At 44.1% G+C, this 288,358-nt stretch overlaps 1 protein-coding gene and 1 long non-coding RNA gene across 2 annotated transcripts; one reads left to right on the forward strand and one right to left on the reverse strand.

The window, feature by feature from the left end:
- Window positions 1-88,278: 88,278 nt before the first annotated feature.
- On the forward strand, window positions 88,279-89,403 carry LOC121007726. The gene is made up of 2 exons (XR_005780465.1): window positions 88,279-88,559; window positions 88,603-89,403. It is a non-coding gene; the product is annotated as an uncharacterized LOC121007726 (long non-coding RNA).
- A 174-nt stretch (window positions 89,404-89,577) lies between these two features.
- On the reverse strand, window positions 89,578-237,867 carry FAM20C (FAM20C golgi associated secretory pathway kinase). The gene is made up of 10 exons (XM_040439867.1): window positions 236,441-237,867; window positions 231,512-231,699; window positions 207,618-207,696; window positions 145,945-146,037; window positions 139,263-139,378; window positions 109,105-109,285; window positions 94,801-94,910; window positions 94,194-94,275; window positions 92,408-92,467; window positions 89,578-89,944 (listed from the first exon to the last, which is right to left on the reverse strand). The coding sequence occupies exons 1-10, from the start codon at window positions 236,980-236,982 to the stop codon at window positions 89,692-89,694; spliced, it is 1,704 nt and encodes a 567-aa protein (XP_040295801.1). The 5' UTR covers window positions 236,983-237,867; the 3' UTR covers window positions 89,578-89,691.
- Between the last annotated feature and the right edge of the window lie 50,491 nt (window positions 237,868-288,358).

Below are 288,358 nucleotides of genomic sequence, written 5' to 3' on the forward strand. Positions count from 1 at the left end.
TCCAAAAGCCTTGCTGTTCATCAGTCCACGGTAAGACAAATTGTCTATAAATGGAGAAAGTTCAGAACTGCTGCTACTCTCCCTAGGAGTGGCCGTCCTGTAAAAATGACTGCAAGAGCACAGCGCAGACTGCTCAATGAGGTGAAGAAGAATCCTAGAGTGTCAGCTAAAGACTTACAAAAGTCTCTGGCATTTGCTAACGTCCCTGTTAGCGAATCTACGATACGTAAAATACTAAACAAGAATGGATTTCATGGGAGGATACCACAGAGGAAGCCACTGCCGTCCAAAAAAAACATTGCTGCACAATGTTGCGCAAGAGCACCTGGATGCTCCACAGCAGTACTGGCAAAATATTCTGTGGACAGATGAAACCAAAGTTGAGTTGTTTGGAAGAAACACACAACACTATGTGTGGAGAAAAAGAGGCACAGCACACCAACATCAAAACCTCATCCCAACTGTGAAGTATGGTGGTGGAGGGATCATGGTTTGGGGCTGCTTTGCTGCGTCAGGCCCTGGACGGATTGCTATCATCGAAGGAAAAATGAATTCCCTAGTTTATCAAGACATTTTGCAGGAGAACTTAAGGCCATCTCTCCACCAGCTGAAGCTTAACAGAAGATGGGTGTTGCAACAGGACAACGACCCAAAGCATAGAAGTAAATCAACAACAGAATGGCTTAAACAGAAGAGAATACGCCTTCTGGAGTGGCCCAGTCAGAGTCTTGACCTCAACCCGATTGAGATGCTGTGGCATGACCTCAAGAAAGCGATTCACACCATTCATCCCAAGAATATTGCTGAACTGAAACAGTTCTGTAAAGAGGAATGGTCAAGAATTACTCCTGACCGTTGTGTCCGTCTGATCTGCAACTACAGGAAACATTTGGTTGAAGTTCTTGCTGCCAAAGGAGGTTCAACCAGTTATTAAATCCAAGGGTTCACATATTTTTTCCACCTGCACTGTGAATGTTTACAAGGTGTGTTCGATAAAAACATGGTAACATTTAATTCTTTGTGTGTTATTAGTTTAAGTAGACTGTGATTGTCTATTGTTGTGACTTAGATGAAGATCAGATCACATTTTCTGACCTATTTGTGCAGAAATCCTTATCATTCCAAAGGGTTCACATACTTTTTCTTGCAACTGTATCTCCTTGAGAAGCCAATTTGACCTTAAAGGGTTAATTCAACCTGTAATCTAAACTCTGTCCTGTCACTTCTCTTATCTCTCTGCTATCAGTAAACCTTTCCGGGATATATTGTTTCACATGCGGGCATCAGGGAGCCGCTATCTAATGGCGGGAGACTCTCTGAACGTCCAGGAGACTTGAGATCCCTGTGTCTGACGAACCCACCGACTCTTGGCTGGGGGTGTCTGATGTCACTTGGGATGAAGTGGATGACCGAGTCAACCATTCAAGAACCGCTGGGTTGATGGTCAAGACACGACTGCTAGATGACACAGTGTATATATTTTTTGCCACTAGTACATGCCAAAAAAGACTTTAGAACGCCACTAATAAACACCAAAAAGGGCTGTACTTTTCTCACTTCACCACACAACGGCTAATAAGCCCCTTTTTTTTCCACTAATACACTCCAAAAAGGGCTTTAGAACATATAACTGCACCGCTTAACGGCAAATAATATATATTTTTTAAGTCTATCAAGAAAAACCGCAGCCGGCACTACCCGATGTGTGATCAATCTGAATAGACCCTTATCAGCACTAGATCAAAAGCGATATTCGGTGGTGCTCTGCTCAAAAGATTTATATAAATACTTAGCAGTAAGAAACACAAGTAACGGCACTCACCATAATGTTCACTTTGCAGCTTTATTGGAAGTAAAAAAGAATCGGACACAGGCACTGCACAAAAAATCAGGCAACAGCCGTTTTGCGCACATGGCTTGAGTGAACATTATGGTGAATGCCGCTACTTGTGTTTCTTACTACTAAGTAAATATATATTCTTTGCCACTAATACACAACATAAAAAGGGCTTTAGAACATATGACTGCACCTCTGAATGGGAAATATATATTTTTTGCCACTAATGCACGCCAAAAAGGACTGTCATTTTCTCACTTTACCACACAACGGCTAATAAGCAATTTTTTTTCGAATAATACAAGCCAAAAAATGCTTTAGAACATATAACTGCACTGCACAAGGGCAAATAAGACCCTGTTAATGGCTGTATCAAACAGCACTTGCACCCCAATAACAGGAACGGTTTGCTGGAATTACAGAGCTGTATAATGGTAATTTGGATCCCCAGTCAGTGCAGCAAGGTGTAATAGGATTATTCCTATTATCCAGGCTGTAAACTCTCCTACTGAACCCTGTTCTGCTTCACTACTGTGGAATGATTCCTTCCTATTCTTTCCCTAAACTTCTATACAGCAAAATAAAAGTTTTAAAGTCTTTTTTAGCACTGTCCCTAGCGCCTGCTGACGTCTCTCCCTGCACTAAGTACACTGGAAAATGCTGAATCCAAGATGGTTGAGGCTATTTATAGGGCTGTGACATCACACTGCTGTCTGGCTGCTCCCAGAGTTCCTTGCTCCATGTCCTAACACGTGCAGCAGCCATTTTAGTTACCACGAAGCGTGAGGAAATTCGAATTCGGTGCAAATTGAATTTTTCCTGAAATTCTGATCGAATTCCAATTCGTCAACTTCGATTCGCTCATCTCTAATCCTCATCCCTGTATCAGAATGGAAGCACTAGGAATAGTGAGATGAATCTGCCTTCTTCCACACTCCGTGCTACTTGTTGTCTGTCCCTGTGAATTGATGCTACTTGCAGTCAGTCCCTGTGAATTGCCTTGTTAAAGGTTACAGCTTATAGCCATTGGCAGTCCCTGTGAATTGCCTTGTTAAAGGTTACAGCTTATAGCCATTGGTCATGCAGCATTCACAGCTTTTAAAGGATGACTAGTGATGGACGAACATTGGCTGGGACGGTTCACGAACGTGCGTTCACGATCAAATTCGCGGTGGGCCCTATTGACTTTAATGGCAGGTGAGCCTGAAAAACCTTCAGGTCATATTTGCAGCCACCAAATACTTACTAGAAGTGCACAAATAGTCCTACAACATGGACAGTGATATATCAGAGGGGCATCATTGGCAGAAATTCCACGCAAAAATATGTATTTTAATCAGGGGCCATTTTTATGCGTCTTAAAGGGAAACTCTCAAAAATGTGCCCTGCTGGAGCCTATAAAAATTAAATTTTAGGCCATGGGAGTACAGGCCTCAAAAATTTGGCATTCACCGTACAGAAAAGATCAAGTGATTATGTGGCTGGAAGTACATTAGGTGGTCACTGGATAAAAGTTAAACTTTACTGTAGGCCACTGGAGTAGAGGCCCCAAAAATTAGGCATTCACTTGACAGAAAAGGCCTTTTATGCCGCTGTACGTAAGACAAGGACCATTCTTTGTTCTGGGTGGTGGCGGATATGTGTGGGCTGGCATGAGGAAACAGGACGATCTGGGTACTGTCGTCAGACCGCTGGGTGGTATTCTTCCTCATCCGATGTCAAGAATGGCTGCGCATCGGTAAGGTCTGGGAATGGATGGGAAAATAATTCCTCTGACTCAAGTGGAGGGGCTATGGTGGTAGTGGTGTCTTTGGGGGTGCACACAGCAGAGAGTGAGGAGGGTGGAGATACAGAGGATGAGGAGCCACTCAACCAACTCCTTTGAAGTCATCACAAGCGCCTTCTCCAACTTTCTACTTAGGCTCCGGCCTGGTGCTCCTGCCCGACCCTACCACCTCTGCGGAAAAGGCCTGCCTCTTCCTCTGCCTGTCAATTTCAAAATGACCCTGTGCCTAAGTCCCTAGAGAAGAGCAGTATTTGTGGAAGCAGGTATATCACAGGCCTCAATCAATATTTGGTGGAAACAGGTATATCGAACCCCTTAATCAGTATTTTTTGGAAGCAGGTATCTCGCAGGCATCAATCAATATCTGGTGAAACAGAAGAAAAAAGGGGGGAAGACCCCGGATATGCCAGAAACAAATGAGGGACAGTGCCTACACAGTGTAAATGTACTGGGGCATCCGAAAAAAGAGATAACTCGATACAAGCTCCGAGTACAATGGCAGAAACGCGCGTTGGGGTAGCGCCATCCTGGTTCTCTGTGTCCACACTAGGTCCATTTTTAGGTAAGTACTAGGTCATTGTCTTCCTCCCACGGCTTTGTGCCGCCGATGTTGAGATTTCTCACTTGGCTTTTTCATTGTTTTGCTGGTTTCATACTATTCTTGTATTACCATCTTGGTCAGCACACTATGCACTACAGCCGTGGTTGGTCTTTTCATTGATCTTCACCTTACCTCATACCATTACTCATATATTTTCTGTATCTGGTTCATGAGCTGGTCATTGTACCTTATATATTTATCTTTCATGATCCTATCATTATTTTTTATATATTTTGTGACCTGTGTGTTCATCCAGGGTGGCGCTTGTTCTCTCCTTTCCCTGTTCCCCACTCCCTGTCTTTGGCATCAACTGTATATGTGTCTTTTTATCATGTTCTTGATTTAATAAAATATTAATTTTATTATCATTTTTGGTACTCTGAGCTTCCTTCCTTTCCTTTTCTGCCAATATCTGGTGAAAACAGGTATATCAATCCCCTTAATCAGTATTTTGTGGAAGCAGGTATATTGCAGGCCTCAATCAATATTTTGTGGAAGCAGGTATATAGAAACAGAGAAACATAGAATGTGTCGGCAGATAAGAACCATTTGGCCCATCTAGTCTGCCCAATATACTGAATACTATGAATAGCCTCTGGCCCTATCTTATATGAAGGATGGCCTTATGCCTATCCCATGCATGCTTAAACTCCTTCACTGTATTTGCAGCTACCACTTCTGCAGGAAGGCTATTCCATGCATCCACTACTCTCTCAGTAAAGTAATACTTCCTGATATTACTTTAAAACCTTTGCCCCTCTAATTTAAAACTATGTCCTCTTGTAGCAGTTTTTCATTTTAAATATTTTCTCCTCTTTTACCTTGTTGATTCCCTTTATGGATTTAAAAGATTTTATCATATCCCCTCTGTCTTGTCTTTCTTCCAAGCTATACATGTTAAGGTCCTTTAATCTTTCCTGGTAAGTTTTATCCTGAAATCCATGTACTAGTTTAGTAGCTCTTCTCTAAACTCTCTCCAAAGTATCAATATCCTTCTCGAGATATGGTCTCCAGTACTGCGCACAATACTCCAAATGAGGTCTCACTAGTGCTTTGTAGAGCGGCGTGAGCACCTCCTTCTTTCTACTGTTAATGCCTCTCCCTATACACCCAAACATTCTGCTAGCATCTCCTGCTGCTCTTGAACATAGTCTGCCTACCATTAAGTCTTCTGAAATAATGACCCTGAAAATCCCTTTCCTCAGATACTGAGGTTAGGACTGTATCACTGATTTTATATTCTGCTCTTGGGTTTTTACGCCCCAGGTGCATTATCTTGCACTTATCAACATTAAATTTTAGTTGCCAGATTTTTGACTATTCCTCTAGTTTTCCTAAATCCTTTTCCATTTGGTGTATCCCTCCAAGAACATCAACCCTGTTACAAATCTTTGTGTCATCAGCAAAAAGACACACCTTACCATCGAGGTCTTCTGCAATTTCGCTGATAAAGATATTAAACAATATGGGTCCCAGAACAGATCCCTGAGGTACCCCACTGGTAACAAGACCATGGTCTGAATATACTCCATTGACTACAACCCTCTGTTGTCTGTCCCTCAGCCACTGCCTAATTGTCACGGAACCATGAACCAGACGTACAACAAGGGATAAGTGAAAATAAGAAGGCTTTATTGAAAATAAAGCTGTAAAGCAAAAGTCCAAACGGATGGCGAAACCGAAGCAGAGTCTTTGCGAAGCCAGAGGTCAGGAACCAGAAGGGTAGTCAGACGAAGCCAGGATCCGGAACCAGCAGGGTAGTCAGACGAAGCCAGGATCAGGAACCAGCAGGGTAGTCGGACGAAACCAGGATCAGGAACCAGCAGGGTAGTCGGACGAAACCAGGATCAGGAACCAGAAGCAGCAGCAGTCTAGAAGCATGTGAACACAGGAGGACCAAGCAAGGAACTGAAGCCACAGACCTCCTATATATATGAGCTAGGCATCCAGCTCCTCCCAGTGGGAAGGAGGAGCCGCAGGGTGGGAGGCTACAAGAAACCCAGAAACCAAGATGGCCGCCAGCACATGTCAAACGAAGGAGAACAGCAAGAAGGTAAGACCATGACAGTACCTCCCCCTCAAGGGCCCCTCCTCCGCGGAGTAAAGAACGGTTTCTGAGGGAAGCGTGCGTGGAAGGCTCGGAGCAAGGCAGGAGCATGGACATCTGCGGAGGGAACCCAGGAACGCTCCTCTGGACCATAACCACGCCAATGGACCAAAAACTGCACCCGACCGCGGACCAGGCGTGAGTCCAGGATATTGCTCACCTCATACTCCTCACGATTACCCACTTGGACCGGACGAGGCCGAGGAACCGAGGAAGTGAAACGATTACACACCAGTGGCTTCAACAGGGAGACATGAAACACGTTGGAGATCCGCATGCCAGGAGGAAGCGCAAGGGCATAGGCTACCGGGTTTACCCTGCGAAGCACTCGGAAGGGACCAACAAAGCGAGGCGCCAGCTTGGGAGTGGGCACTCGAAGGTTGAGGTTGCGGGTGGACAACCATACACGGTCTCCGACCTGGTAGGAAGGAGCAGGCGCTCGTCTGCGATCAGCCTGGAGTCTCTGGCGCTGCGCAGAGACCTCAAGGGACCTCTGGATCAGTACCCAAGAAGCACGTAGGACGGAAAGGTGATCCTCCACAGCCGGAATATCCTGGGGAGAGAATACCTCCGGTAACACGGCAGGTTGGAACCCATAATTGGCCATGAAGGGAGACGTCCCAGAGGAAGAGTTCACCGCCGTGTTCCTGGCAAACTCAGCCCAAGGCAGGAGGTCAACCCAATTGTCTTGGTGATCGGAGACATAGCAACGAAGGAATTGCTCCAAGGCCTGATTGGATCGTTCTGCGGCCCCATTGGACTGAGGGTGGTAGGCCGAGGAGAAGGAGAGATGAATCCCCAACTGGGAGCAAAAGGCGCGCCAGAACCTGGACACAAACTGACTCCCCCGATCCGACACAATCTCCTTGGGCAAACCGTGCAACCGGAAGACCTCCCTGGCAAAAATCGTGGCCAACTCTTGTGCAGAGGGTAACTTCTTGAGAGGAACACAGTGGCACATTTTGGAAAACCGATCCACAATCATGAGAATGACCGTATGGCCTCGGGATGCAGGGAGGTCCACAATGAAATCCATCCCCAGGTGTGACCATGGGCGCTCCCCGGTGGCTATGGGTTGCAGAAGGCCCAACGGAAGGTGCCGAGGGGACTTACTCTGGGCACAAACGGAGCATGCCGCTACATATGCGGCGATGTCGGAACGTAGGGAAGGCCACCAGAACAGACGTGAAACAGCCCAGGACAGCTGATTCTTTCCAGGATGCCCCGCGGTCTTGGAGTTATGGTAGGTTCGCAACAACCGAGTGCGCAACTCCTCAGGCACAAAACATCTGCCGTTGGGTCTCCCAGAGGGAGCACCAGATTGAGCCGCCAAAATCTGCTCACCCAGGGGAGAGGTCAGGCTGGTGCGAATGGCGGCCAAGATCTGATTCGGAGGTATGACCGAAGTCGGAATCGACTCCTCCCTGGACAGCTCGGAGTACTGCCGTGATAAGGCATCCGCCCTGATGTTCTTGGAACCGGGTAGGTAGGATACCACGTAATTAAAACGTGACAAGAACAGAGCCCATCTGGCCTGACGTGGTGTCAATCTCTTGGCCTCAGAAAGGTAGGTCAGATTCTTGTGGTCCGTCAGGATGAGGACCGGAACCACCGAACCCTCGAGCAAGTGCCTCCATTCTTTAAGGGCCTGCACGATGGCCAATAACTCACTGTCACCAATCAGATAGTTGCACTCTGCGGAAGACAGTTTCCGGGAGTAAAACCCACAAGGAAGCAGAGGACCCTCTGGTGTTCTACGCTGAGACAGAAGGGCGCCTACTCCCGTCTCAGACGCGTCCACCTCGAGGACAAAGGGCAACCCAGGGTTGGGATGCGACAGAATCGGAGCCGACACAAAGGCGGACTTTATAGCCTCACAAGCTCGGATGGCCTCGAGCGGCCAGACCTGGGAATTACTGCCCTTCCTGGTCAGATCCGTGAGAGGCTTGGCTAGCATGGAAAAGTCCCTGATGAACTTCCGATAATAATTGGCGAAGCCCAAAAAGCGCTGCAGGGAACGAAGACCACTGGGCTGGGGCCACTGTAAGACAGCCGAAACCTTCTCAGGATCCATGGAGAACCCCTCAGCGGAAATGATGTAACCTAAGAAGGTTACCTGGGATCGGTGAAATTCGCATTTCTCAAGCTTACCGAACAGCTTGTTCTCTCGTAACAGTTGCAACACTCGTCTGACATCCAGAATGTGGGCCTCCATGGATTCAGAATATACCAAGATGTCATCCAAATAGACCACCACACACTGCTGCAACAGGTCACGGAAAACATCGTTGATGAATTCCTGAAAGACTGCGGGCGCATTGCACAACCCAAAGGGCATAACCAAGGATTCATAATGACCGGTCCTGGTGTTAAACGCGGTCTTCCACTCATCGCCCGCCTTGATCCTTACCAGGTTATATGCCGCCCTCAGGTCGAGTTTGGTAAAGACCGTGGCCCCTTTAAGGCGATCGAACAGCTCGGAAATCAAGGGTATCGGGTAAGCGTTCTTGATCGTGATGCGATTGAGACCCCTGTAATCGATGCAAGGCCTCAACTCACCGCCCTTCTTTTTCACAAAGAAAAATCCAGCCCCTGCCGGGGACGAGGATTTGCGAATGTGTCCGCGTGAAAGCGCCTCCCTCACGTACTCCTCCATGGCCTCATTCTCCGCTACCGACAGTGGATAGACTTTGCCACGAGGAGGAACGGCACCAGATTGTAACTCTATGGCACAATCGTATGGGCGGTGCGGAGGTAGGGCAACCACGCGCACCTTATCGAATACATCCCGGTACTCCTCGTATTCAGGAGGCAACAGAGAGTCCGAGGAAGTACACAGCAACTTGACAGACCCATGGATGCAACTAGCCCCACACTGCGGTGACCACGAGAGGATCTCGGCCGATCTCCAATCGAAAGTCGGATTATGCTTCCGGAGCCAGGGGTACCCCAAGACCACCGAGTAGTGTGGAGACGAAATAACCTGGAGGCAGACCGACTCTCTGTGAACGGCACCAATGGCTATCCCCACTGGAAGGGTCTCATGAGTCACGTGTGACGACAGAAGGGGTCTGCCGTCTATCGCCTCAAGAGCCAGTGGGGAACCTCGAGCCTGCAGAGGAATGGAATTGGCGGCAGCGAACACATTATCAATGAACAAACCACCGGCACCAGAGTCCACCAACGCCTGGGTCGTCACCGAGCCCCCGACCCAGGAGAGGACAACAGTGATCAGTGGTTTGTCAACACGGGAAACCGGGGACGAGGAGACTCCACCCAAGATCTGCCCCCGACAGGATCTCAGGTGCGAGCGTTTCCCGGACGGTTCGGACATGCCAACCGAAAATGCCCACCGAGACCACAGTACATGCATCGGCCCTCGCGTCTCCGGAGTACCCTCTCCCCCTCGGACAGGCGAGCAAACCCCAGCTGCATGGGTTCACCCCCAGACAAGTCATCCCCAGGAGGCGTGGGAGGAGAGGGAGGCACGGGTGGGACAACAAACGTAGGCGCCAATCTGTTAGAAAACCTCCGCAGGCTCTCCTTAAAGGAAGGTCTCTCCCTGAGTCTGGTGTCAATCAAAATCAGGAAAGAAATAAGAGACTCGAGCTCCACTGGTAGGTCCTTAGCTGCAACCTCATCCTTCAAGGCATCCGAGAGACCATGAGAGAAAGCAGCGACCAGAGCCTCATTATTCCAGCCCACCTCTGCTGCCAGGGTACGAAACTCAATGGCGTATTCAGCTACGGATCGTGAACCCTGTCTGATGGACATAAGGAGCTTCGCAGCAGAGGCAGCACGAGCCGGCACATCGAATACCTTCCGAAGAGAAGCAACAAAACAGGAAAACTCGGCAACCACCGGATTGTTGTTCTCCCATAAAGGGCTGGCCCAGGCCAAGGCCTTGTCCGAGAGCAGCGAGATCAAGAAGCCCACCTTTGATCTCTCAGTGGGAAAGGCATGTGGCAGCAACTCGAAATAAATGCCCACCTGGTTAAGGAAACCTCGGCACTGAGTTGGCTCTCCCCCAAAGCGCTGTGGAAGAGGGGCAGAACTGGTCATACCCCGAAACACCGCAGGTGCAACAACAGGTGTCGGGGTAGACTCTGGCGCAACAACCGGAGCGGCAGTAGGAGCGGGCCCAGGAGCGACAACCGACCCATCGGCAACGGGAGCGAAATGAGCCGTGCGTTCAAGCAGGGTTTGCAATGCCACAGCGAACCGACCCAACAGGTGATCCTGCTGATCAAGTCTGGCAACCAGCGTGGGTAGCGAGGATGGCCCTGTACCGTCAGAATTCATGGCTTGGTCCTAATGTCACGGAACCATGAACCAGACGTACAACAAGGGATAAGTGAAAATAAGAAGGCTTTATTGAAAATAAAGCTGTAAAGCAAAAGTCCAAACGGATGGCGAAACCGAAGCAGAGTCTTTGCAAAGCCAGAGGTCAGGAACCAGAAGGGTAGTCAGACGAAGCCAGGATCAGGAACCAGCAGGGTAGTCAGACGAAGCCAGGATCAGGAACCAGCAGGGTAGTCGGACGAAACCAGGATCAGGAACCAGCAGGGTAGTCGGACGAAACCAGGATCAGGAACCAGAAGCAGCAGCAGTCTAGAAGCATGTGAACACAGGAGGACCAAGCAAGGAACTGAAGCCACAGACCTCCTATATATATGAGCTAGGCATCCAGCTCCTCCCAGTGGGAAGGAGGAGCCGCAGGGTGGGAGGCTACAAGAAACCCAGAAACCAAGATGGCCGCCAGCACATGTCAAACGAAGGAGAACAGCAAGAAGGTAAGACCATGACACTAATCCATTCAACAATATGGGAGTCCAAGCCCAAAGACTGCAATTTATTGATAAGCCTTCTATGTGGGACAGTATCAAAAGCCTTACTAAAGTCTAGATAAGCGATGTCTACTGCACCTCCGCAATTTATTATTTTAGTCACCCAATCAAAAAAATCTATAAGATTAATTTGACATGATCTCCCTGAAGTAAACCCAATGCTGTTTTTAATCTTTCAATCCATGGTATTTTAGATGTTCCACAATTCTCTCCTTAACCATGGTTTCCATTGATTTCCCCACTATTGATGTCAGGCTTACTGGCCTATAGTTGCCCGATTCCTCCTTACTACATTTCTTGTGAATGGGCACATTTGCTAATTTCCAATCTTTTGGGATGACTCCTGTTACCAGTGATTGGCTAAATAAATCTGTTAATGGTTTTGCTACTTCACCGCTAAGCTCTTTTAATAGCTTTGGGTGTATCCCATCAGGCCCCTGTGACTTATTTGTATTAATTTTAGACAGCTGACTTAGAACCTCTTCCTCTGTAAAGACACATGCATCAAAAGATTCATTAGTCTTCCTCCCTAACTGAGGTCCTTTTCCTTTATTTTCCTTTGTAAAAACTAAACAGAAGTATTCATTGAGGCAGTAAGCTAGTTCTTTATCTTCTTCCATATACCTTCCTTCTTTTGTTTTTAATTTGGTTATTCCTTGTTTTAGTTTCCTTTTTTTTATTTATGTATCTGAAGAATGTCTTATCACCTTTTTAACTGACTGAGCTAATTTCTCTTCTGCCTGTGCTTTAGAAGCTCTTATAACTTGCTTGGCCTCTCTCTGCCTATTTTACTGTCATCCTTGTTTTATTTATTTTTTATAATTACTAATGCTATCTTTTTGTTTTTAATGATTTTGGCCACTTCTGCTGAGTGCCACAGTGGTCTCTTCCTTTTTTTTGCTTTTACTGACTAGCCTAATGCAATTATCTTTGCCTTCAATAGTGCCACTTTTAAGTAGTCCCATTTCTCCTGGACTCCATTGAAACTGTTCCAATCTGATAGGGACTCGTATACCTCTAATATAATTTTAGAAAAGTCAGTTTTTCTAAAATATAAAACTTTTTGTGTGGTGCTTTTTAAAACTTTTTGTGTGGTGTGACTCAGTCACTGTACTTATAGTAAACCACACTGACTGGTGATCACAAGATCCCAAGCTTTCCCCTACAGTAATATCATATACCAAATTCCCATTTGTGAATACTAAATCTAAAATGGCCTCCTTCCGGGTTGGCTCCTCAACTACTTGCTGTAGAGATAATCCCAGTAGGGAATTTAGAATATCTGTACTCCTGACAGAACTAGCTATTTTGGTTTCCCAGTTTACATCAGGAAGATTAAAGTCTCCCATAATGATAACTTTCCCTTTCAATGTAATTTTAGCTAGTAGATCATCTAATTCTTTGACTTGGCCAGGTGGTCTATATATCACACCTACACAAGTTACCTTATGATTATTAAGCTGCAACGTAACCCAAACTGACTTTAAATTGGTCTCGCCAACTTGTATTAACATATATTTTATGCTATTTTTCACATACAGGGCCACCCCTCCCCCTTTCTTGCTTTCCCTGTCTTTCCTATAAAGAGAGAACCCTGGTATTGTTATATCCCAGTCATCATTACTCCTATTGAACCATGTCTCAGTAACAGCCACTAAATCTATATTCTCAGATGCCATTATAGACTCAAGTTCATTGATCTTATTCCCTAAACTGCGAGCATTTGTAGACAAGACTCTGAGCTTGTCATTTCTTAACCTATGTGCTACTGGCATCTTCTGGTATTGTTCCGAGGGGCAGTTGGACTGCTGGATTATCACTCTTTTGCCCCTTATCAAACCTCTTAATCAGTATTTTGTGGAAGCAGGCATGTTGCAAGCCTCAATCAATATTTGGTGGACACAGGTATATCAAAGCCCTGAATCAGTATTTTGTGGAAGCATGTATATCGCAGGCCTCAATCAATATTTTGTGGAAGCAGGTATATCAATCCCCTTAATCAGTATTTTGTGGAAGCAGGTATATCGCAGGACTCAATCAATATTTGGTGACACTGTTATGGGGGGGATCTGTGGATGACACATATATAGCAGTGTCATCCACAGATCTCCCCCATAACAGTGTCATCCACAGATCCTCCACCCCATAATAGTGCCATCCACAGATCCCCCACCTCATAACAGTGCCATCCACAGATCCCCCACCCCATAACAGTGTCATCCACAGATGCCCCACCCCATAACAGTGCCATCCACAGATCCCCCCATTGCCATCCACAGATCCTTCACATAACAGCACCATCCACACATCTACCCTATAACAGCACCATCCACAGATCCCATCCATAACAGTGTGTCATCCACAGATCCCCCATAATAGTGTCATGCACAGACCACAATTAGTTCAAAGCCCACAAAAAGCACACCTTTTGATTAAAAATATTTATTTATTTATTTTCCTCCTCAAAAACGTAGGTGCGTCTTATGGGTCGGTGCGTCTTATATGGCGAAAAATACGGTATATCGCAGGCCTCGATCAATATTTGGTGGAAACAGGTATATTAAACCCGTTAATAAGTATTTTGTGGGAGCAGGTATCTCGCAGGCATCAATCAATATTTGGTGGAAACAGGTATATTAATCCCCTTAATCAGTATTTTGTGGAAGCAGGTATATCACAGGACTCAATCAATATTTGGTGGAAACAGGTATATCGAACCCATTAATCAGTATTTTGTGAAAGAAGTTATTTCACAGCCCTCAATCAGTATTTTGTGGAAGCAGGTATATCAAACCTCTTAATCAGTATTTTGTGGAAGCAGGTATATCACATCCCTCAATAATTTTTTTTGCCACAATAGTTATATCACACCACCCTGTTTATTTGGGGCAACAGGTATACCGCAGCCATCAATCAGTATTTTGTGGAAGCAGGCATATTACACTCCTCAATCATTTTTTATTGGGGCAACAGGTATATCACACCCGTTACAAATAGTTGTTCCAATAGAGCTTGTCTCTCTATATAGCTGCGGTATCGCAGCAGAACAGCACACAACTGCTGCACAATACAAATGCACTATAATATACCGTATTTTTCGCTTTATAAGACGCACTTTTTCCCCCCCAAAAGTGGGGGGGAAATGGCAGTGCGTCTTATAAAGCGAACACTGCCATGTTTACTTTGGTGACGCTGATACATCGCAAGCCGCGATGTATCAGAGGGGTGGGAGGAGGGGACGGAGGCTGGCAACACTCGCGGCGGGGCCCGATGCAGTCACTGTACTGTAATACATCGGACCCCGCTCACGGCAATTATCACATGTACAGTCTATAATCTTCAAGCAGTATCTCTGCTTTTAACTAGGGCAATCCTCTGTAGTGCAACTCACTATGAAAGCGGCAGGCAGAGCGGCAGCGTAACCTTGCGATGCTCACTCATTCACGCTCCTCCCACTTCCTTCATGAATGAAGTGGGAGGAGCGTGAATGAGTGAGTATCGCAAGGTTACGCTGCCGCCCTGCCTGCCGCTTTCATAGTGAGTTGCACTACAGAGGATTGCCCTAGTTAAAAGCAGAGATACTGCTTGAAGATTATAGACTTTACATATGAAAACTGCTTCATTACAATCTGCTTTCTTCTATACCAGTACTCACTATGAAAGCAGCGGTCCAGCCGGCGCTTGACGTAACTCACTCGGTCATGCTCCTCCCACTTGGCAGGAGCGTGACTGACTGAGTGAGTGACGTCACGTGCTGCTTTTATAGTGAGTACTGGTCTAGAAGAAAGCAGAGCATTTAAAAGATTTTACATATAAAGTCTACTGTGTGCCCTGAGGTGTAATGGGGGTCACTATTCGCACAGGGACAATATACTGTGACACATATGATACTGTGACCAGCATAAGATGATCTTATGCTGGTCACAGTATCATATGTGTCACAGTATATTGTCCCTGTGTGAATAGTGACCCCCATTACATAAGATGCTATATATGATGCTACATCCCCCATAGTAGTGTATCATCCACACATCCCCCTCATAACAATGCGTCATCCACAGGTCCCCCCATAACTGCGTCATCCACAGGTCCCCCCATAACAGTGTCATCCACAGGTCCCCCCATAACAGTGTCATCCACAGGTCCCCCATATCAGTGTCATCCACAGGTCCCCCCATAAGTGTCATCCACAGGTCCCCCCATAACAGTGCATCATCCACAGGTCCCCCCATAACAGTGCGTCATCCACAGATCCCCCCATAACAGTGCGTCATCCACAGATCCCCCCATAACAGTGTCATCCACAGGTCCCCCATAACAGTGCGTCATCCACAGGTCCCCCCATAACAGTGCGTCATCCACAGGTCCCCCCATAACAGTGCGTCATCCACAGGTACCCCCATAACAGTGCGTCATCCACAGACCACCATTAGTTCAAAACCCAGCAAAAGCACACCTTTTGGTTCAAATATTTTTTTTCTTATTTTCCTCCTCAAAAATCTAGGTGCGTCTTATCATCAGGTGCGTCTTATAAAGCGAAAAATACGGTACTTTATATGTTAGAAAGTATATTATAAGTGTATCACACCCCTCAGTATATCACACCTATCGATAGCACACCTATACCAGTCCTTAAAGGACTTTTGTGGCCCTATTAGCTAGCGTTTGGTGTCCCTAAAAGCCTGTCCCTGCTCCACAAAGCAACCTCTCCCTACACTGGCAAAACACATAATGTAAAATGGCTGCCAGATCGGGTTCTGTTATAGAGTGGGGGAGTGTCCATGTGCTGAAACGTCTCAATTGGCTTTCCTGTCCCACCTCATGGATTTGTCATGGGTCAAAGTTTGGCACAATGCAAAAGAATATGGCGCCGGCGGACATCACCATATGTTCGCATGTTCGGCGAATCACAAACGCGCAAAGTTTGCCGTGAAACAAACGTTGGGCGAACTGCAAGACCATCTCTAAGGATGACTAGTTTCAGTTGTCAAAACATATCACAGGCTTTTTAGAGGGATCAAAATGAGTTATTTCAAGTGCAAATTAATGAATTGATGCTCACAAACATAAAAAATAAACTGAGGACATTTTCTAAAATATGAAATCTGCCAATGACGATTTTGGATACTGGATATTTATTTCCATCCTCATTTAAATTACCTTCTATATTCTCTGTAATGATATTCCTTGTAATGTAGTGAGTTAGGGATAGTTAGATAGCACACCCTACCCTCCTTGTGCTGAGGTCAATGTCACCTTCCTGAGTGCTTTCCTCAGAGACATGAGTGCTGCACAGGGGCTGAAAGGTATAAACCTGGTATACACAGACAGTTAATTGGCACTCCATTGAGGAACATTATCCAGGTATCTTTCTTTCTTGTAATTCCCTGGGGTGTTAGCCATGAGCTACGGCATGGTGAGCGGAGCCCCCCTCATATAATGTAGTGTGCAGTCCATGTGATTGATAATTATTTATTCAGCATGTGATTTGTCTGTTTTACCCTATATTTAATCACACTTAATAAAAAATTTTTATCACTTAGCCTGTTACGACAATTTATTTGCAAACAGTAGAATTCACGTTAAAACATGATAATTCTGACTGTGATTTAAATGGGTTGAAATTGATGTCTACTTGCATTTTGATAATGAAGGGTTTAAAATGTAATTTAATTTAATCTGTGTATAAGTAATTAGGTGTGGCCAAAGATGAACTCTCGCTTGTATGTATGTTAGGGAGTTGCATATCTACCAATTCCTGAGCAATTCCATTAGTAGAATATTGGTTGATAGAGATGGCCTTGCGGTTCGCCCGGCGGTCGGTTCGCGGCGAACTTTGCTCGTTCGCGGTTCGCCGAACATACGAACATATGGCGATATTCGTGCCCGTCATATTCTTTTACATTGTGAAGAACTTTGACCCATGACACATCCATCAGGTGGTACAGGACAGCCAATTGAGACATTTCTGCACATGGACATACCCCTACCCTATAAATAAACTTTATCTGGCCGCCATTTTACATTCTGTCTTTTTTCAGTGTAGGGAGAGGTTGCTGTGTGGAGCAGGGACAGACTGTTAGGGACACAAATCGTTAGCTAATAGGTCCACAAAAGTCCTTTTAAGGACTGGTATAGGTGTACTATTGATTGGTGTGCAGTACAGAGGGGTGTAATACACTTATAATATACTTTCTAACATAGAAAGCATAATATAGTGGATTTGTATTGTGCAGCATTGTGACTGGTGAGCGGTTCTGCAGCGATACTACAACTACAAAGAGTGACAAACGCAATTAGAAAAAAATTATTATAACTGGTGTGATATACCAGCCGCCCCCCAAAACGGGGTGTTATATACCAATATGCTTTCATAATAGTGTATTTGGGTACTGCAGAATTTTTGCCTGTTTTGCTTCGTTCCCTCTGCTACACACAGTGACAAATGGTACTGGAAAAAAAAGTATTATAACTGGTGTGATATACCAGTGGCCCCCAGGGGCGGATTAAGTGCATGATAGGCCCGGGGCTTTCTACCCAACTCGCCCCGTAAGCTTCGTAAGCGCCACAGTCTCTTCCTAGGCCATATGACATCGTTCACATGGTCTAGGTGCAGCTCTGTCCCATCTGAGTGAGGAGCAAAGAGGCTGCGGCGCTCACTGGGACATCGCGGTCTCCTCAAACAGCTGATTGGTGGGGGTGCCAGGAGTCGGACCCCCACCATCTCATAACTCTCTGAGTAGAGATGTCATAGATGTTACCTGCAGTCCTATGTAACACCCCACAAAACACTATTGTGTTATGTGGGGTGTTACATAGGACTGCACGGAACATCTACTACATTATCTGCCCACAGAAAGTTATCACTGTTATCTGGGCTGTTAAAATTTTAGCTGCCAAATTTAAAATACATATGATTATGATAAAAAAAAGACTTTGAGGAGAAGATGAGATGCATGTCACAGTAGTGAGCCAGCTCTACATATAGGGGAATACAGCACCACACACCTGTTACATCCAGTGACATCTCCTGTCATGTAGATCTTTTCTTTCCTCTTCTCCTCCGTTTGACCCAGACCACCATGACAAATTCTTTCAGCTGCATCTCGTCTCTACAGAGTTTGTTACAGACACGTTAGATTTCTCATAATTGGGGTCATTTATCAAACTGGTGTAAAGTAGAACTGGCTTAGTTGCCCATAGAAACCAATCAGATTCCACCTTTCATTTTCCAAAGGAGCTATGAAAATGATAGGTGGAATCTGTTGCAATGGGTAACTAAGCCAGTTCTACTTTACACCAGTTTGATAAAGTACCCCAAAGGTCCCTATAGTGTCTACAGCAATTATAATGTCCCCTAGAGTGCCCCCAGTAATAATAACACCCTATATTGTGCTCCAGGTAATAATGCCTGTATAGTGTCCACAAAAATAATGTCCCCTAATAGAAACGCCCCCACAGTGCCCCCATATAGTAATTTCCCCCACAATGCCCCATATAGTAATTTCCCCCACACTGCCCCCATATAGTAATTGCTCCCACACTGGGCCATATAGTAATTTCCCCCACACTGCCCCCATATGGTAATTTCCCTCACACTGCCCCATATAGTGATTTCCCCCACACTCCCCCATATAGTAATTTCCCCCACACTGCCCCATATAGTAATTTCCCTCACACTGCCCCATATAGTAATTTCCCTCACACTGCCCCCATATAGTAATTTCCCTCACACTGCCCCATATAGTAATTTCCCCCACACTGCCCCATATAGTAATTTCCCCCACACTGCCCCATATAGTAATTTCCCCCACACTGCCCCATATAGTAATTTCCCCCACACTGCCCCATATAAGAATTTCCCCCACACTGCCCCACTTAGTAATTTCCCCCACACTGCCCATATAGTAATTTCCCCCACATTGCCCCACTTAGTAATTTCCCCCACACTGCCCCACTTAGTAATTTCCCCCACACTGCCCCATATAGTAATTTTCCCCACCCTGCCCCATAGAGTAATTTCCCCACACTGCCCCATATAGTAATTTCCCCACAATGCCCGATATAGTAAAAAGCAAAGTAATATAATCGCATAGCGAATTAAACTTAGCTGTCTCTATAGTCAACTTTCCTATTTGATTGCTAGAATTAGCGAAGTTGACGAATAGGAAGCTAAAACGAAGATGAAGAATACTTTGTTTTCTTCGTTTTGAGGAATATGACGTCATCACGCCTCCTGCAGCGAGTTTTTACTACCGCATAGGCTTCAGGCCTACTAGGCCTGAAGCCTATGGTGGTGATCGGCGGACGGCGGCAGGGCAGGATACTATGCGCTCCCGTGCCCCGCCGTTGTTTGTGGGTGTTTGGTTAGCGTTGGGCCCCCCAGCGATGCCAGGCCCGGGGCAACCGACCCAAACGCCCCAATTATAATCCGCCACTGCAACTAGCTACTCACAGGAGCAGGTAGCAGTATGAAGAGGAGCTAGAGGTGAAAGGTCACAGAGTGAACAGAGGTGTCAAATATTTTATCCCTTCTTTATGAACATGTGGCAAAAATCTAAGAACAATAATGAAATCAGATTTTTTAAATAGTTTTATTTAATGCAATTAGTAGGGGAATGAAGACAAATATTTTATTGTGAAAGAAAACAGAAAAGGGAAATTTGATGTTGTAAAGTCAATTTAGGGGTTGTGTGGGGAAAATGGGAAATTTGAATTTTTATCTTTCTAACTCTTCCTCCTCCTCCTCCATCCTCCTCTTGCTCTTTCTCCTTTTTATCTTTCCTCCGCTCCACCATCCTCCTCGTCTTCACTTTCCTTCTCCATCTTGCCATCAGCCTCCTCTGTAAATGAGAAGATTTCTATTAGTAATAAATACATGTCAGGTAATACATATTGTGTATCCCCCATACCCTGTGTATCATCAGATCCTCCACTGCTATGGGGTGGGATTTTCTTATATCTCCTCTATACCAGGCTCTGTGGTGACTATGTACTATGGGTGCTGTGTAACTGTTACCTGGCTGATGGATCAGAACTTCTTTCAGTTCATCTTCATCTTTTTTGCATCTTTCCTTTTTTATTCTAAAATTAAAAAATAAAAAAACATCAGTAATAATCCAATATAGAAGACAATGCGGCCATGTGGGGGAGGTGAGACAGTAGAGAGCTCTCATATAGACCCTCAGCTGCTTCTACCCTCCTGGACAAGGTAGACAACCTGGTGTCTTCTAAGGGGATACACATTTCCATCTTGTACTTATGACGGAGAGGGGAAGGGATTTCTAGTACATTATTGTCTGTATAGAGGACATAATTCACTTACCTCAGGAAATACCAGCTGGCGCCAAGTACGATGCAAAATAAATAAACGAATATGATTGTGATCACATTAGCAACAATCAAATCTACAAAAGTAGAAGAATAATATGTATTAATGAGAAGTATTCCATCTATAACCATATTATACAAGAAAATCATCATCCTCCACCACCCTATAGATCTCTACATAGGTCGGGAGACATTGGTTGGCATTGTGGAGGCAGCTGACCTCCTCCCAGGAGGAAATAGATTTATTATGGCAATGCATCATAGGAACTAACTATAAAGAATCCAAAATCTTTTCATTCTATCACTTTATGGCTGTAAATGAGACTGTCCTTGTAGAACATTTTTTCTGGACTGGGAACCATCAGTTACATGTATGATGCACCCAATGAGTCTCGACACCAAAGAAGGAAGGACAAATCCACTGTGTGGACTAATGAGAAGAAGACACCGCAACCTACAATCTCTGAAGAACAGACGTGGAGAGATAAAGCTATGAATTCCAGGACTTACCAGTATTCATGTCGCCTCTTCTCCTTTACTCTCTATCAAAGAATCTGTTGACCGATCATCAGGTGTAGAGCCGACACGGCATTGTGACATCATCACTCCTGATAATAGGGCCCCTTCTAGAACGACTGCAGAATTGTGACATCATCATTAACCCTTGAGTAATCATGTCCTTAATGTGATACACTGGGGAGGTATACTAAGTATAATGCACCAAAACAATAGAGTAGATGACGTGCCCCAAATTTATTATGTGTATTAGATAATCTCCCAAAAAGAGGCCAGAAAAGCGGAATTGTAAAATGTATTATGTGTTATAGTTATGAGCCATTTTGCCACACAACAGGGTGAGGCAAACGTCTGGACACACCCTTTACTGGTGTAATTTGTAGAAAATGTACTTTAAGTGTGTGAAATTAATAATTGGGAAGGAAGCTGCATTATTTGGCGGAGGAAACTATTATTTTCTTTTTTTAAATCCCTCATGTTGAATTCTGCTCAAGTTTTTCTAATGGGTAGGGTGTCATGTGATATATCAATCTTGGCTAGAATTTACTCATAAACACACTGGAAGTGTCAGTTTTGACCTATTTTTACCTATATAGCAGTAAAGGAAGGTCAAAATTTCTTAAAGTGCTATACATAAGGTGTTTGATGTGTCTACCATTCTGCCGGATGCACGTGGTTAAACGTTTTAATCCAGTTTTCATGAACAACCACAGGTGATACTTCTTCACAGCACTGTAGGATTCACCATTTCAGGTGAGTGATGTTTCCATATTGTTCATGGGGGACTCGTATCATAGGGTCTTTTTCCATTGACGGATCACTTAATGGAATTGATGAAATGCAGTGAAGTACCTCCAGATGTTAAAGGATACCATATGCCCATCTGTCCTCAATGAGAACAGTGCGCTTCCACATTATTTTCGACAGGACGGATCACCTCCTGTGAACAAGGCAGACATAGCAGAGCTGGAGAGGGTTCAGAGGAGGGCAACTAAAGTAATAACTGGAATGGGGGACTACAGTACCCTGAAAGATTATCAACATTAAGGTTATTCACTTTAAAAAAAAGACGACTGAGGGGAGATCTAATTACTATGTATAAATATATCAGGGGTCAGTACAGAGATCTATCCCATCATCTATTTATCCCCAGGACTGTGACGAGAGGACATCCTCTGCGTCTGGAGGAAAGAAGGTTTGTACACAAACATAGAAAAGGATTCTTTACGGTTAGAGCAGTGAGACTATGGAACTCTCTGCCTGAGGAGGTGGTGATGGTGAGTACAATAAAGGAATTCAAGAGGGGCCTGGATGTATTTCTGGAGTGTAATAATATTACAGGTTATAGCTACTAGAGAGGGGTTGTTGATCCAGGGAGTTATTCTGATTGCCTGATTGGAGTCGGGAAGGAATTTTTTTCCCCTGAACTAAGAAAAAAATTGGCTTCTACCTCACAGTTTTTTTTTGCCTTCCTCTGGATTAATGTGCAGGATAACAGGCCGAACTGGATGGACAAATGTCTTTTTTCAGCCTTATGAACGAATTACCTATGTTACTATGTTAATTATCAACTCAGTGTTTCCATTAAATCAACACTTTCACCAGGTTAGAACCTATTGACGATCAGGCGGATCGGGCAACTGATCAACCTAGCTGTGCGATTCTCCTTCAGCGGCCACAGCAGGAGAAAGGTGGTATTACATGGGCAACAACACTGAAAGAAGTTAAACCAAAAGAGGCTGTCAGATCACGTGCAGCCAGTTTCTTAGATCTTCTGACACCTGTCACGTTAGACCGTGACACAGAGTGAACAGCTACAAAAGACTCTGCTAACATATTACCCATAATACTACTAGCCCTATCCAGCGGGGAGAGGAAGCACACTGCAGAGCTCCTGTTCCTGAAAAAGGTTCTCCAGAGAGATCAACGTGATTGTGCTTAAGGGAATCCTCAAGAAGACAGCAGAGTGAACAGCTACAACCAGCATTAGACAAGACACTGCTCACATATCACCCATAATACTACTAGGCCAGTACAATACAAGTGCTAAACTACAGCCATCCAACCTGCCTCCATATTTCTTACTGGTGCCTGAAAAGTGCTAATTAATGTACTTGAAGTTTCATTTTGCAGTTAGTAAAATACTGTTCTATTTACTTCTGGCCTCAATCTTCAAATCTACCTTTCCATTGCACCAATCCCCAGGAGGGAACGGGTGTATACCATGAAACAACACATCATCAGGACCACTACCACTCCCATCCTCTGCATCGGCTCTTCAGGGGCTCACTGCATGTGTGCCAATGCTGTGGCTGTGCACCTCTGATTATATCAATTGGAGCAGAACATCTTGTAGGAACAACAAGGTTCCTGGGCTCCAGATCATTTTTGAAGATGTTTATTTTGAGCTTTTTGGTTTTGACCAAGACTGTTTTCTAGTCCTGCTGTTTATCATGTTGCATAAACTCTGCCATCCCTGACCTCAGCTATATACAGTACACCCACACTTAAATACTTCCTGCAAGCCATCAGCATTTAGTATTAGAGACCACTAGGGGGATGTCACCTGTGCAAATTCCATACCCAGCTACACTGATGAGCTAAAGGGTAACAAATACAGCTTCTAACATAAGACTACCATCATTTTATAGACAATAATCTTGGCTATCTCATACATGAACTGGACTTGCAACTATGTAGCATATGATTAGTTAATGTTGGTGCATACTGGTTGACTCACTTGGGTACGAATATAACTTTTTCTTCAACTCTTCCCACAAGTGTTCTATTGGGTTGAGGTCTGGGGACTGTTGGAGCCAATACAGCACCTCTACTTTATTGTTATTGCCATTTCTTCGCCAATCTCGATATACAGTCAGGTCCATAAATATTGGGACGTCAACACAATTGTAAATTTTTGGGCTCTATACACCACCACAATGGATTTGAAATGAAACGAACTAGATATGCTTTAGCTGCAGACTGTCAGCTTTAATTTGAGTGTATTTACATCCAAATCAGGTGAACGGTGTAGGAATTACAACAGTTTGCATATGTGCCTCCCACTTGTTAAGGGACCAAAAGTAATGGGACAATTGGCTTCTCAGCTGTTCCATGGCCAGGTGTGTGTTATTCCCTCATTATCCCAATTACAATGAGCAGATAAAAGGTCCAGAGTTCATTTCAAGTGTGCTATTTGCATTTGGAATCTGTTGCTGTCAACTCTCAAGATGAGATCCAAAGAGCTGTCCTTATTAGTGAAGCAAGCCATTATTATGCTGAAAAAACACAACAAACCCACCAGAGAGATAGCAAAAACATTAGACGTGGCCAAAACAACTGTTTGGAACATTCTTAAAAAGAAGGAACGCACCAGTGAGCTCAGCAATACCAAAAGACCCGGAAGACCACAGAAAACAACTGTGGTGGATGACCAAAGAAATCTTTCCCTGGTGAAGAAAACACCCTTCACAACAGTTTGCCAGATCAAGAACACTCTCCAGGAGGTAGGTGTATGTGTGTCAAAGTCAACAATCAAGAGAAGACTTCACCAGAGTGAATACAGAGGGTTCACCACAAGATGTAAACCATTGGTGAGCCTCAAAAACAAGAAGGCCAGATTAGAGTTTGCCAAACGACATCTAAAAAAGCCTTCACAGTTCTGGAACAACATCCTATGGACAGATGAAACCAAGATCAACTTGTACCAGAGTGATGGAAAGAGAAGAATATGGAGAAAGAAAGGAACTGCTCATGATCCTAAGCATACCACCTCATCAGTGAAGCATGGTGGTAGTAGTGTCATGGTGTGGGCATGTATGGCTGCCAATGAAACTGGTTCTCTTGTATTTATTGATGATGTGACTGCTGACAAAAGCAGCAGGATAAATTCTGAAGTGTTTCGGGCAATATTATCTGCTCATATTCAGCCAAATGCTTCAGAACTCATTGGACTGCGCTTCACAGTGCAGATGGACAATGACCCAAAGCATACTGCAAAAGCAACCAAAGAGTTTTTTAAGGGAAAGAAGTGGACTGTTATGCAATGGCCAAGTCAATCACCTGACCTGAATCCGATTGAGCATGCATTTCACTTGCTGAAGACAAAACTGAAGGGAAAATGCCCCAAGAACAAGCAGGAACTGAAAACAGTTGCAGTAGAGGCCTGGCAGAGCATCACCAGGGATGAAACCCAGCGTCTGGTGAGGGCTATTCGTTCCAGACTTCAGGCTGTAATTGACTGTAAAGGATTCGCAACCAAGTATTAAAAAGTAAAAGTTGGATTTATGATTATTATTCTGTCCCATTACTTTTGGTCCCTTAACAAGTGGGAGGCACATATGCAAACTGTTGTAATTCCTACACCGTTCACCTGATTTGGATGTAAATACCCTCAAATTAAAGCTGACAGTCTGCAGTTTAAGCACATCTTGTTCGTTTCATTTCAAATCCATTGTGGTGGTGTATAAAGACAAAAATATTAGAATTGTGTTGATGTCCCAATATTTATGGACCTGACTGTATGCTTCAGGTAGTTGTCCTGCTGGAACACTATGACGTCCTTGAGTACTTGAGTTTTTGAAGTAACTCGTCTTGTAAGATACTAACATATACAGTAAGTCAGAACAATAGACAATCACAGTCTGCTTAAACTAATAACACACAAAGAATTAAATGTTACCATGTTTTCATTGAACACACCATGTAAACATTCACAGTGCAGGTGGAAAAAGTATGTGAACCCTTGGATTTAATAACTGGTTGAACCTCCTTTGGCAGCAATAACTTCAACCAAACGTTTCCTGTAGTTGCAGATCAGACGTGCACAACGGTCAGGAGTAATTCTTGACCATTCCTCTTTACAGAACTGTTTCAGTTCAGCAATATTCTTGGGATGTCTGGTGTGAATCGCTTTCTTGAGGTCATGCCACAGCATCTCAATCAGGTTGAGGTCAGGACTCTGACTGGGCCACTCCAGAAGGCGTATATTCTTCTGTTTAAGACATTCTGTTGTTGATTTACTTCTACGCTTTGGGTCGTTGTCCAGTTGCAACACCCATCTTCTGTTGAGCTTCAGCTGGTGGACAGATGGCCTTAAGTTCTCCTGCAAAATGTTTTGATAAACTTGGGAATTCATTTTTCCTTTGATGATAGCAATCCGTCCAGGCCTTGACGCAGCAAAGCAGCCCCAAACCATGATGCCCCCACCACCATACTTCACAGTTGGGATGAGGTTTTGATGTTGGCGTGCTGTGCCTCTTTTTCTCCACACATAGTGTTGTGTGTTTCTTCCAAACAACTCAACTTTGGTTTCATCTGTCCACAGAATATTTTGCCAGTACGGCTGTGGAACATCCAGGTGCTCTTGTGCAAACTGTAAACGTGCAGCAATGTTTTTTTGGACAGCAGTGGCTTCTTCTGTGGTATCCTCCCATGAAATCCATTCTTGTTTAGTGTTTTGTTAGATTCGCTAACAGGGATGTTAGCATATGCCAGAGACTTTTGTAAGTCTTTAGCTGACACTCTAGGATTCTTCCTCACCTCATTGAGCAGTCTGCGCTGTGCTCTTGCAGTCATCTTTACAGGACTGCCACTCCTAGGGAGAGTAGCAGCAGTGCTGAACTTTCTCCATTTATAGACAATGTGTCTTACCGTGGACTGATGAACAGCAAGGCTTTTGGAGATACTTTTATAACCCTTTCCAGCTTTATGCAAGTCAACAATTCTTAATCGTAGGTCTTCTGAGAGCTCTTTTGTGCGAGGTATCATTCACATCAGGCAATGCTTCTTGTGAAAAGCAAACCTAGAACTGGTGTGTGTTTTTTATAGGGCAAGGCAGCTGTGTGTTGTGACTTAGATGAAGTTCAGATCACATTTTATGACCAATTTGTGCATAAATCCATATCATTCCAAAGGGTTCACATACTTTTTCTTGCAACTGTATAGTGTGTGTGTGTGTGCGGTATATAGTGTGTGTCTGTGTGGTATATAGTGTGTGTGTGCGGAATATAGTGTGTGTGTGTGGAATATAGTGTGCGGCCTTACTGTTACGGTTAGAAGATGGGATTGTATTATGACTGTATGTGGGTGGGATCTGAGCTATCAGATACTGTCCAGCTAAGCAGAGATGTACTTGTCTAGTGAAGTGACGGTACGGTATGGGGTGTACAGCTGGTTCGCCTCCCCGTGGTGCACCCTGGGTAACTCTAAATGAACCAGCAGATACTGGCGGTCTGACAAAGAAAGCTTCTCCTGAGTCCTGACCAACAGGATACAAATTATAATCTATAGACTATGTGTGTGTGCGCGGTATATAGTGTGTGTCTGTGTGTGTGCGGTATATAGTGTGTGTTTGTGTGTGTGCGGTATATAGTGTGTGTCTGTGTGTGCGCGGTATATAGTGTGTGTCTGTGTGTGTGCGGTATATAGTGTGTGTCTGTGTGTGTGCGGTATATAGTGTGTGTGCGGTATATAGTGTGTGTGGTATATAGTGTGCGGTATAGTGTGATAATGGAATGCAATGTGCATGTGAAATATATTTCTATGCTTTTCATACAAATATGCTACTAACATAGTGGGTGTGATGTCACAGGAATACTTAGTGCAACAATCACTAATATCTAGTGAGACCTTATAAAATGTGAAGTTTTGTGCACTTAAGAAAAATTTGAATCGCAGAAGGTCGAACTGGCGATTTTTTTATAACACTCTTCATGCATATAAAGCGATTGTTCAGACCTGCAGGTGAAATGTAATCAAATACACTACTTGAATGTAAGATTACTTACAGTCACCAGGAGTTCTTCCTCTTCGTCGCTGAACTTGGTTCCAACCATCGCATCCATGTCATTTCTAGTCGGTGCAAACCAGTTGCTGTAGGCCACACCTTCCTAGCGCATATGCTCTTGCGATTAATACTTTGCCGAAATTTCGCATATAAAAAATAATAATGCTTGTAGATCGCAGATTCGCTTAATACTTCTGGTATGTCAATGTCCATGTTGTGGGACTATGTGTGCACATCTAGTAAGTATTTTGTGGCTGCAAATATGACCTGGAGGTTTTTCAGGTTCGCCTGCCATTAAAATAAATGGGACCCGCCGCAAACCTGCTGATCGCGAACATTTGATCGCGTTCGCGAACCGTCCTAGCAGATGTTCGTCCATCACTATTGATTGGTGTTGAAGTAGTATGTAGTCTGCCTATCAGGCAGCAAACTGTGTCTTCTGATCGCTGCAGCCCTTAAAGTGGTTGTGCTACCAGTAAATGCTACCCTGGTGTTTAGGCCTCAAGCTCACAAACATAGGTGCTTCATGCCAGTATTGCAGACGCAAACGGCAGGACCGCAATATAGGGGCACCGTCTCTGTGCTGGGGATGTGGACGCACTGACTTGAATGGGTCTGCGATCCGCAAGATATGGCCAAAGGTAAGGCATGTCCTATTTTTTGCTGTATCTTGTGGATTGTGGACCCATTTAAGTCAATGGGTCCGCATTTGCAGCATGGAGTGCACACGCCCGGTGTCCATGCATTGCGGACTGCTATATGCGGTCCGCAGTACGGGCACGGCACCCTTATGTTTGTGGGGATGAGCTCTTAGTCTACATAGCAATGTGCATGTCCACAGCAGATAGGACATGCCCCCTGGTTGTGACAGGTAGAGAGTTGCAGCAGAAAAAGACACGCCCACTAAACTGTGATAGGGAGAGAGCTGCAGCAGAAAGGACACAAACACTGGGCTGTGATAGGGAGAGAGCTACAGCAGAAAAGACATGCCCCCTGAGTTGTGATGGGGAGAGAGTTGCAGCAGAAAGCACACACCCCTGAGCTATGATAGGTAAAGAAAAGAAACGCCCCTGAGCTGTGATAGGGAGAGAGCTGTAACAGAAAAGACACACCCCCTGAGTTGTGATGGGGAGAGAGCTGCAGCAGAAAGGACAGGCCCCCTGAGAGCTTTGTTAGAAAGAGATTGGCATGTATATCGTATTTTTCGTCCTATAAGACACACTTTTTCCCCCCCAAAAGTGGGAGGAAAATGGCAGTGAGTCTTATGGGGCGAAGGCTGCCATTTTTACACTGATACACCGCCGACCGCAAGCTGCACAGCGCGGCCAGCGTGTGTATCAGCAAGGAGGGTGGAGGGGCTGGGGGCCATTAGTTTTGTAATGGCAGCGGGGCCCGGTGCAGTCACTGTATTCTATTGCACCGGGCCCCGCTAACTGCAGCATAACTTCCTATGTCACGTGCCTGCTCCGTCATGTGACGTATGAAGTTACGCTGCCAGTGCCCGCCCGCCTGCCTCCTGCCTGCTATGATCGTAAGTACAGGCTGCTCAGTGCTGGATCGAACATATCTATAGTTAACCATTGCCTGCCTGCAGTTACAGTAGATAGCATTAGTACAGTGAGCGGGGCCCGGTGCAATGGAATACAATGACTGCACTGGGCCCCCGCTGCCATTTAAAAACTAGTGTAGATGCCAGCCCCCACCCCCTGTATTGGGGGTCATTCACAGTGGCTGACACTGTTATGGGGGGGATCTGTGGATGTCAAATAGCATAAGATGCTATTTATCTGTCATCCACAGATCCCCCCCATAGCAGTGTCATGCCATCCACAGATGCCCCCATAACAGTGCCATCCACAGACGCCCCCATAACAGTGTCAGCCACAGACCCCCATAACAGTGTCAGCCACAGACCCCCATAACAGTGTCAGCCACAGACCCCCATAACAGTGTCAGCCACAGACCCCCATAACAGTGCTATCCACAGACCCCCATAAAAGTGCCATCCACAGACCCCCATAACAGTGCTATCCACAGACCCCCATAAAAGTGCCATCCACAGACCCCCATAACAGTGCCATCCACAGACCCCCATAATAGTGTCATTCACAGGCTACCATTAGTTCAAAGCCCACCAAAAGAACACCTTTTGGTTCAAAATATTTTTTTTCTTATTTTCCTCCTCAAAAACCTAGGTGCATCTTATTGGGCGAAAAATACGGTAGATGATGTCTGATTTTTAGGTTTACATCAGTTATGGCATACAACCTTTACATGAACTCAGCTTAGTTGAAGTGAATGGAGCTAAGCTGCAGTTCCACACACAACCTGCAGACAGGTCTGCTGCTGTTTATGGAATAAAGTGACCCTGTTTTTTTTATCCTGGATGCCCCTTTTAAACTATTATTGCAATATGCAATCACAGGACAAACATTAGGATCGCAAGAACTAGTTTTGTTGCACGGTGATTCGTGTTTTTAATGACACAATATTAGGGTAGCTAAAATATATAAAATTACTTTCTTTTTAAACTATTTGGGGTGAGATTGGAAAAAATAGAAGTTTTGTAGTCACTTTTTGGGATTTATTTCTGCAGTGTTCACCACACAGTATAAGCGACATGTTAACTGAATTGAGCAGTACTTTATTTATGCAGTTTTTTATGCTTTACTAGCTTTTCACTATAAATACAGTTTTATTAAAAGAATCTGTTCTGCGTTGCAGACTTATGTGCAAGGCTCCTTTAAAAAAGAATTATTAGTATTAAAAATTTTGTGTGTCAGCTATCAAATGCCATTCACTAGAAATATAAACGCTATTATATAGAATTTTGAGGTGTATGTGCAAAATATGCAAGTTCTGTATACATTTAAAAAAAAATACAAAAAAACTTCTGCATGGTCTGAGGTTCATAGATTTTAGTCTTATTTGATCAGTCAGCTTTTCAGAATGACCTCTGCTACTCTCCTCCTTCTCCTGCTGTACATTCAACGATAAAAGTCAGATTACGCCTTCTGGGAAATTTCTTTTTATGAAAATATAATTGGGTCTCTCCCACTGATGCGCCAGTAACGTTGATGTTCTGGGGGGAACGGATGAAAGGCTGTCGTCTACTTCCTATGCTTGTGATGTTGGATAATTGCATTAATGTCATTGAAACCTACCAGTAACTGTAGGTAAGTATTCTATAGGAATAGAAATAGATCTGAAGGTGCAAAGTAGGTAGTCATCCACAGACACCTACTATAGTTTTTGTATGCATTAATTGGAATCTGGTTCCCTTGGGTAGTAGGGTTATTAGATATAATGTCATGAGTCCAGTCCTACAGACGTTGGAATCGGGGACATTATAGGAAAGGCTGGGCCCCATAGCAAACTTTTGAATGGGCCTCCTCTCCTCTTGATCATCATGAATATTACGTGACACAATGTGTAACGCCCTAGAGTGGCATTACCACTTCTGCACCCTGCTACTATCTCTAATGGTCTAATATAATGTTATCTGTGTATTTATTTCAGGTCCAAACACTGTGCTTTTCCTATTATGCAACTGTTATGTTTAATTGTAATGTACCTGTTTCACCAGTAGGTGGCAGCAAGCATGGTAGAGCTACAGTTAGAGAGAATGGAACACTTCTTTCCATTCTAACTTTCCCTCTAAGGAGGGGAGGGGACTAGTTAGTTAGAAGTTAGTTCCAGCTTACCCCCTGCTAGGGGAAGAAAGCAAAGGCTGGGCACGTCGACATTGGACATGCCCCAGCAAAGCAAAGCAAGCCAGCTAGAGCACCTTTAGCTCTGCTGGATGTGGAGGCCACAGCTTAGAGCCCCCAGGAGACAGGAGAGAAGTTGCAGCATAAAAAAGAAACTAAGTTATACAGCAAGCCTGTCAGTACAGCAGAGCCAGAGAGCAACAGATGTAGCAGAGAGGAGTTTGCCTGCCACAGTTTTAATGCTAAAGCCTGCTGGAACCAAGATAAAGTCTGTAAACCGTTTGGAGAAACGTTTATGCAAAGTAAAGCTGCTATTGATCACAAGGTCTGAACTAAATTTATTCTTCACCCCCAAGTTAACTTATCCCCTTTTTCTGCTTCGGAGCCAACGCCTAGGGTCCAGTGTATATAGGTAGGAGCACCGTGACACAACATTACACCAAGGGACATTTTAGGCCACCCTATACCACTCGCCCATTCCTACACCTGGCTACCATCCACTATATCACTAAAAGGGGCCCTGTGCCCTTGTTGCCTCGCTGCAACTGGCGTCACAAATCATGATCTATTTGTGGGCCCTCAGAGGCGGCCGCCCATCTCAAATGCACACCGATGTGTGCATAAGGCCCAAATCTGTAAGAGGAGGTTTAAAAAGTAGCATAACTATAGGAAATATGATAAAAATAAAATTAACCATTCCTCACCTGTCCCCTGACGCCACTAAAGCAACACTAATCTATGATTATGAGGTTTTTTGAAGGCAGTTTCCTCATTTGGCAGATCGTGTTAGACTTCCCCTTCGAAAACCAGGGCAATGATGGATGGGGTCAGGAGCACAACTAAGAATGCCGCTGAGAACCAGAAATCAGGTAAAGGAGGGGGGAACACAGCAGACAGCTTCTGGGTCTTCCCCTTCCTCTGTGACCTGACAGTTCAAGGCAGCTTAGGAAGAAGAGGACTGCGGAGGATGCATTGCATAAACTGGTAAGTAATGCTGTGTATCCTCCATTCTTTTGACTGACTATGTGCCAGGGTTAGTTCCTCTGACATTGTGGGACCCAAAGCAGCCGCTATGGCTGCTATAGTGGTAGTATAAAAAAGCTCTCAGAGGCTACTTTTGGGTAGTATACCTCTTGATGAGAGATGGTTGACCGCTACTGTAGGCTGTTCTGACCTAACTGTTAAGATTTGTTGGGAGCAGTGATTATGTGAGGGAATGAACACATGGCGAATAGGCTCAGGACCTCACAGACACACCACCAGTAGAGAGGATTGTTTGATCCATCGACAAGCATGAGTAGCTCCCACAGTTTGGTTGTCCACTATCCAGACACAGGTAGCACCTTATTTACATAACCCATGCGTCTAGCAAGAGACAATCGGATGTCACAGCACCCATTACGTGTCATGTCATTGACAGCCAGCCACTGTCACCTTCATTTGCAGTGGTGTTGTGAGTGAGAAACCTGGACTGCTGTGGACTTCATTTGTATTGTCCTTAGCGACAAATCCAGGTGCTGCTCGGGATGCCACGACAGTCAAGTTTGAGTATGGAGGTCTTGTGGTGAGCACTTTCATCCTGCCTTTGCGGTAGAGCGACACACTGTCCCAAATGCTGGTGTAAGGATCTGGGGCGTTATTGCATATGGCAGTCGGTCTCCCCTAATAGTGCTACGAAGGGCACTAACAGCTCAGAGATATGTGCAGGACATCCTGTCACCACATGTGTTGCTATCATGGCAGTGCTTTCAATTGACATTTTTCAGCATGATAATGCTTGTCTACACACAGCAAGGGTTTCCATAGGAATGTCTTCTCCAGTTTATTCCTTGGCCTTCCTGGTCACCAGATTTATCAACAATCGAACATCTATGGGACCAGCTGGGATGCCAGCTTCAGTGACCTATGAAAGTGCAGAATCTACAGGCCCAGCTGCAACATCTGTGGGGAAATGTGCTGCAGGATACCATAAAGAACCTGTATGCCTCCATGCACAACCGTGTCTTATCTTCTATCCAGGCTAGAGGCCGTATCTCATCTTGTAGCCAGGCTAGAGGCCGTATCATCTTGTAGCCAGGCTAGAAGCCGTATCTCATCTTGTATCCAGGCTAGAGGCCATGTTTCATCTTGTATGCAGGCTAGAGGCCGTATCCTCATCTTGCATCCAGGCAAGAGGCTGTATCTAATTTTGTTTCCAGGCTGAAGGCCGTATTATCATTAGTGTTGATCACGAATATTCGAATTTCAAATTTTTATCGCGAATATAGGTACTTCGAAAATTCTCGAATATTTCGAATATAGTGATATATATTCGTAATTTCGAATATTCTTTTTTTTTTTTTTTTTTTATATTAGATTTTTTTTTTTTAAATCAGTACACTTGATCCCTCCCTGCTTCTAGCTTGTGGGCCAATAAGAAGGCTGCAATATACTTGACTTTAGGAGTAGTGTTGTTTGCGAATTTTGCTCTATATTCTTTTTTTTTCGAATATTCGCTATATTGCTATATATTCTTGTTTTAGAATATTACGAATATGCGAAAAAACGAAGTTATAGCAATATAGCGAAAATTCAAAAAAAAAAACGAATATAGAGCAATTTAGCTAATATAGTGCTATAATATTCTTTGTCTAAAAGTTGAAAAATTCGCAATAAAAATTTGAAAATTCGAAAATTCAAATACGAAAATTCGCATATTACACGATCATTACCTTGCCGATTTTTTTAGTAAAAAAATCGTAGAATATAACGAATATTCGAATTTGCGAATATTCTACGAATATTCTACGAAATATTCGCGAAATATCGCAAATTCGAATATGACCCCTGCCGCTCATCACTAATTATCATCAGCATCCAGGCTAGAGGCCATATCTCATCTTATATCCAGGCTAAAGGCCGTATCATCATCAGCATCCAGGCTAGAGGCTGTAACTCATCTTGTATGCAGGCTAGAGGCTATATCTCATTTTGTTTCCAGGCTAGAGGCTGTATCTCATTTTGTTTTCAGGCTAGAGGCCGTATCTCATTTTGTATCCAGGCTAGATGCTGTATCTCATCTTGTATCCAGGCTAGAGGCCTTATCTCATTTTGTTTCCAGGCTGTATCTTATTTTGTATCCAGGCTAGAGGCCGTGTCTCATCTTGTATCCAGACTAGAGGCCTTATCTCATCCTGCATTCAGGCAAGAGGCTGTATCTAATTTTGTTTCCAGGCTGAAGGCCGTATTATCATCAGCATCCAGGCTAGAGGCCATATCTGATCTTATATCCAGGCTAAAGGCCGTATCATCATCAGCATCTAGGCTAGAGGCTGTAACTCATCTTGTATGCAGGCTCGAGGCTGTACCTCATTTTGTTTCCAGGCTAGAGGCCGTATCTCATTTTGTATCCAGGCTAGATGCTGTATCTCATCTTGTATCCAGGCTAGAGGCCGTATCTCATCTTGTATCCAGACTAGAGGCCTTATCTCATCTTGCATCCAGGCTAGAGGCTGTATCTCATCTTGTATCCAGGCTAGAGGCTGTATCTCATTTTGTTTCCAGGCTACAGGCCGTATCTCATTTTGTTTTCAGGCTAGAGGCTGTATTCATTTTGTATCCAGGGTTGAGGCTGTATCTCATCTTGTATCCAGGCTAGAGGCCATATCTCATTTTGCTTCCAAGCTGTATCTTATTTTGTATCCAGACTAGAGGCCGTATCTCATCTTGCATCCAGGCGACAGGTGGCCAACAGAACAGTAGAGCCTCCTGTCAATTGTACAGTTTTCCCCAATAACCTTCTCCCTTCGCTCTAATATTGTAATCACTTCCATATATCATCATTACAGTCACACATAGAAAGTTTCATTAAATTCCAACAACTCCTTCCTGGTGCTGTATGTTTTTTTGTCAATGACTCTACATAAGTGGATAGAATTATTATTTTTTTATGCTGGAACTCTCCTGAGCTTTGTCTGGGTGATTCTTCACCCATCAGCAGTTTCAAAAAGCCAATTGAAGCAAGTCGTCATCATTCCATCAAAAGATCAAACGCATTAAGCCACTTCTCAGGTTTGATTGATGTGTATATATATTAAGCGCTTTATGGCTCATTTGCTGATTTTTCTGCTGATATCACAGCAAGCGAAACTTTACTAAAGGAAACTTGGAACAAACAAAAGTGGAAAAGGTGCCATATTCCATTGCAAAGTAGTATATGACATATAATATAATCATTCATAGGCTAATCTGCCCCGGGAACGATACAAGAAAGGTTTCAAATATGGTCCCTCAGGTATGAGATGATCTTTAGCTGTACTCTACCACCTTGCTGTTCATTTCCTACATTCATAATTTTTTTTGCTGTAAAACCCTTTAGCAGCTTGGTTGCCTGCAGGGAAGAGTAAAATGAAGTAATTGTTCAGTGACTGTAGAAAATGGTGTCCATTTCCAAAAAAAGCATATTAGCCCCAACATCTGATAAGTGAGGCATTGAAATGATTGTAATATGGGGCCGTCCATATAGCGCTCTAATACAAATAGAGCTAAAGGTCTACCTACCTAATAGTTATTCTACGATATGTAAAATGCCTTTATCAGCAAAGATTTGACCCAGAAAGCTATTAGAGATGCCATTAGTGTTTGGAATTTCATAAGGTTTTCTCTGGGTGACCGGAAGATATAATGTAATAAGTGGTTTGTGGAAGTAGGCGCTATCCAGATTTCAGAACATAAGGTACAGTATATGTAACGGAAATGTAACGCTTACCATTAAAGACCGAATTATACTGCTTAAACCAAGGAATAAGCAAAACAAGAAGGCATGATTTGGCCAAGTCACTCCTGCGGATTAATGCTTCTCCATGTGTAGACCAGCAGCTGGTGTTAGGAGTCTTACAGGCAATGCTCCCTGGGTAAAGTTATGCATATGAGCTCCCTTCCTGGTGAAAACAGAGTTCTTGGTGCTCATCGCTACAGAGGAAGGTATTGGCATTGTCTATACAGGGAGTGCAGAATTATTAGGCAAGTTGTATTTTTGAGGATTAATTTAATTATTGAACAACAACCATGTTCTCAATGAACCCAAAAAACTCATTAATATCAAAGCTGAATATTTTTGGAAGTAGTTTTTAGTTTGTTTTTAGTTTTAGCTATTTTAGGGGGATATCTGTGTGTGCAGGTGACTATTACTGTGCATAATTATTAGGCAACTTAACAAAAAACAAATATATACCCATTTCAATTATTTATTTTTACCAGTGAAACCAATATAACATCTCAACATTCACAAATATACATTTCTGACATTCAAAAACAAAACAAAAACAAATCAGTGACCAATATAGCCACCTTTCTTTGCAAGGACACTCAAAAGCCTGCCATCCATGGATTCTGTCAGTGTTTTGATCTGTTCACCATCAACGTTGCGTGCAGCAGCAACCACAGCCTCCCAGACACTGTTCAGAGAGGTGTACTGTTTTCCCTCCTTGTAAATCTCACATTTGATGATGGACCACAGGTTCTCAATGGGGTTCAGATCAGGTGAACAAGGAGGCCATGTTATTAGATTTCCTTCTTTTATACCCTTTCTTGCCAGCCACGCTGTGGAGTACTTGGACGCGTGTGATGGAGCATTGTCCTGCATGAAAATCATGTTTTTCTTGAAGGATGCAGACTTCTTCCTGTACCACTGCTTGAAGAAGGTGTCTTCCAGAAACTGGCAGTAGGACTGGGAGTTGAGCTTGACTCCATCCTCAACCCGAAAAGGCCCCACAAGCTCATCTTTGATGATACCAGCCCAAACCAGTACTCCACCTCCACCTTGCTGGCGTCTGAGTCGGACTGGAGCTCTCTGCCCTTTACCAATCCAGCCACGGGCCCATCCATCTGGCCCATCAAGACTCACTCTCATTTCATCAGTCCATAAAACCTTAGAAAAATCAGTCTTGAGATATTTCTTGGCCCAGTCTTGACGTTTCAGTTTGTGTGTCTTGTTCAGTGGTGGTCGTCTTTCAGCCTTTCTTACCTTGGCCATGTCTCTGAGTATTGCACACCTTGTGCTTTTGGGCACTCCAGTGATGTTGCAGCTCTGAAATATGGCCAAACTGGTGGCAAGTGGCATCTTGGCAGCTGCACGCTTGACTTTTCTCAGTTCATGGGCAGTTATTTTGCGCCTTGGTTTTTCCACACGCTTCTTGCGACCCTGTTGACTATTTTGAATGAAACGCTTGATTGTTCGATGATCACGCTTCAGAAGCTTTGCAATTTTAAGAGTGCTGCATCCCTCTGCAAGATATCTCACTATTTTTGACTTTTCTGAGCCTGTCAAGTCCTTCTTTTGACCCATTTTGCCAAAGGAAAGGAAGTTGCCTAATAATTATGCACACCTAATATAGGGTGCTGATGTCATTAGACCACACCCCTTCTCATTACAGAGATGCACATCACCTAATATGCTTAATTGGTAGTAGGCTTTCGAGCCTATACAGCTTGGAGTAAGACAACATGCATAAAGAGGATGATGTGGTCAAAATACTCATTTGCCTAATAATTCTGTACAGGGTGTAGGGCTTCCTTCTGACCCGCAGCGTTCCATCCGGCAGTCAATGCTGGGAAGCGGCCTGACAAAAACTGCTGCTTGCAGTGGTATTTGTTTGACCGAATCCTAGTATATTTGCTGTGTATCGCCTGGATCTCCACAAGACCCCATTATCGGTAATGGGGCTGGCTGGCATTTCCCTACCATCTGGCCATGCCAGATCCAGAAAGCTCTGGCAAGCTTTTCTCCACCAAAACAGCCACCCAGAACTCCTGCCGGCAGTGGGAAACTAGCCTAAGACTACCTACTCTACAGGTAGTTTGTATCTGCAAGAAGAAATAGTACCCCCCTTCCCGAAAACTGTGTCTATCCATTCCCACTCAGCCAACCAATACCCTGCTCTATACTGCTCTTCTTTTTGGAGGAGTCTCTATTTGGCTAACATCCCTAGTCATGTTTCAAGGCTCGGATGGAGTAGCTTCATTACCTCCTGTCTGTGGCACTAGATAAACAGTTTCTTTCTACTGAAACAGAGCTAATTTGCATTGGCCGAGGTAGGGCTTGTTCACATCAGCGTTACGAATTCCATTATTGTTTTCCATTATAACATGGTTATAACGGAAAATCACAGAATTTGTAAGGCAGAATTAAAAAATGAAACCTTTAGAGGCATTCCATTTTGATCCGTCATAATAGAGGTCTATGGGCAAGCAGAACGGATCTGCCTGGTTCCCGTTAGTCGACATTGATAACGTAATTCTTAACGCTGATGTGAACCTGCCCTTAGAGAGGTATTCCAGTTCAGGATAGGGGATAACTAGGGTTGAGCGAATCCAAGTATCCGAAGTACACTTCGATCCGAATTTCCTCGTGCTTTGTGGTACTGAATCAATTTTCCCTGGAAAAAAAAAAAAATCATAATAACCTCCTCCATTTGAGCAAGAAGAGGCCGCCGCGGCCATCTTGATTGAAGATTCTCTGCAAAATCTCATGTGCGGTGACGTCACCACCCCGGCCAACTTGATGAGGTCATCATGCACCGTGCAAGATTTCGCACATGATCTTCAATCAAGATGGCCGCGGAAGCTCAAATGGATAAGGTGAGTATTATTACTATTTTTTTTTGGAAAGATTAACCCGTGAAAGCCCTCGCTATTATTCTCAGATGCCACAATCAGCAATGAATGCAGCATCTGAGGGATTCAATGACAGGCCGTTCCTCATCATTGCGCCCACTACTTGCAAAGAAATACACTTCGTGACAAAGTAAATCGTCGAAGCAGCCAAATCAACTTTTTTAAAACTTTGCTCATTACTAGGGGTAACTATTAGATTGTTGGGGGTCCTATCATTGGAACCTCTACTGATCACAAGAATGTGGGCTCCATACCCAGTGGAGTCCCACTGAAATGGGCGGAGCATCTGGTCGGAAATATGCTCCGCTGATCCATTCCGCCAAGTGCTATCTTTTCTTCTTCAGGTTGATAATCCACAATAATGCTTCTCAACTGGATCCTGTGGTTAGAAGATGAAGGCCCCATATGATTTGTTAGTGATTATCCTACTGCCAGTTTTTCCAGAATGTCCTTTATAGAGGAGATATTGGTTGTTTTAAAGTGTAACTGCCATGTTTTCATAAAAAAATATCTATTTTAGCATATGTTACTGCTGGTGGAGCATTATGCATAGTTATCTTTAGTTTCTTCACATACCACTGTTTTTCTTGAGTTTTTTCCTTAGTTACAGCTGTTTTAACCTCTACAATATGAGGATCTTCTCAAGAAGGCTCCTCTGCCAGTTCTCTGAGGCTAAAACTGCTTTCCCTCACTTCACATACACACTTGCTGTAGCCAGCAGCTTCCTGCCAGCCAATCAGATCGGATTACTGAGAGACACGCCTCCGCACTCTGCAGCCTAAGGGTACTTTCACACTTGCGTCAGTTCCAGCAATCAGAACGCAAACGGATGGCATGCGGATCCATCTGACAAATGCATTAAAATACCAGATCCGTCTCTCCAGTGTCATCCGTAAAAACGGATCCGGTATTATAATTTTTTTTGCATTTTTAAAGGTCTTTAGCCGGATCCGTTTTGCCAGAACACTTAATGCCGGCACTAATACACTTCAATGTAAATTAATGCCGAAACTGGCATTCCGGCAAGTGTTCAGTATTTTTGGCTGGAGAGAAAACTGCAGCATGCTGCGGTATTTTCTACGTCCAAAAAACGTAAGAGGGACTGAACTGATGCATCCTGAACATAATGCATTAGGATAAAACTGATCAGTTGTTTTCCGGTATTGAGCTCCCGTGACGAAACTCAATACCAGAAAACAAAAATGCTAGTGTGAAAGTACCCTAATGCAGGCATGCAGTGGGAAGGACCGTCCTCTGTCTTCTGTTTACAATTAGCCGGAGACAGACAAGCCATAGCAACAGTCTTTTAAAAGACCAGTGGAAAGGGACAGGAGACGTTAAGGAAAGCTGTTATTATAAGGTCATTACAGATCGTTTGACAATCATTGACAGGCTAACTCCGGTATACATGCCTAGCTCTAATAGACTAGAAAATAAAATAAAAATATGACAGTTACACTTTAAGCCCACAGTTGAAAAGAGTTAGACAACTGATTGAAAAATTACAGAATCTATATTAAGTTGAAAATTACAGGTCAAAGTGTTAAAGAGAAACTTGAGTAGACACATGAAATCAGTTCCATCACACCCTTGACTTAGGTCATGTTAGTGGTCTGTATCCAATGGAGGCAGAACACAAGTCATAATAACACATATTATTTTTTTTTTAAACATATTTATTCATAATGTATCATCTTACATGGCATTATCTCAGCATGTCACATAAAGGTAAGCATACGATACATCACATTTTTTGTAGTATGAGTACATCAAAATAACAAAATCGGTTCAATGCATAAAATAAAAGCAATAACAAACTCCCCCCTCCCTCCCTAGCCCCCCTATAACACATATTTTTAAGGTAAAATCAATTTTTAGAAAAGAAAAACTTTTGTCTGTGACTGCACTTAGTACAAGAATGTTAAGTGCTGGTGCACATATTTCCAGATTTCCGGTACTGTGTAGTTGATGGAGTGATCTTCCATAGAACTTAATGCTTACCACGGAACAGCCTTTCACTTAAGTCAAATGCTCTGAACAGGTTGGTTTTAAAAGAGAAAGTTGAGAGTTGAATATCACGGATGCACTTTAGTTTCTGGTATGCATATTGCATTTGAAAAAAAGGCCTGCTTCTCCAGAAGCAGTAACATTCTTGTCTGTGGATTGTGTCTGGGAAGAGAAATTCATGACCTTTATTTTCAGATTCTCAACTCTTCAATATCAGGTTTTCATCTTTAATTTACCAGTATTTCACAGTGAGAGTTCTCTGTGGAAGCAATCTGAAGAACTCTGAGCCCGGACTCAATGAAGCAGCTATCCCTGCCTCTCTCGCAGCAGGAAGTCACAGCACACTGCAAAATACTCTAGCACTGTTGATTCACAAACAGCCAATCAGTTTGTTATTTTGTTGACCTATTTACAAATTTTTTGAAGCGCCTTTCTGTTTAAATAAATGACTCGATAAGGGTGGGTTCACATCAAGGTTATGAATTCCGTTATTGTTTTCCGTTATTACATGGTTTTAACAGAAAATAACAGAATTCAAAACGGACACCTTTAGAGCAGGGTTTCTCAACTCCGACACACCTACCGGTCAGGATTTGAGAATATCCCACAGAATGAATACCTGTGGTATGTCCTGATGAATGGACACTAATTATATCACCTGCTCAATACTAAGGAAATCATAAAAACGTGACTGGTAGGTGGGTCCCGAGGACCGGAGTTGAGAAACCCTGCTTTAGAGGCATTCTGTTTTAACCCGTCATAACAGAGGTCTATGGGCAAGCATAACGGATCCGTCTGGTTTCCATTATGCAGAACGGAAAAGAAAGCCCTGTCGACAGGACTTTCTTTTCCGTCCTGCATCATAGAAAACAGATGCCTCCGTCATGCTTGCCCATAGACCTCTTTTATGACGGATTAAAACAGAATGCCTCTAAAGGTTTCCATTTTGAATTCTGTCTTACGAATTCTGTTATTTTACGCTATAACCATGTAATAACGGAAAACAATTAACGGAATTCATAACATTGATGTGAACCCACCCTAATAAAAGTGTTCATTAATAAGTCAATACTTTTAAACCGAGATGTGCTTATTAAAGATTCAAACTGTGAATATAAAGTAATATATAAAATTATGCTCAAAACATAAAAAATATATATTCCAGCAATCGTTAAATTTTGTCACTTTAATTCTATATCAAGTGTACATTCTTATTGATTACGTTCTGACAAATAAAAATCAATGTTAGTCTCGATTTTGCCGGGTATCAGTTAGTGTCAGCCGTTTTAACATCTATCAAGTTGTTTTCTTCAGTTACAGTAATACCAGCTCCTGAGGGACACGCTGTTCACAGCTCAGTAACACACTACTGGCAGGGTGGAGGAGGTTAACTGCAACGTGAACTTAAACATTTTCATCATAAAAAATACATTGGGTTTTCAAGCTAAGCCTTGTTAAGACAGTCAATAATAACTGGCAATAATGCTTTTGAAGAAATAGATTTCGCCATTGTGTAGCTGCTGCACCATGATGCCGAGGTCCTGCAAATCCTATTATCTCACCAATGTTTCATACTATGTCACTAGCAAAAATTAAAAAGTGGCCCCCTTTAAGCCGACACACCACTGAGTGTTGAAGTGGAAGAGGAGGTGGTGGACGATGAAGTCACTGACCCAACCTGGAAAGCTGGAAAGACGAGCGAGGACAGCAGTACAGAGGGGGAGGGATCCGCAGCCCCACAACAGTGTGGAAATCTGCTGATAAAGGCATGCTAGCCGCAACGCGTCCAGGATTGTGGACATTTCTAATTTGATGAAATAAATATCCCATTGATTGAAGACACGACTGCTGGGATTTTCCTTGAACAGTGTGGAAGAGGCAGTGGGGGTGGCAAAAGAGAGAAGGCAGGCCACACCAAACAGGCCTGTTACTGTTCCCCGGAGCACCCCTTTGCGGAAATCTCCCTTGCCAAGGGGTAGGTGTTCCGTAGTCTGGTGCTTTTTTGAGGAAAGTGCGGACGACAAAAGAATTGTAATTTGCAACCTGTGCCATGCAAAAATGAGCTGCGGCGTGAACACTAGCAACCCCACCACTACCAGCATGATCTGCCACATGGCATCAAAGCACCGTAATAGGTGGGCCGAACGCCTGGGTCCACAATCAGTGTCTGCGGGTCACATCACTGCCTCCTCTACCCCTGTGTTACATGCTGGCCAATCCCCTGTCCAAGACACAGGCCCGGATGCCTCCCGCCCTGCACCTGGACCTTCGCAAGCATCATCAGTAACCACATCCACTTCCGTGCCCCAGCGCAGCGTACAAATGTCCTTACTCCAGGCATTTGAACGCAAGCGCATATACCCAGCCACCCACAGGCCATAGCACTAAATGCGCAGCTTTCCAAATTACTGGCCCTGGAAATGTTTCCATTTAGGCTTGTGGACATTGACGCCTTCCGCAGCCTGATTTCGGTGGCCGTCCCACGTTACGCAGTCACCAGCCGCCAATATTTTTCAAGGTGTGCCGTGCCCGCCTTACACCAACATGTGTCCCGTAACATCACACGTTGCTTGACCAACGCAGTTACTGGGAAGGTCCACGGACACATGGACAAGTGCTGGTGGCCAGGGACGCTACATTTCCCTGACGGCACACTGGGTGAATGTTGTGGAGGCCGGGAGCGAGTCGTACCCTGGGATGGCACAGGTGCTACCGACGCCAAGGATTGGGGGCCCTACTTCCATCAGGGTTTCCGCAACACCTACGTTAGTGGCTGCAACCCCCCCTTCTCCTCTGCCTTCTCCTCCACTTCCACCTATTAATTATGATCTTGCAGCACCAGTCAGACATCAGTCAGTAGCTGGATGCAGTGTAGCACTGCAGTGAGGAAGCGGCAACAGGCCGTACTTAAACTGATCTGCTTAGGTGACAAACAGCACACCACTGCAGAGCTGTGGCAGGGGATAAGAGACCAGACTGAGCTGTGGCTCTCGCCACTCAACCTAGAACCAGGCATTGTTGTGTCTGATAATGGCCGTAACTTGGTGGCGGCTTTGGAGCTCGGAAAGCTCAGACACATCCCATGCCTAGCCCACGTCTTAAACTTAGTGGTTCAGCGGTTTCTCAAAACCTACCACAATTTGCCTGAGCTACTGGTGAAGGTGCGTCGCGTGTGTGCACATTTCCGCAAGTCATCGACAGCTTCAGCGGTCTGTCAACGCTGCAGCAGCTCTTGAAATTGCCAGCTGTTGTGCGACGTTCCACATGTTGGCCAGGCTTTGTGAGCAGCAGAGGGCAGTAGTGGAATACCAGCAGCAACATTGTCGTCGCCTTTCCAGTCAGTTTCCGCTATTCACAAGCAAGAGGTGGGCATGGATGCCTGACCTCTGTGAGGTTTTTAGAAACTTTGAAAAATCAACACAGATGGTGAGCGGCGATAATGCTATTATAAGTGTAACTATCCCACTTCTGTTTCTACTCAAACGCTTGCTGCTCAAAATTAAGGACGACGCTTTGCATGCGGAAGAGGTGGAAATGGGGGAAGACACTACACAGGGTGATAGCCAGACCACCCTCAGTTCGTCTTCTCAGCGTGGATTGGACGATGACTAGGAGGAGGAGGAGCAGGAGACGGTTGCCTCCGCTACAGAGGGTAGTACCCATGGAAGTTTAATTCCATCTGATCAGCGTGGGTGGGCAGAAGAGGAGGAAGAGGATTCTGGCACACATTGCTGACTTCATGTTAGGCTTCCTTTCCAGCGACCCGCGCGTTATATGTAGTATACGGGAGTTGTAATACCCGTTACTACCAAAGGTCACTTGGTGTGCTGTTGTCCCTTCTTAATTATGGAAAGTTGTTGTATGTCAGTTTTGTAAAATGCAATGTAATGTGTGTATTTCCCTGTCACTGAGACTTGCATGCACAGGCCTGCTGGGGGTGTAATTACAGCTTCTGGTCCATAGAGGGAGCTAGGGAGCCCTAGTTTATAAAAGGCCAGACAGGGAAGTGCAAGGCAGACGGAGTCTAGTGTCTGTAATCTACAGATGGAGATTAGATAATGTCTGAGACAAGTCCAGGCCTGAAGCCTGCTGTTCAGGAGAAGATTCCCTCCTGAATTCCTACATGCTGAAGCAGGAATACCTTAGCCTGAGGAACCATTCAGAAGCTAGGAGAGACTGAGGCAAATATCAGAGGAGCCAGAGGTATTGAGGAAACAGAGGAGGTACTTATGAAAGCCATAATCAAGGATATAAAGCCAGTATTAGGTTAATGGGCCTTGGTGAAGAATTGCTACATTCCAGGATCAGACAGAATTAGAGTGCTAGCTCCTGTGCTGAGAATCCTGCGTTTTACACTCTGTAATTACCCTGCTGTACTGAATTGCCTGCATCGACCGAATTGCAAAATCGACTGTATGCTGAGGAACTGCGTTTCCAATATTGTCTCTGCCTGCAACCTACTAAAGTTGAAGTTCTGTTTAACACCGCGTTTCCTCAAATTATTTCCTGCATCCGCAAACGGCGTGCCACCGTTTACTTGGCACTGGCGTCACGAACTATTCCTTACCTATACCTGCCCTTGCAGAGAGTCAGCTGTACCAGGTTAGTGTATATTGCACTACTACACCCAGAAACACCTACTACGCACAACTTGAGTACACTGCACCTTCTCTTTTGGCGTCACGAACAGGATTCGCACGCTTTCTAGTGCAAGAAGCGTGTACTTTGTGCCTTATACAAGTGCCCTGTGACCAAAGTGACAATTTTCCTGTTTAATGAAAGTGGACTTTGTGGACTGAAAATTATACCCAAAGTATACCAAAAACTTCTAAAAAGCGCTGTGCAGTATTGCGCTATACAGAGGAAGAAAATCGCCGCATTGGAGTGTGGTTTTGTGGACTTTAAACATTCCTGCTTGCTGTCAGTGAACAGACAGCGTTTGTACCTAAAGATGGCCGCTGAGCTGGCTGAATTTACTGCTGCGTCACCTTCATCCCGAAAAGGCGGGAAAAATTGGCGCCTTTCTGAGGAAAAGGCGGGAAGAAGGTCAAGGGCAGGCGCCACGGCTTATCTGGACATTTGCATGTCTGCCAGCATGGACACCGCCTTCCCTATGTTGAGATACCTGGGGGGCGGCCTCCCAGTGCAATGGGAGGAGCTGACTACTTTAATTGACGCGTCCCTATCGCTCTCCGCAGTAGGATCGAGCATGTTGGATTGTGAGCAGAGTGTTGCTGCAGCGTCCGCACCTATGATTGGAAAAATGACCGACACCGGTGTAGAGCCAGAGGAGGCTCCACCGGCCTACGCTCCGGGACCGGAGCAACCCGCCTGCCGCACCAGGGAGAAAGAACCCGAGCCCTACTATGGCTCATGGAGGGACTTTTTTCAGCCATCGTTTAAATGGTCGTCCCTGATGGCGGAGATTCGGGAGGCCGCTATCAAGCGGAATACCAAGACAAAGATCGTGTATGAGGAGCTAACTAAGACCATACATGAAAGACATACGCACACCCAACCCCGCCTGGAGAGGAGAAAGGGAGTGGTGCTGTCGTTTGACAAATCCCGTGGCTACGGGTTTATTCAGGACTATCTTACTGGCAGAGACCTCTATGTCAATCGAAGGTCTGTCAAGAGAGACTACCTCCCTTCGTACCAGCACAGCCTCCGCGAGGGAGAGGAAGTGGAGTACACCCCTGCCGAGAGCCTGCGAGGCCCCTATGCGACTGCTGTGACCCGTCCGAAGCGAGGACCTGAGGATTGGGAGGCAGAAGAGGAAGACCACTCTGGCTGCGAGCGAGAACCGGAACGCTCTCCAGAGCCGGCCCATCACGCCTTTCAGGAGCGGAGCTCCTTCATTGGGCCGAACGTCTTCTGGCAGCCAACCGTGTTGGAGAAATGGGTGAGTCCCTACCCTTCCCCCGAGCTGCCACGTCGGGAGAAGACACTATCTGAGCTGGAGCAGCAAAAAAAGGACTGAGTGCTACCTTCCAGAACATCCGGATGGGACGGAGACCAGAGGCAAGTCCAGGACCTGAAGAGGCCGAGTCTGCATCAGCGGTGACTGTACCTGCGCCGGCGGCGCCAGCAGAGAACAGCGACTCCGACACCGAGAGTATCGGTGAGCAGATCGTCCGGCTGGAGGAGAAGTTGCGGGAGTTGCGTAAGACCTACACCGCCAGGATCCAGACGCCGCCGAGGAAGGATGAGGTAAGGGTGCCTGTCACCACCCGCCGACCGCCTTCTGTTGTCACCGCTCCGTCAGTGCCCCAGACCGGACCCGCGATTGCTGTGAATTGCTGCACCCAGAGCACCGGACCGCTTGCTGCGGCGGTACCAAGTATGTCACACCCTGCAGTGATTATGCCAGGGCCGGCACGGCCCACCAGAGGGTTCACCCCTAGGCCTATGGGGCCAATACCTATTAGGGGCCCCTTTACCCTGCAGCTACCCCCTGATACAGTCATGTGGGCCCATCCTCCTGTAGAGGAATACTACAGAAGATACCTCCCTGCAGAGCCAAGTAGCTACAATATGCCACTGTGATCAGCCTGCTAGGCCCTTGATTTATTTCTTCAGAAGGTGATGTTAACCCTTCCAGGACAGGAGTCCTATGTTGCTGGCCCTTTGTTGCAGCTGCCAGTTTGTCCACGGCTCAGTGGTAGGTGTTGACCACTGAAATTACAAAGTCAGCAAGGCCACGTTTGTTTCCAGGACCTCCTGCCTGCTTTTGTTACCCCACACCAAGTTGTGCCTGTTCCTTTGTTGCACCTTTTACCCTTCACCCCCTTTTCAGGTTGATCAGGGGTTTTACAGCACTTTTCTTGCTGTCCATTTTATTGTGCAACCTGTTACTAAGGAACCGTGCCCGGAGACAGACTCAAAAGATACCTGAGCCTCTGAGATTCTTACTCTTTTAAAGTATTGTGCCCAGAGATGGACTCCACCGCATGAGAGCCTCTGTGATTTGATAAGAAATAACCTGGGTACGGACTCATGTTTGTTCTTTGAGCCTCCAAGAACTTTTATACTGTTTTCTACTGTTTTATCATGAACTTATTCATTGTCATGGACTATCCTGGTTCTAATGTTACGCTGTGCCAGGTCAGCGCCCCCGTTCCATTCACTATCCTGAGAGAAGAGAACGACGCCCCTTGTCACTACCCTTCACCTTTGCCAATTGGACCTGATGTAAATGTAAATGCAGATGAATTACATGTATGTATGCCTGCATGTCTCTTTTTCTATTTCAGGTAGAGATTCCAGTTGGGCGACCCATGATGGAGTACGAGGGCGTACTCAGCTTAAAGCAGTGGGGTATGTAGTATACGGGAGTTGTAATACCCGTTACTACCAAAGGTCACTTGGTGTGCTGTTGTCCCTTCTTAATTATGGAAAGTTGTTGTATGTCAGTTTTGTAAAATGCAATGTAATGTGTGTATTTCCCTGTCACTGAGACTTGCATGCACAGGCCTGCTGGGGGTGTAATTACAGCTTCTGGTCCATAGAGGGAGCTAGGGAGCCCTAGTTTATAAAAGGCCAGACAGGGAAGTGCAAGGCAGACGGAGTCTAGTGTCTGTAATCTACAGATGGAGATTAGATAATGTCTGAGACAAGTCCAGGCCTGAAGCCTGCTGTTCAGGAGAAGATTCCCTCCTGAATTCCTACATGCTGAAGCAGGAATACCTTAGCCTGAGGAACCATTCAGAAGCTAGGAGAGACTGAGGCAAATATCAGAGGAGCCAGAGGTATTGAGGAAACAGAGGAGGTACTTATGAAAGCCATAATCAAGGATATAAAGCCAGTATTAGGTTAATGGGCCTTGGTGAAGAATTGCTACATTCCAGGATCAGACAGAATTAGAGTGCTAGCTCCTGTGCTGAGAATCCTGCGTTTTACACTCTGTAATTACCCTGCTGTACTGAATTGCCTGCATCGACCGAATTGCAAAATCGACTGTATGCTGAGGAACTGCGTTTCCAATATTGTCTCTGCCTGCAACCTACTAAAGTTGAAGTTCTGTTTAACACCGCGTTTCCTCAAATTATTTCCTGCATCCGCAAACGGCGTGCCACCGTTTACTTGGCACTGGCGTCACGAACTATTCCTTACCTATACCTGCCCTTGCAGAGAGTCAGCTGTACCAGGTTAGTGTATATTGCACTACTACACCCAGAAACACCTACTACGCACAACTTGAGTACACTGCATATACGCATTTTAGACAATACAGATTACTTGTTGTTCACCCTTCTCGACCCCCGCTACAAAGAGAACTTCTCATCTCTCATTCCTCAGGTAGAGAGGACGAGCAAAACAGTGCAATACCAGAAGGTCCTTGTTGAAAAATTGCTCCAAAAATTTCCATCTGACAACGCTGGCTGCAGTGTCCATACTTCCTTGGGCAACCGAGGAGGGGAGACAAGGGGAACACACAGCATTTCCAACAGAGGCAGGGCAACATTCTCCAAGGCCTGGGACAGTTTCATGACACCCCGCCAGCACCCTCACCCTGATGCTCGGCCTAGTGTTACAAGGAGGGAAAAGTTTTGGAAGGTGGTGAAGGAGTACGTAACAGACCGTGTCAGCGTCCTCAGTGATCCTTCAGTGCCTTACAACTACTGGGTGTCCAAGCTGGCCACATGGCACGAACTGGTGCTCTACGCCTTGGAGTTGCTGGCCTGCCCTGTCACCAGCCTTTTGTCTGAGTGGGTATTTAGTGCTGCTGGTGGCATTATAACAGATAAGCGTATCCGCCTGTCAACTGAAAATGCTGACAGGTTGACTCTTATAAAAATGAACAAGGCCTGGATTGCCCCAGACTTCTCGACTTAACCAGAGGAAAGCGGATGAACAAAGGCACTTTAAATGTGTTGTTTATTGTACTGAATACACTGTATTCCCATGCACCCCTTCCACCACAAATAATGGTATATTGTGAAATCTTCCTTTTCTCCTCCTCCTCTTCCATCATATCAACATGCTTATTCATCACATATAATGCCCTCGCATATACATTTTTACAGGGTCAGCTCCACTGCAGGCCCTCACATATAACGTTTTACAGGATCAGCTCAACTGCAGGCCCTCACATATAATGTTTTACAGGGTAAGTTCACCCTTCTTTCTCTATCAAATCCGAATAATATACCCACCCTTCTTTCTCTATCAAATCCGAATAATATACCCACTCTTCTTTCTCTATCAAATCCGAATAATTGTATCAAACTCTAGGATTCCTATGAAACTTTCAAGATTCCTCACATTTATTATTTATTGTTATATTAACTTATATTATCTTATATTGATATTTTAATCTTAAAAATTTGTTTAATAATATTTTATTATAAAAAGTCATTTTATAAGTGTTAGCAATCAGATATCAAGTTTATACTTCACACAATGATATATCACACCAATTGGGACATCTGGGCCAAAAAACGCATGTGTCCCCAAAAAAACGCATAAAAAACGCATGGAAACTGCAAGAAGGAAAAAATAAAATAAATCAAGGCTGTATAGAATTATCCTCTGATTATGTGGGAGGATTCCCTGGCAAACTGGGAGTAGCATGAACAACAGGTGTCCAAGATTTGGGAAGCAATTAAAGGAATGGATAAAAATGGAGGCCGAGCAGGCAGACTTGACCACTGAGGAAGGGAGAGTGAATCTACCCGTAACGCGTATGGTGAAACAAGTGATGCATTGAAAAGCCTCTGATAATACTGTATGGCCATACAGAAGAAAATTTCTACAGTAAAGGATTAACTATTCTTATTGTCGAAAGCTGCACCAAAGGAAATTGCGGAACAGAGTGGCAACTCCTGCGATCTTTGGAACTCCCGCGAAATTTAAACCAGCTTGCTGTATGGAGCGACTGAATAAGCCGGCAAATATTTAAAGCTCCATTGAAGCAATAGGGAGACAGCAGACGCTAGACGGTAAGCCAAATATCGATTTAAAGTTTTCTTCGATTCAAAGCTCATATCGACCTTAAAAGGATATGCTATAAGAGACTTTTCACATTATCAGGATTCCTGTGGACACTTTATGAACATATTGCGCTCCTAGTGAATACACCTACAACATTTTCAGTGACATTCAGTTTCCCAAATTGGGATAGAGTGCTAGAAGATAATACCCCCTCTTTCCCAAATAACAGCATATACTTGGTACTTTTTGGAGTGATATATATTATTGAATTTATCGACACTATTGAGTGGTATCGATTATTCTATCGAATATTTCAACATTGAATTTTCTACCATTCAATTTATCGAATATTTCTATTGAATATATTTTTATTGAATATAGTATCGATCATATCTACCACTATATATGTGACTGTAATGTTGTATATTATTGCTACATTGTTCTTATAAATTTTATTACTTGTATTTTATGGGGATTTAATAAATATTTTCTGCACATGTCAATCTGGTTGCCAAGTGTATGAGTGCTCGCTCATTTTCCTATTACTACATTTGCCTTTAAGAGAGGGTGGGGTGATTCCCTCTATATGAGCTTGCAGCACCATACCTTAACTACTTGCTAGTGAGCCACCACAACCTACCACTATTTTTTGTCCTCACATATAATGTTTTACAGGGTCAGCTCACCTGCAGGCCCTCACCTCCAATCTTTTAGATAGTCAGCTTACTGGCAGGCCCTCACCTAAAATCTTTTACAGGGTCAGCTCAACTGCAGGCCCTCGCATATAATGTTTTACAGGGTCAGCTCAACTGCAGGCCCTCGCATATAATGTTTTACAGGGTCAGCTCACCTTCTGCTGACGAGAGCGAAGTCTTGCCTTCTCATCCTGATGTGTTTGGCCAGAGCACCCGAGCACTTTGGTGCTTGATCATCACTAATGCAGACCCATTCATTTCAATAGGGCCGCAATAGATGCGGACAGCACGCCATGTGCTGTCCGCATCCATATGTCCATTCTGTGGCCCTGTAAAAAAAACATAGAACATGTCCTGTTCTTGTCCGTATTTGCGGACAAGAATGGGCATTTCTACGATGAAAAAAGATGTTCCGTTCTGCAAAAGGCATAAGGTGCACGGCCAGTATCCTTGTTTTGCGGATCCACAATTTGAATATAGTCATGTCAATGAGCCCTAATTCAAGGAAATCTATCTGTATAACGCCACCTGCTGTTTGCTCTTTTTCTAATCTCTCTGTCCTGCTCACTGAGATGGAAGCACATGCTTACTTCAATCCTTCAACTTCCACCAGATGCAGTAGAAAGGACACACCACTAAGAAAGAACACACCCCTGAGAAAGGACACATTCCATGTGCTGCCAGCTTGAAATACAGGGAGTGCAGAATTATTAGGCAAGTTGTATTTTTGAGGATTAATTTTATTATTGAACAACAACCATGTTCTCAATGAACCCAAAAAACTCATTAATATCAAAGCTGAATATTTTTGGAAGTAGTTTTTAGTTTGTTTTTAGTTTTAGCTATTTTAGGGGGATATCTGTGTGTGCAGGTGACTATTACTGTGCATAATTATTAGGCAACTTAACAAAAAACAAATATATACCCATTTCAATTATTTATTTTTACCAGTGAAACCAATATAACATCTCAACATTCACAAATATACATTTCTGACATTCAAAAACAAAACAAAAACAAATCAGTGACCAATATAGCCACCTTTCTTTGCAAGGACACTCAAAAGCCTGCCATCCATGGATTCTGTCAGTGTTTTGATCTGTTCACCATCAACATTGCGTGCAGCAGCAACCACAGCCTCCCAGACACTGTTCAGAGAGGTGTACTGTTTTCCCTCCTTGTAAATCTCACATTTGATGATGGACCACAGGTTCTCAATGGGGTTCACATCAGGTGAACAAGGAGGCCATGTCATTAGATTTTCTTCTTTTATACCCTTTCTTGCCAGCCACGCTGTGGAGTACTTGGACGCGTGTGATGGAGCATTGTCCTGCATGAAAATCATGTTTTTTTGAAGGATGCAGACTTCTTCCTGTACCACTGCTTGAAGAAGGTGTCTTCCAAAAAACTGGCAGTAGGACTGGGAGTTGAGCTTGACTCCATCCTCAACCCGAAAAGGCCCCACAAGCTCATCTTTGATGATACCAGCCCAAACCAGTACTCCACCATAACCTTGCTGGCGTCTGAGTCGGACTGGAGCTCTCTGCCCTTTACCAATCCAGCCACGGGCCCATCCATCTGGCCCATCAAGACTCACTCTCATTTCATCAGTCCATAAAACCTTAGAAAAATCAGTCTTGAGATATTTCTTGGCCCAGTCTTGACGTTTCAGCTTGTGTGTCTTGTTCAGTGGTGGTCGTCTTTCAGCCTTTCTTACCTTGGCCATGTCGATGAGTATTGCACACCTTGTGCTTTTGGGCACTCCAGTGATGTTGCAGCTCTGAAATATGGCCAAACTGGTGGCAAGTGGCATCTTGGCAGATGCACGCTTGACTTTTCTCAGTTCATGGGCAGTTATTTTGCGCCTTGGTTTTTCCACACGCTTCTTGCGACCCTGTTGACTATTTTGAATGAAAAGCTTGATTGTTCGAGGATCACGCTTCAGAAGCTTTGCAATTTTAAGAGTGCTGCATCCCTCTGCAAGATATCTCACTATTTTTGACTTTTCTGAGCCTGTCAAGTCCTTCTTTTGACCCATTTTGCCAAAGGAAAGGAAGTTGCCTAATAATTATGCACACCTGATATAGGGTGTTGATGTCATTAGACCACACCCCTTCTCATTACAGAGATGCACATCGCCTAATATGCTTAATTGGTAGTAGGCTTTCGAGCCTATACAGCTTGGAGTAAGACAACATGCATAAAGAGGATGATGTGGTCAAAATACTCATTTGCCTAATAATTCTGCACGTAGTGTAAATCTAGCAGAGCAATTGGAGCAATGAATGTGGATATCTCTGGACCCATGTGAGCTACAGGGCTGGTTCTAAGTTTTTTAGGGTACTTTCACACTTGCGTTAAACTTTTCCGGTATTGAGTACAGTCCTAGGGGCTCAATACTGGAAAAAAAACTGATCAGTTTTATTCTAATGCATTATGAATGGAGAGCAATCCGTTCAGTGTGCATCAGGATGTCTTCAGTTCAGTCACTGTACGGTTTTTGGACAGAGAAAATACCACAGTATGCTGCGGTATTTTCTCCGTCCAAAATTCCGGAACACTTTTTCATTAAAATGCATTAATGCCGGAACCAAGTGTTCTGGAAAAACCGGTCCGGTTTTGTGATCTGCGCATGCGCAGACCTTTAAAAATTTGAAAAAGATAAATACCGGATCCGTTGACAACCGGAGAGACGGATCCGTTATTGCAATGCGTTTGTGAGACGGATCAGGATCCGTCTACAAATGATATCCGTTTGCATACAGATTGCTGGATCCAGCAGGCAGTTCCGGCGACGGAACTGCCTTCCGGAATCCAACAACGCAAGCGTGAAAGTACCCTTAGAAAGAGATTGTCATGTACTCTGTGATTGATTTTCATTTTTTACATTAATCATGGGATAATCCCGTTATAGGTCATGAAGAACGAAAATAACTGAAGTGCTGGATTCGACACTTAACTGAAGTGAGCGGAGCCTACAGACCTATATGACTATAATGGGATCCATCAGGTTTCTGTTCAGTAGAAGGTTTTTGTAGCGGAAGCAAAAGTCCTGCATGCAGAACTTTTTTTTCCATCTAAAATAATGGATCTCAGACAGAAATGGTTGAAACGGATGCTATGTGCATAAATAAGCATAACAGATGCTAAAAATAAAGGATACCTTTCACTTATCAATATGTTGTTTAATCCTGTAGAAAAAGTAATTTTAATCCATATGCAAATGATCAGTTAAGTGCACCAAGGGCGGATCCAAGCCACTCAGTACACTCTTGCTCCTCCTGTTCCCTCTGCCAGCCCCTCTATATACTTCTCGATTGACAGGGCCAGGCAAGATGACTATGGAGGAACCTAGTAGAGATGGCCTTGCGGTTCACTTGTTTCGCTGCGAACCTTGCATGTTCGCGATTCGCTGAACATATGGAGATATTCGCGCCCGCCATATTCTTTTACATTGTGCAGAACTTTGACCCATGACACATCCATTAGGTGGTACAGGACAGCCAATTGAGACGTTTCAGCACATGGACACACCCCCTACCTTATAAATAAACCTGATCTGGCCGCCATTTTACATTTAGTTTTTTGCCAGTGTAGGGAGAGGTTGCTGTGTGGAGCAGGGACAGGCTGTTAGGGACACAAAAGTCTTTTTAAGGACTAGTATAGGTGTGCTATCGATAGGTGTGATATACTGAGGGGGGCGATATACTTATAATATACTTTTATAATGAGTCAAAAACACATAGATCTATATAGTGATCACCTGGAAGTCAGGGGCCTAGGGGCTAGGGGCTTACTAGGGCCATTTTTATATAGGGTAAGGTTCCGGACGGGGTCGCTCTTATCAGGGCGGGTGGTCTGTGGTTAGTTTATCAGGGCCAGAATAGCACCCCCCCGTAGGGAAATATCAGGGACAGTTCTTTGCCCACCCTGTCCTTCAATACCACATCATCATCTAGCCCAGGGATAGATGGTTTTTGCTTTCCCTCCGGGATTCATGGATGTGCACTGGAACCCTCCGGATTGTGGTAGGACATATGGTTTCTGATTTGGTGCCGCCGAGCACCTGATTTGGAGCCGCCAAGCACTTGTTATTGCCTACCACATCTATGCTTTTGCTTAACTTTAATAATTTAATTTATTTTCATTTTGAGGGATATCTTTTCCATTTGCACATCCGCAAAATGGGTCCGCATCCGTTCCGCAATTTAGCGGAACCGGTGCAGACCCATTCATTTTCAATGGGGCCGGAATGTGCTGTCTGCATCCGCATTTGCGGATCCGCATCCGTATATGCAGATCTGCACTTCCGCATCGTGCCTCCATTTCCGCCTAAAAATTGAACATGTCCTATTCTTGTCTGCAATTGCAGACAAGATTAGACATTTTCTATTATAGTGCCGGCGATGTGCGGTCCGCAAATTGCGGAATGTATAGTACAGACCAAAAGTTTGGACACACCTTCTCATTCAAAGAGTTTTCTTTATTTTCATGACTATGAAGGCATCAAAACTATGAATTAACACATGTGGAATTATATACATAACAAACAAGTGTGAAACAAATGAAAATATGTCATATTCTAGGTTCTTCAAAGTAGCCACCTTTTGCTTTGATTACTGCTTTGCACACTCTTGGCATTCTCTTGATAAGCTTCAAGAGGTAGTCCCCTGAAATGGTCTTCCAACAGTCTTGAAGGAGTTCCCAGAGATGCTTATTCTATTTATAAAAAAAAAAGAAGCAAAGTAATATAATCGCATAGCGAATTAAACACAGCTGTCTCTATAGTCAACTTTCCTATTTGATTGCTAGAATTAGCGAAGTTGACGAATATGGAGTTCAAACGAAGATGGAGAATACTTTGTTATCTTCGTTTTGAGGAATATGACGAATACATTCGTCATATTCATCATCTTCGCTAATTCTACCAAGCCAACCATAGTAAACCAGGTCTAAGTTGAAATCGCAATGCGATTACTTCAAGTTATATTAATCAAATTGCGATTTCAACTTAGAGCTGTTTCTAATGGGTCAGCTTGCTAGAATTAACGAAGTTAACAAATATGGAATATAGCAGTGCTAAAGTTGAAATCTCAATTCGATTAATATAACTTGAAGTAATCGCATTGCAATTTCGACCTAATTCTCACATCCGACAGTACATTCTAGTATGGAGGCGTTCCCATGGTGATGGTTACTCTCCATGAGCACGGAAGTCGGCAGAAGCGGCAACGGGCACTGACTGGAGCAGCCAGGAAGCCAGGAATCCTCAGGACAGGTAAGAACTACTTTTGGGAAGTGGGAAAGAAAAAAATATAACAATAAAAAAAACAAAAAAAAAACGAATATTCGAAATAGCGAATTTATAGTGCTATATTCGAAATATTCGCGAATTTGCGAAGTGCCGATATTCGCTAAACAAATTCGCTATTCGAATATTCGCGCTCAACACTAGTGTGATATTACAGTCGTCCCCAAAAAAAACTGATTAAAGCGGGGTGTTATATACCAATATACTTTCTTTATAGTGCATTTGGGTACTGTATAGTGCATTTGCGCATGGGCGTACCCGAAAATTATATTGCCGATATTTTGCATTAAAAAAATTATGAATGGAGATCGCAAATTCGAATAACACATCTGGTATGTCACTGTCCATGTTGTGGGACTATTTGTGCACTTCTAGTAATTATTTCTTGGCTGCAAATATGAGCTGAAGGTTTTTCAGGTTCGCCTGCCATTAAAATGAATGGGACCCGCCTCGAACTTGCGGTTCGCGAACCTGGCAGATGTTCGTCCATCACTAGAACCTAGGCCTGTCCATCAAGAAGGAGAGGGAGGGGCTGTCAGAGATAGGAGGAGGCGCAAGGGAGCACAGGCTGGCTTGGGCCCACCCGTGGTGCACTTAGCTCTTCTTTTGCATATGGATTTAACGTGCAGGATGTGTGTCAAAAGTCGCAAGACACACTTTTATTTCAGAAAAAAAGGGAAAATTAAATATCTTGATACCCCAACAACTAATGGAACTACAAAAGATATTGTAAATCTGATTGCTACAAACGATTTCTGAGAAAATTATGGTCTTGTTTGATATGCTACATGACCACAATGCAATATCTCTTGTGGTTCAAAAGTGATCAACACAGAAAGTTCAATGTGTTGTCCCTGGTGCTGAACACAGAACTTTGAAGTTTTGAACTTTCTGTGTTGATAACTTTTAAACCACAAAAGATATTGCAAATCTGATTGTGGCAAACGATTTCTAAGAAAATCCTGGTCTTCTTTGATGTGTAGTTTAAGCATTTCACCACGTTATACAATGTATTGCGCTGTTTGTGACAAATAAACTGGAAGCTTTAAAAAAAAACTGAAACTTGATAGGCTACATGACCTCCTTCCTGTTGGCAAAATGTACCCTTGAACCAATATGGCGGCTTTCAAGATGGCAGCCATGTTCCGGACATAGCCTAAAAGATAGGTCCCCTCATCCATTACTTGCTGGAGTATTCAGATATTTAATTTCCCTTTTCGATTCTAAAATAAAAGGGTGTCCTGAGACTTTTGACTTACCCTGTACTGTTTTTCCAGAGCGAAGCAACATATCGTTAAGTGAAAGGTATGATTATATTCAGCAGAGCTAGTCCTACATGGTGTCTGGTTTATCAGTGAACTTCCTGAATTTATGACAGACGCCATTTAAAATAGTTGTCCCAAAATGACAAGTTATTATCACCTATCCACAAGAGAGGTGAAAAGTCTCTGGTCGTTGTGGGTCTGATTGGCGTGATCCCCACCAATCACAAGAACAGTAATCTAATTTTTTCCTTTTGAATTTATGAGTTTTAGAGTGTGAACATTGATGCTTCATTCAAAGTCTACCAATATTAACCGGAAGAAGCCAGATCTGTTGGCGAAACGGCGTTGGGTCAGGAGTCGGCCGAGAGATCTCTGCACCATTCAGGGTATGTTTATACTTTGTCCTTTTTTTTTCAACCTCAATCTCTACAATCGCCTCCTTTGCACTTTGTTTGGGGCGTTGCTGCTATGAGGTTTTGAGGTATGCTCTTTCAGCTAGCATTCTTTTTCCCTGTTATTTCGTGCATCGATCTCCCAGCCTCTCCTTGGGTCCTGCTACTCATCTGTGTGTCCCGCCTTGTGCTGCCTGTTTTACTATATATGTATGTATTGTTTATATGTTTATATATACTTACAATAAAGTTGTTTGGCTCTTCATACATATGTAAGTTATTTTCATTAATTTTTTTTGGTGATTATTCATTCAAAGTCTATAGGACTTCTTACTTTTGGAATTACTATTTACAGCATTCCTATAGAATTTGAATGCAACAGCATACTTGACCTCTACTGCGTTTAAACAGGGTCACATGGGATTCCCATTCTTGTAACCGGTGGGGATACCAGCAGTCAGACCCAGAACAATCGGACACCTATTTTGTGAGTAGATCATTTCCTCACCTCAGAGTTCCCCTCTGACAGTCCAACCCACTCATCATAAGGTAGAACATCACCCTATGTTTCATCACTTGATACTTAGACAATGAAACAGCGCAGTATGACCATATGAGCAATCCCAGCACACCTTGATCGTGCCAAAATGACAAACGCAATTACTGTATGTTTGCTTTGCATCCAGTCTGGGTGGAGGAGATTTACCATGATGGTAATTTTTTTAAGTCAGTTTTTGTATGACACACATTGTTTGTCAAATTTGACAAAGGCCATGGACACCTTTGGAGGCAATTTTTTTTAATGATTGCATCCAGTGGATACCTCTAATAGAGGCAGCCTATTTCCTGCAGGAAAGGCCCGACCTCAATTACACACACATAGCTAGATGTGAAAACCTAGCTACCTGTGATCAGGGTAGCCATACAGAGTACAGAGCCAGTAGTTTTGCAGCTGAAAGACCTGTGATGATGTCATCATCATGTGACCAGGGCAGGGAGATGGAGTTCAGTGGTGGAGAGGTAAATGTAGTGAAACTACATGGGGAGGAACTTCTATGTGTGCCTGGTTTGTGGAGTCCTGGGATTGCCCATAACTTTCAAATATTGGGAGTTTGTCCTAATGTATCCCCTCCATGTAATGTTCACAGATTCCACACAATAACAGTCTGGGCATGCTGGGAGTTGTAGTTCTCTCCTCTTATAATATCCACTGTTGCTGTTTAATAACAGTCTGGTAATGCTGGGAGTTGTAGTTCTCTCCTCTTATAATATCCACTGTTGCTGTTTAATAACAGTCTGGTAATGCTGGGAGTTGTAGTTCTCTCCTCTTTTACCCCTCAATCTATTGCCCACTAATTTTCACCTGTTTCACACTGTCAGCAGTAGTTCCAGAAAACTGTTCCGGCAGAGAACAACTTGCCGGAGCTTTCTGGATCATTTTGCGCTAAAAATCATTTTTTCAATTGGTCGTTATTAAAACAATGTTACAGTCTAATAGACCTGTCATATCTGAAGGACACCTGTGATATTTTGAGGAAAATTGATGGTATACAATTGGAGGACAATATGATTTTAGTGACATGTGACGTAAAGTCCTTATATACATCGATACGTCATAAAGATGGATTGGAAGCTGTACGTCATTTCATTACAACTTCGAGATGGAATGGTGAGTTTGGAGAATTTATTGTGGAACTTTTGAATTTTGCTTTACATCATAAGTCCTTTTACCTACAGCTCCAGGGGACAGCTATAGGGGCATCTTGTGCGCCCTCATATGCAAATTTGTTCCTGGGGCTGTGGGAAAGGAGAATTTTTCTGACCAAGTCAGTTCAACTGATTGAGAGAGTGCATTTATGGAATCGTTATATTGGCGATGTTCTTATGGTTTGGCAGGGATCAACAGAAGATTGAACTCAAATGATCTTAACATCAAATTGAGGTACAAATTGGGCAGAGAGAATATGGACTTCTTGGATCTTTTATTACAGGTAGATGAAAATGGATTGATCCAGACGAACCTTCATTGCAAGAGTACATCAGTAAATAGTTTTTTTTACATGCAAGCTCTTCTCACCCACAGAAACTCATCACCAGTATTCCGGTGGGGCAATTTCTTCACATTAGATGGATATGCTCAAAGGAAGGGGACTTTGACAGTCAAGCAAATGACTTATGTGAACGTTTTCGCACTTGAGGATACAGCGAATGATCCATTCGACAAGGATATCGTCGTGCGAAGAACTCAAAATGGGACCAATTGATACATTCTTCAAATACAAGGCGGAAAGAGAAAGATGAAAAGGTCCGATTTATTACATCCTATAATGTGGGACATAGTCATGTGAAAAAGGTCCCTTTAATGGACAATGGAAATGATAACAACCAGTTGCAAATTTATCCATGCATTTCCATAAGTAATAAAGAAGGAAAAACATAATACAGAGTTCTAAGAAGAGATGCTCCATAATTCTTAATTCTTCTGGAATACACATATTTACTAAAATAGGCATGGAGAGTTAACTAGAGTTGAGTGAAAAAAATAAAAAATTTTCAACTGTAATTTATTTTTTTTTTTTCAAAAGAACATACACAGAGCCAAGGAGTCCGAGTATAATTTATAGCAAGTACGAATGAGAGATTACATTAAGTAAATCAGATTAAAAAAACTGCAGACCTTCTGGCCCATATAAACAAAAAATTGTCCCAGAATTACAGAGAAACACACCCAAGACAAAGACATACACACAAGAAAAACAAAAAAGAACGAAGACAGGGGGACAAAATAACTAGCTTTTGGTGTAATAACCAGAAAGACCAATCTACGAAGGGTGAGAACACAAATACGTATCCCATGGTGTCCAAGCATCATGAAATGTATCCACTCTATCCAAAAGAAGTGCCATGAGATACTCCATACTATGGACTCCTCTAATTTGGGCCTCCAGAGCAGCACCAGATGGAGGTCCAGACTGTCTCCATAGTCTGGCGATCATGCATCGTGCTGCTATCAGAATGTGTACGAGTGATTTAAGAGGGAGCCTTTCTATCTGTGTTGGAAACACATTGAGCAGATAGCTGAGAGGTTCCAAGGGTAGATTTATATCAATAACAGTATAACCCACTCATCATAAGGTAGAACATCACCCTTTGTAAGCTGTTATGTTTCATTACTTGATAAAACCTTGATGAAACAGAGCAGTATGACTGTAGGAGTCACCTCAGCATACCATGATCTTGCCAAAATGAAAAACACAATTACTCTATGTTTGCTTTGCATCCAGATAATAAGTTCCACAAAATTTTGATGTTTTAAAAAATTGCGCTTCAACACAACTCATGGCATCTTCAGCCCTTTGCAGAGTCTTACAAAAATTCTTTTTTCAGGTCATACATCTCTAAGACTTGATGTAATCATTTGGTTCGGATCCATAAATAATCATTAGGAATCCCCATGTAATACATCTTCCATACAAGCTCTAGATTGGAGTTTCTGGATGTGGCTGTCCTGGTGGAAGACGACGGGTTGGTCACGGAGGGCTTTCGTAAGCCCACGGCGACCAACTCCTTGCTCCACCACGACAGCTTCCACCCACATAGCGTCAAAAGAGCCGTACCCCACGGACAATTCATCAGATTGAGGCGTATTAATAGTAAAAATAGCAGCTATCGAAGCCAGGCCCAAGATCTAAAAAAACGCCTAATGGAGAGGGGGTACCCTGAGTGACCATTGAATGAAGACATGAGGAGAGTAGAAGAGGATTTCTCTCAGGAGAATTTACTTAGGAGTGGTAGCGGCAGGAATAAACAGGGTCACATAGACGTTAAACCCACCAGGTTTGCATTCTCATTCAAATACAGTCCCATGGCAGAGCGTATTCGTTATTTTCAAGAATTGGGACGTATTGAGGAGAGATGCGACCCTGAATGAGCTTACTGAGCAGAAACCACTGATTTCCTTTAGGAGGGCCTACACCGTAAAAGACAGACTTGTCAGAAGTAGGTTTCAGCCCAGCAGGAGTAAAAACTGGCTCAACAGTAATTTACCCAAAGGAAATTTTAGATGTGGTAGTTGCTCATTTTGCCATCATAACTCCCTTAAAAAATGCATTGAATTTGCAGGGATCCAGCATAGGGTCAACACCTTTATCAACTGCAGGAGCACATATGTGGTATATTTACTACTGTGCCCCTGCGGACGATTCTATATCGGTAAGACCATAAGGTGTCTTTTTGAAAGATTTAGGGAACACTTGAACTCGGTCAGAACAGGGAAGGGATGTCCGAGGTTTATTCAGCATGTCAGAGAGGCTCACGGTGGCGACATCAATTGTGTTTCATTCTCCGGTTTAGAGACCGTGCCTTCTCCTCTGCAGGGGGGGGGGTAGACATCGCCTCCTCCTGCAGAGGGAAGCTAGGTGGATTGTACGTACACAAGCCCTAGGGGAACTGGGATTAAACAACAGAAATGACCTCAGCCCGTTCCTGTGATAGATTTCTAGAACCATGTTTATTTATGTGTGTTTTGTATCTGTACTTGTCCCTAATTGGTTGCTTGTTCATTGTTTTTATATGTTGAACACATCTCCTTTGACACGGGTGCGGTCTGATTTGTCTATTTCCATGACGACAGCCCGCACCAGAGGTTAAAAGGAGTGCTGGCGCAAGCACGCATTGACGCACAGCCTGATGAAGCGCATGTAGCGCGAAACGGCCGCCGCTGTTTGATGCGTGCTCTTGAATTGTCCGCCCCCTGCCTTACTTCACTTTGAATAAAGCTGCCACTTTTGATTTGCTTCGTATCAGTATCAGTAATAATAATGTCCATCCACATATCTAATTCACGGTAGGGTTGGGGGAGGAGATTGAGAATATGGCCCACACTGCCGCATCCTGGCCCCAGACTTCAGGTCACACTGTGCGTGTTCTGAATTCTGGGGCCTCACCCCCATCTACTACATTATCTGTACTCAGAGAGTTATCACTGTGTTATCTGTGGTGTTACATAGGACTGCAGGTGACATCTACTACATTATCTGTACTCAGAGAGTTATCACTGTGTTATCTGTGGTGTTACATAGGACTGCAGGTGACATCTACTGCATTATCTGCACTCAGAGAGTTATCACTGTGTTATCTGTGGTGTTACATAGGACTGCAGGTGACATCTACTGCATTATCTGTACTCAGAGAGTTATCACTGTGTTATCTGTGGTGTTACATAGGACTGCAGGTGACATCTACTGCATTATCTGTACTCAGAGAGGTATCACTGTGTTATCTGTGGTGTTACATAGGACTGCAGGTGACATCTACTGCATTATCTGTACTCAGAGAGGTATCACTGTGTTATCTGTGGTGTTACATAGGACTGCAGGTGACATCTACTGCATTATCTGTACTCAGAGAGTTATCACTGTGTTATCTGTGGTGTTACATAGGACTGCAGGTGACATCTACTGCATTATCTGTACTCAGAGAGTTATCACTGTGTTATCTGTGGTGTTACATAGGACTGCAGGTGACATCTACTGCATTATCTGTACTCAGAGAGTTATCACTGTGTTATCTGAGGTGTTACATAGGACTGCAGGTGGCATCTACTGCATTATCTGTACTCAGAGAGTTATCACTGTGTTATCTGAGGTGTTACATAGGACTGCAGGTGACATCTACTGCATTATCTGTACTCAGAGAGTTATCACTGTGTTATCTGTGGTGTTACATAGGACTGCAGGTGACATCTACTGCATTATCTGTACTCAGAGAGGTATCACTGTGTTATCTGAGGTGTTACTCTCCTTCTGTACCAGCTTGTGACGCGTCTCGTTCATGCTTATTGCAATTGTTTGTATTATGCATGCGCACCCCTTTTCATATGTACAGCGTCCATGGACTGAATGGAGCTTTAATAATATATAATAATCATCACATTGGATGGTTGATTCAAATTAAATTCACAGAGATTCACTCATCTTTAGTGTTAAAACTTTGAGCTAACCTTCATAAGAAAGTTCTTCCAATGATAAGACCCTGTTAGATAGAGGTCAGCTGTACTATGTAGTGAAGTCCAGCAGCATGTGTTCAATATTAATGCGGCGCTGCCACAGGTGAAATAAAATATTACCCCATTTACAAAAGCATGGATGTGCCGTGTCCTCCAAAGAGAGAGGAGCAGTTTGCAGCAAATCTCTGCTTCGTCTAATATTGCAGAAAATAAAATTAGCTATGATAATACAATAAGTGTGTGTTTCTAGCCCAGACAACCCTCATAGGAATGCAAATGTGAAAGGCATTAGGTGAAAAATAACAAAATAACATACTAGTAAAAAAGCATACAATAAAATGTATAAACTAGACGCCTATGTTGATGTTTATTGTGCCATAAGACTATGGTCTGACACACAAGCCTAAGCAAATTAGCAAGAGGAGAATATAATACTCTAGAAATGACAAATTAATGTCCTGCAGTGAAGACAGCAGATGTAGCCATGCGGGTAAATGTCAGGAGGAAATACATTTGCAGTCCGGCAGCGATGAAACAAATGCCAGAGGTAAAGGAGAAATATACCCCAAAGACACAAAAAATGTTATATTAATAAGGATTGTAAGGATAAGATACTCAATGAGAACACTTACGTACAGGATATCTAGGTTTATACAGAATTTCATCCAAGAAACATCTATAAATAAAAATCACTGTGTGGTCCTTGACCGTTATCTGATCTATTCACTTGAGAAGTGTAATGACTGTAGGTAGGGACAAGGACAGTGAGCCCTAAGGCTAGAACCCAGCCCGCCCAAACATGGACACTATATATACCCTCAAACTTTTTGCCAGGATACTTTTGGTGGGTTGGCCTAGTTTCACACTAGCATTAAAACAATCTGGCAGGCTGTTTTGGGAGAGGAACAGCCTGCCATAGTTCTCTGGGTATTACTGTGTGCCCACTGAACCCTATAGACTATAATGGGATCTGGCTGCACGCAACAGTTTTTGTCCAGCTGAATTTATGCCAGTAATCAGCCAGTTCCCCACCGGCTCCCATTATAGTCAATGGGCTCCAGCGATGAATGGCAGGATCTGGCTAGACCGTCAGGCTATTCCACTGCAGGAACAGGCTGCCGGATTGATTTATTTAGAGTTGAGCAAATCAAGCTTTGGATCATAGATCTAAAGTCGGTTCGTTCAAACACTTTGGGGGTGTTAATAAAGCCCCTGTGCTGGCGGAGGATCGCCGAAGTTATGAAGAGGTCCCGGCCTCTCCATAACTTATTTTTTTTATTTTTTTTTATTCCTTTATTATTTTCTAAGCCAAGTATAGAAAATTCCATAGCATACAATTTGAGTATACAAAAATAGTTATACACAAATTAATACAATTAATCCTATTTATCCCCCCCCCCTTCCCCCTTATTTCACTGCTGCGGGGTCCGCCTGTACCTTAATTACTACTTTGGTTTCGGTTTCCAGAACTACCAATGGCCGGGATTTTTGGAGCGAAAAGCCTACCCTTTCTAACGTCGCTCCAATTTCCTTGCTATTCTTCTATAGGCATCAATAGTGTCCATCCGGGCCCTCCATTCGAGGAAGCTAGGGCTATTTTTAGTACCCCAATATTTAACAATCAAGGCCTTTGCGGCCATGAAACCCTCCAGACAGACTCGTACAGGGGCGGGCTGGGCCGGGGGGCAGGGAGGCAATTTTTTTTTTTAATTCTTCAGGGCCGCACCGCTGATCATCACGACAGGCGGCGCGGCCCTGGATGTCAAGTCATTGCGGCCGTGCTGTGTGCTGTGGGGCAGGGGAGGGAGAGGCGTGTCCCTCCCCTGTTCTTCTGATAGGCCGCAGGCACTAATGCCTGCAGCCTATCAGAGGCCGGCTCAGGCAGTGCGATGACGTCATTATCATTATCATATTTGGGGGCACTATGGGGAAGTGGGGGCTCTAAAGGGGCCTTTTGTATTGGAACATTATGGGGGGCACTATGGCATTTGGTAGCACTAAGGGGGCATTTTTTACTGGCACATTATGGCAGGCACTATAGGGGAGAGCGGCACTATGGGGCATTATTTGGGGGCACTATGGGGGAGTGGAGCACTATTGGGGCATATGGTGGCAATAAGAAGGGGAATTTTTTTACTGGCACATTGTGGGGGAGAGGAGCACTATAGGGGCATCTGCTGGGGGTACTAAGGGGCATTTTTTTACTGGCATATTATGGGGGACACTATGGGGAAGGGGGAGAGGAGCAGTATAGTATTGCGGGCACAGTATTGGGGGCACTATCTGTGTGGTAGTAGTATTTCCAGGGGGACTGTTTCTGCAGTATAGTATTGGGGGTGGCAGGAAACTAATGTCTGTTTCTCAATCTCTGCAGAGACGGGAGATGGCAGAAAAATCATCATGGCGGTCTGGTCTGAATGGAGAAGATGAGGAAAGAGAACGTCTACAACAAAGGTGACATCACTGGATGTAAGAGGTATGGAGCGCTATGTAGGAGAGGAGATGCTCCGGCTCCTCCTCCTGCCATTTGCAGAAGGAGGATTCAGAGCTGGGTGAGGACGGCAAAGGGGGCAACAGGCCACGGGCGGGTGGCAGATGGTGGGGGGGAACCACAAGCCTTGAGCAGGATCAGGGGATGGAGGAGAGGGGAGGAGCTTCCTGGCTGTAGCTTGTTATATAAGCAGGCAGTGCAGCCAGGAAGACCCTCCCCTCCGTATGATGTGTAGACAGGCCTCAACTATAGAATGTCAGCTGTACAGTGTGTGTTGGGAGTGGCCTATTAAATGTAGGAGGGGCTTTTAATAATGGGCGGGGCTAAAAATGGGCCACTTGACTGGATTTGCCCCCCAGGACTAAGGCTGCCAGCCCTCCCCTGGACTCGTATCTGGTAGGGCGTTAAATCAGAAGGGGAAAAGAGACATAATATTGCCTGCATAAAACATCGGTTCAATTTGATCTTTTTTCTTCTATATAGTTCCTCATAGATACTGGTCCAAAAACCACTTACTTCTGGGCAATTCCACAATAAGTGACCTAGATCAGCATTTTCTGCTGAACATTTCCAACACAATACAATTATTTTCCTTATATATTTTGGCGAGGAAGGCGGGGCCTCTCCATATCTTCGACGCATCCGCCGCCAGTCTAATCGTAAGACAGCTTCCTAGCAGTATACAGTATACCAGAGAAATCACACATTCTATAAAACCTGACATCTTTTACAGCAGCCATTGAAGCCAAGGCTCCAAAGCTCTTTTACTGAATGTTTGCTGAATGTTGAATACACATAATACTATAATTAAATTATCCAATTGTCTTCTATATATAAAAAATTGCTACAATTTGTGCAACATGTTGACAAGAAAATATACCGTACCTTATTGATTTCTGTCTTCCAGACCAGATATTATCTTGAGTCGAGTTTGTCTTGAGTAGAATGCATTATATGATTATGAACGTATTATATAATTGGGTCCATAGAGGACGGATTCAGTGCCACCGCTGTATATATTGCGGCATGTGACTACAGAGCTATTTACAGGCTGAGCAGTATAATAGGGCTCATGGCTGCGTTGTGTTCTCCATATGTTAGCACCCAATGATTCTGCTCTACATGGTGTGGCCTTGTAGAGCAGAACCATTGGGTGCTAACATATGGAGAACACAACGCAGCCATGAGCCCTAATATACTGCACATGTGATGGAAATATGGTTCTTAGGGAGAATAGCCCCATAAAACAGCATCTGATGAATCATAGCACAGTTCTTTTTATTTCGTATTCCAATACCGCAAAATCTCTGTATACTATGCTCTTTGCTATAAAATTTGAGGCCACATACGTAGATTTCTATAATTGGCGTATTACAGTCCTAAAAACCATACAAACCTGTGCCATAGAGGTAAACCATACAATTGCCAAGTGACTCTTGAAGAAAGGAGTGCCAGCTCTGGTTGGTTCCATTCTCTTTGCTGTGGGGTGCTGTGTGTAGTATACCCCACTACAGAGGAACTGCTTTTTTTTTAGCAAGCAAACTGGTGGGGAACTGAGCCATGGAAATAGGAGAGAGGCACCTTCAAGCCCCAAGGCAAAGTCTAACAGGGCCCCCAACATAATACAATATGTTTTTAAAATAGTTGTGTCTTCCTAGGTGCAAGAGGCGGCTAGGACTTAGGTGCTACTGCTACATCTCTACATGGAGTGGTAACCATCCACCAGGTCCTTCTGTTTTGGGTTGCCCAGACGGCCCCTATTTTGACCTTTGTTATGGGGTTAAGAGGATCCCTATTTCTAATCTCTTATGTGGTCAATAATACGCCAAGGCTACCATTTTCCCTATGTTAATGGTTTACATCGATGTCTTTATGTGGGATTGCTCCATTATGTTGCTTTTACAAAGGTTCTTTTGGGAGCAAGATCTGCAATGTAATATTTTGAAGTACAGATTTTTTTTTACTTATAATTTCAGAGCTTACAATGTAATTTATTATAACAGCCCAAGGGAAAGGGAAAAAAAATCTTCTCAGGTATGGAGATAGAATATAAAGATCCAGTAGCTTTAGGGGGACATAGTAATTTTGTTTGAATTGTCTAAGAAAAAAAAATGAACATATGTCTAAATGACCCAGCAGTATCGTTCTAGAGGAGAAAAACCTATTCCTCTATTCTGGGGAATATCAATGTTGCTTTCCGGCCATTTAGATTCCAGTTTACTTTTTTCTTCTGAATTCCCCTCGTAGTTTTAAGTTTGAGGAGTTATTTTATTTTCTTGGTTTATTGTTGCAATTCACGTTAACAAACTGTGCAACCGCTGTTTTCACTCTATGTTGCTTCTTACTCCTTGAACATATTGACGCATTACTACTAGAGATGAGCGAATCGAAGTTGATGAAGTGGAATTCGATCCGAATTTCAGGAAAAATTCGATTTGCACCAAATCCGAATTTCCTTGCACTTCGTAAAATGGCTGCTGCACGTGTTAGGACATAGAGCAAGGAACTCTGGGAATGAGGGATCACCCACAATGCCATGCATGCAGCCAATCAGCAGCCAGCCAGCCCTGTGATGTCACAGCCCTATAAATAGCCTCAGCCATCTTGGATTCAGCCATTTTCCAGTGTACTTAGTGCAGGGAGAGACGCTAGGGACAGTGCTAGGAAAGACTTTAAAACTTTTATTTTGCTGTATGTAAGTTCAGGGAAAGGATAGGGAGGAATCATTCCACAATAGTAGTAAGGGGAGACTGTTCTCGTCAAACTAAAAGTGACAGGTGGACACGCCCTTTCCCCAACCATAACTCCACCCACTCCGCCCACAACCCCTCCATCCCTCCCAAACCAAGCATAAATACCAACCCAAACCACACCTAAACACCGCCCATTCAACGCCCCTTCTATTCTGTTACATCTGATATTACGTCAGTAATTTAATTAAGTTTTAATATCTTTAAAAATATATTGATATTAAGCCTGTATTAACCTCTTACTAAGCCATTATAAATATTTACAATGGCTAATTGATCCTTCTATCTCCCTAAAGCTAAAGAAGCTTTGATGATGTCACCACAGGTCCTCGAAGGTAACTGACGCAGTCCCTTTGTTAGATCCTGCAGGACCTGTGATGGAAATTTGCTTTAATTATATACTATTGTGTTTAATAAAATTGAAGGTGTACTTGATTTAAGCCAAATATTTAATCACTGCATCTAACGCAGATATTTAGCATTTATAAATATTAACAATAGCTAATTGCGGCACCCAACTTTCCCGGGTGCCGATAACAGGTCGAAGCCATATTCGTCCTCAGCCTCTTCATACAGATTTGTCTTTTGTGCCTGTCACAGACGCTGCAGCTGCAACAGAAACAACAGAAGCTGCGTCATCCGCGGCACCCAACTTTCCCGGGTGCCCATTCTGTCTTCCCATTTTGTCCTATTATATAGCCGCATCTAACACAGATATGTAGCATTTATAAATATTAACAATAGCTAATGGCGGCACCCAACTTTCCCGGGTCCCGATAACACGTCGAAGCCCTATTCGTCCTTAGCGTCTTCATACAGATTGTGCCTGTCACAGACGCTGCAGCTGCGTCAGAAACAACTGAAGCCGCGGCTGCCGCGGCAGCCAACTTTCCCGGGTGCCCATTTTGTCCTATTTCATAGCCGCATCTATCACAGATATTCAGCATATCTATCTGACACAGATATGTAGCATTTATAAATATTAACAATAGTTAATTGCGGCACCCAACTTTCCTGGGTGCCGATAACAAGTATCTATCTCCTAATACGCCGTCCATCCATCAATTTGCACAAACATCTACCAAATTTAGAAGTCTACAATGTGTATACATGTGTTACGAGACATAGCCTAATGTACGAGCAGCTGTGACAATAGCAAACAGTTGTCAAAACATGCCCGGATACGTTCTAATATCTTTAAAAATAAAATCATATTAAGGTTCTATCCTAACTATCTATCTTTCAGCCGTAGTCAGTTGGCGGTATGTAAAAGAGCGCTACACGCTCAACAAAAACACAAATATTTTTATAGCCTGTTTTACAACCGCCTATGCCAGACTCGAATTATACACACTCCTAGACAGATTGCAAGAACGTTGTCTTTATCACGACACAGACTCATATTCGTAAGTAGAGCCTGCGACTGGAACTCGCCATTGAGCGATTTTCTCGGAGAACTAACTAGTGAAATACCCGCCGACACGTACATTATCTATCTATCTATCTATCTATCTATCTATCTATCTATCAAGCTAGCCGCTATCGGTTGTACCTCTACATAAAACCATTTTTCAATACTTTTTTGCGTGGGCGGTATTTGAAAGATATCCTACTCTGATTTTGCGTACTCGGCGGATGCATCATGTACAAAAGCCATAGCTGTTAATTAGAAGATGTCGCTCGGTGAATGGCTTCTTGTTTTCTAGCGGCAACGTCTCTTAGTCGGCTCTACTTTATTCATAAAAGGGGGTAGGACAACGCCGTCGCGACCGCGTTTTCTTTTCAGCGTTTCTCTACGAATTTGCATGACGCCAGAGCCTTCCTAACCTTGCGTAGGTCTATTTATTCAATCCATAATGGCAGTCGACACCGTAGCGACAATATCTTTAGCGATATTCCTGGCAGCTGTTTTTACGTGCGTTTTTACAAGTTCCATACCTTTCTTGAATAGGGGAACGACTCGTCGGAACAACCCACGTGCATGAATTCTGCGCTGTGAAAGCTGTCCAAACCATGACCGGCTTGCGCTATGTAATAATGTGTAAACGCATCCGGGTCGCCGTACACTCTCTGGGACAGCATTTCAATGCATCGTCACAGTGCGAGGTCTAAAGTGTAATTGCACGATAGTTTCCCATATTTGAATTTAACAGGTTTAGCTTGATCTGTAAGTATCGATATTTACATGGTTATAGTATCGATATTATGGCCGTGTGGTTAGGTGCTTTGCCTCTGATACAGAAGGTCGTGGGTTCGAATCCCAGCAGAAACTTTTCTGAAATACAAGCACTGACTCCATATATGGACATACAGGGCGGGACACAGGAAGAGGCTGCATCGCATCGCTGACATGGAGGTAAGTATAAGTGTTTATTTTATTTTTTTAATACCCGACTGTTACTGCCATGGGGGGAGCGGGAGGCACTTGATACTGGCACATGGGGGGAGGGGGGTTGGCACCTGATACTGGCACATGGGGGGGGTTGGCACCTGATACTGGCACATGGGGGGGTTGGCGCCTGATACTGGCACATGGGGGGGAGAGAGGCACCTGATACTGGCACATGGGGGGGAGAGGGGTTGGCTGGCACCTGATACTGGCACATGGGGGGGAGGGGAGAGGCACTTGATACTGGCACTTTTTTTGGGGGGGGGAGATGGCACTATGATACTGGGACATGGGGGGGGAGGAGAGAGGCACTTGATACTATTACGTAGGAGGGGGGGTTTGGCACTTGATACTGGCACATGGGTGGGTTTGGCACTATGATACTGGCACATGGGGGAGGGAGAGGCACTTGATACTGGCACTTTTTTTGGGGGGGGGGGAGATGGCACTATGATACCGGGACATGGGGGGGGGGGAGAGAGGCACTTGATACAGGCACGTGGGGGGGGGGGGGGGGTTGGCACTTGATACTTGCACATGGGTGGGTTTGGCACTATAATACTGGCACATGGGGGGGGAGAGGCACTTGATACTGACACTTTTTTGGGGGGGGAGATGGCACTTGATACTGGCACATGGGGGGTTTGGCACTATGATACTGGCACATAGGGGGTGGGAAGGAGAGAAGCACTTGACACTGGCACATTGGGGGATGGGAGATGGCACTATGATACTGGGACATGGGGGGGGAAGAGAGAGGCACTTGATACTGGCACATGGGGGGGGTTTGGCACTATGATACTGGCACATAGGGGGTGGGAAGGAGAGAAGCACTTGATACTGGCACATTGGGGGGATGGGAGATGGCACTATGATACTGGGACATGTGGGGGGGGGGGAGGAGAGAGGCACTTGATACTGGCACATGATGGGGGGGCATCTATGGGGACACTTACTGGCACATTATTGGGGGGCATTATGGGGGACACTAGGCCGGCAACCTATCAGAGGCCGGACACTGAGGGGCATCTACTGGGGCACTATATATGGGGCATTTTATACTGGTACATTATGGCGGGCACTAGCAGGAAGGGGGGAGAGGAGCACTATTGGGGAATTTACTGGGGGCACTATATAGGGGTATTTTATACTGGGACATTATGGGGGCACTATGGGGACATTAGCTCAACTGGGGGCATTACAAGGGGGTATTTTTGCACTGTCACATTATAAGGAGAATTATTTCTACGGGGGGGGGGGCATTATGGTGGGCTTTATTACTCCCCCATGGTATGAGCCCCTAGTAGCAGCACCAGCCTCTCCCTGCTCTGCTATTCCTCTGCCCCTTCTCCAAATCCTTATTATGAAATCTTTCTCATTAGGATAAAGCACAACATCAGCTCCACCGAGCCCCCGACCAAAGTGTGGAAGTGGCGTCCGAGATCCCCAAGGGCCAAGTCAAGTAACTGTAAGTTTTCATATGAAATATGTTTATGTTATACACATATAGCATACACTGTGCCACACAATGTACAGTATACCGCTACACTGTGCCCCACAATATACAGTATACCGCTACACTGTGCCAAAGGAGTGGGGTTTACACAGGAGGAGGGAGGTGCGAAGCGCGCTGGGGGGGCCCTTACAAATATTTGCTGTGGGGCCCAGTCACTTCTAGTTACGCCCCTGGTGCCAATATTCAAAAAGGGTCCAAAAACAGAGCCTGGAAACTATAGGCCGGTAAGTTTAACATCTGTTGTGGGTAAACTGTTTGAAGGTTTTCTGAGAGATGCTATGTTAGAGCATCTCAACGGAAATAAGCAAATAACGCCATATCAGCATGGTTTCATGAGGGATCGGTCATGCCAAACTAATTTAATCAGTTTCTATGAGGAGGTAAGTTCTAGACTTGACAGCGGCGAATCAATGGATGTCGTATAGCTGGACTTCTCCAAAGCATTTGACACTGTATAACATAAAAGGTTAGTATATAAATTGAGAATTCTCGTACTGGGAGAAAACGTCTGTATGTGGGTAAGTAACTGGCTGAGGGATAGAAAACAGAGGGTGGTTATTAGTGGTACACACTCATATTGGGTCACTGTCACTAGTAGAGTACCTCAGGGGTCAGTATTGGGCCCTATTCTCTTCAATATATTTATTAATGATCTTGTAGAAGGATTGCGTAGTAAAATATCAATTTTCTGTAGGAGGAGGACATTGGAGCACAAGCAATGTGTAGCGAAATGGGTAGTTTATGTACACAGGTGACAGGAGAGGAGGAGCAGGAGCAGCCAGAGGAGCTACAGGGCGATGAGGAAGACGAGGCAGAGGATGGAGGCAGGGAGGTCCTCCGAGTCACTTGCACAAATGGCCCAATGCATGCTCACTTGCTTGCGTAGTGGCAGCCGAATTGTCACCATTCGGCAGAGGGATGACTTCCTGCTCTCCACCTTGTTGGACCCTCGCTACCGGTCTAAAATTGGGGCCTTTTTTACACCCGCTGAGAAGGAGGACAAACTGAACTACTATAGAGACATCCTATGTAGTCAGTTGGCCGCTGCCTATCTGTGCCATCGTCCATCCTCTCGCAGGTCTGACCGGGGGGGGCCCTCTGCGCTCACGTTTCTCTGCCATGGCTGCTGTGGCAGGGTGGGGGGGGGTAGGAGCAGTTCCAGCTCCATCAGCAGCAACATGAGTCTAGAGTCGCTGATGAGCAGCTTTCTTCAGCCGCCTAGTGAAGAAACTACTCATCAACAGCAGCAGCTAGACCTTGAGTAGGACCTGAACCAGCAGGTGGTGGCATACTTAGACAGCACCCTGCCACCCCACATTGAAGATCCGCTGGACTACTGGGCAGCCAAACTGGATTTGTGGCCAAAAGTGGCCGAGTTTGCCCTGGAAAAGCTGTCCTGCCCGGCCAGTAGTGTGGCATCAGAGCGGGTGTTTAGTGCGGTGGGGGCCATAGTTACCCCAAGAAGAACTCGCCTGTCCACCCAAAATGTAGAGAGACTGACCTTTGTCAAGATGAATCAGGCGTGGATCAGCCTGGATTTTCACCCACCAATGCCTGATGCATCAGACCAGATCATCCATTGTGCCAAACCAATACTTTGACAAAAGAGACTGGTTTCTTCTGGCTACCTGCCTCAGCTACTATTCTGATGCTGCCACCTGCCTGATGCCATACATCTGATGCCAAGTGCTCCTTCTTTCACCCACCATCTTCAGCTGGTACTGGTATTGCCACCCACCTCCCCACTCTGTCACCGGGTCACTCTGTGGTCTCCTGATGCTGCTGCCATCTCCACACTATGTCACTTTGCCACTCTGTGGTCTCCTGATGCTGCTGCCACCTCCACACTATGTCACCTTGCCTCTCTGTGGTCTCCGGATGCAGCTGCCACCTCCACACTATGTCACCTTGCCACTCTGTGGTCTCCTGATGCTGCTGCCACCTCCACACTATGTCATCTTGCCACTCTGTGGTCTCCTGATGCTGCTGCCACCTCCACACTATGTCACCTTGCCACTCTGTGGTCTCCTGATGCTGTTGCCACCTCCACACTATGTCACCTTGCCACTTTGTGGTCTCCTGCTGCTACTGCCATCTCCACACTATGTCAACTTGCTACTCTGTGGCCTCCTGATGCTGCTGCCACCTCCATAATGTCATTGTGCCACTCTGTAGCCTCCTCCTGATGTTGCTGCTGCCACCTCCCCACTCTGTCATTGTGCCACTCTATGGCCTCCTGATGATGCTGCTGCCCCACTTCCACACTCTGTAATTGTGACACTCTGTGGCCTCCTGATGCTGATGCTGCCAGCTTCAGACTCTGTCATTGGGCCACTCTGTGGTCTCCTCATGCTGCTTCCACCTCACCACTATGTCATAGGGCCACCCTGTGGACTTATGCTGTTCTCACTCTCCCCACTTCATGACTGGGCCACTATTTTGGCTTTCGGCCTGGTTGACATCATCATTTATTTGACCCTTCTTCTGATCTGTCAGAAGGAAGGAAAAATGAGACGCACAACGGATCCTGTCTATGTAATAGCTGTAAGGCCTGCATGACATGGTCCTTATTTTGCATCAGAATTGGCTCATGATTTGGTAGCCAAAAACAGGACTGGGTAAAAGACACAGAAGACATGCAAATATTCCATTCACGTGTCATCTCTATTTCGGATCCACTCCTGTTTTTTATTTTGGCTTTAGCTATACTGATGGATTACTGACCAAATGCTGACCGAGTGAAGGCGAATGCTCCACAGACAGGATCAGTTTTTTGTGGGTTATTGTTCTGATGGATCAAAGGAAGGGCAAAATAATCAGTGACGTCTACACAAACCTACTGCTGACACCCTCTCCACTCTGTCGGGGGGGGGGCTCTACTTATATAAGTGTTTAATATAACAGGTTCTGTAGACATCTATGTGGAATCATCTGCCGACGGTGTAAAAGGAATGCGCTTCTTCTTGATGCTAACATTGATCTTTAGTTATTTGGTCAGTTTTGGCCCTGTGACTGCCCAAATAATTGAAGTGTGCAGTGATTCTAAGAGCGACGCCTGTCATCTGCATGTCATACTGACTCACAGTATTGTTTCACTACCACAGCAGATTCCCTATGCGTGTTACTGCAAGGCACAGTGTTCTACACCACTATAAAGGCTCTCTGCAGCCAGGAAATAGCAGTTTCTTTGTACGCAATTCACCACAAATAAATTCGGATCGAAACAAATTTTTCTGAAAAATTTGGCGAACAGACCGAACCGAATTTTTTAGAAATTCGCTCATCTCTAATTAGTACAACCATACTTACAGACAGAGCCGGACTGGGGGCGCAGCCTTGGGGGGAGGCGACCATGACGGGGAGCTGGTTTGAGGGAGCCCCTGGGGAGGGATTGGCTAGTTTAAGTTAGGGGGGCGGTGGAGCAAGGGGTTAAAAAGGCGAGGGCCTGGGAAGAAGGAGGCCATTTTGTGGAGAAAACTGAGCTGCATACATCTACACTCCCTTGCGCTCACTGACACTTACCATGGACGTCGATTCTCTTCTGGCAGATCTCAGGTCGGCGGGGCGGCTGAGGCTCCCGCTTCGCCTCAGCCACGGGCATCCCGGCCGCCGGCGCGCCTCAGCCCAGATATGGCCTCCCCTCGGGCTCAGCGCCGCAGATGGAGCCCTGCTTTTCAGAACCCTTCACGCTTGCAGGCGCCGGGTGCGGCTCCTTCCCGGGCGCCCAGGCGTGGAAGGAATCCAGCCAGTAGGCGGAGCCCTTGTTCAGGCCTCAGCAGGCCTCATCAGCAGTGCCACCTTGTGGTCGGGACCAGGAACGGCGGGCACTCTCCAGGATCCTGATGTGGATGAGGCCCCTCAGCCAGAGCAGTGTTCCAGAGCGCACGGGGCTGCTGCGGACCTTGGCAGCAGGCCCTCGTCGGCCAGGCAAGTTGATGAAGAAGGTGTCGCCGCGCAAGTCGTTTCCAGGGAGGATCCGGAAGATCACGTCCCTGGCCCCAGCCCGGCCAGGGACATCCGTGGGAGCTCGCTGTGCCAGGACCGTCTCAGAGGACAGAGCGTCGGGAGTCAGGACCTTCGGCTGATGGGGTCACAGCACCCAGGCAGCCAGGTGAGGCACCTTGGGGACCTTTCTGTCAGTTAGTGTCTGGAAGGGCTGGGGGGTCTCAGTCGGATTTGAGTAAGGGACTGGGCCAGCTCTTGGGGGGTTTGGTGGGGTTGTTAGCAAATTTGGGGGCGGCAGGGAATCCCGTGTTGCCGCTGGGGGGCCTGGGGGGTGGCATCGGCGGGTCGGTAGCGTCAGGGCCATTGCCGGCGTGGGGCGTGGGGGCGGCCGCGGGAGGGCCGCCAGCTTCGAGTACACCCACGGTGGTTTCATGTGGTACTTCGGCGTCCGTTCAGACGCAGGTGGGTGGGTCTGATCAGGAGGATGTAATGCGGTTGGACGATAGGGCTAAGGGTGAAGTTTATGTTTGTTTCGAGGGCCCGTTGGGGGCACATTTGAAGCAGGAGGTTAGGGAGCGCATTTGGAAAGGGGAGTATGTGGATATATTTTCCTTACTCCCTTTGGACAGGTTCAATTTGGATAGGGCGCGAAAGGATGAGGGTAAGAGGGAGGACGAGGAGAAGCGTAGGCACCGACTGATACCGCGGACGTTCCCTAACTGGTTGCAGGCGTTCGCGATATTGGCCAGTGTGATAGGGGAGAAGGCGCCGGAGTGCTGCTCCGCGCTTTTTTGTTACCTGGATGCTATTGGGGAAGCTTACCGGGTGTATGGGGGTATGGCCTGGCTGCGTTACGACGAACAGTTTAGGCAGCGGAAGGCGGTACGCCCTAGCATCAAATGGGACCACAAGGATATCGCTTTGTGGCTCAAAGTGACGGCGCCGGTTCGGTCAGGTCAGCCCTTTCGGAGCGAATCAGGGGCGGGGGGACAATCCGGATTCGCGGCAGCATCTGCGAAGGGGTTGTGTTTTTTATTCAATGAAGGGGGGTGTAAATTTGGAGCCAAGTGCAAATTCAAGCACGAATGTTCCACCTGTGGCGGGTCTCACGGAGCCACGCGTTGCTTTAGAGGGGCAAGACAGAAGGGGGGGCGAGAGTTCTGGAAAAGGGGGAGACACCGGTGCGTCTGGAAGAGATGGACCGGTTTCTCGCTAGATATCCGGATAGGGGGGCTGCGCAATTGTTGCGGGAAGGTTTTTCGGGGGGGTTTAAAATTCTGTTTGTTCCATCGGGGCCCGTGTTGCTTAAGAAGAATTTGCAGTCGGCAAGGGAGCACCCTGATGTGGTGACCAAGAAGTTAGAGAAGGAAGTTAGACTGGGAAGGATGGCTGGCTCGTTTTTGGAACCACCTTTGCAGAACTTGCGTGTGTCGCCTCTGGGGGTGGTCCCAAAGAAGGAGGTGAATACGTTTCGCCTGATTCATCTATCCTTTCCTAAGGGATCGTTGGTCAACGATGGTATTTACCCGACGCTGTGCTCGGTAGTCTATACCTCGTTTGATGCGGCAGTGAAGTCGGTTAGGAAGTTTGGGAGGGGTGCATTGATGGCAAAAACGGATATTGAGTCAGCATTTAGATTGTTGCCGGTGCACCCAGAGAGCCTGCATTTGTTGGGATGTTTTTGGGAGGGTAAGTTTTTTGTTGATCGTTGTTTGCCAATGGGGTGTTCGTTGTCTTGCGCGTATTTTGAGAAGTTCAGCTCTTTTCTAGAATGGGCGGTAGTGGATTCCTCCGGATGTGAATCACTTATTCACTATCTGGACGATTTCTTATGTATTGGCCCCCCGGGATCCAGGGTGTGCTCTTTACTGTTGCACACGATGGAGGCGTTGTTTGATTCCTTCGGGGTTCCCTTGGCGGCAGGGAAAACGGTGGGGCCGACCACGGAATTGAGCTTCCTAGGCATAGTGATTGACTCAGTGAAGATGGAATGTAGGCTGCCCTTGGACAAGGTTGAGGATTTAAAAATGGAGGTCGACAGGGCGAGGCGACTGCAGAAAATTAAATTGCGGAGCCTACAGTCACTCCTGGGGAAGCTGAATTTTGCCTGTAGGATTATCCCCATGGGTAGAGTATTTAGTAGGCGTTAGGCGGCGGCAACGGCAGGAGTGGCGGCGCCGCACCATTTTATTAGACTGGGGAAAGAGCTTAGGGCGGATTTGCAAGTTTGGGCATCGTTTTTGGAGTGTTATAATGGCAGAGGTCTGTTTATGGGTGAGGTTGTAGACTCCTTTGATTTTGACCTTTTCTCTGACGCGGCGGGGGGAGGCGGTTTCGGGGTCTATTGTGGGGGGCAGTGGTGTGCGGGGGGTTGGCCTGATACCTGGGTGGAGAGAGGCTGGGTCAAGAATTTAGCGTTGCTGGAATTGTTCCCCATTGTGGTGGCAGTAATGTTATGGGGGGAGGAGTTTAGGAACAAGAAGGTTCGTTTCCACTGTGACAACTTGGGGGTGGTGCAAGCGATTAACGGGTTGTCGGCTTCTTCACCGTTGGTGGTGCGTCTATTGCAGAGGCTGGTGCTGGAGTGTTTGTCACTCAATGCTTGGGTGGTAGCAGTGCATGTACCAGGGGTTGATAACTGTATTGCTGATGCTCTCTCTCGTTCACAGTGGGAGCGTTTCCGCCAGCTGGTCCCGGGGCGCAGAGGAGCGCGGGCTGGACTGCCCGAGTTGCCTGTGGGAACTTCTGGAGACACCGTAGCGGGTCTCATACGGGCTTCACTTGCACCCGGTACGTGGGAGACATACAATAGGGCATGGCAATGCTGGGAGGATTGGAAGACCAGGTTGGCTGTTGTGTCAGATGACTTTGAGATTCCCTTGCTATTGTTCATTGGGCATTGCAGAGAGGAGGGGTGGTCTGTCTCTAGGATTAATAGTTGTGTTTCAGGATTGGCTTTCGGTTTTCGTCTTAGGAACCTGCCGGACGTCACCAAGTCTTTTCTGGTGGTGAGGGCTTTAAAGGGTTGGCGGCGTTCTCAGTCAGGGCAGGATGACCGTAGGCCGGTGTCCTTTGCTTTGCTGTTGAGGTTGGGGGATCAACTAGTCGACGTTTGTGCCTCATCGTGGGAGTTATGTTTGTTTCGGTTGGCTTTTTTGCTGGCATTTTTTGGGGCATTGCGTTTGGGCGAGTTGGTTTCTCCGTCGGTTAAGAGACAGGGTGGTTTGTTTAGGGACGACGTAGACCTTTTTCAGGACAGGGTGGAGTTTCGTATTAGGAGGTCGAAAACTGATGTGGAAGGGAGAGGTCGGAAGGTTGTTTTGTTCGCGGTCCCGGGTTGCGCAATGTGTCCGGTATGTTGCTTGAGGGAGTACGGGGTTGCGGTGGTGGGGGTGAATTCCCCTCTCTTAGTGCATGCGGACGGGTCTTTCCTTTCCCGTTTCCAATTCAAGGCGGTCTTTAAGCGGTGTCTAGGGCAGTTGGGCTTAGCGCTTGGGGGTTACTCTAGCCATTCTTTCAGAATCGGGGCAGCGACAGAGGCGGCCAGACGTGGGCTGGGGCAGGACGTGATCATGCGGATAGGAAGGTGGGAATCGATTCGTTTTAGATCATATATACGTCTAGATCGGCTGTGATATTGCATTGTATTCTGTCTCATCCTGCACGGTATGCTTTTGTTCTTGTTATTTCGTTGCAGGTTCGGACCCAGCGCTAATCTGGATAATGGGTCACTCGTATATTTTCTGGGGAGCCATCCGGGCAGCGGTTCGGCCGGATGGACAACAGTTGGGGATTGACCGGTCGGTAGCAGTGGTAAGATGGTTGGGGCGTAGGGGAATGGTGTGGGGGGGGCGTGTTACCTGAGGTCCACAAGTTTGTTAGGTTGGATAGGGTGCCGGATGTGTTGGTGTTGCACGTGGGGGGCAACGATTTGGGGGCGCGGCCGTTGCGGGAATTGGTGAAGGACGTTAAATTCGACCTACTCCGGTTGTGGGCGCTGTTCCCGGGTCTTATTTCCGTTTGGTCGGACATTGTTCCCCGCAAAGTGTGGAGGGGGGCGCGGTCGGTGGAGGGGATAAATAAGGCTAGGAAAAAAGCTAACCGGGCCATAGGGCGATTTATGGCAAGGAATGGGGCAGTGGTAGTACGGCATACTGAACTGGAAAAAGGGGTCGGGGCAATACAGGAAGGCATTGAGACAGCTTTGCGGATGTGGAGGGACGCACAGGCTTAAGGTGTCAAGCATGTGCGTTCATGGCGGTGGGAGGTCCTTGAAGTTGGAGAGATTCAGGTGACGAGGATGGGAGGGCTCCACGGTTGGGGCTGGACTCCTATGGCTGGTGGTCTGTTGTGGCGGAATTTGGGCGAGCCGTCAGGGTGCCTCCGAGCTGGTGCTTAACGGCTGGGGGCAAGTCGGCTCAAAAAGGATACTGGAAAAATTCTGAGGTTTGGGGCTTCCAGGACCTCCCCCGTGTTACTCAGGGATGAATAAGTTGGTTATATCTTATGGGGATGTTTTGTGGAAAATAAAAGGTTAATTATTCATGTATGTGTTTTCAATAAACGGCTGCTGTGGCCAATATAATCCAACTTGGTGTCCGTGTCTTATTGGGGTTTTGACAGGGCCAGTTTAGAGGGTTAGGGCTTGTGGTAAGTGAGTCGGGGGTTAGTAAGTGACTGATCATGAGGGGCGAGCGGGTAATAACCAATACCCCATCAAGACAGAGCCGGACTGGGGGCGCAGCCTTGGGGGGAGGCGACCATGACGGGGGGCTGGTTTGAGGGAGCCCCTGGAGAGGGATTGGCTAGTTTAAATTAGGGGGGCGGTGGAGCGAGGGGTTAAAAAGGCGAGGGGCTGGGAAGAAGGAGGCCATTTTGTGGAGAAAACTGAGCTCCCACCCACCACCCCTTATTGTTTCATGTTCCAGAGCCTGAGCCTGGGCCGGATGGCGGGGGATGGGGAGGGGACAGAGTGGGGGGATCGTAAAAATAGATAAGAAAAATAAAATATTAATTATTTTGTCACGGCGGCGGTGGGAGGTCCTTGAAGTTGGAGAGATTCAGGTGACGAGGATGGGAGGGCTCCACGGTTGGGGCTGGACTCCTATGGCTGGTGGTCTGTTGTGGCGGAATTTGGGCGAGCCGTCAGGGTGCCTACGAACTGGTGCTTAACGGCTGGGGGCAAGTCGGCTCAAAAAGGATACTGGAAAAATTCCGAGGTTTGGGGTTTCCAGGACCTCCCCCGTGTTACTCAGGGATGAATAAGTTGGTTATATCTTATGGGGATGTTTTGTGGAAAATAAAAGGTTAATTATTCATGTATGTGTTTTCAATAAACGGCTGCTGTGGCCAATATAATCCAACTTGGTGTCCGTGTCTTATTGGGGTTTTGACAGGGCCAGTTTAGAGGGTTAGGGCTTGTGGTAAGTGAGTCGGGGGTTAGTAAGTGACTGATCATGAGGGGCGAGCGGGTAATAACCAATACCCCATCAAGACAGAGCCGGACTGGGGGCGCAGCCTTGGGGGGAGGCGACCATGACGGGGGGCTGGTTTGAGGGAGCCCCTGGAGAGGGATTGGCTAGTTTAAATTAGGGGGGCGGTGGAGCGAGGGGTTAAAAAGGCGAGGGGCTGGGAAGAAGGAGGCCATTTTGTGGAGAAAACTGAGCTCCCACCCACCACCCCTTATTGTTTCATGTTCCAGAGCCTGAGCCTGGGCCGGATGGCGGGGGATGGGGAGGGGACAGAGTGGGGGGATCGTAAAAATAGATAAGAAAAATAAAATATTAATTATTTTGTCACGGCGGCGGTGGGAGGTCCTTGAAGTTGGAGAGATTCAGGTGACGAGGATGGGAGGGCTCCACGGTTGGGGCTGGACTCCTATGGCTGGTGGTCTGTTGTGGCGGAATTTGGGCGAGCCGTCAGGGTGCCTACGAACTGGTGCTTAACGGCTGGGGGCAAGTCGGCTCAAAAAGGATACTGGAAAAATTCCGAGGTTTGGGGTTTCCAGGACCTCCCCCGTGTTACTCAGGGATGAATAAGTTGGTTATATCTTATGGGGATGTTTTGTGGAAAATAAAAGGTTAATTATTCATGTGTGTGTTTTCAATAAACGGCTGCTGTGGCCGATATAATCCAACTTGGTGTCCGTGTCTTATTGGGGTTCTGACAGGGCCAGTTTAGAGGGTTAGGGCTTGTGGTAAGTGAGTCAGGGGTTAGTAAGTGACTGATCATGAGGGGCGAGCGGGTAATAACCAATACCCCGTCATGAAGAGAAAATCTGGACAAATGTTTTTTCCTGAGTTAGGGCCCATTTTTCATCCCCAATTATCCTAATTTGTGTTCGGAAATGCTGGCAGAGATGTTTGAGGTTCTTCATGCCTGCTTAATCAAGATCATGACACCTTTATTACATTTTTGTCTTGGCCAAGGTACCTTCACCCCATGCAGGACTGAAGTAACCCTCAAGCAAGCCTAGACATATGCCAGGGATTTAATGCGCTGGGGAGGGCTTGAGATTTTCTGGCTAAACAAGATCTATTCTATTGACCTGGAGCCATCACTGGTCCATCTAGAGTAACCTATTTTGAAGGCCTAACTTTCATATAGTGTACAGTATATTGAACTGTACAAGTACAGGTATATGTGTCCTTTTAAAGGCAATCTGTCAGCTCAGAAACACCCCCAAACGAGACTAATTGGTGTATAGCGTAGGTTATGTGATTTTTTTCTTCGTACTCCCTTGCATTCTGGCAGAATGCACTGTTATTAGGGCTGAAACGATTACTCAATTAAATCGAGTAACTCGACACAAAAAATCCTCGATGCAAATTCTTATGGGCATGAGTAAAGCACTTGCTATTACTCACGCTCCGCTGTCCCCCGACGGCCCGCACTGCGCTGCACTGTATCCTGACGTACACACATTGTCAGGATGTAGTGCACATAAGCGTGCACTATGACCTGATGCTGTGTGATGTCAGGAGGACAGTGCAGCACGTGAAAAAGACAATATAACTGTGGAGTGTTGGCTGCATCCATACAGAAAATTATTTTATTTCACTGGTGCTGGGGACTGATGGCTAGATGGCTAGGAGGGGGAGATGGTAGCACTAAGGGAGTAACCGATGATACTGAGGAGAAGCCTGATGGCACTGGGGGGAACCTGATGGCATGGGGGGAACCTGATGGCATTGGGGGAGGGACCTGATGGCACTGGGGTGAACCTGATGGCACTGGGGGAGGGGTGATAGCATGGGGTGAACCTGATGGAACTGGGGGGGGGGCTGATGGCACTGAGGGGGAAGGCCTGATGGCATGGGGGGAAACTGATGGCACTCGGGGAGAACCTGATGGTGCTGGGGGAGAGCTGATGGCACTAGAGGGGAACCTGATGGCACTGGGGGGGGGAGCTGTTGGCACTGAGGGGGGAGCTGATGGCACTGGGGGGATGATGGTATGGGGGAGCCTTATGACGCTAGGGACTGATGGCTAGGAGGGGGAGATGGTGGCACTGAGGGAGTAACCAATGGCACTGGGGGGGAACCTGCTGGCACTGGTGAGGAACCTGATGGCACTGGTGGAGAACCTGATGGCACTGGGGGAGGGACCTGGTACAGGTACAGGTCAGGCAATCCGGGTTGACAACAAGAGAGTAAAGGCAAACAGGCAGGGATCTAACAGGTAGCAGAGTCCAGGAATACAAATACGAGTCAGGAACACAGGCGAGAATCAAGAACCTTAGGAGGACACAAGGACCTTGACACTGAGGCAGCTGGGAAGGGAGCTGAGACACTTATATATAGGCAGGAGGACTAGGATTGGTCAGCAAGGTCACATGACCTAACCCATAAAGCCCAGGAAGTGACATGCTGGCCCTTAAGGAAGTGCTGCAGAAAACAAACAGCAAGCATGTTGTCGCAAGGGCTGAGAGGAAACTGTGGAGCGGATCCCAGAACCACAGCACCCACACAGACAGAGCCCAGGACTGCAGCGGTGAATGGGAAGCAGCGGCTGCAGATCACCGCTGAACACGGCAACCGGGACCACGGCGGTAAGCAGGGGAACAGCGGCGCACCACAGCCGCTGTTACAAGTACCCCTTTGAAATAGAAGTGAGTAGGAAGATGAAAATTACATAATCGGACTCAGCATCACTTACTCTAGTTTGGGGGTGTTTTGGAGCTGACAGATTCCCTTTAAATGCATTGTATAGTCTACTGTTATTATTGTACATATGGGCAATATTAACAGTGGCTAATAATGAAGCTACTGCATTTGTAAAGTTCTCGCAGCAATCCATCATGAGCTAAGCACCATTGGTCTTCTGCTGGGCCAGTCCAATCTAATTGGTATCCTTTGTGTAAATAAATATATACCCTCTCATCTGTATGAGTAAGTGGGTACTTAAAGGGGTTATCTGGCCAATCATTTTTTAAAGGCTCATAGTGGCATTAAAAAACAAAGGAAGCGATAGAGTACCTTCACCAATGCCTTACTGCTCCCATTCCTATTCTTCTTGTGTCCCTACTGGTCTTTGCTTCTTTGTCCCGCACAACACACAAGAAAATGCCAAGCTAATCACTGGATGAGATAGTCACTTTGGTCAGTGATGACCAGCGGGAGAGACGGATTGGGAATTATAGGAGATCATTGGAGGTGAGTGTGACTTTTTGAACCTTTAACAAGTGATTGTCCATACAACCCCTTTCATACCTAGAGTGAGTATTCATTTATAAAGAAGACAGGTTGCATCATGGCTCCTCTCCATACAGGTGATAAGTGGTACATAATTTGGAGGATTCAGTCAGGGAGAACCTCTAATATCTAAGCTGCATAAAACCACATTCTGTGATATTTTTTGGGAAATACTCAACATGTTTTTTTAAAAATCTTTTTTAGGTGCAGTCATTGACAATAATTGGACAGTCGTTTACGCCAAATCACAGATGTCCACCCAATTCATAAAACAAAGCCCAGGTCAAAAATCAAGACAGAAGCCCAGCTCAGTTTTAGATCAAGGTGGAATCCTATTCTAGGCTACAGGTCAAGGCAAAGACTAATTATTTTAATCTATGGTGGGGCAAATTTATAGTGAACACCCACAAAACACGGATTCCTCCAAAATTTTCTTTCATCTCTTACTTGTCTTAATGTGTGAGTCAAAACTTTATTACTTCCCAAGGTAATATAGATCACCAGGCTGGACCTATGCTGACGAGAGGAGAATGTTGTGTCTTCTGGGAAACGCTGATTGCTTGTGAATTACCAGACTAATATTCATTATATTTCATAGAGAACGATCCAACAGAGAACATAATATTAATGCTCCATGCAACAGAAGTATCACATCTCAGATTTGTTGGGAAACAGAAAAAGATGGGCAAATTGAGCCTTGCTGCATGAAAAGAAGGGGATTAATAATTAATGAGTGAAACAAGCAGACATCATTCTCTACATGAAGGATCTAGAACAATAAAATGTTTTTTTTTTTTTGCATAAAGCTAAAATAAAAATAGTGCCAGTCCATGGACTTTGTCTAGAATTGCAGTTCAGCCCCATATATATATTTTTTTTATTACAGTCAGCCTGCAATACCAGATACAGCCAATGAACAAGATACGTATCTAGCCAAAACGTGCACCTGGGCAGACGCCATTCCTGCGGTATGTCACATCATGCGTTGCTGTTATTTGGTGACGTTATACTCTGTTAAAAAGATACTGTACAACCGCACTTTATTATGCATTATCCAGTGTCATAGACAGTGATCCCCCAAGTTACAATATTAATTGGTCCCAGGACGACCATTGTATATTGAAACCATCGTAAGTTGAGTAATCGGTTCCAAAGCCCCAAAATGTCATCCAAGATAAGAAAAAATGAAGATTTAAGAAAAATAAGCAGATAACTAAGACTACTTCCACACTAGCGTTTCTATTTTCCAATATTGAGATCCGTCCCAGGATCTCAATACCGGAAAAAAAAACGCTTCAGTTTTGTCCCCATTCATTGTCAATGGGAACAAAACGTAACTGAACAGAACGGAGCGCTCCAAAATGCATTCTGTTCCATTTGGTTGCGTTCTCATACCGGAGAGCAAACCACAGCAAGCTGCGGTTATCTTTCCGTCATGGGATGCGGAGCAAGTCGGATCCGTCATGACCCACAATGCAAGCCAATGGGGATGGATCTGTTTAACTCTGACGCTATCTGACACAATAGAAAACGGATCTGTTCCCCCATTGACTTTCAATGGTGTTCATGATGGATTCATCTTGGCTATGTTAAAGATAATACAACCAGATCCGTTCATAACGGATGCAGATGGTTGTATTATCAGTAACGGAAGCATTTTTGCTGAACCCTGCTGGATCCAGCAAAAACGCTAGTGTGAAAGTAGCCTTAGTCAGATAAAAGTAGTCCTTACAGATAACAGTCAGGAATAGCGGCGAACTAGCAACTAATACAACTATATTACCAGAGACGTGACCTTGATTGGTTGGATCTGAGTCTGAGCCATTGTATGTTGAGTCTAGTTTCAACTTACGATGGGTCAGAAAAGAACATTGTAGGTTGAAAATATTGTATCCTGAGGCCATTGTATGTTGAGGGATCACTGTATAATATATGCTGGAGTGCAAATGTTCAACCATGGGTGTATATTTTTTATTGAATTACATTTCCATGTGTATTATGATAGCACTTATTTTCTGTTGCAGTTTGGTAGAGGTGTTGGGCAAGGGTGGTGGTGTTTCTAGATTTAAAAAAAATACCTTTTATTCTAAACGGGGAGGTCCCTACAAGGTCAGGTCTTAAAGGTTGAAATGAACACTTCTTTGATAATAGTATTTCCATAGAAACTGTCGAGAGGTTTTGGATAATTATTTGCTGTATCTTTTATTGCACTTTTACCACGCTGCAAACAAATCACAAAAACGCTGCAAAATGAAGCTCCCAGCTGCAGAATATAGCTGTCATCCATGTAGGTATATACAGTATTTACACAAATATAGTAAAAGCAAACATGGGAAGGCAGCTACCTGGCTACAAACGACAAGAAAGGTCCAAGGCAAAATGCTGCAGTCCATTTGTTACTCAATAGTCACTTCCTGCAAGTCAGTCATCAACTAACAAAGCCTTCTGGGAGTGTTTGACCACAACAAGTGAAGAGCAACATGTTGCCAGCCTCTGATTCTAGACAATAAAGCCTACCATTTTGTTTTAATGATTAAGGAGCTCATCTCGATGCTTAACATTCAAGTAAAACTTCCATCATTTGAGATGATTAAATCTTCCCGAACTCATCTACTCTTAAGACTTTGGATTTATGAACCTCCACAAACGCAACTTGCAGGAGATACAGTATAATCAAGTTAAGGGATTAAAGTGATTTTGAAGGCGTCAAAGTGGTATAGTCAAGTCAGCATCACAGGTAAACAAAACTATACTGTCCTTTTTTTTTCTTTTCAAAAAAGTGGTAGGTAGGTCATCATTTTGTAATATTATACCATATATAAATACAAAAATTTTCAGCTTTTTTTTTTTTAAATAAAGGCCTCCTATCTGTACAAAAAGCTTGGGAAATGATTAGACCCCATAATCAATTCTGTAGGTCTTTGACCGTTATCATCTCATGTTCATCCATATATAATATACTTATGTAATAGACATATCTAATCCTTTCTTCCTGGTTTTTAGAACTGGTCTACAGTGGGAACAACTTCATCTTTAATCTGAATTCACTGAATTCACAGAGGAGCATTCGCAGTCTTCGGCAAGACTATGTCTTCTTGGTTGGGAGTTAGTGGTCCTGTGTCACTACCTCTTGGTCGTCTTGTTGTTCAGGTCAGAGTCCAAATCATTTTCGACTACGTTATCATAGCTAAGTTTTTCTAAGCAGTCACTGACAGCTTTAAGGATAATCCGAAGCCTCCTGTCCAGTGCCTCAAGGTGCGGTTGATAGAGAATTGGAGCAATTTTGTCCATTTGGAGTGACTCTTCCATCAGCTTACTCAACTTGTATTCTTCCTTTGCTAGGAGTTGCAGTCGTAGGTAAGTAGACTTCTTAATCCTGTAGGAGAGAAATGGATGAACTATATTAATTGGTAAAATTTATTTGCTTACAAAAAGCTAAATCAGAGACATTGTACCAGAGAGTATGCATTTTTTTTTACTTAAAGGGGTTGTCTCATCATGGACAATGGGGGCATAACAGCTCTTGGAGCTCAAAACGTATATGTTTTATTGGATGTATTTTAAATGTGTATGCAATAAAATTACTGATTTTATGGCCAAAGTGCTGTAGGTTTCTCTTAGTGTATTTTCACCTTGTGTGTACTAGGGTGATGACTGGTTGATGGATCCATTTTCATATGGATCTTAATGAATCCTAATGGATTCTGTTTATTTCTAATGGGGTCTGTCAGGGTATGTCCACACGATCAGGTTTCTGCATGCAGTTTTGGAAGCCAAAACCAGAAGTGAATTCAAAAAAGAGGAGAAGATATATCAGTCCTTTATACTTTCTCTCCGTTTGTGGTCCACTTCTGCATTTAGTTTCCAAAACGGCATGCAGCTATGGCCATACTCTCAGGTTTCCCTCTGGCTACTGCAGACTATGTTATTCCTTCCATCAAAAAGGCTTTGAGAGAACTGGAATACACCAGTGTGAAAGGAGCCTTAACTAGACAGTCTTTGACTATATTCACACAAGATGTTTTGTTGCTTTTTTTGCAGCATTTTAATTTTTTTTGTATAATAAAATAAAGGCTTTAAAGGGGTTGTCCGGGTTCAGAGCTGAACCCGGACATACCCAGAATTTCACCCAGGCAGCCCCCCTGACAAGAGCATCGGAGCAGTTCATGCTCCGATGCTCTCCTTTGCCCTGCGCTGAATCGCGCAAGGCAAAGGCATTTTGTGGAGTTCTGGTGACTTACTGAGCTCTCCTTCGGGTTGCCAGGTGGAGGCTTCCGCCCTGCAGTGAGCCTGGTGACGTCACCGGTACTGGCAGTATGTTATAGTAAATACAAGAGCCCTTGCCCTGCGGGATCCTGCGCAGGGCAAAGGAGTGCATCGGAGCATGAACTGCTCCGATGCTCAAGTCAGGGGGGCTGTCTGGGTGAAATTATAGATATGTCTGGGTTAATATATTGCAAAAACCCACTGGAAAAACACATATGTGAATACAGCCTAATGGCTACATTTAGGCACATTCATCTATTTGTACACCTTCATCTAAGCATCTCAAGAATAAATTTACCAAAGTTTGGGCAAAAGTAGATGCACGCTTATTGGTTTCCTAACCTTGAAATTTGTGAAGATCAAAATGAGTAAAATTAAACATATGAATTTCAGAATCTGAAAGACCTAGGCTTTGTTCAGACCTCTTTTTTTTTTGTTTGTTTTCGTGTGATATTTGCCCTGAAATGCTCCTCGAGAATACGCTGAACATATGGCCATCCAATTGCACACGTCTTCCATAACTAGCTTTTTGACCTAATGCAGAATTTATTTTCCTACAATGTGCCATTTATAATGCTGGTGTATTGATATGCTGCAGCAGGTTTCCCTCAGACACTAAGGCCAGGGTTCCGCTGCTACTTCTGTTATGTCTCGGTGTCACCTACTGAAGAAAAAATAACTATATTGTGATTAGTGTTGGGCGAATTATAAAAAAATTCGTTTCGGCTGCTTTTCCGAATTTTACAAAAAAAAATTCACTATGTGATGAATTACTTACAAATTCATTTGTAAGTAATGGGTGCAATGACAGGGAGCAGGAATCGTGCCACCCGTCATAACACATTGAGTGTAAAATAAAAAAATAAAAAAATCATACCACCCAATCCATTTGCTAGTGGTGGGCCAGTCGCCACCATCTTGCTTGAAGATCTGACCCAAAATCTTGCGCGCCCCGTGATGACGTCATCACGCCGGCTGGCGTGGTAACGTCATACGTCACCGCGCACGGGATTTCATGCGAGATCCTCTAGCAAGATAGTGGCAGCATGAAGGTAAGTATGAATTATTTTAGTTTTTTACACTATTTCAGGTAAAATCTATTCGCTACCATGAAGCACAAGGAAATTCAACTTTGCGGCAAATTAAATTTATCCTGAAATTCGGATCGAAGTCCACTTTGTGATCACTAATTGTGATAGCGCCAAAAAGTACACCTAGGTAAACTGTTTATAAAGGGACTCATTTTGGCATACGTTGGACCCACTATAGCAGAGATTAGCAACCTTCGGCACTCCAGCTGTTGTGAAACTACAATTCCCAGCATGTTCCATTTGTTTCTATGTGAGTTCTTAGAAAAACAGCGCAAGTATGCATGCTGGGAGTTGTAGTTTCACAACACCTGGGGTGCCGGAGGTTGCCCACCCCTGCACTATAGTATGTGGACACATTTGGAATATACTGTGGGAGAATTCCAGGTTTTCGGCGTGAACAAAGCCTTAGAGATCTACAATTGTCATACTTTTTTGGGGGGCCATGTAAGAGCCAAAATGATTCTAGGAATACTAATGCCTACCTGCAACACTGGTTCAGCGGCACCAAGATAGACAGCTCATCATGAGAATATTTTCCGAACCTGTTAAAAGCAAAACCAACCATCACAAAACTTACACCAACCGTGTAAATAACATCAACGTGTCTGAAAGATTCTCGAAACCTGTCATAGGTCACTTTAATATCTATCTTCTATTTTCCAGCAAACAATATACCATAAAACTGATTCTGCAAGAGAAAATTTTATCTCCTGACAACCAAAATTTCCCTGTGAAACGTTAGAGATTTTAGACCCTCTGATCTAACGAGATGTGTGAAGGCACATACGGAATTTGGAGTCTAAAAGTTGGTCTATAAAGTACAGAAATAATGCACTACACTGACAATGTACAGTACTTTTATACCATCCATCATCAAATGCAATTTCTTACATAAAAAAATGCTGAACGGTTCTTTAAAAAGGATCGTTCCATTTGATATACCGTATATGGCGTATATTGTCCTTTGCCATCATCATCCCAGTTCCTGCACTACGCAGCAGTCAAAAGACATGAGCTTTTATAACATTAGATATTTTCAAGGTCAAAGTAAATCTATCTTTATCCGCTGACACAAAGTGGTATTATTACCATGGTAACCACCAACACAATATAGCAATAAAAGTAATACTTAAAAATACTCTGGCAGAAACTGAATACGACAATACAGGGTGACGGTGGGGCTTGTAGGCTTCATTTGCTGTTGAGTTTCTATTATAATGACACAATTACATCAGAAGACATAGGCTCAATAGTAAGGTGATGAGAAGCTTGCATGGCTTCCGGAAATCACAATCGTTGCAAGCCTCAAGTTCTTTATATGAAATGTCTGCTGTGTCTATGTATGATTGTCCAAAGCTCTCAATAGACAAAAAAGTAAGGGGATGGTGGATCTTGAAGACGAAATGCAATTACATATTACAAATGGGTAGATCAGGAGTCTTTTCACGGTTGTTCTACCACCCTTTGCTACTAGGTAGTGAGAGCCTGTGGAGGACTTTCTCCAGAGGAATTGCATTATTAGCAAGAAAAGGGGAGAATTGATCCAAGGGTCAAGGAAAGGGGGTCAGAGGAGCATATATACAATAGGCCCTTTAGGTTCTGGGTGGTAAAGCTGGCACCATATGGTGCCCCTTATATTCTATATATACCATGGACATCAGGATTTAGGTCAACAAGGCTTGCATTGGCTTATTACACCTGATATTGATATATGATCTGCCTCCTTATGCTATTCAACACCCGTGAGAAGTCTCACCAGGCCATTCCCGCAGTCCTGGAATATGTAATAAATATATAAATGTACTACTCTAATGTTGTACATTTACTCAGACAATTTCTCAGGTACCTAACAAGAGGTTCCAGGAACCATACTAGCTATCCGTGTTAGAAAGGTACAACTGTATGATGTCAACTAAAACCGGAAGGCCTTGTCAGCATGTTGTGTATATTTTATGGTGTACATACAAGAGGTGAATACTTTGATGGTGGCCTCCAACCTGTGCCTCTCAAGCAGCTGAGAAACTATAACCTCCAGGAGTGAAGCTGTGGGGTTAGCTGGCAGGTCTCCATGCCTCTGGTGCTTGAGGGTGGACACTAACAAGTCGCCTTGTCCAGAATTTTTACATACAGGGCTGGGTGTAGGAAAGTTCTCCCACCCTACGGCAAGGTCTGAGGTGGTGCAAAGGCACCCATTGATGCTTTACGTAAAGAGGTTTGAAGACCATTCTTTATCAATAGGTCATCCCAGCCATACTGATGAATATTTACCCTCGTCCGTTATCCAAATGAATTATAAATGTTTCATTTCCAAACTTCTCAAAGGTCTCGTAGTGATGTCGATCCATGTTGCCTGTGGGAAAATAAAATAGCTTAGGAATACAACAATATGCACAATGTGTAAACTTGTATTTTTGACACACTGATTGCTGCTTGGCAGAAGGGTCCCTCGTAAATAAACTAATCATAGAGGTCACCACTGCTGGAAGTCCCACCAGTCAGCTGTAATTTGTGGGGGAACCGAACCATAATTCTTCAATTTCTCTGCAAATCTTTGGAGAATTTGCATTGCATGGTTCTTATTAAAATCCATGGACTATCCCCGTTGTACACATGGAAGCCATTAGGGGTCACTTAAAGTAGTCAATGAGATTATATCCTGCTTTAGATTTTTTAGCTTGTTGGTAAAATTGCAAAATGGGCGCTAAAATAAGTTGCTATATGATTGAACGCAATGGAAAAAGCCAACTTTCTGATGGTTTTAAGTTATTATATATAATCCTCATATTCAATACAAAAGGACGGGGTTATGGCCTCATAATGATTGAAAAAAGAGAAGTTTTAATGTATTTTATTTCCAGCAGAACATGTCTCTTACCCATGAGAAAGTCGAACACCGTCATATCGATGATGTCCAGAAGCCTGGTGCCGCTGTCATATGGGGGTGTCTGCCTCACTCCTTCACAGTAGTCACTGTCAACTTCCCATCTGGAAGACAACATGAATTTTATTGATTTTGTTATAATAATAAAAAAAAAGCTATACATATCCCCTATTCAGAACTATTGGGGTCATTTATCAAACTGGTGTAAAGTAGAAGTGGCTTAGTTGCCCATAGCAACTAATCAGATTCCAACTTTCATTTGTGGCAGCTCCTTTGGAAAATGAAAAGTGGAATCTGATTGGTTGCTATGGGCAACTAAGCCACTTCTACTTTACACTAGTTTGATAAATGACCCCCTATGTGTCTGAAGACAGATTGAAGTAACCAAGTAGTGAGTAATACATAAATTCAGGGTCAGACTACACATAAGGTGTGTTTGTAGTCTGTCACCATGGAGGCATAGGCTTGCATAGGAGATGTACACAGAAAATAGTAGGAAAATGTTGCAAAAAAAGGAAACACATTCTGCCAAGAGTGTTACTATACATATTAAATAGTGTTGAGTAGTGTTGGTCGAGCACCAAAGTGCTCGTGTGCTCGAGTAGAACATTTCCCGATGCTCGGGTGCTCTACAGAGAACCCAAGCACAATGGAAGTCAATTGGAGAACCCGAGCATTAAACCAGGCACCCCCTGCTCTGAAGAGTGGAGGGTGTTGGGACTCTAGTTCGGCTTAGGAGTCCCTGCTCTGACTCCATATATAGCTATGTCCATACATGGAGTCAGTGCTTGGGAACCCAGTGTATGTTAATCTAATTTAGCCTCTATTTCTGAAAAGTTTCTAGCAGGATTCAAACTCAGAACCTTCTACATTAAAGCCAATAATCTTAACCACTACACTATAGAGGTGCATGGCTAGTTACTTAAAAAAATAAAAATAAATACAAAAAATAAGTATTCCTATACAGCAGAAGTCTCATATTTTTTTTAAGTAACTGGCCATGCAGCTCTATAGTCTAGCGGCTAACATTCTGGGCTGTAATGTAGATGGTTGTGAGTTTGAATCCCACCATAAACTTTTCAGAAATAGAGGTTAAATTAGATTGAAATACACTGACTCGAGCATCGTGGTCGAGCACATACGATATTCGGCCGCTAACCGCGATGTGCCGAGCATGCTCGCCCAACACTAGTGTTGAGCAAATCAAAGTCAAATGAACTTAGTTTGATCCGAATTTCAGGTAAAATTCGATTTGCCATGAAGCCGAATTTCCTTGCGCTTCGCGGTAACAAATCTACTTTTCCTGAAAGGGCGGTAAAAAGAAAAATACATAGTCACCTTATCCATTTGCTCGCGGAGAGTCTGTTGTGGCCATCTTAATTGAAAAAACTGCGTAAAATCTTGCGCGCAGTTATGTGTGACGTCACAACATCAGCGCGCTGGCTGGGCACGGTGATGTCATCAGTGATTACGTCACTGTGCCCGACCAGCGTGACGCAGTTTCTTCAATCAAGATGGCCCCAATGGCCTCTCTTTGAGCAAATGGATAAGGTGAGTATGTATTTTTTTTAACCCTGATTAACCCCTGAAAGGCCTCAACTGTAATGTCAGATGCCGTGATCAGCAATGAAAGAGGCATCTGAGGGGTTCATTAATGGGTGGGGGGCAATAGCCGTTCCCCGTCATTGCTTTAGCTCCATGGAATGCGATTCGTAATAAAGTAATGCATAATGGATCGAATTTCTTTGTGAAATTCGGCGAAGCAGTCAAATTGAATTTTGATAACTTTGCTCATCTCTAATCTATATATATAAAGAAGGACGTATATATGTATGTATGTTCCGTGATCACTCAAAAACGAAACCATAGATTTCAACGAAACTCGGTATACACATCTCTTGCTACCTGGAAAGTAATCTTGTGGGGGGTCACAACTCTCTAAGACATTTCCAAAAAATTACCTGCATTAGCCAATACAAGCCTGCAAGTCTTTCTCTTCATATCCCAACTGCCATACACACGGTCACATGTCCCTTATCAGCCAATAGAAGCTCGCAGGCCCTTAGTCTCCACATACACACAGTATTACTCCAGGTTTGTATAACAACCCAGCCATTTTTTTTCACTGCTGTAGGTCAGTTTTAGGCTAGGGCTAAACGGCAACATGTGTCGCATGACACATAGTGCTCAACTACACTACATGTGTCGCGCGACATTGACGTTGCACCAATGTCGCGCTACAATTTTTATAATGATAGTCTATAGTGTTGCTCTGCGACATGTGACATGCTGCGACTGCGACGCGACAGTCTTGGATGGATTTTTTGCAACTGCGGTGTTGCGGTCGCAGCATGCCACATGTCGCAGTGCGACACCATAGCCTATCATTATAAAAATGGTTGAGACAAAATGTCGCTTGACACATGTCATCATGTAGCCCTAGCATTAAAGGGGCACGGCGCTGTGGAGGTCACTGTTAAAGGGGCGGGCACTGTGGAGGTCACTGTTAAAGAGGCGTTCACTGCGGATGTTACTGTTAAGTGGGCAGACCGCTGTGGAGGTCACTGTTAAAGGGGCGGACACTGTGGAGGTCACTGTTAAGGGGGCAGGGGCCACTATTAAAGGGGCAACTGCTGTGGAGGTCACTGTTAAGGCAACAGGCTGCTGTGAAGGTCAAAGTTAAAGGGATGGGCTGCTGTGGAGGTCCCATTTTAAAGTAGCGGGGCACTGTGGGGGGGGCAGTCTTAAGGGGTGGGGGACTGTGGCGTTCACTGTTAAAGGGGCGGGGCACTGTAGAGGTCACTGTTAAAGGGGCGGGGCACTGTAGAGGTCACTGTTATGGGGAAACTGTCAATATCTTTTTACGACACACACAAACATTAAATGAAATAGATTAAATATACCCGCGCAAAGCCGGGTCCTTCTGCTAGTATTAAATAACGCATCTAAAGAAAAAAAAAAAAAAAAAAAAGAAGCAACCTTGTGGATAAACAAATTATAGTTTTGTGTATACATCTTCTGTGCAGACCAAATGTATCTCTTGGTCCCTTGGTTATAGACTAAAACTTGTATGTAGTCTGATCCTACAGCCATGTGTTACTTGCTCGCTTAGGCCTCGTTCACATTTCTGTTTTTTTCACTGACGTGCTCATTTTCTGCGGACAGCACACTGTCATTGATTTAAATGTGTCTGTTCACATTTCAGTATTTTTTTACTTACCGTGGGTCAGTAAAAAAACACAGGGACATGCACTACTTTGGTCCGTGATGCGGACCAAGCACGCCCGTTGAAGTCTATGGGTCAATGAAAATCACTGACACAACACGGAGGCCATCCGTGTTGTGTACGTGTTGCGTCCGTTTTTCACTGAAGACTGATAGGAGATTCTTTGGAAATTAATTTTCAGCTGAGCAACTTTTGTGCAGGAGTGCACCACCAATGAGGCCAGGTGAGGCGATCGGCAGCACCAGGTAGGGGCAAGAGGGGGGCAGCGGAAGGGCCATGGGCAATGAGTGCTTTCATTGTGGCAAAGGGCTTAGGTTAAGAAATTGCCATGGGGGGGGGGGGGGGCACCATTACAGTTTTTGCCTCAGGCAGCAGAAAGGCTAGGTGTACCCTGCTTCTATGTATTACGGATGACACACGGATAGTAAAAACGAACACACAGATCAACCACGGATCCTTCAGGGACATCTTCACGGATGAAACACGTACGCTTTTTTTTCACAAACGGAAATGTGAACGAGGCCTTATTCAGTCTACTGTCAGACACATAGGTCTGCATAGGAGATGAATACACAAAAGGGTAAATGATTTTTAATCCAGACTATGCACCTAGTTACTTCATTATTGGTTTTAGATGTATTATTTTTTTTTTTTATTCATGAATTTATTGGATTTATTTTTATTTTCATATTGCCCACTATAAATTGCAGAATACAGACATAGATATATAAAGGTAATATCTAACCGTCTGGAGACCTGCTTCCAGAACATCGAGGCAAATACATCCTCAATTAATTGCCCAGATGGAGGATTTGTAGGCAAACACTATGCTGCTTTAGTAACCCCCCGGATAAGCACTTGGCTTTTAAAAAAAGCAGTATGAATGAACTTAGCATTAGGGCCTGGTCTGGAGCTGCACCCAGTTCTTGAATAATGAGATCCTCTGCATTATTCAGTCTAGCAAATCCATCACTTGGATGATGAGGCATTTTCCATATCATTCTGAAGGCCCCTATTGTGAGGTTCTTCTATTAAGGGTGGAACATTTTTAGCACAAAGGGCCCTGCTACGTGTCCTCTCACATAGGTGCTTCATTCAGAGACCAAAACAAAGACCGAGACAATATTTTTATACCTCGAATTCATGTTACCCCACGCTGAGGAAATGCAAAGCACAAATACATCTTAGGAACAGAACGGGATGTGCAAAGAGCGGCCATTATCAATCTTTCCAAACTCGACGAATAATACAAATCAGCTATCTTCATACGAATGATGCTTATTAGTCCTGTCAGCACGGGCCTTTATGTGCTGTGGCGCTACTATTCAGGCTACATTTCTGTATGGTGATATATCTATCAATGTTTAGTCTAGTGCATGTGGAGATGTAAGAGTTTTTGGACTGGCTGGGAACGGCTATAATGAATACATGCCATATGGGCAACCAGTAAAGCTACATAGGGCGCTGATAGGTTAAAGGGGTTTTCCAGGAGTTCAGTAGAGATGGCCTACTCACGCTTATGCTCATCATTATCTCAATGGTTCCCAGCACCGTCAATAATCAGCTGTCTGGGGCGCCCCAGTGAGCGCTGTTTCACTGTATACCAAGCACAGTGCCATACATTGTATAGTGGCTGTGCTTGGTATTGCAGACCAGGCCCGTAAGCTTGAACAGGATTAAGCTGCAAATAGGCCATGAACTAATGAATGTGACATCATTGGCCTACGAAGAGGCCGTGGCACTCACTGGAGCACCACGACGGCTTCAAAAAGCTGATCGGCAGTAGTGCCGGGAGTCCAACCTATATCAGATACTGAAGACCTTTCCTGGGGAGAGGTCATCTATAGTCTACTCCTGGAAAACCCATTTATTGGGCCCACTGACAGTTCCCTACAGTCTAATAGATAATGTGAATTATATAGCTCCCCACAATGCTGGATTGTGAGACATGAGAAGATATACATACATATTGTCCTTGCATGGGGGGCCTTAGCCGTCTGCTACTAGAGCTAGCGTGGTCACTACTGCTCTGTTCACATCTCTACCATGGGTTTCTTTTATGGCGGAAACCACAACGCTGTGCCGGATCTGATGTACAACAGATCCTAATGGTACCAGACTTAAGGTCATTGACTTATGGGACCCCTCGGGGTTTATGCTGATGGCAAAAATACCAAAAAAAATTTCTATCAAATGTGACATATAGTGTTGAGCGAATCGAAATATCCAAAGTGGACTTTAAATCGAATTTCAGGGAAAATTCGATTCACTGCAAAAGCCAAATTTCCTCGTGCTTCGTAGTAACAAATCAATTTTCCCTGAAATGGGGGGGGGGGGAAATCAAACTCACCTCATCCATTTGATTGTGTAGAGGCAGCCGCAGCCATCTTGATTGAACATCTAGCACAAAATCGCGCATGCGGTGGCGTGATGACGTCATCATGCACCGCACTGTGTTTTGAGCTGGATCTTCAATCAAGATGGCTGCGGCTGTCTCTATGCAACCAAATCGATGAAGTGAGTATTTTTATGGATTCAACCCTGAAAGCCACAATGTGCATCTCAGATGCCACGATCAGCAATGAACGCGGCATCTGAGGGGTTCAATGACGGAGGGCGGCGCAATCACTGTTCCCAGTCATTGTACCCGCTAATTACAAAGAAATGCGCTTCAAGACGAAGTAATCCGTCACAAAGCAGATTTTGTTTGTAAAATTCAGCGAAGCAGGCGAATCGATTTTTCCAGAACTTCTCTCGTCTCTAGTGATAAACCCGCTGAAATTGGCTCAGAATGAAGTCTCCAATGGCAGCAAGAACACAGCCTTATTAATATCATTGGACATTCATACTTATGGATGTAATGCTTTAATTTATTTCCAAGAAAGGTTTCCATTAAAGCTGATTCTCTCTGGAGGTAAATCACAAAGAAGATGAGCTTCTTGGAAAGTGGCCCACAGTCTAAAACGTGAATGTCTAACACTTGCATGGTGATTCCACTCAGAATAGTGATTGGAAACTTCCCAAAATCTTTGGGGGGAAAAAAAACCTCATCTATACTGTTTGTCCCAATATATTGGGCCACCGCTTAATGACAAAGACATATTGAGCTGGCAGCTACGTCATGATTCTGAGCCAGTCCTTTCCTTCTTTTCTTAATATCACTATGATTTGGAGTGGACCATGAGAGAAGGACTGTCAACAAAACTAGTGGTTCCCCCACTTTGAAGAAAACAAGCATATTGCAGATGTAGGGCATGTGCTATCATCAATCCCAGAGTGAAATTGTTGGATAATCACTCAGTCCCATCTCTTATTAGTGCAGTAATGACAGTGCCATTTGTCGCTTCTCACAGGGTCGTTGACCCGTGATTGGGTCATTGTGGGAAATTCCAATACTTTATTAAATGTAGAGCAGAAGTATCATGCATTCTACCTCACTTAACTTACAAAATTGATTATTGGACCTTAGAAATGGTTGGTATTTTATAGCTATGTATTGCTCTAGGGGCATTGTAATAAAAAGAACTGATCATACATTTTCATTCCATACTTTAGGCCCTTCAAACTTAGCTCCTTAGAAACGTTGTGAAGTATAAATGTTTGTTAGTTAGGCCTACACCACTATATTACTTCTGCTTTAATCAATCAGAGTTGCAAGGGCTCACCAGAGGTTCCTGATCAGCTGAAGATCTGACACAATATAAAAGCCACGGCCAAAACAGAGCCCAAAAAGTTCATCTGAACCAATTTAAGGATCTTATTGACAAATACTTATTGATCAAGTATCAGGGTGTTGGATGATAATAAGCAAAAGTATAAAGCTGAAGGGTTGGCTCATGGAACATTTCTCTCTGGTGGGCCCAGTCTAAAACTTCATAATGATCGGTTTCAGCTCTATTGCAACAGATCAGTTGTACATAGAAACCCACCAGCAACGTGACAATTGAACTGCCAAATCAGAGAGCCTGCTTTTAAAAACACTGACTACTTGGTCTTAGAGCAAAATGATGAATTTGGACAATCATGCCATACACATGGAGTTTTGACCAACCATGGACAAATTTCTCCAGCCTGGTGAAATGCTTAGGCAGGGTGCTGATTTTCCTTATAGCGACCAGTCCTGTATGGAGACTTATTTGAAGTACTCCATGGTATGGAGACTTATTAGCAATGCTCCATGGGTAACGAGAAAGAGGTATTGCCCAAGAAAGAGAACCATCTATATTTCCTATATTCCCTTTCAAATACCAAGGCTTGTTGAAAAGTTGGATCTTGACTCATAGGAAGCCACTTCCAATAGATGGTTCTCTTTCTTGGCAGATACCTCTTTGCACAACCTGGCCAAACACATTTTCAGAAGACAGAAGTCTACCAATAGCCGGCTCTAATTTTTTAAAAACCTTTTACCTTGTGTATAGGCACCTTAAAGGTGTTGTCTGGGACAAAAATATTTATAACCACCAGTCCTTAGGATAGATCATCGATATCAGATCACCAGAGGGCGGACCCCTGGAAACAGGAACCCGAACTACACAGCTCTGTCCATTATGTAGTGGTTGGTTACTTCAGCGCTGCTCTCATTCACAGAGATCCAGTAACCAGCTCCAACCGCCACACATTGGACTAAGCTATGTAGTACCAGTGTCTATTTCTGCAGAACAGCTGATCAGCGTGGATGCCGGGAGACAGACCCCAGCCAATCTGATATTGATAACCCATAAGTACATCAGTCTTGGAGAACCTCTTTAAGACATTTCCTTGGGTTTAGTGCTCCCTTTTAGTGAACCATATACTGCATTTGTAAAGCGACTCCATGTAAAGTCCGTCCATGAAAAGCAAAGATCAGGAGTTCTCTTTCCCGCTGAGATGGAGACATTTATGCTACAGAGCAACTTCTATTCAACCTCACTTTCAATAAAAGCCACATCTTTAGCCAGTCGGTTGTGCATTAAATGGCATTTGTCTGTTGCCTTGGATCTCTTTTCTTTGTATATTTCATCTGCTGTTTTATTTATTCGGAACCAAAGTGACTAATGCACGGAAGAATTCTCCGCAGAATACCGTCGCCTTTTAGTTATTTTTACATTCTGTCTAATTAAGGCAGTGATATTTGTAAGCACGGCAGTCGGTCTGTTCCTTTGTTAACAGTTGCTTAAGCATTAGCAGCGCAGGAAGTCATGGACCATACAGTATTCTTCATCTAGGTGAGAAAGGGAACAGATTGTGCCTTGGGTCTGCAAAATTAGCTCTTGGGATTTGTTTCTTGAAGGGCATCTGTCAGCAGATTTGTACCTATGACACTGGCTGATCTGTTCCATGTGCGCTTGGCAGCTGAAGGCATCTGTGTTGGTCCCATGTTCCTATGTGCCCGCATTGCAGAGAAAAATAACGGTATGTTTTAATATATGCAAATGAGGTTCTAGGAGCAACTGGGGTGTTACCGTTACACCTAGAGGCTCTGCTCTCTCTGCAACTTTTGCTCCCTCTCCACTTTTGACAGGACCAAGTGTGATCACATTTTCACTGCCTGACCCTGTCAATCAAAGTGGAGAAGTCTCAGCAGTTGCAGAGAGAGCAGATCCTCTAGGTGTAATGACAACCAGTGATGGCCAGTTCGCAGTGTTCGCCGACGAACACATGCAATCTGCCATCTTCACTCCCAAGTCCGGCGCTGCAGAGGTAAGTCCTTATCTGTGCCTGCGCCGCGAGCCGCTCTGAAACACATGCGGTCACCGGGAGCAGGCAGTTCCGAGAACAGCCCGATGAAGGCTGCTCTCAGAACTGCCTGCTCCCGGTGACCGCATGTGTTTCAGAGCGGCTCACGGCGCAGGCACAGATAAGGACTTACCTCTGCAGCGCCGGACTTGGGAGTGAAGATGGCAGATCGCATGTGTTCGTCGGCGAACACTGCGAACTGGCCATCACTGATGACAACACCTCCGTTGCTCCTAGAAGCTAATTTGCATATATTAAAACATCATCTTTTTCAGCAATGCGAGCACATATGAACAAGGGACCAACACATCTGACTCTTAGAATGCTAAATACGTCAGTCATATTTATCATCCTACCTATAGACGGTGGAGAAGGCCCTCGGGTAGGAACATATTGTGGGTCTTCTGAGAAAGGGGTTCAACATTGAGCTCCATACTCATGACCATCTGGTCAATCTTTCACCTGGTAGATTGAACCCTAATTATTTCTGTCTCAGATGACAGCTATCTTAAGTGTCTGGTCAGATTTAGTCTTGATGATATATACTGGGCGACCCTTTACCAGGGGTTGACTAGAACCTTAAAGTGGCCCTGGAAAAAATACTAAAAGTGGCCCCATTTTGTAGTGAGGTCCAAATTGATGGAAGGCAAGGCCAGCAATACCATATTGTGGCACATTATACCACCCCAACAGCAAAATACCACAGTCCATCACAAAATACTGCTGCCAGCAGCACAAAATATATTCCCAAAAACTTCCACTGACCAGCCATGAGGAGGGTCCAGGCGGCCCCCTGGGCATTGGTCCACTGTGAAATTTCCCTGTAATGTCCATGGCTAATCCGCCCCTGCCCTTTACAATGCAATTAAACAGGACATGTACATGTTTGGTATAGATGGAGGAAGGGTCCTCAGAAACATTTCCTCTGTTGGACCCAAAGAACCTCAGTCTGATGCTGAACCAAGGCTCACAAGTCCAGTAGACAGGACTTTGTATTTTTTTATGTGGTATCGACCCTTGCCTATATGCATTTGATATGTTTGCTTCATGAACCTGATTATGGCTTCTTAGAGACAATAAATTGTATAAAGAAGAGACGAGACGTTGGGTTTACAAAAATTGTATAGTGGCTCACGAGACGTTGGGTTTAGTGTCTCTTTAACAAGTAGGATTAAGCAGATCTCTAAAAGGGTTAATGCTATGCAGGGAGAGGGTAATCAAGCAATAATCTGATGACACATCAGCCCAGCCAACCCACAGCTCTGCTCCATCCTCCCCTCTAATAAGATCTGAAGGGATAAGTCTTTGGAAATCATATCCACATAGCTGCCAGGAATGATAAATGAAGAGAATGCAGACGTGTAATGCAATAGACATAGAGCACCGGCCTGATAAGCTTTCAGATATCCATAAACAGAGAAGCATTAGCAGCTCTATATCCATAAAGGTGGAAATTTATCAATTTCCTTGCCGCCTTATCCAGTGCTAATGTAAAGGCTCCATGTAATATTGAGCATTTTCATGGGTTATTTCCAAATGCTGCATGGTGTGCTTCGCTTTAAGGTCGCCCAAAGGATTTGCTTTCTAGAGAGTAAATGGGGCTATAAAATACAATCTACACTGCAAATTTAAGGAGAATATAATACATTACGATGCGGTTTATCACGGCGACATGCATTTACAGTATTCTAGTTTACATCTGCCAAACATCCAGCTATGGTAAAATGTAGAAGCAGAATCCCAAAACAAATAGTTATTTCTGTGTTACGATGATAAGTGACAGATCTTAATATGCACAATAGGAAAGTGAAGGGAATGTTAGAATGGATATTAAGAGTTATGACAGTCGGTAGAGGCTCGGCACTTCAAGCTGATGGGGATATGCTCTATGGAGGGATCTGTCTTTAAGAAGAAACGGTAGCTGACGATTTAAAGGTGATGTCCCATTACAGCAACTTAATCGCTATCCACAGGATCAATCGGCTAGGGACCCCACTGATCAGAAGAGCTGGGGTCCATGTACCTCCATTTGTAGGGTGGGGTTAGACACACTACCCGATTCCATTCTATGAGGCTGCCGGAGATAGCCGAGCGCTTGTACTCAACAATCGCCGGCATTCCCATAGAGCCGACTAGAACAGCAGACCCAAATGTATAGCAGCAGCTCCATTCAAACAGGGGAACGTGGCCCCCATTCTCGTGATCAGTGGGAGCCCCAGCAGTCGGGTTGCTGCTGATCAGACTCTAGGGAGAAGTTGTTGTAATGGGACAACCCCTATAGGGTCCATTCACACGTCCGTAGGTGTTTTGTGGTCCGTAAATTGCGGATCTGCAAAACACAGACACCGGTAATGTGCGTTCCGCAAATTGCGGACCGCACATTGCCGGCACTATAATAGAAAATGCCTTTTCTTGTCCGCAATTGCGGACAAGAATAGGACATGTTCTATTTTTTTCGGGAACAGAATTGTGGATCCAGAAATGCGGATGCGGACAGCACATGGCATCTGTTCCGACCCCATTGAAAATGAATAGGTCCGCAAAATCCGAAACGGGTCCGGAAAAAAATAGATTTTGCCTACTAGGTATTATTTGCATAAGTACGGGACATTATTCATTCCCTCCAATAACCTGCATTGTATGGACTTTATACATGAGATAATCCACCTATTATCTCATCCATCCCATTATTACGTGTATGTATGCTTTTATGTATTTAATGTTTTAATAAATTGCACTACTTTACTCTATTGGTTCTTTGCGTGAACCCATATGTTTGAGTGCCGGTCCAATACTATTTAAATTTACTGTCTTTGAAGGGGTGATTCATTTTTGGAATTGGCACCTATCCGTGTATATAGTGAGTGAGCCGTTTCATTACTATTCATAAAATCTGATATAATCACATTTAGGCCTCTTGCTGGCCCCTGATAGAACAGGACTATCGATGTCCGTTATGCGGACAATAATAGGACATGTTCTATCTTTGAATGGAACAGAAAAACGGAAATACAGAAATGGAAGGCATACGGAGTACCTTCTGTTTTTTTTGCGGATCCATTGAAATGAATGATTCCGTATGCGGTCCGTATACGGAACGCAAGAAACGGAACGTAAACGGAAAAAAAAAAACGTTTGTGTGAAAGAGGCCTTATGGGCGGTTAGCTGAAGGGGTTTCCCACCCTTCCCTGCTGGGTGTGCCACCAAAAACCTAGAACCCATAACTTGTGGCCACCAGGGATTTTTATACTGCACTGAGTAACAATTCTACATTGACATTGTATAGCACAGCTACTAGATTGCAGTATGTCTGGATTATTTGGTCCCTCGATGACAGTATTTAAAGGGTTTTCCAAGATCTTTATACTGACGACCTATCATCTGGACCCCTGTCGATCAGCTGTTTGAGAAGGTCCCGATGCTAATAGTAGCGCACCGGCCTTCTCTTAGCTCACCAAGCAGAGCGCCATTTTATAGCGTCTGTACTTGGTATCGCAGCTCAGCCCCATTCACTTCAGTGGGAGTGAACTGCGCCTAGACCACGTGACCGATGAATGTAACGTCACATTGCCTATGGAAAGCCGTGAGAAGGTCACAGCACTACTGCTTGCGCCAGTGCCTTCTCAAACAGCTGATAGGTGGGGGTCACAGGTGTCGGATCTTCACAGATCAAATATTGCTGACCTATCTAGATCTCATAAAAAACCCTTAAAGGCATTGTCTGGAGATGTTAATTGGTCTCTGTATGTTGGCTTTATTTGCGCACTGTATGGTAATATATACATGTCATACAGCAACTTAAAGGGTTTGTCCAACTGTTCAAATTTTTTAGAAATAGTCTCTGCATGGTGTTAAAGGGGTTGTCCGAGTTATGAAAAAAAAAATATAGCACTGTATATCTGATGGGCAGCAATATATAACTGAGCTAAGCAAGTTTTAGGCAAAAAATATATATATTTCCTCATTTCACCAGTTCTCTTCTGGCCCTTTGTTTACATGCAATAACAACAATCTCTGCCTCTGCCCTGCTCTGCAAAGAGAGTGAATACAAGAGCTGCCCTGAGTGACATGTCTGCCTGCTGGGAGACTAAGCAGCATGTTGTATTTGTAGGATTACAACTCCCAGCTGTACAATGACACTGCTGATACACACAGGATCTTCCCCCTACCTGTTCTTGTGCAATGCTCCGCAGAACTCCTCTGTCAGCTCCTGTGCCCAGCATTTGTCTTCTCACTGCCTGCAGCTGCTCAGTAAAGCCTTCAGCCCTGAGTCTGTGCAGCTGAAGGGGTAATGTTTTTTCTCAAGAATCCAGGGAGAGAGCAATAAGCAGCAGCAGGCAATGCAGGGGACACGTGTTCAGCACAGTGATGTTTGGTGTACAGGCACATATTTTCTCCCTCAGGCTTGTGCACCAAACATCATCAGAGCAGGGAGAGAAGCTGACATCACAGGTCATGTGACCCTCAGCGAAATCTGAGAAACCAGTAACTGGAGATAAAGTAAGTGAATTGTAAAGTCCTTACATTTGCCTGGTTACAAACATACAAAGAGCAAAAAAATAACTAAGACAACCCCTTTAAATAATTAGAACAAGCCATACTCACCCACCACCTCTCCTAGTCCAATGTTTCATGGTCCCCGATTGCTTCCTGATCCTTCTCGACACACAGGAAATGACCACTCAGTCAAACACCAGCGACGCCAGTCTCGGATGCATCCATTGATTGTCTGAGCAGTCATTTCCTACGTGTATAGAGGGAGAAGGAAGGAGACATTGGTGCAAGACCATGTGGAGTTGGTGAGGAATCAGAAAGGTGAATATGGCTTGTTTTATTATTTTACACTATCTGGAGTTATTTATAAAAAAAATGTAACCAGCTGGACAAGCCCTTCAAACACTAGACAGGGAACCATGTAACAAAATTGTTTCATAAAACATTTAACCTCTGCGACCTCAACAAATCCTGAGTCTGGGGAAATGAAGGACACAAGACTATGGTCTCTCCTCATGGATATAAACGGGAGCTGTGGCAACCACCAAGTGATCCAATGTCATAAGATATTTATATTTTTACACCGAAAGAATAATTCAGGCTTGGAACAAGCTACCAGCAGAGATCGTTGGAAAATCTACAGTAAGTGAATTTCGACATGTCTGGGATAAACACATGTCAACGTGAAAATACGTAATATAACATAAGGCAGACTAGATAGACCATGAGTTATTTTTATGCTGTCAGTTTTATCTTTCTATTTAAATGATGTATGTGAAATGATTTTCATTACTGAGACATGCATATCCCAAATACACTGTCTAAGACCCTCACAATAATTGAATAACATATATGATACTTACTCTGCTTTTTTGCGTTTATGGTATGAGCGTCTCCATGGATTCCTCCACGTCTTCCGTTTTGCTAAGGACAAGTCTGGGAGGAAAGCAGCCAAAGATCCTTCTATCTGATCTGGCTTTCCGCACAAGGCATGTTCCGTTGAACAGTAGTAAGAACATTCTCCATAGAAACAAATGTTGTTTGCTGTAAAGAACCAAACAATGAGTTAGTTTCAGTCTATTGAACATAGAACTGAAAACTACAAACAGTAAAAAGACAAAAATTCATGACATTCTGAGTAAAATCCAGAGTTAGGTCAAGGACAATGTCCAGTTGGTGACATAGTGCAGTTTACCTACATTTTGGTCAAGGACAATCTCCAGAGTGTCCAGATTTAGGTTAAGGACAATGTCCAGTTGATGACATATTGCAGGTTACCTAACTTTTGGTCAAGGACAATCTCTAGAGTGTCCAGAGATAGGTCAAGGACAATGTCCAGTTGGTGACATACTGAAGGTTACTGAAATTTTGGTCAAGGACAATCTCTAGAGTGTCCAGAGATAGGTCAAGGACAATGTCCAGTTGGTGACATACTGAAGGTTACTCAATTTTTGGTCAAGGACAATCTGCAGAGTGTCCAAAGTTAGGTCAAGGACAATGTCCATTTGATGATATACTGCCGGTTACCTAAATTTTGCCATCTCATTTCTAGTGGGTAGGGATGGGAATCCTGACCAAGTAGAACGTCTCTGTAATGTTTACGCTGAACCCATACTTAATTGAGGGTAGAGTCGAACATCCCAAACATTCTGAATATACTGAAGCTTATGGAGTGTAAATGAATATAATCTACATAGATGTTTAGCAATGAATCTTCACTTATTTTGGTTTACTTTAAGGTTTGTTCATATCTGTAGACCCGTAGAAGATTGGTCGCCACGCTACACATTAAATGGTATGGCTTACCTATTAATCTGACTCTGACCCTGAAAAGCCAAGTCATTGAAAACATATGTGTTGCTAAGGATACTCTTTTTAGATTACAGATGCCAAGTTCATCTCTAGACGATCATCTTGGCACTTTGGGAGTACCAAGGGAGTCAAAGGACCTGTGCTTACAGTGCACCTGTTGAGTAGGTAATCTCAAAGGGGATGTCTTCAAAAACATGCTTGAAAATTTTTAATTTAAGGGGAACTCAATTACAAATATACTAACAGAGACATGTCAGAACAGGAGAGGTGTCAGATTCTCTGTATGTGAAAAGGAGACTTGGCTGTACCCAAACCACTCTATTCTGTCTCTCAATGGCATTAATAATCCGATTTTTGACTAACATTGTACAAAAAGGTCACTACCACATGTAATACTTTGACTCAATCTAAAAAGGCTAATTACCACCACGAGTGATGATCGCATTTTGTGGCTTTTCATATTTTCAAGAAAACATACCCTGCAGCACAATATCTAATTTCTCCAGTCTTATTACCGTACAAGTATCTCCACGAAGAACGCATATCAAATAGCTATATTGAATTTTCGGCCCATCACGCTGCTGGCCAAGCAAATTGTTGATAAATCAAATTTTATCATTCTTTATGCTCTCCCCAGTGGATTTATAGACAGAGCTACATGTTTAATTGCCTCCTAATAAATGCTACTAGTCAATTTAGTCATAAAATAAATAAAAAAATCATTCTTAAACTCTGGAGATTACAGATAAAACCCTGACGCGCTTCTGTACTGTCGCTAAACAAATTCCCGGAGTCTACAAAACAGACAAATGGGGAGAGGTGAAAATAATCCACAGTTAACACAATCAAAATGCTGATGCATTGGAATTATAGAGTAAACTGAGTCCCAGATTGAATTTCATAGTGCCGCCTAACCATCTCCATGCAGAACATTACTGAATATTGAATAAAAATATTGACAGATTTCAAAACGAGAGAACTTTTTTTCCAGCCAAGTAGAAGTATTACCAGCCAGCAGAGGAATGAAAATTGCAAATTATTAAGACATTTTGGCAGCGTAGACTCTGAATATATGAATAAGAGTTCCCTGTGTAAATTTTTTTTTTATAAGAAAATGTATTATTTTTCTAGGTTTTAGATGGAAACATACACAGAGGGAGCACCTCAATTACTTTAGGTGTATTCGACGCTGTCACTGTATAGTCTGTGGGGGTAAAGTAAGTAAACTAACACCTTAAAAATGACATGGACTACACATCCTAATATTTCCATGCTGGAAGGGATATTTCTATGTATTTACAAATTCAATGTACAGTATTTCAGCAGCAGTGTTGGTCGAGAGCACCCGAGCACAATGGAAGTCAATGGGAGAACCTGAACATTAAACCAGGCACCCCCTGCTCTGAAGAGGGGAGGGTGTCGGGACTCTAGTTTGGCTTAGGAGTCCCTGCTCTGACTCCATATATAGCTATGTCCATATACAGTACAGACCAAAAGTTTGGACACACCTTCTCATTTAAAGAGTTTTCTTTATTTTCATGACTATGAAAATTGTAGATTCACACTGAAGGCATCAAAACTATGAATTAACACATGTGGAATTATATACATAACAAACAAGTGTGAAACAACTGAAAATATGTCATATTCTAGGTTCTTTAAAGTAGCCACCTTTTGCTTTGATTACTGCTTTGCACACTCTTGGCATTCTCTTGATGAGCTTCAAGAGGTAGTCCCCTGAAATGGTTTTCACTTCACAGGTGTTCCCTGTCAGGTTTAATAAGTGGGATTTCTTGCCTTATAAATGGGGTTGGGACCATCAGTGGCGTTGAGGAGAAGTCAGGTGGATACACAGCTGATAGTCCTACTGAATAGACTGTTAGAATTTGTATTATGGCAAGAAAAAAGCAGCTAAGTAAAGAAAAACGAGTGGCCATCATTACTTTAAGAAATGAAGGTCAGTCAGTCAGCCGAAAAATTGGGAAAACTTTGAAAGTAAGGGCTATTTGACCATGAAGGAGAGTGATGGGGTGCTGCGCCAGATGACCTGGCCTCCACAGTCACCGGACCTGAACCCAATCGAGATGGTTTGGGGTGAGCTGGACCGCAGAGTGAAGGCAAAAGGGCCAACAAGTGCTAAGCATCTCTGGGAACTCCTTCAAGACTGTTGGAAGACCATTTCAAGGGACTACCTCTTGAAGCTCATCAAGAGAATGCCAAGAGTGTGCAAAGCAGTAATCAAAGCAAAAGGTGGCTTCTTTGAAGAACCTAGAATACGACATATTTTCAGTTGTTTCACACTTGTTTGTTATGTATATAATTCCACATGTGTTAATTCATAGTTTTGATGCCTTCATAGTCCTGAAAATAAAGAAAACTCTTTGAATGAGAAGGTGTGTCCAAACTTTTGGTCTGTACTGTATATGGAGTCAGTGCTTGGGGACACCCAGTGTATTTAAATCTAATTTAGCCTCTATTTCTGAAAAGTTTCTGTCAGGATTCGAACTCACAACCTTCTACGTTACAGCCAAGAATCTTAACCACTACACTATAGAGCTGCATGGCCAGTTGCTTTAAAAAATAGAGACTTCTTCCGTATAGGAATACTTACTAGTAGTAAGTATTCCTATACAGCAGAAGTCTCATATATATATTTTTTTGTAACTGGCCATGCAGCTCTATAGTGTAGTGGTTAACATTCTGGGCTGTAATGTAGAAGGTTGCGAGTTCGAAACCCATCAGAAATAGAGGCTAAATTTTATTTAAACATATATATAAGTTTTTAGCCATAATATATTTACATATATTATTATATATTTAGAATACATAATATATTATATTATATGTAAATATATTATGGCTAAAACATCAGTAGTAGTTTTCCACATATTATGCATTCATATATATCAGAAGTATGATATATATATATATATATATATATATATATACAGGTTCTTCTCAAAAAATTTGCATATTGTGATAAAGTTCATTATTTTCTGTAATGTACTGATAAACATTAGACTTTCATATATTTTAGATTCATTACACACAACTGAAGTAGTTCAAGCCTTTTCTTGTTTTAATATTGATGATTTTGGCATACAGCTCATGAAAACCCAAAATTCCTATCTCAAAAAATTTGCATATTTCATCCGACCAATAAAAGAAAAGTGTTTTTAATACAAAAAAAGTCAACCTTCAAATAATTAAGTTCAGTTATGCACTCAATACTTGGTCGGGAATCCTTTTGCAGAAATGACTGCTTCAATGCGGCGTGGCATGGAGGCAATCAGCCTGTGGCACTGCTGAGGTGTTATGGAGGCCCAGGATGCTTCGATAGCGGCCTTAAGCTCATCCAGAGTGTTGGGTCTTGCGTCTTTCAACTTTCTCTTCCCAATATCCCACAGATTCTCTATGGGGTTCAGGTCAGGAGAGTTGGCAGGCCAATTGAGCACAGTAATACCATGGTCAGTAAACCATTTACCAGTGGTTTTGGCACTGTGAGCAGGTGCCAGGTCGTGCTGAAAAATGAAATCTTCATCTCCATAAAGCTTTTCAGCAGATGGAAGCATGAAGTGCTCCAAAATCTCCTGATAGCTAGCTGCATTGACCCTGCCCTTGATAAAACACAGTGGACCAACACCAGCAGCTTACATGGCACCCCAGACCATCACTGACTGTGGGTACTTGACACTGGACTTCAGGCATTTTGGCATTTCCCTCTCCCCAGTCTTCCTCCAGACTCTGGCACCTTGATTTCCGAATGACATGCAAAATTTGCTTTCATCTGAAAAAAGTACTTTGGACCACTGAGCAACAGTCCAGTGCTGCTTCTCTGTAGCCCAGGTCAGGCGCTTCTGCCGCTGTTTCTGGTTCAAAAGTGGCTTGACCTGGGGAATGCGGCACCTGTAGCCCATTTCCTGCACACACCTGTACACAGTGGCTCTGGATGTTTCTACTCCAGACTCAGTCCACTGCTTCCGCAGGTCCCCCAAGGTCTAGAATCGGTCCTTCTCCACAATCTTCCTCAGGGTCCGGTCACCTCTTCTCGTTGTGCAGCGTTTTCTGCCACACTTTTTCCTTCCCACAGACTTCCCACTGAGGTGCCTTGATACAGCACTCTGGGAACAGCCTATTCGTTCAGAAATTTCTTTCTGTGTCTTACCCTCTTGCTTGAGGGTGTCAATGATGGCCTTCTGGACAGCAGTCAGGTCGGCAGTCTTACCCATGATTGCGGTTTTGAGTAATGAACCAGGCTGGGAGTTTTTAAAAGCCTCAGGAATCTTTTGCAGGTGTTTAGAGTTAATTAGTTGATTCAGATGATTAGGTTAATAGCTCGTTTAGAGAACCTTTTCATGATATGCTAATTTTTTGAGATAGGAATTTTGGGTTTTCATGAGCTGTATGCCAAAATCATCAATATTAAAACAAGAAAAGGCTTGAACTACTTCAGTTGTGTGTAATGAATCTAAAATATATGAAAGTATAATGTTTATCAGTACATTACAGAAAATAATGAACTTTATCACAATATGCTAATTTTTTGAGAAGAACCTGTATATTAGTAATTACACATTTTTTACAATTACAAAAAAATATATAAAATATATAAATTTAATTTAGCATCTATTTCTGACAGGATTCAAACTCACAACCTTCTACACTACAGCCCAGAATGTGAACCACAACACTATAGAGCCACATGGCCAGTTACTTGAAAAAAAAAAAAAAAAAAAAAAAATTAGACTTCTGCTGCATAGGAATACTTGTAAGTATTCCTATACAGCAGAAGTCAAATATTATAATTTTTTTTTTTTTTAAGAGTTACTGGTTATGCAGCTTTATAGTGTAGTGGTTAAAATTCTTGGCTGTAATGTAGAAGGTTGTGAGTTCGAATCTCACCAGAAATTTTTCAGAAAGGCTAAATTAGATTTAAATACACTGACTCGAGCATCGCGCTCGAGCACATTATTCGGCCGAGCATAGCGATGATCGAGTCGAACTAGTGCTCGGCCGATCATGCTCGCTCAACAATATTCTGCAGATAAAGGGCTCATGCTCATGAGCCTGTGCACTCCATGCCCATGCTGCGGACCACAAAGAGCAGTCCACAAAGCACGGGCGCTGTCCATGTGCACACCATTTGCAGATGTGGACCCATTGACTTGAATAGGTCCACAATCTGGAAGAGACGGGCCGCACTACGAAGAATAGGACATGTTGAGAATTGCCTCTGGTTACCATTGAAGCCAGGTCAGGTTGGCTTAAGCCTATTCCTCATGGGTTGAAAATTTATACGGACCACCTCTTCTTAGTAGATTGTCACAGCTGCTATAACTATAGAGCAGGGGTGAGCCGCTATTTGTGGCCCTCATCTTGCTGGCCAGAAACACAACCACTTCCTCTATTCACTGCATCATTGAGCGCTATGCACCTATCTAGGGAGAAGACAGAAGTGGTAATAAACCCGTTTCTGTCTTATCCTCTGGTCCCGACCTGCTCCTGCTAGAGTACAGGAGCTGTAATCCAGCGCAGTGCAGCACTCCAGGCAGAAACATAGCTGATTGCACAATCAGTTGTGTTTCTGGCCAGCAAGATGAGGGCCACAAATAGCGGCACCCCTCGTCTATAGCTATAGCAGCTGTAACAATCCGCTAAGAAAACACGGTCCATATAAAGGTTCCAGCCCATGAGGAATAAGCTTAATCCAACCTGACCTGGACCTGATCTGGCTCCAATGGTATCCAGAGGCAATTCTCAATAGAGAGGTCAGAAGGACATGGAGCACAATCCATATCTTCTTATGTATAGGATATGGAATTACTATCCATCCTCCTATCCACTAGGTAATGGGGCCCATTTGAGCTCTAGTTATACCCCTATTCTCTGTAGTATAATGTAATATAGTAAAGGTCGTTATAGTGTTAATGAAAAAGGTTTAATTTTTTTTTGCAATTGGGCTTGCAATTACAGCTCCGTCCAACTTTTATAAATTGGAATTAAAGGGGTTGTCTAGAATTAGAAAACATGGCTGACTTCTTCCAGATACAGTACCTCATGTGTCCATGGAAGGTATTCCAGCTCAACTCCATTGAAATGAATGGAAGAAGGTAGCCATGTTATTATTATTTTTTTTAATCCAGGATAACCCCTTTAATCCTGGACAACTGTAGCAATTGTATCTGTGTCATATTTCTTCTTCTGGACAGAATTTTCCTTTTTCCCTAGAGGGAAGATTTGAAGCTCACAAGACATTAGGTGAAGTCCATTATTCAGGGGTCATTTCTAAATTCTACCAAAACAACTGCAATACCAATTCCAACCTATGGACAACCGTGGCGCTGTTTGTGCAAAAAATAAAACTTCTGAAGCAATTTTCTAATTTTACAACCCAATAAATTGCCCCAACTCCTCTATTAATGGGAATATGTTTAGTCTTCTATAACTTTTAGGGCCCAGTCACACGTCCGTAGTGGCGCCGAGCCCACGTGTTGCAGACTGCAAACTGCGGGTCCACAAAACACAGGCACCAGACGTGTGAACTGCACATCTCATTGACTTCACGGACCTGGAAGCCCACGGAAACACATGAACGCCCTTCCATGCGCTTCCGGGTCCATGCCCAAGCTTTGCAAAAGATAAAACATGTCCTATCTTTTATCGTATCTTGCGGATCATCACGGACCCACTGAAGTCAGTGGGTCTGGCACCGCCATGTGGCGTTCGCACGGCCGTGTTTTGCGGGCACTAAGGCAGTGTGAATGGGCCCTTATTCTGCACCTTATAGATAAGGGCCATTTCACATATACTCAGCAATTACTTTGCTACTAAGACAAATGCAGCATGTTTTGATATACAGAGAGATAGGAGCTGCAATTGCCTCTTATAGAAGAATTCCAAGTTCAGAAGGAAGAAAAAAAAATCACCGAAAAAGACAGATAAAAGCAATTTAAACCATACTTAATAACCAGCAGGACCATCTGCTTTTAAAGCAGGGCACATTCTCCAGCAGTCTCTTTGCTTGGTGTGATAACAATTTTATTTCATTTTCACAGCAGTGTCCCTTGTGATAAAAATAAATGATTTATAAGGAAATCTTCTAAGGAGAAGACAAGGGAAGGAGGCTCGCAGCCTTCTGATTCAAATTCCATCTTCACATGAACACAATATATTGCATTTGTTAGCGGGAATCTCGCACGCTCTTCTCCTTGGTTATGTACTTCAGATGAAATCTACGTCCTTCCTATGTGTTGTGATGTCTCAACAAAGCAATCTGACTGCAGTGTATACTTAGACTAATGGTACGGAGGATAATTCTATCCCAAACCGAAAATGACATGTTCTGGCGGGCGACGTTTCTGCCGGTTCACGTGCCACTGCCTGTCTGTGAAACAGCGGGGTCTGAAGGTACGGTACTGCACAGTGTGAGTTGTCTTCTTCGTCGTGCCAAGTGTAATTCGCGGTTATGTTATACGGTATATATATATGTGACGTGGGGGTACGACAATCGTAAATAGTTGTATATTAGAATGTTATGTTCCACTTAGGGATATGGATGGCATGGGTTAAAAAGGATCTTCCAAGACTTTAATACTGTCTGATCGGTGGGGTTCCGACACCCGGGACCCCCACCAATCAGCTGTTTCGGATTTGATAGCGGTTGTGCTTGGTATCGCGCTCAGGCCCATTTACTTCTATAGGGCTGAGATGCTCCTAGGCCAGGTGACCGATGAAGGAGTCATCACTGGCCTAGGAAAAGCTCCGAGAAGGCTGCGGCGCTACTGCAAGTGCCAGTGCTTTCTCAAACAGTTGATCGTCAGGGGTCCCGGGTGTCGGACCTCCACCGATCAGACACTGATAACCTATATAAGAGGATAAGTCACCAGTATTAAAGTCTCAGAAAACCTCTTTAACAAGGAACAGGGTTAACCACACAGTTCCTCCCCTCTGTCCTACTTCCCGCCAGGAGGGGCGAGATCCTGTCCAGGAGAGAGGAAGCTTACTGCAAAGCTCCTGCTCTGAAATAGGATTCAACTGAGAGATTTGCTTACTCCATACTCAAGTGAAGTCTTGAGAAGTGAGACAGCAGAGTGAACTGCTACAACAAGCATTAAAGACCCTGCTGCAAGGTAAGGGATTGAAGCCAAGACACCCATCACCAAGAATTGCCACCATCCAACTAGCCTCCATAATCCTTACTTTACCAGAGAAGAATAGTGCTTAAAGTCTGCTGCTACTGAATGTATTTGAAGTTCTACGTTGCCCTTAGTAAATAGACTTTGTTCAGTTTAATTCTGGCCTTGTTCTTCCATACTGCATTTCCACTGCACCGATCCCCAGGGAGCAACGGCCTGAGGGAGTACACTGTGACACAACACTTCATCAGGGCCACTACCACTCCCATCCTTCACACCATCTCCTCCGGGGCTTGCTGCGTATGGATAGTGCACGTGGTACTTGTCTTGTTCTGTATGCAAGTGTAATTCCCAGTATCGGTTATGTTATCCAGTATATATGGACAGTGAATGGTGCTACACAATCCGAGCACATTATTATGACCACTTCCTACTTCTGACGTCGGCGGTGCGTACCTCATGCATGTGGTCAAAATATGATGAAAGGGACAGACATATCGCCCTGGCAGCCAGTTAAGGACCTGTGGAGGAGAGGAGCCCTTTTCAGCTGTAGAGCAGTAGAGGAAGTGGCCAGGCTGCACTGCTAAGCAGAGAGTGGACCTTAGTGGGCCAATGAGGTGGAGCTTAGACTGCTGATGGGGGTGGGGCTTAGTGCCTGATGTAGTGGAGCTTAGTGGAGGATGGGGGTGGGGCTTAACAGCTGATGGGGTGGGGCTTAGGAGGTTGAAAGGGGCAGAGCTTAGTAGTGCAATGAGGCAGAGGTTAGAGGTGCGAAGGAGGCCCCAGAGATAACTTTGCATTGGGCCCCAGAGATGCCAAATGTGCCCCTGTTCATATGCCTATTAGATTACATGTAAAGGACTGAGCTAATGAATGTCATGGGTCACAATTTCTGCTGTATTGTTAGAAGACATAATTGGGTGCTCTATGATCAGCTATGGAAGACCAATGGGCTCCATTACTGTTCTTGTACAGGGGCCTTTGCTGCCTGTGCTGGCAGGATGGAGAAAAAGAAGAACTTTCTTTGTTGCCCATAGCAACCAATCACAGCACAGCTTTCATCTTGTATTCTGCCTGTGAAAAATGAAAGCTGCGCTGTGATTGGTTGCTAGAGAGTTTTTATCAGTAAACAGGTCATTTCAAGGCGATTCCTACATATATACATGTATATTCCTCCATTACTGTGAATTTCTGTGACTCTATAAAAGCCATAATGTCTTTTCTATCCTAAACCTCATCCCGATCCACAGGAAGGTCGAAGCTTGCCTCTCCTATTTGCCCATCTTTCCTGAAGTCATGCATGTGCAGAAAAAGCCTAATTAAATATATGAGAAATGATGAGGCGCCCACCAGTCTATGTATAAAAACCTTGTTAGGAAAAAGAGGATTTATAACAAGGCCCTCAGGAGGCACGGAGGCAGCGCCTCTTCTGAAATGTCAGGATTCCTCATTTCACTGTACATCTAGAGCAGGGGTCAGCAACCTCCGACACTGCGGCTGCGGTGAAACTACAACCTCCAGCATACTCCCTTGCTCTGCTGTTCTTCTGTAGAAGTGAATAAAGCATGCTGGGAGTTGTAGTTTCACAACAGCTGGAGAACTATTAGGCCTCATGCACACGACCGTTGTGTGCACCCGCGGCCGTTGTTCTGTTTTCCGTTTTTTTTTTCGCGGACCCATTGACTTTCAATGGGTCCGTGGAAAAATCGGAAAATGCACCGTTTGGCTTCCGCGTCCGTGATCCGTTTTTCCAGTCCGTTAAAAAAATATGACCTGTCAATATTCAGGTCATATTTCACGGTTCACGGACCCATTCAAGTCAATCGGTCCGTGAAAAATCACGGATGCACACAAGATAGTCATCCGTGTCCGTTTTTCCTATCATTTTCAATGCAAACTTGACTTTGACTTTTTATTCACTTTTTATGTCCGTGGATCCTCCAAAAATCAAGGAAGACCCACGGAAGAAAAAACGGTCACAGATCACGGAACAACGGAAATCCGTTTTGCGGACCGCAAAAAAAAAACGGTCGTGTGCATGAGGCCTTATGCTGTTCCTCCTTTTCCTTGATGTTTGGCAATGAGGAACAGTCAAGACACCTCCATGCACTTTAGGTGGTTGGCTGGAACCCTCAAAATTGGAGGACTTGGTTGACATTAATCTAATGTGTGTAGCCAGCAGAACATTTAACCCTTTCTACACCAGAGGTTTTTTTTGTTTTTTTTTTCATTTTACGTTTTCATTTTGCCTTCCAAAAGAGCCATCATTTATCTTTTTTTTTTTTTCATTTATATAGCCGTATGAGGGCTTGTTTTTTACAGGACAAGTTGTATTTTCCAATGTCACCATTTGATATTGCATACGATGTAGTGGGAAGAAGGAAAGAAAATTCCAAATGGGGTGGAATTAGAAAAAAAAAGAAATTCCTCCACCGTTTAATGTTTTTTTATTTTTTTATTTACGACATTCGATATGCGATAAAACTGACCAGTTACTTATCATTCTCCAGGTCAGTACCAATTCGGCAATACCTTATATGTGTTGTTTTTCTTGAGTTTTGATAAAATAAGAAAAACCTTGAAAAAAAAATCTGTTTTATCGTTCTGGGGTGCGTATGACTTTTTGATCACTTTTTATAGAATTTTTTTGTGGGAAATGAAGCAACCAATAACGGTGAATGGCCTTGTCACAGCTCAGTCCCAAGTGAATAGACCTCGGCTGCAATACCAAGCACAGCCACTATACGATGTACGGCGCTGTTCTTGGAAAGCTGCGAGGAGGCCACAGCGCTAACAGGATGACTGGTTGGGGTGCCAGGTGTCGGACCCCCACCGATCAGATATTGTTGACCTATCCTGAGGACAGGCCATCAATATTAAACTCCCAGGAGACTCCTTTAAAGAGAAGCTTCTTTTGATGTGCCCTTATTATCCGCTGCTATATGGGGTCCATGTCTTGATAGCACCCTACTGATCTACCTGCTTCATGATTAGAATGCTAGGAATACAGTAGGCGCGCAGGTAGAGCAGCAGAAGAGAAATGCAGGTTTAGGAGACAATTATAACCCGCGAAAAGTAGGATAACAATTTCTATTTGCATTTTATTCACTGCCGTTGACTCTCGTCAACCATCAAATTTTTTTGCAGAACTCTGCATTGTGACGTTCCTCTAGTATTACTCCTTGAAATACTTGAAGAAACTGACAATTTGTTCTTTATATTGTCCCTGTCCATTGGGTCTGTCCCTATAGAGCCTGACCCTGTACAATCAGTGCTGACACAGTCAGCGCGCACAGGGACACACCTTATTGATAGAGAGGATGGCATTTTTCAGTTGTCAATTTAATCATACATTTCCAGTAGGAATAAAAGAGGAGAGTTCTAAAAAAAAACTGTCACAGTTTTCTAACAGTTGATATGGCTGGTGGCAGTTGAAGAATGGAACTGAGCATGTGCAACCACCTCAGAAACGTGGACATAAAAATAAGGAAAAGACCAAACAGCAGGTGGCGCTATACAGAAACATTTTATTGAATATCTCAGTAGCTATACCAAATTTTTAATTACATGCAATTACAAAAATATTAAAATCCAGGTGCTGGTTTAAAAAATGTATAATATTTTTAGTGGGACAAACCCTTAGGGGTTATCTAGAATTTCCTATCCATTTGATAATACTTGTGGATGTCCAGTCTCCGACCAGCAGAATAGAGAGACCTCTGCAGCCCCTCCAGTGCTTACGCAGACCCTGCACATACTGAGGTGGTTGCGGTTGGTTCTGCAGCTCAGACATGGGCCCTTTATTCTGCTGATGGATTGGGATTCCTGGGAGTTGGACCCCCGTCCATCCTACATTGTATGGGCCCCATTCCTGGATAACCCCTTTCATAATATTCCTAATGTTCACACCATTTTTCTCTTACAGGAATCTTTGAACGTCACATGAAACCCTGACTACAATACCTAGACTTATCTTTAATGGGTGAAGATGCAATCACACGATAAACGGTTCCTTGAAGACACAAAGGATCCATTTTGCAGACTTCAAGTGGTCAAATAAAAGGTTGTTGGAGAATGAAGCCGCACATTCATAGATGGAGAAGGGCGTTTCTTATGGTTCTTTGTATTTTTGCCATCTGACTTACATTTCAAAGTCCCAATTATGTGGCTACGGCTTATTATAACATGGTGGTCTGCCTATCTGCCTCGCCTTGTAGGGGATCGGTAATAATAATAATTATTTTTTTAACATCTCCTGGCCCTTTTTACAAAAATGTTGCAACCCAGGGCAATTCCTTTAAATTGCGCTCCGTCAAACCATAGGTAGGAGGCTGTGTTAATTGGTTTTGAGCATGTGCCGTACGGGTGTGTATTCACTGCACGGCCCCAAGGAATGCCAAAGTGAAGACAACCACTGTTAAACACTACAAGGTCCCTTTCAACGAGTGAATCCCATGCATCGGATTCTCAGCGTGAATATTCAGCAGCTCCCGTCCTGACCTCCCAGCACTGACGGGGTCGCATAGCATTATATTGATTTATGATGCTGTGTAACCCTTACAAATCTAGAATGTATTATATAACACTGACATAATCCAATACATTCCAGAACTGTAAGGCCCCTTGCGCACGGGCGTCACGGATTTTGTCCGGATGCGTTGCAGTGCATAGCGGAAAACACGCGCGAGTGCGCACGCAATTTCAGTCAGTTTTGTCTGCGATCGCGTTGCGTTGTTCAGTTTTTTTCTTCTTCTATCATCATTCAGCAGGACCTGCGCTGACGTCACCGCACTCACCACGTGGTGAGCGCGATGACGTCAGCGCAGGTCCTTTTGCAGGTCCTGCAAGAAGAAGAAAGAAGACGATAACGGCTGCGCGATCAAGTGGATGAGGTGAGTAATTTTTTAATTATTTTTTAACCCTCAAGGGACATTTTACTTAGCATTCTGTATTAAAGAATGCTATTATTTTCCATTATAACCATGTTATAATGGAAAATAATAAAGTGAATGGACCTCATCCTTATTTATTATCATCTCCTTAGCAACCATCCGTGAAATCGCATTACATCCACACTTGCTTGCGATTTTCACACAGCCCCATTCACTTCTATGGGGCCTGTGTTGCTTGAAGAACGTAGAATATAGAACATGCTGCGATGTTCACGCAACGCACAAGTGATGCGTGAAAAACATCGCTCATGTACACAGCCGCATTGAAATGAATGGGTCAAGATTCAGTGCGGGTGCAATGCGTTCACGTCACGCATTGCACCCGCGCGGAAAACTCGCCCGTGTGAAAGGGGCCTAAGGGTTACATAGCATCATAAACATAAATCAATATATTGCTATGCGACCCCGTCAGTGCTAGGAGGTCAAGACGGAAGCTGCTGCATACTGACGCCGCGAGTCCAGAGCGTGACACTTGCTCGTCTGAAAGGGGTCTAACTCCGCTGCACATGTATATTCTGCTGACATGAATATGCTGATGCTACAATAATATATAATGAATGATATCTGTAATGTACCACTGGCCAGGAAATTATAATAAAGTGAATCTGTAATTAAAAAAAAAGACCACTTGGGACCCTATAAAACATGATCGAAGGGGTTATTTGCTTTGGCTGAACCCTTTATTTTACTAGAATCCTTTGACAATCCTGGATCACCGGTGATCAGATATGATCAGTGGCAGCAAGTGATCATTTTCCCTACAGTGCCACCGCAGGAGAAATAAGGCATTACATAGTTTCCACTTAACTCAGTTAGTTGTCCATGTAATGCATGGAAATGCTGGCTCCTCCAGTAAGAAGGACACTCCGTCCGCTTATAGGTAAAGATCCTAAATGGGAACTGCCCTCTAGAAGAATTACCAGAAACAGAACAATGGGTTTTCTAAAGCAGACACCCCTTTACTGCTTACCTATCACTGTATATGGAGTTAATCAACATATGTTCTAATGACTATGGGTGGTGGCCCCTCCAGTGGACCCTCTTAACCATATACGTAGCAATATCAATAGAGGACATTACACATTAGTAATTTCTTGTCCTTCGGATTCTATGGAGAGGAAAGACTTGGTTAGAAGCTAATCATTACAGTAAATACAACTATTGGACTGCATTTAAGGGACTGCTCTAAAAAACGTCTTACCACTTACCATTACAAGGGTCACTTAAAGGACTATTCCCATCTTGTAATTATGTGGCCTATCCACTGGATCTACAACTAGTGCTAGATAGAGGTGATGTCCCCCTTTTCACACCTGCGACCTATTTCAAGAAGGGGGCTTGGTGTGCCAGCTGCAGCATATTGTACAGTGGTCGCGTATTCACTTCTGTGGGAATTCTGAGGTCAACCCAGAAACTGTGCTAAACTTGAACGTTCATAGACGTGAAGGAACAGAGACATTCATGCATGGCCACTGTTCCATTCCCAAGATATCATGTGGGTCCCTGAGGTGGGATCTGCATCTATCAGACTTTTATGGAATATCCTGTGAATATATGCCATAAAAGTCTTAGATGGTAATACCCCTTTAAGACAGGGTACTGTATGATGAGCTAAAGGAGAGAAAGGAATCCATATGATGTTTCTTACAGGACCTATGAGTCCCCCCCTTTAGTCCTGTTGCAACAGCAGTACCCCAGACCTGGAAGTATCTGAAATTATGTTTTATATTGTATTGTTATTAGATATGTTTAGGGCATATGTTCCAGCAAGAGGAAGAATGGTTGAAAATGGTTGGCAGGAACAGGGCTAACCACCCTTTCCTCTCCTCTTGGTAGGAGTGGGTTGGTCCTACTTCCTGCCAGGAGGGGGAGTTAAAGTCCTGACAACAAAGAGATAGGAAGCACATGTCAGAGCTCCTTCGCCAAAAGACCGTATCCCGTCAGAGTCACTGACAGTGTCAGAGTGATCAGCAATACCACAGCTTAGCAAACCTTGCTGCCGGTGAGGGAAAACACGTCAGACACCTATCACCTAGAACAGGCATTCTCAACCCTGAAGAATCAGGCCAGAAGAAACGTATAACAGTCAGACACATGTGGATATAGGTGTCCACTGTGTGATACAGGCTTGGTGTTAATATGGCCTAGTTGTTATTCTAGGTCAGGCATGCTCAACCTGCGGCCCTCCAGCTGTTGCAAAATTACAACTCCTAGCATGCCCGAACAGCCTACAGCAGGGCATTGTGGGAGTTGTAGTTTTACAACAGCTGGAGGGCCGCAGGTTGAGCATGCCTGACCTAGAATAACAACTAGGCCATATTAACACCAAGCCTGTATCACACAGTGGACACCTATATCCACATGTGTCTACATGTGCCATTAAACTGCCATAAATACAGACACCATAGCTCTTCATTTGGTGCCAGAAACTGCACTTTGTACATAATGCTGCTGGAGTTATACTCCTTGCTAAGTAAAGAGATGACTGTTATACGTTTCTTCTGGCCTGATTCTTCAAACCACCTTTCCAATGCAGCAATCCCCAGGGCCTGAAGAAGTACACCGTGACACAACATCTCATCAGGTACACTACCATTCCCATCCTCTGCACCGGCCCCTCAGGGGGTCACTGCACACCCCATGGGCCTTGCTAGGGTCCCAAAAGAACTGAGGCCGTAGCCCCAATGCATATTGACTAATTCTCTAAGTCAACCAACCGACCCCAACCCCCTCACCACCGCAAACACTAGCACTGAAGTCATTTTACTGTACTTGCTATACAGCTATACCTCTCACATCCAGGGCCTCCCAGGTGACGCCTCTTCTGATGTAGATCTTCTCTGTCATCATCTTCTCCATTCAGTTCAGACAGCTTCTCTCAGCTGCCTCGTCTCTGCAGAGTGTGACACACGGATATCTTAGGTTCCTCACTTTTCGGTACCCCCAAATACTATTCTGAAGAAAAATGAGTGCCATACAGATTATCTTCCCCATAGTAATAGTGCTCCTCATAGTCCCACCAATAGTAATTCCCTTCTAGAATGCCCTCATTAGTAATACTGCCCCCTACAGTGCCCCCAACAGTGATAGTGCTCCCCAAGAGTGCCTCCATTAGTAGAAGAGCCCTCCAGTATTAATAATGCCCTTACAGAGCCCCCCAGTAGAAATAAGGCCCCCCTATTTTTCCCCAGTGGTAATAAAGCTATCTACGAAACCCTCAGTAGTAATAAGGCCCCCTACAGTGCTCTAAGTAGAAATAATGCGGATCTATAAGTCCCTCCTATAGAGCCCCCAGCAGTAATAAGACCGCCTATAATGTCCTCTGGATTTAAAATGCCCCCACAGTGCCCCCATATTTATACTGCCCACTACTGTTATAATGCTCACCCTGACGTGCCCCAGTATTTATATTGCCCCCGACTGTTATAATGCCCCTAAAGTGCCCCCAATATTTATACTGCCCACTACTGTTATAATGCTCACCCTGAAGTGCCCCAGTATTTATATCGCCCCCTACTGTTATAATGCCCCCACGGTGCCCCTAGTATTTATATCGCCCCCTACTGTTATAATGCTCGCCCTGAAGCGCCTCCCAGAATTTATAATACCCCCTGCAGTTCCCCATGTAGTTATATTCCTCCATTTAGTATCCTTAGAAATTATAATTCCTCAGCCCCCTCCAATATACAGTCCCATGTAAATAACATCCCTCTCTACCTACAGCACCCTCCAAAATACAGTTCCATGTAAATAACATCACACCATCTCTCCTGTCCCCTCCAATATACAGTCCCACGTAAATAGCATCACCCCCTTCCAAGCCGCCTTCAACATACAGTCCCATGTAAAGAACATCACCCCCTCCCCAGCCGCCTTCAACATACTGTACAGCCCCATGTAAATAACATTACCCCTTCAACATACGGTATAGTCCCATGTAAATAACATCACCCTGCCCTAGCAACCTCCAACATGCATTCCCATGTAAATAACATCACCCCCTCAATTTTCAGTCCCATGTAAATAACTTCCCTCCCTTCAGCACTAACATACAGTCCCAGTTAAATAACTACAACACCCAACATTGCTCCGCCTCTCACACTGAGTAATCTACCCCTTCACTTACCTCTCCTCATGTACAGACCTCACCACAGCTTCTTCCCAGGACTTCTCTTCACTGCTGAGCCGTCCTCTCCTGCACTGGTCACATGATGGTGACATCATCGCAGGTCCTTTTCAGCTACTGCATTTAGAACTAATCACATGACCTGCGATGTCACCACAGGTCCTTCAGCTCTTGCAGGGCATTAGATTCAATTGTATTGCTGTCCTGAGGACGGCAATACAGTTGTATCTATCTGGCAGGCCTGGAACAAAACATCAGTGACCCAGGCCCCGAATGTTTTAACCTAGCAACGCCCCCGGCACACCCACGTGTATAATGCTGCAATGTCTATATGTCATTTAAAGCTGGCATTCCTGAGGATAGTTTGCTCTATAATAGCAGCATGTACTTGCCAGTAAAAAAAAGGGGAAATGTAACTAAACTGTTCTCTATGAAACATCATTTTGCCTTTGCCAATTTCTGGACTGCTGTCCGATTCATATATGAACAGAAAGAAGCCCCTCCTGGTCCATAATATTGATTTCCTCTAAATGGCTGATTCAATTAGTGCCTCCTGTATATAGCACAATGTCCCTGGACTGTAGGAGGAAGAAAAGCTCTAAGACATTGCATCTTATCTATGTTTATTTAATCTTTGCTTTAAGAAAATTCTCAGCATGGCCCTCATTAGTCTCATTGACTGCACCCTGCATTCAGCTTCGGCACATAGATCCACTTAATCCCACTTTCATCTTGTGTAGAGGACACAATGGCTGCATACTCCTACACAGAACAGGTGAAAGCCAAAAGTCAAAGGTAGAATTACACAATGCAGTCTCTAAGCCCCCTCCTCATTACATTGATAGCATATCATTTTTTAAACGGGAATATGAATTGGAAGAAACTAAGACAAGTCTGTGCATCATGGCAGGTAAGTGTACTGCATAGCATATTAGGAAGTGGTTAAAGGGGTATTCCGGAATTATTTGCTTATGTAGTTGCTTGTCTCACGTACATCTTCCTCGTGCATTTTCTTTCCAATTCAGACTCTCCTGACCCGTTTTCACCATGCAAACCAATCCTTTTGGTTTGTTTCCATCCCATATGCATCACTTCCTGTTGCTGTGTCCAACCAAACCCATGATGCACTTCTCCTTCCTCTGCCACAGCTCAAGCACCGCCCCTAAGAATGTCCAGCTAGTTCATAGCTCCTCTCACCCGTCTAGTTACATAGACAATCCCCATACTTGCTTATATCCATACATCGCTATCTGGGAAGATTTGGACTGTGAATTGTTTGGAACTGTGTTTGATACCGTTGGATGTACTACAACTCTCATTCTGCATTTTAGTAAAGAGCGACTTGTCTTTTTTCTATAACTGGCCTGGTTACTGACTCCAGCACCATTCGCCGGACACAGCACCTACATCTCCTGCCTTGCACAAGTACAACACTCATAACTCCAAGGGCACCCTAACTACCATCAGGCAGGAGTCCCAACATCAGGATATGACTCAAGGGAAGAAAGGGTGCACCCTCTTGTCACTGCACTGCCCTAGGAAGCATCAATGTGAATAACTGTTGCAGCCAGAGCCGCTAACACTCCCATCCTCCGCTCCTCCGGGGTCACTGCAAAATCATCAGCAGGTATATGTGGAGAGCCCTGAGCTTTTAAGTGCAAGATTTTAGCAAAACAGCTGGTGCAATTATAAAAAGTGATCCAGCATTTTGCTAAGGGGATCTGTCGCTAGTTTAGGCTGCCCTTAGAGAGGACAGCATAACACTAGTGACAGATTCCCTTTAAATGAGCCCGCAACACACATATATCATCAACTGGTGCTCATTATTGTCCCAGCATTGGCCTGCCTAGGAGGACCCCTACTATCCTGCCTTATCTTGGACTCCAGCAGTACACCAGAGCTGTTACACCCATATATGATAATGAGATGACTCTGTTCACTCTGTCTCGTTATGTACAGCAAAGCTGACAACGGCAGAAAACAGGAAGTGTCAGCCTACTGTGGCTAGCGTGAAAGCTGGAGTATTTTAAGATGTTTTTCTCATATGTATAGTCACATAAAAAAAAAACATGAGCAAAAACACAGCATTAAATCTAATTTTAACAATAATAGGTCATTTTAAAGACGACCTTTCACCTCTCCTGACATGTCTGTTTTAATAGCTACATGTATTCCCCATGTAATAACAATTCTGGAGCATCTATTCCTATGACTCTATGTTCTGCCGTTCCTCTATTATTTCTATTAGAAGTTATGAATGAATTGCTAGCAGTCTGCAGTAAGGGTACAGCTCAACTGGTTACCACCCCTCGGTACCCTTAATGCAGACTGCATAATGGCAAGCGCCCGACTCCTAAGGAGGGCGATTAGGGACTGGTGGTCCCCCTTTTCCCCTTCCTAGCCATGGGTTTGAGATAGCACCTTGCCGGTTTATGTTTGGTGCTTGAGGGGTTAATGGTGGTGTAATGGCACGTCACTGGGGGACGAGTATGTGAGGTCTCCTCCCTCTTGCTAGGGTTTATAACCCCCTCCCCGGCTGCTGCACTTCCTCTTTGCAGCGGAAGCCAAGTTGGTAAGGTGGCTGTCTGTGAGAAGATGTCCGCAAGGGATGCCTCTTTACGTGAGGCCCTTATGGCGAGTTATTCTGAAGGGGGAGAGGGCTGGCTGCGCTCTTTTTTGAGCAGCCTCAGCTCCCCTCTGCCCCCTTCTGCTGCCGCGATAGGTGGAGATGTGGCGGCGCTGCCGCAAGCTGCTGGCAGCGCTGTTACTTTCCAAGGAGGCCGGCGGTCCGCCCGGTGCACCCGCCCTCCAACCCGTTTAGGTCACAGCCCCCCCGCACCTTCCCATAGAGCAGCAGGTACTCACCGGAGCTCCCGGTCCCGCGCACGCGCTGTGACGCCTGGCCATGAATCTTCTTCAGCGCATCAATGCGCTCTAGCCCCGCCCCTTCCTGTTGCGTCACCTCCGGCCGCTCCAGAGTTAGTCCGCGCGTGGCAGGCGAGTTTGAGGAGCATAATGGGAGCGCAAGGCAGCGTCGAGTCTTGTGACTCCCCACCGACCCCCCCTCTTTCCCAGCCTGCTGTTAATATGTATGAGGTGCCAGGGGGCACAGGGGCTGCCGCGAATGTCATAACTGCCAGCCAGGCTGGCTCAGTGGGGCCTGCATCCCCTATGGCAGATCCCCCTGCGTTAGCTGCGCCCCCTTCTCTACCGGCCCACCCCTTCCAGGTGCCTCATCTCTCCCTGCAGCCTCAACCCCCCCTGCAGCCTCAACCCCCCCTGCAGCCTCAACCCCCCCTGCAGCTGCAAGCCCCCATGCAGCATCAGACCCCTGGTGGTGATGTTAGGTTGCGCAGGCATAGGGAGATGTCGAGGTCCTCATCATCGTCCTCAGACAGTAGGCGGCGGTATCATCGCCATGCACGTAGGCGACAGTCCCGTCACCGTTCCAGGATTTCAGGCAGCAGCAGGCGTTCCAGATCCTCTAGATGGCGCTCACCGTCATCTTCGGATGGATCGACGGGCGCATCTGAGGAGTCTGGTCGGCCGGCGGGTTCGAGAAGAAAGAGGCGGGTGCCTAGTCATACCTCCAGGGCTCCCAGCCTGGCCCCAGTGACGGAACCCCGGATTGAGATCCCGGTACCCGGTCCTTCTCCGGTTCTGACGACTGACGCACCTGGTGAGTACCAGTATACTGGGGCATGGGGGGGAGGGGGGATTAGTGATGTGGAATCAGTACTTAAGGCGTTGATTGCAAAGTTGTCCCCTTCCCCTTCTCCTTCTTTATCACGTGCCCCAGTTTTAGCGGGAGTATATAAAGACTCATGCTTTTGTGGTGTTAGCCCCCTGGGCTGTCATTTGGATGACGCCGTGAAAGATAAAATTTGGTCCAACCAATATATTGACATTTGGTCTCTCATATCGGTGGATCAACATACGGTCGACAAGGAGAGGCGTTTCCCTGATAAGCCTTTTGATCGCAAGCCCAGGGTCGCTAAGACCATTAATAATTGGTTGCAAGCTTTCTCAGTTTTGGGGTGTATCATGGGTCAGCGTCACCCTGACCGCTGTTCGGAATTATTTGTCTACCAGGACACCATTTATAGCGCATATAGAGCTCATGGCGGCAGCGCTTGGTGGAAATATGACGAGGAATTCCGGCGGCGGTTAGCGTTACATCCAGACGTAGGTTGGGGCGTTAAGGCTACGGATGTCTGGCTTCGCCTCATGGTGTCCCAGCGACAGCCCCCCTTTCTTAGCGCGGCCACTGGTTCCGGAGCAGGTTCTGGTCAAGGGCCAGTGGCCGTCCGCCGCCCTGGGGCGTGCTGGCTTTTCAACGAAGGCCATTGCAAATACGCAGGATTGTGCAAATACAAGCACGAGTGCTCGGCATGTGGTGGTAACCACGCCGCTAACCGGTGCTCCCGTCCCGCTACCAGACCTTTTAAGCCCCCTGGTGCGGGAGAACCTAAGGACCCCGGTGAGCGTAGCAGAGATGTCCCCATGGCTAGACATTTACCCCAATAAGGCGGCTGCCTCCCAGCTTCGCTTTGGTTTCACATTTGGTTTCTTTATTCCGTTTGTCTTGAGTAGGTTTCCTGTTTTTTCCGACAATTTACGTTCTGCTAGGGAGCTCCCTGAGGTCCTCCGTGAGAAGCTGGGTAAGGAAGTTTCTTTGGGCAGAGTCAAGGGTCCGTTTCAGTCTATGCCGTTTCCTAATCTTAGAGTGTCTCCTTTGGGTATTGTTCCTAAGAAGGATCCTGGTAAGTTTCGCCTCATACACCACTTATCCCACCCCAAGGGTTCGTCGGTGAATGACGCTATTCTGCCTGAGGAGTCCTCAGTGTCATATGTTTCCTTTGACCGTGCGGTGTCTCTGGTTAGGAAGGCAGGTCAGGGCGCCCTTTTGGCCAAGTCAGACATTGAATCGGCTTTTCGGCTCCTACCCGTTCACCCGGATTGTCATCATCTTCTTGGTTGTTCGTTTGAGGGTCTGTTTTACTATGATACTTGCCTGCCCATGGGGTGTTCTATTTCCTGCCACTATTTTGAGATGTTTGGTTGTTTCCTGGAATGGGTGGTCAGGTATGAGGCGTTGTCTACATCAGTAATACACTATCTGGATGACTTTTTGTTTGTTGCCCCGGGGTCAGGGGATGGTTGTCTTTTGCTTCTCAACACGTTTTTGTCCTGCATGTCCAAATTTGGTGTTCCCATATCAGATTCCTCGGGTGGTTTGGCATGGTGCCAGAGATGCCGAGGCTGCCGAGAAATGTAGGAGGACGGTCAACTCCCGTATGTCCAGGTTTGTTCGTTCACGGGGGGGCATTGTGGTGAGACATCGCCAACTGGAAGGCGATAACAGAGCCCTGATGAGGCCTGATGGTGTTCATTTGACCGAGATTGGTCTGGACATATTTATTTCTGGCTTGCAGGACGCTTTTGAACAGGCCATGTTTTTGCTGGGTGGTGGTCGGAGCCCCGTGTAGGGCTGCGGGTCTCCTCCGTGGCGGCAATTGATACAGCGGAATGTTGGAAATGGCTGATGGCGTACTTGCCCGCCGGGAGACCGGCGGTTGGCATACCGCTCCAAGATGTTATTTGGTTTTGCCGCATAAAATAAATAAGCTGTGGCCGATCATCACCCAGCTAAAAGGTTACTTGTTGTCCTGCGTGTTTATTATATGGGCAGTGTTCAAATATGGGGAGCTTTAGGTAGGCAGAGGTGCCGGCCCGGTTCCTAGCTCTCCTTTGCCCTCTCCTGAATACCAGCAGTCTGGCAAGCGCCCGACTCCTAAGGAGGGCGATTAGGGACTGGTGGTCCCCCTTTTCCCCTTCCTAGCCATGGGTTTGAGATAGCACCTTGCCGGTTTATGTTTGGTGCTTGAGGGGTTAATGGTGGTGTAATGGCACGTCACTGGGGGACGAGTATGTGAGGTCTCCTCCCTCTTGCTAGGGTTTATAACCCCCTCCCCGGCTGCTGCACTTCCTCTTTGCAGCGGAAGCCAAGTTGCCCACCCTCCCGCCCTTGAATGGGTACCTCAACGGGTTTTTTTTTTTTCTGTAAAAAAAAAAAAAAAAGAAAAAAAAAAAAAAAAAAAGAAACAACGAATGAAAGAGAATGATGGGATAAAGCAAGGTTATAGGAATGACGATGAAGTAAGGAACAGTGTAAGAAGATGTTAATTCTTTGCTTTTGTTTTGAGTTTTTACGTTGTCTTCTTCTTTTAAGATGGGCGTTTGGATTTGGGATTCGAAGTCACAGCTGGCGGCAATTGATACAGCGGAATGTTGGAAATGGCTGATGGCGTACTTGCCCGCCGGGAGACCGGCGGTTGGCATACCGCTCCAAGATGTTATTTGGTTTTGCCGCATAAAATAAATAAGCTGTGGCCGATCATCACCCAGCTAAAAGGTTACTTGTTGTCCTGCGTGTTTATTATATGGGCAGTGTTCAAATATGGGGAGCTTTAGGTAGGCAGAGGTGCCGGCCCGGTTCCTAGCTCTCCTTTGCCCTCTCCTGAATACCAGCAGTCTACATGAAGCTATTAAAACAGGCATGTCCGGAGTGGTAAAAGGTCCTCTTTAGGATGGGAAACTCCCTTTAGGTTTGAAACGGTCAATGAGAAATACAATGAGAATCCTGAAAGCATCATCCCTGTCCAATTATAGTCAGGTCCGTGGTCAGACCCCTCTCTGTTGCATCATCTCACCGCCACATTTGACTGATGCAACGCCTATCACGTCTCTCCCAGCCAAAAATTACGACACCGGCCCAACATGCGCTTTAAATTATTTATGAACATATGATTCACCACTCTTGTCCCATTTCTATGTTGTCCATGTTTTATGGACTGTGTCCACTTACAGCCCATCAAATCCTGATTGTAATCCATTTACAGATAAAGCAAATTTCAGGCCCAATAAATAAGCCGGCTCACGGGGAGAGTTAGAACGGTCGGCTGCATGCTAATGCTGACATAATTAACAACTGCTAGGCAAATGCATTACATATCATTAGAAGGACGTGCCTTCAAGAATCGGTGCGCGGGTTCGGGAAAGTGCTTCACGAATACTGTAACATCTTCAATCATTACTCAAGGGGAGAAAATGCTATTAGCCTGCTCCTTCAGTAAGACAATAGCGAGAGGATCTGACCTGCAAGCACGGCTTTCGCGTCCCTGGAGTAGATGCGGCTCCCAACTGAGTAACTGTGATAAATGGAAGAAATATGCTTCGTGCCTAACATTACCAGGCATAAAGAGCTGACGGTATGATTTATCTTGCTTAGAAACAGGGCCTCACATGCTCTGTCCTTCATTTTCCTGGTAAAAGGTTTCAGGAAAAACATCCATATGGCATACACAATGTAGGACGTTAATGGAGGACTCCAATCTAAATACTGTTGATACAGTGTGGCTTCTACATCGTAAGACTGTTCCTTTATGACATATGTTCAAAAACAATATATTAAAGGGAACCTCTCACCATGAAAATGTAGTGCAATCTATAGGCAGCAGAGAGCAGGAGGAGATGAGCAGATAAATACCGTATTTCCACCCTATAATATGCACTTCCCCCCCAAAGTGTGTCTTATGGGGCGAATATTATTATGGAAACGCTCATTAGCACAGGAGGATCGGGAGGCGGTGAATGCAGCGCTCTCCAGGCTCTGTACTCACCGTTTCCTGGTCCTCGGCCGCTTGCCGTGACTTCGCACAGTGTGAGGACGTTGGCATGCTGCGACCTCACGCTGTGTGGTGTCGGAATAACGGCACAGCGCACGGCAGGAAGAGCTTAAAGAGCAGGAGCTGGATTCCTGGAGCGGCATCGGTGTTCGGAGCAGGAAAGTTTAGTTGATTTATTGTTTTTGTCTGATCTGAGGTCTGAATGGGGGTCTTAACGTTGGGGGTCTGTGTCTGAATAGGGGTCTTAATAATACGCCCTGCTGATCTGAGATCTGAATAGGGCTTCTAACATTGGGGGTCTGATCTCAGTGTCTGAATGGGGGTCTTATTAACACGGGGTCTGATCTGAGGTCCGATTAGGGGTCTTATTAACATTGGGAGTCCGATCTGAGGTCTGATTACCATTGGGGGTCTGATTTGGGCTCTGAACTGAGGTCTGATGAAAAATATGTTTTCTTATTTTCCTCCTTTAAAACCTAAGTGCGTCTTATGGGCAGGTGTGTCTTATAGGGTGACAAATTCTGCCTTCTCTGTATGCTTAGTCATGCACAGTTAGCTGTCAATCCCTGGTAGGACCGCCCACATACCTCTTAAAGGGAGTCTGCCATCAAAGTTTCACCTTTTTAACCCTTCCCATAGCTTTCTAGCAGCCTTACAGTTAATAAAAACGTTGCCTTTCTGAGCAATCCTGGACTTATAAAACCGGCAAAAAACATCTTAGTAGCATATGCAAATGAGGGCTCGCAAGTGCCCAGGGGCAGCGTTACCCTCGTAGGTGCCCAGCTAGCTCAGCCTTATCGTCGCTTCCCCCCGCCCATTCTTTCCCTCTGCCCGCCCATCCTTTCCCTCTGACCGCCCATCTACTTCTTGTTTCGCCGAGATCCCGCGCCTGCGCACTCAGCCCGTCGGCCGGCGCATGCACACTGCGATGCCCATTCCTTGTACGGCATGACAGTAATTAATGCGCATGCGCCGGCTAACGGCGCGAAAACACCACAAAGGAGGCGTTCCATCGGCGCATGCGCATTAATTACTGTGATGCCGTACAAGGAATGGGCATCGCAGTGCGCATGCGCCGTCCGACGGGCTGAGTGCACAGGCGTGGGATCTCGGCGAAACAAGAAGTAAGTAGCTGGGCGGTCAGAGGGAAAGGATGGGCGGTCAGAGGGAAAGAATGGGTGGGGGGAAGCGACGATAAGGCTGAGCTAGCAGGGCACCTACGAGGGTAACGCCGCCCCTGGGCACTTGCGAGCCCTCATTTGCATATGCTACTAAGATGTTTTTTGCCGGTTTTATAAGTCCAGGATTGCTCATAAAGGTAAAGTTTTTATTAACTGTAAGGCTGCTAGAAACCTATGGGAAGGTGAAACTTTGATGACAGACTCCCTTTAAGCATAGAAAGAACAGAAGTTGAAATGAATAAATTACAAGTTATACCTAAATATTTCCCATAAAACTATATATCAATCTGCTCAGCTCTTACTGCTCTATAAAATGCTGCTTGCAGATTGCACTTCAATTTCATGGTGTTGGATTTCCTTCAAATAACCCCCTCCCCCCTTATAACATTTTCTCATCCATACACAGTCACACTGTCATGTGACCAGTAAGCTCCGCCTAGAGTAAAAACATTTAGTACCAAATGGAGGCTACAAATGGTTGGCAGTGAGAATTCCCAAAATTTGGTTGTGGCTGCAATTGGCTGAGCCAACTGAAAACTGACATGCTTATAGGCAAATTTGTCCCCGTCCTTAAAGGGATTGTCCACTTTTGAATGCCATTTTGATATCTGCAACCTAAAAATGTCAAAAATCCTGTACTGATTCATTTCTTAATATATTTTCACAGTAGTTGAAACTCAGTTTTAGGGCCCCAAATTTACTGCATAGACAGAGTTAAATGGAAAGTGTTTGGCTACCAGCAGCCACCACTAGGGGGAGCTTGAGAGTTTTAGTTCAATGTATTATCAGTGTGTGGCAAGCTCCCTCTAGTGGTGGCTGCAGGCACAGGCACCCAGGTATTTATCTTTTACCTCTATGTTGATGCAAAGGATAGGAGCTCTATACTAGAAACAAGGGGATCTGGCCACAGTAAAAATTTGTTGAGAGATGAATCTGCACCAAGTTATAGACCTGAAAAAGGCCTGGTGTTCAGAAGTGAGCATTTACTTTAAAGGTGTTGTCCCATTAGAGAGTATGCGCACTGCAGTGACCCAGGTTCTCCTGATGGCACAACCCTCTTAAAAGGGTATTGTCACAGTCATTACCTTTGACTGTGACCTTCTGTCTATGCTCTCGCTGCAGCTCCGTTCCTGTGTCATTTGTGGTTCTGTATGGGTTAACTCCCCTGTGTTCCTATTAGGAGTTAATCCTCTGTCTGCTCCATGGGTGTGGTCTCTCTGCTGCACCCATGGAACCTGTATATTAGGCTGAGGTTTCCTCAGTTCTGTGTCAGCTCTCCTGGTTTGTACTCTCTCTCCCATGCTGCTGACCCATGGGATCCGTGTCTGTCTGTCTGTGCTCTGTGGGTTTCCCTACTTGTTCATTTACGTCCTCTTTCCCGTCCTAACTGATGTCCTCTTTCCTGTCTTTCTGTTTTCTGTTTCTGCCAGTTATGTTTTAGTTACTTTGTGTTTATTCTGATGTCTGTGTTCAGCAAGCCTTTGCAGCAGAGTGGCATATGCGCAAGGCCACGCAGTTTACCACTGGTGGAGCAAGTCCTTCTCTGCTCATTGCCACTCCTGCTCCCTTGCATGAACTCCTTCTTGTATTATTAGTTGCCCTGTTTTGTATTTGCCTGTCTGTTATGTTTGCCTATGTGCCGTCGGTACCTTCTGGTACCTGTTGTCCATTCGCTCCTGCTGTCACTGTCTAGTTCACGCTCCAGAGTGGACCCTGGCAACTTCCTGCGGCAAAGTCTAACCCTACCATCTAGGGCTCTAGTGAATACCAGGAGTTGCTTAGTCATGCCCCTCTGGAGTATTACTAGACAGTGGCGCAGTGGGGGTTTTCTCCCACTGTGCTGACGGTACATAGAGCTCATGTTTTGTCTGTGCTGCCTTCCCTGATTTTTGTTTGTGCAATAAACTCTTATGTGTCTGTACCTGATTTTTGTTGGTTTATTGCTTGACGACGCGGTGGTCTCTCCTGGGACCTCCAACTCGTGACAGGTATTTCCAACTCAGATATTTATGACATATCCACAGAATTTGCCTTAAATGTCAGATAGAAATAGAGTCACACCTATTTGAAGAATAGGGCTCTCCACCTGCTGTCAGTAACCACATCCAGACAATGGAATGAATGGAGGCCACCTCACTAGGTAGGTCGGAGGGCAGGGAACCTTGTACTTCCCATATGGGCAGATCCCAATGGTGGGAATTGCATCTATGAGTTGGGAATACCCCTTTAATACTAAACATATTCATACTGAAAACATAGAAGACCCATGTCTACCCTGTAGAAGACAGATTTCACATTCCCATTGAAGATGCAGGTGCAGTCTAGGGGTTATAATGTGATGTTATGTAATGTAATGTACACCAAGCATGATCTGATATGGTTGGCAGGGAGGGGCAGGAGTGGGCTGGTCCTACTTCCTGAAGGTAGTGTTGACTAGTATGTCAGGAGGAAGGAAGCAAGTCCATATGCTACTTCCCTTTAGGCCTAAGAGACTAACCAATCCCAAAGAAAGTTATTGCTTCTGCTACAGCAAGAAAGAGAGAAAGAACTGCATGGTCAAGCATAGGAGTCAGCAAGATAACCTGTGCCTAGAGCTAACAAGACTGCTGCTTGTGAGGGATTACAGTTAAGACACCTGTCACACTACATCTTGGCCAGACATCCCTCTAAAGACCTGTATGGTGCAGTGGACACTACAGCAATGATTGCCAGATTACAGTTACCAGACAGTGATTCTAGAAAGAGAGAGAGTGACTTCCATGCCAAGAGTGCCTTTATTTGCCACTTTGCCAGCCTCCATACCTTGCTATCTAGTTAAAGAATTTGCACCATACACCGTTTGTTATTTGTTGAATGCATTACAACCCCTGTTTTGGACTCAGTCAAGAGAGATGTTTATTCTCCCACCTCCGGCCTGCTGAAGAAAGGGTGCCCCATCCATAAGTTGCACTGGCCCTAGTGAGCAACGGCTTGAGGGAGACCTCCGTGACACATCATATCGTTAGAGCCACTTCCACCCCCATCCTTCACTCTGGCTCTTCAATGCCTCATTGCACAAGCAATAAAATAGACAAGTAGTAAAATAGTCAATATATTAGTCACATCAGCCACACATGACATCTGTTACCTGGAGAAATGAAAAACGTCCTCCAGAGTTTCTTGTCTCTTGTCACATCTCTTATTTCTTTGGTCATGTTCACCAATCTACCAGCGACAGGTGGAACACGGCGGAAATCCAGAATCCTGCAAGGAGCAATATGAAAGCTTAATATATTGTATTACAGGTAAACGCAGACGTTTTATGGCTGGCAGTGACCACAGGCCATTCTTCTGAAGGCTTCTTCCAACACTGACAATGTCACAATTTCAAGGACATAAAAGTTGATGGCTTGTATCAAGGGATGCCTAATCCTTTAAGAACTACAGCCGTAGCCTAAATCACAAACAGATAAGAAGGCGGCAAATAGCGGCATTGCTGTGGCGGATGAGTCAGGAAAAGAATAAGGAATAATGGGAACCTTAGAAAGGTCTTTAGAATGTATTGCTAAATCTGATTTACCTCTGATATTTTTGTATATTCTGCATTCTGCCCCATGCAAAGTCCTTACAATATCCAGTAACTAGTGTGCAACCTCTGGCCCTCCAGCTACAATTTCCTGCATTTTATGGGATTCTCATAGCTCTCATTTAACAGCACCTTTTTGGAGCAATATAATGTACTGGAGGGAGGAAGGGGGGGGGGGGGGTGGAAACAAATCTGCAGTTTTTGGATTTTCAGTTTTATTCTTTTATTTTTTATTTCATTTTTAGTGTTTATCATGTGATATACCAGTAAATGACATGCTAGCATTATTCTGTCAATCAGTAAAATTAAAGAGATAGAAAATTTATGTTTTTATATTGTTTTACTGTTTTTGCACAAATGAAACATGAAATAAACTTTTTGGCAGTTTTTTTTTTTAAATTCTTATTCCCCCCCCCCTCTGGATAGGTTATCAGCACCAACACCCAGGACCCCTGCCAATCAGCTGCTTGAGAAGGCACCAACACTCCTGTAAGTGCCGCCACCTTCTGGCAGCTTACCAAACACAACGCTGTACATTGTATAGTGGCTGCGCTTGGTATTGCAGCTCAGCCCCATTCACTTGAATGGGGCTGAGCTTCACCTAGGCCATGTGACCAATGAACATGACCTCACTGGCCTAGAGAAAGCTGCAAGTGAATTCCTGTGCAAGCTGCAAACATCTGATTGGCAAGGGTCCCGGGTGTCGGACCCCAGCCAATCAGATACAGATGATTATCAGTATCTGATTATAGGATATTGGGATTATGGGATCATTTTATAGTTCAAGACTTTAAGAACACATGATCTGAATTACCAGTATATCTACTCTGAATATTTTTTATTTTTTTTTACAAAATAAAGCAGTTTTCATGTGTTTTTCCCCCCTTTTTTAGATATCACTTAAAGAGATTTTCCAAGATTTTGATATTGATGACCTGATAGTTTATTAATATCTAATCTCTGTGGGTCCTACTTCTGGCATTCCCACCAATCAATTGTTTTAAGAGGCTGCGGCACTCCCTAAGGCCTCTTCATAGGTCAGTGACGTCACATCCATGGGTCACATGGCCTAGGTGCGGCTGATCTGCAATACCAAGCACAGCCACTACACAATGTGCAGCGCTGTGCTTGGTGCGCTGTCAGGAGGCTGCAGCGCTCGCCGTACGTAGCACCTCGGCTCTACTATTATAGGCACCTCTCCTTTTTGAATTGGGTCTTGAGCGAGAGATATACACTTGATTAGCCACAAACTACTGGTTTTAGGTTGGGGGAGAGAAGGATCTTACTCGGAGATTGTGGTGATCCAAGATTACCAGGGTGCCTAAGGTGAAGCAAACAGATCCATGAGGGTGTAGCTATCAAGAGAGGCGGGGGGGGGGGTTATTTTACAAAGGGGACCTCGTCATAATTTTACTATGTGACCCTCTTTCCGAAGCGAATAAAATACCAGAAATACATCCTTGCAATATTAATACCATATTGCCAGTCTCGCTTTCATCTGCATATGGCGCCCTAATAAGCATTGCATAGGTCGGCTCATAGGCCCCTGCAATCATCCTTGTATCTGTGCCGGTTGACGTCTGATTTCAGAATGAGTGGACAAGATTATCATCTATAGCCCCCTTTAAGTACGGACCCCCGTTGTGTACCGGAGACTGCTCCATCTACTTGGCTGCATTAAATGTCCGGGCGGTCCGTAAATCACGGACATTGCTCAGCAGCAAATTTACTTGTGATGGGTTGATGATTCCAAGCTATGATTTAAAGGGACATAGAAGCCACAAGATTTTAAAACTGACTCAATGATTTTACTTATTTTTAGATATGTGCCAAAACTAGTAATTATAAAAAAGACAAATGTCTCCAAAAAAATTCTATATAGTACAAGTTAAATAGTACCTGTCACCTCTCTTGACATGGCTGCTTTAGCAAATACTTGTATTCCCCATAACATAACAATTCTGGGACGTCTTTTCTTAACACTATGTGTTCGGCTGTTCCTCTGTTATTCCTCCTTGAAATGCATGAATAAATTAACAACTGGGCATGACGTCCTTTGCTCGTCCTTTGGGTGACGTCCCTTGGCTGCATCCAGGGGCGGATTTGCCATAGATCTTACAGGGAAATTTCCCAGTGGGCCGATGTCCAGGGGGCCACCTCACAGCTGGCCAGTGGAAGTTTTTGGGGATGTATTTTGTGCTGCCGGTGTAACACCCCAGAATGGTGTATCTCTAATGGGCTAATATAATGTCATCTTATGTATATCTGTCCAGCTCGTCCACAATGTGCATTCCTAATCTTTTTGCAACTGTTATGTTCATGTAATATGCCTGGTTCACCAGCAGGTGGCAGCAAAAACAGCAGAGCTGTACTTACTTATCATTCCATTCTGACCCCCCTCTAGAGAGAAGTGGGCTAGTCCTACTTCCTGCAGGAAGGGGGGGGGGACCATTTAGTTCCAGTTTAGGTGTTCCCTAGACAGGGGAAAAGTGTGCAGGGGCACGTCTCTGCTGGACGTGCCTACACCAGCCAGAGCACCCTAAGCTCTGCTGGCCATGGAGGCTAAAGCCTAAAGCATCAAGAGCCAGGAGATTAGATCTTCAACTGAAGATAAGTCAGATTACAGAAGAAGTGCAGCATACAGAAGAAGCCAAGTTATCCAGTCAGCTTGTCAATACAACAGAGAGAGAGAGAAACAGATATAGCAGAGTTGAGTTTGCCTGCCAGTTCAATGCTAAAGCCTGCTGGAACCAAGACAAAGCCTGTAAACCGTTGGAAGAAAAGTTTATGCAAGTAAAGCTGCTGTTGAACTTCATCTCAAGGTCTGGACTCAAGTTATTTCTTCAAATCCCTCAATTATTCCCCCTATTTACTGCTTCAGAGCCAAAGCCTGGGGTCCAGGTAGGAGGACCATGACACACATAAAGAGACATTTTAGGCCGAACTATACCACTTGGCATTCCTACACCTGGGACGCGATATATAGAGGGCCCTGGTTGGAGGCCGCCCGTTGCCCTGGCAGTATTTTGTGATGGACTGTGGTATTTGGCTCTGTTGGGGTGGTACAATGTGCCACAGCATGGTATTGCTGGCCCTGCCTTCCATTAATTTGGAACCGACTACAAAACGGGGCCACTTTTAGTTTTTTTTCCAGGGCCACTTTAAGTTCCCAGTCTGCCCCTGGCTGCATCATGATATCTATTGTCATCTGACAATGCCCTAGGGAACAGCCAGACACCTACAGCAAGTATACGACCAGATCATTGTTTTATTAATCTCATGGGCTACACGGTATCTGATCAGAGGAGCCACACACGTTACCCACATACGTGTTTTCCAGAAGCAAGCGCCATGTTTGCATCAGGTGGATGTGAGCTACTTGAAGCACTTATTAGGAGTTAGTATTTGAGCATAGTGATTATAGAGTTTAAAGGGGTTCTCCAGGTTACAGATACTGATTACCTATCAATATGGATAGGTCATCAATGTTACATCAGAGGGGTCCGACTCCTGGTACTTTTCTCCTGGATCAATTATTTGAACAGACTGCTGTGCAGGCGCTGTATCTTCTTCACTATTTACCTGCTTGCTGTCTCCATCATAGCGTTGGTGCAGGGTAATTACAACTTCCTCTCCCAGTCAAGTGAATGGGAAGAACAGCTGTAATTACTCTGCACTGCAAGATAGACCAGCATCACAGCCCCTTTAAAGAGCTGATCGGTGGGGCTGCTGGTAGTCGGATCCCCACTAATCTGATATTGATGACCTATCCTGAGGTTGGATCATCTACACCAGGGATGCCCAACCTGAGGCTCTCCAGCTGTTGCAAAACGACAACTCCCAGCATGCCCAGAATGTCTACAGCTATCAGCCTACAGCAGGGCATGGTGGGAGTTGTAGTTTTACAACAGCTGGAGATCCGCAGGTTGGCCATCCCTGATCTACACTGTACACCATGGATCTCTTACTTCACCACAGAAGTCATCCATGTGCTTTCTCCATCCGTATGTCAGCACGGTCCATATTTTGCGGATCCGCGGTTTGCAGACTGCAAAATGCTTACGGTCATGTCCATGAAGCCTAATCCTGTAGATGGTATACAGTTAACAGGTAATGTATAAACACGCAGCCTTTTGGTCTTTCTTTTATGGAGGGTCGGTTATTTTATTTAGTTGCAACAAATATATCAAATGTTGCACGCCATTTGCTACATTTCTTGCACGGTTTACTTGTGGATTTTTCAGTTTTAAAGGGGTTCTCCAGGCTAGGATAGGTCATCAATATCAGATCGGCTGGGGTCCGACACCCGGCACCACCGCTGATCAGCTGTATGAGGAGACGTCACGTGCAGCGCGCATTTGCCGTTTCCCTTCGCTCTTCCTGTCCATTGCTGCTCTCTATGGCAAAGCAGCAGTGAACAGGAAGAGAGACGGGAGACGGCACATGCGCACTGCGCGCTCCTTCTCCTCAGACAGCTGAACGGAGGGGGTGCCGGGTGTCGGACCCCTGCCGATCCGATATTGATGACCTATCCTGAGGACACATTTGTAAACTATTATACGTTTATTTCTGATCACATCTGCATCTATTCATACTATAATATAAAAGGATTGTCGTATTGCGCCCTTTGCAAAAACCACAATATAAATTTTGAATATTATTTATTTTAACATGGATTTTCAATAAACTACAGTAAAGTTTTTTAACAATTAGGGGCATTATTACATTTTGCGCTATAGGTTCAGTGTTGACATTTAGTGCAGCCTGGTAATTCTTTGGTAAGGTATATACATTAGGCCTCATGCACACGACCTTTCCTTTTTTTGCCGTCCGCAAACCGCGGATCCGCAGAAAACAGAAGCTGGCCGTGTGCCTTCCACAATTTGCGGAACGGAACGGGCGGCCCATTGTAGAAATGCCTATTCTTGTCCGCAAAACGGACAAGAATAGGACATGTTCTATTTTTTTTTCGAGGCCACGGAACGGAGCAACGGATGTGGACACCACACGGAGTGCTGTCCGCATCTTTTGCTGCCCCATTGAAGTGAATAAGTCCTCATCCGAGCCGCCGTTTTGGCGTCTCGGATGCGGACCCAAATAATGGCTGTGTGCATGAGGTCTTAATCTGTATTTACCCTTGGCACATTGGCCTAGGTGTACAGATGTGCTCTACTGTCGGATTAATAGACTGACACTACCAGCACTGGTTGGATTTGCCAGTGTCAGGGAGTGGAGGGATGTACTTCCAACTGATAGTGCTCACTTATCAATTTTAGTTATATAGTTCTAGGAGGAATAACAGAGGAACGACACAACACAGAGTTCTAAGAAAAGATGCTCAAGTATTGTTATTTTATTAAAGGGGTTATCCCCTGATAAATGTAAAAAATAGACATCAGACATCATATAGTACATGACAATCTCTTTCTTAGTGTTGATCACGAATATTCGAATTGCAAATTTTTATCGCAATTATCGTCACTTCAATAATTCGCGAATATTTAGAATATAGTGATATATATTCGTAATTTTGAATATTTGAGATTTTTTTTTAATCAGTACACATGATCCCTCCCTGCTTCTAGCTTGTGGGCCAATGAGAAGGCTGCAATACCTTTGACTTTAGGGAGGCAGCTTATAGGTTTTAGGTGTCTGAGTTCCTCAGTCAGTGATCTCAACATATGTATTATTAAGAAGTGTGGATGTTACACTCCAATCATGTTAGCCGATTGTCAGTGATAGGGCCTAGCAGGGAAAGTGCACTCCCAGTGGCCTTCAAGTGATCAGATCATTACAAGGTTGACACAGGAACCATAGAGTTTTAACCGCATTATTAGCTCACTTTAAGATTATTATCATTTTTTATTATAACTCTGATTTTATTGAATAACTCTGGTTTGAAAACTACTGAATATTTTGTTGTGGGACAACCCTTTTAAGAATAAAACAGTAATGAACCGAGATCTACAAGGTCCTCTATAGGTGTCTGGTACTGTGACAAATGTAGGACGCCCAAAACTATAGACGTGAGCCTGGGTGTGCGTGTTCTAGAGCGGTCGTATAAAAGTTATTGCGAGGATCCACATTGGAGAAACCCTTGCCATGAATGGTTGATGATCCAAGACAGCACCTCTGCCGCCACCTAACGTCTCCTGTCCACGTGACAAAGTCCTGGACTGTAAGAACTTTGTAGATCCGTCCTCTTATAAATATGCACTTTAACCCCATGTTAAATCGTTCTTACCTGTCCAAATGAAACGCAGCGATCTCAGAGTTATGCCGCTCATAATCTGAAAAGTAGAAGAAGTCCGGCGGGGTTTCTTGCTCTCGTGTCTGCCTGAAAAATAAAAGAGATAAGTGATTACAATTGGTTGAAATCTCCCGTCATCTACTGTTCAAATATGAACATACCATATATATATATACGGCCTGCCCGCATGTAGAGGGCCTACCGCCACCACTCAATATACAAAATGTGCCCTGAGTCCTAGTTGCCTTGGCTGTGGGGGTACAGAGACATCATGTGAACTCCTGGGCGCCAAGTGCAAAATCTGTTACAAGACCATGTGCCATTTCCAATGCTCATGTTTTCCTATGCTGCCTGAGCATCAGAGTTGTTACGTTGGCATGTGTCATGGGATCAGGGGCAGGGGTGTACACAGATCTTATAGGACCCCATATATAGTTCCCATAGTAAGGTAATGTAGAACACGTGCAACGCTCCAGATTTCTGCCAAATTTCTGTTTTAGTTTTTTTAAAACAAGTGGAATTTTTTTTAAATAAATACAAACTGTAATAAAAAAAAAAGTTGCCTTTGGTCTCAACAGGTGCTTCAAATCTATGACACTCATTCTGAACACCATATTGCTCAATGTATAAGATTAAATCTCCAGCTTTGCTTCTGTTACAAAGCTAGCTGGCTGCCTGCAGCCACCACTAGGGGGAGCTCAGTGAATAGGAATTAATGCAGCTACTATTGGAGCTATAATAATCTCTGTACATGGAGCTCCCCCTAGTGGCGGCTGTGTGAAAATGCAGTGTTTTCACATGTGGAAGAAAAGAGCAAGTTCCACGCGGGCCCTATTGCAGTCGCGTGGTATTCCTAGGTCAGAGGCCGCAAAGCTGGAATGCCAATACTATTGTGTGCCCCTTCTACTGTAACATTACCTTGCCTTATGCACAGTAACAGACCACCATGCAAACCAATCAAATGCTTGGGGCCCAAGAGATCAGGGGGCCTTCCTGCTGACAACAAGCAGTTGGCTAAAAAAGGGAATTAAAGAGACGGGCATATTGCCTGTGCAATAGATTCAGCTGCACACGGATCCAGGGAGTAGCAGAAGTGAGATGACAGATGTGGAGTTAAGCAGTGCAACAGGGGAAGGGGTGCCCTTACATGAGTATTCTTGGTGCCCCAGAAATGCCAAATCCACCCCTGCCTCTACAAAATGCCAAATCCACCCCTGCCTCTACAAAATGCCAAATCCACCCCTGCCTCTACAAAATGCCAAATCCACCCCTGCCTATACACAATGCCAAATCCACCCCTGCCTCTACAAAATGCCAAAACCACCCCTGCCTATACAAAATGCCAAATCCACCCCTGCCTCTACAAAATGCCAAATCCACCCCTGCCTCTACAAAATGCCAAATCCACCCCTGCCTCTACAAAATGCCAAATCCACCCCTGCCTCTACAAAATGCCAAATCCACCCCTGCCTATACAAAATGCCAAATCCACCCCTGCCTATACAAAATGCCAAATCCACCCCTGCCTCTACAAAATGCCAAATCCACCCCTGCCTCTACAAAATGCCAAATCCACCCCTGCCTCTACAAAATGCCAAATCCACCCCTGCCTATACAAAATGCCAAATCCACCCCTGCCTCTACAAAATGCCAAATCCACCCCTGCCTCTACAAAATGCTAAATCCACCCCTGCCTCTACAAAATGCCAAATCCACCCCTGCCTGTACAAAATGCCAAATCCACCCCTGCCTGTACAAAATGCTAAATCCACCCCTGCCTATACAAAATGCCAAATCCACCCCTGCCTCTACAAAATGCTAAATCCACCCCTGCCTCTACAAAATGCCAAATCCACCCCTGCCTGTACAAAATGCTAAATCCACCCCTGCCTCTACAAAATGCCAAATCCACCCCTGCCTATACAAAATGCCAAATCCACCCCTGCCTCTACAAAATCCCAAATCCACCACTGCCTATACAAAATCCCAAATCCACCCCTGCCTCTATAAAATGTCAAATCCACCCCTGCCTCTACAAAATGCCAAATCCACCACTGCCTATACAAAATGCCAAATCCACCCCTGCCCCTATAAAATGTCAAATCCACCCCTGCCTCTACAAAATGCCAAATCCACCCCTGCCTCTACAAAATGCCAAATCCACCTCTGCCTATACAAAATGCCAAATCCACCTCTGTCTATACAAAATGCCATATCCACCCCTGCCTCTACAAAATGCCAAATCCACCCCTGCCTCTACAAAATGCCAAATCCACCCCTGCCTCTACAAAATGCCAAATCCACCCCTGCCTCTACAAAATGCCAAATCCACCCCTGCCTCTACAAAATGCCAAATCCACCCCTGCCTCTACAAAATGCCAAATCCACCCCTGCCTATACAAAATGCCAAATCCACCCCTGCCTCTACAAAATGCTAAATCCACCCCTGCCTCTACAAAATGCCAAATCCACCCCTGCCTATACAAAATGCTAAATCCACCCCTGCCTATACAAAATGCCAAATCCACCCCTGCCTCTACAAAATGCTAAATCCACCCCTGCCTCTACAAAATGCCAAATCCACCCCTGCCTGTACAAAATGCTAAATCCACCCCTGCCTCTACAAAATGCAAAATCCACCCCTGCCTCTACAAAATGCAAAATCCACCCCTGCCTCTACAAAATGCCAAATCCACCCCTGCCTATACAAAATGCCAAATCCACCCCTGCCTCTACAAAATCCCAAATCCACCACTGCCTATACAAAATCCCAAATCCACCCCTGCCTCTACAAAATGCCAAATCCACCACTGCCTATACAAAATGCCAAATCCACCCCTGCCCCTATAAAATGTCAAATCCACCCCTGCCTCTACAAAATGCCAAATCCACCCCTGCCTCTACAAAATGCCAAATCCACCTCTGCCTATACAAAATGCCAAATCCACCTCTGTCTATACAAAATGCCATATCCACCCCTGCCTCTACAAAATGCCAAATCCACCCCTGCCTGTACAAAATGCCAAATCCACCCCTGCCTCTACAAAATGCCAAATCCACCCCTACCTATACAAAATGCCAAATCCACCCCTGCCTCTACAAAATGCCAAATCCACCCCTGCCTCTACAAAATGCCAAATCCACCCCTGCCTCTACAAAATGCCAAATCCACCCCTGCCTCTACAAAATGCCAAATCCACCCCTGCCTCTACAAAATGCCATATCCACCCCTGCCTGCACAAAATCAATGACCAACACTTATTCAATAATTGTCTATTTTGTCATCTCCGGTTGATACATTGTTACAACCAGTCATAAGGTTCTAGCCTTTAAAGCAGACCTGGGCAAACTACGGCCCGGCGGACCTTTTAATCCGGCCCCCGGGCGGAGCCAGAGGCGTGCCAAGCAACGATACCCCTCCTCCGCGAATGAAGAGGACTTCCGACTCGGCGTGCTGCGTGTGGCATGGCGCGGTGGCAGGGAGGCAGCGTCAGCGGCAGTACTGTCTAGGTAAGACACAGCAGGGGGGGGGGTGCCTCGTGCGAGCCGTACCCGGGACCCGGCCGGCCGCAATTATTCCCTTCTCTGTAACAGCGCAGCGCCCGCGGCTCTCATAGTATTGGCTGTGACTGTCTGACACTGACAGTCACAGAGCCGACAAGCATGAAGCTGCGGCCGCCTCCCCCTGTGCTGTGTGTAGTCAGTGTGACTAACACATGGCTGATCATCTCTGAGCATTACGTTTCTAAAGGCAAGGGGGGGGGAGGGGTGTGTACTATTGTAAGGGGGGGGGGGGTGTTCTGTATATGAGGGGGCCTTCTGTATTCTGGGGGGATTCTTCTGTATTCTGGGGGATCTGTATTGTGGGGGGGGGGGGGTGTTCTGTATATGAGGGGGCCTTCTGTATTCTGGGGGGATTCTTCTGTATTCTGTATTCTGGGGGATCTGTATTGTGGGGGGGGGGGTGTTCTGTATTTTAGGGGGGTTTGAACTGTAGGGGTGGGTCTGTATTGTAGGGGGGTTCTGTAGGGGGGTCTGTATTGTAGGGAGGGGTCTGCACTAGGGTTGTCCCGATACCAGTATCGGTATCGGGACCGATACCGAGTATTAGCGGGAGTACTCGTACTCCCGCTAATACCCCCGATACTTCCCCCCCAATCCCCCCCCCGCCGCAGCCGAAACCGCCGCCGCCAACAACGACGCCGCCGCTACAACGTTAATCACCGCGGCGCGGGGAACATTACAGACAGCTTTCGTTTGAACAGCTGTTTTCCCCGCTGCGCATAGACACTCCCCCTTGGACGGATCTGTCCAATCGCGAGCAAGGGGGAGTGTCTATGCGCAGCGGGGAAAACAGCTGTTCAAACGAACGCTGTCTGTAATATTCCCCGCCGCGGTGATTAGGTACAGTAGGTACGGGGGACAATGGCTGGATTCACAGGGGGACAATGGCTGGATTCACAGGGGGACAATGGCTGGATTCACAGGGGGACAATGGCTGGATTCACAGGGGGACAATGGCTGGATTCACAGGGGGACAATGGCTGTATTCACAGGGGACAATGGCTGGATTCACAGGGGACAATGGCTGGATTCACAGGGGACAATGGCTGGATTCACAGGGGACAATGGCTGGATTCACAGGGGACAATTGCTGGATTCACAGGGGACAATTGCTGGATTCACAGGGGACAATGGCTGGATTCACAGGGGACAATGGCTGGATTCACAGGGGACAATTGCTGGATTCACAGGGGACAATTGCTGGATTCACAGGGGGACAATGGCTGGACTACCCCTTTAAGATTTGGAGTGTCTTTGCATTATGTCTTGAGAATGCTAAGAACCTCTTTCCAACAGTAAATGAAACTCAAAATGTGTTTGAGTGAACGTGATTGTAAATTTTCACTAATATGAGTCACAAATAGTGAAAAATGTTCATTGTTTTGGGAAATTTTGTTTAATAAATTTAATTTTTTTTCTTGTAAGGCAACCTCACTTTTTCATTGTTTAACTATAACAAGTACTCGTACCAGTTGTCCAACAATGATATTTACTGCTTTTTATAAAGAAATACAATTGATTTTATGCAGTATTGAGTTTAGCCTTTTGGCCCGGCCCTCCAAAATATTTTCAGTTTCTCATGTGGCCCCATCGAAAAAATAATTGCCCACCCCTGCTTTAAAGGGTATAAAAGACGTCATCGGCGCAGGCGCACTGAGGGAGTGCTGAGGAGACGAGCCTCCTCATCTCAGAGCGCCTGCGCCGAATGACCAGAGGCGTGCGATTTTTGAAATACTGACAGGGCCGGCCGGAGGAGGAGATCACGGCTGGCCCTGTCAATCAACAAGAGGAGGGGGCGGATTTCTGCTGCGGCTACCAGCAAGTAGACGCCCTACTTGCTGGTAGAGCCCTGATTTGCATATTATAAAACTTCGTTTTCTAAAGAATCGGCCGCATGAAAGTAAGTAAGACTATTATATTCTCCTATATCGCGCTATAAGGAATATAACTATCCAAAAAAAAAAAAAAGAGTTTTGTGGGGTGACAGAAACCCTTTAATTGTCTAAATCATTTAAAAATCAGGCACTTATATCATGTCGGTTTTCTACAATTACCATACGTCGCATTCATTATTTGCAATGTAAAAAAAATAAAATAAAAATCAATGGCGAGATCTTAAAGGAAAGACCCTGAATGAAAAGCTTCTTCTTCATCTTGACAGTTTAGCCAGCTGCACAAGCTGTAATTGTACCTCACGTCTCCATAAGTGACATATGGGACGGTCATTAAATCACTGCAGGAGCAGCTCATTCTCACAAATTTTACTCGTCTATTAGCTGCCTGCAGCTCCAGCGTCTCGCACTATATACATCATTAACTTTTGCATCTTAAAAAAGAAAAAAAAAAAATTTTTTGCATTCTTCAGCTTGTTTGCGGAAATCTTTCCAAGATATCAAAACCAGACATTTTCCAAGTGATGGCCACAATGCAATTAATGCTGGCGTGCTCTGTAGATTGGAGAAAATTCTTCTAAACCTCTAGTCATTTTTTTAACCCCCAAAAAAATGCCAGCAGACATCTATTTCGCAATAGCTGAGGAGCACCAAGTAAATACAAAACGAGCAATAGAAACGTAACATCTAATTGTAGATGACAACCACCTGCCGACCGTACTTCTCTGCTGGAGATGATGTTTTATCTCTGGCCTCTAGTGGGATAGTTCAAGATCTTTTATGTCTTTTTTTTTCTACTATTTTCCACCAATTAGCCAACTGTCTAGGGTTTGACAAATATAGCAGCGTCATGCTGTGTTGGTGAATTATGTCAAAATATTGAGGTGCCCTTGAAAGCTTCTAGTTTTTATCGTTGAGAGAGCATGAGAAGTCATGATGCATTTAGAGGAAAAAGCCTATTTACATTAGCTGTTATAGGGCCTACAAAGAAAATGAGTTCCTTGGTGGTCATCGCGATGCATCTACTGTGATCATTTTTTAAGTTAATCGCACATAAAGGGTTAAGGAAAGGAACACCATAGATGCTATGTCCAAGATGAGCAAGGGATAGATGTATCGAGTGCATCTGCTAGTATAGGATCTTCTGTCAGACTGAGGTACTTTGGGTCCATCTAACAAAGTGATTTCGGAGGCCCATCTGTTACAATCAGTGGGTGTAGAACCACTGTGTCAACCTGCTGGTTTTACAAACCTAAAGGCTCTATCCTGGCAGCTCCATGGTATTGGCTGTTTAACCACTATAAAAGGATCTGCTGCAGGAAAGCCACCAAGCTTTTACCTCCTGGAGTAGTCCTGGTGTGGTTGACAGCTGAACCATGGGGGTCACAGACACTGATGTGGAGCACCTAGGGATCAGGCAAAGCTTGTAGTCAGGAACAGGAGGGCATAGTTTGTGTGATTCTGAGAAACAGTCCAAAGGTCAGAGCAGGCAACACAGGGTCAGTACAGTGATCAGGCATGGGCAGGTCAGGTGACAGAGGGTCAGAATCTGGCAGAATCTGAGCCCACCAAAGAATCCTTAAGTTCTGTGGTAGACCATTTGAGACCCGAGTGCACACTTTTCTTATCCAACTCAGCTCAGAACATATAGTGTACAACTAATCTGAGGACACTGTTTGAAGACACAAACTAGAGAGAAAATCTAAACTAACCCAAGGAATACATACAAATTTCACACAGAATTTTCCAATAATTAATTCAAACCCAGGACCCCAGAATCACTAGAACACCAGAACAGGGTCACTGCAAAAAGGTTGATTGTTTAAATGTTGTATTGTTAAGTGAAATGCTTAGATTTATTGTATTTGCGTATGCCTACTCAATAGTATTGTATGAATAGTTTGGGGTTAACAACCTTGAACCAGCCCCTTTAGGTTACTAGGAGATAGACCAGGGTCTTAGTGGGTAGATGGAGTTCTAGCCTAGCTGTGCTACTAAGAGGACATGTGTCTGCTTGCTCCTCAGTCCTAGGCCTGAGTCCGAGAGAACCATTATGTCTGCAGTTTTATACAAAGTGCTCCAGAGTGAGAGAGAGAGAGAGAGATTATGGCGCTCTAGCTTTGTGACGTCGAGAAGCAAGGAAGAGATTTGGAGGATGCGGGTCAGTGCTGGGCTCCTTCACAGTGGGCATGGCTGGGCTCAGAGTCAGAGAACGCTGGACTCATCTCTCAAGCATGGAGGAGACAGGACTCATCTAAGGTTCATTTACATATCTATAAAAGCACACAGAGCTATGGCGACTGGATATTGCGGATGTGCTAGCGGCGATCTAGCAGCCCATGTCCTCAGCCCTATACACAAAATCCAGGTGACAGGTTCCCTTTAAAGGGGTTATGCCATGAATAATATAAAAAATGAAAATCAGACATCATATAGAACATGGTGGTTACGAATAGTCGGGCGGCACTGCGTGAAGGTATGGGTGCACGGTTAGCGGACGTCACTCCGGATGCTTAAATGAAGGAAGAGACCGGCACTCCTTGGTACTGCAATTATATCGGGTTTATTCGCCACTCATAGAAGAGGTGACGCACGTTTCGACACATGCAAGTGCCTTTATCAAACCAATGTGAGCAGCAGGATCCACCTATCCTGCTGCTTACATTGCTTTGATAAAGGCACTTGCATGTGTCGAAACGTGCGTCACCTCTTCTATGAGTGGCGAATAAACCCGATATAATTGCAGTACCAAGGAGTGCCGGTCTCTTCCTTCATATAATCATATAGAACATGACAATCTCTTGCCAATCTAGAACCAGCCCTGTACCTCACATGGATCCAGAGATCTCCCCGTTCATTGCTCTGCTAGATTTATATCAAGCTGACAGCTCAAGTGGAGTGTCTATTCTGCTGCAGCTAAGGGGGAAGGGGCATGCTCTCCCTATCACAGCTCAGGAGGCAGTTGAAGGACGAAACTGAGCATGTGCCTTTGAAATGGGTTTGCAAAGGGTTTGCCTTTGAAATGTACCTTGATACTGTTAGATGAACAACTCCTTCTATTCTGCACTTACTCAGTAAAGCCAGACCTATTTATTTCCACCAAGTGGCCTGGTGACTGACTTGAACATAATTTCCTTGCCATGGCATCAATATCTACACTCCTGCCGTACAAGCTGCCAAAACACCTAACACCAAGGGCACCCCATTCACCATCAGGCAGGATCCTTGACATCTGGGTCTTCCCCAAGGGAAGAAGGGGTGCACCATCCTGTCAGAGGGATATCGGTGTGAGGATTGCCCCTGAGATCCGTTTTTCAGAGCCACTGCCACTCCCATCCTCCTCACCCTCTCCCAGGGTTGCCATTGTACATACATTACATTGTGAAAGTTGAAAACATTGGGTGGAAGAAGCTCAACTAAGACTCTGGGTGACACCTAAAACAGTAGTTGTCCCTCAACATTCCATAACCGTGATAGGCCTGGTAGACCGCTTTAGGTGTCTGTTGGAGAAGGACTGAGCAGTAAATAGTACATAAGTGCTACACATTTACATTTTTATTTGGAAACTTTTTTGCTTAGCAGCCTCCATCTAAGAATACGTAAGATGAATGACAGCTCCTCTAATCTTCTAGCATTTCCCCTGCTTCCGAATTCCATTGGCCTTAACTCGTCGAAGATTCAGACACATTAATGCAATGAGTTTTTTCGCGGCTCTCATTTCCATAAGCGCTTTAGTTCTCTACTTGTTTCCATGCAATGAGGCATTTTACAGCGGAGAACATTATCAAGATAAATACTCTTCACACTTACTATTCCTGCCTTTAATAAATATTATGCCTCCACGAGGTGGAAAAGCAATGTTTAGCTTATTTCTAACCGAGTGTGGAACAAAAAACAGTCATGCTTTGTCTCATTCCCATCATTTAGACAATGAAGGGAGCAGACGCCATTACCCATCTATTCTACTCTTTAGAAGAGAACAAAATGGAGAAGGAGGGAGAGGAAACATGTATCTGTGTAGCTCAGCTTGTGATGGAAAAGAAAACATGCCACCAGCCAGCACTTTCTGCTTCGAAATGCTGAAAAACAGCATTTCAAGATAGTAACTAGTGATGAGCGGCATAGGCAATACTCAAATTAGCGATATTTCGCTAATTTTTGGGCAAATATTTGCCATAAATTAGCCAAAATGCCTCCATAGCTCTAGATGCAAAAACTCTTCCAATAATACCCTGTGAATCCTCTTGTGGTGGCAATCATCTGATCACTGCAGGTCACAGCAGCAAAACCCTTGTCCATGAGCTTCTATTAACGGGAAGCTTCAAGCAGCTGCACATTACTTATCACTTATGTGCCAGCCCTCAGAAGGGAGAAGATCTATAGAAGGTTTAGCCTACAGAAAGGAATCGCAGACTTTGACAAAGAAGGTAATTCTGGCTACAGCCTCCTCTGCATGTGGTGGAAACACTGTAAGCTACAAGCTGCCTACTATAACCAAAGAACAGGAGGGCCCCCTGGTCAGAGACTGTATTCCCCTAAGGACACTGTGGATATCATATACTTATATATATCTGACGATAGAGAAAGCGCATGTCTTTAGGCCGGGAAAAGGAGAGATTGACTAGTCACTAGTTTGATTGAGAGAGAGAGAAGCAAGCCTCCATATACAACCTTTGGGAACTACTTGAATCGACTATAAAGACTGCATTTCATGTGAATGGTGCCTGTGTGGATCACCTGCTGACCGACTTCAGTAAAGTGCTGTGGTTTTGTTATAATAACACCAGTTTTATTATTATGGATAGGACATCAGAATGTGAAGGACCGACACCAGACACCCCCCACCATTCAGCTGTTTCGGGCAGCCACCGATGCTGGAAACCATACAGTTGATGGAAAGCTCCTTCCATTGTGTAGTTCTCTGCGCTGGTGTACTGGAGCTCAGCTCCTATTCACTTAGGGAAGCTAAGTTGCAGTACCCCAACACAGGCACTACACAGTAGGTGGAGCCTTCTTCTTCTGTTTCCATCCACGGTATTGTTTCCGGGGCCGTAAGTCAACCAAAACAAGTGATCAGTGGGGGTGCTTATTGTCTGACCTCCACCGATCTGATATGGTGACCTAGCTTGATGATAGGCCATCAATATCTCAGAACTGGAAACCCCTTCAAGAAGTGGTTGGGTCAACACATGTAAGTGAACCAACGTTTTGCTCAAGGTCTCTGTCACCAGTTTATGCTGCCCTCAGATAGGACGCCATAAAACTGGTGAGGGACTGGCTTGATTCATTTTTCCATCACATCATATACGGCTTGTTTCCAGGGGTTAAGACCCTCCTGTAATCCAGCAGTGGTGGTCGTGCTTGCACACTATAGGAAAAAGCGTTGGCCTCTCTGGTGGCCAGGACCTTGGGAGTATATATAGACTGGTGCTTTTTTTTTTTATAGCGTGCAAGCACGGCCACAAATGCTGGATTACAGGGTGGTCATAACCCCTGGATACGAGCAGTGCATAATGTGATGGAAAAAAGTATCCAGCCAGCAAAGGAAGCAATATGGACAATAACAATACATTAGTAAATGCCTTGTATTCACTTTCTCTACATGATAAATTCCATTTGCAGAAGTGACAACCCCGTTAATCGCCGTTCATTTGAATAGTCACTATGTAAGCCCACATTGACCTGCAGTGGCCAAAAATTGATGGCCAAGGGCCCAGATGAGACGTCCGCGTTAATAATCAAAATTAACTCATGCTTATACAGTATGTAGTGTTAATAATATACATTCTTTTCCCAAATGTCTCACTGTGTGACTTTAGGTAAAAGCCACCAGCAAATCCAAATCCAAAGCGTAATGCCTATTAGGTACCAGCAGACAAGATGCCATCTAAATCTTCTGATGATATGGACCGTGCACAGAGTGATTGCTGCAGTCGTGAGCACTGACAAGTCGCCTCTTATGCACAAAAACTGTCAGGCCTCGGGACTTTTTCCAAGCGTCACAGCGGTTTTGATCTGATTATTTTGTTAAAAGAAAGCAGAGCATGAATAATTAAATATTTGAAGCATGTGTTGAAGCAAATCTGTGGTGGGACACTCAGCGTCAGTGTTCTCTGCTAAAGCCCTACAGAGGGGAAGAGGCTTCAGAAACCTAATGCAAAATGACACCTTTAGTTTTTGACAAAGTTTTTCTTTTTTGTAAGCCAAAGCCAGAAATGGATCCAGCTGGGTGGAGAAGTCGAAGTCCTTCCTTTAAACTTCCCATTCCTTTGGAAGTCTTTTCTAGCTTGGATAAAAAAAAATAAAAAATGCATCAAAAATTGTATGTGTGATTCCAGCCTTAAAGAATTTTTCTGGACTCCAGATATTAAGGACTTATCCTTAGGACAGATCAAGGATTAACTCCTGGAAATAAACATGCATGCTCAGCCAAGCTATCATATCATATCAGTCCATGTGATGGATATGTGTAAAGTAGAGTCTTCATGCGCATGATCATTGCTGGCTGGTGCCCATACTGCGGCCCGCAAACATCGGGTCCGCAATACACAGGGCTCGGCCGTTTGTGCACTACATCAGGAATGCACAGTGCGTGCGCCATCTCCTCATACAGCTGATCAGCGGGGGTTTCCGAGTATCGGACCCCACCAATCTGATATTGATGACCTATCCTGAGGTTGGTCATCAAAAGAAAAAGTGGCCCGGAAAATAAAACTAAAAGTGGCCCCATGTTGTAGATGGGTCCAAATTGACAGAAGGCGGGGACAACACAAGTAGGCACAGACAAATGAAGTAGAAAAAAATACCGCCCCAGCAGAACCAAATACCACAGTGCAACACAAAATAATGCCGCCCACGCCACAGTATGAAACTATATCGTCGTCCTGTGGATGGCAATACAGTCGAATTCTGGAGAGGACCTGCGGCCACTGGCCAGGAGCATACTCCTACTTCAAATAAAAAAAGCTGAGTGCATCAGATCTTTATGTACCTGGCTGGCGGCCATAAGAAGGGCTGGGACGGCAAACGCCCCCCTTCCCCGGGGAAATGTCCCTGTAATGTCTACGGCCAGTTCGCTCCTGAACCTGAATTGTGGGATTGGATTTGGGAGAATTGAGGAGAGAGAGACCTTTCCTGACAATCAGAGCACTTTTGATTCAGGTCGAATTTATTCAGATCCAAATCAAATCAGACAGTCGATTCGGCCGAATAAGATCTGAGTCGAATTTTAAGAAATTCGCCCTTCTCTTGAGCTGAATAGCCCAGAAAGAGAGACAGATAAAGAGAGGGACTTTCAGAGACAATCAGAGCATTTTTTCGAATCAAGCCGAATTTTGACCCGAATCAAACTTGACCCCAATTGAATTTTAACAAATGATCCCATATATCAAATATTATTGCTAATTGCTGATTTGCATCCCTTTCTTCCCAGAGTTCCAGAGGAGCATGTATGGCCTATGGTCTTCTCACTCCTCACGCTGATTAAGGCGCTCTCCCCAAGGGGAGATAGTACCCCCCAAATACTATACTGGCCAACACTTTCCAATGGCAGGCTCATATAGCTTTAGTGTAGAGGACAAGGGAGGGAGCAAACCAAATCTCCATTGACTCCGTAGTCATAACGGGCAGTTGCTCCAATAAATTCCTCTCCATCTGTTGACTAATCAGTTACTCCATGATGAATATTACTAAGGAGCAGTTACTAATATACACGGTCGGCAGGAACAGATTCATGGTACAAGACGCACAACGTTTGGCTCTTGAACGGCAGAACACATTGGACGTGGCAGGTGGAAGAACTGGCTGCGCAGAAATCTTCTGTTCTAGAAGAATGGTGTTTTCTGGTTTTTCTGTTTAGAGATCATCTCTGCCAAGGAACAAAACAAAACAAAACTGAGGGGCGAAAACCTATTACAAACGGTATGGTACAGCCCCGGATCAATGGAGATGCCATTCCATGATTAAAGTGGTTATCCAACCCCTATACCCTATAATGACCCCCCTTATGCCTGGGCCCCTCAGACAGGTTATACTTACCCCGCTCCCCAGCACCCGCGTCACTCCTGATGCCCGCACGGTCGATACTCCATCCCCCCATCGCGTGGATCAAAAGGAGGGGGGGGGGGAAGGGTGTAAAGCCAATAGCAGGCATAATAGCATTCATAGCTCAATTTTTTGCCATTCCTCCATTATTCCTATTATACATTTATGAATGATCTGCAATTAAGGTTCAGATGGGTGTTACCTGTTGGTGCAGTTTCCTTGCACAGTCTGACACTGGAAGCACCAACTGGACAGTGTCAGGCTGTGCAGGGACTCACCCCCAATTGGTAACAGCTGGACCCTCATTGCAGACTGCTGGAAGTTCATTCATAAACTTCTAGTAGGAGTAAAAGAGGGATGGCACAACATAGGACCATAAGAATCAAGGATTCACTGATGTCACAGTTACTAAGCCATGTGGCAGGATAGTGGCACATGTACCCCAAGGGGACGCCAAGTCATTTTTGTCTTGGCTAAGGGGTAGGACATCAAACTGAATTTTTGCTCTAGGTGAAGGGAAATGATATACGTACAGTATAGCCTTTCTCTATGCAAGAAGTGCCATTCAGAACCCAAAGGACTGAACGAGGCCCGCCTCAAGCCCCGAACAAAGGACAAATCCCATAATTAATTTCTGGGAGGGGGCCACAGCATTTTTTGTTTTATTTGCACCAGTAATTTAAGCAAGCATGAAAAAGTGTCAGACACCACTGGCATCCTGTGCCCGGCACCAGCTATCTGGCAGCAAGTAGACACCCAAGAGCCTAAGACCAACCGGCGTGTTTCCTCCAGCTATGACATGAACTGGATCCATCCCAGCCAATTTTGGCCTCCAACATGCTTTCCAGTTAACTCCTTCCTGCCCTGACCCCTGCAGTCATAAAGCGTTGCCGATACAGCACAGCGTCAATAAAAAAAATGGTATTATTTGTAGTGGTTAGAAATTGTTGTCCCGTCACTGGACCTTTAGTGACCTAGAAAGGTCTAGAAAGGTCTAATATATCTCCAGCCCATGCAAACAAAACAAGTACCATTCCCTATTAATTATCCAATGCGCCATATTAGATAAATGTTTTTTCTAGGATTAAAAAAAAAAAAAAGAAAGAAAAAAACATGGCTGCTTTCTTCCCAAAAGAGCGCTACACCCGCCCACAGGTCGGGTCTGGTATTGCAGTTCAGCTCCTCTAAAGTAAATGAGACTGAGCGGCAATACCACACACATCCCAGGTGTGACATTGGACAAGTGTGACATTATCTTGGGAAGGCAGCAGCCATGTTTTTCTAGTTCTGGACAACCCCTTTAAGAGCCAAATTATGAGATTTTTCCAAGAGTCCCAGACCTCTGAGTTCAAGATTAAAGGGTATCTGTCAGCAGTTTTGTACCTATGACACTGGCTGACCTGTTACATGTGCGCTTGGCAGCTGAAGACATCTGTGTTGGTCCCATGTTCATATGTGTCCGCATGGCTGAGAAAAATGATGTTTTACTATATCCAAATGAACCTCATGGAGCAACGGGGGCGTTACCATTACACCTAGAGGCTCAGCTCTCTCTGCAACTGCTGCAACCTCTGCACTTTGATTGGCAGTGCCAGGTGTGATGATGTTTTCACTGCCTGGTCCTGTCAATCAAAGTGCAGAGGGAGCAGCAGTTGCAGAGAGAGCTGAGCCTCTAGGTGTAATGGTAACGCCCCCGTTGCTCCATGAGGTTCATTTGGATATAGTAAAACATCATTTTTCTCAGCAATGCGGGCACATATGAACATGGGACCAACACAGATGCCTTCAGCTGCCAAGTGCACATGTAACAGATCAGTACAAAGCTGCTGACAGATGCCCTACAAGGGAAATTTATAGCGTAAATGTAAGAAAATTAATTTTTGGGTTTGCACACACTATGTGGTGTGGGAGGGGGGGATTTATCATCTCCCCATGCCTCTTTTTTGGCAGAAAAAAGTAAAAGCCATCTTCTGCGTCTCTCCCTATATCTTACCATTGTGTTTGCTTCCTGTAGAGGCCAATGGATGACAGTATTTGAATGCATTCATAGGTTTGGGTAGAAATCATCATATTAGAGATGTGTCCTTCCTTAACTTTCCTCTTTGCTCAACATGTGGAGTATGAGAAGACCAGCTTTAAAAAAAAATATATGATTTTACGATATTGTGTCACAAGATGTTTATCCTAGGTGTATCCATTTGCTGCCACCCAGTGGTTGTGTGGTCACCTGCAGCCTGACAAAGCTTTTGCTAGCACGGCGTGATGTTGTATTGAATTGGTTTCATGATTTCATGTCCCCTGTCACGCCACTTTTCAGATTTGGTGAAAAAAGGGGGTTAACCGTGGGTGGGTAGCGGACGGAGCCGCAGTGCCACCACGTTTATCTTTCTTCAAGCAAGTTTTCCGATGTGAAGAAGGACTTTAATCTATGGCAGATAAGAGGTTGCAGAAGATTTAAGTGTGTCGCACAGCCGGCAGAGGCGTCTCTGCATAAATTTGGCCCATCCTCCAGCAGGACAGGGGGGAATCAATACCAGTGTACAATATGCCCCCATAGAGTACACAATGATCCTGTAGGTAAAGCTACCCTTTGACTACTTTTGCCTTTTTCTTGAATTTTTTGTAAATTTCCCTTTTCATACAGCCATAAACTGCTTAGTAAGTGCTCAGAACAGAGGCATTTTTAGACACTAGCTTTATTTGTATGGGCTGTGACCTTCTTCAGTACATCACTTAATTATAGGGTGAGACGCTCAGTAGTTTTTGTAGTCAAGGAGACAAGAAGAAGAGACATCTTCCCACCTTTCGTGTCTTATTACAGAATTACGCACACAATATATTCTTTTTTTTTGTTATAATATTGTGAGCTCTTGTAATCTCTGGATAAAAACTGGCAAAAATGAGATTATAAGGCGGGCATGGCAGTTCTGAAAGTCGCTGCTTCTGAATATTGGGTTGGCTCTGGTATTGCAGTTCGGCTCGATTGATGCGACTGGGCTGCAGTACCACGCAGAACCTGTGGACCGGTGTGGTGCTGTTTTTGGAAGAAAGCTGCCATTATTTTCTAATATTAATCAGATCTGAACTCTCTAAATGGTTCCTTCAATTACAATTATGTTTTACTATTTTTTATATACACATTTTAGTGTTGATGATAGCTAGGAGCCGTCAATGCATTCCTTACTCTACACCATCTTACATGGTTGGCCTGAAATATCTTAATGGTTCCTGCCACGTTCATCTCACCGGCTTTCAAGTGCTCTCAGGTTCTGTGCACTATAATATATGAGGACAAATCCAGTGACATAAACCATTCTTCAATCTTTAGAGCGGAATAAACTTCCAACATGGAAACACAGTTTTTCTATCATCCATTACTCACTTACAGGCATGGAAAACATTCTTCTGTGTAATGGCCATGCTTTCATGCCCCTCTGACCTCAGCAATGAAGCTCTATTTCAAGAGACTGGTTACAAAAATGTTTGCACTATGACAACCACACTTTAATGTGACCCTGACCTGGGTGATAACACAATGGCGGTATCTTGCATGGTATGATAGTAGGATAAGATAAAGAAGTTATATATTTATCGTATAACCAATAGGTGTTATATCCTGTGAATTATAATCAGGGGTGGAAATTACTCAGGGGAGGAATTACATTCTATTCACGAAAGGAATTATATTCTACTCGGGGGAGGAGTTACATTCTATTCAGGGGCAGAATTATATACTACTCAGGGGTGGAATTATCTTATACTCAGGATAGTAATGGTACTCTACTCAGGGGGGGTGGAATTATATTCTTCTCAGGAAAGAAATTATTTTCTACTCAGGTGTGAAATTACATATATTCTACTCAGGGGAAGAATTATATTCTACTCAGGGGTGGAATTATATTCTATTCAGGAGAGAAATTATATTCCACTCAGGAGAGGGATTACATTCTACCCAAGGGTGGAATTATATTCTACTCAGGGCCAGATTTATATTTTACTCAGGGGCAGCATTATATTTTACTCAGAGGAGGAATTATATTCCACTCAGTGGCAGAACTATCATCTACTCAGGCGAGGAATTATATTATACTCAGGGAAGGAACTCTATTCTATTCAAGAGAGAAATTATATTCTACTCAGGGGCAGATTTATATTTTACTCAAGGGCAGATTTATATTTTACTCAGAGGAATTATATTCTACTCAGGGGAGAAATTATATTATACTCAAGAGAGGAATTATCTTCTACTCAGGGGAGGAATTATATTCTACTCAGAGATGGAATTATATTCTGTTCAGGGGAAGAATTACATTCTACTCAGGAGAGAAATTATATTCTGTTCAATTATATTCTACTCAGGAGAGGAATGAAATTGTACTCAGGGGTGGAGTTATATTTTACTCAGGGGTGATAATACTGTATGTGCAACCTATGCTTCTGCACAGGGGCCCAGTGGGTAAGGAGCCCACTGATACCCTAAGAGCTTCTAGTAACTTCCTACTTTTTGTTAGATTGTATGTAAGGCACTGAGTTAGCAAACTGTGTAGCTCGGAAATACTGGTGGACTTCTAGGCAGATATAAGAGTGGTCCTCTGTGATGAACCACTGTGGGATTGAAGGGACCATATATTGTACTGTTTTTGTATTGGGGGCCATCTGCTGACTGTGTCCATGTGTCATGTCTGGCGTTACAGCCCAATAATATGGCCTGAGCTGCAAATCTAGATACTATTATGGAGTTTTCTTTCAGCCACCAATGACATGCTACTATTGTATTGATTATGGTGGTCAGACCAGGACAAGTTTTAGGCCTCTTTCACACGACCGTTTTTTTTTCCGTTTGCGGGCCGCTTTTTGCATTCCATATACGGTCCGTATACGGAACCATTCATTTCAATGGTTCCACAAAAAAAATGGAATGTACTCCATATGCATTCCGTTTCTGAATTTCCGTTTTTCCGTTCCGTTGAAAGATAGAACATGTCCTACTATTGCCTGCAAATTACGTTCTGTGGCTCTATTCAAGTCAATGGGTCCGCAAAAAAAAATGGAACACATACGGAATGTACTCCGTATGTCTTCCGTATCCATTCCATTTTTGCGGAACCATCCATTGAAAATGTTATGCCCAGCCCAATTTTTTCTATGTAAGCACTGTATACTGTATATGCCATACGGAAAAACGGAATGAAAAAACGGAATGGAAACGGAAACAAAAAACGGAACAATGGATCCGTGAAAAACGGACCGCAAAATACTGAAAAAGCCATACGGCCATGTGAAAGAGGCCCTATGTCAGACATCATGACATGAGATTATCAGGTGCCACTTGAACGTCCTTAACTGTTGTGTATACTGTTCTTAAAGAGGAGCTGTCACCTATCCTGACATGTCTGTTTTAGTAACTACTTGCATTCCCGATGTAACTCTGGAGCATCTATTGTTATGATTCTATGTTGTGTCTTTCTTCTATTATTCCTACCAGAAGTTTATAAATTAATGGGCAGCAGTCTGTAATGAAGTTCCAGCTGGGTGTTACCAGTTTGGGGTGTGTCCTTGCATAGTCTGACACTGATAGCACAGATTGGATAGTGTCAGACTGTGCAGGGACACCCCCCCAACTGGTAACACCCATCTAGAGCTTCATTGCAAACTGCAGGCATTTCAATCGAACACTTCTAGTAGAAATAATAGAGGAATGGAACAACATAGTCATAAGAATAGATGCTCCAGAATTGTTATTACATGGGGAATACAAGTATATACTAAATGAGACATGCCAGGAGAGGGGACAGCTCTTCTTTAACTGGCGTGGGTAGTCCATAATTAGCAGGGACAGTATCCACAGGATAGGACGTGGCCTCTCTTACCAGCTGCTTCATTCCTGGGCACTTCTACTCGGCAGCAAATTAACATTCCGTTCGCCATTGACCTCATTTTGTTCGGAGTTTAAGTACCGTCTTTTGGGAAAACTTATGCTATTTATTGTTCAGCAAAGCTCATCGCTTCCTCAGCAGTACCACATACCTGATTTTCATTTCATTCTTTGCTATAACTTTGAGCTAAAATACAACTTACATTTACATTTTCAATTAATAAGCAAAATAGGAGAAGCTAGTCAAAGTTTCAAAAAGTTTCACTAAGTATATATATAATATATATAATATAAAAATTCTGACATCTTTTGTAATACATTCCCACTGTACAGGGTTGTACAGGGCTAGACAGGGTAGGTACGGGGACAGGGTGATCCCACCATTAGGGCTCATCCCTGGGCAGAGGATTATCTTAGGGCGGGTACAGGGAAAGAATCATCCCTAATACCCCCATCAATGTGCCCCACCATCTACCCAACCCCAAGCCTCAAAGGTCACCAATGCTACGGGAATTTTGTACACATCTGTATTATTTTGGTATCTATCTATTTTTCTTCACCAATTCACGGTGGTAGCTGGGCAACATCTTGTCCTATTATTATTTTGGATACCCAGTTATCAAAGGGTGTTTATACTTATGCTTTTTAAAATAAAACTAATAAAAGCAAACTTTTAAAGGGTCCACTTCCAGGTTAAAACTAAGTTTAATACACAAAAAGATTTTATGGTTACACGGTCCATGCCGCATCCAAGTCTCCATAATGCATTTGCCAAGATTTATTTTTTATTTTTTATGTAAACCACCTAAAATTTATACAGATTGTAAACCGAGACAGATCTGACCCAAAAGAGGAGCAAAGGGTCCACCAGGGAACCAGTTCTGCATGATGTTCACAAAGAGCATAATGATCATCAGAGGACAACTGCACCTGCTGATCAATCGCTGATCTGGGGAAGATCCCATGGCCACCATCAGGAAAGTTCAGGTGATTGTGGTTGTCAGGGAACCTGGCAAATTAAAGGGCTGTTCAGGGACATGAAAAGTTGTGTGGTTGTTTAGCAAATGTGAACTAATCAAATTTACTAATATAGTTCCATTATGAAAAATGGCTCCATTTCAGTGCCGGACCCATGGAATTGGAAGCTTAACTTCTGCATTCGTTCTGACACAGACGAGAAGTGTCTCCTATGTTGGTCACATGTTTCAAGAGGACTGATTGGCTCTGTTCATTAGTGTAGCCAATCACTGGCCACTCCAGTGACCCGCCTCATCCACAGTGATTGGAAGTAGAGACCTGGAGGGGACTGGGAAATGTGTAAATGGGGCGACGGGGGATTAGTGAGGTGAGTATGACCTTTTACATTCAACCCCTTTAGTTTAATTTTACAAGCATCAATGTACAGACTCCAATTAGTATTTTCCCTCTTTCCCACTGGGCCCTACAAAATATACAGGGTGCGTAGAGTTCCTACACGGCCTATGATGGTGGTTGCTTGGGATAGGGGTAGCTCATAGATATTTGTCTTGGAATAGCAGTATGGTGGGGGCTGTGTAACAGGAAGCAAGAGGCCGGTTTCAAATATTTGTGTTCGGTTTGCGAAACATGGACCACATGACATTCGCTTATCCCGGACTGACCGCGGCTCGGTTGACCTGAACTCACTGTATCATAGTGATCTATGATGCTGTGAGTTCCAACCTGAAAGTGGGGGCTTAGACCCACAGTGTGGCTGGAACTCACAGAATCAAAAATCATAGTGATACAGTGAGTTTGGGCCAGCCGAGCCAAGGATGGTTCAGGAAATGCAGCCATCACAGGGACTGTGTTTCAGTGACCAAACTTGTTTGACACCGGCCAAAGCATGGGGATTTCCAACGGGAGGCAGGTTCCTGAACCAAACCTGGAATCCTCCGCCTCTCCATATCTGCCCCTTGGGGCTAGTAATTCACTACCGAATTTCGGCTGCAATGCAACCAAAGAAATAAAAAAACTGACTACCGGTGAGGCCGAGGCACACTTGTATTAATCAGTAAAAATTAACCCCTTGTGCCTTTCGTAGAGCGGAAATAGAAATGTCAAGCCTTCAATTATGAAGTATGCACCAATTTACTGGCGGCTCTGACATCTCCGCACATAAACAAACTCTTTGTGAAATATCACCGGTGGCACTACAGTGCATTACAGAAATGGCAGATTGACGCCTCTACTAAGAGATGTAAAGAACCAGGGATCAGTGCTTGAAAAATGTGCTCTTTCTTCTGCCGAAGCTTTGCCTCCCAGGAGATGTGTAAACAGTGGAGGTGGTTAAGGTAAGCCATGCGTGTGAAGGAAAACTTTGAGTGCTCGAGTGTGGATCTGATAACACGGCAAAAGAATATATGAATGTTCAATGGTCTATCTCCAATAAAGGGAGCGGATCTGGGGGTGATAGTGCTACCCCTAACACTGGTATTGAAGTGGCTCCGCGGTGGCAAAAGCTACTTTTTACTGCCTGTCTTACACCTTCCAAGAACAGGTTCTTCTCCTTGTCTAATTTTTCATCTTTGAAGCTGAGAAGGAAGAAAGAGAAAATCCTCAGAAGATTGAGGGAAAAGGCAAGATGCGTTTCATGCTGTCGACAGGACAAAGGGAAAGGAGTGGAAAAAAAAAAGGCGAAGGAACGTCTTTCAATTTTCCAGTGAAGATGCCTAGAACAAATTCTCTATTCAATTAAATTGATAAAATGAACTTCTAATGGCACCGCCGCCTTTAATGAAGACAAATGGTTCAAGTAAATGTCATTGTGCACAGGGCAGAGATCTCAGCGGCACAAAGTGGAGGAAACTGCCGCATCACCTGAAAAAATCAATCTAGGAGGATATCATTAAAGGAGGAAGACAAACGAGGCGAAGATATTTCTAAACATCTCTACACGGATGGATTTTATCCAATGCTGAGGCCTCTTTCATACCTCGGTGTCTGCTATGACATCAGTGACAAGATGGTCAGTGGTTCATCCGTGAAGATATCCTTGAAGGATTCATGTTTGGTCCATGTGTCCATTTTTTGCCCTCCGTGTGTCATCCCTATTCCACGGACATTGCTAGGCTGAGAATTAATTTCAAGTGCATCTCCTAGCAATGATCTGTGAAATACGGACAAAACACACATGCCAACCGTGTTTTTTCATGGACCCATGGACTGCAATGGGCGAGAGGAATCTGTGAACATGGACAAAAATAGGGCATAGAAAAAAAAAGTTATATTATTTCCGGTTAGTCAGCACATCCCAGTGCGCAGGTTCGCGTCCCTATGGCTAAAAGCACAAAAGCAAAAGCAAACACAATGTGACAGCTCTCTGCAAACACAAATAATAAAGTAAATACAATAGTGCCACACTCACTATAGAAAATGTACTGGTGCTAATGCTACGTTATAAATGTGAGATTCTTGACAAATACATGTTGTACAAAATTATTTGTGCCTATCCGCCAGCGCCAAGGCGATCTCTTTAGGACAGGAACCTACACTAAATACTACCTGCACTGGTGCCTTTATTAAATTTAGGGAATGCAGGTTCCACATGCATGCTGAGCCCACTCTATATTATACCTTTTATAGTGCCGCTATGGCCTCCATTAAATTCAGAGAATGCAGGTTCCACAAGCATGCTAAGACCACTCTATAGTTTACCTTTCCTGGGACCAAATGGCCTCCAATAAATTCAGGGACAGCGGGCTACAGCTTTATATTTGCATTAATTAAAATCAACCTGTGAGACAGACAGGTTAGTTAGGAGTGCACGACCAATGGAATCAGCCACACCGCCAATGCAGACGGCAAAGAAATAAAAATGTATTTAATGGATGTCGGTATGGCACCAGTGGATGTAGTATTTAGTGCAGGTTCCTGTCCTAAAGAGATCGCCTTGTCGTTGGCGGACAGGCACAAATCATTTTGTACAAAACGTATTTGCTAAAAATAGGGCATGCTTCCATGAAGTAGACCGTTGAAATTCACAGATGTGTGAATACACACATTAAAATCAATGAGTACATGTTCTGTCCATGGAGACCATGGACAGCCCCCTTAGAGTTCAGGGGGCAGTACAATGTACTAAATGTGTTGCTTCATCAAAAGAAATGTTCAATAGGATGTCATTTTTATCTTTAGTCTGTGGCATTTAGGATGTAGGCTTAAAGGGGTTGCAAATGATTGAGAAAAAGGTCTTCTTTCTTTCTAGAAACAGCGACACTCATGTCCATAGGTTGCATCTAGTATGGCAGCTCAGCCCAATTCAAGTCAATTCAAAGGCAACCAGTATGGATGAATTGTTATAAGCCAAGTAGCTTCGTATGAAGCTTGTTTTTTTTTTTTTACTCATTAGGGTTATTTTATTTTTTAGAGGGGGGCAGAAGGGGCAAACATCTCTAGACCCTGCAGGTACAATCCCCTCTGCTAACTAAGATACCACTTTATAACATGGCACATGGTAGGTAGGGACCGTGACTATCTTATCTGTATGACAGTTTGCAAATTCATCCCAACAGATGAAGGAACAAAGAAAGATAAGGCATACTGAATTTAAATATGTCTGAGCCTTTGTATTCACAAGAGATAAGCCACCACCAGAGGTTACTGGCAGCAGCTTACTCCCCTTTCCCCATTGAAAGCGCATGCATGCTCGGCGAAAGGGAGCTGGGGGATGAATAGCTGTTGGCCAACAGTTACTGAAATGTATGGTCACCTTTAGAGCAAGGTCAGAACCCAGACTAACTTATCGGCCCCCATGAAAGGGGTTTCCCCACAAATGTAAAACTTTTTTTTTTTTACTTAAAATTATGGACAACCTTCCTCCCTTTCTGTTCGTAGGCAGCAGCTCCTCAAGCACCTTCTTCTCTATGAGATCACTACACTGGTTCTGATCAACAGGGAAGGAATTAAGGAAGCTACTGAGCATGTCAGTCCACCTCTGAATGCAGGAGAAGGTTGACCAGAAGGATAAACAGCAGGGGGCTCTACCAGAGAGGAAAATGTACATAAAAGGTACATTAAAAAAAAAATTACTATTTTTTTTAAACTTTTTTGCAAAGCCCTATTTATTATTTTATTAATTATTTAGTTTTAATTAGTATTAAATATTTAGTATGAGTATCTATATTTAATGTTTAATTTATTTTAATTAGTATTAATTATTACATTATTACTTATTAATACTTTTCATGAAATAATCCTGAGCTCATGAGCTCATCAGGATTCTTTAGGATCATCATAGATCCATTTTGAATGGAAGCCATGATACTTGTATGACCAGAGCCTTTCTATAAAAATAAAATCTCAAAATCCAATATAACGAAATTATGAGGTAATAGAAGGCAGTACGAGATTATAACAAAATGATGAAATCATAAAAGAGAAGACGTATGCATTGAGAAAGATTTCACTTTCTGTTTTCTCTTCTTCTTTTATGGCATCATTCAGAGTTTATATCCGGCTCAACCACAACACGGACGCCAGAATGGGAGCACAGTTCTCCGGCTAAGAATACACAGTATGTGATGATGAGCAAGTGGTTGGGTGATGCAGGGTGCAAAATAACTAGAAGAATACATCATAAGTCTCTGTGATCAGCTTATTGGGAGTCTTCGAACAAGTAGGGACTGTCCAAAGTTAAGAACCTCCTTGAAGATTGATTGCAGTTTGTGCCACACGCAGGGACATTTCTTACCCTACATGACATTTGGATAATTTCCCAGGATCAATTAAAAATCATTCATCATCATATGAATGGTGACTCTCAAGGCCATGAGTCATGGGATAAGCATTGGACCTTTTTAGTAACGTCATTTTATCTGCTCTTCTTACATCTCGTGGTGGGACCTTTCCTTTAAGAGACTGCTGCATGACTTGGGGCTCAGACTGCTTGGCTGATTTGCAAGGGGGTGAGGTGAAAGACTGATGCCCATGGGCTTCAGGTGCCAATTCTGCGCTTTCAGCAGGAACCGGGTGGGAGACAATGTGAAGGAACTGGAGGCACTGTCAGCCACCCAATCTACTATCACCTGTACTTGTTCTGGCCTCACCATTCGTACACCGGTATTCGGGTCTACAAAATAACGCTGAACGTTCTGTCGCCTACGTGCACCTAAGGAAGGTGTTTCATTTGGGCATGTAGCTGGCACAGATCGATCACGTCCTCTCCCTGTAACAGGAGCTCCACCAGCACCACGACCAGGGCCACGTCCCTTATTTGATGCTCTACTCATTCTTTGAGGTCAATAAATGGGTATATGATGTGCACCTAACTAACAGACGGAATAAAGATTATATTTGTGTGTCAGGGGTACAAAGTACAATGTTGCATTGCACCCGCACAAAAAAATCGCTGTAGGTCACCCACAGAATTAACAGCCATATTTATGATTAGCTTTCTGTGTCAGGGGTGCAAAGATGGTGTATTGCACCCACAAAAAAATCCCACTAACACTGTCCCTCACTTCAGCAGTCTGCTTTCTGTCCCTGCACTACTCAAAGCTGATGGGCGGTGCTACAGGTGATCCAGCTTATATAGAGGCTGGGTCACATGATGCACCGGCCAATCACAGCCATGCCATTAGTAGGCATGGCTGTGATGGCTTCTAAGGGCACACAGCTTAAAGGTTTGTTGATTGGCTGCCCTGCAGCCTTTCAACAAGCTTTATTAAATGCCCGAAAGCCGAGCTCGAACCCAAATTTTTCAGGCAAAGTTCAGGTTCGGTTCCGTGTGCCAAAAATCTTAAAGTTCGTAAACACTAGTGGTGAACTGAAACTTGGCCCTGGGTGAGTAACACCTAGCTGCCACTTTGGTACAAAATGAGTCCATCCTCCTGACCTTTCCTCTTGGCTTAAGATATCCATGATGAATAACCCAGATGACCTGCTTTGGGCCTTGTAAAGTGAAAGTCTTTTGTTTTTTGGTCATCTCACACCACACACCTTGGGATATCTGGAGCCAAGAGGAAAGGTAAGGATGGAGAACATAAACGTACCATCCATGTGATCGGCAATGTAAAGTGAAAGGTTTCTTGTTTTTTGGTCATCTCTCACCACACACCTTGTGGTATCTGGAGCCAAGAGGAAAGGTAAGGAAGGAGAACATACGTGTACCATCCATGTGATCGGCATTGTAAAGTGAAAGGTTTCTTGTTTTTTGGTCATCTCACACCACACACCTTGGGGTATCTGGAGCCAAGAGGAAAAGTAAGGAAGGAGAACATAAACGTACCATCCATGTGATTGGCATTGTAAAGTGAAAAGTTTCTTCTTTTTTGGTCATCTCTCACCACACACCTTGGGATATCTGGAGCCAAGAGGAAAGGTTAGGAAGGAGAACATAAACGTACCATACGTGTGCTCTAACACAACATATGGTTTAATTTTGGTGCAAAAGACACTAAGAAGTGTTGGCGGTCTACCTAGAGAGTCTGGCTTATTGTACCATGCATCAAATGTCTATTTATTTCCGCTCATGGGTAGAATTCACCATAAAATCCGAAATGATTTAAAAACTCTCTTGGCCGGAGCTGATGACATAAAGAAGGACCACAAGCTAATAAAGTTAAGTGAATATTTTCATCTACGGGAAAGTGGTCATGGCCCATTCTCGATAAGTCATAAAAGAGTAATGAGGTTTTCATTTGCCTATTGGCTTGGAATTTAGAAGAACAGAGAAAGGCAGGTGTTCCAATAATGTTCCTCGCTATAATGGTCGAATACATTGGTAATTATCAATTATCATAAAGTGGGCACAGGTCAAACAACCGGGAATCTATTTAACGACCGGTATTAAATCTTCCACATTGTAACTGATAAGAGGGTGTTCTGTAACAGCCCTGAAAATTTTATCATCTACGCAAAAATCAATTTGGCATAACATACCAGAGCAATTTCATTCCATCATTTCAGGGAGAGCGAGGATCCTGGCACCGTATCACTCGGGAGGAGTAGCATATTTTTGCAAGTATAAAAATGTGAAATGAGACCAAATGTGAAGGTCTACGAGTAAATATATTTTTCATTATAATAGCTGACTGTAAGAATGTCACCTCGAGGACTTTTTTTTTTTTCATCAGAGGGTATTTGCTTTCTTCGAGCCAAGGGGGACAAAAACTCAAAAACGTAATTGAAAAATTGAAAGAGAGATTGAAAAATTTACATCTTGCGTACCTTTCATAGTCAGATGATGTAGGAAGGGGTGACTTTTGTGGCTTTATAGATGTAAAGGTGGAATTACCGTTAAAGGGGTTACCCAGGTTTTTAATAGTTATGGCCTATCTTTAGGATTATCAATCTTAGGATCTGTGGTGGTCACGTTTGAGATATATGACATCATTGTGTGTTATGTCAAGTCCAGGGTCTGTGGGGGTGGTATATGACATAGGGATTAAAGGAAGACTTCAGAAAGGAGGCCACACTGAACCATCTTGAGCCACTTTTTGAGGATGGAAGTTATGGTCAGAGGAAACTGCAGTACAAGAATAATGCACACAGTGATGTCACACTAGATAGATAATGCACATTGTGATGTCACACTAGAGAGATAATGCACACAGTGATGTCACACTAGAGAGATAATGCACACAGTGATGTCACACTAGAGAGATAATGCACACAGTGATGTCACAATGCAGGGATAAGGCTCACAGTGAGGTCACACTAGAGAGATAATGCACACAGTGATGTCACACTAGAGAGATAATGCACACAGTGATGGCACAGTATAGGGATAGTGCACACAGTGAGGACACACTAGAGAGATAATGTACACAGTGATGTCAGAGTACAGGGGTAAGGTTCACAGTGATGTCACACTAGAGAGTTAATGCACACAGTGATGTCACGATACAGGGATAATGCACACAGTGATGTCACGATACAGGGATAATGCACACAGTGAGGACACACTAGAGAGATAATACACACAGTGAGGTCACAGTATAGGGATGATTAACAAAGTAATACCACAGAAAAGGGATAATAAACACAATGATGTCACAATATTGGCATAATGCACATGGTGACATTTTAGCACAGGAATAATCTCAGTTATGTTACAGCACAAGATCTCACCGTATAATGCACACAGTGAGGTCACAGTAGATAGATAACGCACACAGTGATGTCACAGTAGATAGATAACGCACACAATGATGTCACACTAGAGAAATAATGAACACAATGATGACCCGCAGTATAGGGTTACTACACACAGTGATGTCACAGTACAAGGATAATGCACACAGTGATGTCCCAATATTAGAACACTGCAAATAGTGATGTAACAGCACAGGGATAATATCAGTGATTATACAGTACCGGACACAAACAGTGATGTCATGGAGCGATGTCACAGTACAGGGAGAATGCACACAGTGATGTCACAGTATCGGAATAACGCACACACTGATGTCACATTATTTTACACAGAATAACGGACATAAAAAAGGTGACCATGCTCCGGTAACCTCACAGCATATGGAAAAAAAATGATAATGATGTCACATGCATGTATACTGCACAGGAATAATGCAGGAAGTAATGCCACAGAGAATATCGGTGATGTCACTGTGCATAGTTTATTGCAAGGTGAAAAGAAAGAAGTGATTTTCCTGCCGCTGGAGAACAAGGAACGTATGTTTGTTGCTTCAGTTCCATAGTGACAATCGCTCTCCATTATTTCCACTCACCATGTTACTATAGCATTTCAACGCACGGCTCTTCTCGGGCGCGCTTCCTATTACTTTGGCGGGCGGGAGTGTAAATGTTATATATGCAGATCTGCGCGGCGGTGCGGAAATCGAGTGCATTTTACGACTCAAGGAGGTGGAAGAAGTATGGTCTGTTTGGCTGCAGAGTAAATATATAGAGTAGAGCTGTGCCAATCGCTTCTATATTTCCGTGCTCTGTTATAAAGCAGAAGAGGTCTGCGCAGATTGACGCTATATAATATTACAATCTGGTTCGGAAATTTTAAGGACAATCCCACTGCACTTGTAAAATGAATTAACCGAGAAATACCGTATGTTTCATGATATCATTCTACCCCGGGGAGGTCCCGTACGCCGTATACAATCTCCTAACTGAAGTTGCAAAATCTGTTTGCTTAGTAGTTTCCTATCCAGCATGTATAGATGTAGCAGAGCTAAGTATGTTGTTGCCCAGCTGCAATCAGTACCAACACAGCTGCATGTAAGAATAAGCTGTAGTGCTTGGATCAGTATTAAACAGGAGCCGTCCCCTCTCCTGACATCTCTGTTTTAGTAACTAATTGCATTCCCCATGTAATAACGATTCTGGAGCATCTATTCCTATGTCTCTATGTTGTGCCATTCATTTATTATTCCTGCTAGAAGTTATGGATGAATTGCTAGCAGTTGGCTTTTACCAGTTGGGGGTGTGTCTCTGCACAGTACTGATTGGATAGTGTGAGACTGTGCAGGGACACACTCCCAACTGGTAACGCCCATTTGGATCTTCATTGAAGACTGCTGGCAGTTAATTCATAAACTATGTTTATTTTAAGGGGTTGTCTCATGAATAATGTAAAAAATGAAAATCGGTCAACATATTGGACATGACAATCTCTTACTAACAAAGCTGGAACCAGCCCTGTACCTCACATGGATTTAGAGATCTCCCCATTCATTGCTCCCATAGTTCTGCTAGATTTATTTCAAGCTGGAAGCTCAGGGGCGTATCCTTTCTCGGGGGCGTGTCCTTTCTCAGGGGTGTGACCTTTCTGCAGCAGCTGGCAGCAGTTGAAGGATGGAACTGATCATGTCCTTCCATCTCAGTGAGGAGGACAGAGAAATTAGAAAAAGAACAAACAGCAGGTGGCGCTCTACCGGTAGATTTTATTGAATAACTCAGTGGTAACGCTACTTTTTTAATTACATGCAATTACGAAACTATACAGATGCAGGTGCTGGTTTGAAAACTGTAGAATATTTTTTGTGGGACAACCTCTTTCAGTCACTGTATGGCAGTATTTTTGGACAATATCTATCATTGTGTAGGGTGCTTATAAACGGATGCATGGTTAGTTATGGCTAAATGAAATGGGGAAACGGCGCCAACAGAAGAGAGGGCACAATGCAACGCAAACCCAGCCGATATGCCATTAGGCATAGGGTATGTGTTCCCTTGAAATGGAAACATTAAGGCCGACTCCACACAAAGCATTAGATTAGAGAAGCTAATTATAGAGAAAAGTCATTAAGAGCTGTGCACATTTTCCCAGCAGCAGCGATTTCACTTAGCGTGTCGCCAAATGACTTTTTTTCCGGAATTTTGCTTTAAATAATAGGCAAATTTAACCGATCATTTGGCCGGCGCTCAGCGAAGAAGCTGCTTGTGTAAGTCACACTGCGGAGCGCTCCACGGAGGAGTCAATATTTGAAGTGCAAAGCACGTACAGGCCAGATTAACGCCTTAGAAGGTGCATCTCCATATCTCTATCGCTTGGCTAATCCCAATGGTTGGCCCAACATCCTTTTGGAGCTGCCTTTGAAGACAGTAAATTACCGCTAGGTTCTATTTCTTTGAATTCAAAACCGATTAAGTTGGGCCCAAAAAATCATTTCTACTGATGGGTCCAAAGAACCCCAAGAACCTGAGGTTTCCTGGCGCAGTTTTAGAAGCCAAAATCAGGACATCATAAAAGTAGAAAGGACAGAGACGACTTCTCCTTTTTTTTGGAATTCATTCCTGGTTTTGGCTTCCAAAACTGCATCAGTAAACCTGACCGTATGGCCGTACCATTAGGGCTCATGCACACGACCGTATGTATTTTGCGGTCCGCAAAAAACGTATCTACAAAAAATACAGATGACGTCCGTGTGCATTCTGTATTCTAAAGAACGGAACAGCTGGCCCCTAATAGAACAGTCCTATCCTTGTCCGTAAATTGACTATTATAGGACATGTTCTATTTTTTTGCAAAACTGACATATACGAAAACGGAATGCACATGGAGTAACTTCCGGTTTTTTTGCCGAGCCTTTGAAATGAATGGTTCCGAATACGGTCCGCAAAAAAAAGGAATGGACACGGAAAGAAAATACGTTCGTGTGCATGAGCCCTTAGGGTGCCTGCACACGATGTGGATTACGCGCAGTAGTAAGGAACCAGCAGAGTGTATGAGATTTAAGAAGGTACAAGGGGTCGTCATTGATAGTAGGTATGTGTCACCGAGGTTCCTGGTCTCGGTGAAGTAAGAGCCGGTATTTTCATGTGTCAGCGGCAGCTAATGCTGATTGACACTTTGCTATTTAGTATGGCTGTAAATAGCTGATCCGGGAGGGCTCTTACTGGGAGTAGTCAAAGTGCTGGGTGGGTGACTACTCCCCACGTTCCAGGCCGGGTCTTGGCAGGCTTATAAAAAACAGCCAGCACTGTCAGGTGGTGTGGATTTCCTCTCTCTGACAGTGGAGCTCTGGGGAACCCTGTGCTGAGGTCTGAAGACCGTGTGTTAGGCGAGCAGGCCTCCTTAAAGCCTGCAAGTCGACTTTCTGAGGCTGAGCATTAAGCTTGGTGCGAACTGACACCCAGGATACCAGGTGAACTTTATTTTGTTTTTCTGTGTGTGAACAAGCACCAAGCCTGAAAAGTGACTGTTGTGTTATGTTATAAGTGTGAAAAAACACTGAAGAGTAATCTGCAACCTGGTCCTTTGCCTCTACACTGCGTCCACTAACCTGCCTACCAGAGCGAATCCCCACAGAGAATAGACTGCATAGGCATAGTTGCCAGGATTTTCAGAGACAATCCTGGCAAATTCGTGCTGCTCCATGAAAGGTGGAATCTGATTGGTTGCTATGGGCAACTACACCAGTTCTACTTGACATTAGTTTGATAAATGACGCCCATAATATTTCATATTATAGAATCTAAGGAATTCCAGTCCGTAGCGCCGCCATAGTAATCCGTCCCCAGTAACCCGGACTAGTGTATGTTCTACTTTTCTGGCGACGTCCATTACAGTGTCATAGATTATTACACAGTAAGATAAATCTCTCTAAGTAGTAATGTTACACTCCTTAAATTGTTATTAGAATCACCTTTGAGCTCGAGAACTAAAGTATTCAGAAAGGGGACATCAATTTTACTACACGTATTAGTTCTGCCATTGGCACCCACCGGAATTTGTTCGGCTGGTTTGGGCACTTTGCCTGGCAGTAATTATTGGCAATCCCATTGTTAATCCCATTGTTCAATAAATAATAGTGACATTACAGCATTAGTTATGCCGATGACCTGCGTGCTTCAGCAGCCACAAAGAGGAGCGCTGTCCGCTGTCTACTTTAGGTCTGTCAGGTGCATCAATTATAAGGGTTGCACAGGATTTTAAAAAAATATATAAAAATTCATAAAACAGCGCCTCGCCTGTCCACAGGTTGGGTCCGGTATTGCAGCACAATCCCATTTACGTGAATGGACCTGAGATGCAACACCAGATACAAGCTGTGGACAGGTGGGGGCTGTTTCCAGAAGAAAGAAGCCATGTTTTTTTTTATTTCATGGAGAATTAGGTGTCAGCATAGGTAATAAAATGACATATATTATTAACCCATTAATGACTTTGAGGGACTTCACTCACATCAAAGCTCCAAACTTCTGTCTACAGATTGGTGTGTCTGGTTTGACTGATAACTAGTGTCCTATTTTAAGAGGTTGTGCCACATTTTGAAGTTAGCTGAATTGAACGGTGGACCCCCCACCGATTTTGAGAACAGGGGTTGGGTTCCCCTGTCCTGAAGGAGCAGCAGATTAAACGTGCAATGCATGTTCCATTCATTCTCTGTGGGACTGCTGTACTCGGCTATATCCTGCATTCCCAAAGAGAATGAATGGCCGCATGTTTGATCACCCACTCCACCAGGACACAGAAGCAGGATCCCCGTTTCTGGTTGGTTGGACGCCATCGTTCAGTTAGTCATCCCCTAATTCTGTGGATCGGAAATAACTTTAAAACAGCTGGCTGCCTGTAGGTGGCACTAGAGAGTCAATATTCTTTCTTCGGGACGAGAGCCATTTTGCATACTGTTTTCCCAGGGTGCATTGTCCTAAAGCATCTTTACTTGTTGTTAGATCTCCATAAGCAAAATCCCTCCCTTTTGTGAAGCACTAAGGTTTTATGCACTAGATCACACCTATGTGTTGTATCCATATTAATACATAACCAGAACCCTCTATTGGCCTATTCATTTTGAGAATTGAAAGATCTTAGCTCAGGCATCTATATGACATGACTATGAATTTCCAGAGATCTGCCCCCCACCAACTGGTAACACCCATCTGGACCTTCTTCGAAAACTACTGGCAATGCGTTCATAACTTCTAATATTATTACAAGTGCGTGTCGTGTGTGTGTGTGGGGACAGGGGGCCTCTTTTATCTGGTTTGTATGGGTCACTTGAAGCTACCGGCCTCCAATGCAGAATATATAACAGGTTCCATGTGCAATTTATAATCCTTGTATCTTTTGGGCTCCGTCTGGTACATGGGCCCCGATGCAACTCCTAACTCTGCACCCTCTATAGCTACACCCAGGGCCGGCCTTTGGGGTGTGCGAGCTGTGTGGCCGCACAGGGCGCCATGGCAACAGCTCGCAGTCGGTCTCTTACAGCAGGCCGGCCTGAGATTGTGTGAGCTGAGCCGCTGCAGCTGCCAGGTCAGGTTCCCGGAGCATGGAGGAGGAGCTTAGGGGCGCAGGCGCAGCGTCCAAGTGCTGCGCCTTCACAGAGAGCTCAATGTGTGAGGACGGCGGCCGGTGCTCTGCAGACAGGGAGGGAGCAGAAGACTTCAAATAGAGAGTACCTGTTCTTATTTATTTATTTTTTTACCAAATATCTTTCATTAAATGGGGGCAGGGTCTAATTAAGGGGGGCAGGGGACTGGATAAGGGTGACAGACACTGGGTATGATTAAGGGGCAGGGGACTGGGTAAAGGTGACATGGTATGATTAAGGGCCTTAATCATACGCAATGTCACCCATAGCCAGTCTCCTGCCCCCTTTAATCATACCATGTCACCCTTACCCAGTCCCCTGCCCCTTAATCATACCCAGTGTCTGTCACCCTTATCCAGTCCCCTGCCCCCTCAATTAGATCCTGTCCCCCTTAATCATACCCAGTGTCACCCAGAGCCAGTCTCCTGCCCCCTTTAATCATACCATGTCACCTTTACCCAGTCCCCTGCCCTTCTTAATCATACCCAGTGTCACCCTTACCCAGTCCCCTGCCCCCTCAATTAGATCCTGTCCCCCTTAATCATACCCAGTGTCACCCAGAGCCAGTCTCCTGCCCCCTTTAATCATACCATGTCACCTTTACCCAGTCCCCTGCCCTTCTTAATCATACCCAGTGTCACCCTTACCCAGTCCCCTGCCCCCTCAATTAGATCCTGTCCCCCTTAATCATACCCAGTGTCAACCAAAGCCAGTCCCCTGCCCCCTTTAATCATACCCTGTCACCTTTACCCAGTCCCCTGCCCCCCTTAATCTTACCCAGTGTCTGTCACCCTTACTTTAAGGGGGGCAGGGTCTAATTGAGGGGGCAGGGGACTGGGTAAGGGTGACACAGGGTATGATTAAGAAGGGCAGGGGACTGTGTAAAGGTGACAGGGTATGATTAAGGGGGGCAGGGGACTGGCTCTGGGTGACACAGGGTATGATTAAGAAGGGCAGGGGACTGTGTAAAGGTGACAGGGTATGATTAAGGGGGGCAGAGGACTGGCTCTGGGTGACACAGGGTATGATTAAGGGGGGCAGGGGACTGGGCAAAGGTGACAGGGTATGATTAAGGGGGGCAGGAGACTGGCTATAGGTGACACTGGGTATGATTAAGGGGGGCAGGGGACTGGCTCTGGGTGACACAGGGTATGATTAAGGGGGGCAGGGGACTGGGCAAAGGTGACAGGGTATGATTAAGGGGGGCAGGGGACTGGCTCTGGGTGACACTGGGTATGATTAAGGGGGGCAGGGGACTGGGCAAAGGTGACAGGGTATGATTAAGGGGTGCAGGAGACTGCCTATGGGTGGCACTGGGTATGATTGTACTTGTTTGCACTTGAACTTAAATTATCTGTAATAAAAAAAAACTGTTTGTTACAAACACACCTAAGGTCAGCCCTGGCTACACCTCTATAGTATTAGTGACCTTTGGTCCTTTTATTAGGGCCCCGGTGCAACTCCTATCTCTGCACCGTGTATGACTACACCCAGGGGCGTAGCTATAGGGGGCGTAGAGGTAGCAGTCACTACCGGGCCCACGAGCCTGAGGGGGCCCAAAGACCCTTGTGCCACATAAGAAGACACTGGTATTATAGAAAGTGCATGCTGGTCAAGTTACACCTCTGGCTCAAGGGAAGGGGGTTAAATCTAGAATTTGGCCTGGGGGCGGGGGTGCCGTTTCAATTTTTGCCTCGGGCAGCACGAAGGCTATGCGCTTCCTGCCCCTGGCCACAAAGCACTGAGGGAAGGGGGGCCCCAAGCTGAACTCTTGCACCAGGGCCCATGAGCCATTAGCTACACCCTTATAGTGCTAGTGACCTTTAGTCCCTTTATGTACCAGGACCCAGTGCAACTCCTATCTCTGCACCCTCTATAGCTACACCCTTAGGGCTCATGTATGCATACAAACATATTTTCTTTCCGTGTCCGTTCCGGGGTTTTTTTGCGGACCGTATGCGGAACCATTTACTTCAATGGGTCTAAAAAAAAAACAGAAGTTACTCCGTGTGCGTTCCGTTTCCGTACGTCCGTATTTCCGTTCCATAAAAAAAATAGAACATGTCCTATTATTGTCAGCATTACGGACAAGGACAGGACTGTTCTATTAGGGGCCAGTTGTTCCGTTCCGCAAAATACGGAATGCACACAGAGGTCGTCCGTATTTTTGCGGATCCGGTTTTTGCGGAGCACAAAATACATACAGTCGGGTGCATGAGCCCTTATAGTACTGGTGACCTTTGGTCCCTTTGGTACCAGGGCCCAGTGCCACTCTTATCTCTTCACCCTCTATAGCTACACCCTTATTGTACTGGTGACCTTTGGTCCCTTTCTGCCTGGTGCAACTGCTACCTCTGCACCCTCTATATCTATGTGTGGATAATACGAGTGACCCTATACTCCTCTATGATCCAGGACCCAGGTGCAGCTGCGATCTCTGCACCCCTTATACAGTCATGTGAAAAAATTAGGACACCCTTTGAAAGCATGTGGTTTTTTGTAACATTTTTAATAAATGGTTATTTCATCTCCGTTTCAACAATACAGAGAGATTAAAGTAATCCGACTAAACAAAGAAAACTGAAGAAAAGTCTTTTCAAGATCTTCTGTAAATGTCATTCTACAAAAATGCCTATTCTAACTGAGGAAAAAGATAGGACACCCTTGCCCCTAATAGCGAGTGTTACCTCCTTTGGCTGAAATAACTGCAGTGAGACGGTTCTTGTAGCCATCTACCAGTCTTCGACATCGGTCTGAGGAAATTTTACCCCACTCCTCAATGCAGAACTTTTTCAGCTGTGAGATGTTTGAGGGGTTTCTTGCACGTACAGCCCTTTTCAAGTCACCCCACAGCATCTCAATGGGATTCAAATCTGGACTTTGACTTGGCCATTCCAGGACTCTCCATTTCTTCTTTTTCAGCCAATCTTTGGTTGATTTACTAGTATGTTTTGGGTCATTGTCATGTTGCATGGTCCAGTTCCGCTCCAGCTTTAATTTTCTAACTGATGGTCTCACATGTTCTTCAAGCACCTTCTGATACACAGTAGAATTCATCGTGGATTCTATGATGGTGAGCTGACCAGGTCCTGCTGCAGCAAAGCAGCCCCAAACCATGACACTTCCACCTCCATGCTTCACAGTTGGTATGAGGTTCTTTTCTTGGAATGCTGTGTTTGGTTTACGCCAAACATGTCCTCTGCTGTTGTGTCCAAATAATTCAATTTTGGACTCATCTGTCCAAAGAACATTATTCCAGAAGTCCTGGTCTTTGTCAACTTTATCGCTGGCAAATGTCAGTCTGGCCTCGATGTTTCTCTTGGAAAGCAAAGGTTTCCTCCTTGCACACCTCCCATGCAAGTTAAACTTGTACAGTCTCTTTCTGATTGTAGAGGCATGTACTTCTACATCAACAGTAGCCAGAGCCTGCTGTAGTTCTCGAGATGACACTTTAGGGTTTTTGGATACCTCTTTTAGCATCTTGCGGTCTGCTCTTGGGGTGAACTTGCTGGGGCGACCAGTCCTGGGCATGTTGGCAGTTGTTTTGAAAGCCCTCCACTTGTAGACTATCTTCCGGACAGTGGAATGGCTGATTTCAAAATCTTTTGAGATCTTTTTAAATCCCTTCCCAGACTCATAGGCTGCTACAATCTTTTTTCTGAAGTCCTCTGACAGCTCTTTTGCTCTCACCATGGTGCTCACTCTCACTTCAACAGTCAGGAGCACACCAAACTAAATGTCTGAGGTTTAAATGGGGCAAGCCTCATTCAACATGCAGAGTAACGATCTACTAATTATGTGCACCTGGTGTGATATACCTGTGTGAGATCTGAGCCAATTTAAGAGGGAATACATGTGAGGGTGTCCTATCTTTTTCCTCAGTTAGAATAGGCATTTTTGTAGAATGACATTTACAGAAGATCTTGAAAAGACTTTTCTTCAGTTTTCTTTGTTTAGTTGGATTACTTTAATCTCTCTGTATTGTTGAAACGGAGATGAAATAACCATTTATTAAAAATGTTACAAAAAAAACCACATGCTTTCAAAGGGTGTCCTAATTTTTTCACATGACTGTAGCTCCCCCTCCATGTCCACGGTCATATTAATGTGCATATGCATGTTCTGCAGCGTCTCCTCTCACGTCCACAGATTTACTTCAGTTGCTAGTTGTTTGTGACTTTGTTTTGCAGCAATATTCACAAGTCGGGGGCTGTGATTGATATGTGGAGTCGTAGGGAGCGAGTGTTATTAAACAATGGATGCAACAGGCGGCATTGTTAATCACTTGTTTGCCTGCCGCCTGATCTTGTTATCACAGAGTCTGTTTGTGCAGCATTCAAAGAGGCCTGCTCTCCCAGAATGCTGTCCTTGCAAAATCTGGTAAAAGTATTCACAGCGGCAGCCAATAACATCCCAGGCTACAGCGGGCCGATGCCAGAAACCAGGGAGAAAGGGAGTTCATCCCACTGCCAAAATACTGAAAAAACTGGAAAAGCTGTAACTGAAGCCGCCCTGTTTGTTTCCTCTTCAAGGAGTTGCACAGTATAAAAAAAACTAAAAAAAAACGTGGCTGCTTTCTTCTAAAAACAGCGCCACCCTTGTCCACAGGTTGCATAGGGTATTGCAGCTGAATCCCATTCACTGCAATAGTGCTGAGCTACAAACCACACACAGACCCTTCAAGATTACAGGGTGTACAATCCCTAAATGTGTTTCTCTGAATAACTCCTTAAAGAGGTTGGCCCATCTCAGACATCAATGTCAGATAGGTGCAGGTCCCATTTCTAGGACCTGCTTTTATCTCCTCAAAGGGACCCCCAAAGTGAAAAGAGAGCAGCCGAGCATGCGGGGCCTCCCCCATTCACTAGTATGGGAGTTTCAACAATAGCCGAGCGCATGATCAGCTATTTCTGGCAGTCCCACAGAGGTGAATTGAGGGGGCCATGCATGCGCAGTGCGTTCTCCATTCGCCACTATGAGACTTCCGAAAATAGCCTAGCATGCTCGCTCGACCACTTTTGGAATTCCTGTAGCGATAAATGGAGAGCATGCCACACATGCATGGTGTACTCTCCTTCACTTCAGGGGCCCCGTTCCGGAGATAGGAGCGGGTCCCAGAGGTAGGATACACACCTATCTCACATTGATGGCATATCCTAGCGACATCAATGTCTGAGCAAGCCTGTGAAACATTACAGAGCAAAACATGCTGGGTTTGGTTAGAAAAGCCAGCAGGAAGCTGATGAAAACAGGAAGTTCTGTATGTAAACATCCTGCCAGGAGGCAGTGATGCCAAGAACAGGGGAAGGAAAGTGCTTACATGAAAAACAGATATATGGGGCAAAAATATGCAGCGTTTGGGGCACCCTGGGCACATAAAGGTCCATGCTCATTTTTGAATTAAACAGGTTTTATAACCTCCAACCCAAAATTAATAACCAATGGGAATGTGTACACAACAACAAAAAAAGCCACTCATCTTTTTTCCAGTGCCATCCTTGCTGCTTCCATCCATGGTCATGTGCACTGCTGCAGCCATTGATTGGCCTTACCAGTGATTTCTTCTGAGAAGCACATGGCCACTGAGCCTCTGTGGTCACATCCTACTCAGAGAAACATCACCACTGAGTCCAATGACTAGCTTCAGCGGTGCACCTGACCATGGGTGGAACGTCACACCCCTGGTCCATAGGGGACCTGAAGCAGCAGGGCCCTTGGAGCTGCTGTCAAAAGGGAGTGGCTTTTTTTTTTTTATTGTGCACACATTTCCATCGGTAATTAATTTTAGGCTGGGGTTCGGACAACCCCTTCACCCTCCACTATCTCTCACACTTAGAAATGTAGGGAGCATTTTTTTAAGTCATGGATGCTGCTCAGGCCTTTTGGCTTCCATACTTTGAAATTTAGCTTCTTTGCTTTATTTAAAGCCTCAAAGGCTCTTTGATGTGATTCCTTAGTTAACATTCTGCTCTGTTCCTGAGAAGCCTTGAGTCATATTCTCCTGGATTCCTTACATATTTCCACCATGGTAGACGGAACATTCCGGCTATGCCACTTTCTTGTGGAAGACAGAGTCCGACAGACATTACTAATATTAGTAATTATTACTACTGTATATTTTTAGCTGAGTACCGTATTTACTATCTATATATACCCAGTATAATCAAGCCTGGCCATTGGTCGCCATATGTTGGTAATATCTGAGCACTGTATGGAAGTATTTACTTGGGGATTTTATGGCAGTGCTACTTAGCCATTATATACTGTAGCATTTTTACATGTTTGTATATTTTGGTGGCAACACTGTATACAACTGTTATTTAGGTAACTGGATGGAGGTATAGCACTATTGGCACCATATACACATATGTACTGTACACTATAGTCAGATGGTACCCACAGAAGACACCTCACAGGTCACCATCCAACATAAGGCCAAACCTGGTGTGGATGGTGGGCCTGTTCAAAGACAAATTTAACTCCCTCTGACTAAAGCTGACCATAAGTATCATGGCATTTTAAGTCCAAATCTATGTACTTTGTCAGAGGCAGATTTAAAAGGGTTGTGCAAGAATGGGGGTGTTTGGCAACCCCCCCCCCCCACACACACACACTTTACCGGACTTGTAAAGGAAAGATGAGTTTACCTACTTCCCGGCTCCTGCTACCCGCTCCTTCTCCTCCAGGCCTGCGATGGTCTGCTGGCCTCACTCAATGTCAACATCTGGTTTCACATTGCCGCAGCTAATCACTGGCCATGGTGGAAACCGGATCCCCTTCCGTCATGTGACAATTTGTGATTGTGTAAGGGGATCTGGTCACCGCCACAGCCAGTGATTGACTGCAGCGATGTCAAACCAGATGTTGACATTGAAGGAGCCCACAGAAGCATTGCAGGCCAGGAGGAGAAAGAGGGAAGAACCAGCGCCGAGAAGCAGGTAAGTCATCTTTCCTTTACAGGTCCGGCCAAGTGGGGCTCAGGTTTGTCAACCCCCCCCCCCCCCATTCTTTCACAGCCCCTTTAAGGCCTTCATACTTGACAGGGATTATTGACAGCTGAGCCCATTGATTTCGGCAGGGTCGGGACACTATCTAATGTATATGGGCCCCCATGAGTATCATAGATGATATGGGGGGATGGGGGAGATTAGGATTGATCTTTTTGTTCTGGCAAGAGATAAGCCACCGCCAGAGGCAAACACATTTATGATTTGCCAAGGGGCTGGGAGGAACAGCTGTTAACGGAAGCAGAGTTCATCCAACAGCTATAGGGGCGTATAGGAACCTCAAAAATATCCATGGTATTGAGAATTTCTTCACTTTCTGACCCTACCCTACAGTACTATTTTCTTAACTACATCCAGCAACATAGACTACTACACCACTCACCTACATGTACTTCATTGAAATATGATGTAAGGAGAATAATATTGAATTTATATAATCCTTCTGCCATTAGCTCTAATTCTTGGTTACCTCCACCTTGTCCACCCTTAGAACTGCAGGAGCAGCCATGCTTCTAGGCATCAGAACTTGAGGAGTAGCTTATCATCACCCACCTAAAGAACATATTGGGTATATTGAAATCCAACATGTCATCTCCTTCTTGCTCGTGAAATCTGCTATCGGAGGAAAGTTGGGAGGCCACCATACATCTAAGACCATCGGACTCAACCGTCTCTTGGGTTTGGCCAGTTTTAGTGATGACCCCACCCAAGAACGGTTTTGATACTCAGTCCTAAATGTCTTCTGATGGAGAAGATTGGAAATAATTAAGGCCCCTTTTACACCAGCTGAGGATTAGGCCACATATATCGGGAATGAATGTTTCTACAAACTCTTGTTCCTGATAAGGTGTCGGTAATGAGCAAAATGCTAGTTTGTCAAGTAATTGCATCTTTAAAGTGACACCAAAAAATCCTTTTGTCCCAACAATATGCAAAGTAAGTGGTGGATGAACAATCCTAATTACGATTATTTACCCTCTTTTGGCATCTGCTCAGGTGCTGATCGGCTTGTATATCATCGATAGGCGCTTTTTTACTTTTCAGCATTGGCCCATGTAAGAGGGCCCTAGGCTTTTGCTAGATCGCGCTTCCATTGAATTATAGAATAACATTATCACATTTCCCCTGGTGACAGTATCTCCGCTCCTCTATTATCTGCATATCTAAAAGCCTCACATCATATGAGGTTTTATTGTCCTTTTCGTGGCAAAGGAAATGCTGGGAGATAATAATGGAAAAAATGAAAAAAACCTCTGGTAATTTTCAGTCATTTGGTTCAATTTAATGCACACTGATGAAAAAACGTCAGATTTCTCTAATTCCAGAGCCACAAATACAGAATAGCACTGAAATACAGGTTTGCTTAGAGATTCCCCAGCCAAATGGCGCATTCATTATTTTTCTGTGTTACAGCCGGCACATTCTGCTCAATGTCGAAACTTGTATTTGAAATATTTTGCCATATGGTGACATTTTAGAATTAAAATATACAATGCTAGAAATTACAGTTCATCGACTTTTGACAATAAATATCATTTTGACTTGGATTAGGGTTGATCTTCTCCCCCCAAAGGATAGGTCCTCCAGAGAAAGGGACACTCTTTGTGCCCACACTCTATTTCGGGAGGGTCCTGAAAGTGGTACTCCACTTAATTTCTAAGGCTGCTTTCCAACTAGTAGCAGCCTTCTCCGGCAGGCTGTTCCGCACCGGCCCCATTGACTTTAATGGGGGCGGGCCGGAGTTCCAGCGGCAGCACGGCAAACATGCCGAGAGGCGGCTGGAATAAAACTATGACATGCATACGATGTAGTGGGAAACTGGACAAAAATTCCAAATGGGGTGGAATTGAAAAAAAAAAGCACATAGATTTATGGAATTCGTTTTTTACTGTGTTCCCTGTGTAGGAAAACTGACCTATTACCTTCATTCTCTGGGTCAGTATAATGCAACAATATTACATTTGTTTAGTTTTTCCCGTGTTTTAATACTTATATTTACATCTACAGGGCTGAGCGAGCGTTACATTTTTTGACACAATCTGTAGGGTTTACTGATATATATGTTTACTGATATATATGTCTTTTTAATCACTTTTTATTCTATTTTTAGAGGGGAGATGAAACGACGAAAAAACGGCGGATTTAGATTTTTTTCCCCCAATACTGCTTTGATTGTATGAAATAAATAAATGTATAGTTTAATAGTTCAGGGATTTTGGGATGTGGTGGTACTAATGATCTTACATATCTGATAATTTATTTTATTGTTTATTGTATTTACGGGAAAAGGGTAGTGATTTGAACTTTTATAACTTTAAAAAAAAATGTTGACTTTTTCTTTGCTCTTATATTAAGTCCCCCTAGGGGACATAAACAATGCCATTGCCAAATTGCAGATTGATTTACCATTGCAGCCTGTGGGACACCCAGCACGCTCACATACTGAGGCAGGGTTCCATAGGAACTATGTCTGTTATAGCCTTGAATGCTTTAGAAAGGTTGAGGCTACCACAAGGAACGAACGGTTCCTCCACTGCCGAGCGAGAGAACTATTAGATAACCCAGGAGTGCAGGAAGGGGGCATGAGGCTGCTGAAATTGACATTACCTGCCAAATCTGCGGGTGTCGTGATCCTGAGGAATTAGATAGAAAGAGCTCCTCTAGATCTCCACATATTAAGACCCCAATTTGGTAAGTTTTGGGGAAAGTGGTAGATTGACCCTAATTCAGGCAAATCTGAATTCTAAGTTTTCCTGGAATTTCTCTTTTTAAACTAACTCTGTAGAATAATATTTACTTCAATAAACACTTGGAGGCCACGCGCATATCATGTCAATAAAGCAGGTAAGCAACTTATGATTCAGATCCAACTTAGCAAACCCACAGGATTTTCGAGATAAAAAGTTATTCACAGAAGATTTTATATAGTGTAATGCCTATTATGTTGCTGTTGCTTGCTATTTCCTTCTTAATTACTCAATGTGTAAATATGCACAATTAATAAGATAAGATGTCTTTATTTATGAGTATACTTTCTAAGATTCACCATTGAGGGACAAGATTAATTAGTTTCAGCCTGCTGACATTTTTTCCACCAAATGTTGGAAATGTGATTGTACTCCCTTGGTGAGTACAGATGTTGGATTAGTAACTGAAAACCTTAGAACAGACTGATTTGTGGAGAAAAATACCAGATTTATAAATAATGCACCAGCTTGGGTTAACAGATTGCTAATTTACATATAGAGATTTAGCGCTCATCACTCCGGTAAGGGGCCGACTTATTACGAGATGCAACAAGTCTTCTAATGAAATACACAAAGCAGAGAAGTCAGAGAAGAAGGTTGGGAGATATCTATCATGTATTCTGTATTCTATTCAACTGTTCATTGGACGTGAAGTCACTTGAACAGATTTGACCTGGGAATACGCCTAAGGGCTCGTTCACACGAATGTGTGAAGCCCGTGCCCGTGCTGTGGACCGCAAATTGCGGTCCGCAATGCACGGGCACCGTCTGCGGGGGAGCCGCATGGGGATCGCAGACCCATTTACTTGAATGGGTCCGCGATCCTTCCGTTCCACAAAAAGATAGAGCAAGTTCCATCTTTTTACGGTGCGAAAGCACGGAATGGAACCTCAGAAAGCACTCCGTAGTGCTTCCGTAGTGTTCCGTTCCATTCTTCCGTTCCGCATCTCCGGATTTGCGGACCCATTGAAATGAATGGGTCCGCATCTGTGATGCGGAATGGCCATAGAACAGTGCTCGTGTATTGCGGTCTGCAGGGTGTTATTTAAGTAGACCCTGGTCTTCACCCTTTAAAGGGGTATTCCCATCTGAGACAATGGGGGCATATCACTAGGATATGTCCCCACTGTCTGATAGTTGCTGGGACCCGCACCTAGATTGAGAACGGAGTGGGGAAAGTGGTGGCTGAAGGACCCTGGGTTACCTCAGGACTGGACACTACCTGGTGCTCTCCCCATAGAAGTGAAAGGGAGCGCACCATGCTTGCGCGGTCACCGCTCCCACTCATTTCTATGGGGCCGATGGAAATTGCCAAGCTCAGCTATTTTTGGCGGCCCCATAGAAATGAATGGAGGGCAGCCGTGCATGCGTGGTACGCCCTCCGGGACTTTGCCAGCTGCGTTTATGAGATAGGTGGGACCCGCACCTATCAGAAAATGGGGGCATATCCTAGTGATATTTGTCTTAGATGGGAATATTCTTTTAACTCCTGTGCAGGGGAACTACTAGGCTGATCCCTCTGTTCAGTGACTGCTAACTCACAAGGGGCAAGAGACACTGGTGCTGAACATCAATGGATCAGGCAAAGCTGTACTCAAGGAGCAAGCCAAGATCAGGGCAGGCAGAGTACATTCAATCCGATAATCAGGACAAAGGTCAGGTTGGGCTGGACAGAGTCAGTACATTTCATGCATATACTTTGCATGATCGCCCTGAAGAGCAGCAGAAGAAAATGTTACTCTATTCAACTAGTAACATTTTGTTTAATTAAATCATACATTATTGCAGAGAAAGCAAAATGGCCTTGAAAGGGCGAGGGGCTTATAGAAATGGGCTTGTCAATGGGTGTTTCAGGGCAGTGTCCTGCAAATACAGAGAGATACAGAGGTGACCTCAGCATCAACTTATTCAAAAGAATTTATTTTGGGTCGTCTCTCCATGAGCCCCTCTCTAAAGTAAAGGTATCAGTTAGTTTTTCTCTGTATAAAGCTTCATATGATTAAGCAAAATTTATTTTATGGCATATAAGGGGTGGGTGCAAGTGCAACCTCCGCAATCACTGTAGCCACGCCCCTTAAAGAGGTTTTCCCAAAATGATATTCTACATATTGCAAAACGCCCCAGGATCTGAATACTTTTGTTATTGCATATAATAAAATATTTAGCATAGCTACTGAGCGTGTCCCACTCTGGCAGACTTAAAGGGGTTGTCTCATCTTGGACAAATGGGGGCATATCGCTAGGATATGCCCCCATTGTCTTCTAGGTGCGGGCCCCACCGCTGGGACCCGTACCTATATAGAGAACGGACTCCGGTCCGGCGACCATCAAGCCGACTCGCCATAGAAGTGAATGGGAGCGTACAATGCATGCGCGGCCCCCTGCTCCCATTCATTTCTATGGGGCCGACGGAAATAGCCGAGCCAGCGCTCTGCTATTTTCGCCGGCCCCATAGAAAATGAATGGAGGGCGGCTGCGTATGCACAGTGCGCCATCCTTCACTTGCGGGGCTCCCTTCTCGATATAGGTGCAGGTCCCAGTGGTGCGATATGCCCCTAGTGTCCATGATGAGACAACCCCTTTAAGCTACCCTCTTTGCCAGGGATATTGGGAACTCCCAAAGCCATGCTGGCTATGTATGTGAAATTGATAACATCTAGCCGTAATATCATTATCCATACTTACCTTATCAGATCGGCCATTGTCCTGTACGCTGCGTTCAAACAAAGACGCTTATCAGTTCCTATAGAAGTTAGCTGTAGTCAGCACTTGATATACACAAGAGGCTATAGCTGTAGGGCAGGAGATCAGCAGACGTCAATTACTGTACACCCACAGTCTATAGCTCGCACCTTAAAATAACACAAGATATTTATATACGTTACGTCTCTTCTCACACGATTGCAGAATTAAGTGTAGATCATGTTAATCTTATTCATTTGCTGCATAGAAAGGCATCAAGTTTCACACGAGCGGCGAGTGACTGCATCGCTTATTGTTAGTAGGAATTAACCAGGCAAATTAAGGCAGGATATTATTTCATGCAGGTAACTGTGAAAGTATCTGCCTGCAATAAATGGGCCACTGGAATTACAGCACAATGAGGGACATCTACAAAGGTACTACGGAGAGTTGTGGTCAATCATTCATACACTAAATGGTCCTAAGGTTTGGAACTGGCAATGGCGTAGTGTGGTTTCAGCCAAGTATTGCATTTCCTAAACTATGGATATGCCTCTTTTTATAGAACCATGCCCCACAGTATATCGAGCCCCACATTACCAAGAATAACACTATATAAAGGTCAAATAATGCAGCTCCACCATAACTATATAATTATAAGTCTCAGTCATTAATAATCCCGTTTATGGCCCCACTCAGTGTATTATAGATGATGTCTTCTCTGACTGGATACCTCCTTTTATGCCCCAATGCAATAATCATCCCCATTTAGGCCCTAGTCCCACTCAGTAGTAATTTCCCCAAGAGTTATAATGTGCCCATAGTTATAATGGCGCCTGTCGAGGTCCCACTAGTTATAATGCCCCCTAATGAGAATTATATATAATATCCCCTGTAGTGCCCTCAGTATATATAAAATGCCCTGCCATAGTGTTCTCTGTACATAAAATACCCCCTAGTATTATATACTGTATATATATATATATATATATATATATATATATATAAATATATATATATATATATATAAAAATGCTCTCCCTGTAGTGCCCTCTGTACATATAATTCCCACTAGTGTCCTCTCTCTCTCTCTCTCTATATATATATATATAGATGAATAAACTTTACTTATCTTTTATTTATTTTGAGAATGCTGCCTGTTTTGCTATTTTTTGTATTTCTGGGCGATTGTCTTGTCCCTTTGGGCACCTCTTCACATTTTGTTGTCTTGTGCTGCCTTTTTTTGCTATATATATATATATTTTTATATATATATATTTATATATATATATATATATATATATATATATTGTGGGGTTTCTCTCTGGTAGATAGGGTAAGCGGGCGCAGTACAGAGGCAAAATACAAGTTCCTAACTCAAAACGTCAGTGTTTATTCACACTTGAGGCAATTGCACAAAACAGCACGGAACTTTGCAGTCTTTGTGTTAATTCACACACAATGGAAAGTTGATATAACACAAGTCACCTTGCTGGCAGTTCTGCCTCCAGTAGTCCACAGCAGGCTTTAGGGGGCCTGTTTCCCCAGCATGCGGCTCTCAGCCCTCCAGCACGGCACAAAGCCTCAGATCCCAAAAACAGAGACATCTCTGCTGAGCCCAGCTGCCTATTTAAGGACAGCCAGGTGCTGCCAAAACCCGGACTGGCACTTAAACTGTGGTCAGGTATTTGACCTCACCTGGCTGGAAACCAGCCCAGCCGCACATGCTGGGAGGAAAATACCTGCCTTGCCAGACACAACCCCTCACTGTGTCATATATATATATATATATATAAATAATGCTCCCCCTGTAGTGCCCTCTGTACATGTAATGCCCCTGTAGTATCCTCTGCACATATATGGTCCGCAGTAGTGCCCTTTGTACATATAATGCCCCCAGTAGTGACAAAAATAATGGTGCTGTCTGCGATGCAGGCCGCAGATCATCGCGACCTCTTGTGCCAAGTGGGAAGTAATACTATTATTTTTTGATTATCACCTGTTTGGGCATCCTCTTGATTTAGAGATTCAGTATGAGCAAATATGTACCTGAGTGCTAATAATTGGCATGCACCCTATACCCTAAGGTTACTCGAGTCACTTGTAGGGAAGGATCTGAACATTGTAGAAAAATCGATCGGCACTCGATATCTGTTCCACGCTGAATGCATTTGAATAATCATTAAAAACCATTGTTTGAACGATTATCAAAATGCATTCAGCGTGAAACAGATATCGAGTGCCGATTGATTTTTCTACATTGTATTTTTTTACGTGATTGGAGGTGTCATATCGACCAGAGCCCCTACCATTGCCTCTGGGTTAGTTGTGCCACCCTTTACATCCAGATCTATTTTATGATAAGGATCTGAACATGCTTGTACATCATCACCTTGATAACAGCATGAAATATAAATCTGCTGTTTGAAAGGCCTGCGTGCAGAATAATTTTGTTTATTGAAAGAGGCACGGACTCGAAAGATGGGAAGATAATATTACTGCTTTCCAAAATATTAGTGCAGCCCCTTCTAGAATTTGGAGTTCTAGGCAGGTTGAGGAGAAGGGTGCTCTGAATTTGGAAGAAGAATAAAAAAAAGGGCAGCAAAATTGAACATGGGAAGATTAAGAGTTAAATTTAGAGCACATGATGAATTTGTGCGAATATATACTGTAAATGATCTATACAAATACAGATTTCACTTTTAGGGCATCTCAGGGGACCCCCTCTACATAAAGAAGGTTCACATTCAAGCTGCAAGAATGTCTTTACTATAAGAGGAGGGAAGCAGTAAAATGCCATTGTTTTCTTCCCATTGCAAATTATACTCTCTAACCAGTGGTGAATATGAGAGATTGTGTCAGATGCTCTTAGGAAGTGTAAAAATACTACCTAACCTCTAAAATAGATTACCCTGACCTATAAAATAGTTTACAATTGTTTTACAACTTGCGTAGTTCTGGTTATGACTTACGGTATCATTTTATTTCACATACTCCTGTATTTAGTATTAATAAGCCTTCAAAAATATTTCCATTATACTAATGAAAAGGAAATCTGGTGTTGGAGCATGTTTCTTTAAGACAGTGATGGGCACTCCAGCCCCTGAACCTTGACCAAAGTGAAAGCTGGACTTAAGGTTATGAGCTGACACTGGTCTTCATATCAGATTTCTCAAGCAAGAAAAACTGGATGATCAAGTATCAAAAGAGAAAGAAAAACTCTAAGAAATGAGGTTGTTCCTGTACTGGCAATGATAAATTCACGTGGCCTGTAAACAAGTTTCACAAGGTAGACTTTCTACAGATACGTCTACTGAAGACAAGGATCTATTCAGGCTCAAAACTTCAAGACAAGTGCAATAGTAATTATACGGCAACACTGAAATTATGACAGATTAGTAGATTTCGATAATCTATAATCAGGATAGGTAATCGGTGGGAATCCGACTCCCACCGACCAGCTGTTTCAGAAAGCTGAAACTATATAGTGGATGGAAGACTCTATCCATTGTGCAGTGTCCACCATCAGTGTGCTGCAGCTCAGATCCCATTCACTTGAATGGTAGCTGATCTGCAGTGCCCCGGCGCGACTATTTCATAGTGGACAGAACGTTGTATTTCCAACTGCATCAACTGTACAGTTTCCGAAGGCTGATTGAAGCAGCTTGCCATTGGGGATGCCAGGTATCAGATCCCCACAGATCTAATATTGATGACCTATCCTTAGCACAGGCTATCAATATCCAAGTGCTAGTGCAGTGACCCGCTGGGTTTACTGCTAAAGAGTTAATGTTAAATTCCAAAATTATTATTTGTTAAAATGGGTTAATGTATGCAAGTTACTGTGACTTTAACATGCACTGTGTATTCCCAAAAGGCTATGTATGGGTAAGAAATAGTTAACTGGCAGTCCTTAGTATCCATTGCTAGGTAGTGGGCTGATCCTGCTTTCCCCTGGCTAGTGGGGAGTCTTTGAGTAAGCAAGCTAGAGAGAACACCTGTTTTGTGTGAGCTGCTGCCAAGTAGGCCAAGACAGAATTCTTCTCCGGGAAAACACCATTCCTGTTAGTGAGAACTGATGGGAAAAGCAACTTTGCCAGCAATTAATCTCCGGGGAAAGTAAAACAGATCACTTTAGAAGGTTGAGGACCATAAGGGCCATGCTTGGACAAAGACAGTAAAGGCAATGCATGCATAAGGCTTTAGACTTTACTGCCTATGGTTTGGGTTATATTGCTTTTGGCGCCCACCACACTACCAAGAGAGACTGCCCATCCAAACTAGGACTGCATCCTGCAGTTGGGCATTGCAGAGAAATATTGATAGATATTGCATGCCTTTGGTTGCTTTGGGAAGAATGCACCACAATAGCCACAACTATACTTAGCCTTTAGGAAAAGCCTAATCTGTAATACATAAGAGAACTGTGCCTACTCCTAGTCTTTGTACTGTGACACCCATCATCTATTCAGTAAAAGGGAGACTCTGTTTTACTATTGTCAAGCCGGCCTGGTCATTGGTCTCTAAACCCAACCCCTTGGCACTCTGTTCTCCTGCCTTGCAGCCTGCTACCTGTACCTCTAACATCAAGGGCACCCCAGCCATCATCATACAGGAGACCCCAAAGTCCAAGGGGAAAAAGAGTTGTTCCCCTCCTGTCACTGCATGCGTGTCCTGGGAGAGCACTGGAGCATGGATTAGCCACATAAAGACTACGAGCACCCTCACTGCCACTGCCACCACTCCTATCCTCCTCTTTATCCCCACGCTTCTCCCCTGCAGGTCGGCATGCTGCACTAGAAAACCACTGAAAATCCTAAAGTGCATGGTCAAATGGTTAACGAAATTGAAACAAATAAATACCTCACTTATTAATCATAGTAAATGTGTACTATCTTAATTAGTTCATTTGCATATATTGTACATTATAATTATTTATCAATACCCTCATTGCATTGGACATTGTACTGAAGTATAGTGATCAATTTGTTTCTGTCTACAACATTTTTCGGACTTGAGTTTATCTCCAAACTGCTGCCTGCCTGCTAACCACCACGGGCTCTCCTCGGGAGCAAGCATTAAGGCAAGATCATGCCCTAGTCACAGAGGGCAAGCTCGCTGCTTGAGGGAAGGGCACGATCAAGCTGTCAAATTTACAGTAGCTCGGAATGATCCTCGGAGAACTGACAGCCCACTGGGTAAGACACAGCTATAAGCACAAATGTCATCCAAAGGGGGTTGGATACAAAACTGACATGAAAGTAGAGGAAGTGAAAAACGGAGACTATATTTAAAATATAATTTGGATGACGTTTTGGTTTTTTAAAGTAATTTTTGATTCTTTTCTTTTGTATGTATCTAAAATTAAAATGATTATTTGTGGGTTTCTGATGTGTCACAAATGCTCCACAAGTCATAAGTCTGCTGTACAGTTGTAGATAAAGGATATCTTCCTTCCTCTAGATAGAAATCTCCTTCCTCTAGATAGAAATCAACATGTGCGTTTTGCAATGGAGAAAATGACCGTAGTTCTTATCATCAGCATGCACGCTGGAAAATAGTTGGGTACTGGAACCCTCTCCCCCCTCATTATATCCTTAAAGGGGTTGTCCTATTTGAGACAATGGGGGCATATCGCAAGGATATAGCCCATTGTCTAATAGTTGTGGGTCCTACCACTGTGAACCAAACCTATCTCCTAAACGGAGCCCCAAAAGTTGTGGAGGGCGCACTGCGCATGCACAGCCACCCTCCATTCATTTTTATGGGGCAGCCGAAAATAGCCGAGTGCTTCCTCTGCTATCTCCGTCAGGCCCGTAGGAGTGAATCGGAGCAGTGGCCGGTCATGCGCGGTGTGCTTCCATTCGCTTCTATGGGGAGAAGGCTTGATGGTGGCCAGACCGAAGTCCTTCAGCCACCACTGACTAACACCTATCAGACAATGGGGGCATATCCTAGCAATATGTACCAATTGTCTCAGATGAAAATACCACTTTAAGTTATAATGAACCCACTTACAATTTCCTACTATAAAAAGTTTAATTTCTCTGTTAGATCACATAAAACATATTTTTTTTTTCAATTGGAATACATTAACAAAAATGTTCCTGTGTCTAGGTATTGCTGATAAATATTTGTAATGGTGCCTCCTGGTGTTCCTATGATTTCTTCCCAGAATGTCCCCTTAATGATGTATCCACTTTTAGTGTTCACACATGCTCAGTAGCTCAGTCCCACCACCTGGATCTTATTATGATATCTGCTTTAAGACTTGATGGAGTAGCTGCTTCTTCTCATCACTACTGGATAATATGTTGCCCTCAGACCAAAAAAGGTTCTGCACCAAGAAGTCCCAAACAAGTGGACTCTTAAGTATGGGAAATATCTTGATCTCTGTAATCTTTTAAGATCAGCTTTCCCAAAGGCAATGATATGACACAATACACGACATTTAGCAAGTATGCCCAGTATTTTGTCCTGCTTCAGTTTCCCTTTAGATTACAATTATGCTTTTTTTTAAGGCCTCCATGCAGTTCTTCACCTGATTTATAAGCAAGACTGTGAAATTGCGAAAATTAATGGAGTCTACATTCATTTAACCATCACTCGCGAGTAATTAAGAGAACATTAGATGAATGTTCTTAATAGAAATCTAAGAAGTATTTTTAAAACATAACATCCATTAAAATCACTGCAAAGCAATCAAATAAAAGGTAATTCGAGTAAAAAAAATAAAAAACACTGTACACGGCCTTGAAGTCAAGGTTTGCACTGTATAACATTGCCTTTCAATACACGTTTTCATCAAATTGCTAGATGCCTCTTCTTGGATTGCTTGGTTCCTGTTTGGCTTGAGGTTTTGCTGGCACTAGTCTGTGTAATGATGAGTTGAAGTTTCCTGAACCGAGCCTCCCCCATCTGATGTCACATGTACCAGTCACTGGCCTCATACTGTGTATTCATCCCAACCACACGAGACAAAGTAAAATTGAGAGCTCTACACGTCACATCCATTTATAACAGTGGAAACTGATGCCTGGCCTTGTACTAGGGCTATGCTGACACTATGAATTACTGTATCTCAGGCTGTCTGCTATGGCACTAAACAAAGGGAACTGACAACAGAAAAGGTAGCTGAACATGTAAAATAGCATGTATTTCCAGCACACTGTACAATGTGTGTATTTAAAGCAACATAATACATAAAGGAGTCGGCATAAAAATTAAGGTTTAGATAAATTAGGTAGATAATAGATAGATTATAGATAGACAGGGTCGGCGCCACCCATAAGCAGAGTAGGCCACCGCATAGAGCTGCACTCCTGCTGGGGGCGCCGGCGCTCTGGAGTCCGGCCTCCAGTGGAGTTGCAAGGTGGGTGCGGCGGGTGCGGGCCGCACCGGGTGACACCAGTTTGATGGGGTGTCACCCGCCGGACCCAAGTTCCCAACACCACTAGCACCCGCCCCCTTGTACTTGTGTCGCTGATGTTATCCTGTACTTGCCGGCTGCGCGGGCATGAGTTCAGTCACTTCGGCGCGCAATCCAGCGAGACCCGTGACCTCCCAAGGTGGGTCTCGCGGGATCACACGCTGCAGGGCAGGATTGCATGCCGAAGACACTGAACTTAACTGAACTCATGCTCGCGCAGCCGGAAAGTACAGACTGTACAGGATCAGCGACACAAGTACGCATGGGCAAACTACATAATGGAGGGCAGTCTGGGGGCAAAATTAACTAGTGTGGGGGCAAAATTACATAATGGAGGACAGTGTGGGGGCAAATATATTTAGCATGGGGGCAAATTACTTAGTGGGGGCAAATTACATAATGGAGGGCAGTGTGGGGGGCGAACAACATAATGTTGGGCAGTGTGGGGATCAAATTAATGTGAGGCCGTGTGGGGGCAAATTAGATAATGTGAGGCAGTGTAGGGAGCAAATTACTTAATGTGGGACAGTGTGGGGGGCTAATTACTTAATGTGGGGCAGTGTAGGGGGCAATATTACTAATGAGGGCATTCTAGAAGGGAATAACTATTAGTGGGACTATGTGGAGCATTATTACTATAGGGGCACTATTATTTCTTCAGGATAGTATTTGTGGTATTGGGGCCGAGGCACAGCGAGCAGCAGGATAACAGTGTGGGGACTCCAGGTTGGGGGATGATGATAGAAAAGTGAGGACACTAAGATGTCTGTGTGTCACACTCTGCAGAGACGAGACGGCTGAGAGAAGTGTCCGGACCGAATGGAGAAGATGATGACAGAGAAGTTCTACATTAGAGGAGACGTCACCTGGAGGTACGTGCTGCTGTATATGTGCAATGCTGCTATTTTATGTTTTGCATATGAGAAAATGTTTACAATTAAAATGTTTTAATTAAATGTTCTATTTTACTATTTTTGTTATTTGGTCGAAAGGCTGATTGGGGGGGGGGAGGGGGGATTGTAACGGGACTGCTGTAGAATATCTAAAATTAGCTGGTCAAGTAAAATGTTGCATGCAACAATCATTAAATAGGTGGCCGACAAAAAGGGGCGTGTCAAAGGGCGTGGTCAATGGACGGAGTCCAGGGGACGGCAAAATTAGCTTTTGCCTAGGGTGCCAAAATCCTTGCACCAGCCCTGTAGATAGATAATATAGATAATATAGATAAATATATAGATAGATAGATAGATAGATAGATAGATAGATAGATAGATAGATAGATAGATAGATAGATAGATAAGGGTACTTTCACACTAGCGTTTTTCTTTTCCAGCATAGAGTTCCGTCCTAGGGGCTCAATACCGGAAAACAACTGATCAGGCATATCCCCATGCATTCTGAATAGAGAGTAATCCGCTCAGGATGCATCAGGATCATTTCAGTCGTTTTGACTGATCAGGCAAAAGATAAAACCGTAGCATGCTACAGTTTTATCTCCGGCGAAAAAACTGAATTCCGGATCCGTCCTTCTGCCCTGCGCATGCACAGACCAGTAAAAATGTAAAAAAAAATACAAGACGGATCCGTCTGTCCGCATGACAAGCGGAGAGACGGATCCGTTCTTGCAATGCATTTGTGAGACGGATCCGCATCCGGATCCGTCTCACAAATGCTTTCAGTCACATCCAAATCGGCGGATCCGACGACGGAACTGCCTGCCGGATCATACTGCCGCAAGTGTAAAAGTAGCCTTAGCTCATTACATAAATACAGCACTATATTCAAGCACAGTATAAATATACTCAGTATACCCAGTACAAGTACCAAACTTCCAGTTCTTCCAGTTCAATACAGATACTATTTGCATAGTCAGCTTAGTCCTTGCCATATACATCTGTACAATGTGAAACTATAGCTCCCAGTACGGCCTGATCATCAGGCTGTAGACCATACAAGTAACTACAGCACTGATCAGACACCGTCTGCTACAGAATAAACATTTATATTTGGTGACTTACAGGTGTCATCTCCTCTGTAATTATTCCCTTTTCTTTTCTTTCCATCCGGGTCAGACCACCATGATGACTTCTCCCAGCCACGACTCATCTCTGCAGAGTTGATTTTGCTGCCAAGATGTTTTCAGCTTTTTTTCTTTACCAACACATTTGCACCCTATATACTAACACAAATTCTTCTTAGTGCCACATGCTGTGCCCTGATATAATAGCAGCATACACGGTGCCCCTGAATACAGTCATGTCCCATATGGTGCTCCCTAAAAACAAACTGCTACACACAAACAGTTCCCCTAATGGTAATGCCACACACTCAGTGTCTCTTGTATATAATGCCACATGCTTGGTTTCCCCTATAGATAGTGTCATATACACTCTATGTGCCTACTGAAAGTGCTACACAGTCTGTACTCCCATATATTTTGCCCCCTGTATATTGGGCCATATGTTCTGTGGCCCCCGTAGATAGTGCCATGTTCTGTGCCCCTTTTATATAGTGTCTTTTGCTCTGTGCCCCCTTTACATAGTGCCTCATGCTCCTTGTCCTGTTTTGTTCCCCTATATAAACATACTCACCTGTCCCCGGTCTCACGATGTTATCCACCGATGCTGGCCAGACCTGTTCCTGTGGAACATCATAGGTGGTGCAATGAAGTCCACCTACATAGAAAAAAATGCAGTTCCCTTGTACAGCTAGCCCTGCCAGCTGCTCAATTGTTTCTGCATCGTGGAGACTTGGATACAATTGAGTGAAGTTGGGTCCAGAACCTAGGTGAATTGACCCAGTGATCGGATGCCCAGGAGAGAGGCCCAAAACCCAAGTGATTGCAAATTTGATGGCCTACACTCCAGTGAGCATGTGTTCCTTTCATTGTTTACCAGTCACAGCTCTACACTTGTGGATATGACTGGTTTTATAGCTCTGGGCAGATGAAAGCGAATGACAGTGAGCTGTAATACCAGGCAAATGCAGGGAAGACAAAATCCCCTGTCTCCCCTGCAGCCTATCAACAGAATACAGGCTGTTTATAACTGTCTGTATCCTGCACTCCATAAACAATCCAAAGACCACCAGAAATGTTAGTCTATTGTTTCTTTACCCCAGTGACCTCCAACCTGTGGCTATCCAGCTGTTGAATACTACAGCTCAAGCTGACTGGGTATGATAGAAGTTGTAGCTTGCAAAAGATGGAGGGCCCCAGGTATATTAGCATTGGGCCTAAAATATATGGACATGCAGAGTACCAGCAAACTAGGAAGATATTTAACTTTTAAACTTCCTAGGTTAAGTTCTAGGTTCAAAAAGTTCTGACAGTTCCTGTGATGTTTTACACCCTTACTTAGACTTTCCTGCTGAATTAATGGAAGGTGTGATATTGAATATACTGAAAAGTCCCTGCGGTAACAATCTGTTTGTATGGAGAGTTATTTAGATTGGGAGTCTTCAATTAACAGCTTATCTCTGTGGTAGGAGCTGATAGCAGTGGATTGGCTCGTCTGTATAATAGTAGTAATAACTTACTCGAGAAAAAAATACAAAACTGTAGGGTCTGTTTAGTAATCCTTTCCCACGCTATTTTGATATTTTCAGCACAGCAACATTTTTGTGGTTTTAACAACAAATTAGATACTGTAGACTTGATACATGTCCACCGAATAAGTGAAGGTGGACGTGCATGGTCAGTCATTCTCATCAAAGCCAAAGCTCTGCAGAGTGATCCTCTGTTCACTATAGAGCAGACAATAAAAAAAGCTTTCTGAAGCATGGCAGAATATCTTAGGAGTGTCCTTCAAAAAAGGGAAGTAAGAAGGGACTATATTATCAATTGCCAGAGGGGGAAGGATACTGAGTATAGAGCCCACCCACACCAGAAGCAAAGGGGCTCTTGGCTTCTTTCCTACCTGTCTCTGATGGTCTGAAACTGTGGTGTCCCATCGGTGGTCATGTGCATTGTTGTGGTTAGTCACTAGCCTCATCGGTGACGTATTTCCAAGTGGCATCTGACCACAGACGCTCAGTGGTCATGCCCTGCCTAGGGACATGCCATCGATTAAATAAGTGAATGGCTGCAGCAGTACACCTGACCGTGGACAGGACTAAGAGAAGCAAAGGCAGGAGCGTCGCTGTGTGCGTTCGATAAGTGCCTTTTCTTCTTTCATTCTTACACCCTCCTGGCCTTTATTAAAATTAGTTTTGGGTCTGGACAACCCCATTAATATCCAAATCTTTTTTCTTAGGTTATGAGGTTCGTGGTTATAAGGTTAAATGGGTTTTCCGTGAGTATAATATTATGACCTGTCCTCAGGATAGGTCAACAATATCTGAGCATTGAAGGTCCAACAACCGGCATCTCCGCTGATCAGCTGTTTAAAGAGGCTGTGGTGCTCCAGGGAGTGCGGCTGCCTCCTCCCAGTTTACCAAGCACAGCACTGTACATATGGTGGCTGTGCTTGGTATTGCAGCCCAAGGACATTCACCTGAATAGGACTGAGCAGCGCCTAGGCCATGTGACTGAGGGGTGTGTCATACTCACTGGAACACCATGGCCTATTCATACAGCGGATCAGCTAGGGCGCCAGGAGTTGGACCCCAACCAATTAGATAGGGATCATATATTCTGAGAATATCATCAACATTTTACTCCTGAAAAACCTCTTTAAATGTACCTAGGTCCTTTACCAGTCTTCTCTTATGGCACAGTCCTTGTGGTACTAATATTTGTAAACTATTTCATTGCGTTCTTCATGGGTTTGCTATTCATAAAACTCTAATTTGAGATTCATTTGCAAGCCTGTGGTATCTACTAATAGAGACTATTGTGGATAGCTGCCTAGGAAAGTCATTAAAATCAGCAATGCAGAATGCAGCTAAAAAAAAAAAAAAAAAAAAAGATAATGGAATATGATTTTCAGACAGAAGGGGAAAAAACACAACAAATCACAAAAATCTGGACTAAGGCCCAGTGAGAATAGCTTATCTCTTCAGTCCTGGGTTGACAATGGAAATTCGCCTGCAAATTATCTACCATCCACAAGCGAATGAACCGCTTTCCAAAAGTCAATCATCTTGTCTAAAACGGAGGGCCAGTTTTCAGATAATTAGAAATAATATTTCTAGAATGTTAGAGAATTTGCTCGTAACTCAATGATTGCAGTCGTATCTAAGCCTCAAGCGCCTGGAGTGACCTGCAGGCCAATCTGTAACCTTGAAAATGGAAGCACAATAAGTGGACACCGCAGAGGAGCTATGTTAGGTCAGGCTTCCTGGACTATGATATAGTAACTCTACACTGAAGGATCCAGCGGTTGGCCACCATTTGCTGTAGAAGAGAAGAGAACGATGCAGGCAGGGAGGCTAGCTAGAGAGAGAGGTGCAAAAAGAAAGAAGCACCAGATAACGAGACACCGTAAGTGGTGAGCACTGTTATACTGTCAATTGTGCATTGGAGCCCAGGAGTTTTAGGTTATGGTTCTGTCCAGATCCTTACTGGCCTTCTTTTGCAGTGTCTATGGGAAGATCTAGGCATAAGGAGGTGCATGTTCAGGGGCAAATTGGCCATAGACCTTACAAGAAAATTTCCTGGTGGGACAATGCCTCACGGCTGGGCAGTAGAAGTTTTTGGGGATTTTGTGCTGCTGGTGGCAGTATTTTGTGATGGACTGTGGTACTTGGCTCTGTTAGGGTGGTATAATGTGCCACAATATAATATTGTTGGCCCTGCCTTCCATCTATTTGGACCCGACTACAAAACAGGGCCACTTTTAGTATTTTTCCAGGGCCAGTTTAAGTTCTAAGTCCACCCCCATGCATGGGTAGACTTTACCTCCACAGACCCCATAAGAGAACCCAGCCGATAGAAACCCATATATATGATAACTAGAGATGAGCCAATTTTTTTAAATTCGATTCGGGTCTGATTGGTTCATATGGCCCTTGAGATTCGATTCAGCTACGAATCAATTCTACCCGAATGGAAAGTATTTTAATTGCCTGGAAAAATCTTTCTCTCTGTGTCTTTTTTTTTCCCATATCAAATTTCTTATAATGATCATTTGTTGGAATCAAAGTTTTTGGAAAACTTTTGAGTTGAATTCCAAAATTTTTTAATTCAATTCACATGTACCTAATGATAATCCTATTTATGGAATCATACACAAAAAGTTAACGTACATTCTGCCAGACCTGAACTAACTAGATGGTATACCTACATGGTTGACAGTCAGAATTAAAATAATTAGTCCCTGTGGGGACCACAAAAGCTAGCACTGGAGAAACCATGGCTTGAAGGCAGAGCATTCTACAACCTTAATTCACTATGAATACTTGTGTAAACTGTCATAGGACTCAATTATAACTTTTCTAAGGGATGATTTGAGTCAGATTTTGCTTGATTATAAATGGAGGAGGGTAAGGTGTCACCATACAAACAACACTTAAGTAATGTCACATTGACAGCCTTGAGCAATCCAGCTGTGTCACCCCTCCGCCTAGATTGCACTAGTAATCAGATTTTTCTGGATGCATAAATAACTACAATAAACGACGATTATTTTAAATTCTAAATGAAAGCACAGTTAATAATGACTATGAAATAATGGAGTAAATCAGTATTACCAGGCCTTCAATGGTATGAAACAGGTGATACACAGTACGCTGTACCCTGCAGCTGAAGGGCTGCATTCATAAGCACTTTCCATACCAGGGACCTTGAAGATATATATATAAGAAAAGCCCTAGGCGCTAGATTGTGGATGAGAAAGCTTAAGAAATGTTTCCTGAACTTCCCGTGAACCAGTAATCTATGAATTTAGAAGCTACAGTAGATACATATCTATAAGCTCATACTCTCCAGTACCTAGTTGCATAAAAGTTATAAAGTACGGAATGATGGTGATGCCGCTTAATGATATGTGATATATATGATAGTAAATCTCTTGGCAGGCTGCAATCCACATCACAACCACTGGGTGGCCACATAGACACATATAGTATAAACAACTCCTGACAGAGTATCACAAAATCATTTTTTTTTTTTCAAAGCTGGTAGTCACATATGTATAAGCAAGAGAAAATGTAGATAGATAGAAAGGTAGTAGAAGACACCAATATAACATAGATAAATAGATAGATAGATCGATAGATAGATAGTGAATACATATGAATACTTGTCCATTTTGTCTACCCAGGTGCTTCAAGTTACAACTTAGAGTTTTCTTTAAAGGTCTATCTTATCAAGAAACCTACTAAGATATCTGGACTTTATAGAGGGTAAGGGTCTTTAACATGGTACCATCTTCTTTATCTCTTTGTGTAGGCACCACTCCTGGCTTTGGCTCACAATCACTGATCAAACACTGACCAAACATCGATTGTGTGAAAGCGACCTTAGACATTCATTTGAATAGTCTGCATTTAACACATCATTTGAGACCATTTGACGGGTTTATGAAAGGGAGAAAATTATGAATGGCATTGCCTGGCTCAGTCAATATGTAAAACCCCCTTACTGTGGTAGATACTATGTAAAGAATGGTAGAAAAAATATATTGCATTGTATTTGTACAGTCATGTGACCACTTGTTGAAGGCTATGTCCCATTACTGGACATAATGATCATCATTACAGATGTAAAATGCTAGAATAAAAATCTCTCTGTACTCACTTCATAGGTTTGAAAAGTGCTTGTCCATAATTTTGGAAGGTCAGGATGAGCTTCAGTTGGGTACCTCCAGATTTCATTGCTAATAAAGACAAAAATGAAGATCATTAGTACTGTCTTTCTTCATTCAAGGTGTTGGTCAGGCAACTGTTAAGGAGCTCATGAGCAGAGTAGACCTTTCTGGTTGTATTGCCTTTTACATTAGCAATTTGAACAAGGACAGGATGCCCTTCAAGCAACTGAGGGTTGTCTTTAGGTGTGTATGAAGGTGGCACATCACTGGTTGATATTGAAAGAGGGTTCTTCTGATTTTGATAAGCTGAGGACCAAAGGTTAGACATACCATTCTACTCTAAAATGGTACATGTATGACATTGTTATTTCCTGTATGTTACACTATGGAGGGTAGATTCAATAGAAGGGTCTGCAAAGTAAGGATTCAACCTGTGATCATCCCTGCTCATGGGAAAAGAGGCAAACACAAACTGGTAACTCCTGACCTAGGATGATGCGGTGTGATGAAATGAGAAATTTAAATTTTTTTAGGGGACCCCTCTACTTGTCTATGTCTATCCCGTTCAAGCTACTTGATAGCTCATTGTCCATTTTTCCTGTTCTTGTTTCCAGCACAAGCTGGCAATAAACTGCACCAGTGACAGATCCTGGATTGGATCAGGTCTCAGTCATTTGCTAAGCAGCTCATTACAAGCCTTCTGTAATGTCATGTTTCCAGACACTTCTCGTGCTGAATTATGCAGGCCGCATTGCACATGAAAAGCACTCTTTGATTTCCAGCTAAAACATGTCTTCCACTAAAGTCTAACCTGCTGACACCCCTAGCTGATTTTCTTGAAAAGTGGTGTTTATTGTCACAAAAACTATCATTACAGATGATTGCGTAGCTTAAAACATAATTATCTGGTTTCATATGCAGAACACGTTCCTTAAACAAGAATCGTTCCAACAATCGTTGTCTCTTACAGGTCTGGTGGGTCTACAGATACATGGAGAAGCCAAAATGATCGATAGTGGCCCACATTTACTAATATAAGTTCACCTAGAAGACTATGGTGGAAATTGCACCAAAATTTGGCACAAATTGGCAAATATTTGGAGCAATTTGGCACATCTTGCTTTAATAAAATCCACTGTGCCAAGCTTGCCAAGGGGGGATGGTTGGATGGAAAAGGTGCAGGTCTTAATGGGAGAAGGAGAATGGTCTCAGATGCAACATTTTGGACCAAAATTACCGCACCATTTTGACTTACGATTCTGTCGTAATAAATCTCAGCCAATAGTTGGCATTAGAGATGAGCGAAGTTCATGTTATGAAATTCGTTCACTCTTCGTTTGGTGGTAAAAGAAGAATTGCGTTATGGATTCCATTACAACGGACCATAACGCAATTCTATGACAGAATGCCTAACGGAATGCCTATAAAGGCATTCCGTTATTCATTCCATCATAATAGAGAACTCCCCTGCATAACGGAAACGGGACGGATCCGTTTTGAAGCCCATAGACTTCTATTATGATGGAATGAATAACAGAATGTCTCTAAAGGCATTCCGTTATGCATTCCGTCATAGAAATGCATTATGGTCTGTGGTAACAGAATCTATAACCCAATTCTGCTTTTACCACCAAACGAAGAGTGAATGAATTTAAAATATGAAATTCGCTCATCTCTAGTTGGCATAACTTTAGCCAAAAGTGCCTGGTTATACACCACATTTATCATCCAGCCTGAGCCACTGTGATGGATTTGGTTTAAGTTGATGCCACCTACAGAATTAGTAAATCTGCGCCTGTGCTCTATGGAAATTAGTACTAAAAAGTTATCAGTTCACTTTTACTCTTAAAGAGGAAATTACGTCATAATGTAGTATATGACCATATTCTTCCATATACAGTTGATGTTAAAGAACATTTAGATTTAGACCTACATCAAGCATGTTTATTCTATATAGCCATAGTCTCTTCCCAGGTTAGCCTGATGCTGGGGCTGGCAGTGGACTTACGTACTACCTTTTATTTTTTTTATTGTCAGTGGTTAGCTTTCTCCATTATATTCTGAAGCAGAACTGGTCATGGGAAAACAACTTAATTTATCTTGACATGTTTTCATATGAGCTCCTGCTGTTGGTACTAGTCTGGAGATAGCAATGACTAGAGTTTTTAGGTAAACATATATTCTTCTTTCTCAGGGCACCTGGGCACAAGGGTAAATGTCTTTGTACCAAAGGATAAAATGGTGCCCACTGGATTCCTAGAAGGAGTCTCACATTTACAACCCAAAAAATCTAGAGATGATATTCTATGGCCTAGGTTAGTGCTGGTGACAGGACCATGAGCATCAAGACTGTCGAAGAACATATGAAAGATCTAAGAAATTTTCTTTTGAACACTGAATATTTGAAATTGAAAACGTCCATAACAATAATTGGATCCACGGAACCAAATCTAAACATTGCAGATTAACATCATGTAAGTCTAGTATATGAGCCTTAATGCAAAATCCTTTATATGATAATTACACTCCCGTTTGCTTATTTGAAGAAGAGGGGTCTGTAGGAAGGACCAGAAACTAGAACTGCAACATCTACACAAGAGATGAACAAACTTCTTGAAATTCGCTTCGATTCACAGAATTTTTCTAAAAATGTAATTTGTGTACAAGTCAATTCTCCCTGAATCAGAGAGACGGAGAGAGGCTAGTTCATGAAACACTTTGCTGGGATGTAGACATGTAATTTAGTGTTCCTTCAAAAATGAAAAGAAGCTACCGTAAGTGTCTGACAACACCATCAGTAACATAGCTATCCTAAATCAATGTCCAACCTTTTAAACAGGCTTTGAAGCATAACTGGGATACTAGTTAAGCTAGAACCTCATCTTCAAACAGATCTTTCAGGGTAATTACACTTTACCAGTGCTGAACAAAGAGAACTGGCGTTGCTATTTGAGAGCCCTTAGTCAGGATTCAGGATTCAGTGAATTTTTATTGCTAATTTTCCATGCAAAAGGGTGAGTGCTACACAATGTGTAGACTTTGTTGAGCAGGATGCCCCACTCACTAGCGCCCCAACAAGATGAACAGCGCCATCTATTGGTTTCATAGTCTTATGACAAGACTAATAGTCTTGTCATAAGACTCATAGTCTAATAGTCTTGTCATAAGACTATGAAACCAATAGATGGCGTGAATTTTCCATGCAAAAGGCTGAGATGAGAGCTGGTTTGGAATGTCTCATAGTGCACAAGGCTGCCATTGTAATGTATGCTGACTGTTATCTGTCTCATGGATAGATTGGTGGCTTCCACATACCTGGCTTTTGGCATATAGCCTTTGTGTAGTTGTCTATTGTATGTCATAGATAATAGGAGTCCAAGACGCATCCAGCCATCCTCTTAATGCTGTTTCCAAACCATTTTGATGGGGTTTCCATCAATTTCTAACCTTTTTTTGTGAACCAGACACCCTCTCTTCTTCAGAGCAGGGAGTGCCTGTTTTGATGCTCAGGTCTCCCATTGACTTTCAGTGTATTAAATTGTACTCGAGCACCCGCAGTATTCGGCCGAGCACTGCAATGTGCCGAGCATAGTGATGCTCGAGCTGAACAGCAGTTCGGCCGAGCATTCTCGTTTAACACTACTCATCTGTATTCTGCACCCCTATGATTATCTTAGGAGGTCCAGAACTAGAATTTTCCATATAGTTGGATGTGATAATCTGGAATGCTGAAGCCAATAAATCAAATCATGGATCCTACAGAATATTTTTTTTAAACCATGGAAGGGGTCCATCTGATGTCCTCAAGTAAAACATTGTATTTAACTGTCTAGACCAATTAAAATGATCTGTAATTAGATTAGATGCTCTACCAGGCAAGACATTTTGTTAGCACTGTGCCCAAATATTTTTTTGCAAGCTAATGCAATGTACAGTATTTTGAGTTAAAGCTTCTTGTCTTATGACTGAGAGCCTCAAGCAAGGAACCAGACCTTTGGCACTTCAGTTGCTGTTGACCTCAATCTCCCGTAATGCTCAAACAACCTATGAAGTCTTAAGCTAAGTGACATTCTTATGCAGCACATTTTGGCAGTGTGACGCTACCTTGCTTCTCAGTTTCCTAGTAAACTAAATGTATTAATTTGTATCCTGAAAGATTAGATACGTCGCTTCTCTCCAACCTCTTATACTGCACTGCAGATGTTATACTGAGAGGCCTATGGATTGTAATATGTTTTTTTTTCTTCTTGTGCCGTAGTTATATAAGTCTGGCCGCTTTAATTACTGCTTCATTATGGGTGATCTCCTGTGGTTCAGTGCATCTATTGACCTATGTTTTCTATTACATTCCCAGAATCTCCCCATAGGATAAGTGGAAATAATTAGAAAATGAAGGCCATTGAGGTGTCTTGTAGAATGGCAACGGGGATGTCAGCTGGGGAAAGGTTTGTACTTGGGTAATTTTGCTTATTTTCTGACTTCCCAGTCGAGTGAACTCGATAATGAGTGACCCTTAGGCCAACTGCAAAAAAGCAAATACTAGAAATGTTTTAACCTGCACGACAGGGGAGGTGCACACGTCTCACAAGGAACGTACCTTCAGGTCACAGCGGTGTGCTACTAAGAACAGACGCAAATCTATGAAATACACAACATAGACTGTGATATGGCAGCATCTTTCATATTTCATCTGCTACCTCATTATTAACCAGTGCTATATCCATACTGTAATCTGCCATTGGATTGGGAAATTTAGTTGAGAAGCTACTGACGGTATAAAGAGGATGATGATGATCAATTGATTGTAATGATGATGATAATAATGATATTGTGAATAAATAGATGATGGTGATTATGATATTTAGAGATGAGCGAAGTTTTAAAAAAGTCGATTCGGCAGCTTCGCCGAACTTCGTCAAGAAATTTGTCATGAACTACTTCCATTGTATGGAGTGGGCACAATGACAGGGAACGGTGTTCGTGCCGCCTCCCATCATTTAACCTGATCGTGGCACCTGAGACTCACATTCAGGTGCTCAGGGGTTAATCTGGGGTTTAAAAAAAAAATATATATATATATATATATACATATATATACTCACCTCAACCACTTGATCGTGAAGAGGCTGTCGACTCCTGTCTTGATTGAAGAAATCCCACCAAAGGACATGTGGCCAGCGTGAAGTCGTCACCACGTGATCACGCTGGCCGCGTGCTGTCATGACGTCCCCTGCGTGATCACGTGGTGATGTCTTCACGCTCGCCGCAGGTCCTTTGGTGGGTTTTCTTCAATCAAGACGGCCTCTCAGCGATCAAGTAGGTGAGGTGAGTATAATATTTTTTTTATTTCTTTTAGCCACCATTTTAGGAATAATTGATCTGTTACCGCGAAAAGTGAGGTTTTTCCTGAAATTTGGATGGAAGTCCACTTCAGATACTTTGATTCGCTCAACACTAATCAACCTAATCAATAATGTTGGTAATGGTCATGATGATAGTGATGATGATTTGATTAACAACCTGCGGCCCTCCAGCTGTTGCAAAGCTACAACTCCCAGCATGCCCTAATAGCTGTAGTCTGTCCAGGCATGCTGGGAATTTTAGTTTTACAACAGCTGGAGGGCTGCAGGGTGGGCATCCCTGGATTAACTGATTATGAGGATGATTGTGATGAACTGATGATGATTATGAGGATGAATTAATGATGCTGATGATATTCAATTTAATATTGCATGATGATTGTGATGAGTTAATGATGATGATGATTTGACAGTTATAATTATGATATACTGATGGTGAAGCACCTTTGATAATGATGATTATTTTTACAAAAATAAACCTTTAACCTATTATTTGTACTATTTGCTTTATCTGGCATTGCACTGTTTTTACACTTTGCAGAACAGTATAAGGGAAGTTTGATGTGGCAGTATTTTTCCACTTAAGCGAGAGATAAACGATGACTTGTCTACACTGCCCACCACACTATTCATACAAAGTTTATGTCATTTGTCATGTGTGATGCAACTTTCAAAATGTCAGCAACTCTAATTTTTTTTCTATTTCCATTGAAGATAGAAATATGGAAAGATTGAGCTGTTGTCATGCAAAATTATCAATTTCCACTGCCTTCTAAGTATGGCATTGATGCCTTTGAAGCATGAGATTAAAGTTGTTAAAGGGCAGGGTTACATTGAAGCTTTAGATGCTTACTGACGTGTAGTGTAAGTCTGTTCCACAACTGTCCGTGGTCATCCATTAAGTTGCACAGGTTGAAACCCGCGACCGAGTTAACAGACAGGTTGTTGCGGTGTATAACACAGGTAGTCCTATGGAATATGACTGATCATGTGGGGAAGACATTTTCGTTTAGCTTTGTTAGCTTTAGTTATAATTGCAAGTAGTTAAAGAGCATGTGTGTGTCTCAGGGAGGGCCCTAGTGAGTTCCTATGTTAGTTCTCTAGTGAGCGCCTAAGCGAGTGCCTGAGTAAGGACCTTAGTGAGCATCTGAGAAAGTTCCTGAGTAAGTCCTGAGTACCTGAGTAAGTCCTTTAGTGAGTGGGTGAGTGTCTAAATGAGTGCCAGAGTAGATGCCTTAGTGTGTGCCTACGGGAATCCCTAACTGAGAGCCTGAAAATGTGCCTGAATGAGTGCCTAGATGAGTTTTTGAGTGAGTGTCTTAATGACTGACTAAGTGCCTTGCTAAGTAACTTAGTGAGTTCCTGCGTAAATGCCTTAGTGAGTGATGAAGTAAGTATCTGAGTAAGTGCCTTAGTGGCTTCATAAATGAGTACCTAAGTGACTTCTTAAGTGCCTGAGTGAGTGCTTGACTGCCTTATTAATTGCCTCAGTAAGTGCCTTACTGAATGCCTGAGTAAGGGTACAATCTGACTGCCTGATCCGTCACAAATGCCGGTTGTTGGTCGGACAAAAATCGTGATCTGTCAGTGAACTGTAGAATCCGGCAATTCTGGTTCCGGTGAAATCCAACAGGCTGCTGCCGCAAATTTGAATGTACCTTAAGTGCCTTAGCAACTGCCTAAGTAAGTGCCTGAGTAGGTGCCTAAGTGAGTGCCTGAATGAATATGCTGTAAGCAATTGATCTTGGTATACAATTTTGAAGACAACACTTGAAGACAAGTTGACATGACTATCGGAAATTCTTAAATTATGAGGCATCTCCGTTGGCTGTAACAGAGCAGTAACTTTTCTTACCCGACTTTTGATAGACTGGAATAGGTCTCACATAGGTGCTGCTTTATCCCGTTATAGAGACAGGACATAAAAGTCAGCTTGATGAAATATACATGCAGCTACAATCTGTGACATGGAGGTGACAGTTTGACACCTTCAGCACCTCAGACATCACATTTCCCAACTGCAGAGATGATCAAGCTTCATCTCCTCACAAGACTCTTTGTTCAGCCTACGTATAACAAGTCGGACTGGTTAAATTTGCTAAATTGGAAACTTTCTCAGCACTGCAGGAAGACCATGGCCTTACTTGTCACTACGTTCACATTAATCACTCATGGGCCCTGAAAATGAATTTCCTCTTTAGACCGGAACATCGTTCTCCCCCTTAGTAAAAAACAATAGTCAGTAAAATTCATTGTCTGTTTCATAGTTATATATGTTTTTGGAAAAGCTATGCAAAAAGAAAAATTCTTGTCCTTAGTGATCCCTCGGGCATTGACACCCATCTTACCTAGAGTCTTGATTGACAAATATGCTTGGTTACACAGCGATTTGGGCAGATATGCGGTCAGTATATAACAATAAACAGGTCTACAGGCCTGCAGACCTTACATTTGGATTGATAGGAAGCCATTTATGTTGGTTATTACTGTTTCTGCACCACATGTAATTTTTACCTGTTCAATCCATGGCACTACCATGTAAGTACTGTATGGTGGTGTTACATGAACACCTTTATGGTGGCATTATTTCCGCACTAGACTGTTATTCAGTTTCTAATTTCTCCCTTCAAACATAAACTCGCTTATGTTTTGCTAATGGCCTCCACAGACTTTGATCATAACCTCCAAGCTAGATTGGCACACCAAAGGTCTAGAGATTCCTCTGATGGTCCCAGTCTCTGATACAATAGTAGTCCTCAAAGGTCCAGAAGCTGTTTTTGGAGCCAATCATCTGCCTCTAGGGTCTACGTTTCATTTGGAACCTAGATTAGACTATTGACGATATGGGGGTTGGGCCCTGAGAATAAGTTACTTTGATGTGTCCAAGGAGTCCATGTCTTGCACTGCCTACCCTAGTCTCACCAGGACACGTTACTGTCTCTCATCATTGCTGTCAGCAAAGTGACAAACCATCCTTGATCTGAACGTTTGAGCCAGACTGGTTTCTATGAATACACTGCCTGACAACTACAGCAAAGCAGCAAAGTTGTCAGGCAACAATACCATAGCAACCAGTTTGTCTCAGACTTCTCAGGTCGTATGCTCAACTGAAATTGAAAAGGGTTGAGATGGCTTAGCAGTGCTAAGACAACTCATTTCTGTCATGTTAATCATATGTTTGAGAAAAAACATGGTGGGATATTTCTTTAAACAGCTTCTCCAAGATTGGGAACAGGGAAGGGCCAAGCCATGGTGATAAACTAAACCCCCCCAAAAAAACTCCCGTCACCAGTGGTCCAGGTCCAGTGCCAAGCTACCATCTCCATTACTTCTGACCCCGGCTGGACCAGAACTGTAACGTGCCATCTAAATGCACACCGCTGATGCTGATCAATCAATGAGTGCATAGTCACACACTGTCACCACTCAGACCACGGATTGACTGGCAGCGGTGGCATTCATGTAAACAGAACCAGAAGTAGCAGAAATAAGAGTTTTGCGCCGAACCTAGAACATTTGTGACAGGTGAGTCTTTTTTATATATGCATCGGTTCCCAGTCTCAGAGAACCCCTTTAGTATTTTTTTTCACTACTTAATTAGCAAGACAAGGATTTTTGATTAAATCCTTTAAAGGGGTTGTCTCACTTTGACAAATAATATTTATTATGTAGAGGAAGTTAATACAAGGCGCTTACTGATGATTTGTGATTGTCCATATTGTCTCCTTTGCAGGCTGGACTCATTTTTCCATCACATTATACACGGCTCGTTTCCATGGTTACGACCACCCTGCAATCCATCAGTGGTGGTTGTACTTGCACTCTATAGTAAAAAACGCCTGCCCCTCTGGTGGTCGGGATAGGCTAGGTTTTTTTATCTATAGTGTACAAGCATGCTGGATTGAAGGGTGGAAACGAGCAGTGTATAAAGTGATAGAAAAATGAATCCAGCCAGCAAAGGAAGCAATATGGGATCATAACAATACATTAGTAAGTGGCTTGTATTAACTTCCTCTACATAATAAATGCTATTTGTTGAAGTGAGACAACCCCTTTAAATTGATGATATCCTCTGCCCATTTCAAAAGTTGGTCACCCTGTTATTGCGAGTGTTCCCAATGAGGCCTTTTTAATAGATTATTTTATGTAGATGCTATCATCTCTTAAACATATGTTATTCCTTCAGAAGACTATTCTCTGCAACACTGTATTAAATGTTCTTCTGCCTTTGATGGGACTCCTTAGGGAGGTGCAACCTACAGTATAAGTGCCTTCAGGGTCCATCCCCTATCATTACTGTCCCTGAAGCTTTGAGTAAGAGCTTGCCCTTCTGGTCTTACAGTTGGTGTCTGAAGTGGAAAAGCATCTGCATGGCATTCAGCTGAATTTCCTTGTTTATTAAAATGTGGGCGATGTCGAGAAGTTACCGCACACAGCACCAACCTATCTAAAGTTGGATCTGGTGAAACTTCGAAAGGACGGACTTCAATAGCTGTAGAATCGATCAAATGCTATTGTTACAGACTCCCTCACACACATATACAGGGAGTGCAGAATTATTAGGCAAGTTGTATTTTTGAGGATTAATTGTATTATTGAACAACAACCATGTTCTCAATGAACCCAAAAAACTCATTAATATCAAAGCTGAATCTTTTTGGAAGTAGTTTTTAGTTTGTTTTTAGTTTTAGCTATTTTAGGGGGATATCTGTGTGTGCAGGTGACTATTACTGTGCATAATTATTAGGCAACTTAATCAAAAAACAAATATATACCCATTTCAATTATTTATTTTTACCAGTGAAACCAATATAACATCTCAACATTCACAAATATACATTTCTGACATTCAAAAACAAAACAAAAACAAATCAGTGACCAATATAGCCACCTTTCTTTGCAAGGACACTCAAAAGCCTGCCATCCATGGATTCTGTCAATGTTTTGATCTGCTCACCATCAACATTGCGTGCAGCAGCAACCACAGCCTCCCAGACACTGTTCAGAGAGGTGTACTGTTTTCCCTCCTTGTAAATCTCACATTTGATGATGGACCTCAGGTTCTCAATGGGGTTCAGATCAGGTGAACAAGGAGGCCATGTCATTAGATTTTCTTCTTTTATACCCTTTCTTGCCAGCCACGCTGTGGAGTACTTGGACGCGTGTGATGGAGCATTGTCCTGCATGAAAATCATGTTTTTCTTGAAGGATGCAGACTTCTTCCTGTACCACTGCTTGAAGAAGGTGTCTTCCAGAAACTGGCAGTAGGACTGGGAGTTGAGCTTGACTCCATCCTCAACCCGAAAAGGCCCCACAAGCTCATCTTTGATGATACCAGCCCAAACCAGTACTCCACCTCCACCTTGCTGGCGTCTGAGTCGGACTGGAGCTCTCTGCCCTTTACCAATCCAGCCACGGGCCCATCCATCTGGCCCATCAAGACTCACTCTCATTTCATCAGTCCATAAAACCTTAGAAAAATCAGTCTTGAGATATTTCTTGGCCCAGTCTTGACGTTTCAGCTTGTGTGTCTTGTTCAGTGGTGGACGTCTTTCAGCCTTTCTTTCCTTGGCCATGTCTCTGAGTATTGCACACCTTGTGCTTTTGGGCACTCCAGTGATGTTGCAGCTCTGAAATATGGCCAAACTGGTGGCAAGTGGCATCTTGGCAGCTGCACGCTTGACTTTTCTCAGTTCATGGGCAGTTATTTTGCGCCTTGGTTTTTCCACACGCTTCTTGCGACCCTGTTGACTATTTTGAATGAAACGCTTGATTGTTCGATGATCACGCTTCAGAAGCTTTGCAATTTTAAGAGTGCTGCATCCCTCTGCAAGATATCTCACTATTTTTGACTTTTCTGAGCCTGTCAAGTCCTTCTTTTGACCCATTTTGCCAAAGGAAAGGAAGTTGCCTAATAATTATGCACACCTAATATAGGGTATTGATGTCATTAGACCACGCCCCTTCTCATTACAGAGATGCACATCACCTAATATGCTTAATTGGTAGTAGGCTTTCGAGCCTATACAGCTTGGAGTAAGACAACATGCATAAAGAGGATGATGTGGTCAAAATACTCATTTGCCTAATAATTCTGCACGCAGTGTACAGTAGGCACGGCTGTGCTCTCATGGGGGAGAGGGGAGTAAGATGTCCCCAGACGGCCCTTAAAGGGGTTCTACAGGAAACATTATTATATAGCAAGGACCCATAGCCTGTCTGCCCTACTGAAAGGATTATACTTACCTGTTCCTCGATGCTTCGGTTCTGTAAGGTGCCTCCAGCATCTTCTTCTTCCAGTCCCGATGGTGTTTTCATCTGCCACAACATGGGTATGGTCACATACTTGATGGGTGGCCATGTCACCACTGAAGCCAGTCAATGGCTGCAGAGGAGCATGCAAACATGTCCATTCTTCAGCAAATGTAAACACCACGGGGACCGGAAGATGGACATGCAGGAGGCAGCACAGAGGGCTTACTAAATAATCATTTTTACTAGAGAACCCCTTAAAGAACAAAAGGAATGGGCCTTGAAATTCCCTCAACATCAAGCATTGGCAAACCAAGAGGGCACCATACCTACACATGACATTGCCGGCAGATCCTGCTGAAATATGCAGCTTTGGCCAAATTTACTCATGTGTGTATGGGCACCTTTACTGTACACACTAGAACTGGATGTACCTAGAAACCTCAAATGCGATCATGTGTATTTCCCTTTAAATTACTCTCACCACTATTATCCAGAACTGGGAGTAGTGACACCTTATCCTCTGCACCTATTGAACAAAACCTAGTCAAACAGGTCATTTTCTACATATTATCTTGTATGTTTTGTACAGCAACTGGTTCCTTTGAGCCTAAGGCATTAAAATCAGATTAGAATTTGGTCAGAAAACATTCGTACTCTGCCGTACAGACTGAAAAGACAGGTTCGGAGTTCAAGAACTACACTGGTCTAATACAAGTATCACATAACACGTCCCTTCTTCAGGAGAGGATGTAAGGTCAGCCAAATCCAGTACATGGAAACTGTGACGAGATTACATAACCAGCAAATAATTATGATCCTCATTTTTGCAGCACTTTTATGACTGCATGTAGACAAAAATTTCTCGGAGACAGCATATGAGATTTCCTTAATAGCAACGTTTTACTTTACATTGCATTTCCAAACCCCGGAAAATTCCTCCTCGGAGGGTTATTACATAGAGTAACCATATTACCCAGGCTCCTGAGATCATTGATTTTTGTGGTGTCTGAACCAGCTGCTACAAAACCCACTGCAACCATCGAGATGATGTTTTTCCCCTTTGACTACAGTCCCTCTGGGGCACTTCTAAAGAGTCTAGCGGGCCCTAGGATAAGTGTAGGGTGCCAGTAGCTATAGTAATAAAATTATTCCCAACATAATATAGCAATTTAAAGAGAGTGTAGGCGTTAGCCAATATCCTAGGAGAGATCTAAAAGGGAAAGATTAGAATTGAATGAGCTATTAACATAAAGCTTGATGTGGTTGATTGGCAATCCCTGCAGTACGGGCACCATGGGGCTAAAAATGACCAAGGTGACACCATTGTGAAGTGTCTAGGTTTGTCCTGTGTTTCGGGGACCTCTGGTGACCATGCAGTCTCCAAAGATATATACGTTGATTAATTGTCCTCATAAGATATTGGCCAAGGTCATAAAGTAGTTATAATCATAGTAATTCAAATGGGTGCCATGGACTTTCTAAGACAGTATTGATGACCTACTCTAAGGATAGGCCATCCACGTCAGATTGGTAAGGGTCTGACTCTCAGCATCCAATTAACTGAAGGAACCATACATTTTGGTAATAGATTTTGTGTCTGCAATTCCCTGGGATTGACAGCCACCACCAATAGCATGGAGCTGTACCTGCCAAATAATGAGGGGACCTCTTCCATAAACTGATTGGCAGGAGTGCCAGGAGCTGCCCCACATCCATCTGATGTTGATCATCTATCCTAAGGATAGACCTTCAATACAGTATTAGCAGATTATCCCTGTAAGTTTGACACTGTTGTATAGATACTACTATGACCATTATTCTTTCAGTACTGCATAGATACCTGCCCTATCATCACCCCTACATTAACTGTAGTAGGGGGCACCACATAAAATTGAGAATATTCTGTAAGTCACTCTTTGCGGCAAAAGTTGGTACTTCTATATTGTAACTTGTAAGTATCTCTAGGTTTGGTCCCATTCTGTCATCTTCAAGGGGTTTCCTGGGACTTAGATATTAATGACCTCTCCTCAGGAAAGCTCCATCCACTGTGTACTGAAGCTCACCTACCATTCTCTTGAACAGGACCTGACCTGTAGTACCTCAGCATGGCCACCACACAATGAGTGGCACCTTGTGTTCCGGCTCCGTCCACTGTATAGTTTCCGGTGAATTGGAGAAACAGGGGACTGTAGTGAGTGCTAAGTGTCTGACCACACCAATCTGTTATTGATGACCGATTGTGATGATAGACCATCAATATCTAAGTACCGGAAAATCTTTTTAAAAACGTTTTCCATGGTTATAAAAAAGGGTCTGTTTTTTTTGTCCCAAGAAACAGCACCGCTCTGCCCTATCCATTTGTATGCAATACCAGACACAGCCCGAGAGCAGGAGTGGAACAATTTATAAGGAAAGAGAAGCATTCTGGACAAACCCTTTAAGCTCATGACTGTGGTTGGTTCTTGAGGTACAGTAGGTACAGGGTGTTTTTCAAGTCAAGATTTTATAGTTTCCTTGGAAATCTGTCTTATAGTTGGTTGTGCTCTGAAAAAGGCCATTTTAGTACATCTGACCATTAGATTACATTGCTGTTTAGAACTTTTTACATTTCAACTTTTCAGGGTACTTCTTGCCAAGAGAGACAAAACCAGTTCTTCAAAACCAGTTCCAGGCCTTAGATGTTTACATAGTGCTTGAACTATTGCTACCTATGGGACAAAGGCGTAGACAAGGCGTAGACAACGTGTAGAAGAGGTATCCCTCCTGAGCCTTTCTGAGAGGAGACTACTTCTTATTCCCACAGCGAGAAACATCTCAGGATTCAGACCACTTTTGTTCATTACACTGAAAGGCCCCTCTTGTTCATTCATCATGGCAATGGCCATTCATCTGCTGGTTCTGGGCAGGTTTATGGCCGCTCTTCTCCATAAAGAAATCAATGATAACCATATTTCATGATGTTTTACAACAAGTTTGGAGCCGACGCTTTCTCCACCTTTCAATAGGAGGACAATATTGTGTACTCAATAAAGAAGCTGCTGGTTGGATGTTATTCGCAAACAGAAGCCAAATCCCTGCCGCTTGCCCCATGCATGCTCCAGCTCCCTCCTCATTTCATAAGTTAAATTTGCAAGAAACAAGTAGATACATCTCACAGTCAGCTTTGAAGATTATTATTTTGCTGTTATTTATGTAGTTCTCTGAAAAGTACTTATCTGTAGTTATCTGAGCAGAATTACCACTATGGCCAGTGATTGGTTGAACAAACATTTCCAGTGATTTCCTTTGTCCTATGTGTCTAGACCAGACCGGGAACTGGAAAGCAGCAGGGCCTGGGAAGCAGTGGTGGAACAGCAGTGTTGGTGGATCGTTGAGGTGAATAATGATAATAATCATTTTTTATGCTTAAACTATCCTGGCTCTCCATAAAAATGTCCCCCTAGACAACCCCCTTTAATAGGAACAGATAATGCTTTCATAAATCCCAACCAGTACCCTGCTCTGTTCTGATGAAGGATAAAAAAAAATACAGTCTACAAATGGGTGTCTTCCTTTTCAAAGAGATTGGTTTGGCTGATATCCCAAGTCCAATTTCAGGGCTTTTTAATGGGTTAAACATACAGGTTAACTTCCTATTGGTGGCACTAGACCGTTTTCTCCCTTATGATGCCTTACACTGGCATCTCTACCCCGAGAGGACAACCAAGGAAAACCAATAACTAAAGCCAGCTTTACACGGTAACTTAAATTATTATGGTCTCTACCCAATCAAAGGCTTCTCCATTGCCAATGATGTTCTCAACACATCAAAGAGTCCAATCTTCTGGACATCTGGAACAATTCTTTTTGTTCGCAGTTGATATAGTCACGAAATAAGACCCTAATATTGAAATACAGCAAGGCTAAGCTTCCGTGCCAACCAAAATACTTTGGCATATAATCTATGGCCTCCACCATTTTATTTCTTCGACATGTATATATACAATAGCTAAAAGGATTGCATGATTTGCCTATTAGGAAATTCTCTGATAAAAGAGAGTGCAGGGTCCCAAAATTCATAACCTCCATCAATTACCAGGAGCAGAGGTAGGCTACAATGAATCTCTCTCTCTCTGGTGTTAGGTGGACATCCCATCAATTTTAGCACCATGTAAAGGTGAAGTCAGACATGATGGGTTTGCGCAGATTCTACATGTAGATTTTCACAAGTAAAAAAGACATTGTACCGGACAAGTGGAAGACATCTGGGGCATGGAAAAAGGAGCATGCTGATGGTTTTCAGATATTCAGCATGTGCATTGGGTATAAGTGTCCGATTAGCGGGGGTCCAACTGAGGCCCCCACTGATCACTAGAATGGGGACTTATGCTGCTTGTTTGGCGTGGAGCTCCATCCGCTCAGGTATCTCTGTGATCCTCATAGTGCTAAATAGAATGGCAGTACTCCGCTCCATTCCAATGGGGGAGCACAGGCACCCATTCTCATGATCAGCAAGACCCAATTGCTTGGGATAGAGGATAAGTTGTCTTAATGGGACAACTACTTTAAGTTATGCTGGACTTTTGGATTCATCCTATTCATTTTCAGTCCATATGTTTTTGCTGTTTACATCTGTGTAAGAGACCTGTGTTGCAATATTATACTGTACTTAGGTCCACTATACAGAATTTAATCCTATTTTTGACCATTGCATGTTTTCCCAATGTTATGATTTTGCTGCCAAACCCCATCTACATGAACCTTCTCGCTATCCCTCCTCCCGTACTGTGGTTTTAAAAACACTAAGTCATTGACTAAACCACAAAGTGGGAACGTACTTAAATAGACACCACTGATATAAAATATGTGCTTTACATTTATAAATAGCCAGCCCGCTGCCATGAGCGAGAAGCAGACGCTGGATGAACTATGTGAACCTCCACAGTTATGAAACTAAAAACAAGCAAAATATACAAACAGCTATGTGCTAGTAAACACCTACGTGTGATGTAAAGAAGCTGTTGCCAAGTCTGTGTTTTGTATTGCTACATGCTTCAACACCAATGGTTTTCCAACCTGTGGCTCTAGAGCTGCTGGGAAATGCTGGAGGTTGTAGTTTCCTATCATCTGGAGAGCCGTAGGTTTTAGACCACTGCTCTTTTTATCTATCATCATTGAATTCTACACACCATTGGCTTAGAGGTAGAGGTAGACTATACAGTTTTAGCTATGGGCTCTTGGAGAGAGGGGACCCATCACTCAATGATCTGATCCCCTTTGGGTGATAAAAACCTGTGCAGGGGACTCCTGTCTGCATTTTTAGAATGGAACTGGCCTAGGGGGTCATAGAAAGAACATGAATTAGGAAGCAAACAGTAGGTCATTCCCACCTGGGTGGCAAAACTGGACACCCTATTGCATAGTTGCCAACAGTCCCAAATTTGTAGGAAGTTGCTAATTTTCAGAGAATCCCAGCAAATTTGGATTGTCCCGGGTCATTCATAAATGGGAGTTCCGGGGTTCCTGATTACAAAAATGTTGGTAAGTATGATGAAATCATTTTTGGTATGGAGAAAATGTAGGCCTACAGCTGAGAGAGTGCACATTGGGACAAGGAATATTGGTAGCCATTTTTACGGTCTGTCCAAGTAGGTTAAATCTTGGAATATCGATCTTGTTGAAATTCGTTTTGTGTCAGATTTGTGAATTTTTAAAAAAATTCAATTTGTGACCAAATTGATTTTACCTGAATCAAAAGTCCTCTGTTTGGCCTGAAAATTGGTATATGACACTCTAAGGTCTCCTAGAATTTAGATTTTTTTTTATATCGTGTCATTTTCTCTTTTTAAAAATGTTTTACAAATGTATGCTCTTAATCCCCTCCACACAATGACAGCAATAGCAAATAATGTCAAAGTGACTCTAACATATACAGCTATGTGTAAACGCATCGTTGATGATGAGAACAACCACAGTGTTTAAAAATACGCTGTGCCGTCACATTTTTATGCTTTTTAATATTAGAAAATTTCCAATAATTGTCCCCTATGGGAAGCAGTTGGTGTTTACACACACACGGTGTTATGGGGGGGAAAAAACTGTGGCTTGTTAGGACCAAGTGTCCAAAAATATGCCTTATCGAAAGCAGATCCCTTCCCCTTATTATACACAGACATGTTAATGTCATGAGAAACAGTGACTTTTTCTGCACAAGTGTTCAAAAATTATGTTTAAAGGGGGCAGAATGTCTGCTTGTATTTATACACACACAAGTGTTAATTGTCATAAAAATTAGTGGCCTGTTCTGAAGTTGAACAAGCCTGGATACATTCTCCCTTTTATTCAGTGTGGATGTGGAAAGGGTAAGTTGTGTATGGGTAATAACTGGCAGCACCAGTAGTATCAGCAGTGGTAGAACAGCATGAAACAGACAAGGGAGTAGATTTGTGCTTGGTGGTGTTTGGGCGGTAGTAGTAGTAGTGGTGGCTGTGTAGGGGTAATGGTAGTGGCAGTAGGAGTAATGGAAGTATTAGCAGCAGGGAATAGCAATTGCATCAGTGGTGGCAGCAGCAGCCATACAGCACGGAATATGATGGTAGGCAGGCAGACAGCGTCATTGGCATGATAGGGCACCATCAGCAATGGCAGAACTAGGTGTGAAAATCCTTACGGATCCATGTCTGGTTCATTTTGACAAAAAGGATGTTTTGTACACTGGCAGACAACTTGGGTGCAAACATGCCACCTGCCGTGCTGAAACACCCCCCACCCACCCCCTCTGAGTGATACTGGAGACTGGATAAGACAGTAAAGAAAGAGGAAATTGGGTCAGTTCTAACCACTGTTCCAATCTGCCTACCCAGACGGGATCAGGGAACACGGTATGTGCTGAATAAAGGGCACAGTCATTTAGCAAATAAGGCATTTTTAAATAATTTGTCGTTTAATTCTTTAGGGGCTGCATTATTTAAGTGTTTGATGGCTCCGAGCTAAGATAATGCAATAACTGTAGGTTTACAAGATTTATCTAAATCATGAAGGCAAATGGGGAAGAGTTACGAGTCAATGCACCAAAGTTGATGCACATGCTTTGCAACACATTTAGACACTTTTTTGGTGTGGCTACTAAGAGGGCATGGCTTAGCGGGCAAGGAGTTTGGCTTAGGCCTCTTGCACATGAACGTATATTCTTTCTGTGTCCGTTCCGTTTTTTTTGTGGACCCTATACGGAACCATTCATTTCAATGGGTCTGCAAAAAAAACAGAAGTTACTCTGTGTGCATTACATTTCCGTATGTCCGTATTTCCTTTCCGCAAAAAAATAGAACATGTCCTATTATTGTCCACATTACAGACAAGGACAGTGCTGTTCTATCATGGGCCAGCTGTTCCGTCCCGCAAAATACGGAATGCACACGGACATCATCTGTATTTTTTGTGGACCGCAAAATACATACGGTCGCGTGCATGCGCCAAAATGATACCACAATTTCCTCTCAAAATTCTGGCACAATAGGTGGTATGAACTTAGACTGGAAAGTCTAAAGGTGTGCCTCTTTAAACTGTTTGACTATTAGACAGGATTAGTAAAACTGCCCTAATGTGCTAGGCCAAATCAAAAAGAAAAAGCCACCCTCCAGTTCAAGGGGAGGGAGGGGGGTCGCATTATTACTAATGACAGCTTCCTGCTCCCAGTGTCATCCTTTTTGAAAACCAAAATATGGTCTCCCTACATTAACTGGGTGATGAACAGAACACTTACCTGGTGCCTTCCTTTTAATCTTTTCAGCTCCAGATCCATCCATTCCAAGGTTCCTCGTCTGTTATGCAAGATGGCCACGCTACTTCTCAGACCACCTAGCGCACGCTCTTTGGTAATCCGAGGCACTTCCTGCTGCCCTCTGATTGGTTAGCACTGCTCATGTGAACAGATCTGGCCAATCCAAGAGCAGGCCTGGACAAGCAGGAAGTGTTTTGGATTACCAAACGCACTAAGAAGCGTTGCGGCCATCTTGGATGATAGAAGAAGGGCTCAGAAGTTAGCGGATCTGCAGCTGAAAGGGATGAAAAGGAGGGCAGCATGAAAGTGCTCTGTTCATTCACTGTTAAAGGGGTTGTTAGGGTTTAGAGCTCTAAGCTCGGACATACCCCCATTTTCACCCAGACAGCCCCCTTGATATGAGCATGGGAGCATTTCATGCTCCGATGCTCTCCTTTGCCCTGCACTGAATCGCGCAGGGAAAAGGCTTTTTATGGTGATCCGTGACTTCCATGGGGAAGGCTAGGCAAAAGCTTCCGCCCATCAGTGCCGGTGATGTCACCGGCAACATTGGTAGGCAGAAGCCTCCGCCTAGCAGTGTGAAAATATCAACAAGCAAGCACTTGCCCTGTGCGATCCATCCATGAAATGCTCCGATGCTCATGTTAGAGGGGCCAGAGGGGTGAAAATGGGGTTATGTCCGGGTTCAGCTCTGAACCCAGACAACCCCTTTAAAGGAGAGATTTATCTATTTATGTCCTGTCCTCAGAAGTAGTCATCAATATCTACTCGATGGGGGTCCTACTCTTGGCACCCCTCCAATCAGCTGTTTGAAAGGCTGTGGTGCTCCGGTGAGCACTGCAGACTCGATCCTATGTAAGTGAATGGGGGCTGAGCTGCAATACCAAGCACAGCCACGTTATATTGTGAGGAAGCTGCAGAACTGATCACTGGGGGTTGTCAGACCCCCACCAGTCAGCTATTGGTAACCTATCCTGGAGAACCCCTTTAATGTGAATTTTCTTTTTCTTGATCCAGGCGGTCTCTTTAACGCACTCGGCTCTGCTATATCCCTTTTTCCATTCCTCTCCTTCTGCACATAATAAATATTTAAACTGTAGGTGTTCAGCATCCAGAAAAGTATTGTTTTCCGTTATAACTCAGCCCAGCGCGCTATGACTCATCTTGGAAAGACTCTTTTGTGGACGCGTTCCCTCTGAAAGCAGCTGTTAGATATTAACATTTTATTGAGCAAGATATTTATTTATGATATTGCGGGGAACGAGCAGATAACCAGATGGAGAAAGCCGCTGTCAGGGACCTCATGTGACCGCCACTCGCTGCTCTCCGCCATTGGGATTTTTGGTGAGAGAGAAGATCAAGTTCTGCCCACAACACAACTGCCTCCAGCCGGGACCACCCCCTACAATAGCTGGACACGTCAATCGAAGCCTCAAATATCAGGATTACTATTAATGTGATCCACGTATTCTCGAGACATGTAGCAGAGCTGAGTTTATCCTTGAGATAGGACTGTGGGAGATCCTACTTAAAAAATCTTGAAGAACATGGCTGATACCTTCCAGAAACAGCGCTACACCTTCCCATAGGTTGGGTCTGGTAATGCAGCTCAGCTCCATTGAAGTGAATGGGGGTGAAGTGCAATACCAGATGCAACCTATGGACAGGTGCGGCGCTGTTTCTTAGAAGAAAGCAACGATGCTTTTCCCTTTTAAAGGTTTGTGCCCATCTCACCTTTTAGGAAATATGCGGGCCATGGAAAGAGTTTTTTGGTCCCTATGCAGGGAACATGCATCCAACCTCAGCTTCTACTGGGGATAAGATCCAAGGGGGTCGGCAGCCAGACCCATGGTGGGTTATGCACCGATGCCAAAAAGATGCCCATACTCATAAGGACTGACCAAGGGCGTAGCTATAGTGGAAGCAGGGGAAGCGGCTGCTTTGGGGCCCTGACCCAGAAGGGGCCCATCAAGGAGGAGGAGGACTAAAAGATTCAGTCAGGGCCCCCTCAACAGTATTACACAATGAAATGATATACAGTGACAGAATAGACAGTGTAGAAAATGGATGGAACAGCTGCCGGCCCTGGTCTGAGAGAGCGGTCTTTACTAGCCACAGGAATGGGGGCGGCAAGAAAGGAAGGGGTTGCGAAAAAATTACTGGGGGAGGGGGGCCCTATTCAAAAATTTGCTCTGGGGCCCAGTCATTTCTAGCTACGCCACTGGGACTGACAGATGAGTTCTATGGAAAAAAGGATTGTGCATGCTGAATTTCAACATGGCCGATCCTTTTGTTTTCAAGGCAGGTAAATTGCTGATTCCCTTTCCCCTATTGAAAATACATGCACTCCCAGCCAAAACTGAGCATGCATGTACATGGGAGGAATAGCTGTCAGCTGAGCAAGCATTTGGCCAGCATCTATTAAAAATGTATGGTCACCTTTACAATTCTGATCCCAGTTGGGGAGGGGAGGTTTGAGGCTGCAAAGGGAAGGTGAAAGCAATGATGTCATCAGATGGGTGGGATTTAAAGGGATTGTTCAGGATTTTTTTTTTCTTTTCCAGAAACAGCGCCACACTTGTTTATAGGCTGTGTCTGGAATTGCAGCTCATCCCAGATCACTTTAGTGAGAGCTAAACTGCAATACCGCCCGTGGACAGAGGTGGCACTGTTTCTAATCATGGACAGTCCCTTCCTCCCCTCCATTTTACCTAGGAAGGGCTTTCATTGCAGCTCTCAATGTCAACATACCTCTGTGCAGAAACTTTTTAATGCAAGTTGAACTGACACAAATTGGATATTCCCCCCCCCCCCCGGTGACATCACAGCTAAACGTGTGGTTGATTCACTTAGCGTCATTAACAGGCAGTGGTCGACAGATCCGAGATGCAAGACAGCGTCCAAGATCTCATCCTCCTTTTCACACTACACCTCAGTAAATGACAAAATTTACTGAGGAGGGATATAAACACCATAGGCGCAAAAGGTAACCTAGCACAAGGCATTCCAGAGAGGCGGCCGGGACATGCAGAGGCCTACTGAACAGATTTCTGCAGAGATATGACAAATAGCAGCATCTGAGCAGAAGACAACACCTGCCGGGACGCTGAGCGTCTGCTGTCAGCACAGGATTTCATCATATACAAACCATAGCAACAAAACACGCATCTCATCAAAGCACCGCCAGTGAGACTAATGGAGGTAATTGCCTGACTGATCGCTAGGTATTCCCGACTACTGATATGATTTACCGTGAGTCGTAAAAAAAAAAATAGGGATCTTACAGTTGTCAGAATGTACTGGACGACTAGCGGATCACAGGGTGCCCTATTGGCATCAGCTGAAATCTTTGGGATAGCTTGGAAGTAAATATTTGATTTCCCTGCAGCGCCTCCCCAGGGGAAACAAAGCATTACACTGTTCTCATTGAAACCATGGATGTGTTGAGTCCTCCAAGAGCTCTACTATGAATAAATCCCAATTGTAAGCACATATCAGCCGCTTCGGCAGTCCGCCTACTTCATAGATGGGGGGAAATCAACATGGCTGCCCATATAACTGCTACATTGGGAGCTAAACAGTAAACCTGCCTGATTATATGGAAGGCGTAGTATCAGTGGTAGTATTTAGAAGTATTTTTTACCATCCAGAAGTAGGGGACAGCTGGGTGACAACCCGGGTGGGATCTGTAAGAGTAAACTAACACTCGGCTGATTTGTTGAAAATTGTTAAAGGGGTTTGCAGAGAGTAGAATATCGACAACCTAACCTTAGGATAGATCAGTAGTGGTGCCAGGTGTCGGGACCTCACCCATCTGAAATTAATGGCCTATCCTGAGAATGTGCTGACTAACTTTTCTTTTGTTTTTGCAGAGAGGAAAGGCTGGAGCTTTGTTCTATAGTGTGCAAGCATGACCACTGCTGTTGCGTTGCAGGGTGGTCGTAACCCCTGGAAACAAGCCGTGTATAACGAGATGAAAAAATGAATCAAGCCAGCAAGGGAGACAATATAGAGAGTCACAATACATTAGTAAGTGCCTTGTATTCACTTTCTCTACATGATAAATGCCATTTGTAGAACTGTTTTATTCCACCGTTATTCCTCCTGGAAAAGTATGAATAAACTAAAAATTGGGCTTTACCGATCCCCTTGTTACTAGGGAGACAATGTGGACAGGTCTCAATATGTGAGGAAGGGATCTGAAGCCAAATGAAGCCAGCCTCAGCAGGCGATGAGGTAGATCAAGAACATATCAAGCTGGTTGATAGGAATGACTGTTGGTCGTATGTTCCTCATAGACAGATCTAAGGGCCTATGGGGAAGGAGAAAGGTCAGCTTATGCCCTTGGGAATGTCCTCTGCTACACTGCCATGAATGGTGACCATATTGGCAGAACCAGCATCAGGAGGTGGGAACCCTTTGGTGTGTCTTCTGTGTCCTCCTCAATGTCCATTTATAGAACATAGAAGTAAATGCAGGAAATATATGATATCATCTATAAGTGACTTACCAACGCTGGTAATCTTCTGGCTGCCAAGATCCTGCAGTAAGGCTCCTATAGCTGGGTTCTGTCTGGAATATAACTCGTATCGATTGATCCCAATATGAAACTTTAACCAGTTTGGATAGGAGTCTGCATGAGCTTCTCCAGTAGGTAAGAATTCTTCCTCCTCATTTGCTTCATTCCCCACATTTTGCCTGGAAAGGTGACAAACCATGATGTTAAGTCATGAAGGGGTACAGAAGAAACTCAAGACTACATTCGAGGGACAAGGCTATAAATCAAGATAGTGGTCTTTCTAGATGTTAGCTGGTGGCACTAGAGTCCTAAAGGGTTGATCAGGATTAGATAAAAGGGTCCCCTTTGCTCAAAAAATGCCCCTACTCTTATCCACTCTGGTATTGAAACACATCGCCATTCAAGTAAATGGAGCTAAACTGCAATACTAAACATAGACAATGGACAAGGGAGGCGCTGTTTCAGGATAAAAGCTGTAGACCAGAGGGGCCTCATTTATAGTACTATAGTGCCGTCCATATAGCTTATGGACATGTTTTTAATGCATCTTTTTAAAGTAAAGATCTATATTTTGTTTAGGAGTTTTTTTTTACAAAAGTGCATGTTTCGGGGTTGAATACTCTTAAAGGGAACCTGTCATCAACTTTATGCTCTCCTCACTGAGGGCAGCGTAAAGTAGTGACCGACATGTTGATATGTCACTCACTGGCTAATATTAGGTGGTTGTCAAGAACCAGTAGTATAATCATCTCAGCCCAGAGAGGTTCCTAGAAAAACCCCAGAAAGGTTCCTGCACAGGTTCTCACACCCATAAAAGGCCCCAGAGAGGTTCCTGCACATGTTCTCACCACCCATTAAAGGCCCCAAAGACGTTCCTGTCGTGAGCAGGTTCTCACACCCATAAAAGACCCCAGAGAGGTTCCTGCACGGGTCCTCACCAATCATAAACGGCCCCATAGAGGTTCCTGTACAGGTTCTCACCACCCATAAAAAAAAACAGAGAAGTTCCTGCACGGGTCCTCACCAATCATAAAAAGCCCTATAGAGGTTCCTGTACAGGTTCTCACCACCCATAAAAGACCCCAAGAGGTTCCTGTACAGATTCTCACCACCCATAAAAGACCACACAGAAGTTTCTACTCAGGTTCTCACCCATATAAGTCCCTAGGGAGGTTCCTGCACAAAATCGCATCACCCATAAAAGGTCCCAAAGAGGTTCCTTCACAGGTTCTCACCTCCCATATCAAAATAACGTATGCAAAGAAAAAACACATCTGGTTCTCTTTTCTCCAAAAGTCCCATGCCAGATGCATGTCTGCCCCTAAGGGTACGTACACCCTTAGCGTTATATTGGATAATATAGGAAGTATCTCTCTTTAACGGCAGCACCCAGAACGATGAGTGACTGAATTAACCTTCAGGGCATGCTAGGTAAAAGCAATTAAGAGCTAACAGCTGAAATTTTATTTTCAATTACTTTACATCTATAATCTAAAAGCCATTAGCAGAGTGGAAAAAAAATGGAGACCAGGAGAAGTGGCAGATGCAGATATTGAATTAGCGTCTCCATACACCATGGTAGGAACAGGTTACATCAGCAGATAACAAGGCTGTGGGACATCAAAGACCATCTCGATGGCCAGGCTGGTCCTATTTCTAGGGCAGTACCTGTCAAGAGATAAATGGCTTATTGTATGTGCTGGTTATACCCATGGCTCTAATTAAGACTTTGGATCCTTCAATTATCTCGTTCTTGTCTAGAAAAGCACAATGCAGCTGCTCCAGACAATACGGAGTCAGTCCGCTTGAAAGAGGGAGCTGTTGTTCTACCGTCCGACCGGCTGATGGTTGTATCATCGCCTGTTTTGTTGCTATAAACGTTCTTCTATTGTATCTGTGGGGGTCACTTTAACTCCTATTGGACCGCGGAATCCAGTGAAAGGGTTAAAGAATCAAAGGCGATGGATACCTCTTGGTTAAAAATTAAAAAAAGACTGGCAAAATCCTGAAATGTTATCAGTCTCGGCATGAGCTTATTTACCTGGACAATAAAGGTTAAAGGTAACAGATGGTTGGTCAATGGTCAGTAGAGAGAGAGATGTGAATCATTGCGTTATATTCATCTGCAATCATCTGTTCTCCTCTGGGCTAGTACTAACCCCCCTCCAGATTGACCTACTTACCTTTTCTGAATGAGACAACCACAATCCCATAATGCAAAGTGTCTGGGTGTGTGTGTGTGGGGGGGGGGGGGGGGGGGGGTAGGGGGGAAGTATCATGTCAGGTGTGATGGGAGGTATATAAACCAGTATTATCAGACGGGGATACAAGGTATCGTTATCATTATGTTATAAGATACAATCTGCAACATCGTCAAAATAATCAGGTGTGACCGCCATTAAACCGGATATACCTTCCCATCCCCCATATCGCAGTTAGGGCCCCTGCTAATAGCATGTGTACGGACCGAGCGCACGCCGTTTGCGGATGTGGACCCATTCACTTGAATGGGTCCGCGATCCACAAGATACTGTACGTTCCGCAGTATCGGAACGCTCCTGTGGGATTCCACTCCGTATCTTGCGGATTGTGGACATATTCAAGTCAATGGATACGGAGCGCACACAGTCGGTGCCCATATATTGCGGACCGCAATACGGTCATGGGGCACACACGCTAGTGTGCATGAGCCCTTAGGCGTCGGTAATGATACCTGTGACAAGATGCTCAGTGGTTCATTGGTGGTTTGGTACCCGGGTCCGTTTTTTGCCCTCCGTGTGTCATCCATATACCATGGATGTTGCTAGGCTGAAAGTTATTTTCCAGAGCATCTCCCTACCAGTGGTCCGTGAAAACCACGGACACAACACGGAAGGCATTAGTGTTGTATCCGCGGTTTTCACGGATCCTATAGACTATAATGTCCATGAGGGATCTATGATCATGCTTCCGTGGTGTCAGTAAAGACCCACGTTCCGTGGAAAACCACTGATGAGTGAAGGCACCCATTAAAATCAATAAGAACGTGGAGACCACAGACAGTATACGCATTGATGTGTGTAAGAGGCCTTACAGAGTCTGGAAGCTGAGATATGGGGAGATGTTTGGCAGGATCCTCATACTTGTGGGGTTAAAAAGGAACCTCCTGCTTTCTAATGTGAGGACCCCACCATACATCTCCCCATATCTCAGCTTCCAGTGTGAGTGCCATGGGAGCTGAGATGCAGGTGGTTGGTTACCTATGATATTCTCTTCCCAATGAAGAAGATAAAAGCTTTACTTAGATGTATTAACCCTTCAAAGCTACTATGGTAATAGTGAAAGAAAATCACCAGAATGAGGACCATGCCAAACATCTCCCCGTATCTCAGCTTTCTGTGGGAACTGAGCTGCAGGTGGTTAATCTATGATATTCTCTTTCCAATGAACAGGGTAAGGCCTCATGCACACGACCGTTATTTTGCTCCGCATCCGAGCCGCAGTTTTTGCGGCTCGGGTGCAGATCCATTCACTTCAATGGGGCCGCAAAAGATGCGGACATCACTCCGTGTGCTGTCCGCGTCCGTGGCTCCGTTCCGTGGTCCGCAAAAAAAAATATAACCTGTCTTTTCTTGTCCGTTTTGTGGACAAGAATAGGCAGTTATATCAATGGCTGTCCGTGCCGTTCCGCAAATTGCGGAACGCACGCTGACGCCATCCGTGTTTTGCGGATCTGCAATTTGCGGATCGCAAAACACAGAACGGTCGTGTGCACGAGGCCTTACAGCTTTACTTTGATTTATTAGTCTTTCAATGCTGCTACTGTAATAGTGGAATATAATTACCAGAATGAGGACCATGTCAAACATCTCCCTGTACCTCAGCTTCCTGTGGGAGCTGAGATGAAGGTGGCTAGATACCTATAATATTCTTGTCCCAATAAACAAGATCATATCCTTACTTAGACGTATTAACCCTTAAAAGCTGCTATTAAAGTAGTGGCAGAAAATAACCAGACTGAGGACCACACCAAACATCTCCCCATATCTCAGCTTCCATATCCCTGTGAGTGTGGCGCTGGAGTTAGCTGCTAATAATATATGTAATAGTGGCTCCATATGCACTTATTAACCCTTCAACGTTTTGATTTCACTAGGGAAAAAAGTCGCCAGAGTGAAGGACCTGTCAAACATCCCCCCATATCTCAGCTTCCATATCGCTGCGAGCGCGGCATCGCGGTACTGAAGTTACTTGATAACAATATATGCGCTGTGTCTCCACTTGCACTTGTTAACCCTTCACCCCTAATATATCAATGGTGAATACAAGTCACCAGAGTGAAGGACCTGTCAAACATCCCCCCATATCTCAGCTTCCATATCGCTGCGAGCGCGGCATCGCGGTACTGAAGTTACTTGATAACAATATATGCGCTGTGTCTCCACTTGCACTTATTAACCCTTCACCCTAATATATCAATGGTGAATACAAGTCACCAGAGTGAAGGACCTGTCAAACATCCCCCCATATCTCAGCATCCATATCCCCGCGAGAGCAACATCGCTGATACTGAACTTACTTGATGACAATATTTGCGATGTGTCTCCATTTTTCACTTATTAACCCTTCACGCTATTATTTCAATGGTGAAGAAAAGTCACCAGAATGAAGGTCCTGTCAAACATCTCCAGATATCTCAGCTTCAAGATCCCAGTGACTTTGGTTAGTTACTAACGATATTTAAACATTGTTTCCATTTGCGCTTATTAACCCTTGAAAGCTTCTATTTCAATAGGGAAAAAGACAATGGCCAGTAGGGGAACCCTGCCCAACAGTTCCACCCATATCTCAGCTTCCAAGGGGGAAAAGAAAAAAAATCAGGTTTTGAATGGACCCCTCAATGGGTGGGAGGACATAGTAAATGACACTCCGGGCACTTACCATTCCTGGTTCTCAGCAGCTTTGGGGTTAAACCTGATGTCACTGTTCACATTAAATAAGACATCATCTTCGGTGAGCTCAGGAGTAACACTTTTATACAGAGGATGCTGGAACAAGGCAACCAGTCTAGAGTATCCAAGCCCAGGCTGGGACTTCTTTATACTTCCATCTTGGATTAACTGTTTACTGCCCAGGTCCTTGACCGTTTCCCGCTGCTCCAGTTTTTTAAAGGAGTCATTTTTGTCCATAATTCCAGTGATTTTCTCTAGAGAGTGCGAGGTGAGATTGGAGCTGGGGTCACTGCTGAAGTCTTGTAGGATCCTCAGCGTGTGCTTATTAGGCCACCCCGACTCGGCCGTATTCTTGGGTCTCTGCTTCCCCCAGTCCTCGTTGTGGGTACAGGAGCACCCCACCTCCCCGTCGCTCCTGGACCCCCTCTTCTCCAGCTTTGGTAGTAGATCTATCATGATGTGCATTGTGCAAGCGATCAAGAACACCATCAATATCAACACCCTGAACTTGCGCACCAAGATCATCTTCATCTTCCGCTCTTTATTAAATTAGAATGTTTTGTTTTTGCAATAAACTTTTTAAAAACAAACAAAAAAAAAAAAAAAGCTTTTTCACGGAAAAAGCAGATTATCCTATAGAAAATAATTTCCAGATTACCGACGTAATCCGCTGCTCTAAATTCTACCGTATCGTGTAATAATTATAATCTAGACATAAATTAAAGTCTCCCTTTGCGTCGCCTTCTCCTTTCGCAACGCGCAGAATAAGGAGAAATAGAAGGGGGTCTGGAGTTTCGGTGCAATGGGATGGATTTTTTTTTTGCTGCTGAAAGGGATGGATCATCGATCGGAATAGACAGTGGAATGTATGGGAAAGGCGAGGAGGACACTAGCAGGGGAGAAGCATGGGTTTATGAGATGAATAAAACAATCCGGAATGTTTGGCTGGATAAGACGAGGCTCTGCTTCCCATCCTCGGCGAGCTGACCCCTTGGCAGGACCATCCAGTTCTTCAGAACCATTTGAGTAAGGGTAAGTTCTAGTAAAGATCCAGATCTCTTCAGGCCAGGGGGATCCAGGGGTGCTGTCACAAATCAGGTCTGTTTGATCCTGCATCCAAGCAGCCCTGGCTGCCTGTGGACATTTCTGCAACACAAGCTGGAATAATATGGCACAAAGACGGGAGTGCAAGACGGGATTTGTGCTGCTGGCTTCTTGGCAGTCATTTGATTCCTTGGTGCATGTCAGCCGGAGAACCGGGGGGGACAAATAAAGGAGGGAGGGCGGCGAAAAGAAAAAAAGGAGAGAGTGGAGGTGAAAAGGAGAAGGGAAGGTCTTTGGCAGGTGCAGACTGAAATCCTCTCAGCTGAAGGCAGCAGACTGGTAGAACTAGCAGTGCTGCAGCTCCAGCCTTCTGTGGGTGTGTTAAATATTATGGGCAAGCCATGGAGCCGGCCTTCTGCGCGTCACACCGAGGAGATTGGCTACAGAACTGCTACACTGATAGTAACAGGACACAGGCAGACCCAAAGTCAAGCTTTTCCTCGGCTTTTTTTTTTCCGTGATACAGTTTATTTTTTTCTCTCTGCAGCTCCACTTAGGGCAGGAGAGGGCGTCCGATCCTCCGAGGTCTGTGCAGAGGAGACCCGGCCATACTAATGGTCTACAGGAGAACGGGAGCGGGGCTCCGGGGTGGGCAGGGGCCGATCATAGATCAGAGTCAGAGTCTATCTATCTATCTATCTATCTATCTATCTATCTATCTATCTATCTATCTATCTATTATCTATCTATCTATTATCTATCTATCTATTATCTATCTATTATCTATCTATCTAATATCTATCTATCTATCTATCTATCTATTATCTATCTATCTATCTATCTATCTATCTATCTATTATCTATCTATTATCTATCTATTATCTATCTATCTATCTATCTATCTATCTATCTATCTATCTATTATCTATCTATCTATTATCTATCTATCTATTATCTATCTATTATCTATCTATCTAATATCTATCTATCTATCTATCTATCTATCTATCTATTATCTATCTATCTATCTATTATCTATCTATTATCTATCTATTATCTATCTATCTATTATCTATCTATCTATTATCTATCTATTATCTATCTATCTAATATCTATCTATCTATCTATCTATCTATCTATCTATCTATCTATCTATTATCTATCTATCTATCCTCTATTATCTATCTATCTATCTATCTATTATCTATCTATCTATCTATCTATCAAATAAAATAAAATAAGCTTTATTGGCAGGACTAAATACATGTTAGCATTGCCAAAGCAAGTGGGAAATAATTGGGTGGGGTTGGGGGATGGGGAAATATACAGGGTGGGGGTATAGGAGTCCATGGTATATCAGGCTCCCCTCAGTCTATGGCAGGCAGTAATATATTGTGCTGCTATGGCCGCTGTGTTCTCCTCTTCCCCCAGCAGTATGGAGAGTCTCTCTTCCTCCTCCATAGAAATGAAGTCTGGGCAGAGATCAGACAGTCTCCTGAAGTATCTCTATCTATCTATCTATCTATCTATCTATCTATCTATCTATTTGTGTAATATCTATCTATCTCCTATCTATCTATCTATCTATCTATCTATCTATCTATCTATTATCCATCTATCTATTATCTATCTATCTCTCTCTATATATCTATTATCTATTTGTGTAATATCTACCTATCTCCTATCTATCTATTATCTATTTATCTATCTATCTATTATCTATCTATTATCTATTTATCTATCTATCTATCTATCTATCTATCTATCTATCTCCTATCTATCTATCTATCTATCTATCTATCTATCTATCTATCTATCTATCTATCTTCTATCTATCTATCTATCTATCTATCTATCGTAAATTATAATTAAAATTCAAATGTAATTGATCTTTTCATGTATTAATTAGCTATATCTGTTAATTATAAAAGTAGATAATATACAGCAGCCTGAGTTACAGCTCCTACTGACATCTGGTGCATCATGTGGAAATGTTTTTTTGTTGTTTTTTGAATATTTTGCTTCCTTTTTATATCTTGCACTACCAGTAGCACCATTACGAGCTAAGCAGTGTAAAACATAGACATGTGCTTGTGACTTAGTTTTTCTGAAACATCAGCAAGGTTGGAGTCTGCTGTAATGTACCCGGCGGGGGCTGCATAATGAACAGTGGGGGAATACACCCAGGAATGGGAATTGCCGACTCCCAACTGAATTACATGTGCAGTAAGATCTGACTGCTGGGCTTCACATGGCAATAATGCACCGGGCGCACTGCTTACTATAGTCAGCATGCCTGGTAGATAGATATGTGATTCCATGGAATTATCTATGTATTATCTGTCTGTCTATCCATCTATCTATGTATCTATATAATATCTATCTATCTATCTATCTGTCTGTCTATTTATCTATCCATCTATCTATTATCTATCTATCTATCTATCTATTATCTATCTATTATCTATCTATCTATCTATCTATTATCTATCTATCTATCTATCTATCTATCTATTATCTATCTATCTATCTATCTATCTATCTATCTCATATCTATCTATTATCTATCTATCTATCTATCTATCTATTATCTATCTATCTATCTATCTATCTATCTATCTATCTATCTATCTATCTATCTATCATCTATCTATTATCTATCTATTATCTATCCATCTATCTATGTATCTATATAATATCTATCTATCTATCTATCTATATAATATCTATCTATCTATCTATCTATCTATCTATCTGTATCTATTTATCTATCTATCTATTATCTATCTATCTATCTATCTATTATCTATCTATCTATCTATCTATCTATCTATCTATCTATCTATCTATCTATCTATCTATCTATCTCATATCTATCTATCCCATATCTATCTATCTATTATCTATCTATCTATCTATCTATCTATCTATCTATCTATCTATCTATCTATCTATCTATCTATCTATCTATCTCATATCTATCTATCCCATATCTATCTATCTATTATCTATCTATCTATCTATCTATCTATCTATCTATCTATCTATCTATCTATCTATCTATCTATCTCTCTATCTATCTATCTCATATCTATGTATTATCTGTCTATCTATCTATCTATCATACTGTATAACTGATGAATCTTGATCTCCATGCACCCTTGTTGTAGGACTCTGTTCACACTTGCTTTGTGATTTCCATCTATTACATTAATCACGTACCGCACCTGATAGACTTACAACGCTATCAGTTTCCGCCGTTTTGATGGGAAGACTACGGCATGCAGAGCTGTTCTTCCAGTCATATTTGCCGTGGAGACAGGGCCGGCCCCAGATTCATGTGGGCCCTTGGGCGATAAAGCCTCAGTGGGCCCCCTTGTGGCATTTTGCAGAACACACAATGTATTATAAATGATGCCAAATACAATAGACAGAACACGCTACAGCGCGAATATATAAGAATCAATCCTTATGTCCCTAAGGCCTTATGCACATGACCATAGTTATGGTCTGCATCCGAGCCGCAGTTTTTGCGGCTCTGGTGCGTACCCATTCACTTCAGTGGGGCGGCAAAAGATGCGGACAGCACTCCGTGTGCTGTCCGCATCCGCTGCTCCGTTCCGAGGCCCCGCCCAAAAAATATAGCATGTCCTATTCTTGTCCGTTTTGCGGACAAGAATAGGCATGTCTACAATGGGCCGTCCGTGCCGATCCGCAAATTGCGGAAGGCACACGGGCGGCTTCCGTTTTTTGCGTGTGCATGTGGCCTAACTTTTTTTTTATCTACCCAGTGTTTTAACCCCTCAGGTCTACTCACAGTATTCCGTTTTTACTGTACAGACATTGAATATGAAAATATTTTATTTGGACTTTATCAGTATGTAAAGACATAAAACATTTGAAAATACATGGTCTGGGGGTCTGAGCTTAGAAGACTGGGGTAAGAGTTCATTTAGGGGTTCCGGTCTAAGTTCCGAATTTAGGAGTTTAGTCTGGGGCTCTGATTTTATTTAGGATCTAGTCTGGGCAATAAACTAATTTAGGGGTCTAATCTGGGGTCTGAATTTAGGGGTCTAATTTGGTGTTTCCATGTATTTAGGTAGTCTGCAGGCAGAATGTATTTTCTGTCGAGGGTGGGGGCAACTACAGAATATAGATAAATTATTCGGACCCCAGACCGGACTCATACAGGAGTTTGCATGGCGAGTGTACGCTACCAAATGCCACGTACTAATGCTACACGGTGTGGTGTTTTTGGGGAGGGACCCCCCAGCCTCCACTAATGGGAGAATAATGAGCAACAAACCCTCTTAGACCCCCCCCCAGTATACCTCAGGCTACCACATACTATGTACATACATGTATATGGTTGAGGAAAAGAAATGCACAGCAAGCGGTAAAGCAGATATTCCTAAAGGCTCGGTCAGCAGTGAGTCTGTCATTACTGATAACTTATCACTAAAACACATGGACATATTTTACATAGCAGCGTTCATACATAGTTATCAAATGTCAGAGAAACTTCTCCCGGCTCGGTCCCACCCTATGTTGAATTATGTCTGGTAATTATTGACTGGGTGGCAAAACATCACCTCATGTTGCTTTTGTTGATGGCTTGGTGCCACACAGTTACTGGTATGTAATGCCCAAGTTCTGAGGGTAACATTGGAGCTCATTAGGAAGAGGTCCACCAACAGTGGAGGACACATGGAAGGTGGACCAGGTGGACTTTAGGCACAAGTTAAGAATCCAACCCTGCTCCACCAGCCTGAGTCGTTGGCATTTTGGGCTTTCACAGGGTACTAACTAGTCAGCCACAACAGCAGCTGGGTCCAGGGGTTCTCCAATGATTGGTGTGAAAAATGAGAATCAGCCATCATATAGGACATGACAATCTCATTCTAAGAAAGCTAGAACCAGCCCTGGACCTCCCATGGATCCAGAGATCTCCACATGCATTGCTCCAATTATTCTGCTACATTTATTTTCAGATAAGGGGACATGTCCTTTCTCAGAGAGCGCGTCCTATCTGCCGAAGCAGTTGGCATTTGAAGGATGGAACTGAGCATATGTTCCCATTCAAAGAAATCTGAAAAAAGCAAACAGCAGGTGGCGCTATACAGATAGATTTGAATGAATTACTCAGTAGCTATAATACATATTTATTTACATGCAATTACAAAAGTATTCAGATCCAGGGGCTGGTTTGAAAACTGTAGAATATTTTTCATGGGACAACCCCTTTTAAGCTGAAGGTCCTCCAACCCCTGGTCACTCATGGTCAGCCAGCTCACTGCTAGCCTGACTCTATATATCAGCTTCAGCCCAAGTGATTGACACAACTCCACAACATATCATAGCCTCCACTGCAATCTGTGCTACAGATAGAGAGCAGGACCTCCTCTTCTATACGTGTTCCCTGTATGGGAGATGTCATGGCAGCTAGAATCCGTTCATTGACTATTACCGGTAGATTTGGAGGCTGTAGAGGGAAACATTGCTGATACTGTAGAGGCAAGATATATATATACATACATACATATGTATTGTCAGAACTCACCATTACCATAAATCTGACCTACTGAGGCTGAGCTGGTAGAGCGGCCTAAAGTCTGCTTCTTAAGTGACCTGGAGGAGGAACTTCACAGGTGTGCATTAAGCCCCTCCCCCTCTGTTCTGAGTGACAACAGTAACATCCAACCAGGAGCCAACTACATCTATTACTGGGAGCTGAGGGGAGGGCCTGTGAAGCAGCTTAATGCGGAGAGCACTTCATGGTGAAGTCCCGCCTCCTGGGCACTTAAAGCGAACCTTTCACCAGGATTTCACTTAATAAACTATTACCAGTACCTTATAGATTATCCTCATTGTGTTTCAATGCATTCTTGTGCCGCTTTCCTGGGGTGGATATTCATGAAAAAAAACGACTTATAAAGTCCTCTTCTCCAGCTCCTGAAGTCACGCTAGAAGTCAAGGGGGTAGCCCTTCCCTCACTCCGGGCTGTAACTCCCCTGCCCTAACCCCTCCTCTAAGTAGTGTAACTGACACCCGGCTCAATCGCCGGGACCGCGCTTGTACAGGCAGCGCATGCGCCGTCGGACTCAAGCGCGATCCTGCAACTGAATTGCGCGTGAGGAAGAGAAGACAGACAGGCATCGGGGACGGCGCATGCGCGATTCAGTTACAGGATCGCGCTTGAGTCCGACGGCGCATGCGCCGCCTGTACAAGCGCGGTCCCGGCGACTGAGCCGGGTGTCAGTTACACTACTTAGAGGAGGGGTTAGGGCAGGGGAGTTACAGCCCGGAGTGAGGGAAGGGCTACCCCCTTGACTTCTAGCGTGACTTCAGGAGCTGGAGACGAGGACTTTATAAGTCGTTTTTTTCATGAATATACATCCCAGGAAAGCGGCACAAGAATGCACTGAAACAGAATGAGGATAATCTATAAGGTACTGGTAATAGTTTATTAAGTGAAATCCTGGTGAAAGGTTCGCTTTAAGGGAGCAGAGTTTTGGAGAACAGAACTTTATTATCACATTACTCCTCAGATAACCCTGCCTGTGACTTTACATCCCTCTACCCTTCACCCTGTGACATCTCCAGCGCTACATAGATTACCCTTTCCTAAATGTGTGACATCACCTTGTCGATCCAAATAACCCTGCCCTTCACTCTGTGATCTGTGACATCACTAGCCCTACCAGGATACCTTGTCCTGAATCTGTGACATCACTATTCCTACCCAGACACCCTTGACATCACCATTCCTACTCAGGTAACCCTACCCTTCACTCTGTGCCATCACCAGCCCTACTCAGATGCCTTGTCATGATTCTGTGACATCACTGTCCCTACCCACACAACCCTGACATCACCATCCCTTCTCAGATAACCCCCCTTCACTCTGTGACATCACCAGCCCTACATAGATTACCCTGTCCAAAATGTGTGACATCACCATCCATACTCAGATAACCCTGCCCTTCACTCTCTGATCTGTGTCATCTGTGACATCACTAGCCCTACCAGGATACCTTATCCTGAATCTGTGACATCACTATCCCTACCAAGACCAAACTTGACATCAGCACCCCTACTCAGGTAACCTTCCATTCACTCTGTGACATCACCAGCCTTATTCAGATGCCTTTTCCTGAATCTGTGACATCACTATCCCTACCTAGAAAACCCTGACATCAGCATCCCTACTCAGATAACTCTTCCCCTTCACTCTGTGATATCACCAGCCCTACTCAGATGCCTTGTCATGATTCTTTGACCTCACGGTCCTTACCCACACAACCCTGACATCACCATCCCTTCTTAGATAACCCTCCCCTCACTCTGTAACATCATTAGCTGTAGGGATCAGGAAGTAATAGCATTCAATTCCACTGTAGGCTAGAAGTCAGCAACCTTTGGCACTCCAGCTGTTGGGAAACTACAACTACCAGCATGCACGTTTGCTCAGCTGTTCTCAAAAATCACACAGAAGGGGGGATAGAGCATGCTGGGAGTTGTAGTTTCCCCACAGCTGGAGTGCCGAAGGTTGCTGACCCCGGATGTAGGCTGTAAAAGGAGAGGCTGTTTTGGACAACTCAGCGTTGGAACCCGTTTTGCCCACTAGAGGTCAGCGCTTTTGAAAGCTACAATATTTTATAATGCATTTCTCATAACTGTAGATAATATAGGCAATTAGATTGTGAGCTCACAGGAACTCAGCCTGTAACTCTATATAAACGATAAGAAAATACATTTAAAAATAAATTAATACTAATTCAGAAAAATTATTTCCGTGATGCAGGTTTTACTGTTGAACACCCCGACCAAGAGTACTGAAAATTCTTTCCTGTGATATCAGAAATAAAAAAATGTAATTTTTTAATACTCCAATGCACAGAGAAGAACAATGACTGGTGAAGTAGCGACATTACCAGACGTGGATCGTATGCTACGTGCTAATGTTTTTATTTTATTTTTTACTTTTTACATTTTTCTCTGTTTACGCAGACACTCCAGCGCGACAAGAGTTAATTAATTGTTTTTCCTGCCTTTTTCATTTCAGCGCCTCATGTGAACGCTCGCTATGTCACAGGAAAGAGGGATTTGTTCGCCGGAGCTGTGATTTTAAGAAATCGCTGCCTGCAATTGCCTCCCTCACGTTTCCTATAAACAGCACCCACCAGAAACCGGTTCCTATTCCGGGCCCACATGCTTAGAAATAAAAGCCATCTGCTCCAGAGATGCAATTCTCCTTCTCTCCTTAATGTTAGTCTCCGTCTTAACCATCGTTGTATTTAAAACCGAGGATAAACTGGAAAATGTGGCGGCAACGATGGTGGGAATCATCTACTGGGTCCTATTGTGAATACAGACTGCGGAGTCGCCATCTGTCCCGGATTCTAAGGGCAGTTCTAGAAGATGTAGCATCTGCATGGATACTACAATCTGGAAAGGTAGAAAAAGGAGATTTAAAGGGGTTTTCTGGGATTTTCATATTGATGACCTGTCCTCAGGATGGGTCATCAACATGATATCTATTTGAGGAAGTCCCAAAGCTTATCACAGGCGACTTGCAGCTCACTAAGCACAGCGCCACACATTGGATAATGGCTGTGCTTGGTATTGCAGCTCAGCCCCATTCACTTCAGTGGGGACGGCACCTAGGCCACGTGACCAATGAATGTTAATAAGCGCTCACGGCTCCTTCGACTGATCACATACTGATGACCACAGGCCATCAATATCAAAATCCCGTTAAAAAAAAACCGTAAAGAGAACCTAGCATCGCTCAGTTTTAGTAACTACTTGCATTCCTCATGTAATACTATGAATAATTCTGGAGCATCTATTCATATGACTATGATATGCCATTCCTGTGTTATCCCTACTGAATTGATACCAGTTTGCAATGAAGGTCCAGCTGGGTGTTACCAGTTAAGGGAGTGTCACTGCACATTTTGACACTATCCAATCAGTGCCACCAGTGTCAGACTGTGCAGGGCCCCCCCCCCCCCCCCAACTGTTAGCACCCAGATGGACCTTCACTGCAAACTGCTGGCAATTCATTCATATACTTCTAGAAGGAATAATAAAGGAATGGCACATCATAAGAATAGAGACTCCAGAATTGTTATTACATGGGGGATGCAAGTAGTGACTTAAACAGACATGTCAGGAGAGGGGACACCTAAAAGATGTTGTCTGGTTTAGAAAAAACATACTCAAATTCCTGAATTTCTGGATTGTTGAATTAAGGCAAGGGCTACACCACGACAAAAAGGCAACGGTGTCGCACTGTGACATGCGACATGCTGCGACTGCGACACTACAGTCGCACATAAATCCAACTTGGAGGGATTTTTTGCGATTGTTGTGTCGCAGTCGCAGCATGTCGCAGTGCGACACTATTGATTATCATTACAGTAAATGTTGCGCGACATTGGTGAGACACATGTCGCTTTGTAGCCCTAGCCTAAAGGGGAGAACCCCCTCACTGACCCTCATCTATTTACTGAAGCAGAGGGTCCCTTTAGCCGGGGGACCTGGCATGTCCCTGCATTACATGGAAAGCTCATTCATTTCACTGGAAACTGTGTAATATCTTATTTTGCCTGCAGTGGCGCTAAAGGGGAATTTAAGGGGAATTTAAAGGTCCTTTTACACGGGAAGCGTTCCATTCTGACAATCTGCTGATTGCTGGTGGAGGAGGCCGCTGCATTTACATGCAGCGATCTCCTCCACAGTATGGGGAGGAACGATCTCCAATGCCATCGCTCTTCCCTATACTGACTCATTGTTTCCCGGCAGCAGATCTTGTTTACTCAGCACAATCTGCTGTCGGGAGACGATGATTTTTATGTTCGCACAAACGCATTGCACCCGCACTGAACGCATTGCACCCGCACTGAATCCGTACCCATTCATTTCTATGGGGCTGTGCTCATGAGCGGTGATTTTCACGCATCACTTGTGCGTTGCGTGAAAATCGCAGCAAGCTCTATTTTGTGCGTTTTTTACGCAACGCAGGCCCCGTAGAAGTGAATGGGGCTGCATGAAAAGTGCAAGCAAGTGCGGATGCGGTGCGATTTTCACGCACTTTTGCTAGGAGACGATCGGGATGGGGATCCGATCATTATTATTTTCCCTTATAACATGGTTATAAGGGAAAATAATAGCATTCCTAATACAGAATGCTTAGTACAATAGGGCTGAAGGGGTTAAAATATATAATTTAACTCACCTTAATCCACTTGTTCGCGCAGCCCGGCTTCTCTTCTTTCTTCAGGACCTGTGGTGACATCACTGCGCTCATCACATGGTCCGTCACATGATCCATCACCATGGTGATGGATCATGTGATAAGCGCAGTGACGTCACCACAGGTCCTGAAGAAAGAAGAGAAGCCGGGCTGCGCGAACAAGTGGATTAAGGTGAGTTAAATTTTATATATATTTTTTTTTTAACCCCTTCAGCCCTATTGTACTAAGCATTCTGTATCTTCTGTGAAGAAGTCCGGGTTCGGGTCTGGGTACCAAACATGGGGATTTTTCTCACGCGCGTGCAAAACGCATTACAATGTTTTGCACTCGCGCGGAAAAATCGTGCATTTTCCCGCAACGCACCCGCATCTTATCCGGGCCAAAAACATGACTCCCATGTGAAAGAGGCCTAAAGGGATCTCCGTACCTGTAGCTAAAAGAAAATGATCAGCTTTTTTAGGCCTCATTCACATTTCCGTTTTTCACTGACATGTGCTGTCCACATTTTCTGCGGACAGCACGCGTACCCATCGATTTAAATGTGTCTGTTCATATTTAAGTATTTTTTTACTGACTGTGGATCAGTAAAAAAAACACGGAGACATGCACTACTTTGATCTGTGATGCGGACCAAGCACCAAGAAGTCTATGGGTCCATGAAAATCACTGACACAACACGGATGGCATCCGCGTTGTGTCCGTGTTGGGTCCGTTTTTCACTGAAGACTGATAGGAGATTCTTTGTAAATTAATTTTCAGCTGAGCAACTTCTGTATATTAGGGATAAGAGAGGGGGATGGTAAAGACGGACACACGGACCAAGCACTGATCCTTCACGGACATCTTCACGGATGAAACACATACGCCTTTTTCATGGACGTGCCACTGACACGGATATGTGAACGAGGCCTTAATAAAATAATAATATATAAATGTCTTCTTTGTCATACCCTTATCTGGGACAAGCAATTCAATACTTTACATGGGAGATGCCACACAGATTTCCCAGTCTCCAAAATGACTTCTCTTTTGCCTTTTGGCAGATTTGGTTTCAGAAATTTTTATTTACGTGAATGGGACTTGCAGAAACCCATGTGCTTGCCGCTAGAGATGAGTGAATTTCCGCTTATAAAATTTGTTCATGCTTCGTCTGGTGGTAAAAGCAGAATTGCGTTATGGATTCCGTTACCACGGACCATAACACAATTCTATGACGGAATGCATAACGGAATGTCTTTAGTGGCATTCCGTTAATCATTCCATCATAATAGAAGTCTATGGCCTGAATAACAGATCCGTCCCGTTTCCGTTATGCAGGAGATGACTCCCCTGCATAACGGAAATGGGATGGATCCGTTTTGCAGCCCCTAGACTTCTATTATGACGGAATGAATAACGGAATGTGCAGTGGCCAGGTACGTGGGGATAATATTCTGTGTTTGTTCGTGACGCCAATTGCAGCGTGCGCAGGGTACTATCCCAGGACCTTTCCAAGGTGTTATAACGCACGTCCCAGATTAGGAATGCCAGAATGGTGTAATGGCCTATAATGTCTCCGTGGCACTGTGGTAGTTGTGTCACGGTGTCTCCTACCTGGGTACAACTGGACTCCTGGCTCACTTGCAATAAATTTGAGTGTAGTGATAGTAGGAGTAAAAGAGGAACTTTGCAGAATAAATGATGTCCAGACCTTTAGATAAAGTTCAAACGTTTCTTTACTTGAAATAACTACAAACAGTATACAACTTTGGTCTCTTGGTCCCAGCAAGTTTTAGCAATGACTGGCAGGAATGAATACTTCTGCTTTAAATGTGGAGCTTGCAGGATAAAACGTCTGCTTGGTAGCTCTGTAACTGTGGCAGGATTAACTTCTGCACTTATCTGAAACTTCTGCTGTGTGGGACAGACTAGCTGAGGAGGAATAGGCTTCTCTTAGGACCCGGGACTTATCTCACAGATGGATTCTCAGGGGATGATTTCTTCCTGGAACTTTGGAGTTTGCCTGTAGTTTCTGCTTTCTTCCTCCAGCAGAGCTGAAGGTGCTCTAGCTGGGAAATATATATGGACATGTCTCAGCCGAGACTATGTCCTTGCTGTCTTCCCTAAGAAGGGGTTCTCCTGGACACTATCACACAGCCTTCCGCTAGCAGGGGGGAGGCTGCACTGACTCTAACTTCCTTCTCCACCCATGCTGCAGAATGTAGGACCAGCCCACTGGAATAGACCATTCCAGCTCAGATACACTAAACCACGGATGCCCAACCTGCGGCCCGCCAGCTGTTTTAAAACTACAACTCCCACAATGCCCTGCTGTAGACCGATAGCTGTAGGCTGTCCAGGCATGCTGGGAGTTGAAGTTTTGCAACAGCTGGGGGGCCGCAGGTTGGGCATCCCTGCACTAAACTGTAGCTTGTACCTGCCAATGGGTTGCTGCCACCTACTGGTAACCAGGCAAATTACATGAACAATTGCATTTAACATAGATTTGTATGCACATTTGTGGAGGACATAATGTAAATTATATCTGATAACCATATAAAGGCTCTTAGGAGATAGTAGCGGGGTAGAGGCGTGTAGTAACACAACTCTGGGGTGTTACAAATGCCACTAAAGGCATTCCGTTATGCATTCCGTCATAGAATTGCGTTATGGTCCGTAGTAACGGAATCTATAACGCAATTCTGCTTTTACCACCAAACAAAGTTTGAGAGAATTTCAAAATATGAAATTCGCTCATCTCTACTTGCCGCCTAAGCAACTCCATTCAGAAATGTCTGCAATCTACCATGTGTGAATAGCCCGTAAAATAAATCAAAGCTGAAACAAAATAATAATATCACTTTTAACAAATAATTTGAAATAAAAAAACTAATAAATAAATAAATAACAAACAAGCAATTTTAAACAAATGACAAAATAATAATATAACTTTTTTCTCACTATGTCAAATTCACATGCTCTGCCCACTTGTAATTACTCCCCCAGGACCACCCTGACCACTTACTCTTGTGCCGTCCACACCGGGACCTGCTGATTAACGCATCTCCCAGAGAAGGCCATTAATCCTTACTCAAGTGGAACCATGGCTAATTATTATTATTATTTCATGATGATGATTATTTTGTATTTTTTTTTTTATTGTTTGTCAGTATAATGAAGGAAAATACTTTGAATAAAATCACATTAAAGTGTAATATAACCCTTGATGTAACCACAGGGAAATCAATCCATCAGTGAATTGTTATTTGAGGTAGTGATGAGCGGCAGGGGCAGTATTCGAATTTGCGATATTTCGCAAATATCTGGTAGAATATTCGTCATATATTCGAGATTATATTCTTGATTGCAAAACTCGCCAATGTATTATTTGCGTAATGCGCGCGAAATACAGGCGTGGGTCACTGATGCTACATTTTTCAAGCTGGTATAAGTTTCCTGAGACTGGAGAAAATGGTTGGCACGGCAGAACATCACAATAGCTTTATATGCAGATAGAGTGCTCCAATATATTTGCGCTTGAGAATTTTCGGCAATTAATGATGCGCATATTTTTTCGCGATACGTGCAACTTGTGACATCACAGCACTATGTCTGTAGCATGTATGTATGGACAGCAGAACCTATCACACTACCTAACACCCTGCACTGGAACCTATCACTGATAGTGATATATATTCGTAATGACGAATATTCTTTTTTTTTTTTTTTTAACACAGTACACATCAGGAGATCATTGGTCACCTGATGTGTACTGTGTTAAAAAACAAACAAACAAAAAAAAAATAATAATAATATTCGTCATTACGAATATATATCATTATATTCAAAATATTCGCGAATTTTCGAAGGGCCGATATTCACGATAAAAATGTGCTTTTCGAATATTCGCGCTCAACACTATATTGATGGGGTATTCCCGGAACGAGAGCTTAGGTGATAAATGTCTGATCAGTGGCGGTCTAACTTCTAGGATCCTTACCAATCACATGATCACATGACAGCAGAATAGCGATTAGCTGCCAAGGAGCAATGAATCTGCATAGGGATGAGCGATCCTTGTCTGCCTGGTCGGCCAATGTAAAGGGGCCCTTATTTATTAGACTTCAATATTTGGCTCCAGACCCTCCCTGGTGGGCTGCATAGCGGTAGCCTAGTCTAATCCTACAGTAAGTATATAGCAGCTTTTCTCCAAGAAGAACTATGGTAATAAACTGTATTTTGAATGGAATGGGGTATGCTGTAATACCAGACACGGCCAATAGATGGCTCTGTCTGAAGAAGACACACTTCTGTTCAGTAGAAGCTTCCTCTGGGCTCGCCTACTACCAGACTTTTTGTCTGGCTCTCTGAATGGTACCAGGCAGGGATATGTGCCTGGCGTAGTAGGGCGCTTGTTTGGGCATTTTGATGACAATTTATGTATTCCAATTGCCAAAGAGACAAAGTATAAATATGCATTTTTATCAAATAACAGAACAGAAATGTTGTAAATCGAACCGGAATAGGCGCGCTTCAGTGTTCATTTAAAGGGAATCTGTCGAAATTTCAGTGCAGCTATAAGTGCTGACAGCGGGGGAACGGAGGGCAGTAGTGAGCGCTTCCATTGTGGATTGCTCATTACTACGGCCTTTAACTTCCCCACACTTGTGTTAAGAAAAAAAAAAAGAACTCACCTCATCCATTTGATGGCACCGCGGTGAGCACTTGCTCCGGACAGGACCTGCGAAACATCATCACGCTGGAGCGCAGGTCCTGTCCTGAGCTTCCAGTGAGCAGCGAGTGTTCACTGCGGCGCCATCAAATGGGTGAGGTAAGTTTTTGGGGGTTTTTTTTGCACAGAGAACAGTAGGGGGCATTAGTAATTCTAGGTGGCACTATTGGGGGCATTGCTGTTACTGGGGGGCACTAATTGGGGCATTATTATTACTGGAGGCAGTAATGGGGACACTATTAATTCTGGAGGGTGCTAATGGGGGCATTATTAATTTTGGAGGGCGCTAATGGGGGCATTATTAATTCTGGAGGGGCGCTAATGGGGGCATTATTAATTCTGGAGGGGCGCTAATGGGGGCATTATTAATTTTGGAGGGCGCTAATGGGGGCATTATTAATTCTGGAGGGGCGCTAATGGGGGCATTATTAATTCTGGAGGGGCGCTAATGGGGGCATTATTTATTCTGGAGGGGCGCTAATGGGGGCATTATTAATTCTGGGGGGTGCTAATAAGGGCATTATTAATTCTGGAGGCACTAATGGAGGCATTACTATTACTGTGGGGCACTAATGGGTGGCATGGACTAATGGAGGCATTAATATTACTGTGGGGCACTAATGGGGGCACTATTAATACTGGGAGACACATTATGACATAGCGACTTAACACCCCGTATTAAGCCACGCCCGACAACCACACCCCCTTTGGGTGTGGCTTAACTTGGCCGGTAATTTTTGTTGGGAAAGGTGGCAACCCTATTTATTACTAATAGTCCAAGTTTCACAAATTCCCTTTTAGAAACGGACATTGGTAGAAATGTAGATCCATACAGTACAGGGCTCCTATGACAAGTCTGATCCGCCAGAGCAAGGAGTGGAAGTGTTGTCATGGGGAATCTCAACATTGCTGGTGCCCTGGGGAGTCTAGGGGTGGATTAGATGTGTATACAGATTTGAAGTCAAGGACCAAATGAGAGGGAATGCTGGTGGAAGCTGTAACATAGAACAGCGGACAATGGGAGTTGTAGTTCCACTGCAGATAGAAATCACTATGGTGACGAATTTTAACCATTAACAGTTTTTTTTTTCTTGCTGAATCTAAATAATTGTACAGCTTTGCTTCCCGGCTGTTAAACATGTTAACCTACAGCAGGTATGATGGCAGGCGAGCTGATGACTTGTCACCGGATCATAATTCAATCAATGGTGGCAGATGTTGCTTATATTGCCTGGAGGAATACTGCAGAGATAATTAAAAAAAGAGTCAGATCCATAAGTGGTGATTTTTACTCAAGTCTTTGCCTCTTGCGATAAATAGATCTGCCTTGTAGAAAACAAATGACAAACCGCAAAAGCAAAATTCTGCGGCTGATATCCATTTCTGTCAAGTTCAATGCGGCGTCAAAAAACTGGTGCCCAACAAATGACACTCAGGAACAAAAATACAAAAAGAAATTACTGTACAAAATATTACAAAATTACTGCAAAAAAACCCGAAGCATTAGAACGGTATGAAGGGTACGTATTACTAAATTTCTGCCCCGTGACCTCTTCGAAATACAGTGCAAATGATAGCGCCACCTACTGGCAGGTTGAGTAGAAATGTTTGCAGTATTTCATGATAGGGTCCTCCAGGACAATGATCAAGGATGAATGTACGTACAAAAGCTTATGCCCTTCAATTAGCCCGTGTGCTGTAAATGTGCCACAAATGAGAAAATGCTCCTTTGTCAGCTGATGAGATAATTAACGCTGCTGATATAATGTAAAGTTATGGGGGATGAATGATCGTAGTAGTGATCATTTATCCTCCATGTACTTTCTATCGGCCAATGTAAAGGCTTTTTAAACAAGGGCTGATTGACTGGTTTTACTATTGATTTTGCTCGTGATTAGGTCCTTAATATCGATAGCCTATCCTGAGGTTAGGGCATCAATGAGATTGTCCTGGAGAACCCCTTTAAAGGAAATGTGTCGGAGGAGGGGAACCTGCCGGGTTCAATGATGGAAGCTGTAATAATATTAATTCCAAAAAAAGGTAAGGACCCCCATAGATTAGGGATCCTACAGACCGATCTCATTGCTGAACGCGCATGTAAAGCTCCTGGCAAGGATTTTGGCCACAAGACTCTCTGGGGTCATCTCCTTCATTGTCCATCCGGACCAGAATGATTCCAAACAAGGGTACTCATCATAATCTTCATCGGCTTTCTGCTAACATACAGGCTCCTGGGGGGTCTGCTCGCTCCCTCCTGTTACTGGATGCCTCTAAGGCCTTTGACAGGGTGGAGTGGCGATTTCTGTGGAGGGTTCTGGCCAGGATGGGCTTTGGGGAGAGATTCATAAATATGATTAAATTACTGTATAGATCCCCCACGGCTAAGTTGAGTCTTAATGGGAGTCTCACTACCAGTTTTGATTTAAACAGAGGTACTCGCCAGGGCTGTCGACTATCACCTCTCTTATTTGATATTTATATTGAGCCTTTGGCTCTGGCTATTAGGCAGGACGCTCAAATTAAAGGATTTGGAACACTAGGTGTGGAAGATCGTATTTCTTTATACGCGGATGATGTCCTTTTTTTTTATAGATAATACAGAAATAACTGTCCCAAGAATTATCAGCATGGTTAAACTATTTGGTGAGGTATCAGGCCTAGATATAAATTGGTCGAAGACAACTCTGATGCCAATAGAGCCGGTGTCCCAAAAGGAGTTCTCGATAACTCAGCTAGATGTTGTCGACACTTTCCAATACTTGGGTATGATGATATCGCCCAAGGTTGAAAACTCTGTACAACTCAATCTGATCCCATTGATAACGAAAATTAGGGCAAAAATAGGGATTTGGTTGAGACTCCCTCTATCTAGAGCTGACCGAGTTTCACTGGTCAAGATGGTGATTTTACCATAATTCCTTTATGTTCTTAGGAATATACCTATTTGGATAGAGGATAAATATTTTAAACTTATGGAAAGAATAATTAATGATCTAGTCTGGGGAAGAAAACGCGTGAGACTCAAATTGGAATATCTATATAAACCTCTGGAGCATGGGGGTCTAAATCTCCCATACTTCAAAGGCTATTTTATTGCTGCTTCTGTTATGAACGTGTTATGAATGGCAAAATAATAAATTTTTAAGTAGCTTAGTGAGAAGCTCCTCATATAATAACATATTTACGCTCCTGGAATCCGGGCTATTAATTAATAGAGACCGGGGCTACAAAGAGACTACGAAACCATTATTGCAAATCTGGGCTACCACTAGAGGATGGTTGGGGGTAAAGGGATCACTTACATTCACGCCTCTTTGGCATAATATTCACTTACAGACCCTAGAGGGTATAGCAAAGGATCAATTCTGGCAAAAGAATGGGATTCTTTATATCACACAGGTTGTTAAGAATAGAGAGATTAAGTCGTTTGTGGAATTATCACAAAATGTAGAGAATTTTTCTTGGTTTAGGTATTTTCTGCTTCGGTCGGCACTTTTTAGTTTGGATGATAAATCACTGTTAGAAATTGATAATTCTTCCCCGTTAAATGAGTGGTTAGGGAAGACATCACTAAGAATGAAGATCTCAAATATATATAAATTACTACTTAAGTCACGATTCGGTGAGACACAATCGCCGGGACAAAGGGCCTGGGAGATGGATTGCCCAAATATACAACTGGTAGGGTGGGGAAGTATTTTTACTAACTTAGATGTACTATCTCACAATTTTAATCATGTTCTAACACAGTTCAATATTTATCATAGATTATATGTCACCCCCATCTGGTTAAACAAGTGTGGATTAGGAGATACCTCCAACTGCCCTCGATGTGATACTGTAGGGGCGGATTATTTGGATAAATTGGATAAATCTGGTTAATAAGGTTAAAAACTATGAACGGATTCTTTATAAGCAGAGAGATGCATTAGGGAAGTGGATTAAGATATGGGACGACTGGAAGTTCTGATTTGATTGTACTGGGAAGTTAATGACAAATTAATTATTATAATTTTATTTATTTATTTTTTCTCCTCTTTCTTCCCTTCCCTCTTCTCTTTTTTTTCGAGGGGGGCTGGGGGGGGGGGGAGGGGGCTGACGCATCACAGGGTGGGGGTGGTGGGGCGGGGGGAAATGGGGTTAGGGGGGAAATAGTATTAATTATACTAAGTTTTTACTTTTTTTGTATCGGTTTGTATATCAATAAAGATGTTAAATAAAAATAAAGAAATAAAGTAAAACATAACTTAAAAAAAAAAAAAATAATAAAAAAAAAAAATAATTAGCCCGTGTGCTGTAAATGTGCCACAAATGAAAAAATGCTCCTTTGTCAGCTGATGAGATAATTAACGCTGCTGATATAATGTAAAGTTATGGGGGATGAATGATCGTAGTAATGATCATTTATCCTCCATTTTCTTTCTATCGGCCAATGTAAAGGCTTTTTAAACAAGTGCTGATTGACTGGTTTTACTATTGATTCTGCTCGTGATTAGGTCCTTAATATCGATAGCCTATCCTGAGGTTAGGGCATCAATGAGATTGTCCTGGAGAACCCCTTTAAAGGAAATGTGTCACCATTTTTTTTATTTCTGGCAGTTAAAACAGGATAATAACACATATCCTTTTTTTTGTAATCTGTTTTTATTTTCTGATTACCGTTTTTTTTATTATATTTCCTGAACATGACTATGGGGGGCGGCCATCTTGCCCGGGCTGTTTTGCACAATGGTCTGGAGGGGACCTCATTGACTTCTATGGGAGAGTTTTCTAGGCATGCTCTGTGACCTGGGCAGAGGTCATTGTACAAGGAAAGAAGAGATAAGATTTCACCTATTGTGAATAGTGGATCCTGTCTTATCTATACACAGAGGTGATATCATTACAGGCAGGATTACAATGACAGATAAGCAGATAACTGCAGTAAATTGATCTGTACAGGCCAGGAAGTGGCGCCTATTATTAGACATAGTGGCCAGTGTGAAAACTGCAGGATTTTATGTTTTTTGTGTAAATATAGATATTGACATAGAAAATTAAAAATAACATCACCCAAAACTCTTTAAAAATATGTTAAACATAAAAATGCGATTTAAGCAATAGGTCATTTTCTGAGGACACATTTCCTTTAAATGTATCTTCTGACAAGTCGTGGAGATAAGAGCTGGGACCTCTGCAAATTCCAAAACGATGCAGAGAGTCACATTCTTTTGAATTGCCTACCATATGTGTACATTAGCCGATTTATGTGGAAATTTCACTCAAAGTGATGGCATTTAGCAAGAAAATTCTGGGACGCCTGTCAAGCCCCTCCAGCAGTATTTCTGCACAACACAAGTCTCATCCAAAGGATGTTATGTTGCAGTTCCCTGCACATCAGATGGATTGGGGTGCAGAAGCCCCTTCATTCGGAGGATCGTTCTCAGAAGCTGTACCCCCACTGATGAGGAAGTGGCACAATAGCATGTTGCCATATTACAGGCACTAGGTTTTTCTAATCTAAGGTTTTCCAAAGGTCTCATGCACATGGCCGTATGTTTCCAAAGAAAATTGGTTGTGGGTTCAACCTATAGTCCCTGTTCTTGTCTGAAAAACAGGACAGAGATGCACTGCCTTCTCCAAAGTGTTGACCTGGAGTGTTGGAAGAGCCATATTCATAGTGAAAAGGGCTGCTGGAAACATCTGAAAGATCCCTGCTGTGCAGACGAGGACGACGACGCTTAAGGGAAAATGCATATTTTTAGTCTGACCAGCCCTTTAATTTATCGATATTTTGTTTTGATCTACAGCTTTCGCAGATAATGCTGGTGCCATATGTACATAGTCACATGCATTGCTTAAGTCCTAGTTGGTTATCTGCAGGTTCTTGGTAACCCTGATGCTAATTCCAGTAAATGCTTCCTGGGCCTATCTACAGTAGCTTTGGTATCATCATCTAGTCCAGAGAGCATTAACTGGAATTAGCTAAATGCCTATGTCCTGTTTAACCACTTTATTATCCTGACAATAGTAGATGAAGGGGAGTCCTCAAAAGCCTAGAGAGTGGAAAGACTAGAATGACAGGTGGGAGCAGGTTTGGTAGGTCGAGGAGTGCCCTGTACTAGGGTCACTAAAAACTGTCCGTCAACTCCCAATACATTTGGGTTTGGGGTCCATTGCAAACGTTTGAATGGGGACCACTCACAAGCAACTTCCCTGCAACCTCCCACTCGTAGTCAAGATCACCCACGCTCTCCATACAAATCCCCCCCACTCTTACTGCCCCACAAAGTAGTTATGCCCTCTAGTGCCCCCAAACAGTAGTTATGCCTCCCTAGTGCACCCAAACACAGTACAATGCCCTCTAATGCCCCCACACGGTAGTTATGCCTTGTTAGTGCCCGCACACAGTAGTTATGCACTCTTACTCCCCCCCCCCACAGTGGCACTCACCCTTAATACCTCTTCACACAGTAGTGCGCCCCCTTAGGGTATGTTCACATAACGCATTTTGAAAATCTGCCTACAAAATTCACTGCAGAATTGACACGTTTGGTGGCGTTATTGATGTGTTTTTTATGCAGTTTTTTTAAATTTAATTATCAGTGTTCTTCAATATAAAACTGCGGATACACACTAAAAAAAAAATGCAGAAAACGCAAGGACACATACAGAGCTCTTTTTATGCTTTCCATTCCTTTCAATGGGAGATTTAGTGCGGATTCTGCCCCAAGACAGACATGCTGCTTCTTTTTTAGAGGTGATTTAGAGCCAGAAACGCTCCATAATCAGAGTAAAAAACTTAGTGTTAACTGGCCCTCAGTGTCCCCTTATGGTAGTGAAGCCCTTGTGGTGTTAATAAAATAAAAAACAGTAAGGCCCCTTTCACACGGGCGTTGCGGGAAAATGTGCGGGTGCGTTGCGGGAACACCCGCTATTTTTCCGCGCGAGTGCAAAACATTGTAATGCGTTTTGCACTCGCGTGAGAAAAATCACGCATGTTTGGTACCCAAACCCGAACTTCTTCACAGAAGTTCGGGCTTGGGTTAGGTGTTGTGTAGATTGTATTATTTTCCCTTATAACATGGTTATAAGGGAAAATAATAGCATTCTGAATACAGAATGCTTAGTAGGTGATCAATTGAGGGTTAAAAAAAAATTAAAAAATTAACTCACCTTCTCCTCTTGTTCGCGTAGGTCCCAGTCTCTTCTTTACTTCTTTAATGATGAGCTGTGGGCTAAAGGACTTTTGGTGACGTCAGATCACATGCTCCAATCACATGGCCCATCACCGTGGTGACGGACCATGTGATTGGAGCATGTGATCTGACGTCACCACAGGTCCTATCCGATAGTTCATCTTTTGAGAAGTAAAGAAGAGACCGGGACCTACGCGAACAAGAGGAGAAGGTGAGTTAATTTTTTTTTTTTTTTTTAACCCTCAATTGATCACCTACTATGCATTCTGTATTCAGAATGCTATTATTTTCCCTTATAACCATGTTATAAGGGAAAATAATACAGTGAATAGACTGTCACCTAGCAACCATGCGTGAAAATCGCACCGCATCCGCACTTGCTTGCGGATGCTTGCGATTTTCACGCAACCCCATTCACTTCTATGGGGCCTGCATTGCGTGAAAAACGCAGAATATAGAGCATGCTGCGATTTTCACGCAACGCACAAGTGATGCGTGAAAATCACAGCTCATGTGAACAGCCCCATAGAAATGAATGGGTCGGTATTCAGTGCGGGTACAATGCGTTCAACTCACGCATCGCATCCGCGCGGAATACTCGCCCGTGTGAAAGGGGCCTAACACTTCTCTAGCCCCATCCCATGATGAACAGAGCACAACTTGCTCTCCTCAGCAGCTGCGGTGATGTCATTACACCTGCTGTGCTGAGTGGGAGAGAGAACAGGCTGGTGGAAGATCCACAGCTGGGGAATAAGGCATTCCATTACTGATAAAGCTTAAAAACCCAAGCGGACCAATGCAGTTCCACTGAGGAAAACTGTCTTATCAGAGGCGGAACTACCGCTACGGCTGCTATGGGGTGTGCGCAGGCCGGGGAATGAGGCATTGGACCTTCTGGAGAGAACATAGACCGAGGAATAAGGCCCAGGTCACAATAGATGAAGCCCGAGCCTTACCTGTAAAGTACACACACAGTATTTTCACTGGAAGCCGAGGCCTGGACCACAATATATGTCTATCATTCATTATGGCCTGGGCCTCATTCCCCTGCCTATGTTCTCCCCAAAAGGTGTGAGACCTCATTCCTTGGCCTATGCTCTCCCCAGAAGGTCCAATGGCTTATTTCCCCGCCTATGCTCTCCCCAGAAGGTATGAGACGTCATTCCTTGGCCTATGCTCTCCCCAGAAGATCCAACGCCTCATTCCCCGGCCTATGCTCTCCATAGAAGGTGCAATGCCTCATTCCCCGGCCTGTGCACGCCTCGTAGCAGCCATAGCGGTAGCTCCACCCTTGATGAGATAGTTTCCCACAGTGGAACCACATTGGTCCACCTGGGTTTTTAAGATTTATTAGTAATGGAATCTGCCATGACCAAAGTAGTCCTGCAAATGACTCGTTCCCGGAGCCGTGTGATTATCATGCGATCACGTGAGTACTTTAAATATGTACTATTATCTCCTTAAGTCTTGTGATTGTCTCAGGCTAAATCTATGTTAACCCCTTAGTGACCACTAATACACCTTTTTACTGAAATAAACAAAGGGGGTTTAGCTAAACAGCTTGCTTTAATCAATCATTAAATGTACTTAAAATGGTGCATAATAACTTGTCCTGCAAAAAATAAGACCTCATACAAGTACATTGATGAAAAAACAAAAAAGTTATAGCTCTTGGAATGCAATTTAAAAAAAATGCCCGTGATCACTAAGGGGTTAAGTTAATATTGTAATAAAGGGGTGGCAGCTACCAAAGTGAAAGCTTTACCACTTGTATTTCATATCTGTTCATGCTCTTCACCCAGAGGCTCTACTCTTTATATGCTATGCTGCTCCCCCACCACTGTGACAGACAGGCCAGGCAGTGAAAACATATTCACACCTGGCCCTGACGTCTCGAAGGAGCGTTCGGCACATGAGCAGTAAAGGGACGGAGATTGCCCATCTGCCCAGCAGTCTCTATCCCTTTACTGCACATGTGCCAAGCATGCTCCTTCGAAACTTCAGGGCCAGGTGGGAATATGTTTTGACTGCCTGGTCTCTCACAGCAGTGGGGGCACAGCATAGCGACAGGGAGCCAATCCCCTGGGTGCAACAAAGTAAAACAGCACCGCCCTCGTTGCCCCTAGGGGGAACTTTGCATATTAGAGATCGCCTTGCGGTTTGCCCGGCGGTCATTTCGCGGCGAACTTTGCTCGTTCGCGATTCGCCGCGAACATGCCATATTTTTTTGCATAGCGCCCAACTTTGACCCATGACACATCCATCAGGTGGGACACACCCCCAACCCTATAACAGAACCCGATCTGTCAGCCATTTTACATTCTGTGGTTTGCCAGTGTAGGGAGGGGTTGCATTTTGGAGCAGGGACATTTAGGGACACCAAACGCTAGCTAATAGGGCCACAAAAGTCCTTTTACCGACTGGTATAGGTGTGCTATCGATAGGTGTGATATAGAGGGGTGTGATATACCTATAATATGCTTTCTAACATAGAAATTATATTATAGTGCATTTGTATTGTGCAGCAGTTGTGTGCGGTTCTGCTGCGATACCGCAGCTAGATAGAGGGACAAACGCTATTGGAGTAACTAATTGCAATGGGTGTGATATACCTGTTGCCCCCCAAAAAACTGCTTGAGGCCTGCGATATACCTTCTTCCACAAAATACTGATTGCGTGCTGCGATACACCTGCTTCCACAAAATACTGATTGAGGGGTGCCATATACCTGTTTCCGCCAAATACTGATTGAGGGGTGCTATATACCTGTTTCCGCCAAATACTGATTATGGGGTGCTATATACCTGTTTCCGCCAAATACTGATTGAGGGGTGCCATATACCTTCTTCCACAAAATACTGATTGAGGGGTGCTATTGCTATAAACCTGTTTCTACCAAATCCTGGTTGAGGGCTGCGATATACCTGCTTCCACAAATACTGCTCTTCTCTACAGACTTAGGAAGAGGGTCATTTAGAAAATGACAGGCAGAGGAAGAGTCAGACCGTTCCGCAGGGATGGTAGGGGTCGGGCAGGTGTACCAGGCCGGAGCCTAAGTGGGAAGTTGGAGAAGGCGCTTGCGATAACTTTAAAGGGTGCACCAGAGTTGGTTGAGTGGCTCACTCAGCCTTCCGCCTCTGCACCCTCCTCATCCTCTGTATCTGCACCCTCCTCATTCTCTGCTGTGTGCACCCCCAAAGACACCACCACCACCATAGCCCCTCTACTCGAGTCAGAGGAATTATTTTCCCATCCATTCCCAGACCTTACAGATGCGCAGCCATTCTTGACATCGAATAAGGAAGAGGAGGTAGCAATGGCCGCCACCCAGCGGTCTGACGACAGTACCCAGATCAGCCCAAGGAGGGTGGTCCCCACTGTTGCTGCTTACTCCGAGATCTCTAATGTCAGTGGTGGTGAAGGTGACGATAATGACGTGTCGATGGACGTCACGTGGGTGCCCACAAGAGAGGAAGAGGAGGGGAGTTCAGAGGGAGAGACGGAGCAGCAGATAGGGAGGAGAAGGAGGAGAAGCAGGCAGAACTCACAATGCACAGGAGGCAAAAAGCAGACTGCAAATGTATCTGCAGCGAGCCATCCACCATGCACGGTCACATCTTGCGTTCCCAGGACGCCGACACATGGCTCCGCAGTGTGGGCTTTTTTTAACGTGTCAGCTGCTGACAATAGTGTTGCCATCTGCAGCTTGTGCTGTCAACGCATAAGTCACAGTAAGCCCAACACTCACCTAGGGACGACTGCCTTAAGAAGGCAGCTGGCCTCCCATCACCGAGCCCAGTGGGAGCAACGCCGTCAGAACCCACAAAGCCACACTCCCGGCACTCCACGTCCTGCCTCTTCTCCTCTCTCCTCTCATTTGTCATCCACTCCACCTTCCACCGCGCCATCGTCGTGTGGCCCAAATGTTCGAGCGTAAAAAAATTATGACGCCGGATAATCCTCTTGCCCAACGGCAGACTGCTGGCTTGTCGGAACTGCTAGCCCGCCAACTACTTCTATATAAATTTGTGGCCATTGGCACACCACAATGGAAAGTCCCCGGAAGGAAATATTTCTCCCAGAAGTGCATCCCTGAACTATATGGCCACGTTCAGCTGCAAGTTAATATATCTCTGGCACATAGTGTTGGTGCCAAGATACATCTGACCACAGACACGTGGTCTAGCAAACACTGGCAGGGAAGGTGCGTAACTTTTACTGCCCACTAGGTGAACCTTCTGAAGGCCGTCAAGCATGTAACCCGTGGCACCCGTGTGGATTTGGTGTTAGCACCAAGGATTACATGCAGGCCTGCCTCTTCTTCTCCTCCTCCTACTCCATCCTCTGTCTCCTCCTTGGCTGACTCCTCCTTTTCCACTGCAACCGCCTCTTCCATTACACCCCCCAAACTCCCCAGAACCTATTCGACGTGCCAGGTGAGACATTGCCATGCTGTACTGCGGCTATTGTGCCTGGAAGCCAAGAGCCACACTGGTCCTACACTCCTTTCAGCTCTGCGGTCACAGGCCAATCAGTGTCTAACCCCGCTCAATTTGGTAAAGTGGTGTGCGACAACGGTGGCAATCTGCTGAGTGCGCGGAAACAGGGCAAAATGACACACGTGTTGTGCATGGCACACGTCCTGAACTTAGTCGTGCAATGATTAGTTGCCAGGACGTCTTGCGACAGGCCAGGAAAATCTCTGGAACTCCACCTTGTATATGCTTGATAGGCTACTCCAGCAGAAACGTGACGTTAACGACTATCTGTACGAACCTTGCGACAGGACAGGTTCTGGGAGCTTGGTTTCTTTTCACCGCGCCAGTGGCTTCTCATGCGCAACGCATGCAGACTTCTGCGGCCATTTGGTGAGATCACCAAACTGGTCAGTCGCAGCCAGGGCGCCATCAGTGACATCGTACCTTATGCCTTTCTGGAGCGTGCCTTGCGTCGTGTCATTGATCAAGCCGTCGAGGAGCAGGAGCTAGAAGATAAGGAAGTCGCAATGCTGAATGAATTCCCAGGGGGGGCTACTCCATCTGAGACAAGTCAGCAGGAGTCGGAAGTGGAGTCAGAGGAGGATGGTGGTTGGGGGGAGGAGGAGGAGGAGCAAGAAGAGCAGGCTTTAAACTTTTCGGGGATCCATGGTGTTGTCCGTGGCTGGAGGGAGGAGACCGAGGATGACATTCTCCTGGGCAATGAGCAGGAGCCAGGGTGCTCCACTGCTTCCAGTGCAAATGGGGGCCTTCATGCTCCAGTGTTTGAAGAGGGACCCCCGTATAAAAAGCATAAAGGGCAAGGACCAATACTGGTTGGCAACGTACTTAGACCCCCAGTACAAACACAAAATGGCGGACGTTACCGGCATCACACAGGGCTGTCAGAATGCAGCATTTCCAGGCCTTGCTGTGAGAGATGCTGCCTTCTGCTGTTGTGGGCACTGGCAGAGGAATTTCCACCCACAGCGAAACAGGTGCGGGTACCAATCCTACAGCACCTGCAAGAAGAGGGCGGTTTGAAGATGTGTTAGTCACTTCGCATATGAGATCATTCTTGCACCCAACCTATCGACAGCCACCCTCCGGATCCAGCATCAGGGAACACCTAGACCGACAGTTGTCCGACTACATCTGGTTAACGGCCGATGTGGACGCTCTGAGAAGCGAGGAACCCCTTGACTACTGGGTGTGCAGACTTGACCTGTGGCCAGCGCTTGCACAATTTGCCGTGGAACTCTTGGCTTGCCCCTCGTCGAGTGTCCTGTCCAAAAGGACGTTCAGCACAGCAGGGGGGATCGTGACCGATAAGAGCACTCGCCTAGCTCACGACAGTGTGGACTACCTCACATTTTTTTAAAGGAATGAGGCATGGATCTCAGAGGAATTCAACACCTGCGATGACCACATGAAATTGAATTTCCTCATGCCAGCCCACACATATCCGCCACAACCCAGAACAAAGAATGGTCCTTGCCTTATGCATATACAGCGGCATTAAAGGCCTTCTATGTCAGGTGAATGCCTAATTTTTGGGGCCTGTACTGGCCGACAGTTAAATTTTTATCCTGTGACCGCCTAATGTACCTCCAGCCACAGAATCCAATGTTCTTTGCTGTCAGGTGAATGCCTATTGCCTAATTTTTGGGGCCTCTCCTGGCCGACAGTTACATTTTTATCCTGTGACCGCCTAATGTACCTCCAGCCACAGAATCCAAAGTTCTCTGCTGTCAATTGAATGCCTATTGCCTAATTTTTGGGGCCTGTACTGACCGACAGTTACATTTTTTACCTCTAGCCACATAATCACACCCCTGTCTCACTACTCAGCCTCTCATTATGGTGGCGTATGAACCGCATTCACCATAAGGACCTTCTAATGTCACAGGGTCATGTGACTGTTCCCCCCACCCCGTACTATGCCCCTTATTCCGTACTATGCCCCTCATTCCGTACTGTGCCCCCTTACACCCTGCATTGTGCCCTCTTACTACACCCTGTGCAGTGCCTCTAGTCATTCCCTGTACTGTGTCGTGTTATACCCTTTTATCCGGTCATGGTATGGCGGTGTTATCCGGTCACTGTGCAGAGGTGTTATCCGGTCAATCTATGGCGGTGGTATCCAATAAATGGATGGCCATAACTATATCCCTTTCTCTTCCCATGCCATCCTTTTTTAGACCTGGCATGAGTGGGAAAAATTTGCAGATTGCGGCGCTAAGGACCTTTCCGCCACAATCTGTGTCAGAAATATGCCTAATATAGACGTATTTCTATATAATAAATGACCACCTAATTGTATTATTATTCGGGGGTATGGCTAATATCTTTAAATTACATAGATTCTAGTGTATTATACTGTGTCCTGTATTTCCCAGTAGAAAATGATCCTTGGGAAACAGTCCTCATCCCTGACCATCAGGACCAGGTAGCGCTCTGTCAGTACATGGCGGCCTCCCCTCTCCGACACGCTGCTCCGCTGTGTACTGGTGCTTATTCTGACACTAGGGCTGGGTTCACATCCTATTTTTGCCATCCATTTAATGCATACCAAAAATGTATGCGTTAACAGATGCCTCAGACTGATGCCGTACAGTGACGTCCGTTCACCATACAGTTCCATGGTAGAAAACAAAATTTACCTTAACATATGCATTTTTTTACTGGACTCTGCAGGATACAAAAACGTGGAGTGATGCACTCATAGTTTGTATTTGGTGGCTGCAAATATGACCTGAAGGTTTTTCAGGTTTCGCCTGCTATTAAAGTCAATGGGTGCCATGCGAACGCGCAATACGCAAACCTTTGATCGCGAACGCGCGTTCGCCAAACATCCTGGCCGATGTTCGTCCATCACTATTGCATATTATAAAAAGCCTTTTGCTGGCATATATCAAGATACCAGAGATATCATAAGACTCTGCAGACAAGCACCGATCTATAGTGGCCGACCGGTTCACCTACTGGTAAGTAATGATAAATGCCCGTCAAATAATAAAAAATCAAAACTATAAAAGTTTTAATCAATCATAACAATGCAAAGCTTATGCAATACATTTTTATAGATATTAATGGAGTCATGTATTAAGAAATGATGGCAGTTTATGGATTATTTGCTCTGTAAATTGCACAAAACATATTCACAGCTCTTTGTATGTGAGCTTTAACTGCAGCAAGCCCTTGAGGAGCCGATGCAGAGGATGGGAGTAGTAGTGACACTCCCTGATAAGATGTCATATCACAGTGTGCTTCCTTAGGCCGTTGCTCCCTGTGGATTGGTGCAGTGGGATAGTGGTTTGAATAATCAGGCCAGAAGTAAAAGTATAAAAGTCTCTCTTTACTTAATGCAGAATATAACTTGTGGCATATCCAGAAGTATCAAGTTTCTGGCACTATATAAGTAGGTATGGTGGCTGGTTGGATGGTAATTTAATAGCACTTGCTGACACTTATGGATAAAGGTGTCCACTGTGTGACTCAGGCTTGATATTTCTATGACCTGGTTGTTAGTTACAATAGGTGATGGGTGTCTGAGCCATAGTCCCTAACCTCCAGCAGTGTCTTTAAAGCTATACTTTTGCTGTTCACTCTCACTGTCTTGTCTCACTGATGCTTTCTGAAAGCAGTGTTCTTGATTCTGAAGATCTCTCTGGAGTGATGGACTCATGGGAGGAACTGAATACAGTCCTGAGGAGTAGGAGCTCTGACATGTGCTTCTTCTCCCTTCACTATCTGAACTGGCAGGAAGTAGGACCAACCGACTGCTACCAAGAGGGGAGGAACAGGGTGATTAAACCCTGTTCCTTCCAACCATTGCCAACCATTCTTCCTATGCTGGAATAAGGCCTCGTTCACATCACCGTTTCTCCTTTCCGTTCCCTGGCTCCGTTGAGGAGCAGGACAACGGAAAGGACGGATTCTGCAGAGAACTGAGACCCAACTGAGCGTAACGGAGCCTAATGACCCCATAGACTATAATGGCTGGAAATCTGCAGGTTGATGGCCACTGGCAGAAGGTATGTGATGGTGCTGTCACAGTTGCCGCCTCAGGAAAAACATGCTCCCACCACGCCTTTGCTGTACCCCAGCTTACTGGCATCTTTGCATCTCAGCAGCAAAATCTTTCTTAATTGCATAACATTTTCATTAAACCAATCTGCAGCCAAGCAGACTGTAAATAGCACATCTTCCTCCTCCTCCTTCTCGGCACTACCATCTATTTCTTCTCTCATAATCTCATTTACTGACTTGTTTCCTCCAGATTCATCATGACAGGTGTCAGAACTGGTTGGATAAGAGCGAAACAAACACAACAATTTTCTTATCACACCCAAACGCTGTCATAGATACACATTTATACTGCGAAACATTAGCATTTTCCTAGACGAGATTCACGGGTTTTTATATCATTTTTTTTATTTATTTATTTATTTATTTTTGTTCTTTTGACTTTCTTGCTGGAAACAAAGAGGTTAAGCATCACGCCTGCCAACAAAGTAGATACTCTACTCTGCTCTCATCCTTTTCCCCTAATGGTTTTGCTAAGGTTGATTGGAGGTGCAGCGAATCTGTAACCTGAGCTGAATGATAATGAATGGAGTGACAGACGATAGGCATCCATTGTTACAACCTCAGCTTCCCAAGCAGCTCTCCTTATCGCAGTATCACACTAGCGCACAGGGCTCGCATATCAAGGAAACAGATCACTAACTTTGATTCTTTGGTTCCCACTTGGAAATGGTCTCCGCTGATTGAGAAAACACAAACTGACTTTTTCAAGATCATTGTAACAAACGTAGATAGCGCTGCCGCAGCAGACGCTGTTCTGATGTCTGTTCGTTGATTTGGATTACCCCCCCCCAGGACCATAAGTAGAGAGATGGGAGGAATAATATCCTGCAAAATGCTCAAATGACATTTTTAATCATCATTGGGTTTTTTTAAATAATCTTCTCAGATAATTTTTTTTCCATATAATTTATAGAATCTTTTGCATTTTAGGGTATTTATTTTGCACGTTGCTTATTTTGGCCGAAGTCAAACAAATTAGAATGGGAGAAAATGAGAGCAGAAAGGGCTGCATGGCAGCATCCAGAATCAGTATGGGGGCTTGTACAAACAACTACACCTCCCATCATGATGGAAATGATGTTAGCGCTGTTGCCAAGGTCTACATGAACATGGCATTTTTATGTTATCCATGTGTTTGCGTAGGTTTCCTCCCAGGGCTCCGAAAATATACTGTTGGGTTAATTAACTTCCTGTGAAAGTGGCACTAAAGTGTGTCTGTGATAAGAAATTACAGGCTGAGACTGATTTAAACAGTGACAATATATGAACAACACTGGCAATATATGGTATATGTTGGTGCTATATGAGCAACAGGGGCTCAATGGTGTTTTGAGACTTGGATATTTTGGTTGTTACCATTACTAGTATAGAAAAGTTGTTTTACGCAGCCCAAGTTAATGAAGGCTAAGCCAACCCGAGCACTCTTCCTCAGTAGTACCTCCATGGGTTGATTTCATTGGTGTAGTGAGAGGGGTTGGGGAGAATGTATCCTGGGTGCTAGGAGGCTCCAACAAGCCATACTGCCTTGGTCAAGGTACAGGGCTAGAACATCAAACTAGATTTTTGCTTTGGGCGAGGGAGAACCTGACTACTACTCTGTTTACTTGTATTGTGTGTATACTCTTAGGCAGTGATGGTCAGTTCGCAGTGTTCACCAGTGAACACATGCGGGCTTTCATCTTTAGTGAGGTAGACTCCCCCGTCCGGCGATGCACAGGTAAGCCCTTACCTGTGCCTGTGCCGGGAGCTGGTCTGAAATCAAATGCTGTCACCGGGAGCAGGCAGTTCCGAGAACAGCCCGATGAAGGCCCCGGGCGGCTGTTCTCGGAACTGCCTGCTCCCGGTGACAGCATTTGATTTCAGACCGGCTCCCGACACAGGTAAGGGCTTACCTGTGCATCGCCGGACGGGTGAGTCTACCTTACTAAAGATGGCAGCCCACATGTGTACACTGGCGAACACTGTGAACTGACCATCACTGCTCTTAGGCCCCTTTTACACGAGCGTGACGGATTAGGTCCGGATGCGTTCAGGGTGCGTTCAGTGAAACTCGCACCATTTTGTAAGCAAGTTCAGTCAGTTTTGTCTGCGATTGCGTTCAGTTGTTCAGTTTTTTCTGCGCTGGTGCAATGCGTTTTGATGCGTTTTTCACGCGCGTGATAAAAAACGGAAGGTTTACAAACAACATCTCTTAGCAACCATCAGTAAAAAATGCATTGCATCCGCACTTGCTTGCGGATGCATGCGTTTTTCATGCAGCCCCATTCACTTCTATGGGGCCAGGGCTGCGTGAAAAACGCAAAATATAGAACATGTGGCGTTTTTCACACAACGCAGAACTGATGCGTGAAAAAAAAACTCGCTCGTGTGAAAGGGGCATTATTTGGAAGTCATTTGTAATAGTAAGTAGTAATTGTTAGTAATGTAATTGTTAGTAATGTAAAATTTTGCATTTCATAGTGTTTGATTTAAAACATTTATTGCCTACATCTGTTCCCCTGATGCCCACATTTGGAGGTTTAAATGGTCACTAATTTATCACACAACTGCATACATCAATAGTACGAGCGGCCACAAGAAACTGTGTAATATGTTTTATCAAAGAGAAATGTCTAGTTCTCCTGTTATCAGCAGTTTACCAGCTCTCCCTTCCCACCCACTAATGGTTTTTCACTTTGAAAAATGCCTTTTTTCTGTCTAGGTGGAACATCTCTGCAGGAAGATCATATTACGCATATGAATGCAAGTCTATGGAGAGGGGAGGCTGGAGGAGTGAGCAGGAGTTGAGTAGACAAGTACAGACAAAGAGAAACTGCACAGCTACATAGGAAGGCCACAGTAGCTGTGTCGGCCATATGATCTAAAGTGTATAGCCAGTCTTGAACCCATGTAAACTATTTTCAGAATGCAATTTCCATTATGTCATTCCAAATTTGTTCTGCCGATGTTGCACTATAATGAACACATCATAGATAGGAATCTTGTGCAACAAAACCCAGTTATTAGAGAAGGGTCCCTCATCCAGAAGGGTCCACTGTGCAGGGAATTTAACCCCTCAGATACCAAGTTCAACAGCGATCACGGCATCTGTGAGGTTAGGCGGAGGGATGGGGCTCCCTCTGCCTTCCAACTGGAGCCCTGCAGTGAAATCACAGGGCTCTGATCGGTTACTTTGAGACCTGCTGGTTTGCCTTGGTAAGCTGTGCACGAGGCAGTGCGTCAGAATCGCGTTCACGATAATAAATCTCTATTATGGTGAAAGGGACAAGTGATCAAAAGATCTAAAAGTAATTAAGTAAAAAAAACACAAAATATTAAACGTTTAAATCACCCTTTTGCCAATTTTACATATAAAAATATAAAAAGAATAAAAAAAAAACTTAAGGTATTGCTGCATCCAAAAATGTCTGAACTATTAAAATATTGTAAAAAAATTCCCTGCGTGGTGAACACCATAATGGAAAAAAAAGCAATAAAAAAATTCTGATTTGCCATTTTGTCCCCCCAAAATGTTCAATAAAAGTTATACGGACCCTCAACGTGGTACCATAAAAAGTACAGTTCGTCCACAAAAAAAACAAGCCCTCGTACAGCTCTTTAGACTGAAATATAAAAAAAGTTATAGCTGCCGGAAAATGGCGGCGCAAACACAATTTTGATTATTTTTTTCAAAGATGGATTTTTTTACAAGTAATAAAACAAAATAAAAACTAAACAAATTTGTAATCGCCATAATCCTATTGAGCCTCAGAATGACGTCATGTCATTTTTTGTGCACATTGAACGTCGTAATATCAAAACCCAAAAAACCTTGGCGGAATATTTTTATTTTTTTCAATTTTACCCAACAAAAGAATTTCCAATACAATACAATACAAATGCATCTTGTCCTGGAAAAAAATAAGCCCTCATATGGGTTTGTGAACGAAAAAAAAAAAAAAAAAGTTATGGCTATTGGAATGTGGGGAGAAAAAATAAATAAATAAAAAATGCAAACATAAAAATAGGCTCTGTATAGGCTCTGTCCTTACGGGGTTAAGGCTACTTTCACACTTGCGGCAGGACGGATCCGACATGCTGTTCACCATGTCGGATCCGTCCTGTGGCTATTTCGCCGTGCCGCCGGACCGCCGCTCTGTCCCCATTGACTATAATGGGGACGGGGGCAGAGCTCGGCGCAGCACGGCGGTGCACAGCGAAAGGCCGCCGGACTAAAATTACTGCATGTCAGGCTTTTTAGTCCGGCGGCTTTCGCCGTGCAACGCCGTGCTGCGCCGGAGCTCCGCCCCCGTCCCCATTATAGTCAATGGGGACGGAGTGGCGGTCCGGCGGTCCGGCGGCACGGCGAAATAGCCGCAGGACGGATCCGACATGGTGAACAGCATGTCGGATCCGTCCTGCCGCAAGTGTGAAAGTAGCCTAAGTCATATTAGAACAACATAATAATGCCCCAAGCTTTTATTGTGTGATAGTACTGTATATGGCACTTTCCACCAATGCTAATGTTTTTAGTTGCTTCCAGAAAGATTAATTTGCTCATAAATTTATCAATCATATAAATCCTGCATATCAGTGTCCATTTTAAGACATTTTCGACGTGTCTATGGGAAGTCTATAACTTTTTTTCTGGTGTCACTGTTACCTGCAAGTGTCCCTCTTACTATCTGTAACATTCGGATACATTTATAAATCCCCTAGTGTTTTTTAATATCATTGTGAAATCTGTGTTGTTGCTAGGCAGCTAAACCCTCACTGGGCACACAGCGACTAGGATATAAATTCCTCCGGGACCACTGCTGGCCAGATGCATCTAAATATGGGGATTTCTAGACAAGTGCAGTGTCCTCAGTCATTGCACAATACATGTTCACTTCCAAACGATGAAATATTCTCAACATATGACATACATGCGAATCACATATTGTAAGTCCCAGCAAAGCAATTAGGAGAAATGGTATTTACTACAATGCAAAAATGCATTTTTAAGTGACTGTATCATCAGAAAACGTAACTTTGTACTTAACTCTGGGTTTTATTAAAACATTTGGGGGGAAGGGGGAATATATTCATTTTGTAATTATCCAGACAGTTGCAGTTCAACTAGAAAATACATAATAGGCTGACAGCTTTACTGTGTAAATTTGGACATTATGAGCAGAGTCATCTCGTTATCATTAGAAGATGGGTAAGTTGATGATGTACAGCTGGAGGCCTAGATCAAGTAGGATGACAGCATTTTACTCTACTCTATAGGCAGCTGCCCTGTTGCAAACTGGTTTCTGGAGAAGAAAACCCTACTGTACTTTACTACTTCCTGGAGACTGCAATAATTTACGGTATCCTTCTGTCAATTGACTCCTATATATTGCATCTGCCAACGGATATCTTGAATAATAATAGAAAATATAAAAAAAGAGCAAACTCATTATTTCTCTTCTACTAGCATACTAAATTTACGAAACTAAAATTCAATACATGACACATTCCCTATAAAGAAAATCCAAAAAGTAGGATTTCTATATTTTTTACGCACATCTCCAAGCAAATGTCTGCAATACACTTTAATGAAGAGTTTTATCAGATTATATCAGGGATTAAATCCCAACAGATGTTGTGCAGGCACCACCACATTGAATTTTGGTCCGTTTCCCATCTGTTATAAGCAAGAACAGGATGTAGTGAATCATTACATAATTTCTAATTATTGTGCGTTATAGATGGGAGATTGGCTAATGTCACGGATGCCCTTGAAATAAAAAAACTAAAAGTGGCCCCATGTTGTAGGCGGGTCTAAATTGATAGAAGACGGAGCAACACAAGTAGGCAGAGCCAACACAAACAGGCACAGACAACACAAGTAGGCAGGGACAACACAAGCAGGCAGGGACAACACAAGTAGGCACAGCCAACACAAGTAGGCAGGGACAACAGAAGTAGACAGGGCCTGCAATACCATAGTGCAGTACAAAATACCGCCCCAGTAGAACCAAATATCTCAGTGTAGCACATAATATTGATTCAGCAGAACCAAATACTGCAGTGCAGAACAAAATAGTGCTGCGCTCATCACAGTATTCAACTGTATTACTGTCCTGAGGATGGTCATACAGTTGAGTTCAGGAGGACATCTCCAGCTGTTGGCCAGGTGCATAAATAATTGATGCTCAGAGCATCAGATCATTATGTACCCAGCCGACAACTGCGAGGAGTGCTCTGGTAGCCCCCCCTTCCCCGGGCATTAGCCCACCAGGAAATTTCCCTTTAAGGTCTATGGCCAGTAGGACGCTAGCTGATGTGTATTCTTACGTATTAATGTATAAAGAGATTTTTTTGTAGAATATAGAATCCACTTTCAGTTCTCTTTTTGTTTACCGTTATATGTTACCAATATTATTTTGCAGTTTTGATATGGCTTTTCTAAGATTTTCACAATAACACGCAACAAAAACTTGAAATCTGCTAAACTCTCCACTCTGGTTGCCCTTGATAAGTATCCAAAATACTGTAAATGCAATTCAGCAGGGCCACGGTGCTCCTTCCACCAAGTTGGAGTCAGAGTTAGGATGAGATTGTTGTGTTAGTGTTCAGTGGCCTTTTTTTCTTACAAACATAGCATTGTGCACTTGTGCTAAAAAGTTCTACTTCTGTCTCATCTGTTCACAGAACGTTTCCCCAGAAGCATTCTGGTTGCTGTGTAATCCAGGTGGTCTTGGGCAAACTTGAGACATGTGCAGTACGCCAGTCCTGCAGGGTGAGCGAATGTGAGGTCACGGGGGTCAGTTAGCAGACCGAGGGTTACGCTTTGTACTCACAATTTGTAGAAGACCCTGTGCAGGCGTACAGCAGTGATGTAGAGCCTGGCACGTGGATCCTCTGGGGCACTCTCTGTATATAGGGACCATGCCGGGTGGTAGGTGAGGTGTCCTGGGTGTTGGAAGTTTAGTGTGCCGGTGGCAAGATCCCTTATAGTTCGTGACGCCAGTGCCGGTAACGGTGGCACACCGATTTGTTGTAGGAATAATTGAGGTACACACAGTTGTAGTGAACCAGAACTCCTTTTTACTGAACAGTGAACTATTTACAGGCTTCAGATAAAGTTCCATATGCAGGATAATGGCATCAGGCAGGCTTGACATAAATGGCAGGTAAAATCCTAGCAAGATAACCCAGAGGGAATAAACTCACAGATCAGGCTGTACTTTCTGCAGAATCCTGTCTGACTTTCTCCAAGGCCCGGATGCCTAATAGCTGGCTTTATCCTTGGGAGGGGAACCTTCCTCTGGCATGAATCCACTTGCTGAAAATAACCTTCTGCCTTTCAGCTTTCTACTTTGCTGGTTAAAATTAGCACTGCTCTGTACTTTGTAAGATGCAGGATAACTTCAGGAGGGAACCTCTTCTCCTGGACTAACTTCTGAGCTTTGCTTACTCAGGACTTCAGGCAGGCTAGACTGAGCTACTTAGCCTCCAGGACTGGACTGAACTAACTGTTTCCTGTCTGGGCCTAACTATATATAGTAGGGGGTTCCCTAGCTCCCTCTACAGCTTGGGAGGAGAAACTACACCCCTAACAGGCCTGGTACACAGGAGATAACATGAAAATATGCATTACAATGCAATACAAAACACAATAGCAATTTCCCACAGGAGGTGGGGCAACATGACCCTTAGTAGTGCCCACCCTTCCGTAGTGGGACACTACACATGACACAATGGTTTATGGACTGCAGGGGCTTTATTCATGAAGATCTTCTTTCTTTTGTGTTTTCCTAATAGAGGAAACATGAACAGAGGTTTTTGCAATAGAGTCTTCTGTTTGTCTTTTAATTGGATTCTTCTCACCTCTTTCAGGATTATCCATTGTACCTCTGGATTATTTGAAAAGGACACCCATTCATAGGGAAAGTAACAACAGTCTTGGATATTCCACGTTTGTAGATAGAGATGTAGCCGAGCTAAAAGGAACGTTTAACACGTTAAGGCCCCTTACACGATAATCGGTCCATTTAAAGGTTCTGCAGATTATCCGATGAAAGAGTGCAATGCTTGTTCATTGGGTAATAGATTGTTGGTGCAGTTATCATTTGCGGCAGCAGATTTTGTCATCTAAAAAGCACTCTGCTGCCTACAAACAATGATTCTGTATGGGGGCAAGTAACGGCATTAGCGATCGCTCCTCCCCACACTAGTAGAGGTTCACCTCCACTAACAATCTTCCTTCCTGACAATTGTCTGTTCCATCGTAGTGTAAAGAGGCCTTTAAAGGGGTTTCCAAGACTTTAACAGTGATAACCTATCCTCTGGATAGATCATCAGTATTGTTCAGTGTATATATATATATATATATATATATATACTTATATACTTTTTCCATACATGGTGAATGTTTACTTAATGTGTTCAATAAAACACATGAACGGTGCAACAGCTTGTACTGTATATTATTAATTTAATAAAATTGTGTTTTCCTATAATTGTGACTTAGATAACAATCAGGCCCCATTTTATTGGAAACCAATTTAGGGAAACGGGTAATTACAACAGGTTTTCTTATGTTTTCACATAAATGTATGCCTTCTGACTGTTTGATATGAAAACATTCCTGGATCCTCCAAGGTTCTCATCAAGCCCACTTATATTTTGATCCTTTTACCCACTGTAAGAAACTAGTACGAAGGTAATCCAACCACAATCTTCTGATTTGAACTACAGGGAGTGCAGAATTATTAAGCAAGTTGTATTTTTGAGGATTAATTTTATTATTGAACAACAACCATGTTCTCAATGAACCCAAAAAACTCATTAATATCAAAGCTGAATATTTTTGGAAGTAGTTTTTAGTTTGTTTTTAGTTTTAGCTATTTTAGGGGGATATCTGTGTGTGCAGGTGACTATTACTGTGCATAATTATTAGGCAACTTAACAAAAAACTAATAAATACCCATTTCAATTATTTATTTTTACCAGTGAAACCAATATAACATCTCAACATTCACAAATATACATTTCTGACATTCAAAAACAAAACAAAAACAAATCAGTAACCAATATAGCCACCTTTCTTTGCAAGGACACTCAAAAGCCTGCCATCCATGGATTCTGTCAGTGTTTTGATCTGTTCACCATCAACATTGCGTGCAGCAGCAACCACAGCCTCCCAGACACTGTTCAGAGAGGTGTACTGTTTTCCCTCCTTGTAAATCTCACATTTGATGATGGACCACAGGTTCTCAATGGGGTTCAGATCAGGTGAACATGGAGGCCATGTCATTAGATTTTCTTCTTTTATACCCTTTCTTGCCAGCCACGCTGTGGAGTACTTGGACGCGTGTGATGGAGCATTGTCCTGCATGAAAATCATGTTTTTCTTGAAGGATGCAGACTTCTTCCTGTACCACTGCTTGGTAGGTGTCTTCCAGAAACTGGCAGTAGGACTGGGAGTTGAGCTTGACTCCATCCTCAACCCGAAAAGGCCCCACAAGCTCATCTTTGATGATACCAGCCCAAACCAGTACTCCACCTCCACCTTGCTGGCATCTGAGTCGGACTGGAGCTCTCTGCCCTTTACCAATCCAGCCATGGGCCCATCCATCTGGCCCATCAAGACTCACTCTCATTTCATCAGTCCATAAAACCTTAGAAAAATCAGTCTTGAGATATTTCTTCGCCCAGTCTTGACGTTTCAGCTTGTGTGTCAGCCTTTCTTACCTTGGCCATGTCTCTGAGTATTGCACACCTTGTGCTTTTGGGCACTCCAGTGATGTTGCAGCTCTGAAATATGGCCAAACTGGTGGCAAGTGGCATCTTGGCAGCTGCACGCTTGACTTTTCTCAGTTCATGGGCAGTTATTTTGCGCCTTGGTTTTTCCACACGCTTCTTGCGACCCTGTTGACTATTTTGAATGAAACGCTTGATTGTTCGATGATCACGCTTCAGAAGCTTTGCAATTTTAAGAGTGCTGCATCCCTCTGCAAGATATCTCACTATTTTTGACTTTTCTGAGCCTGTCAAGTCCTTCTTTTGACCCATTTTGCCAAAGGAAAGGAAGTTGCCTAATAATTATGCACACCTGATATAGGGTGTTGATGTCATTAGACCACACCCCTTCTCATTACAGAAATGCACATCACCTAATATGCTTAATTGGTAGTAGGCTTTCGAGCCTATACAGCTTGGAGTAAGACAACATGTATAAAGAGGATGATGTGGTCAAAATACTCATTTGCCTAATAATTCTGCACGCAGTGTACTTTTGTAAGAATCTGGCAAGATATACATGATACAAACAATGTGAACTGGCCTCTACTGTACTACAGATTGTAGATCAACACTGACACAGTGTGTCACTATCACAGAAGGAAATTATGCCCATAACAATTGACTGCACAACGCTCTTCCTATTATTATACAAATGAAGCAATCAATATTACTTATTCTATACTCCGAAAAGTAAACTCGCCCCAAGTGCCCAATGACTAATACGATCGCCCATCAGGTTTCTGCTAGCCAACAGGGAAGAACTCATAAAGTAGATAAATCTTGTCAGCTAAATGGGTTGACTTTGTATAAGTTGTGGAGACAGCTGGCACGCATACCTTCACTGCGGGATGAAAGCATGCTGAATGGTTGCCAACGAAAGACTGCAAACAAAGTGGTACTGTAATTTTTTTTGTGAAATATGTTTTTGCACATTTTCCCTATATATAAAATATTAACAACTCAAGCATTGTTAAAAACAGTCATTAGTTAGAACCATACATGGCAGAACAAAGAATAATTGAAACAAAGAGATGACATTCAGACCAGTAGGGGCACGTAGAAACATTGAGAATAAAAATATCAATACCATAGGCAAATAAATGCCCTTATACAGAACAGGAAATTGTGTGAATAGCAAGTTTGTCATGAATTTGTATTAAAAGTTTGGGAAAGAAAAAATGAAGGGAGCAATTCAGGTATCTGCAGGAGAAAGAACACAGGAGCTTGAATTTTGACATTTAGGGTCAAGGAAAATTTTGCAAAACAAATCTGTTCCTGAAACCACATAGGGATGAGAAACAGGAAAGCAGCAACAACAACACAAGAAGAACAAGATCACATGGACATATAAAAGTAACAGACTAGGGATATTTTGATTAGTCTGACCTCTGGTGTTTTTTCAGTTAGATGGGTTCATATTCACTTAGACTGGACTGAATTATTTGAGCATGATCAAAGAAGTTGCACCTCACCATTCCAAAGAGACAAACAAAATCCAGCCCTGGGGTGACAAAGAATTTAGACAGTTTTTGTGACAAATTCAGGTGCAAAATAGGCGCATTCACATAAATAGTCGGAAAAAAGTTGCAAAAGTTTGAAAACTTCTGAATTAGTCAAAAAAATCTAAATAGTTGATCGAGGAGCAAAAGCCTCCAGAACAGGCGCAATTTCCGTATTAAATATAAATAAATAAATACGGCTAAAACAGCAAAACAGACGCAAACACTTTAGTAAATGTGCCCCTATGTGCATAGATACATTATCATAATCTGTGCATAGATGGGGGACATTTATGAATCCAGGTACACCAGGTTTTACATTAAAAAAAGCCGCAAACAACATTTTTGTGACTTTTTTTTAGACTTTTTGCCACTATTTGCGACTTTTTGGTCTCTTTGCCAATTTCTCTTGAGTAGAGTTGAGCAAACCCGAACTGTAAAGTTCGGGTTCGTACCGAACTTTAAGTTTTTCGACACCCGGACCCGAACATTTACGTAAAAGTTTGGGTTCGGTGCTTTCTTGGCGCTTTTTGAAAGGCTGCACAGCAGCCAATCAACAAGCGTCATACTACTTGCCCCAAAACACCATCACAGCCATGCCGACTATTGGCATGGCTGTGATTGGCCAACTGCAGCATGTGACCCAGCCTCTATTTAAGCTGGAGTCACGTAGCGCTGCCCGTCACTCTGCTCGGATTAGTGTAGGGATAGGCTGCAGCTGCTGTGAGGGAGAGATCAGGGAGAAATCTTATCAAGAACTGCTTTTTTTACTCAGCGATCTACAGCAAATGTGTTTTGTGGGTGCAGTGCACAATTTTTTTAAGCCTGCCTTGAGCCAACTACTGCTGAAAATGAACTTTATTTTACTTCAGTTTGTCAATATCAATACATAATCGGCAGCCATTTTATGCAACAATAGTGCACCAGCACAGGCTATCTGCATGGCTGCAAGTCCAGAAATACAGCTTTTTGCTTACTGGGGTTAAAAAAAAAACTTTTTTTCATATACTGCACATCTAGGATTAGACGTGCATAAGTGAGTGTCACATTTAGGCCAGAAATACATCTTTTTGCTTACTGGGGTGAAAAAACCCTCTAATATACTGCACATCTGGGATTAGACGTGCATAAGTGACTGTCACATTTAGGCCAGAAATACGGCTTTGTGCTTACTGGGGTGAAAAACCCCTCTAATATACTGCACATCTGGAATTAGACGTGCATAAGTGGCTGTCACATTTAGGCCAAAAATACGGCTTTTTGGTTACTGGGGTGAAAAAACCCTCTAATATAATGCACATCTGGGATTAGACGTGCATAAGTGACTGTCACATTTAGGCCAGAAATACGGCTTTTTGGTTACTGGGGTGAAAAAACCCTCTGATATACTGCATATCTTGGATTAGACGTGCATAAGTGACTGTCACATTTAGCCAAAAAATACGGCTTTTTGGTTACTGGGGTGAAAAAACCCTCTAATATACTGCACATCTGGGATTAGACGTGCATAAGTGACTGTCACATTTAGGCCAGAAATATGGCTTTTTAGTTACTGGGGTGAAAAAACCCTCTGATATATACTGCACATCTGGAATTAGATTGTCACGGCTGAGGATGGGGGAAATCCTCAGCCGTGCGGTGAAGGAAGATGTCCAGTCGCTACTCGCCAGGCACACAGAATCAGGGAGCAGGTCACCTCCTGTTGCGTCCCTAATGCTGACCCTGTCTCCTACCTGCATGGGCCGTCCTTGATGGTAGGAGGACCCATGCGCATGAACCTCGGATCCCTGACTTACCCTCCGACCGGTCCCTGGGCTAAGGAGCAGGGTAAGACAACCCACTCCTCCTAGACACTGAGGAGCAGGAGTCTCACTGGCCAAGCAGCATGAAGAAGGGGGGTACATAAACATGACTATGGATAAGACAGGTGAACCAAACAGTTCCAACCAAACCTGTCTCAGCCTTGCTGACTGGAACCCGTGCTTAGGAAAGGCTGTCCACACAGACAAAGGTAAACAGCACACACATGAAGACACACAGGGACCAGGACATCCATAGCTGCACAAAAACCAAAGACACAAGACATCAGCAACACATCACGGTATTAGAACTTATGACCGGAAGGGTGGCCCTTACAAGAAGATGGAAATCACAGTAGGCTGCAACAGCAAAGCATGACTGAAGCAACCTACTGAGCCATGCCAAAGTGAGAGGCTTTATAGGCCTAAAAGGCCACACCCAACGGTCAGACACACCCAGTGACATCACACACACTGGGAAGGGAGTTAACCCTTCCAGCACCACAGGAAAGGTAAAACACCAACTTAAAGGGAAAGTGTCCAACACAACAAACACACTGTGGTTGTTGCCGCAGGCAACGACATGGGTGACAGCCGTGTCCTGGGAGTCAGCCCCAAAGGCCGGGACACTGCCACCACATATACACATCACCAAACGTTGCCACGGGCAACCACAGTGCAGGAAAGGTGTCCGTGCACACCCCACAATACACAGAGTGCACACAGACTAGCAACAGTGCATACATACACGCACACAAACTCCAAAGGGACCGCACACATACCTGTTGTCCGCGGCAACCGCACTTGAGGCAAACAACATCAAGCCTCAAGCTGCGGTTGAAACAACCCAAACCGCGGGCAACTGTATGCGGCTCCCAAGGAGTCACGGCCAAAACCGTGGCCGTGACATAGATGTGCATAAGTGACTGTCACATTTAGGCCAGAAATACGGATTTTTGGTTACTGGGGTGAAAAAACCCTCTAATATACTGCACATCTGGGATTAGACATGCATAAGTGACTGTCACATTTAGGCCAGAAATACGGCTTTTTGGTTACTGGGGTAAATAAAAACCTCTGATATATACTGCACATCTGGGATTAGACGTGCATAAGTGACTGTCACATTTTGGCCAGAAATATGGCTTTTTGGTTACTGGGGTGAAAAAACCCTCTGATATATACTGCACATCTGGGATTAGACATGCATAAGTAACTGTCACATTTTGGCCAGAAATACGGTTTTTTGGTTACTGGGGTGAAAAAACCCTCTAATATACTGCACATCTGGGATTAGACGTGCATAAGTGACTGTCACATTTAGGCCAGAAATACGGCTATTTGGTTACTGGGGTGAAAAAACCCTATGATATACTGCACATCTGGGATTAGACGTGCATAAGTGACTGTCACATTTAGGCCAGAAATACGGCTTTGTGCTTATTGGGGTGAAAAAACCCTTTGATATACTGCACATCTGGGATTAGACGTGCATAAATTACTGTGAAATTTAGGCCACAAATACCGCTGTCATATAGAGTTCAAAAAAAATTTGAGTGCAATACTCTACATCAGGGTTTTTATTGGCGGTTAATTATTTTTAACAGACTTAACCACTTTTTACTTTGCTTTGTGAACTCTAATTATGAGGCAAACATCTAATAAGGGACGCGGTCGTGGGGGTGGTGTTGGTGGAGCCTCTGGTGCAGGGAGAGGACGTGGCCGTTCTGCACAGCTACACGTCCTACTGAAACTACTACCTCAGGTCCCAGTAGCCGCCAGAATCTACAGCGATATTTGGTCGGGCCTAATGCCGTTCTAAGGATGGTAAGACCTGAGCAAGTACAGGCGCTAGTCAATTGGGTGGCCGACAGTGGATCCAGCACGTTCACATTATCTCCCACCCAGTCTTCTGCAGAAAGCACACAGGTGGCGCCTGAAACCCATGCCCATCAGTCTGTCACATCACCCCCGTGCATATCGGGGAACCTGTCTGAGCCTCAAGTCATACAGCAGTCTCTTATGCTGTTTTAAGACTCTGCTGGCAGGGTTTCCCAAGGGCATCCACCTAGCCCTTCCCCAGGGGTGGAAGACATAGAATGCACTGACGCACAACCACTTATCTTTCCTGATGAGGACATGGAAATACCACCTCAGCACGTCTCTGATGATGACGAAACATAGGTGCCAACTGCTGCGTCTTTCTGCAGTGTGCAGACCGAAAAGAAGGCCAGGGAGGAAGACTGGGTGGAAGACGATGCAGGGGACGATGAGGTCCTAGACCCCCACATGGAATGAAGGTCGTGCCACTGACTTTCAGAGTCCGGAGGAAGAGGCAGTGGTGAGACTGAGCCAACAGCGTAGCAAAAGAGGGAGCAGTGTGCAAAAGCAGAGCAGCCGTCGCCAAAACAGTTCGCCTGCTACTGGCCACCGTCACCAGGGATTGAGCACACCAAAGGCAGCTTCAAGGAGTTCCCTGGTATGGCACTTCTTCACACAATGTGCTGACGTCAAGACGCGAGTGGTTTGCACGCTGTGCCATCAGAGTCTGAAGCGAGGCATTAACGTTCTGAACCTCAGCACAACCTGCATGACCAGGCATCTACATGTGAGACACGGGCTGCAGTGGAGTAAGCACCTTCAAAACCAAGAAAAGGCTCAGGCCCCTCCTGCTCCCTCTTCTGCTGCTGCCTCGGCCTCTTCCTCCACCTCTGGAGGAACGTTGCCACCTGCCGCCCAGCAAACAGAGGATGTGCCACCAACACCACCACCTCCGTCACCAAGCATCTCCCCCATGTCACACGGAAACGTTCAGCTCTCCATCTCACAAACCTTGGAAAGAAAGCGTAAATTCCTACCTAACCACCCTCGATCCCTGGCCCTGAATGCCAAAATTTCTAAACTACTGGCCTTTGAAATGCTGTCATTTAGGCTGGTGGAGACGGACAGCTTCAAACAGCTCATGTCGCCTGCTGTCCCACAGTACGTCGTTCCCAGCCGCCACTACTTCTCCAGGAGAGCCGTGCCCTCCCTGCACAACAAATTATCGGATAAAATCAAGTGTGCACTGCGCAACGCCATCTGTGGCAAGGTCCACCTAACTACAGATACGTGGACCAGTAAGCACGGCCAGGGACGCTATATCTCCCTAACTGCACACTGGGTAAATGTAGTGGCGGCTGGGCCCCAGGCGGAGAGATGTTTGGTGCACGTCCTTCCGCCGCCAAGGATCGCAGGGCATCATTCTTTGCCTCCTGTTGCCTCCTCTTCCTACTTGGCTTCCTCCTCCTCTTCTACCAACTCCTCATCCGGTCAGCGACAGACCTTCACCACCAACTTCAGCACAGCCAGGGTTAAACGTCAGCAGGCCGTTCTGAAACTGATGTGTTTGGGGGACAGGCCTTACACCGTGCAGGAGTTGTGGCGGGGTATAGAACAACAGACCGACGAGTGGTTGCTGCCTCAAGCCCGGCCTGGTGGTGTGCGACAATGGGCGAAATCTCGTTGCAGCTCTGGGACTAGCCAGTTTAACGCACATCCCTTGCCTGGCGCATGTGCTGAATTTGGTGGTGCAGAAATTCATTCACAACTACCCCGACATGTCAGAGCTGCTGCGTAAAGTGCGGGCCGTCTGTGCGGACTTCCGGCGTTCTCATCCTGCCATTGCTCGGCTGTCTGCTCTACAGCGTAACTTCGGTCTTCCCACTCAACCGCCTCATATGCGACGTGCCCACCAGGTGGAACTCCACCTTGCATATGCTGGACAGACTGTGCGAGCAGCAGCAGGCCATAGTGGAGTTTCAGCTGCAGCACGCACGGGTGAGTCGCACTGCGGAACAGCACCACTTCACCACCAACCAGTGGGCCTCCATGCGAGACCTGTGTGCCCTGTTGCACTGTTTCGAGTACTCCACCAACATGGCCAGTGGCGATGACGCCGTTATCAGCGTTACAATACCACTTCTATATCTCCTTGAGAAAACACTTAGGCCCCTTGCAGACGAGCGTGTCCGGATTAGGTCCGGATGCGTCCCGGTGCATTGCGGCAAACCTGCGCGAGTAGGTACGCAATTGCAGTCAGTTTTGACTGCGATTGCGTTCCGATGTTCAGTTTTTATCGCGCGGGTGCAATGTTTTTTGCACGCGCGTGATAAAAAACCGACTGTGGTACCCAGACCAGAAGTTCAGGTTTGGGTTAGTTGTAGTGTAGATTGTATTATTTCCCCTTATAACATGGTTATCTGAATACAGAATGCATAGTAGAATAGGGCTGGAGGGGTTAAAAAAAATAAATTAACTCACCTTAATCCACTTGTTCGCGCAGCCCGCATCTCTTCTGTCTTCATCTGTGAGCAATAGGACCTTTGATGACGTCACTGCGTTCATCACCTGGTCCATCACATGATCCATCACCATGGTGATGGATCATGTAATGAGCGTAGTGACGTCATCAAAGGTCCTATTGCTCACAGATAAAGACAGAAGAGATGCCGACTGTGCGAACAAGTGGATTAAGGTGAGTTAAATTTTTATTTTTTATTTTTTTAACCCCTCCAGCCATATTTTACTATGCATTCTGTATTCAGAATGCTATTATTTTCCCTTATAACTATGTTATAAGGGAAAATAATAATGATCGGGTCCCCATCCCGATCGTCACCTAGCAACCGTGCGTGAAAATCGCACCGCATCCGCACTTGCTTGCGGATGCTTGCGATTTTCACGCAACCCCATTTATTTCTATGGGGCCTGCGTTACGTGAAACACACAAAGAGGAGCATGCTGCGATTTTCACGCAACGCACAAGTGATGCATGAAAATCACCGCTCGTGTGCACAGCCCCATAGAAATTAATGGGTCAGGATTCAGTGCGGGTGCAATTCACGCATTGCACCCGTGCGGAATACTCGCCCGTGATGAAAGAGGCCCAGGATGAGGAGGAGGAAGAGGGGTCATCTCTAACACTTTCAGGCCAGTTTTTTAGAAGTGGCTCAGAAAGAGGATTTTTGCAACAGCAGAGGCCAGGTACAAATTTGGCCAGCCAGGGCCCACTACTGGAGGAGGAGGAGGATGGGGATGAAGCATGTTCACAGCGGGGTGGCATCCAACGCAGCTCGGGCCCATCACTGGTGCATGGCTGGGGGGATACGGAGGACGCAGACGATACGCCTCCCACAGAGGACGGCTTGTCCTTACCTCTGGGCAGCCTGACACACATGAGCGACTACATGCTGCAGTGCCTGCGCAACGACTGGGTGGCCACCCTGCTGGATCCCCGTTACAAAGACAATGTGCCGTCCTTAATTTCCTCACTGGAGCGTGATCGGAAGATGCGCGACTACAGGCGCACGCTGGTAGACGCGCTCCTGAAAGCATTCCCGACTGACGCCGGGGGACAAGTGGAAGCACAAGGCGAAGGCAGGGGAGGAGGAAGAGGTCGCCAACGCAGCTGTGTGAGCGCCAGCACCTTAGAAGGCAGGGTTAGCATGGCCGACATGTGGAAAAGCTTTGTCACAACCGGCCCCAACTGCTGATATGGAGCGTGTTAGCAGGATGCAGCATTTGAACAACATGGTGGAACAGTACCTGTGCACACGACTACACGTACTGACTGATGGTTCTGCCCCATTTAACTTCTGGGTCTCCAAATGGTCCACATGGCCAGAGCTTGCCCTGTATGCCTTGGAGGTGCTGGCCTGCCCTGCAGCCAGTGTACTCTCTGAATGTGTATTTAGCACGGCAGAAGGCGTCATTACAGACAGACGCAGCCGCCTGTCCACAGCCAACGTGGACAAGCTCACGTTCATTAAAATGAACCAGGCTTGGATCCCACAAGACTTGTCTGTACCTTGTGCAGAATAGACAGTTCTAACAGCCTCAACCATCCATCCTTGTACTCAAGTGCACTTATTCCTTTTTTTTTTTTTATATAATATTTTGGGGGATAACCCTATGTAAAAATGCAAAATAACACACATCTGTGTTGGCTACCTATTCCTCCTTCGCCGCCGCTTCCACCTAGACCGCCACGTGAGCGTACACGGCCACATCCACCCATTCACCGCCTCCTCAACCTCTTCCTCCTACATCATTCCTAATTTCTTTTTTTTAAGGTCTTTTATGTTTTTTTTAATTCATTTCCCTATCCACATTTGTTTGCAGAGCATTTGCCATGCTCTTAAACACATTTTGCTGCCTTTTGCAGCCCTCTAGTTCTTACCATGACATTTTTACAGCCATTTTATTGCTCAAAAGTTCGGGTCCCCATTGACTTCAATAGGGTTCAGGTTCGGGGTCAAAATCCGGTCCCGAACCTAAATATTTTTTTCAAGTTCGGCCGAACCTGCCGAACCCGAACATCCAGGTGTCCGCTCAACTCTACTCTTGAGGTCTATTTTTTAGATGAGAACGTCAGATTAGTCCGGGATTGTGGCTCATTTATGTTTTTGCAACTTTTCTAAATGTCGCAAAAAAGTCACATCTCATGCCAGTTCTTACCCAGGTGTAATTTAGACAGTTGATCTAAAATGCAGCTTTCTCCGCTGTGTGGCCACAATGCACAATGTAAGGTGGCAGTATATTAACCCCTTGAACACCGGAGGTTTTTTCGTTTTTGCTTTTTCATTTTTCTTTCCTGTTTTCACCGAGCCATAACTTTTTTATTTTTCTATTCATGTAGCCGCCTAAGGGCTTGTTTTGTTTGCGGAACAAGTCGTAATTTCTAAAGCCTCTATTTAGTATGGCATACAATGTGGTGGGAAGTGATAAAATAAAAATTTCAAATGGGGCAGAATTGAAAAAAAAAAAAACGCACCGTTATCAATGAGCTGTGACTCTTGGTAAGTCTCATCCACAACAGACCTCCTGTTTAAAATTAGAGCTGCCCCATAGCATCTATCTGTAGGACTAAAGGGGACTAATTAAATAAAAGGAAACTAGCAGCAAATGCTATAAAAAAGACAACACTACTTACTCTAATCTAATAAGTCTTTGTCATACTTCTGGTATTATGTCTCCCATCTCTCAGCTGTAGTGCTAATAATATGGCACATGACCACTGAGGCCACTGATGGGCTGCAGAGGTCAC

The sequence above is a fragment of the Bufo bufo genome, chromosome 7, assembly GCF_905171765.1.
Source record: "Bufo bufo chromosome 7, aBufBuf1.1, whole genome shotgun sequence".
Lineage (NCBI taxonomy): Eukaryota > Metazoa > Chordata > Amphibia > Anura > Bufonidae > Bufo > Bufo bufo.

Coding starts and splice junctions, on each gene's coding strand:
- FAM20C (XM_040439867.1), bottom strand. CDS start 236,982: ATGAAGATGATCTTGGTGCGCAAGTTCAGGGTGTTGATATTGATGGTG. Junction 94,911..109,104: donor CATAAACGCAAAAAAGCAGA/GTAAGTATCATA, acceptor GTTGTCTTCCAG/ATGGGAAGTTGACAGTGACT. Junction 92,468..94,193: donor CATTTGGATAACGGACGAGG/GTAAATATTCAT, acceptor TGCTTTTAACAG/GTTCGGAAAATATTCTCATG.